We start from the raw sequence: 281415 nt of genomic DNA, 5'->3' as shown, positions 1-281415 counted from the left end.
CGCCGCTCCCCGCCCGCTCGGCGGTGCGGCCGAGGGAAGCTCGCCGTCGATCCGCCGGCAGTCCCCCGCGGCCCCTCGCTCCGCCGTCGCGGCCGCGCTGCGTGAGGCGAGGAGGGCCGGCGGTAAGGGGAACGCCTTGAGGCGCCCAAACGGCTTTCTCCGCCCGCCTGGCAGGCGGCGGCTGCTGCCCGGCTTTGCCTGGGGAGAGGCTCCGCGCCCTCCCGCTCCCCGCGGGGAGCGGCCGGCAGGGCCCCAGCTGGGCCTGTCCCTCGGGGCGGCGGCTCCCGCTGACACCGCGCCGGGCGCAGGCTGCTGCCCTCGGGGCCTCCGGCCGGGCCCAGGCCCCGCCGGTCCCGCCTCAGCACGGTTTGGGTTCGCTCGTAGTTAAAAAGCAGTGTTTCTTCATACCAACCTGCGGTTTTTTATGGTTTTGGTTTTTGTTTCGTTTTTCCCTTGTCTGATATTGCAGGATTCCCATCGTAATTCCCTGTTGAGACTGCGGGGTGAGGTGCTAGTTTTTTCCAGAGTTCAACCGTATGGAATGGATTGAGGGGGTAGGGACAAGTACACAAATGTATTCAGATGAGAGAAAATATGCAGTAACTTCTAGCAGAAAGTGTAGTCCTATTCATACACAGGGAAATCAAGCACAGTTCTCATTTGCTAATAGGGCTGAATTATACTTTACACTTCTATGTAGAGAAAAGTGCAAAATTCAAAATAGCCAAACTAACTTATGTTACTACTGTCTCACATTAACATTGAGGACATCAGTCACAGCTGTGCTCTGCCAGGTGGAATGTAAGAGTCTCTGCCTGCATTGAACTTGATGGAAACAAACATGTAAAGCAAGTGCTGTTTTCCTGCCATGTACCTCTGTTTTATTTATTTTAGAACTAGTAGTAATTTGAAAAGGAGATTAATTTTAGGAATACTTATAGTGCCTTCTTAAAACAGCATTTTGAAAGGATCTGGTAGGGAAAGTGGGATTGGTGTTTGCATAGGGCTTTTTTTTGCCCCTGATCCTAATTTTTGATTTAGTATGTAGGGTGAGATAGAGTGCTGGGTAATGTGAAATAAATTACCCAGAAACTATAGAGGTTAAGTGACCGGTATGAAAAAAGTGAGAGAGCACACAGCTTAAAGTTTGGGAGTTTTTGAGGTTGTAAGAAAGGGTGTGAATTAACCATTCTTGACATTAAACAGAAAAGGGGTGCCTTTCTTACAGCTGTCCTATGGAAATGGCAGACCAAGAATCAGTTTATATCTTTGTCATCTTTCACCATGACCTCTTGCCCTAGAGGAAAGTGCTTACTTGAGATTAAACACTGAAATTATCACTTAAACCATCAGAGCTGCCTAAAGCAGTCATATCACGATTTTTAAAATTTGCCCTGGATCATGCACTTGTGTATTTAAAACTAATAACAAAACCCCAACCTACTCTTTTTTTGCGTCTGTCTTTGCTTTTGAGGAATGATTTTTCACAGGCCTCTTTAAATTCCATCATGAGAGTGAACTGTCACTTGGAGGACAATAGTATGTCACTCCCTATTGTCCCTTCTCGTAACTCATTAGTAATTTTTGTCATTAGTGAATTTCACTGTGAATTACAAGAACACACAATTTAGTATTATCAGTAAGAAACTTACTGTCAGATCTGTTGGGCAAAATACTAGAGAAGGGACTGGTGTACCTGGGATAGTATTTTTTTCAGGACCTCTCAGCACTAGGAGGAGGGGAAGATAGAAAACCAGAAACCTTTAGCAGGGTCTGTGGCAAAGCACTGCTTTCACAGGTGGCTCGGTGAGTGAGTTTATTCTAATCTGTTACAAACAGATCTTTTCAAAGGGTTCAGGCTGCAAAACATCCACAGCATGGAAAGATGCATTTTTAAAGGTGTGATGTGATTACTGAAAAAATAGTAAGTCACTTAATTAGACTTTGTGTCACAGGTCAGTTGCCTTAGAAACATAAGACTGAGAAAGCAACTGCCAGAAAATGGTGAAGAGGAATGGTGAATAAAGCCATACAGTTTACAAACCTCCTTCACACTGAATGACATCCAAAGTAAGGGCTCAGATAGAAACCTTGCTTGATATATTAGAAGGGTATGCAAAGGTTTCATTTGCCTTATTTTATGGCACCCAAGATCTTTTCATCTAACCAAACTGACTATGATTCAATGCATAAAAGTCCATTTTTAAAGGAAAATGTTGAGATTAACGGTTAATCTTCTATGTGACATTTGAAGTTGAGCAGTCTCGCTCTGGAGCTTTTGTATGTTAGTATCATGGAAATGGTGGGGAGTCGATCAGGTGAACTCATACCTGCTTCCATAGTACTTGTTTTCACCCAGATCACAACACCCTCATTAACCCCCTCAGCACTTTCTCATTTCATCCTCCCTTCTCAGTGGATTTTCCCTTTCATTTAATGTTCTGCCTTGATAGTTTCATGGTATTCATTTCTTTGCACCTCTTCACACTCCCATCTTTGGTTCTCTATCACTCTTTGTACCTCTGAGCAGTCACAGATACTTTGCATTGCTTTCTGAGTGTTCCCACAACTAAATAGTGGGAGGTGACCTTCCACTGCCTCTGCTGTCTTCAGCTGAGAGAAGCAACAGGTCGGTGGGCTATCTCTACCATTCTGCATGCACAGAATAGTGGGAGTATTTTGGAGGGTAGAATCTCTCTTGTCAGCAGCAGTGCTCCTTTGCTTTCCTTTTCTCCTTCCAAGTCCTCTTCTAGCTCCTGTCTGTAGAGGAGGGGGAGGGAGATCCTTCATTCTCCCTATCAGAAGGAAAGGAATCCTTAAGATCTAATGTTTGCTGACTGCAGAACTGTGTGAAATGCAGTTCAAACAAAATTGCAGCACTGACATGTTAAAGGGCCGGCCTCCATGGTAGGAGGATACAGCCTTCAGCTATTAAATCAAGTTTAGTTTCCTGTTAACTCATCTGTGGGACAAACTGTGTTGAAGACAACATCCACACTGTGTTTATACAGATTTTTGCACAGTTCTTTTGCTATCATTAGAAATTCAGCTGTAGAAATCACCTCAGTGTAATTTCTGAACACTTGGATCTTCTTCCAAGTCATTATTCAGTTTGGTTCACATTTCCAATCCCTTCCCCTCCCCAGCCCCATGTTTACCTCTGAAGCATGCTGTGCATTATAATGACTCCTGCTCCTAGGTCTTTATGGTAATGGATGTTTACGGGGTCTGGATGGCTGCCTGAATGAAGAGTCGTCCTGCGTGCTGATCTTAGCAGGTGGTATTGTATGTTGGTCTGGAGACACATCAGAAGAGGAACAACGCTGTTACAAACCAGAGTTTAGCAGAACTGGGTAGGGCAGGGTGTATTGGCTGGCTGCTGCCTCTCTGGAATTGCTGTGTGAACCCATATGCTAGACTTTGGGGCACAGAATGGGTGAATGTCCCTACAGTAGTACTTTGTAGTGTCTATCTTTACGTGCTAGTGAGTGATCTTTGCAATCTGGGTCTATTGTACAAAAAGCTTTGGTGATACCCAGTAGAAACAAAAAATAGTTGTGTCCAATATTATGCTACTGGAAGCAATGGTAACTTTTTTAAAGCTCTGAGATTAAATATCAAAGATTACTTATGACAGCATTTCCTGGAGATTTCTGGCCACTTGCACACAGCCTCAGTGGTCACAAATTCCTCAGGAAATGTGTGTCCCCACAAGGTCATTGAAAACAGTTTGGTTTTTGCCTTTTATGAAAAACTTTTGTCTTCAGTAAGTAAAGAAGAAATAAAGGAAATACCTCAGCATAGCTTTTCCTGCACATGACATTCAAAACAACTAGTAACTGCTGCTAATATGCAAAACTTTTTATTGTTTTCACATTTTCTAGTTAATACTAGAATAACTTTTATTTAAAGCTGAATTTGCCACAGAGAAGTATTTGCAACATTTGTAGGCTAAAGTGCTCAAAATGTTGCTCTGAAAGTAGCTGTTGTTTTTTAATGTCACCTCTTACATTCTCGGTGAAATTGAGAGAAGAGCTTTCTATTCTAGTTGGTTTGGCTTGCCTTGACTGTGTGAAGAACTTTGTGTGCAAAAGACATCTGGTACTTTATTACAGAGACAGTCGGATATACTTTGAGCTAGGTCACTATTTCTCAGCAAAGTCAACAGCATTTCCTTAAAAATAACTCTCAAGAGTATGAGAAGCACAAGTGATAAACTGGTATGCTTTATTTGAGTGTTTAGATCTTGACAGAGAACATTTGACCTTGCCATGAGTGTAAGAGGAGTGATGCAGAGGCATTTTCATTGCTTAAGCCAGTGACAATATTTCCAACTTTCCACTCTTGCTTACAACCTTTCCTGACAAGCTCTCCTTAATCCTTGCCCTTGGGGTCTGTGATCCTTACAAGAATCACGGGAAAAAAGAAACTTTGGATACTAATATGTCTATATCATTATTGCCCTTCAACCAATTATTTGGAAGGGAGAGGGGTGGGTTAATAAAGCAGACCTGAGCTTCCAGTTCAGCAGGACACTAAAACATACGCCTAACTTTATCAGTAGCCTAAATCTCACAGGTCCTTGCTTGGGTGAGACTTCTCAAGGGAATAAACAGTGCGGGTTCAGCTGCTAAAAGAGATTGGACTGGAAGCCAACTGGCTTTAGGTTCAGACTCAGTCAGGGCCTATCTGGCTGCCGGCTGTAGCTGCAGGTTGGCAGAAGATTGGGCTGTGAATTCAAGCTCTGAATGTGTACCAGAAGTGGCTGAGAGATGCTCTGGTGAAGTGCTAACTGTTTTATAAATGCTGCTAATGAAAAATTGTGTTTGAAGTGCTGTTGGGAGGTCAGTGGAATTTCTCACCTCCTCTTCCACTTATATTTTAACTGTGTGTGTGCTAAACGAAAGATCTCTATCTAGAGAGGCAGATTGACTGCATTCACAGATACTAGCCTTTTCTTGAGACTATTTTCAGTAACAGCAGCTGTTTTAAAGCTTAACTTCCTTCATCCCAAAACTATGTGCAGATGAGCAGCATTAGTCAGACAGTGTTTATTTAGGCAGTAATAGCGACCAGACAACCAGATAAAATTTTTATACTTTCTTCCAGACTGACATGCTTCTGATTAGTTGTAGGTATTCCTCTCTCATGTTCAAAGGACTAGAAAGCCACAGAGTTCTCCACTGCCTATTGCCTAATTTTCTAGAACTCCTGATAGGAAAATCAAAATACTTAATAAAATAAAAAGTTCAAACTTAAAGTGAACTGCTTAATATCTACACAGAGATGCAGTGTGTATGTTGGCAGTTTTTCTCAGTGAGCATATACCTTTTCTTCTGACAAATTGTGCACACCTCTGTTGAAGATCTACAGTGAAAGCAGGGTTTCACGATTATGCAGTATCAAGGGATATGGCTTTGATGAGGTGGAAAAGGCCTTCCTCTTGGCCATGAATCTACTACAAAGAAAACTCCAGAAAGAGGCAATCCCAGATTGCCTGTTGTGGCATTTTGCTTGTATATAGTGGCTACCATTGTCACAGACAGGGTACCAGAAGAGACTGAGCGGTGCAGTAAAGTCATTCCTGACTTCATTCTTAAGTAAGAATTGAACTATTTTGTTGGTGCTCCATATCTGTAAGAAGAAAGAATAGAGTCTTTCTGATTGTTCAGAATCTGTGAGTTTCACAGTCTGTTGAGATGTTACAGCTAGCCAGACAGAAACAGGTGAATATAAGGATGGAAAATGCAAGAATACAGCAGAAAGCTGATGGTGATCCAGAAGATTAGCCTGAAAGCTAAATAATAGAAAATAATAAAAACCACCCTTGGTTTTTTTAGACTAACCAACTTGTACAAAAATTGGAAAAGTTGAGGAGAAAATGCAGTCAGTCAAGTCACAGCAGGGTTTCATATGTATCTGGATAATTTTTATCATGCAATATACTTTATTTATTGAGGGAAATGTTAACTTCTGATCCATCTTACTATGCTTCATTTGTAAACTAATTCTGTTAACATAAGAATGTTTAGTTATTTTCTTCTATTGGATAATACAGACCACATCAGAAAGAAGGAGCAGACGGAGCAGATGAGACCTATAATGAGGCATTTAAAAATCAGAGGTGAGAAGCGAGGGCAAGGAGAATGGAGCTTCCTTGCTCAATTCATAATTCTAATGTTAATATATTTAAAGCTTATTGAACTGGAGTCTGCTCTCAGTGTGATCATTCAGGGGACAATAAAGGAACTCTATGGAGTTTCAGTGTGTAAGCATCAGTGGGACACACATGAGTTTAAACACTCATAAGAATAATAGAGCTCGTTTACTGAGTTTATTTTCAATGCTGGCTATTTACAATCGTAGCATTTTATAATAGGATTTTGTTAGTTAGATGAGCTCATGTTCTGTGTTCACAGAAATGCATGTATAAAAACAACAGAGGCTGATGTTTTAAAGTAGTCTCACATTCCAGTTGTGTTTTTTCTTGCATACCTAACACAAAGCTAAAGCAAAACTAAAGATGTTTTATGAACATAAGCAAATACTGGACACAACCTGTCCGTGTGAAAGTTTCAGATTTACTCAAGCAGTTGAATAAAAAATGGGTAAAAAAATAGACTGTTCTATTTGGAGAGCACCACTTCAACACAATTGAATCATGACATCAGTAGTTTTTTAGAAGCTAAGTGTTTACCTTCAGAAACATAAATTTGTAACAAAAGCACATGAAATCATTGCTTTCCAAAAGGAAGAAGTAACTAACTATGGAGAACACAAGGGGCAAAAGTCTATTGCTATTCTTTGACTCTTCTTTAATCTTGTATAAAAAAACATATTATGAGGAATTTAGTTTTTCATACTTTTTTTTCAGAAAGATCTTACAGGTCTTTAAAACTGCTTTAAACACAGCCTGTGGCAGCAGTGATCTGTGCCATTAGCCTGGCAGAACACAACAGCTCTCTAGAAACCAGTATGACCACCCTACAGCTACTGAAGAAAGGAGCCTTATATGTTTGTAATGAGGAGGTGAATTTCTCCCAAATCTTAAATGTAATCCAGAACCCCAGTTCTCATACATAAGTTCCACGGGAAACATTCTCTAGGTGTAAAGTTCAGGATTTATTTGCCGCATCTTTCTTAAGATATAGAATTTCTAGCTAGTGCCTTTGATAATGGATCACTGGTTGTATGCCAGATACTAACCCACACAGAAAAAAAGCCATGCATTCAGTTACCTTCTCAAAGCAACCCAAACTGTCTTGCACGTATGGCTTTGCTCGTTTATTATCACGTCAACATTTTTTCCACCATAGTTGTTTCTATTACAACATATGTGGTGCTTTTAAACTGAAGTTGGGCCCGTTTCTCTCATTTCATTTTATAAATAGATGCTTTGTGGCATTGTGTCTCCTCATGCTTTAGAAAGCCGTGTCCATTAATTTTCAGATTTAGAAGGGGTTTCAAACCAAAAAGCAAGGGGCAGTGTAATAACACATTCACATAAAGGAAGGAGAACATACTAATTTATCTGGAAGACTGAGGGTTTGGGGGTTTTTAAACTGTTTTTTGCAAATTCTGAAAAATCTTGTAAAAATGGCATTGGGCAGTAAATCTCAGGTGTTTCTCTCCTTAGCAGCTTTATGACAAGATGACTTAGAATAGTTTGAAAAGACAGTGAATACGAGCTAGTTCAATCAGCATAGTTAATGGAGTTCCTCAGTATAACACCAGCCACGAACTGGAGACAGGTAAAGAAAAACTACAGCAGTAAAATGGAGCAAACTGGATAAGGAGTCAAGCTATTTCACAGCTCCATAATTTATGGTGAATGCAGAGTGAGTAACATGTTTTTCTTGAAAGGAAAGGAAGAGTAATGAACAAGGTGTTACCTCTGTCAGTACTGCTGTAAAGGGGTAGCAGAAATACCACAGAATGTGTGAATGAGGGTAACAGACCAGAAAGGAGAAGGACTGAGGAAATACCATGGTTTGAAGTTATTTGAACAACCGCTTTGGTATGCTACATTATTTATAATGCACCAATTAAATCCATGGACTATGTATCTACAATAAACATAGATAGGCGTTCATTCTGCTTGCTAGTCAGTATTTGTTTTTTGACAATTTGACTTGTTTATTTAGGTGTGCCATTCTGCTTCACTAAAACAGGATTTTGCATTGCTTTTAGAAAAAGAGTCACCTATATTTCTAACTTGTGCGGTGTTCACTATTAACATATAAACCACGATGGGAGTTTGAGGTTGAATAAGAATGATGCATTCCCACCCCAGGGTGCAGGTGGTTTAGATTTCACTGTGTCTGTAGCCATCATGCAATTCCTGCTAGCCCGGGGATTGGTCATGGCACACATAGCAAAATGATTAGTCTGTACAGGTGAGTAGGCTAGTCTAGGACTCACTGGCACTGCTGGTTGAAAGGTGCAGGAATTAGAATTAAATATGTTTGCAGCCTATTATTATTCTTTTTGCTCCAAGCTGGGGGGCGGGGCTTAAAAATTATCAGGGTGGAAGACAGATGAGAAACCATTTTTCCTTGTAGTCTGCACTCCGTTCCTAGAACGTTTTCTTGCTTTTGGTACCAGCCAAAAGTTACAGGTGCCCCAGTAGTACCAGTGACCTGGGCAGGCTGGTGTGTGTGGGAAGGGGTGAGCACAGAGCGTGAGCAATCTCAGCAGCTTGGTAAAGCAGGGGGGTGGGGTGGAAAGACTGCGCGCGGGGGTGGCTGGAAAAGCTCAGCAAAGCTGTGGATTTGGGGGGAAGCCAGCTCCCAGGGTGTGAGAATTCCAGTGCCATGTAAAACAAACTTTGGAGGGGGCAGGGGAGGCTGGAGTGTGACATCAATGTTCACGTCTTCCCCTCTGAGCCGCAAGCCAAAAGTAACAGCCCTACTTCTGTCAGGCATCCTTCACCACATGCAACCTCTGTTTGCTGCTGTTATCATTACCTCTACTTCATTTGCTTTTTGGATTGCTCTGCTGCCTGCCCTCATCACCAACTTTATTTTCCGTTCCTTACACTGCCATTACCTTTTCTCACCTTTGTCCCTACTCCTCCCTCCTCCCTGCTTTGTTCTCAGATGCTTTTTATCCAGCTGGTCCACTGAGGGTTAGTTTCTGTTAGTAGTGATCCTGATGCATAGAGGGAGTTACTGCTTGGTTACCCCTGCAATTGCTTCCCATGTCTATTAAAAAGGTGGGTGCAATGACAGCTTTCCTGATAACTACTTACAGAGTAGCTATCTTGAATAATATTCCCTGCATATTTTGGTAAGAGTTCAGCTGAATTCTCTCTACTCCTTCCAGAAATTTGAAATCGACTTTGTCTGGTCCTGGAAATTTATTGCAAACTACATGGAAGGGCCAGAACTGGTGCAGATCTTTTCCACATGGAAACACTGATGCACAGAGTTCATAGCATGCCTGAATAAAAGCAGAGATGCTCTTTGAGCTTAAAAATGCCTCTTAAAAGACAGAGTAACTAAAATCAGTTTAATCCTAGAAGCTGCCACTCAGAACACTGCCCTGATACAGGAACAGAAGTCCTAGATGGGCCAGGATACAACATATTGCAGAGAAACCAATATAAAGTGACTACTTCTAAGCAATCTGCTGCCCTACGAGACAGATCTATGCGTGTTGACTAGAGTTATTAGATTAATATATATATTTTTTTTTTATGATCATTGGCACTTGTACTGTTGCCAAGTGCTGGCTATTGAGTTTAACTTGGTGGTGGTTGGAGGCCCACAGGATAAGGTATCCTGGGGCAGATTTCTAGAGCTGTTTACTCACTGTGCCAGAAACCATCTACACTCACACCCCTCTCTGCCTTCAGGGCGATCAGATCTGGAGCACAGCCTCTTTGGCGAGGCACCAATATGCTTTGTAAGATCTTAGCTGGCTCCACACAGGGCCAGGGGAGGTTTCCTTGCATCCTGGGGTTGAGGGAGAAGCGGTTAATGATGGTGCATGTCTGTCTTCTCTTTCCCCATGCTGTCGAAGAGTTTAGCACCAGACCTGGGTGCCTCACATACGCCTGGAGCCAGCCAGGGTTCAGCAGTGGACTTGAGCTGGTGACTGCTCTCTGGCTCCCCAGCAGTGAGAACCACCCAGAGACCCCACAGAGCTCAGCAGTGCTCTCTGCACAAGCTCCCTTGCAACCACCCAATACGATGGTTACTTGTTGGTTGGGTTTGGTTTTTTTTTCCTCTGGGACACACAATGTTTTTCAGGAAGGGCTGTTTTATTTTACCATTCAAAAATGGCTTAAGGCCGCTAGTCATTTTTATTAGAAACTAACACTAGATAGTTTAGATATAAACCTAACAGCTCACTCAGAGAGGGGCTTTTCTGAACTCTTCTCTTGTTCTAGGAGCAGACCCCCCATCCCCTCTGAAACCACTGCAGTCCCTGCAAGTTGCCCCTTTCTTATGCTGATTTTACACCATATTCGAATAGATTCCCACTCCTGCAGCCAGCCTGGACACTTACTTTACAGTACAGCAGTCTTTGGACAGAAACCTCTTCTTACTGATTGCAAATTTGGAAGACTTTCATAAACATTTGCGTTATGGTTTTGTTTGTTTGGGTTTTTTTTGTTGTTGTTTCCTTTCTGACAAGCATTAAAACTGTTTATAAGCAGCAGCTAGATTTGCTCAAGTTCTTACCCCAGTAAAGTTTATCTATTGCCAAGTAAGCATAAACATGCTCATACTAGGGAAGAAGTGTTCTATACCTACCTCCTTCCCAAAGTTTTATCTTGGAAATAATAAAAAAAAAAAGGAAAAAATAAGTCCTTGCTGTAGGTTTGATAGGTGCAATTTGGAACCAGCCAGAAAATTGTCACTACTTAAGCAGGGAAGACAAATGAAGAGTTTCCTTACTTCTCGAGTTTCTTTGTGTGCATGAGTCCTGAACTGTGCGGTCCTTGTGAGTGCAGTCAGACAGGAACCTTCTGGGGCAGTGTCAAGCTCAGCAACTCCATCCTAACAGCAAGCAGGCTGTTTTATATTCTGCTACTATATTGCAACGGATGCTATGTTTAACTTTTAATTCCTCTTCCAGTTGTTGAGTTTAAAAAAAAAAATCTTTACTGAGCTTAAACATACTAGTCAATTAGTCAGGAACTAGTCAACAATTTTAAAACTGTCCTTCACCTCTATATGGCTCTCACTTTTGAGGCACCTTCCCCTTTGGCAATAGTTTAACTTGGCGAATCATTGTATTATTTGATGCACAAAACTTGACAAGCTCCTGTGTCCATCTTGAAAATAATTAAATTAAAAATAGTAACATAGATATAAATAGCTGAACATTGGATAAACAGTGGCCCTCTCATTTTGGGCTTCTGAAGGTCGGTGTTTCCAGCATGTCATTGGACATTATAGTGGCAGGGTTTGGTTTTTAAAAAAAAAAAAGAAGAAAAAGGGGATTATCATGTAAACATTTTAAGGGGCTCTAAGAAATGCCAGTAAATATTTCAGATTCCCAGTACAGTTGTGAGTGATGGTAGTACCATAAGAAGATGTGTTGTGGTTTGAGCCCAGAGGGCAATTGAGCACCAGGCAGCCATTCACTCACCCCTTTTCCTGACAGTGCTGAGAAGGAGAAAATGAAGCAAAAGGCTCAGGAATCCAGGTAAGGACAGGGAAGGGTGGCTCACCCGTTACGGTCACAGGCAAAAGACAGACTCCTTAGGGGAAGAAAAAAAAAAACCCACATCACTTTAATTCAAACGCTAACAAAAGCACCTAACAGACAAGGTGGGACAGTGAGAAGCATCACCACATCCACAGAAACCTCCCCCCCCCCCATTCCCTTCTTCCTGGGCTCAGCTCTGCTCTCAATCTCTCTACCTCCTCCCTTCCAGCAGCACAGGGGGCTGGTGCTGGGGGTTACAGTCAGTCCAGCTATTTCTTCCTTCTCGGGGTAGGGGGGCAACACTGCACATTCTTGCCCTGTTCCAGCATGCTTCCCCTCTCACGGGGCGGGGGGGGGGGGGGAGTCCTTCCCATGGGATGCAGCCATTCCTACGCTGCCCCCCCGTGGGTCGCACCCGCATGTTGCAGTCCTCCCAGTGCTGAACTGCAACAACCGGGGCTGCTTTTCCCCTCAGAGTCCCAGCTTAAGTGCAGCCACCTGCTTCAGTGGGCTCCTCCACAGGCTTCAGGTCGGCCTCTGCTCCACCATGGACCTCCACGGATGACGGGGGTGGCCCTGCTGTCTCACCCCGGGCTGCAGGGCAGTCTCTGCTCCAGCACACCTACCCCCTTCCTCCTCCTTTTTCCCAATGACCTTGGTGTTCACACAGAGATTCTCCTCATAACTCTTCCCCACCACTCCAACTCCTCCCAGGTTCCCCTTCTTAAATACATTATTGCAGAGGTGCAGCCACCATCGCTAATTGGCTCAGCCTTGGTGCAGAGGTGGGTCTGACTTGGAGCTGGGGCAGCTTCGAGAAGCTTCTCACAGGGGCCGCCCCGCCAGCCCCCTCCCCTGCTACCAAAACCCCCACCACTCACACAAACCCAGCACGGATGGCAGCCTAGCCAAGGTCCTCCAGACAGTCTTACAGAATGGCAAAAACATACTAGCAAGGACATCCTCCTGCCCTAACTGGAGACACGGGGTCTCAGAGATGCCAACAAAGCAAATGCAGTGCAATTTATGTTAGGAGCGTAACCCATTTTGATGGGTCCAGAAGGGTCTAGATGAGCAGGCAATGCACAAGGATCATATGGGAGCAGGGAGATATTCTTTGCTCAAAATGTAAAGCAGAGAAGTAAGCATAATGACGGGATGCATTTAATCTAAGAGATGAACTTCTATCTAGTTTTACAAATATTATAGTTTCTGGCATATTGATCTGTATTCAAAAGGGCAATGTTATTTGCTAATTATTTTAACATGATTGTTGTTCTAAGTAATTCATCGTACTAGAAACTGCTACCACTCCTGTATACCAAAGGCTTTAGAGTACAACAGCTAGTACCTTAACTAACCTGACTTAGTTCTCTTGATGTAATTACAGATCTGAAAGAAGCCTGATACTTAGCTTCTGCATTGAAAGTACCATTATATTTAGCATCCAGTTTCATCCACAGCTGTCACTTTTTTTTTTTTAAACAGATTTTCTTCAGATATTCTACTATAAACAGTCATAAATGAAAGCCTTGACTCTCAATTTATCAATGTCCTGTTTTCAGTCCCTTTGTCCTTTCCTTTGGTACTGAAAGGGTGAGAATGTGCCCTTCACAGTCCCCATTTTGTCAACTCCAGTCAGCTGTTCCACTATTTTTGAGTCTCCTGTGGGTGACCAAATTCATTAGTTCTTGAGGCATCATATAATTGCAGGTGGATGTGGTGGGTGCTATGACAAGCCATTTAATAGGCACTTCTTGCATGTACCAGAAACTTTACCACTGCAAACTGTGAGGAGCTCAGGAGTTAGGCATTGACTGCAGGGGCTGGTAGGGACATGGGGAGGCCCAAGGGAGAAGGAGGAAGTTGGGTAGTGGTTGGGGACTGCAGTTTTCAATTTAGGTGAATTTCAGCAACAAATTCCTTCCTCAGAATTATCAGCTGAGTTCCATTCTCAGCCCTCATACCTTCTTGGTGTGTAACAATTCATTTGTCCCTCAGTTTCCCTATCAGTGAAATACAGAGAAAATACTCACACATCCTGGTAGAGATGTTTGACAGCAAAAGGTAAAAATACTTGTCTGTCCGTCCATCCCCATACTGACATTTCCTGTGAGAAAGCCTATAGGAAAAATCACGCACATTCAGAGCAGGTTAATTTACTGAAACCAGTAACTGGAGAGCTCACCTGGTGCTTGCTTTCATATTGCTCTGGTCTTTCCTAGTTCAGGGCAGACATTGTTCATGGGCAGGAAGAAGTCTGAAGAAATGCAGTGAGACCCTGAATGATCAGGCAGCGGCCACGGCTCCCTTGGCTGCCAGACGCCCCCAGGCATCTGTGCTTCAGCTCCAGGGCACTTGACCTGCTTTGGTTTAGGTAACTGCAGTGCTCTTCCTCTCCTGAGCTCAGCAGCACGTTTGCAGACACAGCCTTTCTGTCAGTCACCCCTTCATGTAAATAGCACTGCACAGCCCACCGACTTCACAATACCAGCATCAGGACCAACCTTTCACGGATCCTAGTAGCTTAAGCTCATCCCTTCTAGGCAGTCAAACACGGAGGCTTTTCCCTGAGTCACGTTATGGTTGAAAGCACATAAGGGCTCCAAGTGTAGCTATTTCTGGCAGGGAACCAACAGCTAAACAAAGTTAACTTAACCACTGACCCTTCTCTCATTGCTTCTAACCTTTGGGCACATCTTTTCAGGAAGCCCTGAAAAGGAATTCAAAAATCTAAAGCAGACCTTTACCCCCTTTTTTTTTGTTTTGTTCTTATTTCCATTTCCACCCCCCCCGCCCCCTTTCTCTCCAGAGTCACATCACAGACTTTCTCTGCCTTTCCAAGCTTTTCAGGCAGTACTCTTCCACTGCCCCAGTCAAGCTTCTTCTAAGCTGGCTGATGACAAATAAATATTCTCTTCTGTTTTCCCTCGCTCATCCCTTCCCCTTTATCAATTCTGTTAGATGGCCAAAGAACCTGCCTGGTTACCAACCCACTTGACAAATTACTTTTCTCTGTTTGACACCTTTCTTCACAGCCTTGTCAGCCCACAGGGACTGGCTCAGCAATCTTAAGCAGCACAAACACCGCACGTTCCTATATGTGTGCATACACATATATCACACGTCCCCTATTCCTCGGTCTTGGCGAGTATCTCTGGGGACAGGCTAATAACTAAGGTCAAATAACTAACGTACAGTTCAGAAGAAACCAAACCACTTAATACTTCTTTTAAAAAAAAGTTTCCACAATCTTCCCCTATTTTCTGTTATTTTTACACACTTGCCACTTGTCATTATTCTGCTGATTTTAACAAACTTCTTGGAGACAGCAACTTAATTACATCTTTAAAATTCTACTCCATTACACATTTTTTTAGGAAAACTATCTCTCGGAATAACAGTTCATCAAATTACTTGTTTGGGGAATTACATTTCAGAAGATAAAAGATACCAGTGAAGAGTAACATTTTAGATTTGGATCTACTGAGGTTTAATTGCAACAGAAAGCAATGTGAATTAAAAGTGACCTTGAATTGATAAATGTGTGCTAAGACAAAATAAGTTTATTAGCAAATAATTTTTAAAAGTGAATAGTCTTTAAAGATGCTAGGTATAAGACGAAAACTAAGGGTAGCAAAAGTCTGCTGTTAACAGACAGTAGTATGATACGCCTTCTTGCTTCAGCCCTGACAGAAAAATACATGACTTAGAAAAATATATTTTAAAAGGAGAATAAGCCACAGGCCAGAATAAGGGAAGAACGATGTTTAGTAAACATGAGAAAGCTGGCTTCAGATTGACAGGACTGGTTCAAAGAAACCAATCAAATCTATCATGAAGCAACTAGTTGTTAACTCTGTAGATGACAAGAGCCTACAGTTCAGCAGGAAGGCAGTAGGCATACTAGCTGGAATCTGAAGGAGGGCAAAAAATAATAGTTTAAGAACACATAACCAATTAGGAAATATTAAAAGGCCTGGAAGAGTAAAAATAAGCATACACATTTTTTTACCTTTATAAAACAAGGAAATTCTGTCAGTTTAGATTCAGTATCCCAAAGACACTTCCTTGTGTCAGCAGATACTACAGAGATCTCGAAGTCACAGCTACGAGTGCACAGTGATGTGCAAAGAGCCATGGGGGGAAAAAAGAAAAAAAAAAAAAAGCAAACACTAGATAATCAAAGTTCATTGAGAAGAATCTGTGTAAATAATCTTCCTTTGACTGGAAAATTAAAAGCAGGGGATATAGAGGTGCAAACAGAAGGGTTTTAGAAATAATTTTGACAAATTTCTCACATTCAAATCTCAGAAGAAATTCAAGAGCATGTATTCTAAATATGGTGACAAGGTTGGCATACAATGAGTTGAAAACTTACACTAAAAGTCCGTTAAATAATTGGAATATAACGAGTTTATTAAAAGCAAAACCACCTGCATGACCCCAGCTAGGTCTGAGTTGCAAATACAGACAGAACTGATCATTATAAATGGAAAATGTGTTTGGGAATTACATGTAATTTGTGGTAAGACTCACAATGCTGTACCTATAGTATTTGACCACTGTATGGAAGTTGTGCAGCCAAGCAGCAACACGGCAGGGCAGCCTGGGCATCAGTGCCCTGAACTGCTGAGGTGGCAGTGACACTCTTGGAAGGGTGAGAAATACAATCCTCATTCTGGCATGTAGTAACAGGACTGGCATGAGGAAGAGAACAGATTACATTTATGCACCCAGGCAAGAAAGGGGATCACTTTAACATGAGGATGGACTTCTAGAATGTAAAAACTATTAGATATGTTGGTTAACTGCTCTAACAAACTCAAGCTTAGAGGTAGCATTTTATACACAGACAACTTACAAAAGTGATGATGTATGTAAGGAAAAGCTTTTTAAGCAATAACATGCTGATTTACTGGAAAGGGCTATGCTAGCATGTTGTAGAATATCAAAGATTCCAAGCAAATGTGATTCTGTGACTCAGATGTTTTTTGAAATAGTATGGGTATAACTGATACTGCTACACTTCAGGATGGGTGGATTGGTCTCCAGCCAGTCTGTATGTTTCTAATTCTATGGGGCTGTTTTTGTTAGAGATTCTTCACCAGAAGAAAGGGGTTCTTTTTCTGCCCCAGTGGTTACCTCTCCTGTTCCATACTTGTTTGTTATTTTATCAGTTAGTATGAATTTTATTGATAGAGTTATAGAAAATATGGAAAGTATGTGGAGTGGAAAAAAAAAAGATGATTGAAGACACTCCCCCCCCAACTCACCTTCCCCTGGTGCACGCTCACACGTCTCGGCGTGAAGCAGTGAGGCAGGAGCAGGAGGCCTGCCCAGCGAGTGCTTTGTTCGCTGCGGATGGCTGCAGGCCACGGGGCTGGGGAGTGCTTTCGGCCAATCCAGACTGGCAGCGTGTCTGGTGTCTATCAGACTAAACCACAGCACAAGAGATGCATCTCTTTCTTACAGGGCTGTTAGTCTGAATTGTTCTGCTGCACTAAACAAGACTAATTTTGGTAGCAGTAAAATTGATGTATCTTATTTACGTATATTAATCAGAATGTACAGAATACAGTGTATGTTATGGTAATACTTTCTCAACTGTTCTGTCATAGTAAACAGAAATTGCTCAGCAACATAAAAATTCCAGCACTCATGCAAATTTAGGCCTCATTATAGCATTAAAGAATACTAACTGCGCTAGACAGTACTCTTCCAAAAACATACCATACATTGCAACAACAAAATCTGCTGCTGCAGTCTAATTCCATGTGGGATTAACTGCAAACAGGAAATACAGGTAGCATTCCCCTTTGTATAGCTACATTTTTATTGTTACAAAATGAATTTAGTATTTTAGCAGTAATGGAATAAGCAATTAAAATATAAAGTTAAACCCAACAGCTAGAGCATTTGATGTCTTTTACAAAGTCACTGGGATAATGCCAGTGTTTGGCTCACCCTCGAAGAAAAGCATAAACCAGGAAACAGCATTAAGGCTTTTGGATGCTCCACAGATTAATTATTCAGCTATGACAAAAGAAATTCATGAGGGCACTGCTCAAGTCTTATTCTGACTTGTTATTCTTGTTTTATGGCTGTATCTTCAGTGTGAAGATTTTCTGTTGCTCCCAACTCACCATGCCACTATTCATGTGTAATTTAAAAACAATCCAGTTTCTATTCTGAGTCAACACCATGTTGACACAAAGCCAGAAATACACAGTAGCACTGTGCTCTACTACTTATTTGCAGTCAGGAGGGTTCCATCAACCACGAGCTGCACTGACCTGAATAAAGAAAGCTTACAACATATGCGTAGCCTTTCCTGCTTTGCAGTCACTAGCACTATTATACCATTCAGTTGTGATGCCTGCTTTATGGAAGACACATGGATGCTTCCTCACTCCTCAGCTGGCCAGTGTGTGGAAGCTGATGAAAAGCTATAAGGAAGATTTGCCTCATACTGCATCACCCTGTTAAAAAGCAATATGATGATTGTAAAGAAAAAAATAAAATAGTCTGGTGGATATACATAAATATTTATTATCAGTTTACCTTCATTTTACTAGAAGTCTTTGAACAGTTTTTCTTTTTTGCCAAAATGTTGCATCTCTGATACAGTTGCTACTGTCATAGCTTCCCTGCAGTGGGAAAGCACAGCATATACTTAGATTCCAAAATAATCTATTCAAGATAAAGAACCTTCAACTTTAGTGCATACAGAGCTATTCAAAGATTGGTAAAAAGACCCTCCCTTCCCCCTCCCAAATTAAGAGTCTGTTACAAAGATATTTCATTACCAAAAAGTGAATATAAAAATGCTGGCTTGAAAAAGTGATTTCAGAATTTACTGTACACATTGTAACAATTTATTATATAAGCTGCTTCTACATGCAAGCAGACCTTACATTTGGTGTAAAACATTTATACACATTCTTTACAATTTGTACATATTTAAATGGCTGTATCAAACAACACTGTGCTATGGAATTTCGGAAGCGAACAACTAAAATTGGGAGGAGAAAAAGACAAGGTTTATAAAACATGAACAAAACCTGTGACACTGAAAAGCATCTAGACTTAGGCTTAGTCTTGTTTGGTTTGGTTTCAGGTTATTCAGGCAGACCCGGATTTTCCTTCTAGCACACAAAATTAACACCAATGCAAAACAGAATAAGGCAACTATTCAACCAACCAGCAGACTGTACCCGTCACTTAGAATGGCTTAGTGGTAAAATGCATTTTAAAAGTTTTTTATTTTTTGCTAAAATGTTTATTTTCTAGGCACATTTTAGCAAAAACTGCGTTTTGGCTTTCCTGCTTGCATATGGCATGAAATTAATTACTGCAGTTGCTGCCCATTTTGAACAGGACTGACAGTGGCTTTTTTGTTTTGTAAAGCCCAGGCCTCAAATGATATTTCAGTAGTATGAAAGAGGACACTGGGCCACTTGGTAAGAGATGATGATCAAAGCACAGAGTTTGTGTGATAACTAATGATGTTATTCAGTATTTTTGTCACCTTTTAGTTTGCATTAGAAGGTAACGAGAAGTTAACCCAAGCCAAAAGCATACCATACTACTACACGAAGGCCTGAGCTTAGCTGGAATCTGGGGACTTGTACTAGTCTGGGTTAGATGTGTCAGTGTCCCCTCTGCTGAAACACTGCCAACTGAGGGGTGAAAGGGAAGCTGGCCCTGCATGGCACTGAGGAACACCAGTGCCTCATGGCATAACATCTGGGGGGTGTCAAAGTGCTGGTAGGGAAAACGGTTTTTCACACCTTCCTGAATGGCTCGTTCCTTGTTTGTACTTTGTCTTCTTACACAGTGCAGAGCGAGAAAGAAAGAGCCTGACATAAGCTCTGAGGTGTTGTGCCACAAGTACAAGATTTAGTTAGAAGGGAAAAAAGAGAGAAGAATGAATGGTATTTACCAGAAGTCATAATAGGAGCAGTATGCCATGGCTGCACAAGGGAAGCAAAACTTAGAACAAAGTGTTCCTTCAGGAGATTATCATGAACATTTACCAGAAACATACACCAATATAATTTCCTCCTGGCTACTGAATTGCTAGAGAGCTGAATTGAATATAATGAATATTAATGTAATTTTCTCAAGGTGGTCTGCTTTCCCACTAAAAAAAAAAAAAAAAAGATATAAGTTTGTAACTCTGATGTTGATTAAGAGTTTTTGGAAGACCATCTGATAGATGCAAGTCTGCATTAAGTCCATGGCAACATATCAGTTTGATAATTTAGATCCCTATAACTGACAGCATTATCTAACTGTTTTTATTTAAATAATGTTACAAATGGGAGAGCATTCAAGATGAGAGAACCTTATCTTATGATTTAAGCTGATAAAGTAAAATTTTAAATAATTACTTTTCTACAACTGATTTTTTTGTTGTTAGGGTCTTTTTGGTGGGTTTTTTTGGCTGGCAAAGGCTAATAAGTTTTTAATAGCATTGCCTCCAAATCAGAAAAGCACTTCGGAGTTGTTTTTGTTGACTACTCCTTATTCTCTACATCACAGGAAAGCGGCTGAGTGCCTGCCTCAGCTTCTGTGCAATCTGAAACAAAGAAACAGAACATATTAAATATGTAGTCACTTCACACTACACAAAAATAGGACTGCAGGCCTAATTAAGTTAATTGTTCCCTCATTTTCTGAAAAACTACAGATTTTACTGTAGATTTTGTGTATGTAGGACTCTCAAATCATTCCACTGTAAAGACTTTTCTTCTCATATATACACTTTCTGCCTTGTTCATTTTATGCTTTCACTGCTCAGGTTGTGTTGGAGAAGGTATTGTAGGCAGGGCTGTCATCCTACCTATTAGGTTATCTGGCACTGCACTATGCAGGAGGGCCACAGGAACAAAGCTAGATTTTTCATGAAATGCGTTTCCCTGGTGAAACAAGGCCGCACATCAGAACTGAGCTCCTGTGCTCTCCGCACAGCTCCCACGGTAGCCAGCATCCCACATGTGAACGTGGATCTGGTCCTGGTACTGGGGGAGAGAGGATTGGTACAAGGAGACTGGTGAGGCTGCAACCAGAACTGGGATAGACTGGACAAGAGACTGAAAGAAGGGAAGGGGAAACCTATGCCTGACCCCATCAGATGTGTCAGAGAAACTGAGCACAGTGACCTGATGGGGGACATGAAGTTCTCGTCCACTAAATACACCACTGTAGGCTCACCAGCACCTTTTACTGCTGTGAAGAGCAACCAGTTACTTGTATTACTCCTTTAAGTGATAGAAGCCAGGTTTCAGCCCGCTCAAACTCACGTTTTACCAGCATATCACATTAGAAAATTTGTTCTCAGTTTTCATTTAAAGAACCCACAAGGAATACATACATGAGAACAATGTTAAATGGAACTAAGGTTGTAGTTCAAGTGTTCAGAGTTAACATAGTTAATATGTCACCTAAACCACTCCAGCCCCTCCCACCTCCCACTTGTATACATCAGGCTTTAAATCACAGAAACGTCCCTTCGTCCTCCCATCCTATGGGAGGGATGTTTCATTCAGTTGTATTCAGTGCAGCAGGTCCTACTTACTGCATACCACAGAACTAAAATTCTTTGTAACCTTATAACTAGCACTGAAGGGGGGGGGATCAAGCTGTCAGCAATTATGTTTCTCAACACTGGTTTTTAAGTCTATCGTGTCTAATATTACAGTTGTGTACATAGGATAGTATCTATAGGAAAATATTATTTTAACTCATTCTTTGGTTTTTTTTTTAATTTGTTACATGTACAATTCTTCAAACATCTGCTCTCTGGGAGAGGCTCAGAGAAAAAGATGATTAAGTACTGCAAGTATTTCTTATAAAAGTAGCAGCACCATATGTGCCAGGAAAATGGCACTGAAATACTACACCTTACCGTTTCATAAAACTGTGCTTGCTGCTCCAGATACAGACGAATGACACTGTTGTAGTCATAAATCCGGTTACTGTGGAAGTGATTCATCTCAGCTGCAAGCAGACCCAGGAGGCAAATTATTTAAGAGAAGCATTTGTAATTAGGAACAGTTTCACTCAGTTCAGGTTAGTTACTGTGCAACAAGCTCAGTGTCCAGCCCTGCCAGCGTAGTTACTGTTCTCATGCTTTCACAACCTATTTTGCTTGCAGCACTCAAGTCATGATGGAGCTGTTTGTAAAACTGGTAGGGTATCACTTACTGCTAAAATACAGACACTTCCTAGATAAAGCCAAGTTCTTGTTACAGTGCTCAGGTGTACCAAGATTTGATAAAGAATACAAATAGCATTTTCTCCTACCAAGGTAATTGCTCTTTCCTGAAGTGTTTCCAACAGAATTTGGCTAGGACATTCAGATTTCCAAGGGTATAGATATCAAGTTGTAAGCCACGGCTGTAAATATCTAGCTCAAAAAAACCCAAGATACAGCCAATAGTGTTTGACCCATTTTTGACTGAGGCCATTTCAGTAGAAACCTGAGAAACAGCATCACTGAATCTATAACACCTTTCACTACTTTTTGCATCTCCTGTCAGATCACAGCTTATGGCTGAAGTAAAAAGTTAAATATATTTCAGATACCAATAGAGGGAGAAGAAATATTATAGATTGTAAAAGTCATCCTAGAGGGCTCTTTCATGATTACCACTTATACAGCTGTCTTCTTGCATCATTGTGACCAGGAAGGAGGGGGTAGGGAGTTTTCTTGTTTTTAAAATCATTTTTGTGTGCTGCTCTGACTTCCTCCTGTAAAATACTGAGTACTCGTGGCTTTAAGTCAGCAAAAAAAATGCAACCCCCTCAGCAATGAGTAGTCCCATGGAAGTGAGTAACAGGATGCACTTAAGGGCTTGACAATCCTGCAGGACTGAGCCCTGACTCCTCACTTCCCTGGTTTTTCAAGTGAGGTGTGCTACATCTTATGTTTACAACATCTCTGTCCTAGTCTCTCTGTCCTAAACAATGACAATCTCTAACCTGAAGAGGAAAAAGTTAATTCAAAGAGCATCCAGGAAGTGAAATTTTATCCACAAGAACACAAATCTAAACTGGATCACGTCTGACTAACCCGTGAGTCAGAAAAAACACTTCTGCACATGATGAACTTCTTCCTGCACTACGGGCCATGCTTTTTCTTTGAGACATTATCACTTCAAAATGAAAGAATCAGTCTGTGGTGGTTGCCTTTTTTTTTTTTTTTTTTTTGAAATTGCATTTCCAAAACATGTATCTTTTGCAACAGCAATACGAGATTTGAAGGAAAACAATGGGCAAAATAACTGCAATTTTAGGAAAATCTAAGCAGGTCACAAAAAAAAAAATCCAAAATCCCACATTTAGTTCTTATTATCATTCCTGGAGGAACAAAGATTCTCTTCCAAAGTTTGTAACTTAAGAGATGTCTTTCAGAGGTCTACAACGTTACTATTTAGCTCAAAATTTGGTTTACCTTGTAGTGCATAAGCCATGGTGCTCACACGTTTCACCATGTTCTGTTTGTCTTGTGGTGTTATTTTACTGGTTGCAACTAATTTATCACTTTCCTTCACTCTTTCTATTGCTCCCTGTAGAAACCAAATGCAGAAAGATTAAAAGAGTAGATTGAAAGAGTAGTCAACTTTTAGGTCTTTAATAGTCATCTAAAATGCCACTGGCCACATTTTGAGCCTGCACACTGTACACATATATATATAGATGCACAACAACGAATTCTGCCTCCCCACATTTTCACCCAAAGTTTGTTATTTCACTCTATTGCTTTCAAGAGTTCTAACAGCTTGCAAAAAGTGACTTCAAACACAGGCATGAACACAGTCACTAGGAAACTAAGTTTGCTGAAGACAGTAATGCACAAGGATATATACAGGAAGGACAAAAAGACCAAGTTTGAAAATACAGCTGACGAACACAACAGACATCCAAAAGCTCCAAACTATCAAATGCCTATAGAACCTTATTTGCGCATTATACAAGATGAGACAGCTGTTTTCCAAGAGGTACAACTCATTGCAATGTATAACTTCTGATTTAGGAAAATCCTCATGTCACATAAACAACAAGCATAAAAAGAAATGCCTCCCCCTTCACAATGTATTTGTGCCAAGCAGCATTCAAGGGAACCTCTTTACACATCTCTTGGCACTAGGCTTATGTTTTCAGTTTTAAAAACATTTCTTCTCCTTTTATGGTATTTTTCCCCAAGGATTCTGTGTAATGAGGGACCATAAGTGTCCTGAAGAAAGAATACACAATTCTGATATGCTTTTATCTTTGATACTCTCAAAAGTATGTTCTTGTTTCATACATTTAACACTTCAAGCGGTAAAAAAAAATAATTGGTGTTTAATACTTCAAAATTTTTAGTTTCCTAAAATACGTTTCAGCAGGCACATGAACACATGGAAAACTCTAGGACCCAAAAAGAGGAGAATATCCCAAACTAGGCACAATGGCTAAGTTTATTGTTGTATTATTTGATGGCTTTCATATTAAAAAGTGGTTATTTTTTTGTTGCTGGTGTTCTGGGTTTTTTTTTGTTCCCCATAAAAGTTAGGCCTATTTTCTATTTTTTAACGTTAAAGAAACTTCTAGGCAGTGCATGATTATTTATCACATATCATTAAGCGAGCCATGTAAGCGTACATGATTTTTCCTACAATACTGGTATGGTTCAGTATCAACTATCATGTAAGATTCAACTACTACAAATTCACACTACTGCTGTTGACCACATTGGGATATGAAGATAACCTTAAGAAAATCACGAAGCTTCTATTTCTCTACTGTAGCAGAAAGTCATGATATTTTCAAATCTTGAGACAAGTTCTAGCTTCTCTCCTCTCTAAGTATTTTTATTTTTAAAAAATCAACACACCAGTTTTGCAAAAACTTTCAGTGTCTCTAGAAGTAGGGGCCAGGCTGCTGCACAAATGCAGTGTACAATACCACCACTTTTGTTGCTGCAGATCTTCCTATTGCCCAACCCTTAAAAGGAAAGGCCACTCACATACCTTATGAGCTCCTATGATGTCAGGGAAGCAACCAAGAAATCCCTTATATTCATGATTTGTTTCCATCAAAAAGTGAAGATCTTTCTTTGGCTAATAAACAAAGTGTAAGCATTAGTAAAAAGTATCCATGGCATATTAACATCACAGAAAAGAAATTAAGATGCCAAAAAAGGGTGAGGGAAAAAAACAGAAGAATAGAAAAAACCCAAACCAAAGAGTCTTAATTGTTTGTTGCAAGTTTTTAATATTTCAAAAAGCCCTTATTAAAATATAAGCTCTTTAGAGTAAGGCACCAAGCACCAGTGAGCAGGTGCCTCTGTTCTTTGTTTTACTCAACACTAGTTTATGAAGTGAGGAGGTTTGCCTCAAATTTTCACTGAAGAGGAGTTATCAGTACAATCTCATTACAGATACAGATACGTACATGCACAGGTGCATCTCCTTAGTCACTGACTTGGAAAGCTGTTTTAAAAACAGACTCAACCTTGAGATCAAGAAGATCTGTGATTTAGAGACTTAAGCTTAATACACTAAACATCAATTTATGACTTGAATAGTGACACCAATCAGGATTTATTTAAGCTTGATTTTTACTGATTCAGGCAACTGCATGTCAAGACAATGAAATGCAGTAAGATCTGGATCCTGTAGACATCTGGGTAATGAAGGGGAAGGTAGAAACCTGATCCTTGATTAAATCTCATTCTTTTGTATGAGTAATGAAGACAGCTCGCTCACATCAGAAACCAAAACACATTTAAAGAGGAAGTAATAATTTTATTTTAGAAACCAGAATCTGAGCTTTCTGACCCAAAAGAAATACCTTCCTGTCACATCCCCCCCAAGTTGATACATAGTAGAAAAGATGATAGTGCATTTAAAAGTATTAATAGTAATTTCTTAATTGGTCTGGAGCACTAGCAGTTATGTTTTAAGAGAAGAAAAAAAAATAAGTCGGAGGTGATATGTTTGTACACATGATGCCAATGCATTCATAATATTCCTACCTGATCTGCTACGAGACTGGCGATTTCTTCATAAGTTTTTCCTGCTTCTGTTATTGCTCCATTGAGATCAGATTCTCCTAGAAGTAAACATCAGTGTTCTAATTACAGTAAGTCAAATACAGTAACAAACTTGCCTTGATTCAAAGCGAATCTCTACAATAGCTTATTTTACAACAATAAATGCCTAGTCATCATTTTATAGCCAGTAGTAATAAAGAAGTTAGAAAAACATTAGTAGTTTTTATAGCATTAAAGAAGGAAAACTCTGAAGATCTTGTAGAAAACGAATGCTAAAGGGACCACATAAACACTGATCTACTATAGTACTAGCACTATTCACTTCCATGATTCATAATTATACATAGTTTAAATACACAGGTATTCTTGCACATGGGGCAACAGGAAGCCTACCAGAACGGGAGGGAAGGGAGAATGAGGAGGGTGACACTAGAAGAGAGACTAACAAAGCTGAAGAGACACCTGCTGTTCTGATTCTTATACAAAGGATTTTCGTATCTGATAAGCAGTAAATTCTCCACAATGCCCTACTGAGCAGTGATGCCAGCCCTAAGCTCTCTAGCAGTTCTGCACTGTAATTGTTAGAAGGTCAGAGAAGCAGAAGGAGACACAACTAACTTTTTTTGTTACCAACAAGATTTCTGACCCTTTAGGGATCTCTTGGATAATATTTTCAGTATTTCTGTAAGAACTGCTGCTTTTGAAAGCAAGTTTCTAACTTTCATCATCATATGAAATAGATCAAAGGGACCCACAAACTACAATCAAAAATACAGACATCACCACAAATCCTAAACTAGGTAACACCACAAACACTCATAACACTATTACTAGCAGGACATGGCTACATGGGACAAAGATGGAAACAAGCCTTACATTCTTGTTTTTTTTCCATGCCACTTCACCTTTCCAAAGCACCACAGGTTTTTGTCATCCTTGTTAACTTGTCCAAAGCATGTAGTCAACAGTATGGAAAGCAAATTGAGGTAGAAAAAGGGGAAGGTATGATTTGCAGATATTGAATTTTAGTTTAAGAAAAAATTATTTTTCTCATCCTTTCAGACATACCTTGATATTAGGCAGCAGTCTTTTATTAACATTTTGGGTTTATTCTACAGATATTAATCAGTGATTTAATTTAAAATTAATAATTTAATTAATGATTAATTTGAACATTAAAATATCATCTTTTACTACAACATAAGGACCTATCTACGTTAGAGATTTATTAGATAGGATTCCTTCATTTTAACGTGTCTTAAAGAAAGCAAGGTAACAACTGAATGTTGCTTCAGTTCTATCAATCGATTCTTACTTTCCATTAGACTGGTTTCATAAAGCAGAATGCTTTGAGGGAAAGCTACTGATCCTAAGAACCAGTAAGCCCAGCAATACAAACACTGCTAAAGAAATATTTATTTTTCTCCTGTTTGAGCCTGTCTGGATAAAATAAAACTGACATGAAATCCCATTGTGAGATCTAAGAGGTACATAACTCAGAATGTATCTTCACATCATTGTAAAACAATAACAAAAAATTAAAGGAGATAAATTTCATTATTTCAGGTAGACTTAAATAATGTCATTATTTCAGAATTCCTCATGTCTGCTCAGAATTAACCCTAAGTAACCTTGATGTAATTGCTGCTTAGGCAACTGACTCCTAGATTTTGGGGCAAAACATGGTGTGGCTTTAATTAGAGTCAACAGCCAGGCTGGTCTAGATGTTGCTGTTCATAATGCTGTAAAAGATGATGACTTTCTATCTGAGCAAAAAGAAAGAGGAAGAGCATGTATATTTGAGTAGAAAGGGAAAACCCCTCCCTTCTCTGCAGAACTCAAAGGACCATCATAGATTGGATCTTCAAAGAACCTAGACAAACCCTCCCAAAGCCAATGCTCTTTCATTTGGGGGCAGCAGGGCACAAAGCCAGCTTGTAGAAGGTACAGGGTGCATTAAGAGTGTCTACTGCAAGCAGAGGCACTCCTTCAAAAGTAGGGCGCCCAAGTCATAGAAGGATATCTGCAGCTCCTCATGCTGCATCCTTTTCCTCTGCAATCTCTTTTTCAGGTAGTGCCAGGGCAGCCTTAAAGAGTCAGATTTCATCTCTCACCTGCCGCACCCTCCACACCAGGCCACCTTGTCAGAGACACTGCACACAACCCGCATGCTCACCCATCGGAGTAACCTGAATTCCATCAGCAGATTGCTCCTGATCACTGTTGTCAGCAGAGGTTTTGGTCAGTTTTGTTACCTGGACAAGGTCGAGTTTCTAGCATTCTCACCTTTTGAACCGATGGGAAACTGGGAATGGGCTTCTTAACTCAAGCTGTGAAAGCTGAGCTGGGTCTCAGTGCAAGGATATACCAGAGGCTCTTTAATCAATGAAAAAGCAGAAAGCCCCACATGCTGCTGACATTCACAAAATTAGAGCAGTGTGCATTACATATATCCCCACGAGAAACAGAGAGGGCTTAAAAGCATTGACTAAAGGTAGTTGTAAAAAGACCAGTTAAAATGTCCAGTAATATTCTACAGATATTTTAAGCCAACCACGAGGAGAAATTAATATTTTCATTGATTTACAGGCCTGAATGCTATCATAGGAAGATGAAGAAAATGTAAAACTACAAGGTGTCTTTTGGAGATGTTTAGCAGAGCATCTCTTAGCAGTTCAACTGCTTGGTAAATGCCAGTGATTATCACCTCTGAGGGAATACACCAGGTATATTGAGGGAACTAATACTCTGTGAGGCTTGACTGGGGCAGCAGAATTTTTTTTGGCAAGAAGTGTTTTTGTTTTCTTTTCTTTCAAAGCATGTTTTAACAGAATCCAGGAGTAAAAAGATCCATCCAGGAGTAAAAAGATCCAGTTTGATGTACAAGGGAACTACTTGTAGCAATATTTTTCTTGACAAGTACACCCCAGACTGACACCATTCAGCATGCAAGCAGCCTGTAAGACAAGATGTGCTTGTTGCTAGCTGGCAGGATAGTGAAACTTGCGTGCAACTGCCTAACAAAATTCCTGAGGGATGCTGTAGGATTAGGAGATCTTACTAGGGGTGAATGGCATACCACAGCCATTCGCATTTTCTTAATATAGCAGAAAGACTCACCCAGATTTGGTGCCGCAAAAGAGAAGCCATGATATTTAAGGCTGTGTTAACCTAAGACCATTGCATGATGCGATAAGATAGACAACATAGTGCCAGGCTGCAAGACACTTCTGGGCATATTCTGAAGCTGCCCAATATGCATTTTTGGACCAGGATCCAAATACCTTCAAAGCACCTGTTCTTAAAACTGATCAGACGGTACATAGGCCCATGGCCAAGTTAAAGGAGAACCTCTCAATGTGTCCTGAATAGTTTTAAAGGTAACCATTGCCTCTGCAAATACCTGGGACAGATTCCTGATATGCTCTGTGCCTGGCAAATAATTGATAAGGCTCAATCTGTAGCATAAGAAAACAAACTTGAGTGAGTCAGATTAATGAGTTCATCTTGCTTGGTGCAATCTTAAACATTTTAGGCTGGAAATTGGAAGCGAAGGCAGTAGACATTCACTGCACATACACCGCACATAAGGATTTTCAGTGCAAGCAGGCAGCACTGAAAGGGGTAAGGACAGTAGATACATCCCATCCTAACAGTGCAAATGAACCAGCTAACAGTGTATTCAGCATGTCAGAAGTCAGCTAACAATAGCTGGTAATGTTCGTGTCATCAAGTCAGTTGTTGCAATCTTCAGTGGCCTATATACTCAAACTTACAGAACTCAAGTATTTAAAAAAAAAAAAAAAAAAAAAAAAGAGGATGAAGCTATTCAGATCCCAACACAAACTGAACTCAGCACCTTTAAGTACAGCTGGAGTAGCCATTCCTCCTTACTGATAGTCCAGAAAAATCACACAGTCACACCCCATATTCAGTTTAGCTAGTACTTTTTCATTTAAAGGAATGTGCCTTCTATTAAATACTGAGATCAGGAAAGCCACATCCACATCCTATCAGTTTAAATCCAAGTGCTTATGTCTCTTGCATAGCGCCTGCTTAATCCACAGACCTGTACTCGAGGCAACCATCAAATGGAATTGTACACGAACAGCAGGCAGGACAGTGAGGGCAGCAGTGATGAAGACTTTTAAAGCAACACGTGCACTGCACTTATTCTCTCTTCCTGGGAACTCAAATTAAAAATCAAAGAATCCCATATATTATTATTTCTGAAAAAAATGCACTGGTATACCTGTTATTAAAAAGAGCAAAATACATGGAATGAGGACAAAGGCGTCAGTGGGAAGGGCATTTTCCTCAGCAAGATAATCGGGCGCAACTAAGTACAACTGTGCAAAGAGCGAAGAAACATCCTTGTCTTGTTCCCAAGCATCACGTGATCTATTTTTTCACACCATTTGAAGATGCTGGAAATCAAATTGAAGCTTTCCTTCATAAGGTTGTTCTGCAAGTTTGCATCCTAGCTTTAAGCCATATTGTTTTCCCTTTACCCTGGCAAAAGAATGTGTGTTATAGTTCAAGCAATTTTCAATCCTTTCTCAAGAACTCTTGCTACAGATTGTATCTGGCTAGGATTTACAAGTTTTCTAACCTATGCTAGGAGTACCTATCTACGCAAATACCCTACTTGATTCTCAAATCCAGAAGTAACATTTTAGGCAATATGCAGTGTTCCAATTCTAACTAAGCAGTCATCCTATTGAAGTACAGAACAAAGATGAGACCTACCTACAGGAACTATGCCTATTCCCAATGTTTCCAGCAGCAGAAAACCTGAGTTTCAGAAGTGTTTTCATTTTAATACATGGTTTATGGGGCAAAAGGCTTTAAGAGTACAAAGCAAGGGATAGATGAGTAGTCAGACTAAGTACTGGTCAACTAAAAGTCTTAAGACAGAAAGATTTCAGGAAGCCTCTATGCTATAACATGTAAGTAATTTTGCTATTAAGTCTGGAAAAAAGAAAGAAAAAACGAAAACAAAACCAAAAACCATTTGACAAGAGAATCTCAGAGAAAATAGACTCAATAAGCTCCTTCTGGAATAAGAGGAAATATTTTTCAGTTAACTGGAAAACATCAGCAGAACTTAACATATCAAAGCAGGATTTTTAAGTTCGACCTAAAGACTACATTTTAGGAGAACTTTGAGCCATTGAATGCCCTCCTTTTCCCTCCCACAACTTTCATACCTAACATTACAGGCTCTATTATAGGGTTCTTGAAGGAAAAGGAAAAGTAAAGGACCAGAAAAGGCTGCAGTAGCTATCCTCCAGCCCACAGAATGGTATACAAAAATCTTGTAGTAAGTTTTCCATCCTCATGTGCAGTTGTGGTTTCATGAAGTCACACAATAGTTCTGTGACAGGTATTTTCAAGGCAACATTTTCTCCCCTCTCCTTTGATATCACAAAAAATGCTACAGCACGTTTTGTCAATCAGGTCAGTAAGAAGGTTATATATTAATGAGATCAAGCTAAACTCCTCCACCACCACTAACCCACCACATGATTATACACTGAGAGAAAACAAGATTGCAGACTAGAATATAAAAACCCCATAATACACACAGGAAAACAAGTTTTTAGTATTTTTTTCCCAGAATCATGTTTGGCATCTAAAGATCAAAGAGGAAAGCATTAAGATCTTTAGCAAAAAATGTAGCATGATGTAATTAAAATATATTTTGTTAAGTAAAGTACAAATGAAGCTACACAAGTACCTTGGTATCCACTAGTGCTGAAGACCAGTGCCAGGCTCTGCAATGCTTTTCCTATCTTCTGGTATTCCTTGGGTAGTGCTGAAAGTGGGAAAAGGATGGGCAAAAAAAGGGAAACAGAAGGAAAAACCCGCAAGGGTAAGTGAGACTGAATCTGTGTATTTCCAAAACTTGATAGAAGCAGATGTCAAAACCAGCTAGGTTTTACATTTCTTCTAGTGAAGCATTTACTAGCACGTTCTTTCCCCCACCCCTGCTACAGATGTTCCAAAACTGGATAAAACAATTGCAATCTGAATTCCAGAAAGCCACAAACAGCTAGGGAAACAGTGTGTGACTGCTATTAAAAAAAAAAAAAAAAAAAAAAAAAAAAAAAAAATCTCACAGCACTCCTAAACTCAGTCCTCCTATGCGTACAGTGAGATGTTTTTCTCCCCCTCATGAGCAGACTTTACCCTTCTGGGCAGGGCAGTGGTGAGAAGTACTGCAGCGATATGGAGAATAGATCTGATTAATATTTTAAGAAATGAGATTATTATACAGACCTATAATACCTGAACTCTCCTCAAATCATGGATTTGACATTTAAAAGTACTAGAAACCAAGATTATCTAGGGATAAAAATTGATGCAATTATCTGAATAATAAACTGTTTTTTATAATTATTTATTGAAAATGTATGCATAAATTGCTTCCTCACGATGAAGTCGGTAAGTTGTGATTTATGAGTGCTTTCATTATTAACACTCTGAATACCACCACCCCAGATGCCTTAAAAGCAATCTGAAAAGCAAAAGCCATTTTTATAAGCTACCTATGCTAGTAGGTTAAAACCCAAGTAGATATGCTTCTTGTCATCAAATATTTGTATTCAGAGTGTGTGCTGTCCAGGTAAGTAGCAGGTCTTTAGCTGCTCTAGCATCCCACACAATCTGATTTCCACAGAAGAACCCCTTTGTGTGGTTAAAAAAACACCACAAAAACCAACCCTCCCTAAACTGCGTAATTTTATTGATAATCTCTGATCAAGTTCTTGCCCAGAAGTTAAATTTTTTTATAACTGGTATTTCTTATACAACATGTACCATTCAGAGTACTAGAGTTCTCTTATCAGCCATTAACTTGTTACTGAATCCCCAGCGGAAACTTCAGTGAAGAACATTTGGTTTCTTTTTACTTGCATTTAAGAAGTTTCCACTCAGTCATTTTAAATATCATAGAATGGAATGCACGTAACTATTGCTCAGGAAGTGCCAAAAATACTTTTGACTAGGAGTTGGGGCTAGAGCTGACAGAGAACTTAAAACCTAAGAGACTATTAAAGTTCTTCAGTTTTGCATGTGCTAATTTACCAGTCTCCTTTTTCTATTCAGTATGAATGCCTGGAACACTAAAAAGTTATAATTTTCAACACAATCACATCTGACTTACTGCCTTTATTCTAACTAATTAATAGCTGTAAGTATTAGAAGAGTCATTCCACACCTAAAGCACTTGTGTCATAAGCTTAGGCAGAATTTAGTAGCGAACAGAATACTAAATTTCTATTGTAAGCACAAGTCACAGCCAGCCCTTAACGATGGTGGTTTTGGTCACTGCTTCCATAACTGCACAGCAACGCTATTTTTCTAGTCTCAGAGGGACCTTTTTCCTTCCCCTGCTCTCTGGTTCTCCCCTTGGTATCGTCATTTCCTCGTGAAGCAAGATCTACACAATGTTAGAGCTGTGTCCTGTGTTACAACTATCTTTGACCAGCAGGAGGGTCAGTGATGTGCTGAAGGAAACCCTGATATTCAAAGTGGGGAAATGTAAATAATTTAAAGTTCACATCCTACAGATACTAAGGTATAATGTAATCACTACCAGAAGAGACTGGGCTTCTATACTTCCCATTCCCTCCAGTCAGGCCCAGATACTCAACTGTAGTGTTAGATTAGAAATAAAGAGATAACTCAGGAGATGTATGTACTCCCAAGGCTGGGGACAATGTTTTCTTGTGGGAGTTAGAGAGGAGAAAAAAAAAAAGAGGAAGGGAGGGGAAAAAAAAAAAAAAAAAAAAAAAAAGGAGGAGATTTATGTGATAGGTCTTTGGTCACCAGACACTACAGCCTGCTCTGAAGTGTTTATTAGGATCCTCAGCTGTAGTACCTGCTTCCTTTCAATAGCTGCCTTGTGGTGGCCACAAACACTGAACACTGCTGTGGACTAGGAAATTAGAGCCCAGGCAGAGTCATAGGGACTTGGTGTGAAGTTCTGCAACCCTAAATATCTGTGGGAAGGAAGAGACAAGATAGGAGAAAAAGAATTGGGCTAAAGATTAAGTTAGAATCAAGTTGTTTTTTTCTTTTCTTTTTCTTTTTTTAATCTCATTTAATCTTTAAATCATTCTTCCTGGCATGCAAGAATCCTAAATAAGGGGTTAATAAAATGCAACCATTTATAATTTCATCAGACAGGTCTACTGAGCTCTTGTCACTTAAATGTAGATAAATGACAAATATATGAGAACAGGTCCAACGAGGGCTTTAGTTGGATTACTAGAATTATTTAACTTAATGTTTTTAAACCTATGGGCAGGGACCAGATATTTCTGTTATGAGAGAAAGAAAACAAACAGACAGAAACACAAACAGAAAACTTGCACAAGTTATATTCTCAGACACTCAAAGCAGCCAGAATGCCATACAGTTCTCATGATAATTCACAATTTCCTTTAGTTTTAAAATGTGCCTTGAGTTATAAACAACAAAAACAGTGACAAAAAAAAAAAAAAACAACAAAAAAAACACAGAGAAAAGTAACACAGAAATGACTGCTGAGTTCAGAAGGGACACTTACGCCCTGTACACCTCTTCCAGTGCTCTTGTCCGACTGTCAGCAGCTCTTTAACTCCATCATCCATTGCTTTGGTGAACCTACCCACTGCATCACATTTCTGTTCTCTGTGGCGGTTGGAAAAAGCAAAAACAAAAAGCACTTTAACAGATGCATTACACTAACTTTAAATGCAATATTGAAATGTTTAGTAGTGCCAACTAGGTCTTAAGAAAATTAATCAAAGAAATAAATTAATTCCTTGAAATCCCCACTGGTTTACTGAGGTCAGAATTTCCCTCTTTAGATACAGCCATTTTTAATTCTATATTTCCCCTCTCTGTTAAACATGTGGTACTGCATTATCATTCTTATTAGTTACCTTAACAAAAAAAAAAAAGCTGCTAGCTAAATATCCTCAAATAACGGGACAGCAAAATCTGATCTGAGGAAAATGCATCCCTTGAGCACTTAACACAAATAGAAGCACCTCACATTGACAGGAAATTACATGTTAGAGTAACAGAAGTAGAAAAATTCATACAACAATGAACAAATATGAAGAAAATAATTGTTCTAGATATTTTAATAAAAGACTAAAATGGGTAATAAAAATTAAATAAAAATTAATATAGCAGTTCTTCTAGGGAAATATATTTCTAGGAAAATATATCTGTGTAACTTTATATTGACAATAACTTTGTGTTCAGTTGTACTCTAGAGAGGAAACAAACAAAAAAAAAATCACTGATGGTCAAAAGAGAATTCTGAATTAGTATGCGCCTTTTTACCCCTCTTAAAGCAAGTTTGCATGCAGCTATCAAAACTTTCCTTTAACATTAGCACTGCATACACAGAGATGCTATGTGAACTCTACAAAAGAAAACTAGACATATATTTTATAATTTTCAATCAGAATTATTCAAACTGCATCAGATTTTACAAATGCACTCCGCCAAAGCCTCTATGAGACAGCTCTCACAGCAAGGCAACCCCAAGCGACTCCCCAGAGCCAGGCCCAACCACCTAGAGGCTCCCACCTCCTTCCTCAGCTGAAAGCCCTACCCAAGGAGTTACTTGCACAGAAAAAGAACATGGGCTTTCCAAGACGCCCTTGTTTTACTACCCTTTTCCCAGTAGCAAATCATCCTTTAATTTTTTGTACTTTACGGTATCATGATCAAAGAAAAAGTTCATGAACCAGTACAGGGTTACCATCCTTTGAGCAAAATCAGGATGACACAAGACTGCCAAAGTACTAGCAAAATTGTTTCAGTAAAGAATGGCTTTTTACTGAAGAACCTACAAATGACTGAACAAGCTGGTTTGTCCACTTACAGGAGCAATGGCTTTCAAGACTGTGTTCACACACACTTTTAACAGCACCCTGAGACATTCCCAGGAGCATCTGGAACATGGTGTGGATGTCTGGGGGTTACAACCACCCCTGCAATGTGTGGAGATAGGTCCTCAGAACCACCCCGGGCTGCCAGCCCCAATCCCAGCAGCCAGTATCCCCACAGGCTCCTTGCCTGCCCTTACCCTGTTTCGGGACAAACTGCTAGCAGACCACATGCTGGTTGTTCCCTGCCAAGATTCTGCATATAATATAATCGTTCTCTCCTGCACCCTATGTACAAAATCCTCCCTCTGGTTCACCCGTTCAGCTTTTATACCACTGGGATATATATAAAGTACATCACAAAGTAGCCAAATTTGAAATCCTCATGTTCACAGTGGCAGTGACCTAAAAACGTCCATCTTTTTTACTAGTACAGAACTGCTACCACACAGCTATTATATACACCCTAAAATGCACTGCATCACTTGGATGAAGCCGATGCCAGGATATTTCCAGGTATAGATACACTACTGCTTTGCTACTATAAACACTTCTGTCTAGTTTATCCACAGATTCAGACACAAAACACTATCCAAGTTTCTGTGTTCTGCAACAGCAAGCAAAGCATGTCATGCATACTACAAATCTTAGAAGAAAAATGATTAAGCTTAAAGGAGCGTAATCAAAGGCTTCAGAGTAAATTCAGTCTTTCACTCTATAATACCTAGAGGTCTACCACCAAGAGAACTACACGTAAAAATTTATGTGTGTATATATGTAAACACATACATATATAAAAGAAATACACCTATTTGCACTTCCTGAAGGTTACACCAAAAATGTAGTAATCCGTTTAAAATGAAATTTGATAATTAAAGTCACTTTTCACTTTTAATAGCTCCCTGTGGATTCCAGACATTAGAATCATACTGTATGCATTATATACAAGTATTTTACATAAACGTTCTTTTCCTTGATGGTCCACCTACAGTTATCCTAAACTACGTGGTAAATCTAGCACACTTTGAAACTGTTTACAATCAAAGGATTAAAGATCAAAATATACTTCCATAGCAATATAAAACGTAACTCCATAGCATCTGCCAGTACTTTAGGATCAGTATTCAGCTACTGAAGTCAAAGAGACATCTCATGGAGTTCCACTAAGTTTTGGAGGGGTTGATATGAAAATTTCATCAAACAATTTTTCAGCTCTGCCTTGATGAATACCTCTTCAAATCCATGAATATATCTGCATGATTACTATTCTAATTTTATATGAGCTCAGTATCTGTTACCTATCCAGACACAGAATGTCCACGCAAAAAGAAATCACCTTACATTTCTACCATGTCCAAGTCAGGAGCTTCTGGTTCCATTGTAGAAAAGATCAGGACTCCTACAGTTTCATCTTTTTCTGCCTTCCGCTTTCCAGTTTTCCACTCCTTGGGAAGACAAAAAAAAAAAAAAAAAAAGACAAAGAAAAGCAAAGTTTCACTACCACTGTTCATGGGCATGCACTTAAGCAGTGAATGAAATGTTTAAGGGAACAGTTAACCAATAGACCACCCATAAATTAAAACCTTTTAAATGAAAGTTTCAGTGGGGCTATGGTTTCTGTTCCCCCTGCCCTACCTGTGTACTTTGTTTTCTAGATTCTGGGGTCAAAAGACCCTTCTTGTATATTACTGAAATTCAATGTAGGAGCAATTATATTCAGCTGTCTCTGCACATGTGATAGTGCTGATATCAGAAGCTACTCAAGAAGATCATGAGGCTATTATGCAATTGCCATACTAAGTTCTTAGCAGGAACAGATAAAATGGTTAAAAATTCCACATGTATTGCAACATCTGTTCTGTTTATATCAGTGCATAAGTTAGATACTAAGAACTGCTGACTAGCTACCACAATTATACAACTCTCCACTGGCTCTCCAAATACCACTTCACTAGGACTGCTACTTACTATGTTATTAAGACTCTACTTACAGGATCACAGTTTCAGTTGGAAGTGACCTCAGGAGGTTTGTAGTCCAACCTCCTACTCAAAAATGGTCAGCCATGACCTCAGTTAGTCAGGTCTTTATCCAGTCTGGTCTTAAAAACTCCAAGGATCATTTACTTTTTAAGCAAAATCTGCATGTATTTAGAATTATGACTATTTTGAGGAGAAAGCAGCAGTTTTATTGTTTATTTTTTCATACTTAGATACCCAAATCAGTAACAGAGCTGGAGCTCAGTGATGAAGAAGCCATTATTTACTGAAAGTGAAGATATTAAAGCCTCTTTAAAAAGCATAAGAAAACATGGGGGGTAGGGCATGGCAATAAAAACAGGCTGGCTATATCAGGTAAGACTGCAGCACAATGCTGTTACAACCCATTCCAGGGAAAATTGTGTTTTTGAGGGAGGGGAGTTTGTTTTTAAATATAATACAGGATCAGATACATCCAACATCTGCTACAAAGTAGCTTCTGTTAGCAAAGCAGTACCAATCAGAGGACTCCAGTGATTAGTCAGTCTAACAGAGACAGAGCAGGGCAACAGGCAAAGGAGTTGTTTTGCTATGTTCCTAGTCTGCTGGAGAACACAAACTGTCCTTAGAAAGAGACTGGCAAAGCTACTTTAAAGAGCACACCTCTGTTGGAACGGCATACTGCACTTCACACAAGCAAGTTTATGCTTCCTTTTGATGAACTGGCTAAGCTGGTTAGTAAACACAGCAGTTTTCAGCCCGTTGCTGCTGCCCACATCAGGGCAAAGGAGAAGGCTACGAAGCCGAACGCGTAGTTTGAAGGGCAGTGGTGGGGGGAGCAATTCCTCAGTCTCAGTCTGTGTGTGAACTCCATTTCATACCTTCTCATCTCGGAAATTGAGAAATTGCTGGAACACTTCACTTTCTGAGACAACAGGATGGCGACACATCCTTGTCATCCAAGCTTGCAATCTCTCCATACGCATTTTGATAAATTCTTCTTCAAAGCGCCCTGTTACACATTGAACAGTAATTGTTACATTTCTACTCTAGCACCCCCGTTTTTTGGTGTTTTTTTTTTTTTGTTTGTTTGATTTTTATTTTTATTTTTTAATTAAAACAGAATCTGTAACTCATCTGGTGAGTTATTAACCATTTAATGACTCAACTTACAAGAAGACAACATTATGCTGACAAATCTGAAGAACCTTAAATTACAGCATATTGTTACTGACCAAGAGTACTCTTCCTTTTAAAGACAGTCAGGAAATAAAAAACCATAATACCCACCCACAACTCAAATTTGGGGGGGGTAGAAACGACATGGGGATGGAACCCCAAAACCAAAAAAAAAACTTTTGGATGGAAAAAATTAGGTATTCAGATGACCCAAGAGAGAAGCTAGGCACAGGCTCTGAATGCAGATATTTTTCTGATACAGTCTAGTACATCCTTGGTCTGTAAGGCTCAAAAACATTGGAGAAAAAGGAACTACTTATTTTCCAAGTCGTCATGTCCTAGCTAACAAAGCATTTCAAATTGGACTGCTCAGATACAAATAGAATATTTAAAAACGCAGTACCTCCCATAAGCATATTTCTATACAGGTAAATGAATGTGTTAGGGAAAAACCTCAGAAAAAATCTGAATAACTCATATGTATAAACTGGTTAGAATACATACATGTAAGACTAACTGATTTTTTGGGTAGTTAAGATATTTTAACACAGTCTATTTAGATAAGTGACCAATTTATTGATTTTTTTTTAAAAAAACAGTAGTGCATCATCACTACATCAGTAGTGCACAATCACTATTTACAAGATATTTTTAGGTTTAGCACAAACTGTGTCTTTCTGAGAGAATCTTTTCCAATTAAAAAAAAAAAATGCATGACATCAGAATTCTAAAGCATACATTGAATACGATGTATTTGAAAGGAATGACAAATTCCTCCAGCACACAACTCTTTCAATTTCCATAGCAGCACAAATCACAAGCCTTGAATGCATGTACTCTTTCAACATAATTCTACTGTATAGTTACTATGGCAGCAGCTCTGCAAGGCTGAGGTTTTGGGGCTTCTTTTTTTTTTTTTTTTTTTTAAATTGGAAATATGGATACCAGCAAGACTAGCAGCTAAAGAACACAACTAGTGAAAAATGAAGTTTGGGTATGGGTACATTTCTTGCAAATTAGCGAGGGGAAAAAATAATAATTAAAAAAAAAATCAATTACTATGGAACAGACATTATATAACCTGCAGTAATACCTTATTCCACCCCTAATCTATACTGAAATCTCCGCAGCATTCCTTCCAGCATAAGGAATGCAAGGCAACAGGGAGAGTAGCATCTGGCAGTTGTGTGCTGGTTATTAGGCATATCATCACCAGCAAATCATGATCCTGAGCAAAGTCAGTCTGTTTGTAAAGAGTCTTGCTTTGCCAACACTAATGGACAGGAATACTTTTCTAGACAGTCTTCAGAAAGAAGCCTGCTAAACACAGGCCAATAATAAGCACTATTTTTTCAGAGTTCCTCATAATGTTTCAAAAAATACAGAAAAGGAGGCATGCTTTTTTTTTTTTTCTTCTTTGCATGAATCAAGTTATCCTCTCCCACAGACTCCAGAAGACTGAAATCCACATGCAAGGTTTAACTGTGATGCCAAACTCTTCAGTCTTTTAAAATACAGTTACAACAAAATCTAGAGATCCCATCAAGTCTTTTGGTTTCTTTTTAGTCTGCATGCACATGTTCAAGCAAAAATACTGGTGAATTCTAAACATGAAACTATGCGGAGGGGAGGAAGTCACTTCCTCACTTCTCAGTTTCCTTGGCTTTTATCCCAGCATCTGCATCAATGCTTAGCTTTCTTCAAACACAGCAGAGATGCTGCATTTTTCAGTGATGCCCACAGCCACACGGCTGGCAACATGCCAGCTTTTGTATGTTTGTTTTTTGGCTGGTCGTCTTAAAGACTGTTTAAAAATCTTACCAGAAAACACACAAGTAAAAATAGGCAAAAGTGATGCATTTTCCTCCTATACAGGTGTCCAATTCTTTTCTTCACATGCACTCTAGCACACCCTTGTAGGAAGGAAGCCAGAGACTACTGAAAACACACAGGCATTGCCACATTCAATTGCAATGACTGAACTCATGAGCATTTAAGGGGTCCAATCCCACTTCTCTTGAAGTCAGAACAAAAAGACTTCCTTAAACTTCAGAGAATTTGGTCAAGCTGAACTGACATCAAACTAGAGCAGAATGTTATACAAATGAAAGATGCTTTCTAAATCAAGTGTGAAATTGAGCAACAGGAGAAACAGCTCCAACATTTTACTTGTGAGCAAAAAACCCCAGTTTGTCAGGGGATGCGCTCCCTTTCCTCTGGGAGCTTTGCTTCAAAGATCCTACAACATAACATATTTACAATCAAATGCAGAAGAAAAAACAAACATCATCCCCTCGTCCCACTCCCAGAACCTCAAAAACCATTTCTCCAGACAACCAGCAAATATGGAACATAAGTAGTTACCTCTTCTCTCTAATAATAAATATTCTCTCCTGTAGTAACTAGGGGGGCTTTTTTTTTTTTGTTTGTTTGTTTGTTTTAAATCACTGGACTAGAGAAGTAAACCTGAGTTCTAAAATGATGCTCTTAGTGATGACACTATTATCAGTAGGCCATCACAACTCATCATAAATTTAAATTTTGAATGGTAAAAGGTTTGGGGCTTCTTGAGAGCTTCTTTAAAAATAGTGGGAAAAAAAAAAAAAAACAAAAAAAAAACAAAACAGTAAGAAATAACTGAACTTTGTAAAAAAGTATTCTTCTTTTCCATCCCATGAATTCACAACTTAGAATAATTACCTGTTACTTGCTTGTCTGGAAGAGATGGGATTGGAATGGCTAATCCAAATTTAACCAGGAGACGCTCATACAACCAGTCAAAGTGCTTGTATCTGTGGTTGACAGACCTGTTAGTGTTCTGTAAGAGAAATACAACTCAATTTTGACAGATATCTACAGATAGTGACATGAAACAAGTGCGACCAGAATAGTAAATACATGGCATGTATATAAAATTTCTGATTTAGAGCCTTGAATATGTAATTACAGGAGAACCTGAAATGCTAGAACAAATTAACTCTTTAGGGAAAAAAGTGTGACAACTACCACTTACTCTTACAACCCTGTTACCAAGTCACACAAACTGTTATTTATATGTACAAATGACCCATATTTGTGAGAGAGAAGAGCCCATTTCAGATACACTTACAGTGCAGGTCAGCTGATATTCAATGTAGCTCTTGAGGCCATACATTTTAGAACCTTTTTTGGGATCTGCCACCACACAGTCAAATGTAGAGGTAGGATAAACCCACATTGGGCCATAATCACCAATCTGTAAGAAATTGCAAACATTATGTTGTACCAACTGCATTAAATACATTATGTTGTACCAACTGCAAACAAAGAGACAAATACTTTCTTTCTCCAGTTCAAAGTTTCCACTGATTTCAGCAAAAGCTTGATAGTCAGAAAATAGAGGGGTTTCTCGCAACCAGAGATGACTGACCACAGTTATGTTAATCCTGTTAGGTATTTTACAATTCTTTCCAAGTAGGAATGTGATGAATTCTAGAGATTGCTAGTTCAACCACATTTCACTAAAACAGCATACAACTAGAAGAGTTTGGGTTTTAGATCAGAAGATGGCCTGACCATCATGACTGAATACTGCAAACCTTTATGAATGTAGCTCCTATGAATTAAATATCTATCTATATAATTAATTAATAGACAGTGTAATGCATTTGCTTTGCCTCCCAATCCCCCCAAAAAGCTTATTTTCATGATCACAAGTAATGATCACATGCAGATCCAGCATGAGGGAAAAAAGTACTGAAGAAAAAAAAAAAAATCAATACACTTAGAAGAAAATAATTAAGACTTTATCCTGAAAAATCCCTCAAATTATATATGACTGAGATGTAGTCTACCACAACTTTAAAATACTGAAACGGAATACAGTTTTATTATGACAGTTCTATTTCTAATTTTATGTTCAGTATCAGTTTCTTCTGACCCAAATACATACAGCAACCCCGAGGCTAAAGGTTAAATTGGGGAAAAAAGGAAGAGTGGGGAAGGTTAAAAAGAAAAACAAAAAACAAACCCAAACCAAAACACCAAAAACCAACCCCAAAACAAACCATACCACCCACACACAAAAACTACACACACATCTTCAACTTACAATTATGGGAATTTTCTCTTTGGGTTTTGCTAGCTGCTTTGCCAACAGATACTGTTCCATCCCAGGTTTTGCAAATCCAGGAAATCTAACAGAAAATCCAAAGTTATAAGTTTATTCCATATTTTTCTTCCTTTGACATATGCAGAATTACCTGGCAGTATGGGAAAAAACTCTTAGTATTTCTCAAGTATAGAAAAGAATTGATGTGGATTACTTAACCAACCAACAATTGGCCCTTCAAAAAGCAGAAAAGTTTGAGCTCCCAACCTCCAGCTTTTATTTGTGTAATACAGGCCCCTTCTTCCAAGGCAAAGTAGCTATTTGTGCTCTGCAGCCCATCAGAGCAAGCATTACTGGAGAACACAAAGCGACATCTGCCACTCCACTGCAGTCCACCCTCTCTGGAAATGCACACACACACCCCCCCCCCCCCCCCTTGTCCTGCCGTGTCAGATTATGAGACTTCAATCATCTGAAAGAACAATGAACTGCAGATTTATCAAGTGCTTCTAAACATGAGTTATGTTAAATAATTCATCCACCAATTAGAAAGAAAACTACACACACACCAAAAATCACTTAATGTCCTTAAAGTCTGCATAAAAAGTCTCATATAAAGCAAATAGTGGTCCTCTTTCTAATCAGGAATATACTTGGCCTTTGAAGTACTGTCTGCTTGCAGAAACAAGAGGACTAAAGTAGGTCTTCACAGACAAAGAACACTCTTAAATAAGGTATGTTTATGCTGGTTATACTAAATGGGTTTGCAAGAAGTAGATGCCATAACGATGCAGAGGTACTGTCGCAGAACTGGACAAAACCTCTACCGATGAACAAAATTAACTAGTCATGCAGAGACAGATGATTTTAGTTACATTCCTGAGACCATTATTCTACAATCTTTTTCCACTCTGCTTTCATCCACTTAAAGATTACCACACAGTAGCTTCTCAGAGCAACAGTAGTTTTAGAATAAACAAACATTACATTGTAACATGAAATAATGCCACTATAACCCTGATAAAGCTTCATGCTGCTGTAAGATCTTTATCTAAAAAAAGTCAAGCTTTCTATTGCTCAAGAATCAACCTGGATGATGCACAAACATAGGAGACTAGAACTTTTCCCCACTCCTAGCAACTCAAATTGCTCACAAACTCTGTGGGACCATCTCTGACCAGTCTCGCTGTATGGACAAGCCATACATCACCTTTAATTTTCACTAAGCACACATGGTGTGAAAGACACTGTATTTTTGAAGACTGGTAGGTCCAGAAGTTCAAGAGTATCATTTGTCTGTATAACATTTCAAAAAAATATACAGCTTTGTCATGTACCTTCAGGCTTTCATGGATCTGTGTTCTCTGATCACATAGGAAGAAAACTGAACTATACATCCATCTCCACTTCTACCCCAAAACTGTAACATTTACACTGCATTATTTCAAGAAGGTTGAATGGACACACTTTTGCACAGCATGACAAATTCCAATTCTCTTCAATATATACACATTTGCCCTGCATTTTCCATTACTTGTTAAGTGGTAACTTCATAGCAGCTGCACGAGAATTTCCACGCTGGACCCCCCCAGTCTCTGATGCCTCAGTCTCCTTGTAACCAAGATAAGACGGTGAAGTTGATTTTGGGTCATCCCAGTCATCATCCCAATCATCTTCATCAGCAGCTGCTGAAGTACAGGAGGGGGGAGGAGGGTAGGGAAAAGAGAAAGTTAAGTATTTTCTCTTTAAAAGCAGAAGGAGCTACCTCAGCACTCATACACAAATAATTAAGATCTAGGTTCAGCCTTCTATTTTGTGATTGCTCCTCAATTATCACCATCCCTACCAAATACAACCTGTAAAACACTACACTAGAAATCCATTAAGGGAGAGGGAGAAAAAAAAGAAGAAGAAAGAAAAGAGATGCTAGTGTGTTAAAATGAATTCAATAGTGTTCCATATTCATAGACTCCAGGTTAGCATTACCCAGTTATGAGTTCTCCTCTTAATTCAGGCTTCTACTACAAAAAGATAGGGAAGCCTTCTGAAAGACTAGCCATTTCCTAAAATGAAGGATTTAAGAGACTACTGCTTCGCAGGCCTGAGGGCATAAATTCACAGGTGTTTAAAAGTTCCAGTTATGCAAGCTGAACAACATGCCTGAGAATAGATCATGTATGCACAAGACTTCCATACAAGTTTGAGGTGTTTGTTACTGTGGATCTGTTTTTATTTTATTTTATTTTATTTAAAGAAAGTATCATTTTAGTGTCCAGTTTACCCACATGGCAATGTGCTACCAGGAAACTGGTTTTGTTTTTTAAAATAGACTGTGTTCTATAGTTATGAAAGACGAAGCAATTCTTACCCCTACTGTGCACCTACTCTAATTTATTCAAAAATAAGAGAACTGTTAGCACACCTGGTCCTTGATACGCCTGTGGATGACCAAACGTTGTTGCTGCTGCCTCCCAGTTATTTGAAGCACTGTTTCTCTGGCCAGCTGCACTTTCAGGTTTCGTTGCCCAGCTGTCAACAGCGTTTCCATTATCCCAGTTCCCAGACCTCCCAATGTTCCAGCTGGACCAAGGATCACTGGCATTGTTTGCCTACATTGTATAAAGGCAAAAAATAAAGAAGAAATAGCTGAAGAAATGAGCAACAACAGTGTACTTTCTTCTTTAAGTCTTTGATCTGCTGATAGGCTATGTGCTTGCATTCAGCACTTGTTCAATTTAGGAGCAGATGCCAAATCTTTTGTTCCCAGCTACACAACTCAAATGCAGTAGGCACCTGGAAGAACTAATCAGCTTTCCAGCTATGTGACACCAATACATATTAATAAGAGTGTTACATCTCTTCAGGGAAATTAAACTATTTGTTCAAAGAGTGGTAGGAAGCACTCTTACCCATGGAAACTATTTTATACCAACACTGTAAGTATGGTGCATGTGAACTACTAATTAAAGCCATGGACTATTTACCACATTTAAAACACAAACTCAAAAGTCAAGGATTATGTTTTTCAAATGGTTATTTTATCAAACTCAGATTAGTGGCTTTACTAAAAGCAAACCATAAATTGCCCACCCACACCATCACTACTGGTGTGACAGGGAGTTAGGGCCACCAACCTGCTCAGCCTCCCTATTAGAGCTTAACTCATTCACAGTGAAGACAAGGGAAGGAAACAAACATCTGCCAGGGAACAATCTGGCATCTCCCAGCAGAGAGATAGTACACCTACGCTCTCAGCATAAGCTTCTGGTGAAGGTAAGCACGTATACCCTTCTGCTGATGCTGTTGTGGAGGTGGAAATCTTGGTGAAAGAGTGTAGAGCAGACATGTCTCTTAACTACTGCATCAATTTGTCAAGTTCATCTGTCAATAAACTGGATTAATAGCTTAGCATCTTCCTCAGCTCCTTGATTTTAACATTACAGTTTGAAAAAGCATTGACTAGTTAAGTGCAGTCAACTCCAGACACTTAGTGCAGAAACTAGGTGGCAGAAAGAAAAAAAACGCACACAAATCAAAACCCACACACCCAAAGTGTAGGAAGAAGGACAAGAAGGAGAAGGAAAGCAAACAAAGCCTACAAAGCACATCTTATTCATCAGAGGGAGAAACTGAGTTTTGTAAAAGGAAGTCTCAAAACCTACAGAATCCAGTACATTACTTTTATCATTAAGCATACCAAAGACGGGATGCCTAATATAAATTAATTGCTATTAGACTGCAACATCTTCATGTATAGAAAAATAAAACTCCCACTAAAAGCCAAATTATTCTCTGCAGAAACATTGAATAAGTTTGTTTCTTACACAAAATAAAGTACAATCCACATTCTGTTTTTCTCCACTAAAAATTTTCTCCTCTCATTTCGTCTCTGAGGTACTACTTAGGAGTAACAGCTCTTCCTTTAGTTTTTTGGTATTTTTTTTGTTGTTGTTTTTTGTTTGTTTGTTTGGTTGTTTTGTTTTGTTTTTGTTTTTTTGTTTTGTTTTGTTTTTTTATTTTTAAAAAAAGAAGTAATCTGACAGATTTCACAGACACTATCAAACCTTTAAGACTTTAAAATGCTGCTCATGTCACATAACACCTGTTCTTTAGGTACAGAACCCCCAGGATCTGGAAATTAAGACCAAGATCCCAAGCTGGGGGAAATCACTATTCAAAAGATTCATGAGAGTCAGTGGGTCTTTAGGAATTGATGGAATGACAGAGACTATATGGACAGCTTCTATATTGATAGTTTGGGGGGATTTTTTCTTTTTTTGAGGTTGAAACTGATGCAAGAACATGACTCCCTAAGGGAGCAGCACCACTGGGGTCTACCTAATTCCTGGATAGCTGATACACAGTGCTACTCTCAGCAATTACAAAATTGCTGGTAGCTTATACCAGCCTGCTCTTCCTATGATGTTCACCTGATAAGAGTTTATGTAAAGAGAAATAACCATACATGCCACCAGTCAGCATTTATTATCTTTGCTAAATGAAAACACGTACACTGGGGCCCAACCACACGGAAAAGCGTGCCTGCTCCTAACATAAAACTTTGAGCACCCAGAAAAGAACAGTTTGCATAATATTCATTTGCCTATACTTCTGCAATGCATGTTGTGCTGATCACTGGCAAATGAAAGCCCAGAAGTGGGATGATTGCCAAAAGGCTGAGTAAAGTTTTCCTCTTCTCTTTAGTTCATATGAAATCTGGTACACGAGTAGGTGGCAAAGAAACCTTAAAATGTGCTGCAAAACAAGGGGGAGGCAGTAATATTAACACTGGGTACCCTACCAAAGAATGACTGTCAAGAGCAATCACCCCCAAACATGAAGACAGTTACTGATATACACTAAATGCTGTACAGCATGGGGAAACGGATTACTTAAATTGTCCTCTCAGATGTCTTATCTCTTTATACCGATATGGAAACACTATTCAAATCAGAAAATTCTACTTCTGAGGTGTTCAAGAAAGCTCTGGGGTAAGGTCTTGCCCCTATATGTATCACCCACAGGCTATAAAAGGGGTAGGATATACTATCCCCAGTCAGTTCCTTTCAGCCAAAGGATCCACATTTTTTTCTGAGTCACTGGGGAAGAGGGGAAGAGGTGGGTTAGGAATCTATACACAGACAACACCTCTGAGAGCATTTACAGGTCTCGTTTCATCTTTCTTCAAAAGTTTGCCTACATGCATACACTGGACACTTCTAAGTGGTAGCCAAACATCAGTAAATGTGAAGAAGGGTTCAGGAATCAGGCCTGTCATCGAAGTCCCGTAGCACCATGGAGGACCAAGTAAAGACAAAGCATTTATTAAAGGGGTAATCTCAGCCCCAGTCAGCAGTTCTGTGGATCTCAGCAGCTGACAAACTTCATACAAGAAGCTATTCCTGTGGCGTAGCTCTGGTTGAATAAACCCTAATTAAGGCAGCGAGTATTTTGTGAGTGATCAAATTACATGTTCTCACACCTTTAGTTTTCCGTAACTGCAATTCATAATCATCTGATCTCTCTTTAAGCAGTGTAAAAAAAAGATGAAGAGTCCATGCAAGAAGATATTTAGTCAATATAACTTGATACAGCGCACATAATATCCAAGTATGCAAGCAATCTCAAATGCAAATGCACAGAAATAAATGTCACATTGCACAATTAAGAAACTAAGCAACCTTCAAATGAAACATTGCATCTCTTTGCTCCTCAAGGCAACATCAAACAAGTACACTGAGATTAAATTCAAGGATAAACTCCTTAAAGGCAGTTGATTTTCCCTTTTGTAGACTGTTATGGATTTGCTCATTCCTACAGTTCTAGGAAAAAAAAAAACATAGGCTATTTGGGGAAGAGACAACAGAGGGAACATGTTACTGAGTATTTTAAGACTCTTCAATTAAGGGCAGATTCAAACTCACTGTAGAAACAGATCATTACTGATGGGGTACTGGGGAGGGGAGGAGAAGTCTAATATGTTTTTTAAAGATCTAATAATAGTCAAATGAGAAAAAAATTCCACCACAACAGGAAAATTCTCAGCATGGCAGTGGAATGTCAGTATCTTTACCAAATGAATCACGAAATAAATAGGAAGAAGTGATATCATTGCTGTTTTCTAGGTAATTCAAAGTTACAGACACTAAAGCTAAGGTAAGCCACTGACGCATCTCTCTGCCCTGGCTAAAAAACGTTTTTTTGACCTCTTGGCCAACTGAGTTGTTCTTGGCAGACTCCTTCCTCATATTAATGGATGCTCCTGCTGGACTAATAGATCCATTTATTCCTGAGGGACAAAAGCCAAAACAAACATGATATTCAGATGATAAAACTAAGTTGAGTACCTAAAAAGATCTAGGTATCTGTGCCATCAAAAATTACAACCTCCACCTGTAAGAAACGCATGTTGAAATCTACTCTGAGGCACAAAAGCCACACTAAAGCAGTGAGTAGAGAAAGACAGTCTAATGAGATCAAGGGACGTACAGAACAGCCAAAGCTGCAATAAATGTTACGCTCTTGAAGAGGGGTTGAGGAGAGACAGACAGCACAGAGGAATGGCAGAAAATACAAGAAAAGTCATGGTGGCTCAGCTGAATAGCTCACAGGAATGAACATACCTCTCCAGTTTTATAGCTGCCTTAGTTGCCTGCATGAAGACAAAGCCTCAGGCATACTTACACATTACACTAAACTCAAGAGCTTTGGATAACAGCCTCTGAATAGATACATAAAAAAAAAAGTAAGTGAATATAAACAGTCACCCTAAAAAATCAAGCCTCTTTTCCTCCAGGAAGCAATGTGAAGGGCTAAAAGCCTACTCTGCAGCAATCACAGAAGTGCTTCCACTGTGCTGCATTTACCAGAGCAAGTGTACACACTAACAGATACTGAAGTGGCTGAAGTATCCCATGATATTTTATGCCAAAGCTTTCTTCCTGGTAAATCACTACCTTAGCACTGTGGTTCCTGAGCACTTCTTCCACTTCTGAAGGAAGGCCTTTTTTTCTGTTGTACAATTGAAATATGTTTTCTCCTTAAAGAAATCGTCTAGGAAAAGCAAAAGTGGACATGGGCTAGACTTTAAGGGATAACCAGCCTTACGGACTCACATACTACAATGTTCCTGTGGATAAAAATATGAAAGCAACAGCAGAGAGGACCTCAAGAAGTAGCTGTCAAGGAGGCAGTAGCAATGCTGCCCAAGGAAACCATTTGTTCCTCAGCTGCTCCTGTCATCTCACTTCCTTTCAGAGGAAACCATCACCCAGCACCTCCACTCCCAGCCTCACTGCCCCCTTCATAAAGCAGTCCCTGCAAACGAGCTGGACTTTGCCTGCTCACAAACCACACAAAGCCAAGGCACATCCACTGGATGCTCCTTGCTTTCAGCAGGATAAAAAAAACTAAACCACCAGTGGAAGAACCAAGTTACTACCATGAAGAGCAAAGCAGTCATTTTTTTGTTCTTTTCCCACTTGCAATCCCATTTCCTCACCTGTGAGGTTATTCACTGCCAAAGTGGACTAGAGGCTGCATTGCTTCTGCACAGTGCAGGCATAGCATTTCCATCTATTAACTCCTGATTCAGCTCAAAAAAAACAATCCATGTTTGAAGTACAGAATGTTTTTTTAGAAAGATACGTAGTTAAGACTTGAGCAAAAAATACTCAGTGATGGGAGGAGGGGAGGGAAAAAATACATCACCCTCACTGCTTAAAGGAATTTTTTTTTTTTTTTTCAAATTAAAGTTTGCTTAGTTTCAACTTTTAGCTACTAAAAATCCTGTATGCATTTCCTCAATGGAGCACTCTCAGGTTTTGGTCTTTGTTACTCACACCTGCATGCGTAAATGGCAATCAAGTCACTTCTTTATATCCCTGTCTTCTCTTGAGCTGATTTCAATCCCTAACGGCTTCTTCTTGAAACACAGATGAGAAATTTCAGACAGTTTTCCAAGTAGCAGTCACAGCAATGCCAGAAACAGAAGAAAGACTCCCTGTTCCTCTGTTCTCTAGACATCCCAGGATCAGGCTGCATAGATTAAACAAGGATTTATCCGTCCTTTTTGGGAAAAGTACTCTCTATTTTTGTTTGGGAACAGGAGAGTGGTTTCCCTTGTTTTTTTGGAGGAACAGTTGAAGAGTGCTACTCACTAAGGCTTTTCAGCTTAACCACTTTCAATTACAAATGCCCATGATTCCACCTTAAAGCAAGCATGCAGTGAACAATTAACAACAACAACAAAAATAAAATCAGGAAGGAAATTATATACTGCAGCAAGCCCCCTGCTGTGGTGAAGGGGATCATGCAACACATGCATGTCACATGCCACAAGTATGTAAGAAAGTAGAAACACTCAGAGGAGGGCCGACAATATTGTCACCATTATCAAGTTAAAATAGTTCTTATATAGTCAGTGCCAAACTACTAAACCACAAGGCTACCTCATGAAATAAGTCAAATTAAAACAAAGCTACAAGAAAGAGAGCATACAAATACTGTAAATTGTGGAAAAATTTCTATTTCAGTAGTCAGATTTTGCCTGAGGCTATGGGTGCAGACAAGGGTGAGGAGTGATCACAGCTCTACAGTTTAACAACTTGCTGCCCCAGCCTTTGCGTTGGACTGGGACACCCACAAAAAAACCCCAACTTAAGCCAACTCCATAATGGGAATTGGTACAATCACTGTCATATGTTGGACAGTTAATAGATGAATGAGATTCATTTCAAAGCAAGCAAGACACTGTTTCCAGTACTGTATGGAAGTCACTGCCTGGTACTTTGGTTAAACAAAAATTGGTAACAAATTCCTGTTACTGGTCTGCATACAATATTGCCATTTAAGAGGGGGCTGGAGGAGGAAAAGGTTGCTTTCAAATTACATGTAGCAATGGAGGATGTTATAGTGTCATCTGTAACAGGAACTAGAAGTTACTAATCATGAAAGCCAAACTAGCATAACAAACAACCCAAACTTTTAATTTTATTTTTTCTACTTCTGAACAGTTCTAACCCACCATTCTTTCTTGTACTTCTTTTTAGGTATCTTTTGCACTATCCCCTTCCAGACATGACTTATGTGCACACAGAAGCAACTTTACACTTAATCTTAGAAACATACACATTTATGCAGAGTTCAGGTTTACTGGTCAAGGAAGCAATAATTTCCAAAATCCTTGAACAATTGTAATTATAACTTCCATGGTGAACCTACCTGCATATTTTATAAGCTGATTTAGCATACTGGTTTAACAAGACAAACTGGACTTAACCAAACGTGAGTCACATTTCCTGTGTCAATACTTCTACATTACTGCATACACAGCAGCATCAGAGAACGAAAACGCTCTTACAGGAATGCAATAACATGCATGTCAAAATTTGCATGTAAGTAGAATACTGTGCTCTTAAGAGCACTGTATTTATTTTATTCAATCTTCACATTTATTGCTGCTTATAGAGGGGGGGAGTTATGGTATGCAAATTTAACAATGAATCAGTGATTTGCCTTTCCAGCACTAAGTTGCAAGGAGTGGGAAAGATATGAAGTAAAGCTCTGGGAGTAGTTTTAGTGTTCTCCTTATTCAACAACTTATGTCTACACAGCAGGTAACTAAAAATTGCCTCTGCTCATAGACACCAAACTACGTATTTTCACTGCTATCTATTCATTCTGCCTATACAGAAGTCCCACAGCTTCCTGAAGGGAAAGGCTTTTCTACACATAAAACAGCCCATCTACTTTCATATCCTTCAACAACTGTGTAGCAGCTTATCTTCCTTCTACGGAGGGAGAAGCTATCCTGAGTGATTTCACACTTGCCGCTGGATAAAACAATGCAAACATGAGAGGTTTCTGTTAGTTGCTTCTTGTACATACTCGCAGGGCCTTGCTGCTCTGCCCACAATGTAACTGAAGACAAAACATGTGAATACACTAAGGTCACACTTGAATTAACTGACAAATTTGCAATTCACAAAAATACAAGCTCTTAGGATACTTATTTTATCGAGAACTAAAAGGAGCTGTAGTCATCTTCATACAGAAGTAGACTTGGCAGCGATTACAGAATCAACGTCAAGAAAAACGAACAAACTCCTTTACAAATGTAATTTATAGTTAGCTACAAGAACTATTTTTGTGTCTTAAATACTGTCAAGCCACATCTACAGCTGTTACATCAACATAGCTGGTGATCCACTTCCACCCTAAAACAGACAGGCAGTACTCCACTTGAATTTTTTTTACACATTTTTTAATACTAGTTTTCCATTGGGGGTGGGGGGGGCCTGGGAGGGAAGGGAAGGCTAGACTTTAAGCTCTAGAGGGAAAGTAGGAGAAACTATACAGACTAAAATATATAGTATACTGAAATTTACAGCATTTCTATCCTATGTTCAAACATGCATGTTACACAGGCTGTAAATAGCTGGACTACATTATGGCTAATTGTACATACAGTTTGTTTACAGACCACTAATGAGACTACTGTACAGATTTAAAAGTTTTAGATTCTTAATAAGGAGAACTAGTTTAAGGCCAACACAGTTGTAATTTAGACTTAATTTAGATGAAATCTTAATAACTCAGATAAACACTATTGTTAAAGTGGAAAGCTGATATTTGTTCACAACTTTTCAAATGTTTCAAAACATTTTAAGTTGGATAAATGAAAAACCACCACAAGTTGTGGTTTAGAATGGAAAAAGATCATCGCTGTTAAAACAGCAGTTTCTGAACCTGAAACGTGCAAAATAAATGCAAGTACATCTGTAACTTGAGAAGCACTAGTCTTGATCACAAAAAAAAAACCTAGAACAGTTGGAGGATACTACTCAGAATGAATTTTACATTAATGTTTGTATTTCCATACATACTTTATGAAGGCCCCAAAAGCCACCAAGCTAACAACATCTTGGTCAACTGCAATGAGAAACACTATTTAAAAGTGTGAAACATGATATCCACTGTTGCTACAGTTCCTGCAAACAACTCAGCACCAAAGAAATACTACAAGAGAAAAGATACCACTCATTTTTCATCAGAAATGAAAAATTTTTTTCAGTGTATTTCAAGATGCTTATTTGGCATAACCTGCCATAATGAGTATTAATTTCAGTGCCATTACTGTCAGTGTTATTCTAATACCGGAAGAGTTTACAGGTAACTTTAATATACATACAATTCTAACAAATAGAAAAAACATAAGCTTTGATATACTTACTCACTGATTGTTCCAAATGAGTCTAAAATTAGCACCCTGCATTGCTGCTCAGAGGAACAGTGGGTTGACAGAGAAGAAAGATTTCTCATTCCCTTTGCTTCCTCTGTTCAAGGGCTACAAGGTCAAAACAGCACAAGATCCATACAAAAGCTATGCAACAACCTCCATCTTCAGCAACTAAGGGTTACTCATTGTATTTTGTTGAAAATTTTTTTAAAGGCTTTTCAGATAATAAACCATAAGTGTTATGGGCAGATAGAACATTAAATTCTCCTATCTGCTTTTCCTCTGAACATAAAAATAGCCACCTTGTGTCAATTTTTCCCTTGCTTGTGTACAATTAGCTTCGCTGCCTCCTCTGATTGCTTTCATCTCCCCAGTATCTTCTGCAGGTAGCTCTTTAGAAGAGCAGCTGCATTTACCAAGGCAGCCGTTGCTGGGACACTACTGATGCAAGGAATGCGATGGGGAAGAGTAAAATGCCAAGGGTCATGTGGAATTCTTCTCTTCTTAGGAAGTACCTCCGTGCCTCTTTTCATCTGTGGCAAACCCAGGTAAGGTACAACACCAATATGTTGCTGTGGTCATTGTATCTTTCTCAGTGAAGAAAAAGGAAGTAAAAGCAGCTGCTTATAATTATTGCTTATTAATTAATTTTCAGGAGATTATTTACAGAACAACAAATAACCTTCTTAGAAAAGGAGAGACAGGTATTAGGGCAGTGTTTGAGCTTATGATGTTTTCTTAACACCAAAAAGTTGTGGATTCCAGAGTAGAAAACCAAAAGCCTCTTGTATGCCTGGAAAGCAAAGAGGGATGGGTGCAGACAGAGGGAGAGAGCAGATTTTATTTTGAGAGCGCGATGCATGCCTAGAAACTTACCTGGGAAAGCTGTAATTATTTAGAGTTCTGTATTACATGCAGCATTGCTACTTAAGAAAATCAGTCATCCCAAGCAAAATATAACATATAAAGCTAAAAATAAATGTGCTGGAATTTTTTAAAGCCCTGACAGAAGCACATTGCTATTTGAGATATATTTCTATACTGCTAGGCTAACCAGTTCAGAACTTTAAAAATAAAACTAAGACAGCAGAAAAAAAAAAAGTTACAAATTTTATGTTCAAATATATCTGCTTTTAGCAGTTTTGGCTGGGATAGAGTTAATTTTCTTCAAAGTAGCTGGTGTGGGGCTATGTTTTGGATTTTCGACCAAAACAGTGTGGGTAACACAGGGATGTTTTAGTTATTGCTGAACAGTGCTTGCACAGTGTCAAGGCCTTCTCCGTTTCTCAATTTGCCCTATCTGTGAGTGGGCTGGAGGTGCACAAGAAGCTGGGAGGGGACACAGCCAGGATAGATGACCCCAACTGACCACAGGGATATCCCATACCATATGACATCATGCTCAGTATATAAAGCTGGGGGAAGAGGACAGAAAAGGGGGGATGTTTGGAGCAATGGTGTTTGTCTTCCCAAGTCACCATTATGCACAATGGAGCCCGGCTGTCCTGGGGATGGCTGAGCACCCGCCTGCCCACGCGGAGTGGTGAATGAATTCCCAGTTTTGCTTTGCTTGCATGCACAGCTTTTGCTTTACCTGTTAAACTGCCTTTATCCCAACACCCAAGTTTCCACACTTTTTCCCTTCTGATTCTTTCCCCCACGCCACTGGGAGGGGAGTGAGTGAGCTGCTGGGTGGGGCTGAGCTGCTTACCAGGGTTAAACCATAACACTGTGGTTTAACTGGTCTCTTAAAAGAAGCCAAAACAACCCCGCTCACACATTTAAACTCAGCCAGATCTATTATTTTTAATAAGGCTTAGTACTGAAAGACTATGCAATAATCTGTTTGGTGGTGGTTTTGGGTTTTTTTTGTTCTTTTTTGTTTTTTTTTTTTTTCCTGTTAGAAGAATTGAATAAATTATAAGAATTAAAACATCTTTTGACTTACTGAAATTGGGGAGTGTGGGTGTTGTATAATTACATGTATGTTGAAGTGACTTAATGTTTACAGAAAGTAATTTCTTCAATACAGTAGTAGTAAGAAAAATTCAAAAAACCTCTTGTTTTTTTGAGAAATGCTTTTATAAAGTCTTCTCGTAATAAACTTGTACCTCCCTATGTTACTGTAAAACATAACAGCATAAAATGTCAGCATTTACGAGTGCTGCTATTTCTTTTTCAGTCCATTGGACTGCATCTATGAACATTTTAGTTCCCACAACTGTGCCACCTCCAGTATCGATTTTCTTTACATTGGTATGTAAATGATCATTTTTCTATGCTCTCCCTAGCCTGAACACACAAATTGCATTTAAGATGAAGTGCTTTGTATGTTGACCTAGTCACTCATTAAAGCACTCATGAAGAGAGTAAGTTAACTGCTTGCAACTGTGCATGTGAACACAGATCAAACCAAAGTGCCTGACTGAACTCATGTTAAACAATGTAAATGTTATAACCAAATCCAGAGTAATACATCTAGGAAGAAGAGTCATATCCACAAAGTAGAAGATTGTATCCTTATAAGCCGTGGCTCTAGAAGAATAGCCAATATGCAGGGGATGAGCAACTTGGTATAACCTCCTGATGCAATACTGCAAGAATCGATGCAGTTGTTCACTGTATCAGGCTTTTCTACAACCAAACAGCAACACCAAACCTGTCTGTCATCATGCAAGGTACACAGGAATAATGCACACATTTCATAGACAAGTCACAAGATCAGAGACTGCAGGAGAAAGCTTTTTTTGAAAGCTTTTTCTTCCTTTTGACAGCAGGAAAAGCGTCTTATACCAGACAGGTAAAACAGAGAGATTTTCTTAATCAAGAGGAAAATTAACCATAGAATTTTTGGAAGGCGAAAATACCATGCACTACAGAGCTCTCCAATCTGGGTGAAAGGCCTAACAGCCAAAAGTGGAAGCCAGACTGCTTGATATAGAAATTAAATTCCTATTAGCAATAAGCCACTGGGTAAAAACTACCAGATATAAATCAGAAGCTGAATAAATCAGTCTTCAAATTAAGATCTGTTGCTTTTCTAGAAAATATATAAAACCAAACAGCCATTACTGAGCTCAAAGAAAAAAAAGAAACAAACTTGAGAAAATGGAAATAACTTATGACATAAAATCCTGACCATGCAACAGGATGGTTCCTGCTATGAAAAAACAGGAAAACAAAAGACCCAAACGCACTAGCCTGAGGAAATTTGCTTCCTCTGCATCTTGTGTAGCCTTGGCTGTATCCAGGTGCACACTCTCCTCTCTCTCCTATTAGTGTTAGTAGTATAGCTCTACTATAACACACTGGTACACTGGTTCTCCCAACTGTCTCACACAGCATTTGAAGGATAATGGAGAGGAATAGGACACTTGTAAGAGGAAGACACTGACGCCGATGAGGAAAATTCTTTGCCTGAAGTTACTCTTTTCCAAAACCTGTTATGAAGAAACTGCAATTTGTATTACAGGGCCAGTATACTGCTGATCCTGTGTAAACTGTATTGTAGTGAACACGTTTTCAAGCTTTTCCCTCCTATAGAAGTGCAACTTCCAAAACTAGATTGCAATAGTAATTATTTATAATACAATAGATACCTTTATTTTAACCTTTCTGCCTATATAGGTAAGGGCTTTTTTCTTCCCTTCTTCAGGCACAAGTACCTTGTGTTAAAGCTTGATCTGTACTTGATAGATACCTCTACCACCATTCAAAATATTCTTTATTACCTTAGTAATTCTTCCTAGATCAAATTAAGTTATATATTTGGATTTGACAGAAGTAGCTGCTGCAAGTATTTCAAGCTTCCCCAAAAGTAAAGTTTGGCTAGAAACTCTATAGGAGGAAAAACTGGCACAATGGTAACCAACAGAGCAGAAGAAATGAGGTTCCCACCCTACCTTCAAATTACTGAAAACTTTACTGAGGGAAACCAGGCCTATAATCAATGCTTTCAACTCACTCTGAGAAATTCGTGAGGCATTTCAAGAGTTCTGTGGTTAGCCTAAATATTAACTAGGAATCAATAAAAAAAAAAAAATTATAAATATTGAGATAATTACAGTGAGGTCTGGAGTTCTCATTATATACATGATCACAGAATTACAGTTCTGGCATTGTCCAGCTGAATATAAGGAAGCGCAAATCAAACAGTACAGTCAATGAACCGTTACATTCACTGTCATACAAAAATGCCCCATGCACAGTTTTAAAGAGATCTCACTTCATGTCAAAGTCCTGTGGTGAAAGTTACAATTACAAAAACTAATCACTGATATTTAACTGACCCACAAACCAGGTGTGTGTCTCCAGCTGCTACAATAAGTAAATGCTTTACTTTTCAACACAATGCTGCTATTGGAAAAAGCAGATTTTGTACTTCTGTTGACCTGTGGACTTCAAAATGTTTAACTGTTTGTACATGTGGGACATGCAGCAGTCTGTAGACTATAATAAACAGCTTGTATTTAAGATAATGTATGTCCTCAGATATCTAATCTGAAACTAAATACTTGCTGCTTAATGAACTGACACACCAGGCAAAAAGCTATGAATACAGGGAGGGAAAAAAAAAATTCTTCCAGCAAAACCAAACTCAGCCTCTTCTGACTAGAGCCTCTCAACTGATGAGGGACAATGCATGAACTTGCTTCATCTTTTTTAATCACAGAAACAACTCTTACTCAAATTCTGAAAAAGATATATCCATTAACTCTGGCTGATGACGCATAGACCACCTAGTTGCAGTAGACATTAAAAAAAAAAAAAAAAAAAAACAACCAAACAAAAAACCCCAAACAAAACAGAAGAAAGCTTTGGTTCCTTAAACAGGTTAGCATACAAACACAAGTAACTTGAAAATAGAGTAAATTTGCTAAGAGTGCACTTACACAGAAAGGAGGTACAGAGATTGAGGTAGTCACAGATTTATGATTACAGACTGTAAAGAAAAAAAATGCTCTACTTTCTGAAAGTGTTAGAATACTAAATTTTCCAACAGTGACAGTATCTGAAGAGTCACCCATATCGTTAATATTCAGCAAAAGTGGTCCCTAATGAAAACACAGTTACTTTAATTAATACTTTCATGAGGGTTCATAAATGCAATACAGCACAACTGAGGAGTACAAGCAGTTACATCAACAAAATTTGCCATGCCCACTGTGCCTGAAAAAATGCAAGACATACCTGATTACTGCTTTTTGCAGCAGAGTTGGTCTGAGCTGTATTTGAAGAAAGGGAATCAAAAAAGGCTTGGTCAGCTAATGAGTTACCGCAGCTAATTCCATCTTTTGCTCCTTCAGTTATAATCTGAAATGGAAAAAAGTTGCAAAAGATTTTTCATGCTTCCATTAATCATATTATGCTGTTTATTATAGATCATCATCATAACATTCACATCACTAGACTTTAATATGGCTGCATATACCCTTTTTGAATTCAAATTCAATAGAACCTTTTACAGGGAACTGAAGTGATGATCTGGAAGACTTAACTTCCACAACATACGGAATTGGTTTGCATTATAACAGTTTAACACGTAAGACTGTTGTAGCAGTGGACACCCATCTATAAATTCATTCAGGATTAACAAGGTTAACTTTACTGCTTGGAGACTGGGAACTCAGTACTCAGAGGATCAGCTTGGGACAGCAAGTTTGGAAAGCCAAAAGCTACCAGACCGCAAGCTAGCCAACTGAAGACAAAAAGCAAGGTTGTGTAAACCAGCATTGTCCTCCCCCACCTCTTTTTTTTTTTTTTTTTTTTTTTAAATAAACACAGCACTGGTGAAGGACGGGAGGCTCATGCCTGAAGAGAAGGCAGCAGGAATTACAGTCAGAGTCTCTACCTAACTCGCAACCTGCAGACATACAGACACTGGGCCCTCCAAGAGTGAGCTGGATTCCAGTCTCTGCATCGAGACCTTCATACCACCAGTCTTTAAACACAGAGAAGATCAACACACACTGAAGAGACAGCAAAGACCCTCAGGAAGATGATGAGAAGTCCCTGAATTTGGGATCCCATATCCTGAGCCCCAGAAATGGGGTTCTACTTCAGAGATTTATAAGCATGTGGCAAATCAGCCACAGCAACACCAGTGTAAACTTGCATTACTCATTTCACTTCCATATCTGTATCTTCAGACAGGAAAACAAAACACTTATTGGATCATGAAACACACTCCCCAAACCAGAACCAAACTCAAAATAGCTCATTCTGCAGATCACCAGTATTTACTATAGACAACCTCCTGTTGCATTTCTTGGGAAACCTATAAAAAGCACAGTAGCTTTGGATGGCATGTTTGAGCTAGTCTCCAAAGCCAGTTGCAGTTGCTACAATAAATTTATATATTCAAAGCTTTAACATTAGAAGTTTTATGTTTGAGCATTACAGTATGATCAAGCCAGAGGATGGCCTCTTCAGAAGTTCTGTTTTCTTAGTGCAGAGCAGTATAGTCACTTACCTCAACATAATCTGTTGGAACAAGTCCTCTCTCGCCTTGGCTGTTTTTTCCTTCTAACCAGCCTCCACCGACATCCTAAAATAAGTAATAATATAGAAATAGTTTTGCTAGATGGATCTCACATCATGCTTGAAACAGCTCAGGAGGAAGCACTGTTTTGCTGTCAAATGAAGTGTTCGAAAGACAGTTATGACTGTATGACTGTGAACAAACTCACTTCAATCTGCTGAAGCAGCAGATACTCATTTAAACAGAACACAGACCGTGCTCTTGTTTCACACAGCTCTTGCGAGCTTCAGATTCAACAAGCACAAGGGGAAAAAAAAAAAAGTGTTGATTTACAGCATTTTTGATAATTTATAAAACCAGTCAACTGTCTGGACACGGACTAAATCAAAATACAGATATTAGTACACCAATTCCAAAGCACTAACTTTAATCAACAGTTTATAAAGAACCAAGACTCAATGAATTAAGCTATTGGTAATAGCTATAAAATTTCTGCTTCACTTGTTGAAGGTGCAGAGGTGTGTGATGAGTGGGAGCTATAACCCACAAAAATATTAAGGATAATCTAAAGATTAAGAGAGGCACATGACATGCAAGATCTGGAGACACACTTTCTAGTGTAGATTTAATTCCAGAGGCATGTCTCATGCTATTACTTTGGGTAGAATTAACACAGTTCAGCTCTGTTCTCAGTGGGGTGTCCTGTTACTGTTTGCTTTTTTAAAATACAAATTCTGTATACACTAAGAAACCTTTGAAGACCTTGCAGTTAAGCAAAGTCAGTCCCAGGACAACATTATCTGGAATAAGCCAGTTCTGTTTTAAATCAAGCTGTTCCTTGAACACAGGAGTTGCATGTCAAGCTAACTCACAGCTGAAAATTGGAACCTCATACGTTAAACAGCAATTGCTGAATTTCAGGTTTTCTTAACTTGCTTTTTAATGGCTATATTTGCTTATTCACAATTTTGTTCTTTCACTTGGAAATTTTACGTGATCCTGCACATAGTAAGAAGTCTGCTTATGTATTCAAGATTTTAGACAGTAAAAGTCAATCAGTTATTGAAATAACAATCCTTAATTTGCTTTTTATTATCTACCTAAAATCTTACACTCAAGAACACAGAAACAACTAGACATCTCAGATTATAAATTCAATTAGCTTGGTTAAACTGCAGGAGCAATGACATCTTGAGCCAGAAATCACATCTGTACCACTGCACTCATCAATGGACTTTCATGACTTATACTATCGCTGTCTAAACCTCTCATACCAAAAACGATCAAGAGCCTTTGTGGTAATCTATCCCACAACTTAATAATGGACAACAAAATAAAGTTTTACTTTGTTTTAAGTATAGTCTGGTTCAGCATGAACTAGCTTAAAAGTGGTAAACTATTTATTTAGTCCTACTTTTGTGAAACAGCATTAAACTCCTGAAATAATTTAAAATGTCAGCTCTGCCACTGCATAGCATACTATCCAAGAGCATGCTGGTTCTATTAAATATCTGTTTCAAATATTTAAGCTCAGTGGAACTAAAAATTAGTGTTATACATGACTAGGCTCTTTAAAGAATTAGCTTGTTCTGCAGAACCCATGTTTACAATACAACATAAATAAATAAAAGCTGGCATCAAGATCAGGTGGGTTTTGTTTGTATATGTTTTAAAAGGGAAGTCTATTCACTGAGCCATGTCATCATCAAATATCAAAAGGAGAATCAACTAACACCTACCTTGCTATCCAGAGTAAGAATTATACAGGACAATAAAAGCACACTCAAATTCAAGTTGTACGTGCGAATCAAATGTCAGTTCTCAAAAACACTATGAAGTTAAGAACTCCCTGATAGTATCACCATAGTATTTTCACCACTCCTTCCCTGTACCTTGTCCATACTACTTTAATAATGGAAGGACACACAAGTTTAGTAACAAATTTTGTCACAAGTTCTTTGAACAAACTTGGAGGAATGCTGAAGTCACTAAAACTCAAAACTGAGAAGGGAGCTGACATGTCAAATTTAAATGCAAGTGGCAAGCGCCTGAAAGATTACAAGCACACAAAACGTGGAACATTAATCACACAAAAAAAGACAACACATTCAGATATAAAAGGTATCACCATCATTAGCTCCTTCCTCTGTCTCGGCATTCATCTCTGTTTAGAGGTGACCAAAGCTGAGCAAATTCCTGAGGGCATGGGCACTCCTGAGTGTATGGGCACCATCTGAGAGGTCCCATTCTCCAAAACTGCTTATTGCAATTGTTTCCACAAACTACTAGAAAATTCTTCCTATTTAGTTTATTCGCCAATTCTTTCGCATGGGGGGGCAGTTGGAGTGGAAGCGGTGGTAGCCAGGGCTTTCAACATGTCACCTAGCATCTGTTTTCTTCCACCTGCTAGGAGTAGGTCAGGAAAGTGCACTGAAGCCTTGATTCCATCTCGGTTTTCTTACCAGGTTGGTAATTACGATGATCTCCCCTTCACTGACTGTCAGCTCGTTGTTTCCAGGCTCAGCAGCAAAATCATACATAACACGAGCCTGCATGTGAAAAAGAATGTAGCAGTGAGCCTTCCAGCTTATTTAGATTTCATGACGGAAGCATCAGCACAACTTAAGTAGCAGAAATAGTAATAAGGTAAGGCTGGATGCACAAAGAGCAAAACAGCATGTAGGAAGCTAACATTTCCTAAATTTGAACTCCAAACTCTAACACAAACTTTACAAGATGAAAATCTCCTGTGGAGCTTGTTGGAGGTGATCATTATTTTCCAGGAGGATTCACAGTTTAAGACTGGCTGTTCTGTGCCATGTACAGAAGTATTTGCAGGGGAAGAAGGAAAGACTTCTAAATTTAGCAACAATCCAAATTTATTTTTTTTTTCATAGAGCAGACAATTCAGTAAAAGGAAAACAAGTAATTGCAGATGTAAGTAACCACTGCTGCGCATAAAAAGTAACATGTAAAATTATGTTTTGAGATTCTTTGTATATAGGAGGAAATACACAAATGCACAGTGCGGGTAGGCCTGTTACATATTGGTGTGAGGGGGGAAGGAAAAACAAAACCAACCTAATTTTTAAGTGTTCAGACACACAAAGGCTTTGCTGGGTACTCTACTGCTGCACTACATAAAGAAATATTATGTTTGAAACACTGACAAAGTTGTCTAAATTTTTAAAGAACAGTTCTGCTTCTTTATACAAAGAATTGTGAGATGGCCTGAGATTATATTCCCAAATATTTTTTAATTGTCTTCTATTAAATTCCTTTCCCACCTAAAAGTAGATAAAGCTCTCAGGAATTACAAAGGTACTATATTTATTTTCTCACAAACTGTTGAATAGGATGCAGAGAGAAACCATATATATTTTCCCCTTGACTTTTAAAGGAAGATCTAGAATCAAAGTTTTAGCTTTTCATTTAAACTGGCATATTAAACTTTAAACCTGACCACAATAAACCCTTTATCTAAGTTTCTCTTCTCCTGAAAACTCATCACACAAGTACAACTTATAAAGGATAAAAGCCTTATTATTTACACCACAAGTCTTCATGGCTAGCCAGGTGCCCCAGAAGTAATTAATAGATTATTTTAACAGATTGATGCCAATGCTGAAGTATCAAAAAGCAGCAAAAGGGAAAGCTAGACTACAGGTCAGGAAAGGCAAGCAGAAAAAGTACAGATTTTAACAGACAGTACTGGCAGTTATAACAAAAGTATCAATACTCAATATAGGCTACATCACAGCACTTATTTCTTCAGCTCATACAGGATTAAGAACAGCAGAACATTTACTTCAGGAAACCTGCCAATTTCTCTAGCGCATCTTGAAAGAGGCAAGGCTTATGGTCTCATCTTCACCAGCAAGACATATGCTTTAGTTACCTCATACAGAAGTGGGCTTTGTTCCTGCAGATTAAAAAACTAAACCCAAGAAAAACAACTTTATATTGGTGTCACTAATAATGTCAGACACTGTAAACAGCATTGAGGTCCTTCTTGTATTTTGAGGTCAGGGGGAAGAAAAAAACCAAAACACCCCAACAACCAAAAACTAACTGTTTCTGCCATAAAGATGACAATAAAATCACAACATCTGTTGAAAGTTATGTGGTAGGAAAAGAAAAATACAAGAAGACAGACATTCACCATCAAGCCTTGCCTGTCTCAAAATTGCTGTTTTGTTATGAGCTCCACCTAGACATGCCTTCTTCTGACATAAAACCAGAAAAAAACACAACTTCCCACCCCCACATTTTAATTTCATGAGTATCATGTGGAAATATTTCTGGCTGCTCAAGAGATACTTTACTTCAGTGTAAATAAAAACAGCGCCAAGGAAAAATGCATATGTTGTAGTTCAGCTGACAAAGCAAGCCTGAATCATGTGCACAACAAATTAAACACTTGGTCTTGTCCACTAGAGAAAAACAGTATTGCAGAATATCATGTGTCCCAAGGACTCTGAATGCTTCCTTGCATGAAAGCTTTCCCTTAGAACTGAGGCTTTCAGCCCTTTCAGATTATGCCGTGCAAAACCAAGATGAAGAGAAGAAAACTGATTTCAGTAATAACACTGACTGCTTTCCTTCCAGCAGAAAATCAGGCCTCCATGCAAATATAAGCTGCCTTGCTTTCCTTAGAAAGTAAACTGATGAGAAGCAGCATACCTTCTGAAATACAAGAACATTTTAAGTAGGTGTGTAAAAAGCACCACCTTCCAGGCCTCTCCCCGCAGCAGCAGTAGATGAAAGTGTTAAACATGTTCTTTTTACAGCAGGTGACTGATATATATCCAGTTCCTGCAAGTCAATTTAACAACACTCAGATGCTAGGCATCTAACCACAGGGAAAGCAGCTTTCTTAACCAAGCAGCCTTCTTAGCCTTCCAGTAGTACACCATAGTATTACGTTCTTACTTTTATTCACAGGAATTCTGAGAACTCACCAGGACAAGGGCAGACTTTACCAGCCTTCATAATGACCAGACTGGAAAGGTAAGATGTATTAGTGTCTGTCTAATAAGAGAACAGATGCAAGCACTAGGTTTTCCAGATGTGGCAGGGAAATAAAGTTACTCAGAAAAATCTGGAAGTATTCAGCTTGTAGGGAAGGAAAAACCAAGAAAGATACAGAGAATTTAATAAAGTCATTGTGCCAAAGCCTACCTGTTTACCTGCTCCAGAGGCCCGTTTCAAAAATTGTTTAAAAAAAAAAAAAAATAGATGGGGAAAAAAATTACAAACAAGCAAAAAAATTTTTTGCCTTACGGTAGTTTAAGAAATGGAAAATAAAAGAACAGTCGCAATACTACAGAAATGGATTATTACAGAGCATTAAGCATTTGAGGTACATCTGTAACCTGATCCATATATTGACGTCTCAAATACATTCTCCAGATTTTTTTGTTAGTACTCTGTTTTGCTTGCATTTCTGGGCTCATTTGCCTAGTTTGGGAATTAAGTCCCTAAGAACTCCTGGCAAGTAAGCTTTAATGCTACCCTCCCGCTGTTGAGGTTTAATGGGAAGACTAGTACAAACTCAACCAATTCTGAAGTAAGTGAAACTAAGTGACTAAAAGTTTTCCCTCAATAAGTGTACTGTTAATAATGGAAAACCCTCTAGCCTTCCTTTAGGCAGAGGCATCAGTCCCAAATCTATTTATATTTTTGACAATCAAGTTCCAAAATACTATAAAAAGGAAAAAGGTTTGGTTTTGCAATAAACTTTTTCCTATTTACTGGCCACAAATATTACATCCAAGTAGCAGTCATGGCTTACAGTTAGATCATTGCCACTTATGTAAAATAGCATATGGGCATGGAGAGCAGAAAGCATTTGATAAGAGAAAGATTTTAGTTCCTGGGCACTGCAATACAAGATTAGACTAAATATTCCATGCATATGGACATTTAGAATATTTATAACATATGAACCCCTGATAAATTACGAAGATCACAGAATGAACACCACAAAGGCAACTTCTTCAAAACACAGGTTTAAAAAAAAAACAAAACAAAACAAAACAAAAAAGACAACACTTGTTACAATAACTAACCCTAGTTATTATTTACTTCTGATCATCTGTAAAAGGATCAAACAATCCAAGAACTACAGGAACTTCAGAGATTCAAACATTTTGTAAGGAATGAAGGCCACTGCTTCATTTACAAAATACTGCAAATATGCAAAACAAGTAAGAATTGTTAATCAATCTATTACCCATAAGAAAAGTACTTTCTTTTACTGGTTGAATGTATTTCTCCCCTCTTTCCCCCCCTCAAGATACAACTGGTTCTGGATTCTGAAGCTGTTTTGTCAGATCGTTTGAGAAAAAGGACTGCTAACCCAAAAAGTTTAAACAGATTTCACTGACCAGAAAGCAGACCTGGTCATTGTACTGTACACCTACTGCCTCCCTTTGCTCAGGTGGTAGCAGAGCTTCCCACGCCTCCACTGAGAGTTTGCAACACATCCTGACATTCGTCTTGTGCTCCCTTGCACAAGAAAAGGCTGGCACGGATTAAGCAGAACCCCAGCGCAGCACATGCCAAGGAGGAAAGCGCTCTCTGAACCTCAACATCTCTGCAGCTCTGGCATATACTGCAGTTTCTCTGGTACGAGAGGGAGCTGGCAGTTTTCTCTACAAGTTGAGGACTGGGAAACCAGTAAGAAATCCTCCTTATTAAAGGAAAATGAGCTTTTCCGGAGCATGGGTATAGACATTTAGATTGTAATGAGGAGAAGAAAATAGAAAGGAAAGCGGTAAGTCTCAGTGTTACATCAGCATTCTTTGGAACTACCTGCTGTAGTTACACATCTGGACTGTGTTTTCCCAATTTACAGATTTACTGACTCTCTAGAACTTCTAGAAGTTCTAAGCATTGCAATCAATCGCTATTTCTATCTTTTTAGAATGATAACAGCAATCATGCCTAAGCGTATTAAAACACAAAAGTTTCTTCATATTGAAAAGCTACCTATACTAGCTAAAATTCCTCTCCAGGCCTGGAACAGACTTAGCTTTTCTCCATTACTTACTTTTGAGTTGAGTACTTCCCTGCTATCCCAAAATATTAAACAAGAGGAAAGGAAAAAAAACAAAACCAAGAGCATTTGCCAATTTATTTCTACAAGCAGACATGACTATGCAGCTATACCTGTCAGTGTATCAAGACTCTTAACATAAATTAAGTGGGAAGTTGGCTAGCAAAAGCAATTAAAATAAAATTCCAATGAAGGATTACATTATCAGCCCACCAAGGTACATAAGAGTATCCAAGATCTCTGCTGACATCCTGATGGACTGGCTTTTCTGTATCTCCCCCAGAATTTTGTAAAAGGTAATTATGCAACAGAAGCACTTATTTCTCATAAGAAGAATCTTTCTGCCTTTTCTAAGATGTTTCACTCAAGAGATGCTAGCTAGGCTCAGATGGAAAAACGATTTATCCCCAAGTCTGACAGCCTTGATGTGCACAGGCACACACCTGCCTACATTTCAGTTCACCTGCAGCAGGCTAGCTCTTTCATGAAGTAGGACAACAAAAAACACTCTGCATTCCTTGCTAGCCATGAGCATACAGACCAACAGCTAATGCACATCAGTTGTACTCACAGCAACTTTTATAACAGCTTCCCTGCCTAACCCTCTGTTGATAAGAATTATTAATGACCCACAGAGAGTGATTACTGGGTTTTGTTTAAGTTCACACTTCTGAAGCAAATGTTTTTGTAACACTGGATTTCCTGATGCAGAACTGCTGCATTACAATGAAAGTATGCTTTGTAGCACTAAAATTGGAGAAGCCACTCAAAAATTGGACACACCTTTGAAAACACTTTCCCTATGGGCAGGACTTCATTGTATTAGAAAGAGCTGTGTTATGCCATACTCATCTGTTTCGGCCATGTGTTAAAGTTTAGGAAACTTGTACCACAACTGCTCCTCTTGGACAGCTGGCAGCGGCAGATAGTATGAAGGAAATATCCATAAAAGGTTCATAGCTTGAAATTCCCATAATAAATGTCCATCTTCCTTTTAGTAGTTAGTGCTTCAGCCATGCAGCAGGACTCTTTTCAAGGGACAGGGATTCACAGGTTTAATCTTGGCACCACTGTCTCAGAAAGACAACTGCTGTATCATAGCAGCAAGGATAGCAACACCTTTCAGTTTCATGCTTTGCCTTCAGTTTCCTGTCCCACTGTTGGTAGCAGCAGCTCCCAGATTCACAGAAATAGGATCAAATTACGTATTTCTGTTTTGGAAAGTGAATGGGGCAGATAAATATTTTCAAAGAAACCTGTGTCTCACCAGAGAAGCAGAAACCAAAATTTGGGAAGCCTGGTAAAATGCCTGGGTTTTTTTCTGAAAAGTTAATCCTTAGCATCAGCTGCTGACTTTTTTTTTTTGTTTGTTTTGGGCTAGGACTCTTCTTCACAAGAGAAGTCCTTAAGTTTTAAATAGCCTTGACAAGTAAGCAGTCTTCAACTTTTCTTCCAGAACAGCAGCTTAAACTTTTAGCTGGAATGAACAACAAAGAGCTTTTGGTCACCTCAAATAACTCCAGTAACACTTCTGTTATGAATAAACTTCACAAATGTTTTCTACAAAAACTGCACTAGTTAGTACAAATATTCTTCAGTACGTCTAGCAAGCAAGAATTTGAAACCAGCTGCTTGTGAAACATTGTGTGAGAAATGCTCAATTGAACGATCAGCGGCTCAGACAGGATACGTTGTGCAGCACTTTTTATCACTTTCTTGCAAGACCGGGCGCCGCACTGGGTGGCCGCGCCGGGCAGCCACCCTGCCATGGCATACCTACAGATCCCTGCCTCCCGGCCACAAGTTCCCTCCCCTGATTCCTCACTGGGGGTACAGACTTCCCGAGCCGCCTACCGACACGCCTCTTCATGTATGTGTTCATACATCGCATGGTCATGGAAATGAACCTTGGCTCTCTCCAGGGTGGAGAAGGTAATCTGCATGAGCTCATCACGCAAGCGTACCAAGATGAAAAGTTCAGGTTCCCCAAGCCTTTTGGTACCTCCATCCACCTAAAACTAGTTCGAAGTACTGGGTTATCACAGTTAACAAAAGGACCGCTTCTGGCCACAGGCTAGGTGTGAATCGCTCCTCCTTATCAGGCTCGTTCTGCGAAAACAACGCTCTTTCTTTCCCTTACAACTGATAGGCAGTATGTTGATCACACCTGGAAGCACAGAACAGTAAAATGCATTTCTGTCTTCCCAGACTTTGTTTTATTCACTCTCTACAAAAAAACGAAACCCACATCCAGAGAACTTGGGGTTTTTTTTTGTGTTTTTTTTTTGTTTGTTTGTTTGTTTGGGTTTTTTTTTTGTTTGGTTGGTTACATTTTTGGGGGAGGTTTTTCGGTTGGGCTGTTTTGGTTTGCTTTTTTTTGTTTTTTTTTTTTTTTGTTTGTTTGTTTGGTTTGGTTTGGTTTTGTTTTTGTTTTTTAATTGCTTTTCCTACGAATATTGGTTTTAGAAATAAGATATTAATTCTAAAGGGCAGTTCTAATAGAACCAAAAATAGCATAGCTGGTATACAGGCTGGGATCCCAGGATTAGAGAAATTGAGGAAGCAGGAAGAAGAGAATAAAAACAAAAACCTAGCTGCAAATAAATAAGTTCAGAAATTGGCAGTATCTTTTGATTGAATCCAAATAACAGTTCAAAATGAAGCATTTGATTTTAAAAGTGGCAATACTCTGTAAAAAGACAATTAACTTGAGATGATTTTCACATCTTCTGTTCTGTACTGTTTGATCTTTCACAGCAATCTGCCGTGAGTACTCTCTAATAGTGGTTTTGAGGTAGTTTACCGCTTTAGAACAGCAAGATATCTGACTTGTTATCAGCTGAAGAGTCAGCATTAAACCCCTAGCTGTCTTCGTTATGTTAGTAAAGCTACAGAAATTACATAGGGTAGGCAAGACTAAGTAACAGTTTACCCATTGTTCCATTTCACCACTCAGACTACTTAAATCACCATGTTTTAATCAATGCATCTTTGAAAAAGCTCCCAGCAAGACAAAACACAAACTAAGTCTCACTGTGCATATTACTAAGGGTACTGCAAGAAGTTTAAAACAACTGGTGTCCAAAGAGCTCAGAAAAACAAACAAACAAAAAAACCCCAATAAGAAATGTGCTTCAGAAACAGGCAGGAGCCCCCCACCTCAGAGCACTGAAGACAGTACCTCCCTTCCAACAGTGGCTATCATTTACACAGATTTTCCTCACCCTTTATCCTGAAACCCAAGCTCATCCAAAAGCCAGGAAGTACTCCAAGACTGAAGAGATTTTCACTGTAGCAGCTGCAACAACTAGGGGTATGCCCCTTCATTTTAGTCCCTCTATTACAACTGCATCAGACTGCCAGGCAAAGTGTACACCTGGATAGTCTATGCAGAAATATCAAATGGCTCTTTGAGTGCCTATGCCTCCCAGCCTGGAAAGGCACCTTCTGTCCTGCCTACAGTAAAGAACTCTCCTCTCACAGGCATTCCTAAGAGACAAGGAGCAAACAAAAAAAACGAAGATGGAAGCATAAGAGGACACTAGAGACAATGTCTTCTCAGACTCCTACAGAAGCCTTACCTTCAGAATTCAAGAGATTATACATTACTCTAGAAACTGACAGTTAAAGATTTATTACAAAGAAAAAAAGACCCCAATGCTTATCTTTTTAACTAATACAAAGCAAATGGAGAAAATGTATATAGCTTGTGTAGTGCTAGGCATCACTGTTCTTGTGTATGTGCTCAACAACATCTACCAGGAAAAAAAACTACTAGCCTGAAGAAACTGAACTATCCCTTCAAATTGGTTTCATACTATGATTTTATTAAATGATACAAAATTCACTTATTTCATAAAAACCTTTCTTTAGTATTACATTTCTTTTGTAACACAATTGGTTTTTTGCTTTTAGCAACATCAGAATTAAAACAAATTCATCCAAAAAAATGAAATTAAATTCAGTCAAGAACTCCACTTCTGCACTAAGAGAGGTCACAATATTCAGCATTACTCCAGGTTTCCTCACCAGCTCTAACTTCTGGATCCTCACATTATTCTACAAATTCACATTAAAAACGTGTCTCCTGACCTGCTGGCTCACTTTCTTCTGAGCAATTTTTCAGCTCTAAAATACATTCAAGAGCCTGCAGCTAGTCATTTGAAGTTAACACCACTGACTATAAGCACATTAGAAACCAATTAAATACAGATAAAAAGCTAAGAAACAAGGACTTGCATCATTTTGTCCTGCTAGTAAACATGCTTGCAGACAAGGAGATGTAGAACAGGGAGCTCCTCTTTAGCCTCAGAAGCTGCATATGCTTACAACACTTCAGACAGGTATTTAACTAAGTATTCACACTGGATTAAAATGCCTACATCATATTGCAAGAAAATGGCTAACGGAGCAGGAAGAGTTTCCAACTAGCACAAACCACAAAATTTGAAGCGTTTACAGGCTAAGGGTTTCATACAGTAATGAAATACTCTATTCTCACCAACATGTATGTTGCTTAAACCACTGACACTTCTAGAATTGGAATAAAGGTGTAATAAAGCTTGCCTTGAAACCATTTCTGTATGATTTTGTGTAAGAAAGAATTGACTAGGCAAGTTTTCAAGTGTTAGATACTTGGAAATGTTTTCTCTAGTAATAAAGACTTACTAGCCTCTTCAGCAATTTAGGCCTTCCTCACTTTAAGACAGATTATCTCTTCAGAAATTAGAAACTTGTTAGCTCTTCCGATCTACCACACAGGCCTTCACTGTCTTGCTGAAAATAATTTTTTGGTCTGGGAAGACAACCTGAACTCTGTCCAGGCTAGTCCAACTCATTTTTAGTTAAATATCTTACTTTTCACTTACAGAACATGAGCTTCTTTACAGCTGTCTACCTGTAGGCAACCATGAGCACACCCCAAAACCCACTGAAACGCACTCCAGGCCAGCATCACAAACAGCATGCATGCTTAGAACTTGCATTCAAGTGAATTCCTACACATTGGGAGGCCCCTTGTTCAGCTCAAGCATCTAGGACTAAAAGTTACCGATGCAGTATGAGGACTAAAATGGTTATAAGACTAAGATCTCTTCAAAGTGTTGGAATGTAACAGATCTTAAAATCTTTGGGTATTAAAACAAATGATAGCTTTTTTTCTATGCAGTTACAAATCAGGTGGTTAGATAACCACTGCCAGAGCATGGAAAAAAAGCAAAGAGAAACTGCAGTATTTTCCAGGTTTACAACAGTGTTCAAGAATTTTAAAGTCTGTGGATTAGTTGTAAGCAGCTCAGTAGTTTTAAAAAGCAGCATTCAAATTCTGATACTTTCAAAAGGAACATCAAGCACTATTAGAAGACATGCTTGGTTACCTTTTGTGGTGTTCAGACTTATTTATGGGACACTTAACAGAATCCCCATGCACCCCAGCAACACAGAACCAAGGGGAATTCAGTTGCAGAAACACATGCACAACACCCATGTGATTTAGAGATGTTTCCAAATACTGACTCAAATACTCCTGTGAATGACGTCTGAGCTTTCAGTAGGGTTAAGTACCTGATTTTTTTTCCTGTTTAAAACATCACTTATAAACCAATTATCAGTTATTAACAATGTACTGCAAAACTGTTAACTGTGAGAGAGGATCTCCAATGATATCAGAAGACCTTTTTCATAATCAATTTACTGCACTGCTCCAAGTGCCCAGAGTTCCCCTTACTTTGCTTTCTGAATAGCAACCTATTCCAGGTCCCCAAATAGACTGGGGACTAAACAATTTCAAGCTTGAGAAGAATAATTCCAGCTGCAGCAGGACATAAAACTGCAGCTAGTACAGCATGGGTTTGTATTTATGGATGTTAGGCAGGATGCATTTATCTCAAGTGTGATTAAAATCTCTGCCTACATTAATCATTACTGAGTCTCTGAAATCAAACTGAAACACTTGCAACTGTTTGCTGAACCAATATTTAACTAGGTGTTTCAGAAGTCTGCCATGCCGAGTCCCCTGATGTTTGCCTGAAACTTCAGGGCAATCAGTACTGTACCCTTGCAGTCCTGTCCCCAGAGAACAAAGGCAGTAAGAGGTGGAGGTTTCAGAAAAAGCCCACAGCTTTCACCAGAAAAACTGCTACATTGTGACCTACTCATTAAGACAGTTTGTAGTCACACAATAGTGCTGCCTCTGAGATTGGAGATTAGAAAAAACCCCAGTAATTATCCCAATAATTAGAGAGGCACAAAGTTTGGCTAACGTTATCTAATGAACTTCAAGCCTTTCCAGACGCACCACACTACTACAGGTTGTGCATTTCAACATACCAGCTGCAGAGGCCAGCCTAGGAGCAAATGAAGAACTAGCAAAGCAAACTACCTGCATGTTAGAATGATGCTACTTCAAATAAAACTTGACCTGTAAAATACAGAATGGAAGAGTTGTACTACCTTCAAGTCCCAAACACTGGTAATATTAATAAGAAAACAAGTGCTCAATAGCATGAAGATAGCTGGGGAGGAATCTAAAATGCAGCAGAACAGATCCTCAGTGTGGAATTCTGCTAAATTCTCTGCTACTTGAGTAACCAACATTAATCAATATACTCATGTTTTGGGATCTTTTAGTCCTTTTTAGAAACACTGCTTTATGAAAGCCCAATAACTGAACCATTTCTATGTTTACTTTATGAAGACAAGCGAGGAAACTATTAAACAACTATTATGTTATATAAATGCATGACCATTTTATCATATGAAGCATCTTTACTCTAGAAATGGACAAAGTTCAGATTTTATGGGTTCTAATGTACTCAAGCCTACAGCTAATATTTTAGGCTTTTCTGTTGACGGTATAGAAAAGTATGAGACCCTGTAAAAATACAAACTGGGCACACTGAATGGCAGCTCAAATAAGCAAAGCTCAGTCATTAGACCTGGCCAGAGAGAACACCCAGCACTTGAACTGGAAATTAGTCACCTGTAATTTAATGCAGTGTGCACACTAGCAGTATTGCCGTATCCCACTTTGTCAGAAAAAAAAAAAAGAAAAAAGAAAAAAAAAAGAGAAACGACAAAACAGTATTAAGTGATGCATTATTTAAAGCTTCTCATTTAAAATCTCCACCTTCCATTATCTAGGAATTGGTTTCAATTGGACACCATACAAACTTTTCTTGTACCAGCAACCTTTACAATGACAGAAAACATCAAAGTCAGAAAAGAAAGTTTTAACTTCTGCTTCCTTACAAATCACTAGAAAAATAACTGGCAGCTTGACAAAATGCAACAGAGCTGTTGATAGAAAATTACAATTCAGCAACCATATACAAACTTCCAAGAATATGATCTAGCTATTTGCAGCAAGGAAGATGCTGTATTTTGTATTCCATAAGGAACCATTTTCAGAGGACAAATACTGGGCTATTAAGGGAGGAAATTACAGTACTGCTGAAAGAACTGTGCTGTAACTAGGTAAGCACTAATTACATTTTATTATCATATGTTATTACAATATTCAATTATTGAATTAAATCTTAATCCCCCCCCAAAGAATTAATGCAGTGAAGGAAACAAAACATTTACGCTTAATTCTTAAATCTGATGAAGTTGTAGGACAAAATGAAGCCCCTCAGTCATGGCCCTGCTGATGCAGAAAGATGAATTGTATAGGCTCTCCAATGAATCCCAAGACTTAAATTGGAACTATCAGGAATAATAAATGTAATAGCCTTATATCAATCGTCTTGCTTTTGGAAACTGCCTATATAATATGACAAAGAAAAAAAAATCCTCATACAGAAGAGAACTAGTTTAAAGCTACCCTAAGAGAATTTTTATAGTTGTTCTTGAAAATTAGCCATTTTGTTGTATCAGTCAGAAAAACAAACACTTCGCTTGAATTCAACTAGAACCAAGAGGACAATTTATTTTTGCTCTGAGAACTGTAGTCTCAGAAGGCTGGGAAAAGCAAAGCAAGTCCAAAACCTACTGTGTATAAAGAGATACCATATGAATACACAAAATAAAGGCACAACAGCTCCCTTGCCAAGGAAGAGCAGATGGCAACTCAGAGCAGAAGTCAGTAACACAACCATAAGCCATAAGAAAACGCCCATCAACCAGTTGTACATCAGTCCCACTTTTTACAAGAGTGGGACCAAATGATTTCACCTGGGCAAGTCCCGCTTGCAGAAACCCCAGGTCAGGCACCACTGCCCATCCCCAGAAGCAGCTGTTTTGCTTGGACTCCCAAGGGACCTCCTTCAAGCTGCACTGCCCACCTTCCTACCACCTCCTCCTCCTTCCAGCCACCTATTTTGCACATTGGAAACCCCTCTTGTACAGTGGTTTCCTTTAAGGGGCAGGGCCCAGGGGAAGAGCTGCTCTAATATACAGGAGGAAGTTAGAGTTCTTACAGAAGGAAAAAAAAAAAAAAAAAAAAAATAGAAATTGTTCACATGCACAGAGTCACCGGTTTGACTCTACCCAGCACGCTTTCTATGCATGGGCCCCCTCCCATGAGATGTGCCCAGGATGGCTCAAGTGCCCCTCATACCACACCACGTCCCCCAGTGTCCCCTTGTAACTACACAGCAGCTGGATCAGCCTGTGCAAAGGCAGATCCCTACAAGAAGTTGGGCCTCATGCCCTTCTCTTAGTGTGGGTCTCACAGACGACCATCTGTCAAAGTTAAGTGATTCTGGTCTGAATTGCCTTCTCTCTTCATGGAGGTTTCTTGCCCATACAAAGCTCAAAGAGAAGGACTGCTTTGGACAAAAATGACAAGGCTCAGAGCTTAAATTAAATTTTCCAGTAAACAGCATGCATATATTTTTTTCTCTTCAGTAGCACTTAAATTTTGCTTATTGGACTATTAAAAGACTGCTTTGTCTTTTGAACTTTGTGTTACTTGGGAAGCTCTTTTCCAATCATAAATTGCTGAGAAAGCAGGAATACAACTAAAGAAAGTAAAGGCACAAGCTCTGATTTTTGCCCCCTCAGAGAAGTTTGAAGTGAATTTGAATGACCTTGTTAATTGTGAAACATGCATGAAAACAGAAGAGGTTTAGGTTTAAATGCTGAACACTACTATAGTTATTTACTTTAAATAATTCCAGATATCTAAATGTTGATCTGTCCTACTGCAGAGCTGGTTAAAACAAATCACTACCACTATTTTACATTATCTATTATCTGCTTTTGTAATGTTTTGCAAGACGGCTTCCAACACCATTAATGTTGCAATTACTTGTAAATTTAATGCAGGAGGGAACCCGTATATTTAAAATGGCAAAGTTCTTATATCACTTCCAATTTGCAATCTCTGTAAAGTCTGAAATTTTCCAGATGTCCGAATCAACTAAGGAGGTTTTTATAACCAGAAGAATGTGTGAATATTCAATATTTCAGGAGCTTTTTCAAGACCTGAAGATGAGAGGTTCTAAAAGAGGAAGACAATTCACAGAGGAAAACCTTGACAGAACAGAGTAAAATAAACTTTTTTACAAAGCTATAGTTACCTGTAAAGACTTCTTGCTGAAATACTGATACATGGAGAAATTCTACCAGAGTGAAAATCGGAATTGCTGAATCTATAAACCAGATAAAGCTTATGACATCTGATACCAGACTTCCTTCTCTTTAGCTACTGTAATCATGTTTTTAAATGATGACCTCTGGTAATGTCTCTGATGACTCAATGCCTAGGTGCTTAAAATAACTTTGAAAAACTGAGTCAGAGGAATCATTACCCAAGCATAGCATCACATAGATCTCACCAGCTCTCCAGCTTCCCAGCACAGAAATGAAAAGCCTTGCACTACTAATTGCTACAATGCAACACAACCCACTTATCACTGAACTTTCAAAAAGGTAAGGTGAGACAGGAAGACAAACAGAAACCCTGTATCTTAAAAAAGTAAGACTGCATCAGTTCTTGTGCTCATCCTAACCTCTCCATCAAAAGGTCAAGAATCTGCGGTAGATTTGCATTACCAAACATTTTTACCTTCTCTAGTCATCTTGTTGCCCCTTGAAAAAAAACAAACCATCAAACCAAAATAATCCAGAAAAGTCTCATGAAATATTTTCACATCTACTTAATTATAGCTTAAAAAAACCAAAAACTTTTCATACGATTAAGACCATAAAATCAAAATTATTCCTTCACCTAAGTAGTTTTGTTCCATCACATCCTACATATATAAATCAACCATGAACTCATTCTTTGTATTACCTCTTGCTTTGCTGAATTTAATAGTGGAACATGCTGAATGGATTATTAAGCGATCTGCATAGTAGAAGTTCATCCCAACTCACAGATGTATTAAGATTTACTAACTGAATATTCTCTTAAGATGCAACTCCTATGAAAGTTTACTTTCAAAGTCATGACAATACATAATGCAGTCTTGTAAAACACAAAGTTTGGTTATTTCAGAGGGTTTAGCATAGAGGGATGCTTCACTTCCCAGCTGCAAATCAGAACAAAGAATTGTTTCTGCCTGATTCATAATGCAAACATACAAACATCTTCGTGATGGTATGAAGGAAAATGTGAGCCTTCTCTGAGAGTGCCTTACCACTAGTAAGAGCAATACAGAATAAAAAAGAAGGATAAAAGGAAAAATACACACTTAAAAAAACCAATCTTTATTTCAAATTTAATGTGTTGTTATTTTTTCATACCTGAAGTTTTCATATATAAATCATGATCTCCCCTCACCACAACTACAAGAATCATGCTAAATTCAACTATACCTTGTTAGTGACATTCACAAAGGAATCCAACATGATTAGATGGACAAAAAAGCCTTCAACAACATTTCTGTGTTTTAGAAGTATTGCTAAGCTATACCTTCTTTTAAGAACAGAACATTCAGTCTAGTTTTTCATGTCAAGGAACTTCTCGCCGTAAAAAAGGGCCCAGTCCCACAAACAGAACCAGATAAATGAGTTCTTAAAGTAGACAAACAAATGAACAATCAAGAACGAAATGGTGGAGTACAGGTGCCCCTAAAGTTAAAGAAAACTCTGTTTCTATTGACACTAAGAGGGGCCTAATGTCTTGCAGCTTATCAGTACCTGCCTTGTGAAATATCTAGCTTGTGAAAGTAATGTCACCAACTTTAACAGTGTTACTCCTATAAATCAGAGTTTATCAGCTTATATTTCCAACTTTAACTTTCCAATTAAAACCCTCACCACACATTAGCAGCATTGGTTTCAGAAGAACTGTCTTGTCCATCAACATGCACGTAACCTATCAACTTAATATCATCACCTCCTCCAGAAATTTGGACTTCACAAAAGGTAAAACATCAGCCTTTCCAAGAACACAACTTGTCTACATTTTAAAATAATAAATAACTCTAAAAATAGGCTGATGTAGGGAGTGTGTTATTTAAAAGCCAGCATATCACTTCCTGACACTTCTAGCTCTCTCTGTTCAATGGAACTCAAAAACAAAAGAAAGGGCATGAGTAAAGCTGGGACTTGGCAAAATCCAGTGGGGAAAGAAGAGGAAAGACCAAAGTAGTCAAGAAGGAGCAAACAAAAGAATGAGAATTTAATCTGTGGGTTTTGAAAGCAACTATCACAGAAACACATTTACAGTACTGCACTTACTCTGTGATTGAGTTTTGAAAAAATTTTAAGCTTTATTCTCTTAGGCTCAGGCACTTTCTGCTTTCTTTTGTAATGTAGAGTTAAAAGCAAGGAATTAGTAAGCTCAACACTGTTTCTGAAGAAGCATCCAAAATATTTAGGCTTAATGTGTCGCTTCTTAAACGTGGATATGGAATTGCCTACCTCTGAAGTCAGGTTCAGTTAAATTACTGTAAAACTTTGGAAGTTAGCATCTTCTAAACAATTTTTTTTGTTTTGATTTGTTTTTTTCACTTGCTTCAGTTTTTAGAGCATGTGACCTCGAGCAAGCCTTTAGGGAATCACAAAATCCACTGCCAAGTTACAGTAAGGATCTAGCCAACCAAAGAACAGACACCAGAAGTCTCAGATCCTCCATTTCCCATTTATATATCCACCCTTCACCATGCAAATTTGCTCCTCCCTGCTTTGCCCCCCCAGCCAACCTTTTGTATCAGCTCTGAGCAAACTTTCAGCTACTGTACCTCCCTAGAACTAGAGAAAATGGCTCCACTGTTTCAGTTAATATTTTGCTATTTCAGCAACCTAAAGTAGCTCAAGGACAGGCCTGACAACCACTGGAGTCAACTCCTGGGACATACAGACAGCACAGGATGAGGAGCAAGGAAGGAGAAGAAGCAATGGTGACTGCTAGCTCAGCTCCCAGCATCAGACGCAGCCTCCGCAGCCTTCGGAGTGTGTGGGGCCTACAGCCATCCCTGGCCCACTTCAACAAAAGACTCCCTTCCAAGTTGCCAGTTAACAAATATGGTAGGAAAGCATCGGTAAAAACCTTTTTGCATGAAAACAGTAGTCCTTTCCCCTAAAAGCTTTTATTTCAGTATGAAGGCCAGTGAGTTTGAATGGTACAGGGAAGACCCAGCAAATTACACAACTGTAAACCATATTTTCACACTGGAAAACTCTATGAACTTAATCGCTGTGGTTTAACAAAGTCAGAGGCAAGAAAACTGGCCAGGGTTTACAAGCTAGCTGTGGAAGAAATCCCTATTTTCTCCCCACCCCCCAAGAAACCTAACATTTTGATATGAACATTTGTAAATCTTATAGACAAAAAGATAAAACTGGCAACAGAAGCTGGGCAAATTTAGATTCAAAGCAGAGAAGCATCACAGCAAGAGAGTTGATTGTTTTTAAAAAAAGACAGACAGATTGGATTTTCCATCACTGAAAGCATTCAAATCAAGACTGAATTTTCCCCCAGCCCTCCTTGGAAAGTAGTTTAAACAGGAATTAATTCAGGAAGCGCGAATAGCCCATGCAGCGCAGGCCAGGCCTGACTGTCAGTCGCCCCTACCCGCTATATAGGATCTGACACCATCACAGTCCAGATGACTGATGACAGTCTAGTTTTGTTAAAGTTTTCATGTACAATATAAATACATTTGGCATATTTCTTCAAAAAATAGGCTATTTTGGAAGGAGTGCAAACAGAAGGTGAGAAGTTTGTTTACAATTTAAAAAACAAAATTTACTTTCCAGGTGAAATGTAAACTAGTTAGTTGGCCAAACTCCTAAAAGCTGTTCCTTGAGACAGTTACTCCCTTACACACTTAAAAAAAAAAAAAAAAAAAAAAACAACCTATCCTTTACTATAGCTGACATTTGCACGAGTTTAACAAATCAAATTCCAAAACAGGACAATTTGCAGAGAGGGACCCACCTCCTGGGTGAAGCTCACAGAAAATCAAGTAAGCTTCTCTTCAGTACTGCTCTCAGTTAATAGCAGATCTAAGTAATAACAATAAAATATCAAGCCTTTGCTATCACTTCCCAATTTTAACCTTCAAGTTAATTACCGTAACTTGCAATGTGTAGAATAAAAAAACCTGCACCACCTGATATCAAGCCAGTCCTGGTTAGGAAGTTAGAAATTATACACCCTTCAGTCTGAGCCCATAATGGCTCAAAAAAAATATTTCAAGTGAAAGTTTCCAAACGTATGAATAAAATGACTTCATGTGTTCAGCACAGAATGCAGGATCCCATGAGGATACTGCACCTCAAAGTGAGAAGAGAAACAGTAAACTGTTTGAGTACAGTATTTGCTTAACATACTGCGTATTATGTAGTATATGCATACACAGAAGTAATTTTCTTTTTCTTGCTACCTACAATAGTTAGGTTGATTTCATATTATTCATAAACACGTACCACCAATATTAAAAGTGATTTCATCAACAAGATTCTAAAACCTCAACAGAACATAAATTTCACTATATTAATACTTCTTAAAGTATGTGATTTTGAAGCCTAAACCCAACTTCTCTGTGCTTCTAAAAAAGTTTACTAAAACATGAGTAACCATCAACTTACATGGTTACAGAGACAGCTACTTATATGTAAAATCTGACACGTTTAAGACGCAGAATTTCTCCAGTAGTGAGAAGCACAACACAGACAGCATACTGTATGAGAACTGCCTCAGTAAAAGGAAGTTTTCAAACGACTGGCCAAGTTCATGGAATCAGATGACTCAAAGTATTACTTCAAATACCAAAAAAGCCTTCTGAGATACTTAGCCAAGTTACAGATGACATTTACTGGTGGAGATGAACTCACACCTACACCAGCAGAGATGCTTCCGTCAACCAATATAGTAAATAAATATTGTTAATTTAGAAAGAGGCCAGTTTCAGATAGGATGGGCTAGTTTTGACTGTTGCATTAATAGCAGATACTGTTGAAGAACTGAACAAAATAATTTCACTTCCTACTTAATTTTTTTCTTTTTTTGGTACAATCAGACCCTACTATTAGGCGGTCGCGCACCAGCGGCCTCTGGGCTGCCAGCAGAGAGGCAGCACACCCCCACCCCCCGGATGCCACCCGGGGGTCCGCACCAGCCGCCCAGCCGCGGGGGGGGTGGGGGGGGAATGCTGAGGCAGCCGGGACGCCCCGTCCCGTCCCGGGGCTTGGCGAGGCGGCGGGGCCCGCCGGCGGCCCAGGCCTCTGCCCGCCACCGCCGCGGGCCGCCGGCCAGCGCCGCTCCGCAGGGCACGGTGGAAGCGGGGCACGGGCGCCCGGGCTGCAGGAGCAGCAGCTTTACAGGACGAGCCGGGGGGCGGCGGGGCGAGGAAAGGAGACGGCGGGGCAGACGTGAAGCAGAAATAGAACTTTCTCCTGCTCCGGAGTTGGCGCTGCCCCGCCGAGCCCCTCCGCGCCGATCGCTGGGGCCGGGCTGCGGCGGCGAGGCCCGAGCACGGCGCGGCGGGAGCGGGCGGCGGCCCCCTCCTCCTCCTCCTCCCCTCCCTCCCGCGGCCGGCGCCGGGGAGAGGACTGGCTCCCCCCGACCCCCGAAACGCAGCTCGTCCCCCTCGGGGCCCCCCTCCCTCCCGCCCGCTGAGAGGGGCTGCTGCCCGCCCAGCCCCTCCGCGGGGCCTGCTCGGCGCCCGGACACTCGGCGCAGGGGGCGCCCCGGAGCCGCCTCACGACCCCCCCCGGGCCGCCCCGGGGGGGCTGCTCACCTTGGTGGCCATGGCGCTGCCGGTGCGGGCTGGGCTGCCGCTCTCCCCTCCACCGCCGCGGCTGCTCGGTCGGTGTGTCCGGCCCGCCCGCCGCCGCCGCTGGGCCGCGCAGGCGGCTCCTCCTCAGCGTCCCCCAGCCGCTGCCGCCGCCGCCGCCGCCTGGGGGCCGTTGGGCGGCTCAGCACCGAGCCCCAGCGCTGGGCAGGCGGGGGCTGATGTAGCCGCCCGGCGGTGCCCCCCCCTCCCCACACCCCCCTCACGCCCCCGCCACGGCCGCCCCTTCCCCCGGCAGCCGGGGGCGGTCCGGGGGGGCTGCTTGTCCCCAGCCTCTCCGTCAGAGCCGGAGGGAGGGACCCGCGGCGCGGCGGGGAGTCCCGGGAGAGCCGCCCCGGCTGGTCCCCGGGGTGCGGCCGCCGCTCTGTAGTCGGCGGTGGCCCTCAAATTCCCGCCCGCGTGCGGGAGAGGGCCCGCAGAAAGACGTTATCTGCGCCTCGGCTGCCTTTGAACAGAAATTTCGAAGCAACTGTACAGGAAGGGAAGCACTTTTTCCTCCGCCAGGCTTCATCCGCAGCTGCTAGCGGGATACGCGCCATCCCTGACCTCCTCTTTCAGCCAGGCCTCAGTGTAGCAGAAAATAACATCACGGAGCTGGTCAGGGCCGGCGGCGTCCCTGCCAGACCATCTACCACCGACCGTCTCATCAAACTAACTGTGACCCCAGGGGATTTCCAACTTGCAGGAGAGACGTGATGGGAGGCTAAAGCAGAGGATGGGAAAATCCTGTGACATTGGTCATGCAAGGTACTGCACCATGCAAAAAGTGCAGCTTCACATCTCTCTCTCTATATATATAGGTAGGCCTGGAATCGAGACATACTGCCTTTCTTCAGAAGGAAACACATGGTGTAGTTGTCAGGACTACCAAGAGAAAAATATGTTCACAGCTGTTTTAAGTTGGAAAAAAATTTCCAAGTAGGACCAGTGAAATAGTTTCTGTGGAGAGACGAATGAGGAATTATGAGGAAGCTGGCTGTTCAGTCACCGTCACTTTTCAAGTGCATGAATTGATTGACTTGAGAAGTTTTCAAACTCTTTTACTTCAGTTTTTCACTTTTTCAGAATTCAATTAAATACAACTATTCCAACTCTGTAGTCTTTATAACAGCAGTATGTGAAGTTAAACCGTTGTGGCCCACTAATGACCCGTTGTGATACCACTTCTAAGTTGAGGTATTAAGGGTCAGTTTGGCCACGTGGTCCCTCCCAGACTGGTATTTCACCCACTGTAGTAGCAAAACTCTGAAGCTGGCTCCATCTCTATACTAGGAGACCCTGTTCTTCCACCGTTTGGCTAACAATCTTTGTAGTGTTGTATGTTTTGATCTGGTCACCTAGTGAGTGCCTTCTAAAAAGGATAGAGGTGCAGAATCAAGAGACCCAGCATTGTCTTGCTTGGGGATCCCCAACTGATAGGTATGTGAAGCACCCTCTATCCCTCCACCAGATGCTATGGTTTGCTATGTGATTTATAATAAGCTCGTGGCTTTTGCATAAGCTCTAGTCTGTGTCATTCTCTACCTGTGGTCAAAACAACTGCCAGAAAAGCTTAGTCTACAGCTGGTATCTAGTATGCTTTAACAGAACACTGCTTGCCATCTGGGGAACGAAGAACAAAGTCTTGATTTATTCAGCCTCTCCGTATGCTTAAAATCTCCAGTTTACAGTTTTTCACTGTGAGGTACTCCTAAAAATATGTCTTGCTTGACCAGTTTGAGGGATGAAGGAAACATTTCCTTCAGGGTGAGAGAAAGTTCTGGGAAAATTGTTTTTGACGGGATCTTTCCAATACTATTTGCAATTAATTGCCGTTAATTTTTGTGTTAACAAAAACATTCTTAGGAATCACTTTGTATTGCAAATAAATATACCTCTTCTTAGCTGCAAGCTTTATTATTGCTTAACACAAAGGGACAAATACCAACAAATTGCTAATGAAATCACCCCAAATTTCCAAAACTTTCTAAATTAGTTAATTTTCTGTTACCAAGCTGAGCCCTAGTTAATTAAGACTAGATGTTTGCTTATCACTAGACATACAAATCTTCAGCAGCTTCAGCGGGGTTGTTTACATACTTAAGCGTTTGGTAGGTTGGAAGTCCAGTGCTCTGCATAGAGCTTATCAGCTTTCAAACACAGTTGGCTCATTATTCACTTTGTACCAAAGCCCCAGTGTATGCTACAATAGTTAAATATCTCCACCTGAGGAAAAAACAGTCAATAACAGAAGAAAATTCCTTACCCAGCACAGAAGTGACTTTGTTTTTAATGTTCTCTCTGCCGAGTTCTACCAAGTATGTATTTTTGCAGTTAACTTGTCCGTAGTAGTTCCCAGGAACAACTGCTGCAGCAGAGTTCAACAAGAAGTGATCTGTTGCAAAGCCTCATCAAAAGCTCCTGCCAACAGTGCTGTGCAAATTTTTTACTTAAAGATCGACTCTTAGAAAGGATATGGAGAACATTTGCCAAATAGTATTCTCTGCTGGGCAAGGTCTGCCTGTAGCTTCAAGGTCACAGAAAGTCAGTGACCTTGTATGTTCCGACTTATGCAAGGTTGGTAGGGTATGATAAAAAAAAAAATAAGGTTATTCAGATAACCTTCAAGCTGAAAACCATCTGGAGAAAGAACTATGGTGTGTTTCTAAGTGACTGTCCTCAGGAGCTCCTTGAGGTGGTGCATCTTGGATTTCTCCCTGCTAGCAGGCAGTGCCCTTAGCATTACCTAGGTGATTCCCGGGGGGGGACTCAGGTGGGCCTGAGGCATTTACCACAGCTGTGGAGGAATTGTGAGGAACAGTTATTATCTTCAGTGGCAACAACTTTACAAATACATGTGTTTCCAAAGCCTTTGCAGGAGGCATACTGAGACTATATTGTTGTACATCTTTATTTTCAAAGGTGTTTTAAAAAAGTTAAATGTTCTTTTATTTTTTTTTCTTGGCTGAGAGGATATTGATGCGGTATGTACAGTAACATTAGTTCCGCACTGTGTGCTTTTAACTCAAAATTTCTAACTACATTAGTTAGGAAAACATAACAATGACTAAAAAGTAATTACAAAAACATTTCAAACTTTTCTTACTCCTTTTAATTATCATGTTTACCTTAATCACCTGATACACTTCTTGTTTTAAGAAGGGGTAGATATTTCACGTTTCCAAAGCCTTAAAATGAACTGTTTAAGCAATAACTTAGTTTACTAATCAAAAATAGTACTAGTGTATTCTTCATCTTAAGAAGTCACACCCACACAGCTTCACCTACCTCTCCCCAAGAGGTTTCCTCTCAGCTGACCAGCGTTTCTGTTTCAGAGTTGGGTTAACACCATTTCTTTTGTGTTTCTGAGAAGTTTGCCAGAGTGCGATATAGACAAAATATTGCTTCCTTCTCTCTTCTCCCCTCCTCCAAAATTGGACAAAAAACAATAGGAGCTGCCCCATACATAAACCCCAATGTTATCTGCACACAGCAACAGGGGAGCAGCTGCTGAATCCTGTTTGTGCATCACTCTGTACAGTGTGGCATCAGTTGCAAATTCTATCTGAAAAACACATTTAGTGAAATGTTATGAGGAAAAAATACAATTATTTTCCTTTATTGTATGTTGGGAGTCTTTGGCTGGAAAGGCCATGAACTCTTGAATCATATGGTATTTGCACCAAAGTACTATAGCCTCTCCTTTACCCAGAGCTTTACATGGCAGTTTAAAATGGTGCTCAGGAGATCACAGACACACTTTTCAATCTTATTCTGCACCTGGTGCTGAAAGATCACTATCAAACCAGTAAGGCAGGCAATCCTGAAATAGTGTAGGATGTTATGTTAAGACTTCCCTAATTCATAAAATCTGCTTCAGAAAAATACACTCAAAATTGCATCCAAACTCCTCTGAGTTTTTCAGTCTCAGAATTTGTCTTTGAATAAGCAGTTCCAAGAAAAACTGTGCTTCATGCATTTGCTTTCGACTTAAGGGGTTTGTCTCCTTAGTGCCAATAATCAAATACCATTATTATCTGAACTGTGGCATTCTATGTGGGCCTTTTTCAAGGTAAGTTCTGACTTGACATAATTACATTTTTTAATAAACACACAGCTAAGACTGATTTTGTGTTGTATATGGATACGCTGTTTTCTTTACACTGGGGGAAAAGTGCAGTGCTATACCATGCTAAATTCTGCACTCCTCAGGTGCTGGAGGGTTTTTTTTTAACACATCTTTGTGAAGCCAACCATTTTAAGTTATGGTGGACTCAATTTTCTCTTTAAAAATCCATTAAAACAGCTGCTAACCATAGAAGATGTGAAAAAGCTACACTGAAAAAATAGTGTGGGTGTTCCAGAGACAAAATGTTGTTGCAATATGCTTTTGGACACTGTTAATTTTTTGAGAGCACTTTTTTTCTTTTTTTGTGAAGCTGATTGCAGAGGTCATGTTTTGGTACAAATTTGATAACACTCAAGGGAGAGAGTTTTACTACATTTGACATATAATATTTACATATAATAATATTCACATATAATTATTTGTAAATATAAGTATTTACATATAATAATATTTACATATAATTTACATTATATTATAACTAGGTATAGTCCTTTTATATATTTTTTTCCTGTCTTGATGAAGGAGCTTGGAATCTTGAGGTCCCTTTTTATCCTACTTTCTGTGATTTGTTTTTGCACATTGTGGCCAGTAAAGACCAAAGACCATGCTATCCTAGTAGAGAGATAATAACATACAACAGAAGAAAAAGCAAAGCCTGTGGATAGATGATGGGCTACAAAAGAGGCTTTGTGGGCTGCATACCTTGCATTGCTGCTGAGGAAATTATGCAACTGTGGGCAGGTCAGAAAATTTCAAGTATCTGAATTTTTTCACGTCAGATTAGGTTTTGCAAAAAAGTATTTTTCTTTGGTTGCAGGGCACAGGACCATTCATGCGTAGGAGTATTAAATAGCTGGCAGTTCCAAGATACCTTATAGGAGTAGGTATTCAAATCTTTTTGAAAAATCCACTATTACTAGCAATACCAATAAGTCTAATCAAGCATTCAATTTATTAGTAGTGCTAAAATAAAAATGATACTTCAGGGATTTAACCACTTCATATCTTTCTGCATGTAAGCATTAAGATGTTCAAACTAGCTGACACTTCTTTTCTTCAAATTACCAGAAACAGCCCTAAAGGTTGCTCTAGCTACCCTGGAAACGCAGATGTCCAAAAATCTACAAATATTTCCTGGAAATCTGACCCTTAGACTGAGGTTAAAGAGAAGAGACAGAGGGGAGTAAATTCTGCAGCTCCCTTTTCCAGAGTACAGACTTTCTTAATTTTTGGTAGAGGGTAAAATTTGAAGCTTGCTTTGCTGAGGAGCTCTAAATGCATTCTGTAAATTGAGAGTTTCCCTTTAAGTTGACAGAATATTCTTGTCCAAACTCTTTGAACTGGAAGGGGACATAGCAGATGCAGTACTCAGTCATGTGCCCTGATTGTGGTTAGCCGCACAAAGCCAAATTTTTCAGATGCTAAGCTCTACTTCTTTTTTCTTTTTTTTTTTTTTAAGAAAAAAAGCTGAACACAGCTGCTTTTGACATCAACAACAGTCACTGAAGAAATAAAAAAGCACTATGCTATCCAACTAACAGCTGACATTTAGAGTTCATTGCAGTGAATTTATCTAAGAAATGGTGAGGATGAAAAAAGGACCCGCTGTACTACAAAGTAACTTTTCTTATTTTCTTGAAACCCACCTGTGCATTTTTTCAGCATATCACATCATTCAGTTTGTCTTTGGCAATGTGTTTACTCAAAAGGTGTTCTTTATCAGAAGGTTGCTGGCCTGTCATTGCTACATCAGTCCAAGGATTTGACAAGAATAAAATACTGCTGCTACAAAAAATGTTGTTGAAGAAGAATTAAATAGAAAGGATGCCCCTTTAAAGTTATGATAACAAAATGAAAAGGAAATGTGAATTTAATATGACACTAAAAAAAAAAAAAACCCACACCACAAAACCCCTTAAGCACTGCAATAACCCACAAATCCTACTAATATTTCTAATTTTGTTTTGTGAATCTTCTGTTTCCAAGCTTTGTTTTCTACCATGAGCATGCAGCATCCACCTTTTTTTTTTTTTTTCCCCCATGGCTCAAACAGATGTTTTGGAGCACTATGACTGCAAGACATCTACCTGCCTGCTCTCCTTTCAATTCTCAATTTATTACTTCACTACATTTCTTTGTCTGTTTGTATCAAGACATTTGGGGGGCTTCAGGCTGAAGGAATTTATTTGGTAATTTAATTTCCAGGTAGTATGAGAAGTTTTCCCCATAATATAACTTCAGTAATTGTGCAGGTTGCAAACGTGATTGTTACTGCCCATGATTTTTCTCCCTGTAAGCATCCTGATTGATTTTTCCAGAATGTGAATTTAGTTCTGGATATCCTACCAGAAATATTTCTAAGTTCCCTGAACGTCTGCACTGGAAGCTGCCATGACATTCTTCATGGGTGAGGCTCTCCCAGCCATCCCGACCGCCCTGCAGTGCCCTGCTGCTGCTGCTGCTGCTGCTGTGGAAGAGGAGGAGGATGCTAGGCTGCAAGGTGGGGCTGTACTAAACCTTCATAGCTTGACCATGGTACGGTGGCAGTCCCTGGCCATCCCAATTACAATCCTGGCCCTCTGTGTGCAGCACTACCCACACTGAGCATTTTGCCTGCCTTTCCAATAGCCGGCTCCTCTGTTGTGCTTCCTAACCGGCTCACTCTCTGGCTCACAGGGCAAGTTCTAAGCTTTAATTCCACATCAGACCCAGAGGTTTCTTTTCCCTTGAGTGCTTAATGACAGTCAAATTGAAGAGTTTCCTAGCACTTTTTCAGGCCTGCAGAGAGGCAAGCTCTTGGCACCACAGACCACCCTGAGTGAGCCAGTTGCAACAGAGATAAAAATCAGGACCTTCTTTCACCCTAGTCCCTACAGTGGGTTTCTAGCCTGCCAAGCTGTTTTCCGCAATGCACAGGAACCCACCTTTGATCACACCCTCCAGGCCACTTCTACCACTGCTAACCTCTTCACCGCTCCCCAGCAGTCCCCAACCAAACCCTGCTGAGCTTCAGCTTTGACCCCAGCTGGCAACAAACATTTGTTTCTTTTTTAGCCAGGCTACAGCTGCTCAGAAGCTTCCTCGCACAAAAGCAGTTATAATTGCAGACTCCTCCTCAAGGACAGATGATTTATAGACTTAAACTCTCCAGCTTCTCAGTCGCGTGATCTGAGAAAGGAAGGAGAACAGGCAGAGAGGAACTTCTGCAAAAAAGTTGTTCACCTGAAGCTAAGAGATGTTCCCTGACCCGGACAAATCTATTCATGTGTATCTTATGCCCAACACAATAAACAGATGTGTTTCATTTAAACAAAGAGGACTGCTCCTTTAACTCAGCCATCAGAATACCCTGATCTGATCCAGCAGGGATGACTCCTGTCCGTGTAGATGCCTATTCTCTTCACACCAGCTGACTGCCTAGAAATATCTCCATGGCCAAATCTGCAGCAGTTTCCTCTGCAGCAATTCCCGCTGGCTCGCCATCCTTGGTCAAATGCCTATGGATGTGTAACAGCCTTGGGTTTTGTATCCTGGAATAATTTTCTCTCATTTAATTTTCTGTAAGATGTAAAGTCCTCCTTATGAGTGTTTTGTCTGAAGAGAAATCTTGACTTCTATTATAATTAATTACAGGGGATGTGAGAAGGGGACACTTCAGGTTGTTTTCAACTGCATTCCTCTGACACCATGCCTCCTTCAGGTATCCCCATTATCCAGCAGCTTTTGCTTCAAATGTCTTTCCAAAATAACTGACCCTGATAGCTGTTATTCCTATCAGTTGCCTTCTGGGACACGAATGCCAACAGACAGTTTGGAGTAACTTAATAGAATTTATTATTTTTCCTACCTGCTTAGCAGAACCCAGGTTTCACAATGTCAAAATAATTTGAATTCCACTGTCCTGTGGAAAAGTTAAACCAGTAGATTCTCCTGTGGGCTTTCAGTAAGCCAGTCAAGCAAGGAGAGGGAGTGCAATCTCATTTTATAGCACTGGCAGATTAATTGCTGTGCAATGAAGGTCTCTGTTGGCTCGGTGACAACCTGAATCAGCAGAGGGCTGGGGCCTGGCAGGGATGCTGCTGCTGCTGCTGCTGCTGCACTTTGCTCTTAAGGCTTATTCTCTGCTGCCAGAAGCACACAGGGAAGTGCCCTGGGTGTATTAGGCACTTTTAAAAATATAAGTAATTTTAAAATATAAGTTGAAAGTGTTACATCTTTTCTGTATGTTGATGTCAGCTTTGCATTCTTGTATCACTGTTTGGCCATTCTTTCTCTTAAGTAGAAAGTTGTCTCCACTGATAAAGGATGCCACAGTGTAAGTGTATTCCTGTTTAATTCAAATCAGTGTCTTATTGGTCAAACAAGAAGAGAACCATTTATTTTACTGTGCAGTCCTTATGGCAGAACAGCTCATGGTGTTCTCCATAACATCAGCATAAGTGCTCCCAGAGAGATTTACTAATTCTCCTTTCAGAGATCACATTGTCACAAAATCTGTGGAACCAGCACACTGCTGTTGCTCTGAACATCAATCCATGCAGAATATACCTGTGCTAATATCATCAAAGCAGAACCAAGCCTCCACAGTACTCCTTTTTATCACCAGAAACCCCAGAGGTTTGCCAGTCTTCTGTGACTGTCTAAACTGGTAGGTTAAATGCAGTCATTTATGCAGATAAACCATCAGATTGTTCCCTGGCTCCATTTTGGCCCATGCTTCAAATTAGTGCCCTCCTAAACTACTCATGGGGATAGTTTGAGAATGATAATATTGCTGAGGCGGTTCCCAGTGGGCAGTTTCAGGCAGCCACGCTGTTGTGGAAGGAGTTTACCAGCACAGATGTGAGCTGTGCCATGCCAATTGGCCTGGGTATCCGGAAACATTCCCACACACACTTGACTTACTAGGGTATGCACTTAGTTTACTCGTGTATACTAGTGCACACAGCCTATAATACCAGAGATCCTGACTGTGAAAACCCAGCGATAAGCTTGGGTTTAGACAAGGTGTAGAATAAAGGTTACGAATAGTCTCCATGTTTTGCAAAGTAGAAGAGAAACCGCTCACATCTTAGTTGTTTTCCTGTTCAACCAACTGCCTCTTGACCACCAGAAATTCCTCCAGATAACGCTAATTAATAAACATTTGCTCCTTATCTTCCTTCATGATTATTTTTATTTGGGAAGCCTTATTGCTTATTCTGCAACACCTGCTTTCTTTCACCAGAAAGTGGGCTGTTCTTTATTGCTGGGCAAAACTAACTCTCCTCACAGGTGAATTGTCTCAAAATCCTTTGAAAATAGAATTTCAGAATAAATTTTACTTCATAATTTTTGATTTACTGACTCTGAATTCCATCAGATACCCATTTTGGTTCTGGGATTATGGTTGTGGGAGCTTCTATTTTGCCATATACATTCTATGATGGCTATCCTCCCATCAGCTCCCCATTCACCCACCACCTCATTTTCTCAGGAAGACATCCCTAGCCATTTCACTCTTTTCATATGGCAGTTTGTCCCCAAGTCCTCAATTGTTTTACTGCCCTCCTCTGTACTCCTCCCGGCTTTATAGCCTGCTGCCTAGAACACTGTGAATGCAGCCAACAGACAGATAAAGCCTTCCCTGAGTTATCTAAGGTTGTAATAGTCATGGATTATTCACCACTGTATTCCTTGTGCATCTCAATACCTTGTAAGTGCCTTTAATTCAGCTTCTGTATCTATAGCTATTTGGGCCAGTCCTTGCTTGGCTGAGGACCGTGTCAGGGCAAAAACCTTAGCAGAAGAGCTGGAATCAGGTTTTATGTCAGACAATAGAGAGGGAGTAAGTGAAATTTGTAGATTTGTCTAGCATGTAATCTGTGTAGTTTGAAAAACAAAACTTAAAAGGGTGCTTATTCTATGGGTCCGATAGGGTAATCAATGTGGAAATTAGTGTGCATAAACATACAGAATCCTTTTGGACTGGGTGGAGATGCTTGATTTAGCAAATGAAAGACTTTAGATTTATGAACTGATGAATATAACCAACAGGAACAAAGTGTGGAAAGAAACATCATGATTTAGGGTTTCTCAAGACCAAGACTGACACAGAACTTTAATTGGCAAAGTGAACGCGTGTCCTACAAAATGTCCTAGGCTAGAAAGATAAAAAGAAATACAGACTAGCAGCTCTGCTTCCATAATAATTCTGAATTACTGTTTGAACTGCTGTGTATTTATTTTTGAACACATATAGTTCAGTAGATAAGTGTACTTGCCAAAGCCTATGCAAAAAACTAGGAAATTATTTTGTAAAGATAGCCTCCTTTGTAATTTATTACAAAGGAATAAATTTGTATTAATTTAAAAAGGAATAAATTTGTATTAAATTACAAAGGAATGCTAATTGTCACATTTTGATTACAAAGCTTGATTTGGATAAACTAACACATTGAATAACTTAAAATAGCTTTTCAGTAATTTCTTTGGTGAACTAGCTTTGACAACTGCATAATTGAGTAGGAAACATCCAAAAAGCTGATGCATAATTTGTTTTAACCAAGATGAGTTTCATAAATTTGCAGAGCCATTTTTTAGAAGATGCTGTTTTGTTTTGTTTTTTTTTTTTTTTTGGAGAAGCTTAAAAATACTGACACTAAATTCTGCTAAACAATGATATCTGCCATTGACATGATATTTTTGTAAGAAAATATCTCTGCTTATAAGGTTTTAGAGACTTCTCAGCCTCAGATCCCTTATAAGCCCAAAAATGATCCCAAAAATGATCACTCTTTCAAAACACATTCTTAGCTGAAATCTTTGAATCTGTGAGTACTGTTGCTGGATTTACATTTTCAAAAGTTATTTCACTGACAGAAATGGACAGAAAAACTTAATATGCAATTACTTAGATACAGGGGAGAATAATAAACTAGAACAATAAAGGAAATCTTAATATTCAGGTTATCAAAATAAACAGGGTAATAATAATGTTTAGTAAAATGGGGAGGAAGTCATAGTTCAGAATCAAGCAGGTAATATGTATTTTGGGTAACAGAAGAATAAGTCACAGCCTAATGGGAAAGGAAGAAAATGTTGATTCTTTACTATAAAACTTGGCATTTTGTCTTTGTTAAACAATGTGCTTATAGTTCCATAGCATAGCATTTCCTTTTACATATGTTTGAAAGCAGGACAGGATGGGGGATGAAGTTTCAGAAAATAGGCTGTGTAGTGCCAATTTTAAACAGAGGAAAAGGGGGGAAGCAGCTAATTATAATCTTTTCAGTAGAAGGAAACCACTTGGAAGAGTCTTGGCCCTTTGGGAGAGACTGGGAAGCGAAGTAGCTGTCAGGATGGCTTTACAGCCCAGTGGTCCCAGCAGACAAAGAGGATCTATCCAAGCAAGGAAAGGAGGTCACAGTTAAAGGCAAGTTAGCTAGGGTAGAGACACAGACTGATCCTAATCTCTTAGATATGTTAAACCTGTTTTAAGTAGCATTTACTATTGGTTTGTTTGGGGCTGGGAGTATTAAGAACATGTTTAGCCCACATCTTTTTAAACATGACCCGTTTTCCTCATCTGGGCAAAGTCACAATGGATATGTTTTTTTCTTTCAAAGGGAAACAAATGAACAAACAAACCCCTATGAGGCAAACTAGTAATTTATGTGGGAAACAGGTATGTTCTGACTGGATTTCAGTCAAGCTTGTTGGTAACGTATTTCAAAGATTAAATCTTTAAAAACATGGTCACAATGCTTGATCTGAGGGAGAAGTTCTGCTGGAGGCCAGGTGGGAGCACAGCTCAGAGACAGGAATTGGGCCTTGCCCCGGAATAGTTCGCACCTGGGAGGAAGTCTCCTGTTTGGGGCTTTGGAGAGAGCTTTATAGTGGCTACTGAACACCGCAACATAGGATGGTGAGCCTAATAACTTCATACTGGCAATCCACTACCCTTCTGCAGTGTCTTTCTTCTCAAGCTGCTAAGGTATTTTAGCTTACAACACTCAGCAAGGAAATTAATTAATTCATTCATTGTTTCCTACTAGTTAGCCCAGGTGCAGAGAAGCCACGCACAAGATTTTGTAACCTTTGCTCAGGTTGGTGATTGCTCACTCATGTGTCTTACCCATAGCAGTCACTGTGACTGCTCATGTGTTTTAAATGCTCATCAACATGAGTAAGGATGATACTACCCAGCCCAAATGCATGGTACACAAGGCTGTATGGGAAGTATGTGGAAGAGCTGGCAGTGGTTTCCTGATTTCAGCACGTCTGCTGATCAAATAGGCAAAAATTCAACAATATTAAAATATCAAGTCATCCACTGCAATAAAATCAAATTGCAAGAGGTAACACATGAATAAAAGAGCAGAAGAAAAGGACCCATGGACAAACATCTCCCAAAATTGTAGACTCTGTGTAGGGAATCAAAATTCAGTCTGCCAAGTCTTCTCTGTGACATTAATGGTTTTACTGGGTGGAGGAGCCGGTCCCACAAACCGTTCTGTGCTATCCAACAGCCAGTGCAAGGCTTTTGGGTGCGGCTATCAATGGATTGGAGGAAGAAAAGCCAGATGTCTGCTTGGATATAATGAGTTAAAATGTAGGTAGATAAAGTCTACCTCTGAACAAAAGTCCTTGGTTCTGACTTACGAAGGATCACTAACCGGGTCTATGAAGTAAATACAGCCTAATGCACAGTATGAATCATATAATATTTTATGATAATACTAGATTGATAGATTTCCCAAACAAAAAGTTTTTATACGACTTCATATTCCCAAGGACTGCAGAACTTTCAAGTGGGCAAAATATATTATAAAAATGACAGTATTTAAATTTGAAGTGCTAACAGATTGGGAGTGGTTTAGCCAAGGAGTTGTAGCTACTTCACAAAGTGCCCTGTATCAACTCCACCCTTCCAGCCATTTCTTTTGACTTGTGGCAGATAACTTGTCCCCACAAAAGATGATGCTTCTGGACTGGATCTGCTCCTCTCTTGCCACTGAAAATGCTAGAGCAGGTACCTGTGTGGGAGGCAGCAGCTTTTTATCCAGGGTCATCTCCGAGAGCAAGAATTACAGGAGGGCACAGTGAGCACAGCATGCGAGTTCCCATTTTCCCTGTTCTCAAGGGCAGAGGGTATTTCCAAGTTTATGGTAATGATTTCTTGAGGAGACTCTTAAAATTCAGATGCAGTTTTGTCCTATACGAGACTGAAACAAGGCAATATTATTTGTGAGATAAATGTTAATTGTTCATTAGAAAAACTTCCTGCCAAGTTCCAAACCCTTTTGGCTTTCCCTAAGCTGATGGAACTTGCACATTTAGATTTATAAAAGCAAACTTTTTGACTACAGGAAATTTTTGGTTTTGCACTTAAATAGGAGTTAAAGGCAAAATAAAACTTCTTACTTTTTCTCAGACTTCAGGAAACTGTAAACTGCTTTTTTTTTCCTTTTTCCTTGTCTCATTTTTCAGGTTTTTATAACAGTGTAAGTAGAGCTGAAATATTAACATTTTATTTATGTAGACTTTAGAGCCTGGTGAGCAAAGGAGTTCTTGAATTAACTCCATTCAGCAGTCCGCTGGCACTGACACTGCTCAAATACTCCTAAACCAAGCTCTGCTCAGGTTTATGCTCTTCACGTTGATTCCTGAAACTAGACATTATGTGGTTCCTTCTGTAGCCAGAGAGACATTGCACAGATTTATCTCGACACTGGGAACCCTCACATAGTTTTTGTCTCAACAAAGCTCAATTCACATAGAGAGGCGACACTGCACTGTGCAATTTTACAAACAGAAACAGGCTAATACATGTAAATGGTACATTTTCTTGGGCACAAGAACAGGATTTTAGAAGGACTGCACAAGGTCAAGGATAATGTACTACCTAATTCTAATATTTAATTATTAAAAATAATTACCATGTTCCTGACACACACCCCTTTACTGACCGCAGACAAGCTTTGGATCAGGCCTTACGTGAGCCACAAGTCAGAACTGTTGTTGGGCAGACAGATTAACCCCTTTTCGTTGATGGGAACACGGCTCAGTACAATGAGCAGGCAGTCGTTGCCTGCCAGCTGGCAGAGCTGCCTTTTTATTAAATTTAAATTGATTGCCCTTGAAAACCACCAGTTTTGCAGAAGGCTGCAGATTTAGGTTGTTTCTGTCCATGGACTCTTACATGGCAGTCTGGGAGGTATAGAGGGAAAAGTCCTGTATTTTCTGACTTCTTACAGTTCCTATAACAGCAAGTGGGAGCAGTGATCTCTTAAGTTCTAACATAGTTTCCCCTCATTGCTCTCCCAGTCAGCCCTCTCTGGGGGGAGAGCTGGCATGCCACAGCAACAGCAGTTCTGCCCAGACAACAGAAACTTCTGTGAGCAACAAGGTCATGGAAACTCGTAAGATCCAAACCCTTATTTACAGCACTGAAGCGTACAAGGTGCTGGCCACCACTACAATTACAGTGGTGTCTGTATGTCTGTCTTCCTGGAGCACAGGAGTACTGTTTACGGAGGGACAGCTAGTTGTTGCTTGCTCTATGCTGGGCTGTCTCTATTTCTTTGTTTTTTTCAATAGCTTATTTTTGAAAGTACAGTATTGCAAAATAATCTATTTTACAGAATGTCATGGAGAGCTATTGTATAAGTATACACAGCTACCCATACTTACTCTGGTCAAAAGTTCATATGCACTTTCAAAACTCTGTAGCATGTTAATGTTTCTTACACGTTTTGTTCAAATAATTTAGTTTTAAGAGGGATGCACCATTCTGTGATCGCAGAAAGATTACTGAATCAATCCTTAATGTAACTGCATTGATTTTGATGGTGTTACAACAAAGTTATATTTGATTTCAAGTCTTCAAAACCAAAAACTGAATGTCTCCCCATCAGGGCTTTAGAATGGCAAAGAAGGGAAAAAATCCTCATGATTTTTGTCCAGTCACTGCTGCCTTTACAACTTTGTTTCACTGCAGTTTGAATTACCTTTCTATTGAAGGTAGCATACATAATTATCATTTGTTGAGCTAGATGCTAACAGCACCTATCTGGTCTCACACATATAACAGAGCTGTGCTTTTAAGTCTTAACAAATCGTTATTTAATCCCAACCTTACAATTAAACCCAAGCTGTGTGCTCTGTGTTGCTGACCCCACTGACTTCCTGCTTTAGAAAGGTCCCTGATCTGTGCCAGCAAGCTTGTTGTCAAGGCCACTTCCACTCCAGCCAATATCATCCCTGTCACCTGAAGGCTCAAACCCAGAAAATACTCAGTGATTCATCACTGCAGCCTGTAGAGGCTGAATTACCCACTCAGGGATTCCTAAGTCATGAGTTTGTTGCCATTTCATCACATGCTTTGCTCTGGATAGTAGGCAACTTCCTTCTCTCAGCTCTTTAATTCTGATGGGCCAGCAGGCATTTAATTGACTCTCTGCTACTCATTATTTACATATCCTCCCCAGATATGGGTGCATCATATGCATGTGTGTGCACGCACGTGTGTGTTTTAGTGACTTGCTGGCCAAATTTCTTCATGGAGTGAATCACACTCTTCTGCCAAATCACTCCTCCACCACTGTCAGCCAACAGAGCCTACTCGCACTGTTCAGACACAACAGCCACAAATAAGGACAGTGTGATAAGAAAGTCGGGAGGAGCTTGAAAAACATAGTGACTGGAATGTGTTTCTGAGAGGCAATCTATACTGGAGCGATGCAAATGTGCAGGTCTGGTGTCCCTGTGGTTTCTAGTGCTGATCTTCATCTGCAAAACAGTGTCAGCTGTCCCTTATTTTTTATCTAAGATCCTTGTACTCTCATCCCTACAGAGAGAACTGCTGAAGAAAATGACCCAGTAAACATGAGTAAACTCAGAATGACTCCACATAAATGGCCTATGTGGAATATCCGACTACTTTTTCCAACATAATATAAACTCTCCAAATACACCCAAAGTTACATTTTCAAATAAGATCAGCTTATATGGAGGCATTAAATTAAACAGTTTTCAGAAGAATTTTGCACTCAGCACATAGAAATCTTAGAAAAGCCAGCTCTTGATAGCTGCTATGGTGCTTGGCACAAATACTTTGGAGGAAGCGGCAATCATTATACACAATAGGAATTTATATACTTTAGATTATAATTAGATTTACATCAGGAGGAATAGATTTAACACAGCTTCTTGAGCAAGTGTCAACATCTTTTTTTCCCTAAAGCATACAGCAACTATCAAGGTTGCATCCAGCAGAGGCAGTGAGAACATAAACCAACACAGCCAAATCTTGAATTTTACCCTAATGACCTACACGCCTTTAACCAGCCTTCACCACTGTATCTCTATGCATCTGTTTCAGATTGGTTTTATGCATAATTACCAACTAATTTTCAAAAAGACATTTAAAGAGCTTCACAATTACGTTTGCATACTTAAGTATCTCAGAATCACCCTGACTAGCAAATTACATAATTAGATCCAGACAGGGGTAAAAATCAGGATGTTTGATAAAATATTTCTTTTTCACAAGCCAGTGAAGGAAATCCAGTGTCAGACACATCCTGAGAAGATGGATGGTATCCTGCAATTAAAGGGCCTCTATTCTACAAAAAAGGCATTTCCCTTTCCTACCTTTCTCACTCATCAGAACTGTATTGCTTACTTGGGGAAAAGAATTGAGAGATGGGGTTATTGTTTGAACAATATCATGCTAAATTTAGATTAATCTTCTTGTCTGCCTGAGGGTGATATGCCAGAGGGGTCAGGAACTGTTATCACCACATCGTTACACAGATGGCTTCAGTCTGAGGCAACTTTTATTTTGCCATCCTCTGGAACAGCGGAGGACATTCCCTTGCACTGTGTGTACTGGACCAGCTCACTCTTTCCCCAAACCAAATCAGGCAGAAGTAAGGGCTGCTGCTCTGAAATAGCTCCTTTTGTTTCTTTACGAAAGTTGTGAAACCACATCATGCTAGATTCAAGAGCAATCCTCTTTGCTGTCCCCCTAATGCTTCTAACACAAATTATTAAAAAACACACACATGAACATTAACATGCATCATCTCATACAGCTTTGATTTGCTGTACTCTTCTGCTCTGTATCCCAAGCTGCTCACTGGATATTGAATTCCCCGAAAACTAGTTCCTAAATCCAAATTTTTATCTTGCCGCAATGCATCATAACTAGGAGTATCAGCCTCTTGCATGCTACACAGAATACCGTCAGGCCACATGAGCAAATATCAGCAGATCAGTGTATTTTAAGCAGACCAGCATCCTAAAAATGTGTTATTAATATTATATTTTGTGTTATTTGTGAAAGAAGTGCCATATCTTTTCTGAAATAATCCTTGTCACAACTGTCATTGCGCACTATATCTGCTAGAGTTTGCCTGTAATTACTAAATTCACTTTTAGAAGCAGATGATTATGATTATTGATATATTAAGCAATTGAAACACAGACCTTAAGAATCAGATTTCCTTTTCAGCAGAAGAACTCAGCATGTTTTTTGTTTGAAAGAAGGCACAGAAGTACTCAAGATACCAGAATAATGGTATCCTAAGTCCTAAGAAGAATAGTACCCTATATAATAGGAGGCATTTTCAGTTCTTTTCAAAATTGTAAGCCTATGCTGCTGCTGGCGTGAATTTCTTTGAATTAATGTATACTGGTTATCACATTTTGTGTTTGAAACAACATAATTTTCCTCAATTTGACTTTGTATCTTCTAGCTGCATTCTCAGGTTTCCTCAGATTTTATACTCTGTTATGCACTTAAAAAGTTTTGGAGAGCCATTGTCCTGTCATTATGTAGAGTGCAGATTATAGTGAAAACACTACAGATAGACCTATACAAGGTCTGAAAAAAATCAGTTGCACAGAGGGCCAGCTGGAAAGAAGCAGCTGAGTTATGGGAAAACCAGATGTATTTGATCTTGAAATGGATGGTCAAGGGAGACAGGAATTTTCATCTTGGATGCAAGGAAACAAAAGTAATTTTGGATAGCAGCATATATTGTCTGAACACTGGAGTTCCTTTAAATAGATACTGAAAGTATCAGTATATCAGGTAATAGATATTGACACATTTAAACACATCCTAAGAATGGTAACAGTTCCCTGGTTTTACTTAATCAATATGTTTCATATTTTATTTGATTTAGATGTCCAGCAATTAATGTTTTAAATCAGACGCACACATCTGGATCTGACTAGTTTCAGACGAACATTTTCCATTTTCATCACATTTGTCACTTTTGGGAAAGATCAGCTTTCTGGGACTTCAGACCATTTGTTCCAGGGTCATCTTTTACTGACATTTGGTCTATTTAGACAGAGGCTTGGCACAAATATTGCAAAAGGCATAAATATAGCATGACACCCTCCATGACTGTCAGTACAGTGACAGAACTGGACGCTTCTGCTAAACAAAGACAGGAAACAGTCCAAAGTATCTTGGAAGAAAAAGGCAGGAGGACAAAGAAGTAACCTTTTAGTCACCTCATACCGTCAGAGCCAAGAATACTAGCAAACTAGCTTTATTTAATTCAAGCATCATACTATTCTCAGACAAGTTCACTAGATTTAAGTAAGTCACACGTTAAAAATACAAAGCCATTAAGTTTTAAAATTTTATCTGCACATCAAATGACACTGTGAGAAAATTATTTCCAGTATTGCCATCCACCACATTTTAAGGTCTGTTGCTCTTTCCATGAGCAACTCCCTCAGTGAGATGATGGATTTCAGTTGTACGAGCTCCAATCTGGACTGAAATCTGGCATCAAACCATCTGGACTCATAACATTAATAATACTGATCAAAAGCATGCAATGCTTTCAGAAGATCTATTTTCATCTATTGAGTTATCACTGTAAGACATGTTCCTCTCCCTGTCCTGTTATAAGGAGTGGCCAAGAAGAGCGCCCAGAACTTGGAAGCAAAGTGGATCTTGGTGGCTTGTGAGTTCCCCTGCCCTCAGACCTCTCCAGACGATGGAAGTTGGAGGAGGGCCGCAGCGTGCTCCCCCACCAGCACACAAATCCTCTCTCTCCCTCCCCCTGCTCCAGATACGAGCACCTCAGGCAGCCCCGGGGAGGGCTGTCACGGCACAGCCCGGCACGCCCGCGGTTGTCCTCTCCTGACCAGCCATGCCAGCCTTGGGGCCACGCTCCTCCGTGCAGCACAAAGCAGCTGCAGTGCAGGAGAGGATCTGGCTCTGCAATTAATGGCAGGAGCACACACTGAACTCCTTCTCAGAGCACCAGGCACAGACAGACGAGGTTGTGTTCACTCGCACACAAGCGAGTATTTATTTGGTCCTCTGCAGACCGTCTCTCTCGCAGGCGCCCGCCTCTCAGCTTCCCGTCTGCTCAAGCAGGAGAGAAAACACAGGAGCAGAAGCCAAGGGCTCCTGAGTTTCAGTTCGACTGCTGGGATTGACTCATTGTTTGGCCTTGCTAATCATTTAACCTCTCTGCCTTTAGTTCCCTCACTGAAAAAGGACAAAGAAGCTGGATTTGACTGGGCAAGACAGCTCTCCCCAGAAAACAAACAGGGGGGCTGTTTTGGAGAGCAGAATCAGCTCTCTCCCCAGGGCAGCTGGGCCTCGACAGAGACAGAGCAAAGTGCAAGGGGAGAGCCAGACTGTGACCTATAGTATATCACTACTAATCTTTAACCTCTGAAAATTATTTTCCTGACCTCCAGTAGCTCAGCTCCCTGTAGCTGGTATAATGCAGACACAGCGCTATTCTCTCTCTCCCCGCTGTAACAAAGGAAATCACGGCTTACCTTACACCAACAGTGTGATCCCCCAAGTTTGGAGGGGGTGGATGGTTGCCATGTGTCCCCTGGAGAAAGGTCACAGAAAAGGCTGCAGGTAGGACCAACAGGCTAAACTTTGTACACTGAGAAGTGTGTGGAGGAAGGGAACTGCTCTGCCTCAGAAAATACCCAAATGACCTTGCAGACACCCACCAACAAAACTACAGTATGAGAGTGCTGCCCAAATGGCCAAACCAATATAGAATGAAGATTTGGGTCAGCGTGTTGTAGCCTGGAGTATTTCCTCCCAGCAAAATTTCATGGAAAAATTTATATTCTGTGACCTTTGGTAAGGGTTCTTCTCTGCCATGTGTCCCACACATAATACAACTAGCAGTATAACATCATGGTTTTATTATTATTAACAACAGTGAAGATTCAGGTTTGCTTTTTTTGTTTGTTTGTTTAGGGTTTTTGTTTTGGTTTTTTTTCTAGTTTCTAGATTTTAAAATTCTGGTATTGTGGCATTTCTTCCTCAGCCATAAAAAAACAAGGCTGGAGGTTGTCATTTATCATTTGGCTGCAGAACCTGAAGCTTAGCAGAGAAACCCAATGGCTTTTGACAAAAGCATAAAAGCTGGCAACACAAGAACGTGCCAACACAAGCACTTGCCAATATTAACAGATAGAAGAAATGGGAAAATATTTCAAAGCACCAGTAAAGAAGCTGAAATGCTCTTTAACTGAGGGGCGTCCTTCTACATCAGTTCAGCGGGGATGAAGGTAGAAGAGGGAGCTATGCAGCTCTGGCCAACACAGCTACACTAAGCAGAGCTTGAATATCTGCCAGGGCACTGGCTGATTTGTAATTCCTATTGCTCTTGCAGGTACGCAGCAATGAAGCACCCAGTAAGGGTGGAAATCAGAACTTGGGCATGTGTGTGCCCCACACATCCCACCCTCACAGGGCACCGTCACTAGGCAGGTGCCATGACAGGCTCTCATCCACAGGGCAAGGGGCTGCACTGGGGGCTGTTCTGTGGAGGAACTGCAGTCGGGGTGGGCCAGGAACAGAAAACTTGACTTCTTTTTTTATCCCCAAAAGAAGTCAAGCAGAGGTCAGAAGAAACTCAATCCAGAAAACCAGGCAACCCAGCTGGCCTCAGAAAGCATACTTCAACTCCCTGCTCCAACATGGCCTTAATTAGATGCTTCCACAGAAGTCCGAAAGGAATTTAGGCACCAGCCACCTACTTACGTGCCTGCACTCTTACCAAAATTGCCAAAGCAGGTAGAAGGTGCCTACCATCTTTGCAGAGCTGGTTTTTACTACCTGGGTGTGACTGTGCTGTCAGAGGAGCAAAGGCACAAGCAGTCCATCTTCAAGACTTGAAGGGAGATGATGGAAGAGCCCAACCATACTCAGGACAGGGCCACAGGCAGGCTGAGCCCGGGTAAGGTGAAGCATGCTAACAACCACTCTGCCAGCACATATCCGGGGTGGTTGCGAGGATGAACGCAACCTGTTTGGACGTGACAGTGACAGGTAGTGTACCAGCACCTCAGACAAAAGTAACATCCCCACCCTGACAGCTAAATATCCCAAGGCAGCTGCAACCCAGAGTGCTGAAATGGGGGAAAGCTCCTACACAGAAGCAGAGAGTCCTCTTCTAGGTCTTGAGAAGTCCTGGGTTTTGCCACCCCTCAGGGAGGTTACTCTGGTACATCAGTTCCTGCCCCAGTGGGAGCCTGTGGTACAGTCTGCTGGCTGAGATTTCATCCCTCAAGTCCCCCAGGGCTCTTTTTATAGAAGGAGTGATCTTGTCTTAAGTAACATTTCAGATCTCACCTTTTAGAGAATAAAAGCCAAAGCATGCTGATTAAAAACCTGATTAAAAGATATTTCAATGACTAATACGTCACACAGAGAGAAAACTCACTGTCTATTTCAGAAGTAGGGTTTGGGCAATCTGTTCTTCCCAGAGGCTATACTGAACCAAAGAGATTTAATTAATCCCGTGTCTGAAGCAATGGGTTGTGTGCATTAAATCCCATGGATTTTACATGACAAATCATACTATATACTACCCCATAAATTCATATACTCATATCAAATACATGGATAATTATGTGAAAAAACCTGCAATCTGGAATATGAATGTTGTCCAGCCTCATGCGGAAGGACATTCTGCTTCACAGTGGGTTTGCAATCTGTCAGGACTCAGGTTGGCTCTGAAGCAGTAGTTACTTAATAGAGTTTAACATTTGGGAAGGCAGTAATTGCACATGGTCAGGCTGAAGCAGGAGAGGACTGTAAAAAGTTTGGCAGGAAGAAAACTGAACCTCCAGGCTCAAAGGTAAAGTAAAAATGAGATATACTAATGATCCTACCTTGTTAATCTAAGGTTCTCTGTTGCAAAATCACCCTGAAGAGAGGAGACATAACATACACCAATTGTGTTTTGAAAAGACAGAATATAGAGCATGATCAAACCCCTTCTAGTATCTACAGCCTGTCACCTAGGTAAGGTGAAATCCGAAAGACTTTCACCACTAGATAAGCAAGCACGGCTTTCTATACTGTCTTTTAAAGAACCTAGTGCCAGTCTGGGACAATTACTAAAAGACAAATGACACCTCAGGCACACCTCACTGAGCATGGCAGAATGATAAGGAAAAGGTCTCCGGTTGGTCTCAGTAAAAGTAAAGCTATTTCAGAGCACAGGGCTTTTTGGGTGCTTTGCTCAGGGAACACCACCTTCTTCCCAGACATTTGATTGAGCCTCAAATTACCTAACTTAGGCAAAAAGTGTCGTACAGCACCATTAGTGCAGTACACAAACTAAACCAACAACTTCTGCTGAGAATATATTACATTGGGAGCACTCATTTCTGCTTTTATTCACCAAGAAAATTACTTGTTCAGACAAAACTATCTGGTTCACTATACTAGTGATGGAGTTACTCCAGCTGGGTATTTGTGCAGCAGGCAGCAAGAATGCACTCCTCTTTTTAAAAAAATGCTATACAAGAAAGCTGACAAGCATCATGCACAAAAGCTATGAACATGCTGACATTCAGGCAACCTATCTTTGCTTTCTCAGAACTGCTTTGAGAGATCAGCCCCACAAGCAACCGCAAGGCAGCCAAACCCTTCTTGTCACAGTGTCTCGCTGCCCTGGGAGGAAAGGCTGAGCATTTCTCCCCGAGCCTGCTGTGATCAGCCTTGGCTGCCAGCCATCCCTGCCCTTCTGATCAGGCAGGCTTACTTCACTGAAAGAAGGCACAAGGGGAGAGGAAATGAAAAGCATGGGTGTAATTAAAGCTTTCTGGAATACAACTGCATCAGCTGGAACCCCTGGGGGTTTACAGAAGTGTATCCTAAGAACAAATAACACATCAGAGGCTGAGCCTGGGTGACAGATACTGGCTTCTGCCACCACTGCACAAATATCAGGGGGCCAGAAGTCAAAATGACACGTGCAGCATTTGTAGGTCCCAATTAACAGTGCAGCTTCCCATGCAGGCACTGTGAAAGTGTCATGTAAGAAGTCATCTGTTCATGTTACGGTGCAAGATGCCCTATGGAGAGCTTAATGGATGTTCTCTCAGCCTCTGCTAAAGAAGGTGGGGTACATTTAAATGGACACATTTCCAGTCAAAGCTCCACGGTTACTTGCACTGCCAGGCAGCTGCACAAAAGGAGGTTTCATACCCTGGTTCACCTCTGAAGCCCAGGTAGCCTAAAACGAATTTTGATGGGGTTTGCCTGAGGGCAAATCTCAAGAAAGGAGATCAATGCTGAACACTTGTTTTTCTTAAGTGACTTAACTGGATGCAATTCCTGGAGAAAACTGGTTCTGGAGACAGCCCAGGGGGTCCTGAGCTTCTAAAGGGGGAGAGCTGAGGAACCTGTATAGGACCTGCAAAGACCACTGCTCTCAAGAACTGGCCCTGCATGTGTCTCTATGTGTAAGCAAATTATTGTAAGCCTAACTTCAGTGATGAACTAGTGCCATAAACAAACCTTGGAAAAACAATGCATCTATTTGCTTTGCCTCAGAAGACAACTGGAAAAAAGAACACAAAAAAGCAAGCAAGCAACCAAAGAGATTTAATGTAGAGATCAAAAGTGAGGGAACTAAAAAAGTTTAAAAAATATTATTTTGGGGGAGGCAACATGTATTCAATAATTAGAGAAACCCACTGTCACATGTATCACAAATGCCAAGATCTTAGAAATCAAAAGCACTCGAAATGCCTAGAGAAACACAAAAACACCTTTTTTTTTTTTTAAAAAAAAACAACCAACCAACCAAAAAACAAAACAAAACCGAACACCATCATCCTTTATGTTGTGAAGTGGCTAAAAATCATCAGGATTCATATATTGGGCCTGAACCTCCTGGGAGAGATTATTTCCTCACTGCTCACGGTGAGATATTGTGCATCTTCCATCTAGCCATTGCAAACAAATGTGAGTGGTCTAAAGAGATCAATGACCTGATAATTGCTCTAGTTATATGTTGTATTTGTAATTGAGCCTGAAGAAGAGGCAAAGTTTAAACTTGTAACTTACAGTAACATGTAGTTCTACTTCTGAAACTTGCTCTGACTCCCTATTGTATTACTTGTACAGCGACATCTCAAGCTGATTAAAAGTATCCTGATTAATAAGAAAATAAAGAAATTAACCAGTTCCAGGAACCTTTTCATGTGAAACTAGCCCTGATTGAATTAGTCGAAATTATTTATTTGGACACTAGAGATGCCACCCCTCCTGCTCTCAGGGAAATAAATCAAAAGAAATAAATATTTAAATTCAGTTTCTTCTGAACAGATTTGATCTACTCGTTGATTTTTAGGGAAGAAAACTATACTATTCATCAAAAGTTTTCTACATAACAGCTTTATACTTTTACACTAGTGCTAGTGAAAGAAAGAGATAAAAACTAATTTTTCCTGAAGTTTGCCAAGATAAACTTTATTTAGACAAGTTCTTTGCTGTTTTCTGGTCCTTTCAGTAGGAAATAAGTTATTAATATTTATTTTAGTAAGCTAATTTGCATAGAGCAAATGCTTCAGAATGAAATAAAATTCACTGAGCTGTTGGCATCTTTTCTGGTTTGTTTGGGCATTGGGAGAGTGGTTGCAAGCCAAGCAGATACAGCTGGTCCTCATTCCCCTGTGTCGATCGTAGGCACACATCATTGCCATCGGCTGACTGAAGTCACAACCCCTCCTCTCTTTGTCATCTATTTTCTACCCAAACAATTTTTAAAAAGTTACAACCTGGAAAACTGTCATTCAAATTTCAATGTGATTTAACGATGGATTGAAAATAACATAGATCTTCCCTTCAAAGGTGTAGTCATTTTAGCCAACATGAAGATATATGAATCATCTTGAAATGTGGGTTGAAAAGACAAAAGATGATGTGCAGAAATAAGAGACTGTTAAGGATATAGACCTATGCACTATGCAGAAATGCAGATTGCAGAAAATACTGGTTTGCACACTCTTAGGAGGTAGTAACATGGATCTAGAAGGTTAGTAATAAGGACAGCTACAGCACAGGCACACGCTTAGCTCTGGATAACCATGAAGTTGTGGGAGGAGTCATAGTTATTGGCATACTTGGCATATCCTTAGCATACACAGAAACTTGCTCTCCGCATTGGGGGATGGTTAGATCTAGACTGCCAGGGAAGGAAGTTGGAAGGACATTTGTCTTCCCTTTCCTCTTTTGCATCTGCTAAAGGCAGTCCTAGCATTAGGACAATACCATTTTATCACTGCTTCTCAACCCTCTCGGCACACAAGTCTGCTAGATATTAGTGGATATAGTTGATCTATGCCAACAGTGAGATATACCCATTCAGGCCACAGCCCAAATATGGTAAGTCAGAATATTTCCTCATCTCTTCCAACCCTATGTGTTTCAAAACAGACTGGCCTGGATTCTAGTTTGCACAGTCACTGTTTTGAACTACCCTTGCAGCACTAAAAGGTTCTGAGGCTAATGTCATTGAAAGGTCTCCACACTGGAGAGGAAATCTCCAGTGGCACTACGTGTAGCATCTTCACTGTGTTCCTCTTGGATGAGGAAGCCTGGATGGATCCTTGCACTCTGCCAGCTCTTTTCAGCTGCACTGGATTCCTGAAGATATTATCAGGTAGGCCTGGGCTGCAGCAATTTATAGGGCACCAACTTGCTACTCAGAGAGCAGCAGAGCTTGAAGCTAACACTGGTTGGGGCAGCACGGAGTTTGAAGTCACTTTTGTACAATCTCTCCCCAGAGCTGTACCATCATCTAGCCCATGATCATCGTGTAGGATCCATCTCTTTTGCACTGTGGTATAAGCAATAAGGACTCTATAAAAACTGTTTCAAGATCTGGAAGGTGGCAGCAATATGCCTCAGAAAAGTACTTCCTTGGTGCCTTGGAAAGGCAGCTGGGGGAGAAGAAACATGATTTAGCATTTCAGCATCTTGGCATGTTTGAACCCATGTGCAACTCTCAGCAGCCTGAAGGACAGATTTATAATGAAGCCAATAGAGCTGCACTGAGATCTTCCAAACACGGACTGCAATCTGTCCCCACAGATTCTGGAAGAGCAGGAATAGGTTTCAGTTCAGTGTAAAATCATGTGGCTTGGCAGCTGCCTACACCAAAGATGCTGGAAAAACATTGCCTGGGAAAGTCTGGCAGAGCCAGAGGTTCTCAGTTCTGTTCCTAGACCATGAAAATGACTGCTCTCCCTTCTGCTAGTGACTGATCTCATCTTTGTGACAATGACAGCCATTTGTTTCTTACCAAGATAATAGATTTAAAAAAAAACCAAACCAAAACAAAACATTTGGGGGGGGGGGGCTTCTTTTAAGTCCAGTGAAGCAGCAACAATAGCAGCAAACAAGAACAGCTCATTTTTTTGTATGTATTACTAATATGAAGTTCAAAAATTGCAGATAGTCTGAGAAATAGAATTTGGAAACCATTATTCTCTTGATATTTTAGCTATCATCAGATCCCTGTATAGCATCTAACATATGGCCCAAGTTACCACAGACTTACTTTCAGCAGTGAACCATAGGAAACACGCTCCACTTAAGAAATATAATGCTGCTTTGCATTAATAAAGTAAATACCATTTTAAGTGCAACATTGTCACATTTTCTCTCCTTATGGGATAGCACAAGAGTAAAGCATCTCCGAATGGAGGCAGTTTAATGCCTGACAAAAATTCAGACAGTCAGGGGAGCAATCTTCCTCTCTTTGTTGCCTGTAACCTGCCATGACTATTAATGTCAGAACACATGTTTATCTACACACAAATATAGTTACTGCAATGTCTAGAGGTGTAGGTACGTGTGTACATATGCACATACTAAATACATATGGTAAATATCTGCATGGAAAATAATTGATCCATGGCAATTCTATAATGCAGTGTATACTTAAACCATATCACAGTACAGTGCTGCTCTATCAACCTGGAGCACCTGGGGACTGCAGAGCATGATAAACCTGAACCCCAGAATTCTCAAATTCAAAATCACTGGTATGTGTTTTCATTGTAGTAAGTAAATATAACTAAACACAACTCTCCTCTGAGGGGGAAAGGAGGGAGCAAGAAACCACATTTTACGTATGAGGAAACAGAAGATTAATTGAAATTGCTTCTCTGCCTGGGAACTGCAGCTTTGTATTGTAACACAACATTAGTTCCCAAAATGAACTTAACCAGTTTGTATAACATTTGGTACAGTAAACACAATGACAATAAACAACTTGCTTGAGATCACACAGCGAGTCAGTGATCCAGCTGCCTGACCGAGTCCTACGCCTGAGTCACCACGGTCTGCACCGCACACTTACTCCAGATGACTGGCTCTCCTGACTGAACGTGATTAGCCCATGATTACTGTGCAGATGCACCTTAAATGGTTCTCAATCTTAGAAAAACCCCATAGTACTACTGTCTTGTATTCAAAACAGGGCTTTCACCTTGTTCTAATCACAAGAAGAAACACAACCTGAAAGATCACAAGGTTTGAATGTTTGTGAAGTGTCAAATTTCCATAGCAATGGCTATGATAATATTTCTTTTGTGGCTCCTACCTTGTTTGTTTGTTTGTTTGGTTGTTTTTTTTTGTTTTTTTTTCCTGATTCCCTGTGTAACTTACAGCTTCAGCCAAGTGGCCAGTTCAGAGGTCTGTTCTTTCTGGGTCAATGACATTTTTACAGAATTTCTGAGGACTTTTAACTTTCACCTCTGCTGGCTGAGATGCCAGTCTTTTCAGAAGCACTTTTCTGCAGAGTGCTGAGCTGAACCAGAGCTTGACTTGTAACTCTAAGCTCTACTTGCCTTTCACACTTCTCTCCTCCTCTGCAAGTATCTGTCCTTGCCTCATCAAGCCATTTGTAAATAAGAACTGCAATCAGTTTGGAAAAGACTGAACTGTTGAAAATGCAACTGGAGGTACATGTACCTGAAGTTTCTTGCCTACACACCTTTCACTCACTCCTTAGAGCTCCCTTTCAAATTCTTTCAACACCCTTACAGCACTGTATGAACCACAGTACAAGGCACATGCTACCTGCCAGCGACTAGTAGCACCCTTCTGGCCTGATACAGCCTCTCATCATAGAACATGAGTAACACTGCTTAATTCAAGTGCTCTGTTAAATAAGTAAATGCAGCAATAAATCTCTCTCATAGAAACGGGCTGCATTTCCAGTATGGGAAGGGAGGGAGCTAAGGAGCCCTGACCTGGCCGATTTTTTTGCATGCACAGAGGAAGAATGACTGCTGCTCAGCCAGCTGAGCCCCAGGATATTGCACACCAGAACAAGCAGACTCAGCACTTACTGGAGCATTACTGGGGAGCACTAGTGTTCGCCATGACTGAGAAGGAAGCCTGAGGGATTAACTAAACATTATAAATCCACAAATGCTTTGTAACTGGTAGGTGGCTTGAAATTTCATATTAGATCGCATTTGGTTAGGTATTTGCTATTGTTACAGTTTTATCTGAGGTGAAAGCATGGGGAGTGCTGCTTTTAAGGTCATTTTCCCAGAGCTATCAGGAGGCAGCTCCTGGAGGGTAAACTGTTTACTGTGTGTGAGCAAGCAGAACTCACATGTAAAAGTGAAGCAGACTCTGTATATCCAAATGATTTCAGCACAACAGAAGGAGAAAATAAAGCAAAAGGCTTGGGGATTTGAGCTGAGAGGGCAACTGAGCACCATGCAGCTGCTAACTGCCCCCTTGCCCCCAATGCTGGAAAGGATAAAATAAAGCAGAAGGCTTGGGATTTGAGATAGGACAGGGAGGGATGACTCACCCATTACAGTCACGGGCAAAAGATGGATTCATTAGGGAAAGGAAAAAAGAACATGAATTTATTACAGACACTAATAACACCACCACTTAACAGACAAGGTAGGACAGTGAGAAGCATTACCACATCTTAAAAACACCTCCAGCCACCCCTCCCTTCTTCCTGGGCTCAGCTTTGCTCCCAATATCTCTACCTTCTCCCCCCAGCAGAGCAGGGGGCAGGGAGCAGGGGGTGCAGTCAGTGCTGCCACTTCTTTCCCCTTTGGTGAGGGCAGAACTCCTTGCATTCTTCCTCCGTTCCAGCATGGCTCCCCTCTCATGGCAGACAGTCCTCTATAAACTTTCTCCAGCATGAGTCCCTCCCATGGGATGCAGCCATTCCTGAACTGCCCTGGCTTGGGTCACCCCTGCCTGTTGCAGTCCTCTGAGTGCTGAACTACAACAGCGGGGGCCGCTTCTCCCCTCAGAGTCCTGGCCACCTTTGAGTGCGGACGCCTGTCCTGGTGTGGGCTCCTCTACAGGCTTCAGGTCGACCTCTGCTCCACTGTGGGCCTCCATGGCTGGGGGGAGAGGGGAGGGGGCCGGGGGTGGCCCTGCCGTCTCACCACAGGATACAGGGGGGTCTGTGCTCCAGCACACCTCCCCCCCGCTTCCTCCTCCTTCCTTCCAGTGACCTCGGTGTTCACACAGATGTTCTCCTTGCAACTGCTCCTCACAACTCCAAATCCTCCTCCCAAGTCCCCCTTCTCAAATACGTTATTGCAGAGGCACAGCCACCATTGCTAACTGGCTTGGCCTTGGTGCAGAGGTGGGTCCCACTTGGAGCCAGGGGAGCTTCAAAAAGCTTCTCACTGGGGCCACTGCTGTAGTCCCCTCCCCTGCTACCAAAATTCCCACCACTCACACAAACCCAGCACAACCACATACACAACCCATCCAGCTTTGCAACCTTTCTCAGAGCACTTTAGCTGAGAGCAGTATCCAACAGAGATGTACCAATGTAATGCCTCTTCTATCACCGTGCAGTGTTGCCCAATGTAAGACCTACATGATCATCACCAACAGACTCTCATGAGTGTCTGAAAAACAAAGTCCTCCACACTAGCTGTCTTTTCACAGAAAGGAACAGGGATCTGTGTTGTACTGAAACTTTATCACAACTGCATGATGATGATGATATTCCTTTCCAAAGAATCATGTCAGTTGTCTTATGAATTTTGGACGAGCTAGAGTAAATAGACTGTCACAATGCATCAACTAAAACCAAGTTATTTAAAATTTCCATCATCTTCCCTATGCTTTCAGGCAAGACAGTAGGATCTAAGTACTTGTTCATCTTTTTTTCACTTATACTGCAGCTTAGAAAAAAAAAAATTCAAAATCAAATCAAATTCATTAAGATATTCTGAATCTTTGTAAGATGTTCCATTAAAGACCTTTCCAGGCAGAATTAATCAAGCCTCACAAGTCTTCCTAAACAAGTTACTCCTTTTTTACAGAACAGTCCAAAGTGTCTCATGGAAACAACAAAGAACATGGCTCAAGCAAGTATCGCTGGCTGGGTAGCAGCTGTTCAGTAAAGGATTTAGGGCTTAGCTAGAGTCTCAGGTTTGGCTTTCCACAGGCTTCACACCTTATGGGGTGCTGTTGGCCTGGGAAGAGCTGGGAGAAGGGCAATGAGCACGATCAGAGAGCTGGAGTCCCACCAGAGCGAACCAGCAGTGTGTTAGCCCAAGGAGAATACAGCTGCCAGTGCTGAGAAAAGCGCTGTCTGCCCAACGTGCCCCAAACGGCCACGACATGGGGTAATGGGAGCGAGTTACCTGGCAGGAGATTTAATTTAGACACGAAGAAAATTGGTCTAATGGTGAGGCTACTGAAGCAACAGAAGGTGCAAGCCTGGAGAGGTCACGAAGTCTCCCTCATTACACACAGTATAAACAAAATTGTTCAGGTGTTACAGAGACAGGTATCGTATGTGTTGGGACCCAAGGGTGGGTTAGATGCTGTCAGGGTTCCTTCCAGCAATACTTCTCAGTGACTGTTTCCTGAATTTAAACTGGGGGTTTAACACTTTCAACCCATGTCTTTTGCTTTCTGTGAAGTATAATCTACTGCAGTACTAACACCAGTTTAATGACTTTACTGGGCCACATACCTCTAATTTAGTTTCCTCACAGCAAAAATGGAGGTGGGGAACAAAACCACACCTTTACAAAACACATTTCCCTTCCTTGCAGAACTAAACTTTCTGTTCCTAGAGCCTAGAACATGGGTTAAATTAGAACAAATTACCCCAATTTTGAGACTGGGAGGCTTCAAGCACAAAAAATCCCCAGCTAATTTCCTGAAAGACACAAAAGCTTCTCACTTTCTTGGAAATTATAGAAGACAAATAAAAACTCCACATCCCAGAATTTACTGAGGACAACATTAAAACAGCAAACAAGAGAGAACAGCAAAACATAACCTGTTTACTAGCTTACCCACTCATCTAACTCTTGTCACCACAGAGCAGATTCTACACTTCAAGAATTGAATTTGGCATTGATGTAAACCTATTTACTTAATTGTTCTTGTAAAAGATTAACCTGAGGCAACAGTGATTCAAAGCTTGGCAGATACAGCAATAGAGAGGTCATATGAAAAGGGATATTTTTTCTAACTGTTATTCTTATCTAAATCTTAGTTGATCAAACCACTGGATGACAAGATTTTATATAACACCACGTGTGCTACAATACCTGTTACATACAACTAGTAAAACTATCAATTGCTTAGCCAATTTTGCAGTGTTACAGGTGGGCAGGAAAAGAATTTCAGAAGACCTTGACTGCAGACACTCTTGGAAAGTGGGGTCCTTTTTTTTCCTCCCAGGAATGATTACAAATCTCTTTTCTGTTCACTAAAGAGCTGACATATAATAACAATGCCAGAATCATTTAGCTAATTGTGTGGATTTTTTTCATGGTGGGTTTTCCACCCCCCCCTCCAAAACATGAATTCTTCAGTTATTGAAATTTAGCCAGAACACGTTTATAGATTAAATGCTTGCCAATATAAGACACAGTATTTTCTGAAAGAAAAGAATGCTGCTCTAGGAGGGACTATAGTCCTTTTGCAAGGTTGTACTGTTGTAAAAATGATTCTGAGTGGTGGAGGTGAGTTTTCCGCAGTCTCTTAACTCTTCATTATGTAGAAGTAACTTCTACATAACTGTCTATATTAGATCCTGAAAAAAAGCAATTATTTTTCTTTGATAAATATATTAATTCCCAGTGAAACTCACATTTCAAGAACAAGGTCTTCACAACATAAAGACATAGAGACTACAGTTATGCACAAGTGTCATGTGGGTCCACTTCACAGAAGGCTTTTTCATCAGTTTAACTAAAGACTGCAGTAGGGTCTTCCCATACTGTTGCAAGTGGGCATAATTATTGCCTGGAAACTTCCCTTTTTAAGCAGATAGTGGCTATGAATTATACTTCAGTAAATAAACATGTACTTAAACAAATGGAAAAGCATGCATCTTAAGATCATCTGATAAACAATACATTTGCCTACAGCACAGATATCTGCTGCAGATACTTATTTTCACAGGGAAAGAACCATTAAATTTTCTGTACAACTGAACCAGCACATAATTGAACCCAACTGCACTGAAATAAGCAATTATTCTGAAAGAAAAAACAACAAAACCCACTTGTTTCTATAATCCAGTAAGTTTTAAATGCTCCAGTGTAACAGTACAATTAAACAGGGTTGTTACTGTTCCCGCTGCCTTCTAGACCTGGGTTCATAATCCTGCATCCCTGATATTACTGAACACAGAATGGTAAACATTGAACAATGATTAAAGAAAAAAAAGTTACAAGCAAAAGATTTGCTCTAGTACGGGGTGAATCATGGTTCTTTTTGTATATGCCTGTTCACTTATGTGTTAAGTGTTTTCTGAATTACAGAACACATAACCTAGCTTCGTCCCTTCTGGAAAGATGGGTACTAAATCATTTATAGGTTGAGTCGTCCACCAAGCCACTTATACAAAGTAATCTGCTATCTTGAAGCTTTCAGCAGACTGTCAAATGAGCTCAAGGAATTACTTTAAATAAAACTCAGAAACACTACGGAGCTGCAGAAGTATTCTGAAATAAGCTCTATTCTAAGGCATACTTTCTTTAAACAGGGAAATAAAGTCAGATACTAGTAAGCATTAGATGTATGTGGCTGAAAGGTCATGCTACAGTGGACTTGCATGTCAAGAAAATCAAAGCATAAAGCAAAATTGTATGGATTGTTTAGAATGGTTTTCTAAGGAAAAATAGACCCTGAGTTTGTGGATGTGCATCCTCCTGATCACGCTGAAGGTACCAGAGGATGATGACAACAGACTTTTGCATGATGGGTTGGAGCTGGGGGTTCAGTCAAGGGGCCGAGGGCAGGGCTGCCATTCAGGGACCCCGCGGCCGGTGGGAGGGCCGGCAGGTCCCTGGGAAGTTCAGCGAGGACCAAAGCAGAACCCGGCAGCCAGACCAGCTGTAGCACACCAACCCCCTGCAGCGATACAGGGAGCAGCATCGCAGGGCTGTGGGAGACGGCCATGCTGCTGTGGCAAGAGAATCACAGAAAATACGTCTTAGGCAGGAAATCGACAGCCCAAGGCCTTCCAGTGAAAAGGCGGCAGCAATATGTTCTTCCATCACCTTGCTCAGACTCAAAATTGGTATTTCCAATTCAGGAAGCAATTACAAACCCGGATGAGAGTAGTGGCAACAAGTGACATTTAAGTGCTAGTAACAAAGGTGAGTTGGCCAGAAAAAAGGACTAATTAAAAAGGCCAGAAATATAGAGCCGCTCTTTTCCCATGTGAACTGTATATGGCTTTTTGTTTGTTTTGGAAGCACAATTAATTGACAAACCCAACATGATCTTGTTATTCCCCTATTCTCTGAAACCTATGGAACTGTGGGGAAAACTTTTTTCAGTTCATGCATCACCAGAAAAAGTCAAAATGTATCTGTTCGTTTGATCATAAATATAACTGCATGTTTGTTATACCTGTAAATTCTCATGTTCACTAAGGAAACTAAGACCTACACAAGCAGGGGTTAAAAAAAGGCATATAAAGCACTGTCTCAAACAGAAGACCTGACATTTGAGACCCAATGTAAGGCTACAGACCTAACCATCTGCTGACTTAAGAACCGAACATCCGAAACTCTGTTTATACTGAAACTGTTTACAGTTGATCCCCTCTCCAGAGAGGTGCAACTGGAAATCAAAAGAGAAACACTGCTAAATGCTCCTTTAGAAAAAACTTCCTAGTAGAACATCCTCCTCACAACAAAATCAGAAAAACAAATCAGGACAGATCAACATCCAGAATCAGTCATTGCTACCTAGAAGAAGAAACTGCAGGAGAAATTCTAAAAGTAAGTATTTACGCAACTCAAGTGACAGAAAAGAAGCCTGAAAACTTTTCCTGCTCCTTTTTTGGGGCAGAACTGTGACTGATGACACTGTTCATTAGAAACAGGTTTAACATTGAACTTAATGAAGCAAAACACTGTCTAAATCTGTGAGAACAGACATAAAAAACACCTCTGATCTACACCATGATATTGTCTTGTGACACCACCTGGCTCTGTGAAGTCAGCATAGCACCTCAGTGAGACATCAAACCCGGATATTTGTTTTATTGTTGATTTGGGTTATACATTATTTGATATAATAGACGCAGAGTGTTGAAAAACTGTGTTTAAAAAAAAATAAAGCCAAACAAACTCTCTACACTCAATAATTATACCGTGTTCTTTTAATCTCTTGCCTTATTCAGAAAATATGTCTATAAAATATGTCAGAAAATTTATGTACCCCTGAAAAGGTAAAACCAAAATACATACAAATCCTCTAATTAAGTAGGGCTGCCTGCACTGGGTCAGCGATTTTGTCCTCTGAGCTGTATTCTTCTGTTGGAAATTCCATGTCTTAACTAATCTTACCATCAGTCAAAAGACAAATATCCAAAATTCTGGTTTCAGACACAGACACACATATGGCTGTATTTCTAAATCAATTGCAAATTGTAAAATTAATCTTAATAACTAACCATTTTACACTGCATGTTCTTTATTCCATGTTAGCACTCAAACATTTCAATTATATAAAAACTGCCTAATTATAACCCTGGAGAATTATTTGAAAGGCTATTTCTATTTTTTTTTTTGAGTGCTACTATCCTTTAAACCATATGAATTCTGTAGGAGGAAACAGGTCAGACAGCAAGAACCAATATCTGGCTCATACTTACCAGTCCACGTGAGGGCAACGCTCAGAGCCAGTTCCCAGTCAGCATGACCCATGCGGATGAGCAGCATGCAGGACTGCAGCTGGGAACAGATAACCTGCTGGTTACTGCGGGAGCAGCCTCACGAGTCCTGCGGGCTACCAAACCACAGAGCAGGAAAACAAGACTCATTCGTATCAGGTATGGTTGGGTCTCTGGGTGGGGAAAAGGAGAAAATAGCTTTTGGTATCAAAGATAAGCCCTCTTTTTTTTTTTTTTTTCTTCCCTTTTCTATGTTAAATAAGCAAAAGCCAGCTTCAGAAAAAGCAAGAGAGAAATTTCTGTGTGTTTTGAGACTGATTACTTATAGTGTGTTTTAGTACAGAATTATCAGTGTGAACAAATTTTTATAATGCAGATGTTCAAGCACTGATAATAGCATGGTGGGCCAACAGCTAATATTTAGAGTAAGGTAAAGTACTAGCAAGTTGTCATTTCAGGCCTGCAAATGTGCTTAGTTTATACACAGTCATCGTGAATTGTAGAACAGGCTCCATGCATCAACCCCACTCTTATTTTCCTCATAATGTATATGCAATGCATCTGTCACTGTACTGGTGCTAGTAACAACTTGTTGCTGCATATCTCAGTGGAAAACCACAAAATTAAAGACTTTAAGGCTACCTCTTTAAAATTCTGTTGCTTTACATTCCCATTAACTCTAGTGATGACGGACAAGTATCAGTTTGTATGAATGTGACACTGCTCATGAGACTAGTTAAAATTCAACACACTACACCACGTTTCTGTTTTCTCTAACGTAATCTGATGTTCTTTCCTTACAGTCAGTGAGAGAAATGCATATCTTTAAGACATTTTATGTATGTATTCTAATCAGCTCTGTGCTCCTTAATTATCCTTGAGGTAAGTGTTAGTAAAATTCTGTAGGATGCTACTGTCATTACAGCCAGGGGAAATATGTAGGGAGAAGAAATGCAACCATCAGTCTCAAAACATGAATTCATTCCTCAGGCATCAGGATCATTAATTATTATGTCACGAATGTAAGATCAGAGCAACTGACTCGCCACAACTCATAAATAATATAAATAACATAACATAAATAGTTAAATAACATAACATAAATAGTTAAAATAATACATACTTTATTCTCTTTATATAGATTTGAATAAAATAAAAAAAAGCCTTACCAGCAGAAACCATTTCATTATAACAATTCATATTAAGGCTCATGAACTAATGAAACTGATATGGACGAGAAATTGGGCCCTAAGGTTTCTAGATAACAAGTTGTTAGAGGGGGTGGGTAGCTTGTGGAGGTATGTGATGCTACTGAAAATGCATCCCTGAATTGCATGCGTTAGTCTTGCATTTGACAAAATTCCAGAAGCATTTTCTGAGCATATTGTTAATGACTTCCTTGTTTAAAATAGTTTTTTATATTTTAAAGAAACGTGCTATAAATTCACAAAAGCTAATTTTGATAGATTACTAGGTATATTGATACTTTAAAAAAAACCCCAAAACACAATAACAACAAAAAAAAAAAAACCAACAAACAAAAACCAAAACACCCAGAGGAACAATACAAGTTTGTTGGGAAATCTATCCATGATTATATCTAGTTGCACAAGTAGTGAGCTTAATATGCATAGATTTCCATAGCAAGACGTTTGGTGCTGATGACCTGAATTCCACACTGTATGTGTTTTAAGGATAAAAACTCTGGATGAGCTTCAGTCTAGTCCCGTCAGCATTTGGACTGCATTAGGTATGCCACTGGAACCTATCTTGTGGTTTAGTTTTTATTTAAAAGAAATCTAGTTCGTATTACAAGACTGCCCCATAACATGAGCCAAAGCGCTAAGTAGAGATAACAGGAAACTTAATTTCAAAAGTGCATTAAAATACTAATGTGGATACATACAGAACCAAAGGGCAGAAGAAATTCAGTCCCAGGCATTTAGTCAAAAAGTTTTGATTATAAGCTTTCTCACTCCCTTCTCACCCATATACACCTTTCCCATAACATATTCTAGCTTGTCAACCCAAGTTTTTAAAAATTTTTTGGGCCTGGTTTCCTATGCAAGTGTATGGCCAGTGTCTCCCTCATCTCCATGTCCCTCAATAAGAATGTATTTCAATCAAATGATATAAAAGGGTAGGGGTCTTGAAAATACAAAATTTTGTGCTTTTAATGGAAACAAGCCACTGAGAAACTCCTCCTGTGCCTGCCTGCCTCCCACAGCCTCCACAAACACTCCGTGGTGAGCTCAGTGATGGTTTCAAGAGCATCCCCACGTGAAAGGGCAGTAGGAGGCTGCGCGGGCTCTGTTCCAGCTGAGGGTTTCTGAGGGGCCCCAGAAGGGCGGGCAGCTGCGTACTGGGCGGCTGGGTAAGCACACAGAGGGCTGGCGTGACTAAGGGGGTGAGGGCTGAGTCAGATGCATCTGTCTGACAGACTGGAAGATCCTGAGCTCATCTGCCTCAGGATTTTCTAAGGAGGCAGGGAAACAGGAGGATGGAAGGGAAAAGATACCGTAAAATGGAAAATATGAATTTTCTCTGCCCCTCTCTGATATCGGAATGTAGAGCAAATCATATCTACTGCACTAATTCTATTACTATTGTGCAGCAAAGTCTTGTTACGCAAGTACTAAAAAACAGTGTGGGTTGGTTTGTTGTTTTTTTTTTTTTGTTTGTTTGTTTGTTTTTTTCTGATTTGTGTAAACTGTTTTTAGTATTCCTGACTAATCTCATCAGAAGTTTGATTATTAAATAATTAAAAAAATAAGGTATCATGTGTTACAGAACACTGATTTAGGGATGGAAGAGGAGTTTAATCTTTGATATGAGAGAAAAAATATTCAAGAGTAAGACTAGAATATTATAAACGGCTGCTACTCATGTAATTATGAAATAAAGCATTTAACCTTGTTTTTTTCTTCAAATGTAACTCTAATAAAAGATAGACATTGTGAATATGAAAACAGTAGGACTTTGAGATGTTCTTCAATACTTCAATAGAGATGAAAAGTCATATAGGTAATAAATACTAAATTCATAATCCTATGATTTACTTACAGATTAAACACCGTTTGTGTTCAATCTAGAAATAAAACCAAGTACACAAAAATATTAGGTATTTTCTTCATGCTAGAAACCTGTTAGTCAGCACTGCTGAGCATGCTTTTCATTTTCTGTGACCTACCTAGAAGGAAACTTAACACTTTGCTAAAAAAATGAAAAGAAAGCTCGTCTGGCTTGGTTTCTGCCAGGAACTCTGCCCTTCCTATCCCGGCCAGTAACCACAATCAACTGCTGCACTATGGCAAGGCACGTATCAGGGCAGACAAATTAGAATCCCATAACCAATTTCCTATTTATTGCTACAAAGTTGTGGTTCACCTGCAAAACCATGCAATAACTACACATCCTTACACTGAATTAATATTCTCACCTGTAAGTAGCTTTTTTTTTTTTTTTTTAAACAGAGAAATGAACTTTCCTGGTCACAAACTGTGAACCCACTGTGCCTTAGTGCTCCCTCTCCTGACAGTGCAGGATATGGAGGAAACAGATCACAGGGCTTCAACACCTTTGCTACCAAAACCCTCATGGCTCACCAAACACATAAGCAACAGGGATCACTTACCCATACCCTTCGCACGTACATGGCTGTAACTACAGTGCCATCACCTTGACTAAACTCTCCACCAGTCTTGGAAGCTTATTTCGTAACAAGTCCGACACCTAAATAACCTACCTCAACTTCCACCTCACAACCGGTCATCCCCAGCGCAGTCAGGTCCCTGCAGATGGTTATGGACACAGAGCGTTAATACCAAAGTGAGATACTTCTGAGCCTGCTAAATTCATGTCCTTTTCTCAATTGTATATGGTGCTTTCAAGAGGAGCTCAAGAAAGGCTCTAAGAGTTCTCCTCACATCACAGATCACTCAGCCAAGTTGCTTTAAGGTTGCCCCTTTGTGTTCTTCCTGTAACTACACCTAAATGCACACAGGTAAGTCCTGGCAGCTGTTACCAGCTTCGGGCTTGAGGAGATTTAAATTATTGTGGGGTTAAACTTAGTTTTGTTTTTCCAATTTTTCAGAAGAGGCAACATAGCTAAGTTGGGAAAGGCCCATCAAGGTAACACTGACATTAAACGCTTTGTTGCCTGCCAGTGGAACTGACTTCAGTATACACTGCACAGTAAATGTATGTCTGTGGGACAGATCTGTTTGGTTTGTAAACCACAAACTTTATCTAGCCTGTAGTCTTAACTCTTATTTGCACACTAGTCACAGAAACTCTGACTGAATTCCAGGCTTCATGTCCAATTGGCAAGGCTGTTACTCAGGAAAACATTTTTACTTAAAGGTGAGCAAATTTAATGAAGGTATCACCAAGAAACACAGAACTATGCTACACCATTTATTTTCCCATTGTAATGGCACTTCTTGTATGGAAATATAGAATGCTAAAACAGTTATCAGTGTGGAAACGCAAAATGCTAAAGCAATTGCCATTTTCAACATGGTCAATGCCTTAAGCTTCCCATTAACTTCAAATGGACCAAGATTTTAACTGTTTTTATATTTACAGATATATTTTCACAACAGAAGTAGGAAAATATATTAAGGGAAAGGAGCTTGAGGGCAGATCAACTCCTTGCATTCTTCTTATCATCTTCCTACAGTTGCTTTCTTTCAGAAGTCTGACCTTACTTCTTTTTTTTTCCAGAATGATTTTTAAGAAATTTCTCACAAAAATATTTGAACACCAGCAACCAATTTTTTTTTTCTAACTTTTGTTTCATTAATATCGACAGCTGTCCTCTTTTTTTTTTCCCCATGTGGCATTTTTGTTTATACCCCCCTCCCTCCCCTTCCACAGCTTACTGGTATTTCCTCTTTTCTTCCATGTCACCTGCTAATCTCTGTTCTGCTTTCACTCAGTCTTCTTCATCTTCTTATTCACATCCTCTCTTACTTACCTTAGAAACAAACCCCTATTTTATCTCTTCCTAACATCCAAAAGCTGTTCCCTTTCCCACCCTGCACTGTTTGTGGTGAACTTTCAAATTCTATAGTTGAATGTTAACAGATAGCTGCCTTCTGGTGATGGAACTGAATTGCTGCATCAACTCAGAATTAATATAGATTTGCACATGTTTAAGTAGCTCACTTAATCCCAAGAGTCTTTTGGAAGTCCAGGCAGTGCACTCAGCCAGATGTCAGATTGCAATGTCTTTGCAGGCAGAAAGTCAAAACCAGGAAGCCCTGACCCAGATGGATCCTGAAAACTAGGAAAGTCCTATCTTAAATGAACTAAATCTATATGTAACTGTTTAAAACACATCCCATTTATATTTTGGGCCTAAGGATATTTGAAAGTGTGTTGAAATACACCACCTCGTTTCACTTCATCCCTTAAAACAAAATCAGGCAGCAACTGATTTTTAAAAACAAAGAGGCGGGCTGGCCCAGGGCCTAACACAACATGTTCATCTTCAATGTACCACTGCTGGGAAAGAAGAGGGGGAAAAAAATTTAAAAAAATCAACAAATAGATGATGACAGTTCTGACATATAATTTAAACCAGAAGAGAACTAAATAAGGATTGGATGGATCCCTCTGTAACATTGCCAAGTTGTTCTTCAAGCTGTATTGAATTTAGGAACTAAAAGACAAACAGAAGCACAATTTTGTTAGTTCTGCAGAGATGCTCCTTCGTTTAGATTTGTCAACATTAGGCAATAATTTACTTACCATGAATATTATACTTACTGTATATATTTAAACTAATGCAAAATCTGCAATATCACAAATTGGTCATTGCCCTTTCAGCACATGCTGTTAACCCGTAGGTCTTTTGGTTTATAAGATCAGTTTGCTGCTTCTAGGATCATTCACTAGGATCCACTGCAAAACAGCTAATCTTCCATCTGTAAGATTATTTTTAATGAATGCATTAACCACTTTATGCAGAAATACATCTACCTGTATCATCAGTTAACATGAACAGATGAAAAGCTGATAAAGAATGCAGTATAATACAAAAATATAGTAGTATTTTGACATTTATTACATTACTGCTTAACTGATATGAATATAAAACTCCCTTTTAAAACAGAAATGTCTTTGAGAAACCACAAGAATATAGAGCCTTTAAAAACATTTTATGAAGCGCTATATTCTACATAGAATACTATATAGACAAGTAGAAGGGAAAATGTTATTAAAAAAAAACAACAAAGCAGAATAAATATCAGATAAGCTAACTAGTTTATATACATAGAAAGATTTTAGATTTTTAAGAAAAAAAAATATTTACTTTTCTGAAAATATCAACTTTCCCTTCAATTCTACATTTATAAATCAGACGAACATGGAAAGAGCCATTTAATATTATTATACTAGGAGTCAAAATAAAAAAACATAGAAAAAACCCTGTGCACCATTCACTAGGAATATCATTTTGGATCCCTAACGTGCACGCTCTGTAATCATAGTTCAAAATAAAATTAAAAAAAAAAAAAAATCAAATCTGCAGAGTAGGTGATGTGTAGTTACTTTGCTGACTCATTCCAGATGTATATACAAGTTCCAGTGAAGGGAGCGCCCATGGTTGAAGACAGCTGTGGTGGAGGTGAGGGGAACAGACCAAAAACTCTTGTTAGAGGCACCTCTTCAACCAACCTGCTGCTAAATCACTGCCTGCTGTCAATCAAAGACTGCAATTACCACACCATATGGGTTAAATAGGCTTAGTTCTGAAATCTTCCAGCAGATGTCCTCACAAGGCAGTCATGTCAGAGGTTAGAGATGTCACCATTTAAAAAAGACTGAGATGGGAAGGAAAAACAGGCTTAAAATAAGGGTAATATAAATATATAAACACACAAATTCAAAGTATTTAATTTATTCTCAAATGCGAAACATAAAAACCTAGGCAGTGCGTTAAAAAAATAAGGCTGTCATCTTAATAACTAAAAGAAAAAAAAGTCCCCTAAATAAGTACATCCATATGAAGTACCACATCTATTTCCAATTTGTTATGTAATTTCTACGTCTCACTTATGAAAAATACAGAAAGTTCAAAAAATGATGGTGAAAAGCATGAGCACAAGGAACAGCATAGACTCTAAGCCTGTCCTTCTCCCTTCCGTTTCATGTTAAAACTGACACTAAGTTTATTGTGTGCACAGAGCTGTCTAGCAGTAGTAGCTTTCTGCACTACTCCCTAGAGGCAGTGACACACCAATGTTGTGGGGAAGTTGGTGCTCTTGGAAGCATAAAATCCCTCAGGCATTTCAGGAAGACTTAAAAAGAACAATTTCCTTAAAACAGTGATCCTCATCATTACTGCTGTAAGTGGAAAGTTTTGGCACCACATTAAAAGTATTTGACTTGTCCTTCTGTGGAAAGTCTGTGAGTAATTAACTGTGTAATGCATTCACAGTTAATTACTCACAGACACCTATGAGATAACGATTCAGTCAAGTACTGGTCTATAAAGTTAAAGCTTGGATTCTTTACCCAGGCCTATGAGACCAGTACATCCAGCCCTCAATCCATTACCTGCTTTAATGCAAGTGTTCACAGCTTCACACATGAGAAGCTACATCAGGGAAAGATGAAATCAAGAAGATGAGCATCACTGACTCTCCTTCAAGAGCAGACACAGAAGTAAGTGCATATACTTGGGGCTTACTGGGAGACCAGCCAACTGGGACATGTCTGTCAGTACAGTTGGCCTGATGGAAAGAACTCAAGACTGTCCCAGCTTCAGGAAAATGCTGGGAGGGTGGCTCTGATAGCTGGGACAGACTTGACTGCCAGAGGTTCTTTGGTGGACCCGTTACGGCAGTTATAGACTGAAAGTGTTGCTATGTCCTACATGCTGAATCAGGTCAAAGCTAGCATCATCAATTATAGAAACAGATTGCTTATGAAATCTTAGAGGAGTAGGGTTTTTGTCAGTATCTTGTCTGATGCTTCAATAGCATGGGTGACTGATTTTCTGCAGGCTGGTTGTCCTCAATTTCAACAATGGAAGTAAAACCAAAGATTTTTAGCTTGGTGCCAGTGAATGACCATGGTGAACAATACAGAACTGTCACATTTTCTAACTGGTGAACACTTTCATGCTACTGGAGAATCAGATAAAGCACATTCAGCACTTAGTTTGTCCTGAGAAAATAGGTATCTAGCTTCCACATCCTGAAAAGCATGGTAAATACAGTATTAAAGATATTAAACTTTCTCAGCTTAAACTACAGTTCTCTTCAGCTGTCATGAAAAATAATTATAAAAATCTCTTTAGTATTTTCATTGTGCTTTACTTAAACAAAAAAGAAAAGCACAGAAGAATTTCTATGAAATCAAGATTTCCATTTAAAATATTAAAGAACAAATACAAATGAAAGATGATGGTTGGGGGCAGCTACAGTCTATTGCTGACCATGTAAGATTACTTCACTAAGCTGTCTGTCCTTGTCTTGAATCTTAAGCCCCTCTCCCTTTAGCCATATGATAAGGAACACAGAATTACAGTCCAAGCAGAGACTAACTCTACTGTTTCCAAATAAAGACTTCTTATGGGAACAAATACACATCTCAAACAAACCCACAAAAGATGATGAAGCAAACTTAATTATAACAAGCTTTTCCTCCATAGTTCTGGTTTCATTATGTAAACATATTCCAGTCAAATCTTTACAAACCGTATCAACAAGTCATGATTTCCCCCTCCTTCCCCAGGAAAACTGTGCAAGGATAACTGTACACATGTCCATGAAGTAGAGGATGTAATTTTATTGGAGGTCCACAGGTAACTGTATCACATTAGGGAGTGGAAGAATCTCATGGTATGGCACAACACAATATCTCACTCTAAACACTTAAACAGAAGGTTAAATGATATGCAGTGTGATCAAATCAGTAATTCTCCATCTTCTAGGCACCACTGATTAATTTAAAATAAATTTTAATAAATTGAAAAAATAATATAGTCCATTAATTTGTTTGTTGCACTGTCTTTAAATGAAACAGCACTTTGAAAGTCACAAATAAAAAAGCAGCACTCTCTCTTAATACCAACACCACTGTAACACATACTGTAGCGTGGCATGCAAATCCATATCTGCAGTCTTTTTTTTTTTTTTTTTTGTATTAACAAATGGAATGGTAATTTTCTATCTCAAATATTAGTAGCATAACATGTAAGTGCAGATCATTCTGGCCACAAGTGTGGTAAGCCTTAACAAGTGTGTATTACAAGAGCATAGAACACAGAGCATGACACTTACATCCAAGAATCTCTCTCTTTTGTACTGTACATGGTGTTTGTTACAGGTTGACTTCCAACTTGCTGTACCCAAGCTTCAGGAAACAAGATTAATGACCATTTCTGGTTTTGTTTAAAAATAAAATGCAGTCAACATCAAAGCACAACCATTAACAACCTGGTCAAAAAAATGCCATAGCTCCATTGAAAAAATAACTTGTCTTTTTAGTAGACTCCATTACACAATAAAGTTTCCATTATAGGCATGTTATGAAGTCTTACAGTGGTACTGCAGTGCCATTCCTGTTACGTAGAGATTTGTATAGGCACCAAGAAACGGTGCAGTGTTCAAAAAAGCTGTTCAAACTGAGCTAAGCTTCACGAGACCACGTACTGAGTCTTCATGCAATGAATCCTGGCTGGCTAGACTCAGGACGTGCATTGTATGGCTGTGTGTAATAGGACTTCCACTTGGCAGCATCCCAGGGGGTGACGGAGCTTCTTCAGGAGTGAGAAACTGATGACCTTCGTGTTCTTCTTTTAATGGTATCATGTCTGTCAAACCTGTATCTGATGTGAGATTTGGCATAGAAGATGGTGGTGTTGGTTGCCCTAGAGTTAGAGTTGCACAAGGCCCACTGATAGTAGTCTTTCCTGGTAAAGGTAGCTCTTCGCTAGTTATGCTTGGCTCACTCTGTAGTAGGGGGGTGGCAGCAGCCTGCAAAACGAATTTAGTGCTCTGAATGCACTGATCTTGGTCACACTGTAGAATGGAAGGGTGTCAAAATCATATAAGGCAAACAAAACAGAAAAAAGGGAGAATATGGACAAAAAGGTATGGAAAAGAATGGGGTGTGAAGAGAAAAAAAGAAAGCCATTAGTATCATTCAGTGGTTAGCCACCCAAAAATCCCATTGCATGCTGCCCAGGGATGAAAAAAAAAAAAAAAAAAAATCATGCATAACTGAGCCAGTGCTTTGTATTACTATCAAAGTAAATTATGATAAACATTTACAGTGTTCACTTCAGGATTTTGGTAACCTTTAAAATAGTATTTTGTGAGTACTTCAATTCAAATGGTTTGCATATTCTTGTTCAAAGCCATTTGGAAAGCCCAGCTGCACAGTCCGTGTGTAACTAACTGCATCGGACACCTCAAAACCTCCCCGATCCCAGGTGAGGTGAATCACTTCCACACTAGCTGCTTTAACCTAGAGTAGCTAGCAGTTCAGAGAGAGGCCCAAAGGCATAATCCAAGCATCTTTCCAAGTTCAAAAACACTAGGCATGTGTTTCTTTTTTAATTGGTCTTCACATGTAGGAATTAAGGTGCTATGGAAGCTTTCCAGAGCAAGAATTCCTTTGATGCAGGTGGTTTTATAAAACTATAGCTGGCAATACAGCCTCTATGAGCAAAAATTTCCCTCCTTTCCCAATTTAATACATTATATATACACCTTAGAGAATATACTACACTATACTCAATACTCTAGAGGAAGTGTAGAAATTAGGCAGCACTGCAGATGCAATAATTTGAGATGAACTGTCATGATTTTTAGGCTTTTTCTTGATTAATTTAATCTTGACAATGTGAAGAATCAAGGTACAAACCACAAGTTTTCTGGCAAGCACTTTCACAATAACAAGACAAATTCAGCATTATATAAATCTAATTAAGCTCAATGGAACCAGAAACACTTTTGGCTCTACATAATTACTAAGAACTGTTTATATAAAAGTATCATTCATTCCTTGAGATGACAAGACAGGTAGATGTTTCAATAATGCCCAGCTAGCTAAACTGGTAATACACCTACACTGCCAAATTAAGTTTCTTTAACACAAACTGGCATGATTTTTGAGAGCTTCCAAGGACAACACATATTTAATTCATAGCCTGATCAGTTATAACATCTGCAGATTTTCAAAATCCTGTTAATTTGCCATACTACTGTTCCATTGTGCAAAAGAAACACTACAGTCAATGAATACAACTATAAATCCAATGCAGCAAAGAAAATTTGGAAGCAAGCAAGCAGAATAAAAAAAGCATATCCAAAGGTAAGATATGCCTATTCACTATCATTTCAAGGATTCTGTTAAACCAATGTGTTCTGCTTTATGACTGACTTCTTCAATCTACATCAAATTACTGAAAGACATTACAAATGTAACATCTGTTCAAGATACTCCCAATCATAGCCATTGCTACTAACATTAAGAGTAATTCCCTAAAATACTCATTCAAGTTTAATAAGACACTGTGACGCACTCTATGCAAACTTATGGAAAGACTTTTGCTTCCTTTACTGTATGATGAAAACCATCACTGTGAATGCTTCCTCTGATTTTTCAAGTCCTCCAGTTGCATCACTGAATAGCTTAATGATGGATACACACATATTACATTCAGAAAGTGTGCAAGCAGACTAGTTGGTCACAGTAGACAGGCAGTACTTTAAATGTGTCTAAGTGATTTAGGACTCCCAGACCAACTACTTTTTGATAGGCAGATCCTTACTCAGCTACTTATTTTCTAACACTAAGGCTTTCAGAAAGATAAATGCGCTGACTTCCTGTTACATAAAATGAGTTCACATATGCTGCAAGCAATTTTTTTCCCTCACAAAATGATGAATAGCCCCAGCCAAACAATTGACGTGGTCCCATATCACTTCAGAGGGATTACCCACAGGCTTAAAGCCAAAACCTTGCATAAGTACCTTACTAAGAAGAAAACTGTCAGCATCTTTTAAATTCAAGCTTTCAATTAGTAATTCAGTGTGAATAACTCATTCTTGATTAACATACTGTTATTCACACTTGCTTATTTCAATTAAACTATAGCCTTTTAACCAACCTTACTCTGCAGACCTTAAAAATCTGTTAACTGAATTTTCAAACTTCAAAAAGACCAACAAAATCCATCTTATCTGAAAAGCAGTAGCCAAAGAGCATGTTAAATAACAAAGGAATGACTATAACCACTGGGGTACATCGAAAACAAATAATGTTAGCAGCTGACTTACTGCTTTAGCTAAACTTCAGCACTGATCTTCAAAAGGAAATCATTAATGTATTCCAGGCAACACAAGTACACAGTTTTAAATTAGCTGAAGGTGATTTACTTGAACTCATTGTATCATCTGAATTAATTTTCTTCTTATCCAACTCTAGTGCATTTCAACTGAATCAGTATCAAAAAGATAAAGTAGCCTCATAAAGCTCCATTAAACAGTTATAAAACTTTTTCAGGTGCTGTATATCTCTTCATTTTCTATGCACCTGTCACCTCCCTAAAGCCTCTCCTCTTATTCATATACATTTCAGGCTTTCTTTTTTTTTTTTTTCTATTTAACAGTGATCAACATGAAATATCTTAGGAAAATACAGGCTGCAAACAGCTTTCAAAAGTGAACCAGAGTGGGATTTATACTGGAAAAGGTAGATGTGTTCAATGAAGTTCTCAAAAACATTTGATAAGACCACCACATATTATAAAGAAAGATGATTCTTGAGTCTAAATAGCTAACACAAACTAAATAAGTAAATCTGATTCGTTTACAGGGCTGGCATGGTGGTTTTTCCTTGATTCCATATTTCACTCTTAATTAAATATAGGGCCAAAACTCTTAACAACTGTTAATCACATGAATTACTCAATGCCAGTATTTCAAATTAAATAAAAAAGCCTATGATTGTATCAAAATGGAAGCCAAGCACTAAAATCTAAATATCTAAAAATCTACTCTAGAAATTATTCCACCAATACCTTCTTACTTCAGATCTACTGATTTTATTTTCCACTTACAACTTCCACTTTTTCAGAGGAACAGCAGATTCTGAAGGTAAGACAAGTTTAGTAAGTTCTACAAGTATGGAAGTTCAATTATATATGTGCACAGAAATTTTTAGCCATCTCCGTATTTATTTTCAAATCAAAAGGCACAAATTAAAGCAAACTAGACAAAACCTACAATTCTGTGTTTATTTCACCAATAATAAATACAAACAACTAAGGAAGAAATATTTTTCATTTTTTTTTCCTGAAGAAAATATATTTTTTCTAAGCTACACAAAACATACATGGCAACATAGTTGTTGTACATGGCAATATATTTTTCACATTTCTAATGCCAAAGCCAGACATTATTTACTTTGAATTTTAAATTAACTTTGTTAAAAATTTTCTAAACACTAGCAACATTAAAAAATTGTTACAATTCTCATAAGATGGAGAAAAGCAGGCTGAATTATCTCAGCATCTCTGAATAAAGTAGCAACAACAAAAAGTTCGAAGGAGACTGACAGCACTGAATGACAGTGCTGTGAAGTCACAGAAAGGATGCTGAAATACCATACTAGATAGATACAATAAACAGGTAAAGACTGGAGGGATGGAGCTGCATAACTGTTCCCAACAGCTGTAGGATTTTACACTCAGAATCGTGGTATTGCAGATACTGTGCAAAAACTGAGCCACAAACCCCAGCAAGTCAATGTCTCCATTAGCAAGCAGTACAGTGCACCAGGAGTAGATCTACGAAGAGAAATGCCTCTGAAGCCAACAGGGAAACTGAACCTGTTCCAGCGATTTTACTTCAGACTAGCTACTGTTTGTTCTTATGGGCTGAATGTCCACGAATGGTTAGAGCATTCTGGGAGGACATCTTCTGAAAGAAATCTAGTTTGTGTGCTCTGATACTGCTCTCTGATGTGAACAAAAATGCAGTAAATACGCACAATCAAACAAATTGCTTCTAAAACATACCTCAACCCAAAGCAAAATGCTGAAGCTGACTTATTGCATGTGCCCTTAATCCATTTTAACTGTGAAGTAAAATGCTTTAATGAAAAACCTGTATCAACCTTGACTGTAGTAATGTTGACTTAAGAGCCCTAAGTTCCACTTTGGGCAATGATAAATTGTATTTGTGAAGTATGACAGATAACATACAAAGAAACACACTCATAAGCCTCCCAGCAATGTGGGACTCTTATCCTTGCTGATCCTTTTACTGTCATGATAGAAATGCTTACTCCTAATAATGAGAATATGGAAAGCAAATGAAAAAGTACACTAGTATGGTCAGAGTTAATGTTCCCTGGATCAGCTGGATTCCTGTTTCCAGATCAGTGCTAGCAATGCTGATGTGAACATCTGGGAGAGGACTTCCCTTCATGTCTCACTGGTAACGAATGATGCGCATGCACTATTATGGTTCCTACAATTTTCAGTGGTACACACAAATAAGAAAACAAACATTCTGACTAAACAATTTTAATCCAGGAAAGGAAAGAAGAACTGGAAATAGAGGAATTTGGCACACAAGGAACTACCTAAGCACTGAAGAAGAGATGCCTAGGAATGCAGCAGTACAAGCAAATTTCTTAAAGAAATAAACCTGTCCTGACACAGAGGAAGACAGAAGTAAAATCTATCACTTTGAAAGGCATTAGAGAATTCCTGGACACATCATAGTAAAAATAAACCAAACTAATTCCTCTATAAAAAGTGCATGGAGTGAGATATATTCTGTGTTTCTTCATAATGGATTGCTAAAAATAAAATAGCCTGTGTAACAAAACCCAAGAAACAACTCAGGCTTTTAAGAGAAAGCTAAGTACTGCAGAAGTACAGATCCAGGTAATGGTAGCTGATGGGTTCATGGTAAAATATTAACTTTTTTTCAGAATACAAAAAAAATTAAACCTTAAAATGAAAGAGAAAGAACAAAATACAGAGAAAACTATGACTTCATAATGGATGAGATACTGTGTTTCATGCGAAAAAAATTTCTTAAGAATGAGAAGAGAGATACTTGAGCAATAAAACTAATGAAGAGCTTGTAAAAATAATCAGCAATAAAATACAACAGGGAAATACTTTGGAAATATCAGATCTACAGATCATGAGCTCCAAGTGACCATGCTCATCATGTAGATAAAGATATTAAGAAGCTGTCTAATTAATGGAGCAGATGAATTTCAAATTACGTTGGAAGAGAGATTAAAAACACTGGGAATCTGCCAGGAAAAAAAAAATTATATGAGCTTCCAAAAAGCCTTCAAAAAAGTAAATACAACTTCAGCTCTTTGTAAATCAATGATACTAAGGAGAGAACAAGAAAAAAACCTCTTTTATAAAGATATAGAAAAAAACCAATCATAGTATGGGTCTGTGAAGCACTGCTGATAGCAACAACCCTGACTTTTTGAGACTGTGACAGACTTAGTCACTAGCACAAGTAGGGTAGCTTCTATATGAAATATTCAAACTCTCAAAGGCAAAATTACCACAAAAGCTGTTTAATACAAAAACGGTGCCCCACAAGTGGTATCCTGAATAAGAGATAATGTATTGCACTGAAAATAAGTTTCTGGCAAGTTTAAACTTAGCCAGATATTATTTTGAGCTTAAATGCAAAAATGATATGCTAAAATATGTATTAAAATAAAGGAAAGCAGAATACTAAGCAACCCAGAGAGATCTAAAGAATGATGAGAGGCTAGTTGGGTGAGGCACAGGAATTCTATCTAGAAAGACACAAGTCATTGAATAAAAGAGGGAAGGGGAAGGGAAGGGTAGGGGAAGGGTAGGGGAAGGGAAGGGGAAGGGAAGGGGAAGGGAAGGGGAAGGGAAGGGGAAGGGAAGGGGAAGGGAAAGGGAAGGGAAAGGGAAGGGGAAGGGAAGGGGAAGGGAAGGGGAAGGGAAGGGAAGGGAAGGGAAGGGAAGGGGAAGGATAAAAGCCGATGAGTGTGAGAGAAGATGCTCATTAAAATCTTCCTTTAATATCAATGGGCAGGAGAGACATTTTAGCACGCTATATGGATTAAGTAGTAATTAACAGCTAGACATTAAGATTCAATATATAAATAAGATGATGTAATGCACTGTGGAATAAAGTCCAAGGGGACACACCATAAAGGTGTATTGGAACACTTCAGATTTCTAATCAGTTATTTCCTGTACTCGAAAGTGTTAAACTTGCGAAAAAAGTGTCATTATCTGTGATGATGTATAAATGGCTAAATCTCTGACATTTAAAAAGTATTTATGAAATAAGACTATGATCTACATGTGCTCTTAATTCAAGGAATTTCACTTTGCCTGTCCTTATCTGAAACTGTAATAATACAAGCTGCAGTACCAGATACATCCCCTTCAAAGCTGTCAGTTCTTTGTGGTCCACTGGCATCAGCTCCAAGAAAGCATTTTTCATTTTATGACTCTGCCTTCTTCCCAAGAGTATGCAACCTTCCAGAAGGGAAGAGCAAATCATATTCCAACTTTTGCCTAACCTTTGTCAGTGATGACACAAGGTAAAAAGGAAACCTTGTCTTCCACAAAGTCTTTCCCTCTATTGTTTTGCTTCCACTAGAGTCTTGGGCTTGAGCTAGTCTATTATTTAAATCATCAGTCACCAAAGGAAATATTGCTGTTTGCATCTGAACTTCTAGCAAGAGGGACTCTAGAGAATCTTGCAGAGGTTCCTCCTCAAACAAAAAAACCCCAACCCAACCAAACAAAAAACCAACCAACTAACAAAAAAAACCCCACAACCAAAAATCAAACAACAGGATGCTGCATGCCTTGTTTTACTTCTGCCATAAAGTGTACTCCACTGCCTTTCACTCAAGAACCTTCTGTGGTCCTTTCCAGGGGAGAACGAGTGAATGGCTGGTGTTCCCAGCGCTCCTGTTCCCAAACGTCTTCAGAAGAATCTAAGACTGTGTACTGGGAAGAAAGTTCAGACAAACAAATACTGTAAAGCCTGGAAAAAGTACTAGGGGTCACTTCATGGGACAAAGGTTTAAATAGAATAATGACGTTTTACTTGATTATTTTTGTCTAAATTTAAATTGGAACAGAAAAATTGGTAACTGAACAGAATGGCTCAAAACAACTCAGCTAGCAGTAAGGTGTATTCATTTTGTTAGAAAAGAAGAAAGTGTTTATGTGGATGAGACTGAGATCTTAACTGTGAAATCAGTTTTGTTGTTTGCTGCTTTATGAGATAAGGAGAGATGGGAACCTGAAAGTAGGCACAGACTCTACTGAGAAGAGCAAAAACATTGACCTCAGAACACAGAAAAAGGGAACTATGAAACAAGAACAAATCAGGGGTAAAGTTATGTCCCACTGCATTGCTGCCAGCAGGAAATGAATTTATAACTTCTTATGCTTCAAACAACTCAGGAAAGAATGGAAGATTTTAAATAGGGAAGAGAAAATAGTGCTAGAGAGACTGGGAAACTAAGCAGGTCTTTAACATTTTGCAACAAAATTCAGGGCAGAAATTTTTATGCTGGTATCCAGCTGCCGCTAGAAGCCAAATGGTCTTGTATATAGACCAGGAATAATACACCCTGAGAAAAATGGCATCACAGTCTTAAAGACATTCCTCCATACCAAACAGGACATATTAGATTTTTCAACCTTTTTGCGAGAGAGTGTTTTCAGGAATGAAAGCTGTACATTTCCAAGTGACTCTGATAACTGTTAAAGAACCCAAGCCTTTCCCAACTCAAGTAGTATGATGTTCTAGGATATAAGACATTAAAATCCTTGAAGAATTTGTGTAATTACAGGTATTGCACTCTAAAATCATAACAGGTACCTGTTTGACTTAAAGTAACACCACAACAGATTTCTCCATTTCTAGAGACAAATTTAGTAAATTTTCTATCAAACTGGCACAAGATTTTCTCATTAATATCCAGTAATAATGATAGTGTCTTCTTTCAATGCAAGTATAATTCTTATTATGTTAAGATAATCAATTCCAGGGACTTACTGTGGGTTAGTTATCCTCAAAAATAAGAAGCCTTGACAGATTCAGAAGTCTGGGTAATCCCTGAAAGACCTCAGGCTATTTCTAAGGTTTGCTTTATCTTTCTTTACTTTTTTTTTTTTTTTTAACCCCCTTTTCTCTTTTTCAGGGGTACATTTTTTTTGAGTAAAATTTGCATGGAGCATTGCCTTGTTCTGCATAACTGCACCTCACAGAACACTGAGTTAATACTGTGTCTCTAATACATTTTCCCATTAAGTAGACTAAGAAATCTGCTACTTAATCCTCAAAATAATAAGTAAAAACAACTTAGGAACTATAATGAAATTTTTATACCACTTTATCAGTGACACTAAAACTATTCTGTCTGGGAAGCGTGAGTCTTTTCTTCTTTTGTTCAAAAGAAAGGCTGAATTATACCAGAAGGCCTTGTGGCCACCTCTTTTTTGGCACAGGGAGGGTGTCCATACCTCATGGCTTCTTTGACAAAGTCTTAGAACCCATATGGTATGAAGATATGTGGATAACAATTCAGAAATAGGCACATATTTAAGATGCTTGCCTTTCAACAAAGATATCTTTCCAGTTATTCTCCTCTTCTTGGCACTGAAAATCCTATCTTCCATTATGATAGTCAATGCTATTAGCAAAAACCAAAGTAAAAACTATTGGCACAGTTTCAAAGATGTTTAAAAGCTTTTGTTTTAACAATCCAGTTGCCATTATTTGTTCATTGGAAGTTCAGTGTCCTCCTGCTCTTTCTTCAACATACTTCTCCCCTAGAAACTCCTCTTTGTTCCCCTTTGCTTTTTAAAACACATTAGTCTATGTAAAACCACACTGTACAAGCAAAGAAGGAAACAAGTATGAAGAAAGTGCCATACAAAGTAACAATTATCTGGAAAATGATGAACCAGAGCAAGTCCATGATACTTGAATATTCCAGTTCAAAACACTTCAGGTGTCAACAGTACAAGTCAAAATGCCAGTATATTCAATAAGTCAACAGTGTAGAAAAGCCTCTCTTTTTTTTTTTTAGAATCCATGAGCAATAACTATGACACTGTGTGAAACATACATTAAAAAGAGCCTTGTTTTTTTTTCTTTCCTGTTAATAAACAAGTCATTCCACCCAGAGCGCCAGCTGTATCCAGTTAGTTATTACTTGATTAGTTCACATGAAAGTGGAGAAGAAAAACATTCACAGGAATCTTGATGAACAACACTATGGGATGATTCCTACCATGTTGCTCTGAGATTGTGTGGCCCCGTACATAGTAATGCCATTTGATGGTCCTGCTAATTGCGGTGTATCTGGTTGTACAAAGCCTCTTCTGTCAATTAAGCTATGGAATAATCAAAATAAAGAAAAAGTGTTAGAGATATTTCTGATCAGTATATACCTCCTCTTGATAAAAAGAAAGTGAAAAATTTTCTATCATATAAGTGACCTTAATACCTTGCCCATATCTTCAACTGTCCGCTTTTATTCAACTGAAGTACAAGACTTCATTTCTACTCATCACCAAGATAACAGTTTCCTTGTATTACTATCTGCCATATAGTCATACGTACTGCTACTTTTCTGGATTTTTATCATGGACAAAAGATTTTGAAGCTTATCAGGAGATACCATAGAACCGAAGAATTTCAAGCCACAGGTGTGAAAACAAGTTACAAAACTCACTAATGCACTTTGAATCAGTATCTATTTTGAAGGTACTTTTGATATCACTTTCCACACCTTTAAATAAAAGCTACTTAATCACAAAATTTAGAAAGGAGGAAGAATTTTTGTTGAGACAACTCACTTGCCAAGTGCTTCATGTCAGCTGCTTTATAGCTAAACACTGTTTATAGTGCTCCACTATTCTTACCAGTGATGCACTCATAAAATTTCTTATTTCCATCTATGAAAATGTTTTGTGGAGAAATTAATAAAAATAGGTAAAAATCTACATAGCATTAAAAAAAAAAAACCCCAAACCTAGAATAATCTGACCTAACTGAAGATTTTTCTAAAATTCCACATAAAATTTTATTCTCAAATTGAGAACTATAAACCTCACGCAGGTTCTGCTAGCTAATACTCATAAAAATCTGAATGTACAGACCGAATTCATGTATTCTACAGATCTATTAGCTCATGTGACTTCCATACAAAAACCCCAAAATCTTTCCAACTGTTTATGCTTCAGTCAATTCAAAGTTGGTTTTGGTTTGTTTGTTTGTTTGTTTTAATTATATGTAGCTTTCAATTATAATTCCATATATTTTTAATCATAGGCCAAAACATGGTGGGGTTTTTTTTGTTTGTTTTGTTTTGTTTTGTTTTCTTTTGCTGTGACCTGAACAATGTTACTTCCCATCTGGAAAACTACAAATTTTACCACATGATATCAAATTTTAACCGGAGGTTTTACAGTTCCAGTTACTAAGGCACAATGACAGGAATGCCTTAAAACAGCTAAGAGCTTAAGTCAGCATAGAACTGGTTTTATTTGCTGAATTATGGGACCTCTAAATTCACTAAGGGTCAAGATGGCTTAAATTTTAAAAGATAAGAACAGGGTGCATAGAAAAATCTAAGGTGTTTATCCTGTCAAAAGCCAATGAGGTTTCTACCACTTGGAGACCAGTTTAAGCTTTCCTTATGAAGGTCTGCAGAACAGGTTTTTATGTACATTCAAAACACTTAGAAATCTACCTGAGGTTACAATCTGCCATGTGGAAAGCACTCCTACAAATACCAGATGCTTTAAAAAGTTATATAATTTATTTTATCAGAACACTAGTTAAATCTATGCCAACAGCTATGGATCAACTGAAGATTTGAAAATTACTGCTGAGGACATGTATAATGCATTCTGAATTTGCTAGTATAGGTTTAAAAATGAGAAACATGATCTTTAACAGAAGTGAGAAACGTTTCAATTACTTACAGATACTCTCTTAATCTACATTCCATTCTCAAAGACATTTGAACATTTTGAATTTTAAACTGTAATTGCTGCTAAGTCACTTTACCAGAATTTAAGGAAAATAAATAATATTTAGTAATTTGGGACACAGCTGAGATTAAAAGTCAAAAAACCCAAGGTTATAATTTACATTTCACAGTCAGCAAATTTTTACTGTTGGTCACAAAATATCTCCCTGCAGAAACTCTACATATACTTCAGCATCTAAATAAGTTATGTTACTACATGGAATTTAGGAAAAAAATGTAGAAATTCTGTTAAAACACAGGAGCCAATGCCAGTCCAGTTTAATTGTGTGCTGTTACTTGTATCAGCCCAAGATACTATTTCAAATACAGAGAAACATATAGTTTTAATAAAGACTTCCATTGGGATTAAAACAAAAGAATCTGAAGCATGGCATTGAGTTTTTATGTCACATACTTTTATGAAAAGCAAAATGGCAGAATTGGAGAGTGTGACTCATGTCACAGTTGTTAGATATGTAAGAGTTCAATAAACTTTTAAATTGCCCATCATGCAACAGCTAACTACTAGAAGTCTCTTACTGCTAGAAGTTACTAACTACAGTGGGAAAAATTCAAACAACAGATAAACAAGTTTATTCTCAGATCAGATGTCAACCTCAAATACATTTTACAGGATCTGATCACTAACTTAGTTTAACCATAATTTACCAATTTACCTCTTTACTACTGAACAAAAACTTAATTAACACTTCTAATGGTCAGTAAAACAAAACATTACTTTTGTTGAGTAAACTCAAGCAATCAGAAAGAATTTTTTCGTCAACAATTATGTGGCTTCATTTATACTAACAATACCTTTGATACTCTTACCTTGGAGAGAGGGGTCCACAGAGTGCAGCACAGCAATTAGTAAAGATGTTGCCATAACTGTATGGATTATAGTTTTCTTTACCTCTTTTATTTGACCACGATCCTTTAATCTGAAGAGATATGAACAAGATGCATCACATATAATACAATACAGAAAATGGCTGAGACAAATTAAGAGTTACCAAAGCAGCAACATGGTACTTATATCAGAGGAAGACCAAAAAAACCCCACGATCTCCACTTTCCAAACGGCTTAGAGCTCTGGGCTGGACCCTAAAATCGTACAAGCAAGCACATGCTTTATCTCCATAGATTTAGACAACCTAAAATCTCAAAGGATCAGTATACTCACAGTAGGAATTTCAGCATCTAAACATAACGGTCTAAGCTTAATCTTACAAATGTTATGGTATGTTCCACAGAAGAGGTTCAATTGCAACATACCATTAAAGCCAGCAATAGAGCACTTCTCTTCCATACACTTGGGTAAGTTCTCAAGCTGTGCAATGACACACGACATCTTCCCTAAAGTTCACAAATGGCTCTAAAATATTATGAAGCAACTACAATCTAGTGCATATTATATTTTCTTTTAGCTAGCCTTGCTTTTCTGTTTGTGAGACACTTGAAAGACTGAGTAAAATGTCTTACTGTATTTAACTGAAAGCATATGCTTTAAATGAAATTACTGAACAATTACTTGAAATTCAGACATGTTACACTGCTGCAGTTCCTTGCTATCTGACTTTCAACAATCCGAGAGACATTTATTTGAGGGAAAGGAGGATAGTGGAAGCACTCTAGGTCTGTCTAGAGAAACAGTGTTGGCCTAAACCTAGTAACTGAGGAGTACCAGAGTATCTCATCTGTCCTACTAATGAGATAGGTTTCTTCAGTCAGGCTACTTGCTCAGATGCTGAGACACAATTCATTCTGAGCCTACTTGATAAGTTTCTTCTGGTTGATTGGTATTTATTGTAAAATTTGTAACTTTAACTGGGACCTTAAACAATAGCAAAACATGTGTTTGACAGTCCCAAAGATGCTACTTTTATATTTTCTAGATACCTATGAAAAAAGGTACAACAAAAAATTACAAAATAATTTTAAGCTTGCAGTAATTAGTTAGATTACTAGTTAATTTTCAACAAGTTTTCTATACCATTAGCTACCTAGCTATTTTTATCTCCTCCTTTCATTCATTCTATATTTCTCATTTTAGTTAGGGGAGGATACATGAAGCCTCCACACACAGTTAAACATAATTTCACCCTAAAACAATGGAAACTTATGTGCAAAATAGGACAACTATAGAAATGAGAAAGTTGACCTTTAAATTAATGATATACACCTTGCTAGAGGTTTTAGACCTCAATGTGGCAAATAAATTTCAAAGGAAAAATAAAATAAAGGATGAAATTTTTGTTCTCAGAATTCAATGTATTTTGTAAATTTTACAGTAAGCAATTTTTGAGTCAAATAATATTTAGGACTGCTAGTGAAAAAGAGATATTTGAAATTATTTAGTGGTTTCCTGCTGTATAAAATATACTTGTTTCTTTGTCTCCTCTCTCCTGTATTTTCCTACTTCAAGATATGGGTCCTGTGGGTATATATCATAATGGACACACTATGTAACCAGCACATCTTCAAGCCACAGTAAATACAGTCCAGAAGATTTCTTCTGCTATTTTGAACCAAGCATGACCAGGTTACTTCCTTCTTTCCTACAGAGGCATTCACAAAATTATGCAGGCAGGTGTGACGTCTCTAAGAATAACAGAAAAAACCCTTCTCATTGCTATTTAGAAACACATATGTAGAAATATACTATGAACTTACATCTTCATTTGTTGTTTGATTGGAGCTGATCAAATATGTATGAAAACCTGAGAGGCCAACAATGGACCATACTGAGAAAAAACACACCACAGCCTCCAGCACAGTAATTGAAAGTTAAGGAAATATATGCAAATGGCAAAAAAAAAAAAAAAGAAACCACACCAAAAAAAAAGTAATAGTTTAACAAGTAACAAGTAGTTACAATCACAAAATTCAGGGTAGGCAACTTACAGTCCACAAGTGTCTTGAAATCTTTGGGGTACTTCAAAGGGGTCAGCAAAAATTAAACCCAGAAAACCAAGGCTATTGTCAGTAGACTTTAGTGTACAGGCTACTGAATAGCATCTACACCAGCAAATGTTTAAGGGTCTGCAGACTGAAAAAGGCTAGAGACTACTGATGAGTGGTTCTGATCTGAATTGCTGAAATTCAGATTTTCATGTTCACCCTGTAAAAATCACTACACTTGTATTAAGAAGGTAAATTAATAAGTAACACTAAGTAACAGTTCTGATGTGGTGAGGGGAACACAAGAAAAGTAACCCAAGGCTAGCCAAATAGCAAAGACCGAACAGATACGTTTGTACAAACATTTAGTGCACAGTGGGAGTCTTGAGCCATGACTAAGGGTTCTAGATCTGTGTTCATATGTATAGCAACAACAATTAAGTAAACTGCATTTCAGTTGTATCTTCTAACTACTGGACTCGCCTGCCTTTCTTCTGTTACTGAAGTTAAGGTGCTGATAGGGATCCTAACACTAGCATCAAAATCCACTTCTCTCTCAAGTCCCTCTAACAACCAGGTATATTCTACATTACAACTGTGGGGGTGCCTGAATAGCCCACCCTTGGCAAATGGCCTGGAAAACAACTCCTGTTAAGCCTGCGAGTGTAAATAGTTGAGCTGGGGTTCAGTACTCAAAACTCTGCAGCATTTGCCCAAAACTTACCATGCCAAGGGGAAGACTATCAACTCCCAACTCACTGTGCTGCTATTAAGCAGTAGCTGAGGAATTACAAGAAGTCTTTTTGAAGGAGGCATCAGCCTGAACTGTAAGAAAATCACAAAAAACGGCAAAAGAGGACTTGAAGTGGGAACAGCAGCAGTCAAAACTTGGTTTGGGACAGCCACAAGTCACTCTGCTGGCATCTGCCTAGCTCAGACAGAGCACCCTCCCAGCCAAACGGTGTCAGCAGTCTGCATCCAGGCAGCAGACTGCTAGTATGGGGTGCCAGATATATGGATTTGCACCTGAGGTACATGTAGGTGAGCTCGTGGGGCGCTTTCTCACCTGCCTGTTGTAGGGAGCAGCAGAGGCACACATACAGCAAGAGCACCCACACCTCCAGGAGGGTAGCAAAGATGTGCACACATGCATGTGTGTACCTACCACTAGAACTTTTCAAACTATCCGTGTTTCCAATGCTTATAAACTGTATAACTCAAATGCCATAAAGAATTAACTAGGCTTTAAAAGCGAGATTGGTATCCTAGTAAAGTCAGTCAGCACTCAGTGTTGCATACTTACTACAGTTTGTATCATTCCTTTAACTCTAAACAAGTCATCATCTCATCAATAAGACAATAAAGTTGCTTCTAAACTTTGTATCACCAAGCACAAAGAACAATTTCTATAGAAGGCTTCCTGCTGTAGTTTTTTTATTTATACATATTTCTATTTACACACAATAGCTATGAACTCAAAATACATCTGCTTCAGGAATAGTATTTTCTACACTTCAATAGTAAATTGTTTTTAGGGAACATGAATCAACAGCAGAAAAGGCTCTGGCTCCTAGAAAAATAGATATAATACAACAGTAGGAACAAGACAATGGGAAAAGTATACAATAAAAATAATTTGTATAATAGTCATATGTCAACCTTCAGTGAAGTCAGTTTCCAAGACAACATCAACTCAAAATATTCCAGAGCAAGGACACAGCCTTAAAACATACAAAAACATCCTTATCACTGAACCTACCGCTAGAAGAGAAATATGACAGCTCCTCATCATTATATAGAGACACAGACTGGAAAATGCACGGACAGACATAAGTACTTGTGATAAATAATCCTAATAGTAGTTAACAGTGAAGAGTTTTGTATCGCAAGTCTGCTCTCACCTAATGAATTGGGAAATACCTAAACCGTCTGTATAACTTCCCCTGGAACCTACTTCACTCAAAGTGGTTTAAAAGCCAGAAAAAAAGCCATTTGTATTATGAGCAAATTTGCTCCAAAAGCAACAGGATGACCAAAGTGCATTGCTGAGCAGCATGTCCACTACTCTCTCCCTCTCATCTCCTCCTCAAACTATGTGGAGTCAAACCAAGACAAGGCAGGAACTCTGTCTCAGTTGACTGTGCAATGGCCACAGCTAAAAGCAAGGAGAATGAGGGAGAACGGGTGAGAAGTAGACTGCTGTTAGCAGAGGATTCAGAAAGGTGTAAAAGAAGGAAACAACCCAAAAACATTACGCACAAGACAAACTGGGCTTTGAGAGGGTAGAAATCATAAGGAAGGCTGTAGATGAGCACTGTTGGGTAGAATCTACACACCAAGCCTAAGAGGAAGAATCACCAGGTCAGAAAAAGGGGAATCTTAGAGGGAGAAGGGCTTTCTGCAACCTCATCAGATGACTGAGCACACCACTAACAGGATGTTCCTCACCATGATTACACTCAAGAAGGTCCTGAAAAGTGAGTTGCTCCCCCTCCCCTGGTAATTCCTACTGACAAAAAAGGGAATTCCTTTGAGTTCAAGGCCTCTTTCAGTTACCCGCTGAAAGGACCTTCTTTCCCCAAGGAAGAGACTTCTTTCTGTTCCCCATACCAAGATCTAAAACGATCTCTAGAACAGCAGGGATGGTTTACATTAGATTAACATGACACCATTAATTAAACACAAGTCCACTAATTAAAATCCAAACACAGAAAAGCAATATGTTCTCAACAAAGTAGAACTTAGTAGCATCATATGGCACAACACTCCCTTGGTATCTCACAGAGTGTTCTCTGTGCCTGAATTGACTGGCTTGCTCAAAAGCAGTATTCCCAATACTATTTGGACAATTTAATTTTTTACTGTTAGGAATTGTGTCCAAGCTATTAAATTGTCCAACATTTCACTATAAAACCATGCCATTTCTGCACGATGCACTACTAAGCCTTTCCAAGCAGCACATATCTGAATACAAATTATGAATAAGCAGCCCACTGTTCCTGTACAAAGACCCTCAAATGCATAATCAATTACCTTTTGATTTAAGGACAGTTGAAAGCTATTCTCAGTTTGAAAACAGTTTGAAAGAATCATCTTTTGTAAGAAGTGACTGTAATTGTTTTAATTGGAAGCTATTGTTGTCCCATTTAGGACAGTTTGTTTGTGCTTTGTAAAATTTGTACCAAAAAAAATATGAATGGTGGCTTTGTTTAAAAAGAGAGTTTACAGCTCAGTGACTCAACACACACACACACACACACACACACACACACACACACACAATGCTATCTGTAGAATTTGGAGAATTTGACACCTGGAAAGAGAGGTCTTTCTTTATGCACAACTATGAATGACAGACGAAGAGGTTTTTCTTCGTACTCTTCTGTGGCAAAGAGCAGTGAGGCATATTAGACAAACAACTTCCTCAGCACAAGTATGTGAAATAATTATTTTTATATTATCTTTTTGAGAGGTGCAAACTGTTTATTCAGACAAACCATTCAAAACATATACATAAGGAATGGGAAGCTTACAGTCTGTACAGAAATGTAAGGAAGACCCTCAACAGTAGCTGTGTTAGCTTCCCATTTTTCCATTATGTTAGTGGATTTCAGACAGGAGTCTTTTCCATTCTCATTGAGTACAAAATATACAGAAAGCTCCTATGAAGTGATAAAAAGAACGCTGAGCATTTTAGAACCACAGAACGGTTTGGGTTGGAAGGGACCTTAAAGATCATCTAGTCCAACTCTCCTGCCATGGGCAGGGACACCTTCCACCAGCCCAGGTTGCTCCCAGCCCCGTCCAGCCTGGCCTTGAGCCCTTCCAGGGAGGGGGAAGCCACAGCTTCTCTGGGCAACCTCTTCTAGTATCTCATCACCCTCACTGTAAAAGCTTTCTCTGTTATAGCCAACATAAACTTATCCTCTTTCAGTTTAAAACCGTTGTCCCTTGTCCTGTCACTACAGGCCCTGGTAAAAAGTCTATGTCCTTCTTATGAGCCTCCTTTATACATTGAAAGATCACAATGAGATCGCCTCAGAGTCTTCTCTTCTCCAAGATGAACGACAACAGTAGTCCTTGTATATGCATGTGCATACTTCTATGTAACTTAACAGAAGATGATACTTGAAAATTACAGCTCTAAAACCAGTAAATCAACATAAGAACACTTTCAGGAACTCAACTCTTCAGCAACAGGTTATGGTGTTATTTGTTCCACAATCTACTTTTTCTAACCTGACAAGAATCAGCTGTTTTGGATACTTTCTGTTGTAAAAACAGAATAATTTTTTAGTATTTTTAAATAAAACCACAGCATGGTTATAGTGTAAGATTTATTTATGAATTCCATCACAAATCTATGGAGCATATTTCCATCACACATGGAAACTTCAGACCTTTGTCAAGAGTACTACTCTGCAAAAGATGAAGAAAAACAGCCCAGGCTATAGTCTCTTTCCTACCTCCAACATGTGGTGAGAAATCCTATTGTGCAGGAAGTGATGAAATCATTAACTGAAAAAGTCCCAAATGCACATATCCAACAACAGCAAGAAAACAAGCAAAACTACCACACCTCAGACATTATTTTGCAAAAAGATCTACAATTCATTTCAGTGAAAGGATATCTTGCAGGACTGTCCTTCAGGGCATTGAGAAACCCTGTTTGTTGAGAACCTGTAGAAATAGAACCCAAAATTACCAGCTGAGTATGAAATTGGACTACAGGCTGTTTTCACCATAGTTAACACAATTATGATCAACTGAATAATCACAGAATAGATTTACTAATATGAATCTGCGAATATATTGCTCAGCAGCAACAACATCAGAAAAAACCCTTGGGTAAGTTATCAGGTTTAACATCTACAGGGTATTTTCTCAGTCATACCAAACTGATGCAAGCATACTCTCCCATGAACACAATTCCTGATTATCCCTGTTCTTGTCAGGCCTAATATGGAAACAAAAAATTATAAACTACTTTTTTATTTTGAAAGTAACTTTTTGACTTGGAAAATTTATTCCATAAACCCAGATTCTCAACTCTCCCTCCTCTGTTCTGGAAGTAGCCAGAGTTCTCTAGACTCTAATCTTGCTCCTACTGCACCTGCACAGAAGGTTTTTCTAATAGGTGCTTGTTGCCTCTGGGCAAATGAGAGTATCTACTAGCTGAAAAGAGCTCAAGAGCAGCATAATCCAATGAACTAGGGATGCTGAAGCATCCACGTGGGTTCTACAACCATGAGATATTAATCGAAAAGGGTAATTTGACAATTTATTGATTGCAGAAAGTGAATTAGTTTGTAAAAACTGACTCAATGTTACTTAGTAGGCACGTAGTTTGCATTTTACTGTATAACTCATATGATTTAAATGCATCAGGCTGAAAGTCTTTCCCACAGCAAAAATCTTCCTCTCAGCTAAATTAATCTGAAGATTTGTATGAAAACAGAAGAATCTTGTCTTTAAAATGAGTAAGAAAAATAGATATGTGTGTGTGTATATGTATATATATTTTTTAGACCTGCCTGATCAGTTTTACTGCTTGCCATTGGAAAGGGAAAGTTACTTACCTTCTATTTCTGAGCCTTTTCAGACTCTCATAACTGGTTCTTAGCCTCAAGGCACAAGACTAACGGAACTTCCCCTACCTTCTTACTATTTTTAGGATCCTTAATGACAATGGCAGCAGGTAGGTGTGATCTCTATTCCCTACTGCTGGTCACACTCCTCCAAACAGTTCCCAATACATCAGAAGAGGAAGGTTCCTCACTGCAATAAACAGTTTGAAATACTAATGCCTCAAACAGAGCTGAGTAACTGTGAAGACAGACACTACTACTGAAAATGTGTTGAACTTGGGGAGATGGAAGAAAATCTTGCAAGACAATATCTTTAAAGTATCTTATTTATAAATTAATTTTATTATCTCCAGTAGCATTATGTGCACATATTCTTAGTCCTGGGAAGAGCCAATAAATGTCTCAGAAGGTCACAGAAGACAAAAAGTTAAGTTGTATTTCATATCTTGTCACCACTTAGGCCCACCAAAAAAAAAAAAAAAAAAAAAAAAAAATCACAAAAAATGCCAGCTTGCAAGATGTGTTAAAAAATTATACAAATTTTAAAAATTTGTCTAAAGCAAGAGACATTTTAAAAATCCAAACCAAAATAGGTTTCCTATGTAATCAGCAAGGGCAGAGTCAGAGAAGGAACTTCCCTATTAAGATGAACCAAAAAGGATTTTTTTTTTTAAATATCAATGACTACAAGTTGATATAAACATCCCTCTGTCCGTTCCTAAAAGAGTATCATCAGAAGGCATTTAGTCTAACACAGGATATCTAGCATAAAGTGTTGCTGAAGGTAATCCTGCTAGGATTGTCTTCAGAAAAGATAAGAACAGGATTTGACTAAGTTACCAGGACTTCCTCTAGAACCAATAATTTTGCCAGGACTTGTGGAAATACATATGGATGACTTTGAAACACTGCAGGAAGATCATAGTGCCAGGCCTGAAAACTGGGACTTTATTCAGACACACTAACACAAAGCAGTCTATGCCAAGTGAAAAGGTGCAGATTAAGTAACTGAGAATCCTGCTTACTGGTTAGCATCAGCTGAAGAACTGCAGGGCTGCAAAACAGAACAAAAATGGTTGAGTGGTAACTCTTAGAAAGGTAGATATGAGGACTTCCAGATGCGTGGTAGACACAAAGAAAGTGGAGTGACTGATATGATTAGAAAACCTTATTCGTAAAGAACTCTTTTTTTGGACACAGTCAAGATTATAGTAAATAAATTTTAAAGCTGGGCTTGAAGCTCAAATGTAGAAAATAAACATCGAGAAAATAAAAATCACAGTTCATACCTGCTACCATTGCCTTTGAGGACCAACCAATCCTTAGAAATAAGGTTTTTCCTATCTCATCCAAGGTAGATAAACCTCCATAGCAAGAATATTTTACAGCTGACAGACAATTCGGCATGTAGCATTTACTATACGTTATCTTTAACACCTACACAATGCTGAAGTGCCTCTCAACCACACAGGCACAATTAATTTCTCTGCTCTTTGTCTAATATATACTTAGAGTTAGGTATGGACACCGTAAAGTTAAAATCCACTGGACAAATCTACCTGACATAAAGAACATGAAATTTTGGCATAATATTGGTAATTCATATGCTGAAAATTAAAGAAAAAAAAGCAATGAAGTCTGTGAAATTGAGGTAGGCTATCTTCAAAGGTAGCTTACGTTGTCAGACTGGTGATGTTTTCAACTACTGAAATCTAGTAAAGAAAGACAACAGAAAAACCCATGCTTTCTTCTTCTTAAATGTAAAAGGTGTGTATCTATATACTCATGTATGCCCAAATAAATGTTAAGTATTTAAGTATTAATGGGAAGTGTTCTCTTTCCAATAATTACTTTTCAAACAACATGTACATCTTATCTCCGTTCTTTCAACTGGTCTTAGAAATGCTGTATCTGGTAGTGAGAACAACTTGTTGCTCCAGACTCCCTCAAAATTAGGTGCCCCTAGTTCGAGCCTATATGCTATTACTGAGCTATAGAAGATTTGCTCAGTGCTTGTATCCTTTTGTGAAGCACAAATAAGAGTAGGAGTTCTTCTTTTTAAAATACAAATTTTCCCTGCACAGTGTCAGCAATTTAGGAAATTGAGCACAATCTGGCATATTTTTCAGTAAAACATCCTCTAAATATTGCCATTATCAAGCTAGCTTTATAAATGTCTTATAAACTGAAATTATTACTTCTATCGGGTTTCCACTGTAATACAGAATACAAAGGAATAAAAAGATCACATTTCCAAAATGATTAAAGAAATACTCTTCAAAGCAGTATCATATATAATTTATGAAAAGCCAGAATACTCTTAAGCTTCCTAGTGATAGTGGGTTAAAACACCCCCTCAACATACAAAAGGCCTTTAAAGACAAGTCATATAACCTATCACCATAAATCAGAACATCATTGTCATATAGGAGGTAACAAAATTTCTTAGGTGTGTGGAGAAAAATTCAGTACGCAAAAGAGTCTTGACCTCAAACCCAATCTAGAATACAAATAAAAATCAATGTTGAACTCATGAATATTCCTCTTCCTAGAGCTTATCTGATTCACTCCATTATGAATAGGTTATCCTCAAAATGTCTATGCAAATGAAAGTAACTTGGGTTAAAAATAGGGTAGAGAAAGATGTGAAACTAAACAGCAAACAACAGAAAGTGTAAAACAGCTCCAATCTATTTCCTAGTAATTTACCTGTTTGTCTGGATGACAAGTGACCCATGCTTAGAGTTTAAAAAGCACACAAAAGTTCTTCAAGAAAATGATACTATCTGTATACTTAGACATACAGTATGTGAGCTGCTTTGCCAATAAATCATCAATAAAAGGACAAAAAAATTAAGAAAATTAACACTGTATTAAGATAAAGCCAGCACTAGATCAATGACTACCATGACCAGGATCTACTATAGACCAGAATGGGACTCACTGGGGATTGTGAAGCTTCAGAGAAAAGGCAAATAAATAAATAAATAAATAAACCCTGAATGATCAAAAGATTAACTTAAAAATAAAAAACTCAAGCAAATGGCTACATACGTAATCTGATTTCACCAGCATACTTACGAAGGATGACGTGGGTGATAACGAATGCAAATATAAAGACTGTCAGAAAGGACAGAGATAAAATAAACATATAAAAAAATCTGTAGTTTCTTTTCCCCACACAGTTGCCTACCCAGGGACAGTGGTGATCAAACCGTTCTGAAATGAGAGGCAGAAGAAAAAAAAATGGAAAACAATTAATAAAATGCTGTTTATTTGAAAAAAGCTCTCTGAATACTATATTAAAACTCATGATTTAACCGGCATTTGCAAATTAGCCACAGAGAAATTCTTATTTAGAAAGGAAAAAATAGAAAAGAAAATAAAGGAGTATTTTAATGAAACCTTACAGCTTTTAAATAAATCAAAGCATGGCTGAGGTGAGTTCCTGTTAAACTAACAGCATTATTGTGATAAATTGTGCAGTCAGACCAATAAGCATGTACTTATCCACTGTCACATGGAGCGGTACCAACTCAATTGTATTTTATTTTTTCAAAATAAGGGTTTTTTTCCTTCCAGTGACTATTCTACTCAAGACTGGAGTTTTTGATGTTGTTTTATTTATATCTGTCATGATCACACCTCTACTTATGTCTACTATCATCTCATCCATCCATTATGGTATATGAAATATTTATACCCTCCGACTTCCTTTTATTGCTTCACTCAAAATACTCTCCATTCCAGACCACCTGTTTTTCCACTTAGAGTTGGCACTGCCATACAAAACCATTAAAAATAGCAAAATCATTCACATAAACCATTTTTCAAATGTTAAAATCCAGACAGTCTTGTAAAATTTGCTTATGATCCTTTTGGTTTTGGGATTGGTTGGCTCTTTTCATATTCTATTCAACCCTGCAGGAATTTTCTGGAAACCACACGGTATAAAAACCTGTAGATTGCATCTGAATGCTTTGTTACTCTTTGCGCTATAGGCTCCCTCATCTTTTTACTAAACCAAGCCCTTTCCCTTTATTTTCCTGAGAGATTAACTCATTCATGAGGCAGGAAAAAGCCAAGGCGGGTCAGAAATGAGTGTTTCCAACACTGGGGAAATGCCCCAGTGCTGGAAAGCTTCAAAAGGAACAGTTCACTCTGCTGGTCCCCAGGCAGCCCGGACCCCGCCTTCCCATCCCAGTACACCAGATAACGGAAACAGAGTGACTGTCAGGAAACAAACTGGCATTTCTTATCTTTGCCTTGGAGAGACTACACTGACAGAATTTTAAATTTTTTAATCAAATCCAAGATCGTAACATAAGGCAGATGCTCTCATGCTGACTCTCTCACTCTCTGATCCTTGTCCAAATCCTGTTTTGTTTTCTGTGACTTTTATGCCTCCATTGACGTACAATATCAAACTATTTGTAATTCCACAGGAAAGGCAAGCTATAAATTTGAAGTCCTTAAGTCTCATGTTAAAAAGGCACATCTTTTCCAAGCACATCAGTTTATGCTAGCTATGGCTTTATGTTAAAGACCTACATCAGAGGTTTTCCTTGAAGGATGTATTTAGTATTATCTTAATTAAAAATATTTAAGTCAAAACAACATGCAGATCAGATTTCGGAGTTCACCAGACTTTCAGGGTTTTTTTTAAATGGTTTTGCGTGACAGCTGTTTGGACTGCATATTTCTGCCATAAGTCTGTTTCAAATTTCAATGGGGCTATTCAAGGTGAAGTTACTGAACTTTCTTAGGATAAGGCTTCAGAAATACTTTGACTTAAGTACTGCTAAGAATTCCAAGAACTAACCACTCCAGTACCTAACAGGGTAGGTGATACTACCTTTATTCAGTGCAGTACAGTTGTATTCCTAAAATAAGTTGACACTACATTTGAACAGTGCTTATTTTTACATTTGTGCTTCTGAATGAGTCCTTATGTTCTGATAAACACTTTACTTCGTTTAATGGGTACCTAATACAACACATGAGCAAATAATAACACAAAGGAAAACACAGTTACAGAGCCTTTTGAAGAACATAATCCTAGGGTACTTTTGTACCCTACTGCTTCAGAAAAAAACCCAAACTCATGTCTTTGGAAGATGAATTCCATATATATACATTACTTCTCCTCTATGCTGCCACAGTAGGAATCAAAAAATTATGTTGACAAAGCTCGGTTTCTAGCCTTGAAACAGTATTTAGATATAAGTAGACATCTATTGGAGAGATTCAGATAAATGCACACAAACATAAAAACACACACACACACACACATCCCTATCTATAAACACACATACATAGATATATACACACATATACATTCCTTAATAAAGACTGATTCGGTATTTCCAACGTACTTGTCACTCCTCTCCAATTTCTGTCTTCAAACCTTCTTGGTAAACTGAAAGACACTGCTTGCTCAAAAAATACCTTACCAATCACCATAAAGCTAAGTAACTACTTAAGGAATTTATAAAGCAGAAATGGACAGAAAAGGCTAGTTGGTTATGAGAAACACTGCTACACTGTTAAATCTAAATCAATACTCATGAAAAAGAAGTATTAAAGGATTTATGTGAGTGCTATGAATGAATAAACTGGGCCTCATTTTTCTCAGTCATAAAATATAAAGGGATGTGACATTTATGCTGTATGCCACAAAACAGTATATTAAAAAGCAAGGGATTATTCTACTCAGCAGAGCACAAATATGTAAATCCAAGTTAAAGATAATAGCCTTACAGCTTGTGAGCTGCTCTGCTTAGTTGTTAGTGCAAGAGGAAACAGCCAGCCCCGGCAAAATGAAGACACATACTAAGCAGGAATTTCTAATGCTGTTAAGAAACATAAACTCTTGAAACTAAAACTGTTTCTTCCTCTTTACAAAAAGACCTGGCTTAATAAGTATTAATGAAGAAATAACACAATAACTTAAAGTTCACCTCTGGCATTCCAGATGCCTGCAAACCAAACAACCAGTGATTTGGAAAAGGAAGCTGTGCCTGACATCTTTACTTGGCTTGGACAATGTTGGCAGCAAAATTCAGATTTACCTTAACTTAGGTATTAAAAACTACTGATGATGAGAAAACCTGGGAATTCCAGCCCTCATAAACTTAAAATGCAGACCAAATATAAATGCAATTGATTGTTAAGAAGAATAACAGACTGTTTAGAGGCAATGACTGCAGCTCTGGTTTAAATTTAAAGGGTACAGTTAACATGCTGCTATTTGATCGTATACTTGTGACAAGGTTTATGTTAAAATATTTGAGGTAAATGAAGAGAATCAAAACACTGGTAATACAAACTCATGTTAATAAAAAGCATATTAGAACTCATAATGAGGGAGAAAGCAAGCTGCAATGGCTGTAAAGTTTGTCTATGGAAATATCCCGTGGACAGAAAAGTTGGGATAGATCCTCTTCCTGCATTAAATGTTAATCAAAAGCAGCAAGGTATTTGCTTTCAGTATGTGGTACGATGTTAGTGTCATAATACTGCTAAAACAAATGGTCCAGCGTCTCCCCTTTTAGCAGTCCTGTGAACAACCTCTTGCCGGTATGTTTACAGCTCTGTATCCTTAGGCCAAGCCTGGTGTTCATTTTACCCTGTGGAGAACTCATTCACAGAGCCAGGTGAACTTAAAACTATGATTAATTTTCTGTTGCCTAGCTCCCCAGACCCGTTTATCACAGTATCAAACAAACACCAAAGCTGGTCCAAGTGAAGCAGTGAGAACACACTGTCAGAGAAGGGATGAAATGACCCTTTCAGAAGCAGCTGTGACACCAACCTTACTACAGGTTAACACTTATCAGGACTGCAGGAGAAATACAGTTTTGATTAATTTTTCAGGGTCTGAGCAGAGTTGAAGCAAACAAAAAAGACTGAGAAAACATGTGAACAGTTTATAAGGTGAAGTATCAACAAAAAGAGGAGATGTGTAAAAGGAGACTAAAAATGCTGTTGTAAAGACCACGACCACAGACAACCAAAGAAGTAAGAAACCTCAAGAGCTGTCAGTAAACCTGTAACAGTGACTATTTCAATAGTCTTTTCCAGCTGATCAGCAATTTTGAGTTTGGATAATAACTTCTGAGGACATCCAGCACCCTCATAACCAAATCCTAAGGGTGAGGCTTCACAAGATAACCCAGACAATCTACAAGCTCAGTAGCAGTGAAAGAGATGGCCACATGCTGCCTTTCCTGCCACTTCATCCCGTTTCTTCGTTGTCTAAGCTGCTGATGATTCAGGTCAGTTCCCTGAACTTGACAGAAGGAAAAAACGTGTATAAGGGCATATGAACAGGGACAAAGGAGAGAATCACACAAGTCGGGGGAAAAAAAAAAAAAAGAGCATGAAGTTCAGGCACTGTCTCTTTGGAAGCAGCAAGCTGTCAGCATGACTAAGTGGTCTCCTTAACACTCATCTAATGATATATGCTAACTGGACAACAGAAGAACATACAAGTTACATCATACTTTATACATTTCTCTCAGTTTTTACCTTCTCTGAAACATTTACATTTGAAAACTTGCTTGAGAAACATTAATTGCTGGATACCTCAGATAAAAAGAAAAACCAAGAACATTTCCCATTTTAGTAAGCAGTGGTTTTATAGATGGAGAGTGTTTTCTTCAGAAGCCAGATCGAAGCATGTTCCTTGCTGCCCAGAAACAGAGACAAATCTCTACCTTTCCACTGCACAGCATGTAGTCTTTAAATCCTTAAATGTTCAGCTTCCATTTTTCAATGACTACACACCAGGAAACCACATACAAAATGACCCCAGTGCTTTCCTTCCTCTTTCAAAATGCTTATTAAAAGGTTTTTAATTTACAAGGAATAAAAAAGCATTTTTACATGGAATGTTTGTAGGCCAGCTTGGCCCTTCAGTTTGCAGCTTTTCTCATCTATTCGCAACGTGATCTCAGAAACATTTATTATTTATGAACTGCTTCCTTTTGCTTTTGCTCGACTGGATCACTGCATGCCAACATACATTTTCTAAAGCTTAATGTGAAGGCAGGTATCAAAGACAAAAAGTCTACAGGTGCAAAAATATCTAGGTCCCATTACTAGGAGATTCCAATGAGCACAAATTAGAATTCACTTGCTAATTCCTCCATCCCATTCAAGGAAAGTGTGGTAGGGAAAAGACACAAACCTAAGGCATTCACCTAGTGTTACCATCTTTATTTAACACATGCAAACATGCATCCCAGGACTGGGAAGAGTCAACAGACTGCTACTCAAATCTTGCATCAGTGAAAAAAATCACATTACAACTCAACCAACTGGGCTAGCATTACACAAAATCACTTTTGATAGTAGCACTACAACATAGGACTACAAAGTCCATTGTCATGGATGCACACTGAGCAATTATGTAGAGATACGGACACATCTGCACATATTTATAATGATGACAATTACAGCTTTTTGTAGGGCTATGATCTCATGATATGACAACATCTATGCAGGCTTCTTGACTTGATATTTTGTATGACAAATGATACTTTCAGAATTTGATTGCTCTTGAAATGTTTAGGAAAACAAAGGAGGTCTTTAAAAATCCATATAAGGAATACTTTATCACAAAAAATAGTTATTTTCCTCTAAAATGAAGCAGACCAATCCCAACAGCCTGCTGAGAGTCATGTATGCATGCACAAAAGCAAATATAATGGTGGCATTAAATCCTTTACAGTCAGTTCAGAATGTCTGATAATTTAACATAATTAATAAAAAAATCTTGTATCCACTAGTCATAGCATATTCATAAAAACTATCCTTAGGTCTGATGTTCAGTTCCACTAACTGAAGTCATCACTCCTAAGAAAATTGTTTATTTAATCATATTTTAAAAAGCCACTGACAGGACTTGCCATCAATTGGCAACAATCAAATAATGGATCAGTTTAACTTACGCAACATTCACCTGTGTGACAGCCATACTCCTGACAATGCCTTTGCTGTTACTTTTGTGGAATGAAATCAGAGTAGGAATTTGTATGAAAAAAAAGATGAACAACAAAAGACTGATTGTAAGTTACATTTATATGCATGCTGATGTTATTTTAGAACATCTGTTATGGACAATGCACAACTGATCCTTTAAATCACCAAACTTCAGCACTTTTGTACTCTGGTCCCTATTCAAAACACACCAAGAAAACCAAATGGAACAGAAAAAGTCTTCTAGCCTCAAGTTTACATTTGGGAAATACCCACCAAAGGTTTACCCTAAATTACATTCTGGACAGTAGACTAACCTCTACAAGGTGATACAAACTGAAACAGCAATGTAACACTGGGAAAAGTGGGCTTTTATTAATGAAATGAATTAGTACTATGCATGAATATCTACAAGAAAAAGTCAAACACACACAAACACAAGGGCTACTCAATAAGTATTTCTCTCACGATCATTTAAGTACCGTCCCAGACAGCTCAGCTATTTTGGTAGAGTTTTTTATGAAAATCAGTTGCAATGCCAACTTTTTCCATGCTAATCAACTTCAGTAGTGGCTGACTAATGTTACTCACAAGAAGAAAATAAACATGCTTAAGTTTTTGAATAAAAATAGTAATTGATTTGTTTGGAAAACACCCTGCCATTGCCCTAGGATAGCTCATAGTAATGAAACTATACTGTCACATAGCTCACTTCACTGCTACCTCTAATAATAAAGTTGAATAATTAACTACAAACCCCTCTGCATGCACATTAATGGTGAAATTTTCAAAGGCAGCAGCAGCAGATTAGAATGACTGTTCTTTAACAGGTACGAAGTGTGCACAGCAAAGGACCTCACTGCTTAACAATCTCTCCTTACATACCTGTTCTTGTCAATATACCTTCACACATTGGGAATCAAGTAAGTGCCAGAAACACACCCAACTGTGGAGGATGAGAGTTAAAAACCCCAACTTGTCCCTCGGGGTAGCATAGTACCCTTTCCAGGTATCAGCATCCACGAAGTTCATGGATTTGTTCCTCTCTTCCACATGAAAGCACATTTTTTACATACTTCTGTTGCTGCCCTGTATCTGCCTTTGAACTTCTTAACCATCTTTCAAATTGTTATTGCACTTCTTAGTTTGCTAGTATTTTCTTTTTCCCACCTGGTAATTTCTCTCTTTCATTCTGACATCTGAGACTTACAACATCATTTACACAGTTGGGTAGTATGATCATCTCTGCTTTTTTTATATGCAGACCAACACAAGCTACAACCTCTCTCTGACGAAATCTATAACACTACTATCTTTTTTTAAAGAGACTTTCTGACATATTTTCCAGTGTTTTGGCTTAGACTTAAAACCTGTTTGACACTCATGCCATGCTCCCTGAGTTTCTAAAGTACTTCTAGTATTATAGATGGCACAATCATAAACAAATAATATATCACTTCTGTAAGTGCTGGTGTGTACTCTGTTTGGCAGCTTCCTGGGTGCCTGAAAAAGGTAGCACAAACAAAAGAAGCTAAAGTAATTTCTCACATGTAAAATCTGAGAAAACTGTACAGGAAAAGGGAAAGGGAAAAGAAAAAAAAAAAGGACATAGACAACTTTGTAGTTTTAACTGTTCAGCTGAAGAGTCACTTCAAGAGACACAGGGTTAAAGTTTAGCAGGTTCAAAAATCAGGTATCAAAATGAAGTGAAAATTGTACTCTCTTCATTGCATGAAATAGGGAAAGGTCACAAAAAGGAACTGAAAGCATGAAGGGAGATAATAAAGTAATGAAGGAAGAGTGCTACAGAACAGAGTTAAACCCAAGCAAAACAAAGTTCTGACAAATAAATACACACTGATTATAAAGGACCATGAAGTCCTGGGAAAATTACTCTCAGACACAATGTCAGTATAATAAAACCCAAACTACTACAATGCCACCTCTCAGCCTGTTGAAGTAATTTGTGTTCTCCAGGATGGAAGACAGTGGTATCTGGCGAGACTACAGAGAAAAGATTCTCCCAGAACACACTGGTAATTCTCACTCTTTGTCTTACATTGTGTGTGTTATGTGTTACATGCATTTTAATAATTAATTCTCCATTTTAAGAAAATAGATTTACAACTCTGGTGCCTAATCTGAGAAACTACTTCTAAAAACAATTATTTTATCCAAATTCTGTTCCTTGGCATACTGCTGGGTACATAAACCGCTGTATTTTCAAAACAATAAATTAATGTAGTCCAGTCAAGACCAAAAGACAATGCCTGCAATTGCCTGACTGAAGTGCTTTACAGAAGCAATGATTTAAGCAGAAAGTGGGTGTCTATTTGTTTCTCATATAGCATATTTTCTGTCAAAATTTTGACACTTGGCCTCATATTTAGAACCAATAGCAAAAGCAATCAGACTTACAAGTGAAAGGAATCTTACCTCCTACAGAAAACAGAAACATTGATAGAAAATGCCAGTATGGTATGTGTGCCTTCAGCACTACAGGCATCCTGGTTTCCCATCTCAAAAAGTTTATATTACATACAAAGAAGGCCAACTAAGATCCATCAAGAGCTATTGGGAAAAAAAGAAAAAAAAAAAAAAAAAAAAAAAAAGGGATAACCCCCAGAGTTCAAGAAGGCCTATACTGAAAATTTCTGAGCATGAGAACATTCAGCAGGAAGTATCCCTGCATGCTTGCCCTTTTCTCCTGTTCTTCCCCAGGGATCCACTCTGGCCATGGTGGGAAATGGGCTACTGCACGAACCAAAACTCTGGTACAACTTAGTATGTCATCCTCATGTACATCAGTGAGCTCTGAAAAATCAAACTAAGTGTTTCAAAGCTCAGTAGTGACATACAATTTCAAAAATTTGAGCTCTGAATCCTCTGTGGAAAAAAAAAAATCGTGTACTCTCATCGGTACTATATTTAAATAAATTGTTTAGAAATAGTCAGCTGCTTTTTGTTCAGCTTTTATTACAGAAATCAAACTAAACAAGACAAAAATTATTTATTAAAACCAAACAAAAAAAGAAAATTACACAGTTGATGTTTAAATGACCAAAAACACATTTACAAAATCTCATTTGGTCATTTCAGAAGCAAGCCCAACTGCTTACTAGCATCACACAGTGCAGTCAAAACCTCTTGTTAAAACCCAGCAATTATAGAATGGTTATGGTGGAAGAGACCTTAAAGATCATCTAGTTCCAAGCCCCCTGCCATGACCAGGTTGCTCAGAGCCCCGTCCAACCTGGCCTTGAGCCCTTCCAGGGAGGGGGCAGCCACAGCTGCTCTGGGCCACCTGTGCCAGTGCCTCACCACCCTCACAGTGAAGAACTTCTTCCTTACATCTAATCTAAATCTGCCCTCTTTCACTTTAAAACCATTACCCCTCACCTTGTCACTACACTCCCAGATAAAGAGTCCCTCCCCACCTTTCCTGTACGCCCCTTTTAAGTACTATGAGGCTGCTAGGTCTCCTGAGAGCCTTCTCTTCCCGAGACGGAACACCCCCAACTCTCTCAGCCTGCCCTCATAAGTGAGGTGCTCCAGCCCCTGTCCTGATCATCTTCGTGGCCTCCTCCGGACCCACTCAAGCAGGTCCATGTCCTTGTACTGGGGACCCCAGAGCTGGATACAGCAAAGCAGTTGGGGTCTCAGGAATAGAATGGGGAGGTGATTCTCCCCCTGTTGACCTGCTGGTCACGCTTCTCTTGATGCAGCCCAGTACATGGTTGGCTTTCTGGGCTGTGAATGTACACTGCTGGCTCATAGTTTTCCACCTACTACTAATCCCAAGTCCTTCTCCGCAGGGCTACTCTCAATCTACTCTTCTCCATGCCTGTATTTTTGCACGGGATTGCCCCAACCCATGTGCAGGACCTTGCAGTTGGCCTTATTGAATTTTATGAGGTTTGCACGGGCCCACCTCTCAAGCCTGTCAAGGTCCCTCTGTATGGTATTCCTTCCCTCTGGGGTGTCTATCACACCGCACAGCTTGGTGTCATTGGCAAACTTGCTGAGGGTGCACTCAATCCTACTGTCCACATCGCCAACAAAGATGTTAAACAGTGCCGGTCCCAACACTGACAACCCCTGAGGAATGTCACTCGTCACCAGTCTCCACTTGGACATCGAGCCATTGACCGCAATTCTCTGAGTGTGACCATCCAACCGATTCCTTATCCACCCAGTGGTCCATCTGCCAAATCCATGCCTCTCCAATGTAGAGACAAGGACGTCATGCAGGACAGTGTCAAAAGCTTTTCACAACTCCTGGTAGATGACATCAGTTGCTCTTCCCTTATCCACCAATGCTGTAACCCTGTCTTAGAAGGCCACCGATTTTGTCAGGCATGATTTGCCCTTAGTGAAGCCATGCTGGCTGTCACCAATCACCTCCTTATTTTCCATGTGCCCTAGCATAGTTTCCAGGAGGATCTGCTCCATGATCTTGCGGGCACAGAGGTGAGACTGACTGGCCTGTAGTTCCCTGGGTCCTCTTTCCCTTTTTAAAAATGGGCATTACGTTACCCCTTTTCCAGTCAGCAAGAACTTCACCGGACTGCCACAACTTCTCAAATATGATGGATAGTGGTTTAGCCACTTCATCTGCCAGCTCCCTCAGGACCTGTGGATGCATCTCATCAGGTCCCATAGACTTATGCACCCTTCAGGTTCCTTAGATGGTCTCGAACCTGATCTTCTCCTTCAGTGGATGGTTCTTCCTTCACCCAGTCCCTGCCTTTGCCTTCTGCATCTTGGGCAGTGTGGCTGGAGCCTTTGCCAGTGAAGACTGAGGCAAAAAAGCTGCTGAGTATCTCAGCCTTCTCCATATCCCAGGTGACCAAGTCTCCTTTTCCCTTCCAGAGAGGGCCCACATTTTCCTTAGTCTTCCTTTTATCACCAACATACCTGTAAAACCTTTTTCTGTTGCCCTTGATGTCCTTGGCCAGATTTAATTCTATCAGGGATTTGTCCTTCCTAATCCGATCCCTGGCTATTCAGACAGTTTCGTTGTATTTCCGTCCAAGTGGTCTGTCTGTGCTTCCACCCTCTGTAGGCTTCCTTTTTATGTTTGAGCTTGTCCAGAAGACCCTTGTTCATCCATGCAGGGCTCCTGCTGGGCTTACCTGAGCTTAGGCTCAGAATTTATGTCTGCTGTTGTTATTCTAAGTGTTCTCTTGTGTTTATGTGTACATTATTTTAAATTCATTTATGACCTTTAAGCAACATAATGGTACACAGAAAACCCTTGAGGGGCTAGCTTCCAACTGCCATTCACAAAGGCAGTTAAAGAAAACAGGTCAAAAATACACCCAAGATATTTGGTTTCAGAGAGTACTTACTCAATCAAATTTCTGAAGGTATTACATAAAAGCAATGAACTACATTTGTATGAAAATCCAGATTTTTCTGGATACTACTACGAAAATATTGTAAAGCTAAAGGAGTTTGAAATATTCCTATGGGTAGAACTCAAATTAGTTTGGTGCATTTTTTTTTTTTACAGCTATTTCTTAATATTTTTATCAAAATATATGATATGTAGCCATTTATAAAAACATTAGTGATGAAAGGAAGATTAGAAACAAGATCAAGTAACAGATATGTTTACTGGACAACTAGAATGTTAAGATTAACTCAAAAGAGAGAAAAAAACAATTAATAAACTTTTGTATGTACTTACATATTTAAAATGCTGCTAAAGATCCCTTACAGAATGAAAAGTATCAATAGAAAATACAAAACGAAAGAACCTCTCTTTCACACTGCATTTATTTGTCTAGTATTGTAAAACACCCTTAGGTATAAGTAGCATACTGTTTTTTCTGAGCACTGACTGCTGGCTTGAAGAAAAACTCTGTTCCTGTATGACAGTCTCTGTAGTTACTTTACAACTATGCAAGAAAAGCTTCAGGAACTATGTGATAAGAGAAGAATACACAGCCATATTGGTAGTGAGTTGTAACCGTAAGTTATTTAAATATCCATAAGCATGTGAAGTAGGAATATTTTTGCATTGGTTTATTTATATCAGTAAGGAACCAGCAAATGAGAGTGACACAAGAACACTCACTGATATGGTAAGATTTATTCATGAACTAAAATGAAATAAAAGCATCATCATATAGGCAATCCTAGCATAAGAGTGGTGGTAAAATGCATAACACATTTTGATTAAGGGTATGCTCTTAGTTTTCCACAGGTACATGAGTAATCGGATTTTCCTGACACTTATTTTTCACACTAAATTAGTTGCAGGTACTTGTAGATTTCACCTTTTGCATTCAATACACCTGAATATTTATATGACAAATACCTGTACCTAATCAGGAAACAAAAGCACTATGCAATGTACCCTGAAAAAGTCATAGTTTATTGTAATTCCCATCATAACTACTGAGGAGAAAAAACACAACAAATTCATTCTAATAAATGGATGGAATTATTTTAACACAGGCAACTAGAAATTAAAAAAATGTCTAAGAGGAAATTACAATGACCATACCTATTTTACAGCAGAAAAGACTAACCTTCTTGAATACAATTATTACTTATATGAGTCATTTGCTCAGACTCTTTTCTGATATACATTCATAATAATTCACATCTGTTGCTTTATCACAGACATAATCAGAAGACAAACATAGTTTAAGTTGCTTCCCTGCTATCAATAATTGTATGTTTCACAGCATAGGTTTTCCAAATTTAGTATGAAAAGGACACAATCAGATTACAGAATAGCTTGTAGAAAAATCCTTCATACCAGTTAATTGAAAAACCTGAAACTTTATTTTAAAATAAGCTTCAGGATGTGTGTGTAGGAGTTGCTCTTATTTATGAACTCTGGGTAAAGACAACAGCCTTTAACTTTCATTTACTGCACTGGTCAACAACTGCATTTTCATATTTTCAGGTTTGCTTAGCAATGCCACAATACTGTAATATCGAGGGTATACACCTGATAAAATATTTTTCTGAAAATGTGTTAACTGCAATTCATAAACATCCCTACTTGCCAAGCTCAATAGCTTTTACAACATTTACATAATTCTAACCTATCAGAAAAACTTATTTACTGAAGGAACCATCTACAGATACCAATCCATTGTATAGGGCCAAAAGGCTAAACTTTTCACTCTGGTGTTAAGTGTACTCCCTAAAAAAATATCATCTAAACATGAAACTGTAATTCTTCAAATGACTGCTTTATATCTAAAAATATCACTGCTGAATGCTGCAATTACATTTCTCAGCTGGAGATATCTTTCTACATTATTTTCTTGAATGCATAAGATCCAGGCTCAACAGTGTGCTAATCAGCTGCACTGAACTCTAAATGTGATCTAATTAACTAGAAACTACTCAGATTTTATTGGTGGGTTTTTTCGGTTTGCTTTTAAATCCAAGTATATCTTAATCACCTTGTCTGCCCTCCAAATAAAACAGTCATGAAAAAAGATGAGATGTTCAGAGAAAAAACCACACTTATCATTGCAAAATATCCTTAAATTCTCACAACACCTACTTATTCTCAAAACAGCATGCTTGCCCAGTAATTTTATTATGGATTCTGACTTTAAAATTTCTAGTCTTCAAATTGTTCAAAGGTAAGAATAACCTACAGTGTGTACTCCGTTCACATTGCAAGCCCTAACCATTTGAACAGTGCCTTACAGTTAGTCTGTAATGAAGTGGAGAAGCAGCTCCTTGCCCTCAATTTAGTTTGGTGAAGGAAACAATTCTGAGACTCCCGTAAAGCTTGGTTCTCTGCACTGGAAAGTTCATCACACATACTATGCGGCCTATTCAAATTAGGGGTGTTCTTTCTTTTGCAAAGCAAGTTAGGAAAGATGTGTGCATCAGAAGATACTTTTCCTTCTTAGATTAGCAATGACTACGTTAGGCCAAAACTCCTCTTCTGTCTCCTCTAAAATTCTTAACATTTAGCGAAGCTTGTAGAAAAGAAGGATGAACAGAGCAAGTGACCTCATGAGTAATTCTGTCACTAGCTCCGCTGCTTTTCTCTTTCATACCAAAACTATTCATAACAATATATAAGCTACTAAATTGAACATATGCCGTATCTTTTTTACTCACCTACGCAGTTATCACAAAGGCTGCAATGTGAGGCACGAGGTGGGCGGAAAATCTTGCAAGTAAAACAGTATTTTAATTTCACTGTCTGTCCATTGATGATCACTTCTTTTGTTCTGGGAGGGGGGCGGTATCCTCCTGAACTGGAGCCATTTGCAATATCTAAACACAGAAATACAACACATTAAATTTTTCACATGAGCTACGGTGTATGCACAGAACTGTCCTTGATGGCATTCTATAGCAAGTTTCAAATTTATATTAATACACTTAAAATAAACAGCCTTTTGCCCTTACCATTCTCTTAACATGTAGCAAAAAGATAGTTAATTACAAATAGCATCCATAGCAAATCAATTTGAACTAAAGAAACCACCCAAACCCAATTCTCAAATGCTGACAGCTACCTGGGATCCCAAAACTTGTACACTCTCATACCCTCTAATAGTTCATAGAGACTACATTAAATACAACTATGACTACAGGTACAGGATAGTAAAACTCGGATGAGTTATCATTATGATTTTCCTGAATTTTTTAGAATTCCTATAGTAACCAGAGATCTCTCTACAAGTGCTACAGAAATTCTACAACCTGCTACAGAATCTGCAGATTTACTTAAGCGACAGCAGCTCTGTCATTAGAGCTTGGCACATGGGAGAAGTAAGATCAATCATCACTCTGTGATCTCTTAAATGCTGTGATACAATTGAGCACATTCAGAATAGTATTTCACGGCTCCTGCTGTTTCAAATTTTGGAAATCTAACTCCCAGTGTTACTTCTACACATCTTGAGGTTTGTTGCATAAAAAGTTTCCAACTACCTCAGTCGGTACAAGTCGTGGGGTTTTGGGGTTTGTTTGTTTGCTTTTGTTTTATTTTAGGACATCAGCATTATTTTTTCCAGCAACTAAAGGACTGATTAGACTAAATCATTAAAGTTCTATTTTGTCCTTTAAATGCACCCAAGCTGAGCTATAGTCTGAAAGGTGAACATGTAAATGTGGTGCCTCTTTCTCGGTTTATCTGTTCTTGTGTAATTACACAGAATTTTTAACAGAAGCAATAAAACCCATAAATTTTTACTTCCGGAAGGGCAGAACAGAAAGATCAATAGGAAAGTAAAATACATTATTTTCCAATATATGAATGAAACTGCATTTCAAAGTCATGGTCACCTGCACACTGTGTTTTAAAATGTTTCCCTCACTTTCATGTTGGACTAATGTGGGGCTGAATGTCAGGTTACTAAAAGATCCATGACTTCTATTTGAACTCAAATTGTTAGTAATTACAAATTCTCACAATTACAAATCCTGCCAGGTCTGCAGACATACTTACACAACCTATGAACTACACATTTTCAAAGGGGGGCAACTAGAAAGCCTCCTACCTAGGCAAGGTATTCAAATTAGTGATAGCATAACTGTGCTAGCAAAGGTGTAATTATACAACATGCTAGATTTGGCAGCAAATCAAGCTTAAGAAGTTCCCATCTGCAATGTGCTCCCCCACTTCATAAATATGCATCAATAACGCTATTTTTGGGACACCACTGTAAACGTGACCACAAACAACTGGACTTCAGAAAAGTCTCTGGGAGGAGAGGGTAGAAGAAGGGGACTGATAGCTGAGAATGACAGAATCAGCGTGTGAAGCTCCTAAGCACTCATTATGAGAACGAAGTGGTGAATACTGAAGAAACAGCAGCTCAGAAGCAGCCTGCTAGACCCTGATGAGGTATAGACATTTGTTTGTGTTGGATCTAAACCAACCCCGCAATGTTCCTGCAGTGCTGGGCCAGGTCCCGTGATCTGCACATGGAAGTGCAGATTACTCTGTGGCACCCATAACAATCAATAATACTAATTTTGACCTTGAGACCAATACTACATAACATTACCTAACAGTATTTTTGATTAAATTAAGTATTGCATTACAAGCTACTAGTGTATTTACATGCTGAAGCATAGCTAGACGATAAAAGTTGTTTAGTGTGCAGTATGGACATTATATTAAATTTCCTTTTTTTGTTGTTTTTTACAGTCATGTTGTTTAAAAGAAACTAATTAATTAAATGATTGTGATTTTAAAGCACTCTAGCAGATACAAGAATTTGATGAGGTCAACAGAAATAATTTAATTTCTTCAGGTTATAGTAAAAGACTTTTTTATTTGTTTGCATAACAGTTTATTTGTCCTCATGACATGTCAGTTTAAGTTAAGTAATTTTTGATTTTTGCGTCCTAATTCAGAACTAAGCTGAAAAGATGCTCTTTTTGACGGCATAGCACAACTGTTTATACTATTTAAAGCTTTACAGAGGCATAGGTGATTTCTAAATCCAGAAAACAGGGAAGAAAATGTTATTATTCAGAGATTACATTAAAAAAAACTTTCATATTTATGGTGAAAACTTTTGTAGAACAAGTTATCATAGGCTGCATGAAATACTGAAATAAAAAACTTGTGGCACTAGTATAGATCTACACAAGCAAATAATTTCTAGGGGAAAAAAACACTATAGTAAGTTTTTGATATTAAAAATCCCGTATAGTTGATTTTAGTTACTACTACTGAAAAAGATATTTATCTTTTAATACACTGTACTTTCAGTGGCATCAGCACCAGAAGACATATAATATTCTTCGTTCTTCTATAAATTCATAGGCCTTAAAAAACACAGCGTAACGTTCATTTCTGACCATAGTCTCGTCATGACAGACTTAAACTGTGAACAAAAATGTAGGTCATTAGCCCTAATTAACTTTTTATCTAATAAAGCATTTAACATGTGAATTAATAAAGCATTTAACATGTGAATTAATAAACTAGTGATTTCCATTTGATTCTCATACTTAATTTAGGCACTTAACTGTCAAAAATACTAATGAAGCCTGAATTTTATACAGGTGTAGCTTTTTATACTGCTAGAAACATTGATGCACTGAATTTCCTAAAATAGCACTAATACCTTAAGAGTTTCTTCTTTTACAAAATCTTATTATTCCTGAATAGGTACTTAATGATTGAAAGAAAATGACTTAAACTAGCCAAGGTGAATTGTTTAGAATAAAACCGCTCTTTTTTATAATGAAACATTTATGCATTAAATTTGCATACTGACTAAAATCAGTATTTCTCCACCTTTCAAGAAGTTAAAAAAATGCACTGTCTTTATTTTATTTTAAAATGGGCTCTGGCAGAATCTCAAAGACAACTTCCCTCTTCTGTGGTAGAGAAGAGAGACTACTGGCCAGCCCATTATACTTAAAATTCTGGTTTTCTAACAGGATTTCCTTCCAAACCTTTACAGGGAAGTTCAAGTTCACAGGGACAGCAAATCCTAGCTCTCTGAGGAAAATTAATCTCAAAATCCAAGGGTGAAACCTGATGCAAATGAAATTAATGAAAACAGTCTTGCTGACTTTTCATGGAGTCTGGATTTTACCCACAATCCTAAATTGTATAATCAAACCTGAAAGTCCTAGTCTTTTTGTTTATTAACTTTTTTTTTAATGGGAACAAGCAACAGGGCAAGGTCAAATGATGTGCTTGGATTTAATCAAATTTATCTAATCTAAATGTGCTAAACATGTCCTGCTCTCACAGTGATTTTTCAGACTGTAATTAGCCTTCAGTTGGACTGTTCATACTTGGGTTTTAACAGAGTTAAATCTTCTAATATATGCGGTCCTTTTAAGGCACAATAAAAATAACCTTTAGGGAATCACCTTCCCTAAATAAACTCATGTTTGACTACTACTTTTTACACTTTTCTCTTCCAACCCGTTACTGACGCAGTAATCCAAGTTACATCACAAAAAGGGTAACATTTTCCCACTAATGGGATTGACTTCCATCCTCTCTGCTTTGACACATTTTATAACTTTTCTAGCAGTGTTAAATGTTCATGCACTAGATGGGGCTCCAGCATTTTTATTACCCCAAACATACAATCCATATCTTTGCAGGACCAAGGTACCTGAACTGTTGTTAAGAAAGTCACCCCAAGTATTTAGTGGAGATACAGCACAGTCTAGCAACTTTGTACTGTGACAACAAACTCCATTTAGATCTCTCAAATTATTACACTGAAAACAAATGGGAGGTGCTGTTTAGATGAGACAAAGGCTCAGATTTTGTATAAAAATCACCAGGATTCTCCCACTCAATCAAGCATTTGCTTCTTTGGTCAATTTTCCTAAGATCCTAGGACAAGCAGCCTCTAGAAGGTCTCTCCACAAATTTAACAATCATATCATTTCAAGTTTGCAATCAACTTTAAAAGGACACAATTTAAATCTTCAAACTGTATCATTAGATAAGTTAGTAACTTGAAGTAGTTGTAATGTTTCCTGCCAAGAAAACCAGATAATGCAATGAAAAAATCTTCATGTATGACCTATAACATCTAAAGACCAACAAAAAAAAAGCCCTGCAAAAATGCAAAGCCCTAAGAAATGTCTTTCTCTGTTTAATCACTTAAATCTAAGCTACATGCTTAACAACAGTGGGCTACGAGAGTAATTTTTTTTTTTTTAAGAGAAAAAAAAGCTTACTTAAATAAAGTTTTCTTGTTTCCAGACAGTAATCTCGGGGACAAACAATACTGGGAACCTGGCTTAGACTGAAACCAGCAGCTGCTAACTGCATTCTTCACATAATTCTTCATTTGATAGCCAACAAGAGGTACCAACCAAATATTGCTCCTGATTTGAGATGAGACTAACTGCCTTGATTTCAGAAAAACCTATGTATTATCTTCTTAAGAGGAAAATTGCATCATCATCCTGAAGTCTAAAACTTTATGCAAAAAGTATTCTTGCTCTCAGAAGAAAAAGTAATCTTTAGTGACTTGCTGAGGGAAAGAAGCATAGAGAGCAGTAGCTTTCTGAAAGACTTACTGGTGCACAAAGTAACTTCACTACATTTGTTTTAGGAATGTTGTTTAAAAAATGCAGCATCAGGTATGACTATAAGCCTATCAAGCTGGTATCCCACCTTTGGAGAGAAAACAAAACATACCCATATTATACTTACAAGCAGTATGGACTTGCTCAGGCTATTGTCAATTCTATGAAATTCATATGCTGTGGCACAGATTTAATTTTATGAGGCTCTAAGGAAGTCAAATTGTACATTTCAAAACAAATGAAAGACAGGCAAGGAATTGTGGAGAAGTCTCAAATGTAGTCTCGAGCGTCAATGAAAACTAGAGACCCAAGACAAAAACAACCTCCAGAGATGGCGCGCTCATATAGCTAATATACTGAGTTCAGGGCTTTTGAAAAGGCAAAAGAAAGCAAGCAGAATCTGTGAACTGGCCTAAGTTGATTGTACAGAATAAATTAGGAAGATATACATAAGTTAAGACTTATGTATATCAGTGAAGATATACATATATGACAGTGAAGAAAAAGCCAAAGCCTTTCCTTGTTATGGATGGGCCTTTTCAATGCTGGAAGGATAAATTACCATTATCATACTTTTATTTATCTGCATCACCTATCCAATGCAAAAAAGATCAATATTGTGGAAGATTGTTAATCTTGTATACATAAAATGGACCAACGTTTTCCTATCTGTGAAACCCTCTCCTGGGCTTGGTTATCCTGTTAAGCCTTCATATTTAGAAGCTTTTTAACCTAGAAACATTTTTCCACTTGAGGTGACTTTACACTAAACTAACTACATGAGACATATCATAACTGCAAAGAGGTTACAAAAAAGGCTGCTCCTAGTTTTCACATTCCCTCAGAAACAACAGACCCTCTCAATATAGTATTTTGTGTGATTGCAGAACCTACGTTTATATGCACTGTGGAAAGGATGCAAGTATCATTGGGGTTGCCCTGGAAAAAAATGACTTTCAATTTTCATGGAAGTTATAACCCAAGTAAAAATACTACATCAACAAGTTTAATTTCCCCTTTAGGAGGAAAAAAAAAAAAAAAAAAAAAGTCCTGATGCATTTAACTGAGATTACAGCACTTTTACAACAAGTAACGCTACATTATCTTCAGTGATTTTGCATTATACAAGCCTCATGCATCTAGTTGCTTTTGTTCTATTATATGAAAAATCAGTATTTTAAGATTTATGCTCCTCCCCTCTCTTAAACCAAATACATACATTTCTTAAATATTTTCTTACAGATCACGTTTCCTAGATGTCCCTGTTTTGCTGCCTTCCTCTTGAGTTTCCACACATGCTGTCAAAAATTAGACAGTGTTCTGAGCCCTCATCATCACTAGGTATCGCAGAACTTCACTTTTCCTGGTTCATGTAACGACTCTTCTTCTAATGCATCCCCAAAAGAATTTCCCCTTTTTGTCATGATATCACAATGCTGACTCAATCTGTGGATAATACTCAAGTCCCCTTTTACTGTACCATTCACTACTTAGTCCCCTTTTTGTTAGTATTTGGTTTCCATTTTTAATCATGCATTTTTATACGTTCTCTAAATTTGCTAAGACCATTTAGAGTATATTTAAAACAAAATAATAACAAAGAATCCAACCAAGTGCTTGCAAATTCCCTCAACTCAGCTTCAAATTCAGAGTTAAACATACTCCCTTTTTCTTGAGACCACAGTCTCTGTAAAATCCTACTCCATCATGTACTGTTTGCCACTAGAGGGTCTTTCCATAAAGTTGCTCATTGACTTTGTGGTGGTTTCATCTAGACCTTATTTCCAAAATTTATATAGAAAGAATACTATGCAGAACAGTATCAGGAGCCCTATTACAGTCAAAATTCAGCACAACTGCTTCTTTTCCACCAAGACAACTACTCTTTAAATGAAGGACATCGGTTTGGTTACACTTGCTTCGCTCTTGAAATATTTTGAGTCTTAAATGAACATAAACCCTACCCCCTGCCAGCCCCAATTCTTACAATTTGACCATTTAGCAGTTTGTTATCTTTCCAGAAAGACAATAGTTTCCAGAGATAGAATAGACAGATATAGACACAGTATAATAGACTGACAGATTTTTTTCCCTCTTCTGACCCGCACTTCTTATCAGCTGGCAAGAAGTGTGCAAGTTCTCTTCTGAGATCAAAGCAAAGTGTTAAATCCTTCAAATTGCCCTGTTATTTCTCCTTTCCCAATTACAGAGCGTGCCTTCAGCTTCTCTTTCGTCCTCTGACTCCTAGCTGAATCTGTCCTGTTGTCTTCTACTGTTCCTTGCTGGCTGTAACCAACTTTATTTCCCTTTTGCCTTTCCCAGTTTCCCAATATGCTTGTGCCACCTCTTTATACTCACCTTCCGAAACTGTCTCCACTTCTGATATCTTTTTGACTGCAATCTTCATAAAACTACAGACAAAATGGCAGCTTACTACACTTCCCAACTTTCCTCTGTATCAGGATAGCTTGATGATGTGCATTTAATATATTTTTCAATAACAGAGGTGCCTTTTGCTTTGTGGACATCCTTATTTTTTCTGCAACTCCTTTCACCTTCTGTTTTGCTATGAACACAGGTGGTGGCTGGACTACTACCACCTCACCAAATCCTCAAGGAATAATTGCTTCCCATTCCTGTACCCTGGTGGTGGAAACAGCAGCATCACAGCTCTGTTAGTCCTCCATCTTCACCTGGAAAAAGGTGATAGCCTAGGTGGAAACATTTCACGCTGTCAGCATAAACATCCTGTTTCCAAAATGTCACTTGAATGGAGTACCAGCAGTTTCTTTAGACAGTCTTATTCTGAGAACTGTTCTACTTAATCAGCTTGCCGCATTCTATATTTTCTGACAAAGATAAAGGTTAATAAGCTTTAAAAGAATTTCAAAATAGCATTCTTAAATCAGAATCCCTCCTCTGGGGACGTAACAATTTGTCACTGTGTTAATTTCTGTGAACCTGTGATGCAAGTCTTGTGCTACCATTTTCAAAAAAAGTTGTAAACACCAGTTCTGAAACAGTCACACATGGAAACATTTTGACTCTCCTAATCAACTTTTTAATACAATCTTTGTCTTTTTTTCAGTATCCAATTTATATTTTTCATTTTGTATTTAGCCAAAACTCTGTATCTGACAGACTCACTCTTTAAGGAAAAAATATTATTGTCACCTGCTTATTTGAAGTTATTTATTTCCTGACTTAGATCAATGTTACTTTGAACACAGGGTAAATAAGCAATTCCTTGAACAGGAATCTGTGCCTGTATTTTGGACTAAAGCTGGTACATTATTCTAGGTAAAGGATTCCTTGAAAGAGATCAATGAAACTAGACCATAACACTGATTAGGAAAAGGTGCTAAATGAATGTTTCATTATATTTTTCCATATTTTTATGCTTTAAAAAAAATCCCAAAGACTTGGTGAGTTTTTGTAGCCTAAGCTATGTACCTTATTTCTGAGGCTTTCAGATGCTTAAGTGAGATGATTCAACCACTTCTGAAACTTGGATGAATAGCAAACATTTTAATACCTCTATCATATTTGAGAATTTTAAGAAAGGAGCTGAAACCTAGCACACACTGTAGCCTTTGAGCTTAGCATGCAAGTTTTTCTGCACAAATTTTGGCAGATGATGGGCAGAGTGGGGGAGGGGTACGTCACAGTTCAGATATCAACAGCAGCTTGTTAAGAGCCATAGAGTTAAACTTCCTGATTTCTTTACTTCAGAGCAAAGGTTAACTCTGTTTATGAACAGATTATGAACACTTCATCACTGCAGAGAAACTAAGGATATCATGTTCCAGCAGAACTAGGTTTATTAGAGACTGCTGCAGTCAAGCACTTTGAGTAAGGAACCTGGCCCTCCCTCCTACCACCTCCACAAGAAAGGGGAGGTACTGGCCCAGCCCAGAGGAAGGAAAAGCTCTGAGGAAATCCCATCGCAGAAACACAAGGTGAGTAAAAATCAGAGTGGAAGAAAGGATCAGAAAAAGAGGAAGGACTGACAGACAACAAAAGATGCAACCAAGTAGGATCCAGATAAGGGCCATGGAATCCGGGCTGAACAGAAATACAGGAAAGACAGGGCAGAACTCAAGGTGTATGTACCTTACAGATGCAATGCAAATACAGTCAGGAAAGAGCCCCAGAGCAGACTCTAAACACCAGAAAGCACAGGATTCTCCAGGAACAGGAACCAAAACAGAAAGAACTTTTTGGAACACGCTGCGGTAACTTCTTTTTGTGTCAAGGCCCTAATAAGAAGCAGCACATTGTTATAGTGCTGCCTTCTGCCTTACCTGTCTAGGTTTTCATCACTCAAAGAACAACTTCCTGATCCTTTTGATTTTTTTGGGTGTGCGTTTATAACCACTGGATTATGAAAATAATGTATCTAAGACATTTTCCATGTCAATTAGCGAGCATTCAAAATACCTTAACATTCAAATGGAGTCAAGAATGGAGTTAATATTTATAGCCTGTTTATACCTCTGCCATTCTATAAGAATAGAAAATTAAACTGCATGTGATAAAAACTCTAAAGTGACATTACACCACGTCCATTTCAAAATCATAGATACAATTAAATATTACATAAGTAGGATTTAAAGACCGAGGAATTCATTGCTGTGGTTAAATTGGGGAAAATCCTTTAATAAAAGCATATTTAAAATATGATTTACAGAACACTCAAGATTTCACCAGTAGCTGAATATAGTGGTGAAAAATATCTGTCATAGCAAGATAACTATATCCTAATATCTACTCTTCAGCAACTCACTTGGAATCTCATTTAGCAGACCATCATAATTATCATCTTTATACGTAATTACTGAAAAGGTAAATTTCCATTAGAAAGCCCATCAGGTTTACATAAGAAGTATAGGTTATACAAGTTTTTTTTCTGAAAATTTTTTTCCCCAACAGCACTGTCATTATTAATGGTAGAGAATCAGCAAGTAAATTTCAATAGCAGCTTCATTAATGGATTTTAATTTAATTTTCCGCCTAAGGGTCTCAAGAAATTCAAAGAAACAGACACAGAAATGGAAAAGTACCTATAGAGATGATAGGGAGCATAGCATAGTACCTAGATGAATACTACTGTGCTTTTCAGCATCTTACCCTCTTCCTCTCTGTTCCTGTCTCAAATGCAGGTGCGAAAGCCTCCCACTGTGCCCCAGTGGTACAATTCAAATACCATACCTGTCTTCTAAACTGACAACCATTTGTTTTCACTCAGCAAACTGTTCTCAGGAAGGGAAGCAACAAGTATATCCTTACTTTAACTAGAGTTAATATAATTTCCCTCAAATATATTTTTCTTCATATACAGTTATGCTCCAGCTTTTCCTTACAATGATCTCACATTACAACAGGAATTAATTACTGTCTCAATCATCAATACTTGTCTCATTACAGAGAAAAAGAAACAAAACAGAACATCAGCAGTAAGAAGCCCAACAATTTGTCTGCAAATCTTGCTTCCAACCAACTCTGAAATCTTTAGCCAAAAATGGGTTTAAAGAAATTGGTCAATATAATAAGTGAAAGAAAGATGGTTGGTCAACAGGCTTGGACACAAATGTCTCCCCTTCTCCTAGTTCTGGCTTAAATATGCTTCATGAGTGCAGACTTCTATACCGTGTCCTCCTATGGTGGTCCAGCCTTTTCCTAATGAGAACCTCCTCTGATTAGGTACTGCAGCATCCCACACAATGCTGCTTTTCTGTGATGGTACTTTAAAACAAGCTTGGTATTCATCTAACAATTGTTATGCTTTCATTTTTAAACTACCTTTAAATGTCAAATTTGATAAAGGTGAAATTTAACTAAAACATACTTTTTTTTCTTAAACTTCAAAAAGTATAATGTTTTATTTTATTTAGAAATCAACACTGCTTCATTTATTAAATGTCTTAAGTAATTCATATCAGATATGATAAACATCTACTTTTATTCTTTGGAAACAGCTTAGATTCTGTTACTTATTATTAGGACAGCAGAGACCAGGATGATGACTGGCAAATTAAGACTACTTGTGCTTTACCACAAGAGGAGGGGAAAAAAACACAAAAAAACAAACAACCCCCCCCCCAAAAAAACCCAGAGTGCTGGGATTGCTGCAGTAAAACAGCTAAGAGAGGTCATGGTGGCAGACTTATGAAGTGTAATGGTTTAACAGAAATCTAAGTTCTTCAAGTCAGTCTTAAGGAAGGTTATTCAATTAGAAAGATATTCTTATGATTTCAAATATCCAATAAATATATTTACCTTCCAATCATAAGACATTTTATTGGGAACTCCAGTACTGAAACAGGCAAAGAATGTCTGCTGCTCCTCAAGTACTGCATTAACAACCCTGAATAAAAACTCCATTTAAAAAAATCACAGAATACTCGTAAACTGTCACAGTAATTATAGCAGTAATAAAACAGTTACATGGGAAGCTTATTTCAAAATAGTTCCTTCTGGAAAACTCTACATTTTAAACAATTGTTTATCTACAAATTAGAACACAATTTTATTTTATGTATAGGGACATTCCTTTTTGGCAACACTAAGGAATATACCTACCTGAATTTCATCCTCCTCCCACATGTTATTCCTACAGAGAGAATAACTTTTTTTGAGAAGACATGTGGGCAAAAGAGAGAAAGGAGGGGGAAATGATAACTTTTTCCACAATTCCCCAAGTAGTTCTGAGATGACTTTTTTCTCTGTTCTCCATCCTTTCTTTCCCAACTATAAGAATAATCTCATTACCCATTATAGCAACTTACACACTTCTGTGCAGCACATTGCATACCCAGTATTTGATTCTGAAAAATGTTTGCAGTGACAGCAATGGCAAAAGCTAAAAAAATAAGCTCTAAAATCAGTCTTCCTAAGAAATCTGTTAGTCTTCCCAACAACACAAATTTGAACTTTGGCATCTGTATTCCACATATCTGGATTCTGTGAATATTAGGAATTCTATTACACATGCAAAGACTGAAATTATTGTGCTTGAAGAATATTCCAGTTTCCCAGTATAAATGTATTCCATACCTATTTTTAATTTTTTGTTTGGTTTTTGAGTATAGTGCAAATACAACTTTACAATATCCCTCCATTTCTGATTTAATTTCTTTATGGAGTGTAAGAACAAGTTGAGTGAAGATTTTCTTTTTAAATAATCGCAAATACCATCGTAAGCAAACAGAATAAATTTATATAAATTTAAATTCATCCATCTGGGATGGAGTTATCGGGGTCATGTAGGATCTAACAGTTTTCTTCCCTGTATACTATGTACAGTATGGTTATTGCCCAAAGCTAAGTTCTGACTGGCTAAATGTAACCTTCTTCCTGTCATGGCAGCGACAGCTGGCTCCTGGCTCTGCACAATTAGTCCAAACAATGTATAAAAGCAATGTAAGTTTTCTTCCTGAAGTGCAAATGCCAGCAGAATACACTGTTTTTGGAAAGTTATACCAGGTCTATAAAATTTGGTGAACTACGTATCTTAGACTTCATATATCAATGAGAAAAGACTGCGTTCCCACAAAGTTCATTGACTGTGTTACATGATCATACGGTTCCAAAAGCCTCAAAACTACAGAAAGAGCATACAGTGTAAGTACAATTAACTGCTGCTCATAGCATGCTGCAAATGTGTTGATTCCATTTCAGAACTCGGATCCAAACACTCTGAAATACGCAAAATGCTGCTAATTATACAGACACCTTTTTATCTTAACACATAGCATAACAGCTGTGGTCAGGACCTTCCAAATTTGATGAAAGAAACTGATCTCACTGTAGTAGCAATCAATGAACTCATCCCTATATTGTGAAATTCTGTTTCTTAAAATAATCCATACCAAAGATAACGTACATGTTTCCAGAAAGTAAAACCATTCTTCCTTCTCTGAGAGCAGTTTTGTGAAACAGCCATTTGGATAAGATTTTTTAATCACAATGAAAGCATTAGACTCAAACAACCACTAACGTACATGTGTGTTTAAAACAAACTTGTTACCTTTCCTCAGCTAAAGGCTCATAAAGGCCTAAAATAGTGAATACAAATTGTTCCCTTTTTGTTTTACCTTAACAGTATTTCTTTGTCCAACAGATCTCTTAAGCAGCTAGAGCTGCATGATGTGTCACTGTCTCTTAACAGCTAAGTAGTAAGAGGCAACTAATGCCACAGTGTTGTTAACATTTTGCTATTTTGACATGAATTCTCCTATCATTCCCACTTACATGGGCATGGTTCACAGTGTGATTTTGGTGCATACCAACTACATTTGCTTTCCAAGGAAACTAAACCGGAACTTCAGCTCCAGATAATACACCAAATGAACTCCATGCCATAGTATGGCATTAGAGTCTAAACCAATGACTTTGCCCCTCAGACATTTTCACCAGTGTTTTGTGGAGGACATAGTCTAAAGAACGAGACAAAACCTGGTCTGAACTAAACCCCTCAAATTCACATTCTGTAGATGCAGAAGGATCTACAATAACAGCTTTAACGCAGTAGAAGCAAGTGAGTGCACTAAATTATTTGTCACAGTAAACAAAGCCTAAGACTGTACTATAGTATCAGACATCAAGGACACCATACATATTTCTCCTGTGCTTGCATAAACCTGCTAATTGAAAAGACAGATATATGAGTGAGTGATCCTCTGAAATTGCTTCAGAAAACGGGATTTCCACGGACTCATATGAAAGCAGATATAGTAGCCCTTAGTAAGCTTTAGTAGCTTGCTTTAAGGTAAGCAAACAAAACCACTATTTATGTGGCAGCTCTGCAAACTCATCCTGTGTTTTCTTATCCAGGTAGCACATTTTAGCTACTCAGCATATTTGTAGCTGTAGAAATTCTACAATTAGAATCCAGTTGACAATCCTCTCGTTAAATGAGGCTGATTAAAATCCAGTTCATTCTCCTTTAATTGTGTTGGCTTTACACTGATAAAAAAAAAGTAACAATTTGTTACTGTTACTGAAGAAAAACCTTTCCAAGACTGCATCAACTTACAAGACAGTATGTTAACACAGAGACTTACCTGACTCTTTCACAATATAAATAACAATATAATTAAATTCAGTTAAACTCTGAGGGTACATTACTTTAAAAGATACACAACTGCAGAATCTTTGCAATGTCAGCTTTCTTGCCAAAAAAACTTTGGAAAGTATTCTCTTGTGTACCACAAAGAGACTTCTACCAGACTTTCTGAAAAGTATTTATAGTAATAACTATCACTCTCCAAGGCCAGGACTTTGTTTACTATCTTTCTTGGTGAAGAACTGATAAACCATCTTTCTACAGGAATCACTGCAATGTCATCTGAACAATTACTGTGGCGAGACAGGAGTAACTCCTCCCATGAGCAGTGCAGCACACTGCCTTCACACAGTACATGCACCCTCGGGAGGAAAGCAAAGAGACAACAGACCTTCAGTGTTACCTATTTGTCTCTCTAGATCTGCTGCTTCATCTGGTGTTGCACGTGGGAGGACACCAGGATCACTGAAACTAGTACGCAGCAGGGTCCCCATCACGAAAAAGAAAAGAAGCCCACCAATTGCAGGTATAGCTGGTGTAATCTTCTCTGACAAATATGGACAACTGGAAAAAAAAAAAAAAGATTAAACATAATCAATAACACATAGTGCAACTTGCTCTCAAAAACTGTTTACCATTATAAATGCATATGAAGAATTCACTTTCCCCTAGTGATACATTACTTGTCTTGCAATGTTTACTGACCCTGAAATTTCCGTTTATGTATTCATGACACTGCTGAAATTTCTCATAATCTGTCCAATACAATAAAGGCCCAAATAGCATAATAATGACCTCACTAATATCCAATACTCATTTACATATGAAAATATTTTTATTACAGGATATTATAAAGCTCATATATTTGTTCATCTACTGCCCAACTGCATAAAGTAAATTGGGAGGGGGGGAGGAGAAAGGGAACTAGAAAAGCACATAATATGATGAAATAAGCCACACTGAAAGAATGTAGTCAAGTCTGTAAAATTAACTTATCATCCATCACAAAGACAGTTCTCAAGAACTTACACCTGTGACACATTCCTTTAACAGCCTTGGTATATATCAGTATTATAACAGCACTACTGATTTTCTTTCTTAATCCATTTCTTGTAACTTAGTAAGCTTGTTTACTCATTTACAAACTAAGAAGAGTGCAAATGACAGTGCAACACACCTGGAAACAAATAATCCAGGGGGGTCTAAGGCAGCATCAACAGCTCTTTACCAGCACAAAAAAAGATTCTATGGTTACCAGATTTACAATATACATGCAGGGCTTAAGACTGGATCACAGTTTTAGCAAGTTTTCCTCTATGCTTCACATGTAATAAAATCAAAAGGTACAGAAGCATTGGAATCTAAACAACACAAATATGAACACTTAGATATTACAAAGTATACCACTCCCATCAATCTGAGTCGCATAATAAGCACTGAAGGATCATCTTAGAAAACACACAGGCTGCAGACTCTCTTCATAGCTCTTCCTTTAACTAGAGGTGAGCAAAACACAGAGGTGGCTTCATGAATTTCTGATATCTGTGTGCAGAGTCATAAAACAAACCTAAAATGAACATAAACCAACAAGCTCCAGGCCTGAGGGCTTCATCTAAAACTTCCAGGTATCAGTAAAATTTAATTAACATCATCTTCCCTGTTTCTGCTGACTGCTTTAAATGATGATTCAGACAAGTGAACTTTTGCACTGGAACATTAACTCTGAGCAAGTGATGACAATGTCAGCTTCCTGTCCATCACTTATGTCAACAGGATGGGGACAGAATGGAAACACTTTTCATACCAGGTACCATGTACCAAGCGTGTATCTCCCTTCATTATCCTGTTAAATGTACTTGGATGTTTCATCGAACGCTGTAGGTTTCACGGATGCAGTGAGTCCAAACACATTACATAGCACATCATATCATCACTATGAGTGGAATTCATCTTTTGCCCTACATGAATGTAATATTACAGGAGTAACAAGTTACAGAAGATTAAAAAGACAACTGGGTATAAAAAAAAAAGGCAAAGGGCAAGAGATACTGTAGTTTCTTATAATGAATAGGCTGTTTAAATACTAGGAAAATGTACTTCAAATGCATGCTTCTAGAAAATCTGTTTCAAAGACCCAGATTTTGTGAAATCAGTGCTAACTAAAGGAAACAGCAGCAAGACAGCTGGTAGATATAAGCCTTTCTCCCTTCATGTCAGAGAAGTCAGTCAGGACGAACAACCAAAGAGAAGCTTTCATACCACATAAATGTCCTACTGTTCAATTTATTTCTTGCCACAAAGGATTACTGAAATCAAAAATACTGTAATATGCTCAGACGAGAGTACAAATAGGCTGCAAGAACTTATTTTTAAAAAGGATTAGAGGGAACATGTGCATTAATGAACACTAAATATAGCACAGTGCTATTATTCTTCTATTGCATTATTCATTACACATACCAAAGAAACTGCAATTGTGATGAAGCCTGTTGACCAAATAAGAGCTGTGCGTGTGCGAAAGGTACCATGAGATAATCTCAGGGCAGCACAGTTGGCGCAATACAATTTAGACAGGTGCTCGTGCAAAACCAGCAATGGCATCTGCCTACACAACTTCCCAGTAATACTCAGAGAATGGAAACTGAAGGGCCATCATGACAGTGACATGTTTTGTTTTAACAATAATTTCATCGGGAATTGGTAGAAAAAACAAATCCCTGTGCTGAAGTACTGAGAAAGCCTTGCATTGGTGAAAAGTGATGACTTCATTGTAGTAAAATAAAAAAAAGGCATGAAAATCTCTATCTCTGCCTTGTTGAACCAAGTCCACCTGCAGTGAAAAACACCAACGCTCTCAAAGCCCTGCACACTCTTCACCATAGGCAAGTGTAAAGTAATCTGCTTCGCTTGAGGTGTTTTCAGGGTTTAACACCGTGTATTTTATCAACTTTGACTTGTAATTACTACAGCAATAATGTAGGCAAGATCAAAGGTGTCATCTTTGGCAATAATAACCAAATAACACTCCACCAATTCAGAAATTATTTCAAGTCGAGAAACCAGTCCTTACAAAGATTCAGATTGTAAACATGGGCAGAACCATTCAATCTAGTCTGATTTATGTACCAACAGATCGTATATTACATGGACCTGCAGAGAGCTCAGTATTATCTGTCCTCTAGAAAGGCCCAATTACTTTTTCAAATTCCTGTCAATTAAATTTAAAAAACCCCAGATACTGTATAGACCTTTCTTTTTTTTTTCCCCCATGTCTGTATAAAAAAAATAGGGGAAAAAAGATCTTAATATTTTCTCAGTCATTAAAAAAATCCGCTAAAAGTGTCTTCAAATTCAAAATGTGGAATTTAGCTCAAAATTGTCAATACATCTGTAGAAACACACCTGCACATTTATGTAATTTATATTTCCATGTTTATATAACAAATGCATTTGTACTGCTCCATTAAGTCGATATTATTTTAAACAGTTTGTTTTAGTGTTACTACTTTTAAAATTGTCAAATATTGCACACAGAAAAAGATTATTCCTAATGTTTGCTCAAAATTCTTAATTAACTTGCTTCAATATTATAAGAAATATTTTTTCTGAATGGCATTTTCACTGAGGTTTTGAAGTAAATATTAGCAGGTATTTCCTAACAGCAAATTTCAGAACTTTCATGCAGAGGCCTGCTTGTCTGCAGCACCACTTATGATAAAGGAGCACAGACCTCCAGAACAAATCTCTGTCCTACTGCAGAGCAAGTAATGACAAACCTTCTAAAATCAACATGATCTGAGGAAACACTAACCTGATAGCCCCCCTCTTCTTGGGATGCTCACCAGATGGCCTCCATCAAAGGATGGTAACTCCTTTGCAATGGAATAAGAACAAGATTGGCCATTGATGGGCCATATCAAAGGACCTTAACTCCCTTATGATTGCATGGAAGGAAGATAGGATGGGCCATCTCTGGTATCTCTTGACCTTGAGATAAGAGAGGAACTAAACCCACTGAGCCATAAAGACAAAGGAGCTGCAAATTAGCCCAGACTTGAAGGACAAGATGTACGTGACTACAGGACTGAGTTTGCTCAGAAGTAAGGGTCAACTAGCGAACACAGTGAAGAAGACTCCGAGCCTTCATCTGCAGACCCCTGCCCACGACCACCAGGAAGCACTGAGCAAGCATGACGGGAGGAATTTGGGGTGGGGGAATATGTTAATGATTTCTCAGAACTAATTGCAATATTCCTCCCTATCCTCAGAGTAGTGATGCATATGTACTAGGATTAGTGAATATGTAACGTTTTTAAGCAATAAAAAGGGGCTGTTTTCTCCTCCAAGTTGCACACGTGTGCCCAGCGCTGAATAAACATACCTACTTTATAACCTTACTGGTTGTAAAGTCGTGATTCCACGCCTCAGACACTTGGTAACTACTAGACATGAGCTGACATCCTCAGTTTACATCTTAGACACAGTAAAACAATTGCTCTTAAATCAGTATCTGTAATGATAGCAAGTACTGACTAGGTTCATCCCAGAAAATACATTTTTAGGAAGTATTACTTGACGATAGATCCCACTAGAAATTGTTACTGTGGAAATAGCTTCTTCAGAGAACAATGTTTGGATCTGCACATACCACCCAGTAACACAACCTGAAGTTTTGAATTACTAGAGGGGCTTTATACAAATGATCCTTGCTTCTTGATTGGCTTCTCAGCTGCTATTTTGAAGCATTATGTGAAAGTTTGCATGAGTGTAGGAGGGAAATAAAATCAGCTGGAAGACTAGTCTGTCACAGCTACATAAAAATAAAAACACACTCGCGTTTAAGAGATAATTATCAAGTATAATTTCCATGAAGGAAGGATGCAGAACAACAGAAGTAATTCTTACCACCCAGCAACCCTCTTAACTGTGTAACCATGTTCCCCGTGGCTAACGAGACAGCAGAAAAATACACACAGTAACCGTACTGAAAAGCACACACAGTGAGAGTCCTACAACTTTCAAGCTCTTTCATTAGAAAAAGGGAAGAAAGAGAAGAAGCATCCTTAAGGCCTTTCCTGAAAAGATCAAGGCTTTCCTGAACAGTTTACTGACAGTTGTTGTTATTCACTCATGGAAAAATACAGTAAACGACAAATCTATCCAGTAGGAATAATGGTGATTTGGAGAGAGGCTAACCCTGTAGTACAAAAAAAACATTAGTAATAAATACAACCACTTACTAAAGAGCACAAAAAAGACAGGGTTTATACCTGTGAGAAATGGGAGATCTTGCTTAATGTTTGCTAAGCTGGCAGGCAGAAAACAACAGAAGTACAGATAATAGGATACTGTATCTTAAGCTTTTCATCAACATAAAACTATTTGCAGCACATTCAAAAAAATGTACTTGAGAAAAAGCATAATAAGAATAGTTGAACCAATTAACATAAAGAAAAAAATTCCTGTTCATTTTCCTTTATTATAAATTTAATTTATGTTTCTGCAGGTATTACCAGTTTAATACACCAGTAGCTCCTGGTGTGCAGCTGGTGTCCAATACTAAGAGGGAAGGCTTGCACTGCAAACCCAGGGTTTGGTTCCCATGAACGAGACTGTGCTACTTTCTTTAAACTAACCCAAAAGGTTTGTTGCTTGTCCTTCCACTCTTATTTATAGCTCCTCTCAGCTTCCCCTTCCTTTCAACTCCACTGCATCATTGCTCCAAGGCACTTGGTCCCAAAATTCTGCTCTTATGCCAACACAAATCTTTGTCAGGTTCTTCTGGGAGCCAAGTTAGTTTACTAAAACGTATGAAAACGAGACTATTTTGTTGACTTCTCTTTCTCCCTCTTTAACAAATCAAATATGTACTTTGAAAGGAGCATTGGTATTAGCACAAAGCAAGAGAGGCAGAAGCACACACAAAAACTAGAGGGAGAGGGAACCTGGGACAGAGGGAGGAGACCTCCATTTCAGCAGCTGTCAGTAATATTTTCAGACTACTGCCTCTTGTGAAACCACATTCTAACCTTGACTTCTTTCAATTTTGAGACAGCAACAGAATACCCATATAGATAGATTAAAGGCAAATCAAGACTCTAGGCTAGAAGAACAAAAATGGCTTATAATTTACTCTTCTAATGACAAGTTACCAGTTCAAAGAAAGCAGCCAAAGATGTGCATGTAGACCACAACACAAACAGTGGAAGATGCAGGGATGGGCAAAATATGAGGGCAGAGCAAGAACCTTGGAGGCTGATGCCTCACAAAGACTGCAGGAAGATAAATGGGACAAAGAGAATAATCAGAATTAAATAACTTCACTCTTGTAGGGTTTGGAGGGTTGCCTCTTTTTACTTGTTTTCCAGCAGAATCTCAGCTAGAGAACACTACATTCCATATTGCTATTAGGAAAAGTGTTGGCCAAGTATAAGGAGGTATAAAAAGAATCACAGAAGCACTTTTAGAGACTGCACTGTGGATTCTCACACATGTAGCAAGCTTCGACCTGCTATCAGTGACTTCAAAGGTACTGCACCTATGATATTAAAACATAGTTTTAATACACTCAGACTTGTAAGAAGAATGGTATAATTTTTCCCATTGTATATCAATCACTACAGCAGAAAACAATGCCACAGAAAATAACACATACCTATTTTAAAGACTAGAAGAAAAACAAGATCAAAGAATGTTTGAATGTATCAGTTCTTCAGTATTTTCCACCTCCACTCCCACCCTCACATCCCAGCATCCTATGACTACCTCTTTCAGAGGACTCTAAAATAAAGTTAATGGTAAGAAACTCTTAAAGGTCTGACACAAGAAAAAAGTATCATCAGGAAAAAACTTGCAGTGCATCAACCAGTTAATGGTTAATTCTTCACAAGCATGCTGTTGACACACAAAAAATGTGTAATTTGAGTATAGCTTAGTCCAAGTAATGTTACATGAAATGCCTAACAAGATTAGCTAGGGAAGTTCTGAATTAGTTTCCTACATCTGCTCGATTCTTTTGCATAGCCTTTAAAATTCCTATTAACATTTTCAAGACATATTAAGGAAACCACAGACTAATTTCAATGGGATCTGCAATTTGCTTCCAAAAAAACTGATTTATTTCATTATTCTTTTTTGTGTATTAAACTATCTTTTAAAATCATATAGTCTCTCATTTCAGAATGGTCAATCAGTTTCAAAAACCTATTTGATAAAATACAAGACGACAGTCACTCTCTTCTAATACTGGCTTCATTTCAAATCCAGGAAATCTGGAATGCTGCAAAGATGTGAAAAGTATGGGAAACAACAGCTAACAAAAGGCAGAATGACAGCAGGAAGGGAAGAAAATAGGGGGAATATTACTGCCTCCTTGGTGTAATAATCTAAAATATTATACCCTAATCATAAATGTAGATTTATTGAATGGTTTCAGACAAGAAGCGTTTAACCTTGCTTGAATGCCTTACTAGTTTATTCTGTATTTTATGGTACTGGATACATCTTACTTTTTGTCTCTTTTTGCTATATTGCTTGGGGGGTAACTCTACTTAAGGTTAATTCTAATTAAAAATAATTTTTAAGTGGGAATACATACAGAATAATAGTAATTATATTGCGTACATATATCCCAGCCTCTACCAGCACTTAGAAATTATTACTTAAAACAAAGATGATTAATATGATGAAATCACACAGATTACAGAACAGCATGATCCTCAAATCTAATAAATTAAGTACTTTAGAAGTTCTCTCAAACCTACTACAAAATGAAATTAGCTTAATGCTACGCTGAACAGAAAAAGCTCAACAACTGGTCTTCAAAGCTTCATGTGAAAACCCAACACAGTTTGGTTGTTAAAGTCAATGTCAAAACACATGAGCAATTACCAAGAATGAAAGACTGCTGGGACCTCTTTCTCCCCTGCTCAAATGAGCAAGTGTTCAATGGAACTCCTTGCAGCACTGACTCCATTAAATTGTAGTGAAATCACCGAAATCAGATTTACTCTGGCTGGACTTGGACGTAGGAGTTTAGGTGAAGCTAAGCAAGCAGTGTCAATTATGAAATTGTATAAGATAACCACAAACTCCCTTCTACAAGTAAAGATCTTAAGGGTTTAATGCAGCAGATATGCAACAATCAAAGTAACAGACTTGTATGACCTCCCAATTTTTATTGCTACATGAATTAACTCTAATGATCCACTGTCAAACTTCAAAGCTGGGATAGATAAAATGCATAATGCAAAAAAAACTTGTCTGCAAAAGAAACGTGGTTACTGAAGCTCCTACAAGGGCAACTAAATTTTGATTTGTTATACAGAGAAGGAACTTTTATTTTACAAAACACAATTCCTAAAATTTGATTGCATCAACTGTTGGTCAGAAACTTCCAAGGAAGGTAATAAGAAAATGGGGAATATTTAATGAACTATGCGTCAAGAGCCTAATTCTTACCAAATAATCAGTTTCTTTATGAAAGGGCAATGCAAGTATGACATATCCTCAAAATACAAGCTCAGAAAAAGCATGGCTTCCAACCCTGCAGCAAATCAAAGGATTGGTTTGTTTCAACTTCTGTTCAATAATTACTTACCTGAAAAGCTAAAAATACATTTGTATTTTAAATCTCTGGTTTTGCACATTGTGCAAGGTCTGGTTTCCACAGTAAAAGACTACTAATTAATGAGTTCCACTAAATGTACAAACTCACAATTTCTTTTAAACAGCTCACATAGAACACTATTTCCTGTTAGGTTTCATATTACTTCCTTATTATTTCTTATTATTTCCTGTTATGTGATTTTATAATTAAACCATCAGGTTAATCCCAAGTACTTATGAACAGAAATGAAAACTGGGACAAAACAAGCGGAAATGCCTTATGCCATAAACAAGTCCCTGCAGGAGTAGGAGCTTCTAGGTGATTTTCCACAGGATTCTCTGGAAATTGAAACATACACAAGTAAGCTGCTGCCAGACAGTCGACTCCAAGCTTTCAATAAGCAGTATTTCATGTTCGTTCTGTGCAACTTATAAGGTGTAAAGGCTATATATATATATAAAGCCTAGCTCTTGCTAAAGGGAAACGGCCTGTTGCTGCAATCCCTACCCATGGCCACACTCTACTGTCACTTCCCTTGTATAAGCATGAGTGAGCTGGCTAACACTGAGCTAAAACAGGAATTGCTCTCAACCCGTTCCCTTTTGTGAAAAAAACATTCATTTTCTGTTTGATCAGTTTCCTGAACAACTTCACTCACTGTATGATGTAATGAGTGTCAGTGAACAGATAGGAATACATAGAGGACAGGATGAAGTTCAACTATCATTTCCAGAGGCATTCAACTGCTATGTGGACTTAGCCATAAAATGAAATCCCACCCATAGTCATAAGAGCTTAGGAATAGTAGACCCAGTGTCTTATATGGAGATATATATATATATTTTTTTTTTTTTTACTGTGTCTTTTTCCCTTTGCAATTCTCTATATTGCAAGTCTTTTGCATAAAACACACAAATGCACTTTAATCTAAAATACAGGGGAAAAAAAATGAAACTTTAACTTCCCAGTGGAACCCACTACAGTACAAGCCTTTGCTCTTTGATTGAAAAACAGAGCTCAGCTTCACTGATATAGCACTTCCTGGGGCATCTTTACTTATAAAAGAAGTGAAGAACTGATGATCCTGCCCACACTACATATCAAAAGTGTATATCACATCATTATAAATAAAGCAACTGGGAACCATAAAGGAAGAAGCATAAAACCAAGAGTTTAACCTCCTCTTCCCCAAAAGAAGCAGAGCTGAGCAGTAGCAATTCAGCGACTTGATCATCCTTCTCAAAGAGCTGAAAGGCCTGTTTGTAGTAACTTCACAGGCGTGGGTCTCCACAAGCATTGGGGGAGTTTTACTAGAAATGGCATCCTTTGTTTTTTCTTACTGCTTCCTCACAGTATCACAGGAATTCTCTTATCCCAGACTAAGAATTCACTGGACAAACAGACTGGCATACTACAGGCTACTTCAGATTAAAAAAACCCCAACAACTAATTGGCATACACCATATCAAAGCAGTGCCAGCTCTCTGTATTGAAAACTGAGTTAGTTCAAATAAAAACAAACTGCAAGAGCAGCCTAAGGCAAATCTTTTATTTCATGGAATAAAATGAAGCACACAGTTCTTCATCAACACAGAAAGCATTACCACTACAAATATTTTCGTTAGCAATGTAATTTAAACAACTAGGAATAGCCTTCTACTGTTCTGTAGTAGAACTGAGACTTGGGTGCAAGTCAGGGGTGTTCAGGCATTGAAAGTTTAACAAACACCCTACACTGAGAGATTGCTTTTGAATCACCAAAGTTAGCAATGTCAAGGATGTGTGCAGAAAAGATTGTGTTGTTTGAATACTGAAATACTTGTCCAAATGTCTCCTTTTTTTTTTTTTTTTATTTTTTCTTCTCAGGAAGACATCTAAAATGCTTTGTATACACTTTTATGTTAAATACTTACCAAACCTATATAAGCATGTTCAAAGCAAAAATCAGTGGCTTTACTGTGTTATACTTTTCTTTATAGTTCCACAAATACATCATGCACAGTCACCTTCCTCTTGAGAAAGGCCTCTAACTGAAATTACCCATTCCATAATTCCCTTCCTGGACACTTGTATAATTCACCAGAAGTTATTTCTACCATACATCAATTCTAATCACGTGTTTAAATAAGGGAAACATATTCCAGCATATTTTCTCTTAAGCCAATTTCATTAAGAACCATATATTACAGAAAAATACACTTAAAGGAAGTTATAACAGGAATGTTATTTTGAAAATTAAAAACTGAGGATGAAAATCATCCATATTAGTTGTTAGAAGTTGGGAGTATCACAGAAGGCTCTATAGCTATCTCAACAGTAAAAAAAAAAAAAATCCCACTTGAGAATTACATTCTTCAAACAAATGCCAGTCATTTAAGAACCACAGTTACTTTACAGTTAGCTGCTGTACAGTAACTAAATATTTTGACTGCTAATGCATAAACAAAACCTGAATAGATGAACAAAGAAATGTCCAGCTTTTACACTGTTTCTTTAAAATATTTTGATTAAAATTCCCACTCAGTTTTAATTTTTTTCATATGCAAATTTTGCTTTCTTTGATTTCAGTACATTTTCAAATCTCTTCCCAATTGAGCTGTTACTGCAATTTTGCTCAGTAATTACCACAAACCCCCAATTTTAATGTAAATTGAACCAGGATTTCAGGTAGGGGAGAATAATGAACACAGGGTATTACTGCTGCCCTTCTTCAAAAGTGTAATTTACATCTCCAATTTAACATTTGTCTATTTTTGTCAGACTACCAAAACTTTTTAAAAAAGTGTTACTACAAGGTGAAGCAAAGCAAGGAAGTTCTTTATTATTACATGCATTGCAAGTGTCACTTTCAAACCTCCTCCTAACTTTTTAATTATGCAACCTGTTATCACCTATATGATACGATCCCAATCCCTGCCGAAAGAGCATTTCTTTTGCCACTATTTATACTGACATCTAGTAGATGATATTGCAAGTGGAGTAACACGATCTCTCTCCCAAAGGCAAGCCAGCCTTCAAAATCAGAGCAAAGCTCTGTTACTTCATTGTTCCCAGAATATACTCTAAGGAATTGCAACACAAGATTTGTTCTCCCTCTTTCCATTGTTAAATATGTTCTGCTGTTCTCCTCCCAGTTTCAGATGCTGTTATGTAAACAATTCTCCCAGACACACTCAGTCATGCAAGTATCACTCCAACTGTTGGTCTGCGCTTTGGCACTTTTGCGCAAAGAGGAAACCAGAAAGGCATGAAGTTAAATAGAAATGGAAATTTATTGAATACATGAGACAATTGCACAGAAGCTAAAATAAAACCAGGACTGAAGCAACAAACCAGACACTGCTGTAAGACCATTACCCTACAAAAAAAGCAAATGGTTGCATGAAACAGCATAAGATGCTACATCCTCTATCTCTGTAGTGCACCATCTATAAATGTAAATTGGTGAAGTGTAGCCTATTTCATTGAGTCCTTCAAGCAATGATATCACGAGCCCCACCTTTTGCCCTAGTGTTTCGTCCTTAACCAGGTTTGCTGCTGCCTTTGGCCAGCTCTCTGCCATGTTCCTTGGGCTCTCTCCTGACCCAACTGTGATCACCAGGGAACAGAGGCTGCCCAGGCCCTTCTTCTGCCAGATCCAAACACACACACTCCTTGTGCTACAGTCTTTACAACATCCCACCAGCGTCCCAATTTATCTAAGGATATTGGCAACTAAACTTGAAGAGAAGCTGCTACCCTGAATTAATCAGCGGCTTCACCCATGGCAACAGGATCAGACCCTAACCAGAAGGAAAATCCAGAGTTTGGTAATTTTCTGCAGTCTTTACTCTTTTCTGCTAGCCTGTTCTCTGATTAAGTTAATTCTTCATGGAAAAGCTTGCCTTTTGGGTTTGAAGAGTATACTCCATTCAGAGAGATGAGCTACATGTAACTATCTGAAGTAATGTAACCACCACACTTCTAATAGTTGCACTAAACAAAAGGATAAATGCCTGATGTGTTCCTCCTCCTTCCTTTCTGTGCCCTAGCAAACATGACAATGAAGTTCAGGTGTCAAGTATGTCCTTCACTTTTCAAGAGCTTTCCTATGTAAAGGTGCAATATAATGGGGATTTATATAATTTTCTGTCTACATGTGTTCAGAAAGGAGAAAACTTGGTGCATCTTGTTCCTAGTTGCCTACAGTGAATAAAGCAAAGTGTATGACAGACACATGCAACACTGCAGCAGAATAAATAATTTCTATTTACAAATAAAAGACAAACCAGGAGCACAAGATTCTGTTTATTCACAGGTATAGAAAAACCCTTTTCCTCTTAAAGCATAAAACCTACTTTGCTTTACAACTGAAGTATAGAATTCTTTATTCCAATATTCCACTTTGCCTAAAGAAAGAAAAAAAATAAGTAAAGAAAAATAGACAGCCATGCAAGCAATCTTAAATCAAAAACAGAGCTGTAAATCTAGTTTCAGGTCCATTGAACTTTACATTACAAGCTTAAATAACATTATGTACACTTATTCCTCCCAGAGCAATTATTTTGCCCTTTACGCTCCAAAACAAAACTTCATTTTTCACATCCATTAGACAATAACATATTACCTAGTGTTTCATTAGTCTGAAGATCAAACCCCCAAAGGTTCACTGGTATGAAGAACACACCAAATAATTCATCATGTGGCTGTGAATAAGTTCACAAATTGAAATCCAGAAGCACTGCCAGGCAATTAAACTTCTTGATGAACTGAGTACTCAACTCATGCTTGTTTTTTTTTTTTTATAGTCCTTCTTAAAGTAATAAAACAAATTCTTTTCCCTACTTGACTATTTCCATTCCTTTCTCATATCTGACACTTTGTCAGATACATTTCCAATCTGTCCATAAAGTCAAAGCTTCTTGCCAGCAGACAGAAGATTCTAATAAGATTTTGCTGAAAGGATGAAAAAGGAAACGAAGACTACACAGTTTATAAATAACAGACGTGATCCTAACCCACACTCTGTAACACAGAAAGAAACTCACATTTCAAATGTATGTTAATTGAAATTCTAAACATTGCATTTTGGCGTGGATTGCAAAACAGCATTAATATCCTCTACGTCCCAAATGCATACTAACCACCTATTAAGTTGTTTAAAACGTGCAAAAAATACTGGGGCTGTAGGGGAATAGAAGTAAATATGCAAGAGCAAGGAGTGCAGTTTTTCTACTCAGAAAAGCTACAAACCTCAAAATAGTAAGCAGCATGGCAAATGCCAAGTATAACCGCATCCATTCCCCCCCAAACTTTTAATGCAACTATCTTTGAATTAAAATTCATAGCCATGAATGCACATGAGCCCTGTTACCGGTGTCCAACTCCTCACAGATACTGAGAAATGCTAAGATATGAGCCCTCTGCAATTTTTCAGTCTGTTTGTTAGACCAGTGAACAGCCATCAAAATGTAATAGCCTACATCTGCCAAACACAAGTTCCATGCTTGTGTTTTGGGCTCATGCACTGCATAGAGGGTACGATCAACTCACTGTGAACATCCTCAGGACAGCACAAATCTCCCTCTTTGAATGTGAACACCCTCTGCTGTTTCTCAACAGCAGTGATAATTATTCATAGCACCCTATGCTGCATTTTGATCTGTAACCTAAAAAAGTGTAAATTCTTGTTCTGCAAGCCTGTCCTATGCTAGGATAAGGTCCCCCCAAAAAACAGCATTTAGGAACACGATTAGCATTGATTGTAACAGGACCTAGGTGCCAATATAAATCTAATATTTGAAAGAGTTTTATTAATTCATCTTCTGTTAAACCCTTCTCTCCCTTTTCCAGAAACCTACATACGTAAGCATGACAAGAATAATTAAAACATCCATAGGAATGAGTCCACAATTTGGTGTTCCAAAACTTGTAATATCTAGCTAGACATTAAGATAAACAAAAGGGAACACCTTGTACAATAGGGGTCTATAAACTTAATGATCTGTGTTTTTACTGTCAGCTCCTAAGCAGGAGTTTCCTTGAAGCTCAGTCCCCAGTATCACAGTCAAGAATATTAATGCATAAAGAATAATATTCACAGAAAAGCATGTTAATGACAGCTGTATTAAAATCCACAATAGCAGTAAATTAAACAATTTTAAAATAGAAGAGTTAAAAGTGACCAAAAAAAGCATTGATGTTTTTAAGAAAAAAAGTTGAACAGCAGCAAATACATTATTACTTTATTTTTACTCTTTCTTCACTGACTACTTGATGTTCAAAGCAAGGGACTTAAGTCCTCTCCTTTGTTTTTCCTTAGTGTTCTTGAAAAGCTGGCACACTACTCTTGTCACAACCTCTCAAGGTGCTTCCCGTATGGTATAGAAGAGTTAAATTAAACCTTAAATCTATAAACACAACTTAAAGATTCATAATTTGAAGGAGTATATCTACTTCACTAAAAACTAAAGAGAAAAAAAAAAAAAGCTCCATGTTATAGAAGTCAACAAGTGAAGTGTAAAGGCCCTGGCAGCATTATAGGCCAGAGGTAGCCTATTACAGTTAAATTGGTATAATAATGCGTCTAGATTACAAAAAAAATATTGAAAATATTTTGAAAATTCATGGCTTAAACCCCCCAGTTGTTAATGTGCTACTTTGCAATCGTCTCTATCTTGTATATGACATTATACTACTCATGCTAAAATTAGCTAAAGCTATATATTCTCTCAAAACAACAAAGCAACATTCCTTATTTTTGACCTACTCTGCACTCAGATGCTTGTAGCTTAGCCAACCCTCTGCAGCTGCTTCGACACTATGCCAATACCTCCACTTCCTCAGCCCTTCTACACTTAAGAAAGAATCTCTGGAGACCTAGGGAGTATTACACAAACAATACCATGTCCTCCAACTGTTGCTAAATACAATATCCATCTTTGCTTCTTTTGTCTCTCTTGAAGGACAGTGAATGTGTGCTTTCGACTTCATTTTTGGTTGATGAAATCATATTTTATTTTCTATTGAAAAGGGGATGGACTAACCTAAGAGAAGCCCGTTACAACTGAGGTCAGTAACAGTTCAGTGGATTGGACAGGAGAGCAGGAATTGGTAAAGTTGTCTTCCTGGATCTGCCAGGAATCTGTTATGTGACCTGGAGCAAATGCAATTCACCTTTCTATTATCTCTCTGCTTTTTTGAAACATACACCTATCCAGGACACAAGCATGACAAAACAATTATGTGCCAAACTCTGTAAAACTATAAAAATCCCCCCCAGTTATTTTTTTTTTTTTTTTCTGCCAGTGAACACTTATGATGGTGTTGGACTCCGCTGTACAAAAACAATGTCTAAGCAGCAAGCAAATCAGCTGGAATCTCTAGGCAATACTGGAATACAAATAATTACTAACAGGATACTCAGTTTGGCTTAGACAATACAATAAGAAAAAAAAATAAAACAGAGGAGGACTTAAAATAGTAACTCCATATGTTACTATGTTGATTATTAGTTGTCTCATCAAAGAAATACAGCAGTTACACAAAATTAAGAAAATATATGGAACCAGAAATGTTTCAGCCTCTCCTAAAAAGAGAGGGTGTTTGTCCTTTATAAATTTAAATCTCATTTTATAAAAAGATACCATTCATGTTTAGACAAGGACTTAACTGGTTTTCAAAAATGCTTAATAAGAACCTGATGTTGACAGATATGTTAGCAATAGTTTCTTTCCAAATATAGCCAGCACATGTCTCTCCAACTTTTTAGAGAATATCTCCAAGGAAACTACTTCAAAGTTCAGGGGGGGAAAAGTTTGAGATTACAGAAAAAAGAATTCAGGTAAGCGAATGATATTGAGAAACATGCACGTTCCAAGAAAGTATCTTAATTTTCAAAAAGCCCTAGGCTTTCTGAATTACAATATCTGAGCCCTGAAGCAATCAGATATTAGCTATTTGCCACTGTGAAGAGTAACAGTAGTCCGTACAGACCAAAGCGATTTCCTCCTTTTGTTGATGGTGCCAACTGAAGCTCCTCTTCCTCTCAGTCCATCCAGTCCCTTCCCCCCTGCCTTGTGCTGACACAAATGTTCCAGGGAATGAGGAAGCAGATCAGACTGACGCCCTCCCCAGGAAAAAATGAAGCGCACAGAACGTGCTAGCGTGAGAAGTGACATGATTGTTTGGTTGTTTTTCAAATTATTGCTTTTTATTGTTTAGATTTGTCCGTCTCTTATTTTAGACTTAATAGTCGATCACCAGCCTTCAAATATCTGGAATCATCTTCAGTTAAACTGTAAATACAGCTACAGCAGAGGAAAACATTGAAATATTTTTAGGGAAAAATCAGACACCTCCATTTAATTTGAGGCACACCACAGGACTGACTCCAGCCTGACAACATAATAAGTGAACTACATTATAAATTACATCTCTGGAGTATTCTACATAAACACTGAACCTGTAAAAAAAAAATCTAATGACAAACTTTAAATGAAAGCAGCAGACATTTCTAAACAATATGAATAGGCATTATTGACACTTGCTGCACATTATAACCAAGATGACTGATTAAGGAAACTATCCAAAGCACCTAAAAACACCTAGCCTTTTGAATGTTTTACTCTTGAACTCCACAGAATTTTACAGACAAAACTTTTTCAAACAAAAATTGCAATTCCACTCAGTCTCTTCAAAACATAATTATTTAAGTTAAAATAGGTCAGGTCATCTGCAGAGATGTGAACTATATTTACAAAGCAAATTTTACCATTACCATCATAACAATGACAAGGGAAGTCTCACTTTGCTCCTTACTTTCTTTTGTTGTTTATTTTGTTATATAGCAGTCCTCTGACTCCTAGATAACAAAAAAAAAAAAAAACCTTGGTCTTACATAGAAGTTGTTGCTACTTAATAAATATAAAACTTGTTTACTCTGCAATTTTCTCCTGTGTCAAGCAAAAATATTTACTGCAAGATGAGTTTACTTGGTAGAACTGAAATCTTTTGGGGATAGAATGACAATTAAATTGTTGAACTAATGCATATTCTCCATATTACAGTATATTATTATCGCTAATACTTCAATAACTAGACAATTTGTAGGCCTAAGTAAATTATAAAATAATCCTATGATTCCATGGGTAAAAAATTCCAAACTTTATTTTTTGCTTTCTTTCTTTAAATCTTGAATACAGACATCAGACATTTTACACCTTCTATTTTCAAGAAAAGCACATCTCCAAGTCAGTCTCTCTGGCATTTACTATAAGAAATCTTCCCTTAAACTGGAGAAATCGCTATTTGTTTCCAGTGCCTCTATCAGTTGACTAAATCAACTCCAGCAAACACAAAATGCATCACATGATCCTAATCTGAAAGCTGAATGCTCAGTGTCATCTTTAAAATGACACAAACACCTCTGAATTGGAAAAGAATTAACACTGCCGGACTGGAAGGGGACTACAAATGCAGTAAGTAGTGAAGCTGTCTGACCATCTGAGCTGGAAAGCACCAAAATGCCTTCCCCCAAAACTAAGTGTGGGATGATAGCCTTCATTATTTCACAGCCCTTTCCTGTGAACAGATCAATCCCCATTGCCCCTGTTCAAGAGCCCTGAGCCTTGCCCTTCTGCCTCCCATGCACATCAGCCATGAGCCATGGACACCAGCCGTAACAACAGTGCCTGCCTCGTGTTCATGGTGAAATGAAGCTTTTAGAAGACAGCAACAATACAGCTGTCCAGGGAAGCATCCTGATCATCAATCCTTACAAATAAAAATGTAACCTTTTTTTCTTCCTAGTCAGGCAACAAGCCCATCTCAGCACTTGAGAAATACTTCAGTGCTCCAACGCTGCGGAGTCCAGCCAGGGGACCATTCCCTCTGCTCAACGGAGAAACAACAATGGAAAGTACTACACCTGAGAGGCCCTTTATACAGGAGGATGCTGTAACTCAGCAGTTTTAATGATCTCAATCTGGTAGGAAAAAACTATATCCCACAGTGTTATAACCCTATAATGAAGAGAGAAAAACCTTTTTTGGGGGGGAAGGCATTTTCAATGCAGCAATGAATGCTTCATTTTTGTTCCTTTCAGCACTGCTGCTTTCTCCAACAAAAGCAAATTCTGAGCGACAGAAAAGTACATTTCTCTTTCTGCCCTGCAGCTCACTCTGTGACTGCAATCAATGGCAAAGTCTGAAATGGGGTGGGGGAGGAGGGTGTTGGAGACAGGGGAAAGCAGAAAAGACACCGCAGTGAATGATGAATGCCATACAAAAAATGTATGTCCTTGTATGGCCTCAAGCTTCAAAACAAGGAAAGGAAGATCCCTGAAGAAATGCAAACATTCAAGAGAGAGACAATCCTTTTTTACCAAGATTCTTTTTTTTAAGTATCCCTGGCAACTATATGCACACCACCACTACTGTTATTAAGTGACATGATACTGAGTTAAGTGGGTCAACACAATGAAAATGACCAGCAAGTGCAGCCATCTTGATTAAGTGTATAAAAATATGCCTCACAAAAAAAGTATATTCAGATTATGACTTTTTTATGTTATACAGGTGACACTCGGACTAGCTTTGTAAATTATTTCAACTTTAGTAACAATTCTGGCACTCATTTTTTTGCTTGGTCTAACAACACAAAATGGAAAGACACTGTCAACTGCACTTTGGATTTTAATAAGGTCTCATCTGCCCTCAGAGTTGCATCATCTTAATTAAAGGCAGGATTTTAAGCAAGTTGAAGCGGCTTTATACCCTATAGGTAAATCATCCAATCCACTTTAGGCTAATTTATGTGTAATTCTGCAGACCAAAGCAAAAATGTCTGAGAGTGCCATTAGGTAGACAATATGGAAACTCCCTATGTGTACAAGCTTAAACTTAAACCTGGTTTTGCATTAAATCAGTAACTTAGAAGACTCTGGGTGCTTGGACTCCAAGAGAGTCATAGTGGAGAGTTTGTTTCTGCACTCAGGTGAAGCTGGGGATACACAGACACAGCAGAGAATTAAAGAATTCTCCAGCTACAGGAACAGCAGAGAAGAGTGTCTGATATGGACAGGATCTGTAGACACCGCAGTAGTTCATGAAAGAACTGAACCTGAACTGGTTCTTTCAGGGGAGGTTAGAGAGCAGCAACAGACATTTGCACTTGAATATATGAAGCCTGGAACACACAGGGTGAAAAATTAGAAATACTGGTTCAGGACATTAAATTCAGCACGTTAGACTACAGAAAAAGACAGTGGAATATCCATGTCAAAGCTGAAGGGCAGATGGCATTCAAGAAAGTAAAACAAAAGTAAAGCCAGTTAGATGCTGAAGTGCATTGGTAACGTCTTGCCAATTAAAAATACAGATTCCCTGGATAAAGGAGAATTAGCTTTGGTCGAAGTTATTTAGGGAAATGATAGTTTAAAATGGTTCTATTTACAGTACTAAGTGTTTGCAATAATTAGGCTGGGAGATGAACAGAGGTTCACAGAACAAAGATTTCATCATCTTGGAAAGACTATCTTCACAAATGCACCAAGAAAATCCAACAGTAGCATTTCTGATAGACAAAGATGACTTCTATCAAAAAGCATTGCTCTAAGAAGAAAGCAATGCTAATTAAAATCTGGGTTTGCATAGTTGGAAGGACTTTACAGAGGAACAGGTCATAGAAAATAAACTGGTATTAAGTATTTAAAAAGCTGTTTCACTTTAAGTTAGATGAAAGGATAAAACAGTCAGTAAACGGGTATTTCCCCGCCTCCTCCCCTCCAACTCAGAAGGACATCAACAGTAGAACTAGAGAACACAAGAACCTGCACCTGAAGGAGGCTTTGTCATTTCTTAAGTCAAAAAGCCCCAAAATTATCCAGCTGGGGGTGAGGGCACAGGGAGAAACAGGTGCCCAAAACTAACTGTACAAACAAACATCCCAAGAAAGTTACCAGGACTGAACAGAAGGTCAACAGAAATGCTGAGGGAAGGCATACTGGTATAAGACATTGACATCCCGAAAGTCAAGAATTGTTTGCTTAAAAAGAGAACTGCTCAAATAAACATCTCAATTAGGAAATTGGAACAAAAGGTACAATTTTATCTCTGTTTTTTAAAGGGGGGATGGGGGGGAACAAACAGGAAAAAAAGTGTGCATTTATGCCATATAGAGATCAAAGATAACGTTAGCATCCAAACAGACATTTTGCCTCTGTTTCCAAGAAACAACAGATCCGCAAAAATAGAGGCATTTAAAAAAAGCTAACGCGACTGAGTGAAGAACATGGAAGTGCCCACATCTTATGTGACAGACCCAGAGAGTATGTCATGCTCCACTGTGGGGATTATAATCCAGAAAAATGAAACAAGCAGCATATTAAAGTAGAAATTAAGTAGGAATTAGTTTTAAATAAAACTATGAAATTAGCTATATGTTACCATATGACTAGCAGGCAGCAAACAACTGCATTTGTGAAATCAATTCAAACAAATACAAGACTCAATTTGCCTTAAGTACCATAGAAAAAGCTTTAGAATTCATTTTGAAATAAAGAATTGAAGAAATAAAAATTAAGCAAAGACAGACTAGAAAGTTTTACTCTACATCTACATTTGATGAACTGAAATGCAATCCACCTAACCTATCTTGATTTCAGAAAAAAATTCTGAATGTGGGACTTCAGCTTATCTGAATCTTTTACTTTTAATATTAAATGTTTCCTTTAATACAATTTTATAATAAAGATTCCACATAGTTGGAAGGTATTTGCACTAGACAGTGTCTGAGTATTAATTAAACCTCAGAATGGTATTTGCATGACTGAAACCAGAAAAAGAAAGCTAACTTGATAATTTTATCTATCTGATTGATAAATCCCATCATATTATTTCAGACATGGGCTCATTACATTTTAATACCTGGAATGTCTAATATGTAGCTTCTAAAAAAGTTAGTCCTTTGCCCTAGAAAACATGCAATATCTTTTCAAAAATACAGCACATTTCTCAAAATCTGAAGAAAGAAGATTCTGAAGCCATAACTCAGGTTATGACAAACATTGATTGTAACAGAACCAGAACTAAAAAGTAGATATAAACTTACAAAAGCATCTGCTTCAGTTACGTTTGGTATATTTCAGTGTCTTGCATCTGTGTTTGTTTTCAGGTGTGTGAGTTTGCCAGTGTGTGTAAGTGTTCACATCTTTGAGCAAGCATAATACCATGGTCATATGCTACTCTGGAAAGAATGGTGTTATTATCATTCTTCGCTCTACAGAAAAGTGCTATTCACATTTTTTAAATTGCTGAGAGTCCGTGAAGTTCAGCTACAGCGATATCAAAATGCAAATGATGTATTTGAGGAAGTAGGAACACATCCCTCATTTCAAGTACCCAATCAGTAAAAACAGTGTTTTCCTTCCTTTTTTGCTGAGAGACAGTCAGACCATTCAGCTGACACCTAACAAAAAGACAAGCTACTCATCTTTGAAAGAACCTTTCAGTTAAGAACTTAATAAACACTGCAGATAAACAGACATGAACAATACCATTAAAATAACACTTGCTTTTAATATTATTTCATGGAATACAAAGACAGGCCTATAAACTGCAGAAATTCAAACTGCAAGGCTACAAGCACAGAGGCTCTTGTTTTTATTTCTATCCACAAGATTTTAAATATTCAGATGCTCAGTAACACAGTGGTAGATACGGAACAAAGACTTCAAGCTGGAACAAGGACTGCCAAGTACTCAAAACGACACTAGCTAGTTTGTAACGCACCCACAAGAGCAATGGGACAATGGAAGTCTCATCTCCCACCATTTCTTCTTTCCACATTTACTCATCAACTGAAGTGAAATAATGATAATTAAGTAAATGTGTAAAATCACCTACACTGAAGAGACACACATAATAACTTGGATTCCTTCACCATAAAAACTACCGAAGTAATTCTTGTTCCTTGTCCTATCCAGATTTAAATTTCCCATTTTCTAGTTCGAGATCCTACACCCTTTATAAAGACCTGTACAGTATCCCGAAGTCTTATTCTGGTCAGGCTTGCCAAAAGTCTCTCCCTCACTTAAACTATAACAGAAGTTCATAATAGCAGAACGATCCACTAAAATTAAAAGCCAAAGTTTACCTGTTAGAGGAGAACAAAACAAGAGTAAGATATTTCTGAGGAGCATAACCCATTACTTTTGACAACACAATCACATTTTGACCATAGTTGCTTTTGCAATTTCAATTTTCCATGCGTAAGTCAGAAAGCCAACGTGAAGTGCTGACCCTTTATTTGACAGTCTGCTTTGATGATTTCATCTCAAATTAGTACAATTTTTAAAAGCAGATTACTGATCCTAGATTACTGCTACACAAAAGAACCCTAATTTATTGAAAGGACTGTTATGAAGCAAAGTTGATTTTAACAAACATATAAATTAGCATTAGTGGAAACAGCTGTTTAAATCCAATTTTATGTAGAAGAAAAAAATAGAAAGATAGAAATATTTTCTCAGATTACTAAGTGATTCATAATATACATGAACAATGTAAGACAGGTCATACACAATATAAACCAAGACGCATACAATAATAAAACAAGCTATAGACCACAGGAAGTCATGGATCCTGTAAATTACCCCCAAACCAACAATTATAAAAGTCAGCGTCTTGGACAGAGTAAATGAAGTGGGGTAGGAAAAGTGTAGACTTGATTACAGTTATTTAGATTTACACTTTTTTTGCTGAGAGATAAAAATACATTCCTGATGAACTCCTGAAAACCTAGAAAAACCCCACTTAAATGAAATAGTAATCTTCTTAATAATAACTTGTATAAAAATAAAAGAATTTTATCTGTAAGAAACATTCTGTGATAATGTTAAAGCTTCACGTTTACATACTTGTAGCCAAAAGAACTATCATCTAAATTGTTTAATTTATAGGAAACCAATATTAATCCCTAGATTAAGAGGCACATGATTTAAAAAAAAAAAAAAAAAAAAAAACAAACAACCAGAAACTGAGGCAGAAAATTATGATAACATTTTGTACTGAAAGCTTTGCAAGAATGGATTTCTGAAGCTTGTAAGAAACTCATTCAGAGGATTTAGAAGTTACAATAAGCATATTGATAAAGTATTATGCAAAATATGAAGGCTAAGAAGTCCAACTCCAGTAAAAAGAATTTTAAGTCTCTGAAACGTGCAGGTGGGAAGATGTATGTTTAAAAGGTGAGGTCTAAAATCTGTAAATCCTAAAAATAGAAAGGAAGCAAGCCCATAGGGCCAGGGGTCAAGGAGAAACACATCTGATCTCTTCTCTTGCAAAGCAGCTTTGGAAGGAGAGCCTAGCAATATGGTTTTAAAATGGGCAAAATTAGAACTTGAATGTAGGATGTATTTGGAAAATGAACTGCTCTGTAGTATGAAAAAGTACAGAGATGTCCGCAAGTCTGTTACAGACAAAGGTAGGATCCATGTGATGGAAGAAGCCCATCAGTCCTGCTCTGCCCACACACCCTGCAGCAGTACGGGGCCACCGCTCACCCTGCGCCCCTGCAGCTCCCTCACCCCGCAGGGGCTGGGGAAGGGCCCTTCCTGCTGCCTCAGGGACGAGTCCACAAAGCATCAGAACAGGAGCACAAGAGAGAAAAGTACCCTATCCACAGCTGCAGGAGTGGATTAGAGAGATTTCTCTCTTCTGGTAACAGTAGACTAATATCGGACTGCCTCAGCTACTGAAGAAGCTGCTGCCCTACTCTTTTCAAACCAAGATATCTCCCTCAGACCTAGCTGGTTTACTGTTCTTTTGACAGCTATTTTCCTTATCTTTGCCAAGGCTTTGCAAGGGGTTTTACAGCCACTCATTTTGATATTCTCTCACTGAGCATGAAATTAATCCTCAGTAGACAGCCAATACAAAACACAAACAACATGAAATTTTTTTTTTCCTGATACTGCATTTGCTTGATGCTATCTCACTCCTATTTGTAGAAATCTAGCTATAATAGCAGCCACTATATTAGAGCAGTAAGCCATTAAGTAATCATTTCTCTTCAATATTTCATTTTGCTTCCTCAAAACCACTTCAAAATGTTATTTTTACTCATGGTATTGCTAGATACAACTACTAAGAGCCTAGAAAAAATGTTAATTATAAACAACACTAATTTCACTCTCAACACTACATCATGCTGCAGTTAAAACAATCAGAAAAGCTGGGAATCACATACCGGATACAGTAAGTATTCACAAATACAGCACCATACAGTATGTAACACAAATATCGCCCAACCATGAGGAACTTTTTAGCTACAGAAGTGTTAAACTGGTCTTCTATTAAAGCTTCCAAAAGGTGATGGCCAAGATTACAGGATTTCCAACTGTGATTGTATACCTGAATTGAGCATAAGAAATTATAAGCATCTTGATTGCTCTCCATAATAGGCCAGCTGCCTTGGCAAAATAGGGAATGGAAACAGATGTTTTGCACTAAAACCCATCCCCTTATGCAAAACGTGAATTAAACCCATCTCTAAATTCATCTAAAATAGTTGCATGTGCAAATTTCACAAGCTCCATGGAGTTTAATAGATTTCTTCATGCCTTCTGTCTCGTACAAAATTCATATTTTTTCAGAATCAAACATCATACACACATAGGTATATATGTTCATGTATACATGTATTGAGAGCAGCCCTGCTGAGAAGGACTTGGGAGTAATAGTGGATGAAAAACTGACTATGAGCCAACAATGTGCTCTTGAAGCCCAGAAAGCCAACCATGTCCTGGGCTGCATCAAGAGAAGTGTGGCCAGCAGGTCAAGGGAGATGATTCTCCCCCTCTCCTCTGCTCTCCTGAGACCCCACCTGCAATCCTGTGTCCAGCTCTGGGGCCCCCAATATAAGGAGGACGCAGACCTGCTCAAAAGGGTCTGGAGGAGAGCAACAAAGATGCTCAGGGGGCTGGAGCACCTCCCCTACGAGGACAGGCTGAGAGAGTTGGGGCTGTTCAACCTGGAGAAGAGAAGGCTCTGGAGACCTTATAGCGGCCTTCCAGTACCTAAAGGGGGCCTAAAGGAAAGATGGGGAGGGACTCTGTCAGGAAGTGTAGTGATAGGGTGAGGGGTAATGGTTTTAAACTGAAAGAAGGTAGATTTAGATTAGCTGTAAGGAAGATATTATTTACTGAGAGGGTGTTGAGACACTGGGACATGGTTGTCCAGAGAGGTTGTGGCTGCCCCCTCCCTGGAAGCGTTCAAGTGTTCAAGGCCAGGTTGGACGGGGCTCTGAGCACCCTGGTCTAGTGGAAGGTGTCCCTGCCCATGGCAGGGGGGTTGGACTAGATGATCTTTAAGGTCCCTTCCAACACAAACCATTCTATGATTCTATACATGCACAATTACTCACATGCATGCATGTTTATATACACATGACTATTATACACACGTGCACAGATACACAGGTGTATTCTGACCCTCATGGTCTCAAGAAACTTTAAAGCGTTTCCAAGATAACTGTATCTATGATGGGTTGACACTGGCTGAATGAGCGGGTCCCACCAGAGCATCTCTATCACTCCCCTCCTCAGCTGGACAGGGAAGAGAAAATAAAACAAAAGGCTTGTGGGTCAAGGTAAGGACAGAGAGAGATCACTCACCCATTACTGTCATGGGGAAAACAGACTTGCTTTGGGGAAACTAGTTTAACTTATTACCAATTAAATCACAAATGGAAATAAGAAAATAAAAGCAAATCTTAAAAACACCTTCCCCCCACCCGTCCATTCTTCCTGGGCTTTACTCCCAATTTCTCTACCTCCTCCCCGTGGCGGTGTAGGGAATGGTTCATCACATGTTGTCTCTGCTGCTCCTTCCTCCTCGGGGGGAGGACTCCTCACACTCTTCCCCTGCTCCAGAGTGGGGTCCCTCCCACAATAGACAGTCCTCCACGAACTTCTCCCACGTGAGTCCTACCCACAGGGCTGCAGTTCTTCATGAACTGCTCCAGCATGGATCCCTTCCATGGGGGGACAGTCCTTCAGGAGCAGACTGCTCCAGTGTGGGTCCCACATGGGGTCACAAGTCCTGCCAGCAAACCTGCTCCAGCATGGGCTCCTCTCTCCACGGGTCCAGCCAGGAGCCTGCTCCAGCACAGGCTCTCCACAGGGACGCAGCCTACTTCGGGCATCCACCTGCTCCAGTGTGAGGTCCTCCACAGGCTGCAGGTGAATATCTGCTCCACTATGGACCTCCGTGGGCTGCAGAGTGACAGCCTGCCTCACCGTGGTCTTCACCACAGGCTGCAGGGGGATCTCTGCTCCGGCGCCTGGAGCACCTCACTTCCTCCCCCTTGTTCTTCACTGGCTTTGGTGCCTACAGTTTTCACTCACATTCTCATTTCTCTCTTCTGCTGCAGTTGCTGTTGCGCAGTAACATTTTTCCCCTTCTTAACTACGTTACCCCAGAGGTGCTACCACTGCTGCTGATGGGCTCGGCCTTGGCCCGCGGTGGCTCTGTCGGAAATGCGGGAAGCTTCTATCAGCCTCTAACAGAAGCCACTCCCGTAGTCCCTCCACTACCAAAACCTTGCCACGCAAACCCAGTACAGTATCTAACTATGGAGCAAACCAAAAGCTAGCTCATAATTTTATCTCTGAGGAACAAAGACAGATGATATGGACATTAGCTACTGCAGGAGAATTTGAGAAGTCTGAGGAAGAAAAAAAAAAAAAGGATCAAAGCAAAGATTTGGTGCTAGTAGTGCCACAGTCAAGCATTTCTATTTTTTTAAAACCAGCTACATAAAGCTGATCTAACCCTCTACAAGAGGGAATCTGACAAAAATGCACTAAACATGATAATAAATGAAGAGTCAATATAAAAAAACCTTGCAACTTCTGACATTTGTTAGCTATAAGTCTGAACATTAGTGGGAGTCCTTTCTGACACAGGGTTGTACAGTCCTAAACTCATACTGTGGTCCTACTAATCATAATCCAAATGGGGATTCTGAGGAATAAAACAATATATTTGGCCTGAGCGTAGCAAAGATGGAATTCTTTTCTCTCCCAGGACATATGATAAAGAAAGCTCTTTAGAAACATTTCTGAAATTGTTTTCTTTCACCAGAAATAACTATTCCAAATCTGCAGTTGGTTTAAAACCACCAAGTTTGTTGCATAGTGGCATTGATGCAAGTAAGAGGAAGTAAAACTGGCTACGCAACTCCACAACTCATAGAAGTCATATCATTATTTGGCCTGAAAGAATCAATTAAAAATAAAATGTTCAATCACAATATAAAGTAAGCCCATCTTCAAAAAAGAGTAAAATGAAATTTAGAACTGAATTATTAAAAAGACCAACTGTATAAAAATAAATTCCCATGAGTGAATTTAAACACTTTCTTTTTTTTTTTAAATAGGAGTGATGCATTCCAGAATAAACCTTTTGATTTCTTTCATTTTTTCAGAACACCACCAGGTTGTGAAGTCTTTCTTTTTTTTTTTCTTGGCTAAAAATAAATGTGCTGTGAATCATCAAGAAAACCATTACACAGCACTTCCTGGGATCTGCTAATTCCTTTCAGCCACAGAACTGCAGTTTTCGTCCTTTCTGAAGCCACTTTCAGTAGAGTCAAGGCACTTCGATATATCATTACAATTAAAGCAGCCCTCTCTGTACCTTTACACAGCATTAACATATGACTGTAGATTCACAACTCCTCTATAAAGTAATTCTCCAGATAAAGCTTGGCTAAATGTGTGCCAGACTTTTACTACAAAGTATCAGATACCAGAAAAAACACTACACAGGAAGAACAAAATTGCCAGGCTGCACTCTAGATTATGAAAATAGAAAGGGAGAAATGGCAGAGCATCACATAGAAGATGAAACTGGATGCACACGGATGAAATGGTTCCCAAAACAGGCATAATTTAAAACATTAATGCAATAGTAGGTATCATCAAAAGAAGACAAACAAAATCCACATTTTAGCCCCTACAGAAAAAGAAAATAATTCTTCATTGTGATCGTTATCTTCAAAATGCTTGAAATTAAAATTTCAACTCTTAAATCCATTGTCTTTTCTGAAAGCTTCATATTTTTGCATTAACTATATTAACAGCCTCCAATGATGGATGAGAAAATATTTTAAAAACCCTGTTACAGGCTGGGTTTTTTCCAACAATGAAAACAGTAAGGAAAGACCCTAAGATGTTCCCGAATTGCCTCTGCGCTCTGCCTACATTGTTACATCAGCTGTCAACAAGGTCTTATCCAAAAAGCTAATTAAAAAAACTGGCAGGAAGAGACCTACACAGTGCTGATCAGGAATTTGTTAAGGGGATGTATTTAAGGCAGTGTTGCCTACTGCAATCAAATACTTCCCTAAAAGATTTATATTGGCCTACCAATGATGTAGCAAGTTTTCCTTTATCTGACACTGCACACATACTACTCTATAGACCTGTATACAACACACGCATTCAAAAAAGGGGGGAAAATACAGGGAACTTTCGCAAGCGTCTTTTCTATAATCTTGTCCACAAACCAACTTGAAATCAGTTTGCTGCAATTATGCCAGATCTTTTTCTATATGAAAGTGTCATACTTTGCTTTTAAAGAAAAGAAACTGAAGTTATTCCTGTTACTATTCTTTTAGAAAGAACATTTATATTCTTTGCTATTATCTGCACTAATACTGATCACAGAGATTAGTTAAGCTCTTGGGGGAGAGGAGAAAAGACTGAGCAAAAAGGGAATAATATTGATTCCTCATCCTGGTCTCTTTGAAAGTAGAATTTTCCAAGAGTAGTTCACAGATGTCTACAGTGAGCAACTGAATATTTTGCATCTTCACATACTTATTCCAGGAAAAAAAGACAAAATCTCTGAAATCTACTTCATTTTCTTACCTGCAATCATAGGATGTTAATGGTTTAAGAGTCAGAACTTGACAAAAGATACTAGGAAATCCATTTTGACATAGAACGTGTGTATAGAAATAAGGACAATTAGGGGCCATGAGAAAAACTGAACAGAGGTAGAAAACATTTGGAGCAACAAAAGGGAATTATTTTATGATGATATCACTGCCTACTGAATGGGAAAAATATTAACAAACAGGCTGATGAATACTTTGCTTTTCTGACATTTTAGATATGTAGAACCTTCACAGACAGCACAGCATGTTACAGCAGGAGCATCTGTATGAGAGCTCCATTTTAAATCTTCCCAGCACAAAAATCTGCTGGGAAAAATTTATCTGAAGAACTTAATTAACAGCAAGTTTAATATAGGGTCTCCAAAGTATACTGTCATTTTCCATACAGAGTAGCAAAATCAAAATAAGACAGACATAAGCAGCAAAGGGAATGAACTCTGCTTGTCACACACAAAAATATATGCTTCTTACCTCCCCTCCTTTCTTCCCACAGGGTGGAAGGGTGAGGTATGTGAAAACATACAGCTCTGCTGAACAGAACACCCATCACACAGAGCTGACCCACCCCGCTGCAGGATGGTATCAGATACACCACGGGTTCTTTCCTAAACACTCAAGTTTCTTTTTGGATGCTGAAGGGGTTATTTCTAGAATTACGAAAATTTTACAAATCTCTTCCCATGACCTTTCTGACATTCAAACTTTGATGAATAGCTCCCACACTAGACTGCTCATTCTGAGAAGGAAATTTCGTGTTCCCTTTCCTTAGTGGCAGATAAATTATGGATTGCCCACAGCAACAAACAGAGTTTACAAATACACTGGCGTATCAGCCATTTGTTCTTAATTCAAAAACACCTGACCTCTTTTCTGGCGGGAGCCTTTCCTTCACAATCCATCAATGAACCTTGTGAAAAGAAACTTTTAAAAGCTATTCTGTACCGTATCTAGCTCATGTCATCGGTTCTGCAAGCCATTCCTAGAGTTATACAGTTATGAACAGAAACTAGGCCCAGAGAGAAATAAAGCTACAAAATCAAGCACTCCAAAGCCAGCAGATGTCAAAGACATTGCCAGAAACAAGGGGCAAGATGCCTGGGAGCCTTGATTTGCACTTGCCCTGTGCGTATGCATTATGGTCAAGTTTTTAGTTATAAGATCACATCCTACCTGCCCTGACAAGGCTGCTCCCTGATTCAGTTAAAAAGAAGAATCAGTACACATTTACTGAGCAACTACTCAATATTTTATTTTATTCTCAGCATTTAAAATATAGCTTGAGGCCTTCTATACTGAGCACTACTCAGTAGAATTTTCTACAGGAATACTACTCAGAAATAATTTTCTATAAAGGTGGCCTCCTCAGTTTCCTGGTGTGGTATTCCATAAGGGTCATTACTGTATCAACTGTCTTACAAAACACTGTCCTCAAAATACATCCCTAAAACTGATAAAGCATTACCCCAATATTTGAGATGGAAGAATTCAGGCAATGAAAGGCAAAAACGTTCAAGATTTGTAGATGCCAAACTGAAACTTGTAGCAGCATATTTTCCAGACTAGATAGCCTCGCACAGTATTTTGATTATATATCAAAGTAGTATTTTGTATTTTCTTAACACAAAATTACCATTAATTCTATTGCATCTGAGAGCTCGTAGCAGTTTTCTAAGTAAAATTCCAGGTTCTTAAGTTGAACCAAAAGAAAAATACAACTAGTGAATACCTATGGAAATTCTGATTTTAAGTGAATCACCATAAGAAATTTGGGATAGTTAGGAATACAAGTTCAGCTCTCAACACAACACTGAGCCGTACTCTATAATTATATTCTAAAATAAAGTCAGTGATATGGCTGGTAGTCCCAAGTTTCTCAAATACATACTTGGATGAAAAATGTAGGTCACTGTACTAAAAATAAGAGGATTATATATGAAGGGCTGAAATTTTGTTACAGGGGGTGGAAGGGACACACACAACACGGCCAAAACCAAACCATACAAGACAGAAGACTGGAGTCATGTATATCTGAGCACACATCCTGAAGGCAATTTTGCATCTCAATGCAACAGCATGCCAAACAACAACTTAATGAAGAAGAATGGAAAATAATGCAATATTTGAAAGTCTATTAATACTGTGTGAGGCAGATTCCAATAACGCAAAATCTAACAGAAAAGAACACTTTTGTAAGTGCAAAGCAATTAGAGATTTTGGCTAGCGCAGTGCTTTTTCACTACACATACAGTGTGGGAAATGATGAGTACTATGGACACATATACAAGACAAAAACTTAGCACATACGAAAATACCACTTTTGTAGAATGTTGTGAGAAACTTCAACTAGAAGAGTTTTAGCATGTGCTAGTTACGTCTAGAAGAGGAATACCAGTCAAAAATCTAATGGCAGACGTTTGTGCAATCCAGTTCTGATACTGTTTATTGGAAGCTCTGTGCTACAAATGGTTTCAGAGGCAAAGGTAATTAATAAAAAGCTGAAAGATTTATGTTGTCATTATTAAATCAATTAATTTACAGAATTTTATAAAGTGTTTATACTAGATAAAACTACAATAAAAACTTTTATGTTAATTTCAATGTTTTTGTGATTTTTGTACCATATCCATGCATCATATGCAAATACCAAAGTGCATAGCAGAAGTCCCCAAAACTAAAAATATATTAAATGGAATTAAGACTGAGAGTATGCACATACCATGTGTGTATACAAATTTTTATTATACAGATAAAACTGTAAAACATGGTATCAACCTGGGAAGTCAGGATCAGTTTTAAAACAATGTCATAATGCAGAAATACTTTCTTTTTTCCTTCAAACAAGGAAGTAAGTAATCATCAGAACATAACTAGCACAAAAAGTAACATCCTTTCTATCCCTTGATGTCTTTAAATGAAGGATGGATATCCTTCTGGCAAATACACTTTATCTAAGCACAAATTGCATTTTGGTCACGTCAGTCAAAGTTCATTATCAGGAGATCTGGATGAAATATAAAGACCTATAGTACATAAAGAATGGCAGACTAGATGTTTTAATGGTCCCTTCTAGCCACAAACACTATTGAGAACTGTCCCAAAGGAAACCATACAACAAACGCATCATTATAATCAATTAAACCATGCTCATACCTACTAACCTAGAAGTCCCTCACTATCCTCTTTGCCAGAGCTAAAGGCCACCTTTGGATGTGTTATCCACAAGGTAGAATAACAAAACAAATCTCCTACACATCCTCCTACCTTATTCCTTATATTCAAATGCAATTTGCTATGTACGTGAATGTATTTATTCCTTCATCTTAGCCTCCCTCACACACACTGCTTGTCTTTTAAAAAGTTAAATAAATTAAGGATGAGCAGGATTGGGGGGGTGTGTTAATTACTTTCTCAATTAGAATATTTTCTGTCAGCAGGCAGCTTAATCTAATATGTAAACCATGGATATTTACCAAAACAGTAACTGTCTCTCACAGCTCCTCAAGCAAAGTCAAGTTACCCTTAAAGAACAGAAAACACCTTTGCAGCAAGCAAAGAAAACAGAATTCAAAGCTATATAATAATTTTGAAATGCCTTTATTCTCGATGGTATTCTCTGTGATACAGAGTATTATATCAATATCTCTTGTGAAAGGAATTTACACTTCTAAAGAATAAAGTAATTACTATATAGTGATCACTTTAAAGAAAAGCTATCATTAGGCCTAAAAAGCATGTGAAGTAATGTATTTAAGGTGTGTCTCTGAAATTCTGATTACAGCAGGAAGCTAGGTATCTAAATATCTCTGTAGACCAGAGTCTGCTTGTACACTAATCCCATATAAATCAATTTTATTATGAGAAAGTTGTAGCAGTTTATTTTGGTTGCTATATAAAAGCAAAGTAAATAACAGTAGTATGATTTAAGAGATTACTTCTTTCAAATAAAAATCTTATTACTACATCAGAACTAGGAGTTTACATATCCGAAGCTACCAGAAGGATAGTAGATTACACTAAAAATATGTACAAGCATCCTGTTTAGGCCAAGTGGATGACATATTTGCTGAAAACAAACTCACCAATTCTTCTGTCCTCTACACAATTCAATACCATTAAATCCAAGCAGTGGAAAAAAACAACAACAAAAATTTATATGATACTACTTAGTTACCATTTAAATAAAATTGTAACTACACGTTATGCATACAAACTCAGAGAGCTCTTGCTGTCCCCTCAAACCAAAAATGTGGCAGTTGAGAGGCACATGTCTCAGTCAAACACACACAAAAGCATACACTACAGACAAAGCACTGCATGTCTCTGCAAAACTCCTGTACAAGGAAAAGGAAAGAAAAAACAGGTAACAATATAAATGCAAAAAACCACTCTGCCAGACAGCTGCAATAGATACTGTCTCTGGTCTCAGATCCAGTCTTTGCAACTGCCACGGAACTCATTGACCAAGTAGGGTAGGCAGTTGCAGAGTTCTTTCGCACATTTTCTAACAATTTAGAGTACATACAAAGCAACATCCAAAAGCATACATAGATCTTTTTAAGAAAGAGGCAGATACTAACTGTTATATATGGCCCTCTGCTGAGATTTTAACCAGCTGCCTCAAAGTATCTCAGTAATTATTTTGCTAGTCAAAAAAAAGAAAAAAAAAAAAAAAAGACATGATTTGGGGAACAAAGACATGATGAAAGACACTGCATCTTGCATATCATTTCCATAAGGGGAAAAAAAATGTCTATTCAAGACTGTATCACTCTTTCATTTGGATTACATTTCTTTGTTTGTGGTCTGCACTTCTAAGATTTTATGCACATTTTCTTTCCACTCAGGCTGGAACAACAGGCCTAAATACAGGGAGCATGGTATTTGGGCTCTCAGTTTTCAAAAATTCTTTTTAAAGTTTCAACTCATTATCTGCCTCCACGTAAAACAATTAAAAGAGAAAACTTTAGGAAAACATCTAAAAGCTTATTAGTTACATTTTACAGTAATTACTACTTCTATATTTTCACCTCACTTGGAAACATCTGGTACAGTATGCACATCTATACAAACATCACTCAAAATCCTCTGGTGGCCATTCTACCACACAAGAAAGGTAAAGAAGAACCGAAACAAAGTTCAACCATTTTATTTTCATCTTGGACATTCTAAGGACCAGAGCTGCACACGGTCATGCCGCCCACCTATTCTTTCTTTCCAGCTTCTTTCCACACCTTTCACAAGACCAAGACAAACCTTCCACCTGATTTTGACAAAGTATAAAGGAAAAGGATATCTAAGAGCTTCTTTGTTTTAATTGAAGTAAAAAGTAGAAGTGACAAAGAAATTGGTACTCCACTAAAGCAGCAGCTGTTGTCAATAGTTATCTTTGTACTGGAGATACTGTGGGAATGAGGGTAAGAGGGTGTTTGGGGCAGGTATTATATCTGAAGGTTCTCCAAAGAACTCAAGGTATGGCATTTTCATAGAGGAGATGCAATTATTTTAAAAGGGCTTTACAGATGGTGCAGAAAAAAAAAGTTTCACTGCTTCCCCCTTATAAAGAGCTACTTGTTAAACAAAAATGCCTGAAAATACTTGGGTTCTAAACCCAAGAGCAAAATGTACCTTTGTACATTTGTAGCAAAATTAAGACTAGTTTATCCACTGCCTTCTTGACAGCGTAACTGTTTCTCATATGCAAACTCCAGACTTTCAAAGTTTGTTTCCCTTACAGCAAAAGAGCATCAAAAGGTTACAAACTTAACGTCTTTAAACACTTGTTTGTATCTTCAGCAGTCGCTACATATTTTACAATGCTATGTCTTCTGTAAGCAATGAAGAAACTGGAACCAAAGTCAAAATTATTGTACAAATTAAAACACATTATGACTGTTGAGAGTTAGATTTTAACACTAAAAAGCAGAAAGATCTTTAAAAGCTACCTTGAGAATTATTCAATTCTGGTATCTATGTTCATTCTTTAGTCAGCAAAGGAATCATGTGCCTGGTTAAGGCACTAGCATCATGTTGAAAAGCAGCAAAGATTGTTTCCACACTTAAGCTTGAAGTCACAAGTACTGTTTACAAAAACACATTAGCGTTTTTGTTCATTTAGTTCAACAGTCAGTCAAAGGGTACAGTTTATGAAGGAGAGGAAAAAATAGATCCTAATTTATCTAGATGATTTATTTTAATCTCAGAAGGGAAAAACATAATAGGAAATGCTGTCAATTCCTATAAGGAAGCCTTCAATTTTTAAGTCACTAAGCAACATAACCACAACTGCATTTTTCTTCTGGCTACTGCAAATCTTTCAAACATTGTGTTTGTTATATCCTGCAACTGGTCTTTCTAATCAACAGAACTGAAAGAATACGTGTAACTTAAAAAAACAGCTTACTATCTGATCAACATAGAGTTTAACTTAATTTTTTAAAGCTATCTCCAGGCAGCTGTCAATAAAGAAGGCAGGGCACATAATCCTATCTCAAAACAGTATGAATATTTAAGTCTGAGTTTAAAACACAAAATACATCATACTTCCTATTTAAATTACCTACTTACAAATCATGAGAAGGGTGTCACTGCATTTGTTTGGATTTTACCATTCTCAGACAGGATCTTAATGAAAGTAAACTGTTTCACATAGGCAAACATCTGCTTATACAGAAAGATACATTTCCAGTATTTGTATTAAATGAACACTGAAAATTACCATAATCCATGTAAACCATCCCTTAGTTAATAAAACTGTCTAATCTGTTCTACAAATAATTCCATCAAAAACATACAGTAATTGACATTACTCCTTTCAATAGGCCAAAACCAAAAGTTATCATCGTTGCTTAAAAGAAACCCAAACCCAACATACAACCCCCAAAAATCCCCAACAAAACAAAACCAAAAAAACACCAAAAGAAAACACCTTTTGGAAGAAATGTTTCTTCAGAGTATATGTGTCATGAGCAATGAAAAAGCGTACTGCCAAGTAAAAAAAGAGTTGATTTATATATATATAAAGGTAAAATAATTTTGTTTATTGTGAAATTTAGGAAATAAGATTATATTTTCTGCTGCATTTGTGTTAAGTCTGATTTTACATAATTCCTTGCACTGCAAGGAGGGAGGAAATCGATTTTGATAACAAGGCTAAATTCATGAAATAAAAAACTGTGCTAAAACAGGCCATTTCACTTACTCTATAGAAATGACTGACACACCCCAAAAAATAATTTGGAATAATTCTTACTCTGACAGGAGCTGTTCACATCTCTGCTGACTGTAACAAAGAAAAACGTTTGTTTTTCCATGTAAGGAACTATCCAGGAGCAGAATTTAATAATTATAGTATTCAGAAGAACCCCTCTCAATTTAACAACCTAACTTACCTATCATTAGGAAAGCAACACCCATGGGGAGACAGCATCTTTCATTACATTGCCCTTACATGTCACCCCAAGCACAATCAGGTCTTTAAGAAAGGAGACTAAGTTCTCCAGTAAAAGCAACAGAAAAAACACACCTTTAAGTATTTAAACACATGCCAATTCTGATCTACAGTAATAGTTTACACTGACACTAACAGCATTTAACAATCTCTTTTGTACACGTCATAAGCATTGCCTGTGATCTCTTCCAAACATGTTAAGATTTCACTTCATAGAAATTGTCATTCAAGTCTGAAAAGAATAATCTGATCTGATCTGGTCTCTGCATGGATTCTTAATGCAATATTTGTCTTCTTTCAGTGGCACTGAACTATAAGAACAGACTTCTCTTTACAGAATTTTTTAATTGTTGTTTTGTACAACACAGAGCACATGTAATTTGTTGAATTGATATCCTGCATCTAACCAAGCAATGCTGCAAGAAGAAATGTACTATTTTGGGGAATTTCATTTGACTAGGTTAGTCTTAGTAGTGGAGTAGAAATTGAAAGCAGAGTTTCTGGAGAAAAAGTTAAAGCATAAGTGTGTGGGAAAAAAAAAAAAAAGAAAAAAAGTCTGAAGAAAAAAATTGGGAAGATACCATCTTGAAATATGGTGCATTCCCAAAGATACTTTTCGTTGTAATAAACAAGACCTTACAGTTGGCCTTCAATTTGTAGCATGAATTGTGCTACAAACCACATCTCTAGAACACAACTACATTTCATATACTTCCTTGGAAAGGACTTAGTAAGCTTGCCCCCAGACAGAAGGAAGAAAAAATTAAAATAAAAATAAAATATATTACCAGGGCTGCATCTGTCAGTGGCCATTTTCTCCTTTGGAAAGATTCCACCAAACTCCACTCTACAGGTGTACCTTTATTAAACTGGTGACATAGTTGTGTTCACAAACATAACACGAGATCAAAAGAAACAGATGTGAATGACCAGATTCAGGCTCCCCCAGAAGCCAGCCTCCCATCTCAAAGTAAATCACAAATAGTACTAAAATGTAATTGATGTCTTACCATAAGAATAAGACAGTCCCTTCAAAACTCTGTTTTCATCAAATAAAGGAAAAGATTTGTTTGCAGATGATTTTTTACTTACAGAAAATTCCAGTGGAACCTGCCATTACAAGAGTAGATGGCATTCAGCTACCTTAAGGGAACATCCTCATCATTCATTCCCACAATGGCTGAAATCCCCTTAGTGTCCTGAGGGTCCTTGCTTTAAATGACAGCAGCCCGTGGCACAATATTATATATGAAGGGTCAGTAATTTTGAAATGCATTCACTCCCATTGCTCAGAAAGATGGCTGAACATAGTGACCTTCAGGACAAGGTTCATCTTTTTTCCCAGGCTTTGTGCAAGAAAAATAAACTTGAGATGGCAGGGAGCCTTGATAACTAGCTGAGAAAGCAGCCAGTGCCAATCTAACTGCAAAAAAAACACCCCAAGCCACAGTGTAATAATGTAATAAAAAATAATAACAAACAGCAAAGCTGTTTGCAAAGCTGTAGCTTTGCTTCTCCATCCCGCCAGCTATTTAGTATTAACTAGTTTTCATGTCTGCTGATCAGCACAGCTGAGGAAATCTGTACTGAAGCAAAACTTATCACCCAGCATGTCTGTCATATATTCATGGACATCCAAGTTCCCTGTAGTCTGATCAATACCTGGCCCTTTTATAACATACCATTCTAACACATACAGCTAAACACTACTTTTGAGTTATTCATACTTTTTTCATGCATACTAGACCAATGCTGTCACTAGAGAGCCAAGCTGATCTCCTCAGTTTCCCCTACCAGCAAATGAACTTTAGTCCACTTCAGTCAACACAGATATCAGAAGGTAGGGTCATCTTACAAACTGAAAATAAATTTAGAACTATAATGTAATCTCAAAGCTGAAGCAGCAGTAAGTTTCCTGCACCTTCAAAGCAAAAAATATTTCATATTTAATGCTAACATATACAAAGCAAAAATGAAAGCTAATTGTCAAAATTAGAATGCAAAAATTAAATTGGAAGTAACTACAAAAAAATATAAAAGTAAAAAGAGTAGGTTTTGAAGCACTACAATGCAAAAATCAAGAACAGTCAATGTAGGACTGGTATGTCTAATTACCAAACTATCTTCAGTACATTACCTTGTAAAGAGTAGTGCCTTAAGCATTAAAAGATAATTATTTTCCAAAATTAAAGAAAGTCCATGTATAAAATGGTCACAAAATGAAAACTGTCTGCATTAAATACTGTCACACCATGGACTCTGCCAACTTAAATTTGCTATGAATTTCCATTTCACCAAGACCCAGGCAGTTTCACTGGTCGCTTTGCTATTCCACAGGTTTGACTATTAACATGTACTTAAATCAAATAGCTCCCCTTGTGCAACTTGCTTAGAAATTTAACTGAAAAGGAAAATGAGTATTTAGGGTTATAAAGTGTTTTTTTCATATAGCAATTCCTATACAAACAACATTTAGACCCATTTAATCAAGTATTTTGCACAACGTATTACGTACCATTTTAAAGACAGACTATGTATCAAGCCATCTTGTTTTATATAACAGAGCCATAGCCCCTCTGTGCAGAAATAGTTCCATCATGGCCTGGGATGTCCAATTCTACTCATTCCCAGTTGTACTTCGTTGCCTGCAAAGAGCATTGCTGAAACCTCCCCAGTTTCTTCCTGTCACCCAGTCCACCAGAACTGTAAAAGTAACAGTGGCAAACAAGTGCCACCTGAACAGCCAAACGCCTCCTGTGAAAATGCACAGCACAGCACCTCTTCCTTCCTAGTACTTTTGCTACCTACAGCACTTCCCTCCTCAATTAGAGGAGCATAGAAAAACAAAAGCAACATTAAGAGACTTAGCTGCAAGATTTGCAGAAATTAGAAGAAAACAGGGCAAGACTACAATACCACTACAGAACGAAGGCCCTTGCCTTCACCTCTCACATCCCTACAACAAGTTCAAAAGCTGTCTTGGGCAGAAGAAAGAGGCAGTGTTGCCTCTTATGGCTCTCTGAAAAGTGCTGGAGGAAGAAGTGTCAGCCCACAGAACACAATGGTAAAGAGCAAGCACATACAAAGTATTTAGAAAGAGAAGAGAAAGAAACACATTGATCTGGGAGGAAGGATGTGGAAAAGAACATAACCAGTGCCTGGATAGAAACTTATTGGTCTAATAATTACACACAGAAAAACTACACTAAAACAAACTGCAAGATTGCTACATTTGGGACTGCCAAAATGAAATAAAATGCCAGCATGCCTGTAGAAGTTAAATTTGACACCCTTCTGCCAGGCTCTCCTTGCCCTGTCACATGCCTTATAACAGAGCTTTTGATTGCAAGACCCCCAGCCCCCTGAGGAGCCCTGCTTCACTGAAAGCTGTGGGTGGAACTCTTCTGGAGATGAACTGCGGTTTAAATGAAGATGACTTTTGTGTAATAATAATAATACACAGAACTGGAGATTGGAGAAACAAGTGAATGAAGCAGTTTCACTGTTTCTTCATTTATGCTGCCTGTAGCCACAGGTGAAAGCAGCCCCACAGAGCAGAGCTTAACTCCCCAAAACAGTTGTGCTACCAAACTCATGAGTAGGTTGGCATTGCTCAGAACTGTAATTTCAGTGAAGGAGTTCTGCCATGCCGTGACAGAGGCATGCACAGCATGAGCACAAGTTTCAGAGATTTCACTTGCTAAAAATCAAGTTCTTAGCACACACAAAAAGACTCAGGCTTGGGCAGATGATAAAACTATTATGAAGACAACACAATATACATACATCTTTGAGAGACTGTCAGACTTGCAGACTCTTGCCTATGTATTAACAAAGATTCAGAATACTCCACTGTCTCTTCTGTGTAACCTGCAAGCCTGTCTTCTAGGTCCTTCCCTCACCATCACGGCACTAGAAGTAAAAAAAGAACAACTTTGGCCAGAGCCACAGAACTTCCCTGTCATGAAAGTTAGCACAAGAGAAATCAGGAACAGTAAGAAAAGGGAAACATATTTCTGGACTGAAAAAAACACAAAAAGATTTTGAATCTTAAAGCACTGTTGGTATTACTATCCTTAACAGCACACTCTTCTGACTTGCTCTTAAAAGAAACATATAAATAACCAAACTCCAAAAGAAGTCAACTAGCGAGATCTATGCACCATGCTGTCATTCCCAGAGTTCCTAATTCTGCACTGATAAACTAGGACTACCTGTCTAGCTCTGTGAGCCCCTTCAACATCTCCTATCTATCCACAACTACTTTTCATATGTTTATTTTTCACTTTCATCCACTGAGGTGAGAGAGATGTTGGTAGGACACAACATGCATAAGCAACTTTAGAGTGCAGTCCAACTCTATCTACAGTACTGGATACAATAATAACTGAAAAATCCAGCATGTATATCAACAGTTATTACTAGTTTACCTACAGGTACGAACTAAATATGGAAACAAAACAACTGTCCCTTGAGTAACTAAAATTCATTTCCAGAAGCAAGTACTAGAGCAAATACTTCAGTTCCTCCCCACCCCTTATTCCACCCTCCTCAACTCTCCTGCACGCATTGCGTAATCTTCTGAAATTCTCAGTCTTTTCATCATTCAGAATCTGAATGCAAGCATAGCTGGCCTAGGAATGAATAACATAACTATGCAACTCTGTAAGGATCAACTTCAGTGACAAGTTTTATGCTCCCTAAATCTTTGACCTTTATTTTGCAGTCAGAAAGAATACCTGTAATAAAGCTCAAATTAAAAGCTTATTACAGTGATAGTGTTATTTCAATAATAATGAATTGCCTTTGCAACAAATGTCGTTTCTTTTGTATTGAACTAAGAAGGAACAAACCTATGTTCTCCTTTCACAAGTGCCATTTCTTTGTTGCAACAGAAAGGGCTAGTGCCAACCAGAAAAAGTTTCAGAACAGAAAATAAACTTACTTTTGCCAAGAACACTCAACCATTGTGTAATACTGCACCTCCAGACTATCATTTAGCAACTTTAACGGTTGGTTAAAGTTTCTTGGATGCAATAATAGAGAGGTATGTGCATTGGGAAGGGCATGTTTACCTTTCAATCGAGCTGGACATCAGCCCACAAGTTTCACTTACTGAGATATGTCAGTTGTTTTTCTCATATCATACTGTTTTGATATTCACATTCATAGACAATTGCCTGTTTCCCAAACTCCTCTTGAGTATGAGCCAAGCAAAAATGCAAAATTATTGTATCCCACCCAATCTTTATACACTTTCTTCTGAAATGTCCTTCGGCTCCCAGCACACTTTTTTTGATATACTCAAGTACTGGAAATGAGATTCCAGCTTCCAGGGACTAGCATTAAACAACAATGCACGGTGCAGCCTGATTCTAAAAGGGTCTGAGGTTCAGTGCATTAGAGGAAAAGAATAATATATTTTACTCTGACGATGAACACTCACATCAGTGATGAGAAGTCTCAGAACCTCCACAGCTCAAAGTACAGAGAAGAGAGCCTTCTGAGCTTAGTGTCTTGTAGAAGAAGAATGATTATCCTTTCAAGGTCTTATATTGAATTAGATTCATCTCTGTCAGACTTCAGTCCACAACTTCTTCCCCATCTTCTGCTCTATAGGCAATTCCTTCTGTTCTGATTAGCTTTCGGTGTCCTATTTAACAAAAACATTTTACAGGCCAATTCTTTTATCACACCGCGAACAAAGACATTCACTCCAACTGCCTCTTGCACGCAGGCTGTTCAGTTTTCCATTAACTGCTTTATGATTCTTCCTTTATCCTCCTCAGCTGAAAAGTTCAACATTTACAATATCAAACCAACTAACAAAACAAAAGAACACCCAAGTAGGCCACTAAATGGGAATGTGAAGAAACAACCATTTCCCTGGGTTATTTGCTATCTCAGGTGAAGCATGGGAGAAATTAACAGAATTGAGAATACTCCTTTCCTGGTTCAGTTTAGCATACTTTGAGCTAACTTAGATGTTTTTATACAAACTAAGGTGAAGAAGCATTCATGCGGCTTTTCCATAGGCTCTGCTATTGGATGCAATGCAATACATTGGCTCTGCAGTTTGGATACGGGGAACACAGACAACGCAGGCGAGGATGCGGGAAGAATTGCTTCAGTTACTGCCCATGTTGTGTTACAGAATTGGGTATTGCATCTTTTAAAAAAAATTACAGAAAAACCATAAGACATGAACAACTAAGAAGCACTTATGTGTTATTTAAAAGATGCTGCAGTTCAAATTCTATAAACTACAAATCAGTTACTTCAGAAATAAAATATGGTTAAGAAGTCAGAACTCTGTAGATTCTCCTTAAGCAACTAAATAGTAACTCCAGTAAGCTTAAAGATGTTCTGTTTGCACCCTCAGAGATGCAAACTGAACCAAGACTACGTAACAAGTTTCCTCAAGTTGGAATACAATTTCAAATCACAGCAAAGGATGATCTGACAGTCTCCTCCCTCTCACTTCCTCCCTTTCACTAGTAATAACATTTTCCTGAGTTTTCAGGGATTCATCTCAGAGATCTAAAGCAGCAGAAAGTTTTTCTTTGTGTGGGCAGTAGGGAAGAACAAGCTTTCTGCAGGAAGGGAACTCCCTGAAGTGGTTCACCACTGGCTGGGGAAAACAGCAGAGCCAGACAAAAGAAGAAACAATCTGATGTAACATCTCTAGGAGAAGAGAAGACGTGCATCCATCTTTTCCTGCAACCTATGACCATCAGATGAATTTCACTGCAACTGAGCCTACTGAACAGAAAGGAGACTGGGATGCTCCTATGAAATACTCTAAAGCTTTTGTTTGAATTCATAAGCAGTAAAAATCCAACCCCCATCCCCTCAGAAAAAGCAGGCAGGTCTACAGGCATGAAGTTCATTCTGAAAAACAGTGCTCTGCATATGTGGTATGGGGAAATACCTCTTTCTCTTCCAGTAGCCTCAGAGAAATCTAGCCGTAATAGCAACTATAGCACACAGATTCATATATACTTAGCTCAAATAAAATACACTGTTTCATTTAAGCTTTCTCCTCTTAGAATTTTATTTCCAATGTGTAATCCAGAACTGGACACCTGTCTTACTGGAATTATTTACAGTTTTAGGTGTTGGGTTTTTTATTTTATTAAGCAAATCAATGTTCAAAGGGAGTTTGGATTAATCTGGCATAATCTAGGGTGTTTTCCTTTCCCCAAAGATAACAAACTCAGCTTTAGTAGCTTTTCAGACAAACCATTTAATCCTTTATATCTAGGAGTCCAGAAGCTGGAATGAGCTACCAATTAAATCACAAGAGTTGGTCTGAAGTTAGTATTGTCAAGAGGCAGGCTCAAGGAAGAAACTGAACCTACATAATCAGAACACCTTTTTCACCTGGCTCAAGCACTGGGAGGCAGACCCCATGATATTATTAATCTGCACAATGATACTGGCAAACACAATGCAGATCATGGGAACTAAATTGTACTCTCATCTCTCATGACTACAGAAAGGGGAAAACTAAGTTTTTCAACCTCACCTTTACTGCTTCCCCATCCCTTCTACAGCAATGGCACTCTTAGTTGATTAAAAGTGAGAAAGTGGCTAGGAAGATTAGCTAGAAGGAAAGAAAAGTTCACAGAATTTAAGTGAGACATGGACAAACTGATAAACAAATCACACTGCTGGAACAACTGTATACAGAGACATTCTTCTGGATTAAACTGATTTTATTTAAACTTAACGCTGTTGTTTACATGGTAAGAAAATGCTAACTACAATTCAGCAAAAGGCAGATGGATAGTAGAGAGCAAAGCTTGGTGAAAGAAGTGATAAGTGAAAGAACACAGGAAAAGAACCTCCAGTAAGATCTGGAAAATGCACTTCAAACTGAGAAAGCCATATTCAAAGGTGAGAAAAGAGCAGAGGAGGCAAAGAACAGCTGTGGCTATTTCACTTGCAAATTTTTAAGTTTTGTTGGACTGAGACTTTAGGTACAGATCCTAAGACTAGATAAAATTGAAGTTCTCGTGAAATATGCATGTAATAAATGGGTCATTAAAAAAAGATTGAAATTATCTCACTAGATATACCTTTTGATGTCTTATGGGAAGAAGTTCTCAGACTTTCACAGATAATACAGAATGGCTGAGGTGAGATGAGACCTCCGGAGATGGGAGTTCAACACCCCAGCTCAAAGCAGGATCAGCTACAGAAGAATGCCCAGGTCTACACCTGGTTGGCTGTCAGTATGTCCATTGCCTCTCTGGGCAACCTATGCTACTGTCTGGCCATCCTCACAGAAAAAAAAAAAAAAACAAAAAACCAAACAGGAAAAAACAAAACAAAACAAAACAAAACACAACCCAAAAAAACTTTTTTCTTCCGTTTAAATGGTATTTTGTGTCCATTGCATCTTGTCCTGCCACTGGCCACCACTGAGAAGAGTCCAGCACTCTTTCTTTTTGTTTACTTCCTCTCCCCAGTCAGATACTTCAGTAAGACTCCCCCTGAGCCTTCTCTTCTCCAGGCTAATTCACTGAGGCAAATAAGAAGTGACTATACTCTTTACACAGTGCACTCCAATCTTTCACTTCGCACCATGCAGTACATTTCATGTACCAGTCTGCTCAGACTAATGACAGTTTACTCGGCTGTTTCCACACCTGATGCCCGTTCAGTCCTGGAAAGAATTCAAATCATGTTGAACAATGAAAGCATCTTAAAAGTTGTAATTTTTCACTGTACAGAAGCACTATGAGCTTCAGCTCTAAAGAAACCATATTCACAAGGAGCAAGTTTATTACAGAGTTGAAATACTGATGAGAGAGAAGTCACTGCTATCCTAGCTTTTACTCTTTTTAACTTTTAAACGCTTTACATAGTTCCAAATTAGGAAAAATAACAACTCTTCCACATTCTAATTCAACACTTAAAAAGCCCCTTTTGCCAATAAAACAGTATTTACTAAGGAACATGCATAGATAGTTGTGCCATGAAAACCCATACCATGAGCAAACAAGCAGGCCAGCAAAATTTAAGTATAGGCTGGTTTGACACTTGCTTCTCTAGCCTGAAACATGGCATTCATAACCAGTGGGATATCTAACAAGGGTACTGAACACACGAGACCATGATTGCAATTTCCTGATATCCAGACAGCTCAACAAAGAAGGTACACAAAATTTATCACTATCAGAAACAGCAGTTTTGTGTTACTACTCCTTTTCCTGGGAAGGGAGGGAAGCTTCCGATGCGTGCCAATGTTGTTTAATCCACATTCATATACTGAGTGTTTATGATAAAATAGCAAAAAATTCTAGTGTATCTGTTCCTTGCTGTGAAGAACTAGTATTTGTTGCTCATATGTAACATATACTAAAACCCACAGATTTATGTCATAGATTTGTTCAACGCAGACAATGTAACAGTGTTATCCTGCATTTAAACTGTAACATGAAATTCAGAAACTGCAGATTTTATGTATACCTTAACCTCTGAGTTCAGGCTCCCAGTTTTCAATTTAGTTCTCAGTAATCTATTTAATCTCTGTTTTATAAAATATTTTTTTAAAAAAGTAAATGTTAAAGAAGCTGAACTGACTATATATTCACCACAATAAATGCACACTGCCAGTATTTAATGCAGTAAGCAACTTAAGGGGACAACAGGAGTGGAAAAACGTAAAACAAAACCAGCTGTGATCTCATTAGCCAAGCTCATTATGTAAGACCTCATTAGCCACCATCCCACAATGATGTGAATAAACCCTACAGACACTGATGAAAAGGAAATGATCGGGGATACAGAAGCTGAATAATCATAGAGTACTACAGCACACTGTCAGCTTAGCAGTTAAAGTTCTGGAATGCAATTGGGAAAGATCTCCGCTAACGCACGCTGCAGAAAGCCCGCTGTTGGGCTTCACAAATACAAAGCCCCCTTCCCCTCGTAACAGCAGTATGGACAGGAGTTCAGATACGAACCCTACAACAGGGTAAGGGACAGGCTGTGTGTTACACAAAACCTCCAAAATGCTTCAGCCTCCTTCCTTAGGTATGTTTTATGTTAGTAACATTTAATACTTCTCCAATGTGAGAAATATGAACAGAATTTTATTTTTGGCTATTACACATAGGCTTCATCTTTATTTCTTGATTTTAGTTTGTTTCTTTAGTTTGTAAAAATTTTAACCACCTCACAGTTTTCATATTAAGTTCAGAAAAAAATGGGCTGTAACTATACGAAGTTTAATAAATTCTGGTAGTCCCAGCTGACTTTGAGGAATTTTTTCCCTTTTCCATCAGCTTTGTGAAATAAAAGAAGAGTGGCATTGACATGTACAAATCTTTACTGGCAGCCTGGAACTTAAGTGATCATCAGCTACTACAGCCTCACTTAAAAGGCCCATCAATCAGGATAACAAAAATTTCCTAGATAAAGTTGTTATTACATTTTAAGCAATTTTTCAAAAAGTTCCAGTATTTTAAGCCAGTGGGTTTTTTTGACTGGGCTATTTTGAAAAATCACGCAACTTAAAATTAAAAATATTCTCAGCTTTCTCCTCTTCTACAGTCATTTTCACTTTCTCATTAATTAGTTCATGCTTGAATGTTACAACTAACAGTTTAATGGTACACTAGAATGGAGAGGCCATTTCCATTAAAAAATTTGTTTTGTAGTTAACTACTTAAAAGATATAACTTATTTGTTGAAAGAGTATTTATATTTACTGTCTAGTTCAAATTTCAACATTTCAGTATCTACTGAATCTACACATAAGCCCAGATATTTTTAATAAAATATTTTTTCCCAGAAAAAAAAGGAAGAAAATGAACACAACAGTTTGGTTCAAGTTCTGCACAGACTAGTATGTTCTCTTTTCATTCAAAAGAAAGATAATTTCTGAGTCATCCAGATCTACTGACATACTTTGTTTTGTATGAAATGCCATTTACAAAATAATAGTGCAACACAGCTATGACAGAAAATAAATCATGTAGCAACAAAGATATTTTTTGCATCATTAGTCCAAATTTAAACATGAGTAAAAAGAATGCCTTACATTAACCTAAATATGCAACATGATTCCTTAGAAACTGACCTGAGAAAACACCTGAATTAAAAAAAAATATATAAATAAATATATATATATATCTATATATATCTTTCCTTCAAGCAAGGTATGAAAATTTCTGCTTGATGTGAGAGAAATCCCAGAGATGGTCACATAACATAAGATAACATAAGATTCCAGTCTTCCAAGAAGAACTAATGGAAATTAGTTTTTCAGTAGTGTAAATCTATTTAACATGACTGTCCCCACACTAGTCTCCAGAAGATCCATTTTATAGCTTTGGCACACGTCCATTCAGATAAAGGGGCAAGCGTACCTACTCAGGGAAAAGCAAAACAAAACAGGACACTATTATATAAACAATAGAAACTTTTGAGTGATAAATTAAGATACATTTTATCAAACATCTGTCACAGAATTACAAGTCTAACCTCATACTCTGGAGGCTGAAGATGTACAGAAATATTATCCATCAGCACTTGTAAATATTTGAAGACATTTATGTAAGTAAGAATAACCAAACTATTGAAATTACCTTTTTTCATGCACTCTAGAAGGGATATCAAATATCCCAGGTGAGAACTTACACTTATCTACAACTATCGTACTGAGCTATGATGAGTGCAGAAAACCACCCCCCCAGCAGGTTGTGATGGAATTTCCCCTCTTTCTCCAAGGGGTCGGGGTCACATCATGCGAAGACCACCACAAACATCCACATTTCACTGTGAAGATGTACGAGTATCAATGGCCCAAAGCTACACAATGATTTCCTCAAGGTCCTGAAAGGACATGGTATCTGAGAAACCAACATCACTTCTTACATTGTTATACTCTCTATTTTCATTGCCCTCCAACTCCAAAAAGTAAAGGTGGAAATATAAGTAGAACTATAGGCAAGAACAGAGTAAATTAAAAGACCAAAAATTACGTTCAAAACTTGTATTCTCCGTGAAACAGTAGATAAAGGCCATCAACTAAGCCAAATACAAAAAAACCCAACAACAACAACATAGAAAAAATCCAACACCAAAACCCCCATCCTTGGGGTGGAGTTGGGGGGAGAAGCTGTTTAACAATTCTTTTGGAAAAGGAGTTAGTGTTACAAAACCATAAAAAGTGTCTGCAGTTTCAGGAGAACTAAAAAAGGTACAACTTCCAAAAACAACAGAGGTTATCCTCACAGAAATTTATTCTGAAAAATTAAGTATTTAATCATTATTCATTTCCACATAAATAGACCTAGCCTTGAAAAGTAGAGGTGCACGACCTGATATCAAATGCTATTATTACATTTCTGGGTAAAAGGATTTCAATTTATATCATATAAATCATACAATTCAGGTTTAAAGGCTTAAACGGATGTACCTGCTCAGTGAAGTGCTACTTTAAGATAGAGTAGTACCAAACTATTCCCCTTTTTGGGCAGGGAGAAACTTCAGCAGACATACTTGCACAGATCAGTGGGAAATTTAGAAGAGATAAATTAAGTAAACTTTGTGACCAAAGAAACGAAAGTCCCTTGTCAAGGAAAAAAAGTATTAGATATGATTTATATCTGAAATATATTTGATTCTGGCAGTTAACGTTTTCAGGGTAATTTAAATGCAAAGAATAAACATCTGGTTGGAATGCACACTATCCCTTCGGAATTTGCTATATCATGTGATATATATATATATAAACTCAATACAAAAAGTAAACCCTAAAGATTAGACTTACTGTATTCCATGTCTTTTTCACTAAATTATCAGAGATGCATAACATGGCAAAATGAGAAAGAGAAATTTGGTTTAATTTTAATGACAGATTTTCTTTAAACAAAGAAAACTGGGGGGGGGGGGGGGGGGGAACCTACTCATCACTGCATATGCCTACACCACTGTGCACCAACAGGCAGCTACTGCCTTCAACATAGAAAACGATGCAGTTCTCTAATGAACAATCATTTCAGGTGATATGCCATGATTTTTGCTTTAAAATCCATTCTGAGATCTTCACAGCAGGAAATGCCCTATAAGTTTATAGCAGTCTTTAACAGCTGAAGTCAGATTGGTAGCAATTCTTTCTAAGGAACTTGTAGCTTAAGGACATGGTCATCAAAAGATGGGAGTAACCTACTCATTTGAAGAGCAGAGGAAGAAAGATAAAGGAGGTTATTAAACGAAGAACATTCCACCTACTTGGAATATAACCTCACACTAAGAATCTATCTCTTGCAAGAGCAGAAAACATTTCCCATAGTATGAAGATGATTGTTGACACCACAGTGAAAATTCTCAGCTTATTGACATCAGTGTTTACACACTGAGGTTTGTCAGAGTGAGCAGCAAGTTACACCACTTTGCCATAGCATGCGCGCTATAGGAGTTCAATATTGAACAATCCACACCTCATCAGAAAGCGTGACTCATGAATGTCCTCCAGTCACACTGGTTTTCAAAGTGGGAGGCAGAGAGCAGGTTGCCAGCAACGGCAAGAGCAGATAGAAAGCAATGATTTGTACACACATATGCACGTAAACAGTCTCAGTTTAAATAATCTTCCAGCATCCATCTTCTGAAAGACAGTGCAATTGTACAAATGCTCACAAAAATCAAGTATGAACTAGCTCAAAAAAAAAAACAAAACAAAACAAAATAAACAAAACCCCCTCCAGTTTGTTGAATCAGTGCAAGTGTCAAACGGTATCAGAAGTGATAGGGCTCTGACTCACGTTTACAGAGAAAAAAGCTGCACTGCTTCAGCCCTTCCGGCATCCTACCATCTGCTCCAACCTTCTTCCAGAGCCACTCACCCTGCAACTGATTTGACAGAAGAAAACATGAATCGTGCCTGAGTCAATTCAGTTCAGTCGGCATCTTCACTTAAACCCACCTTTTAGGGGAAGTTTAATTTGCTTGCCTGAACCAGAGCAGCTCAGGTGCAGACATGTTCCCTCCTGCTACCTGTGTAGTGGGGGGCTGGCACACAGGGGCCGTGTTAACGCACAGCAGCACAGCAGCCGAGCTCATCTACCATCACCCTGGAACTCATGGAACTTGTACACCCATACAAGACCTGCCATTCAACAACAAGATGTTCCTTTTACATATCCTACTGTTTTAAATATGTCCGTCTCCATTTTGCTTTCCTGTAACCTCCAAAAACAGTACCCCCAAACGACCATAGACATAATGGGGTCTTTTCTCTTTTGAGTATGTTTACCTAGATGAATAAAAGCAGTAGGTATGAAGTGCCTTAGTTTTGCCTCTATTGCACCAGTAAAGGACTTCACATATATGTAAATACAGTGGTTGAACTGGCTAAGTACAGTAGTGAGATCTGCCCTTCAGTTATGGATGCTATCTTTGCTCTAGGGAAAGGAATTTGTTTACCAAGCTTTTCATGCAGCTACTTTTACATGAGCAATGAACAGTTTTTAAAAATACATATGTCTGTGTAATGGGGCAGGCAAAGGAAAAAAAAAAGGAAGTGCAACACAAAGCCAAATTTGCAAGAAAAAAGAAAAACTGCTAAATATCATGCAGTTAGAGTCAGAAAATATATTTCCAAGATAAAATAACATACTCAAACTTTAAACACAAATTAAATAATTTGTGGTGTCTTATCTTGAGTGTTTGAAAACAGTCATAATTTCTAAGATTACCTCAAGCACTGCATCACTCTTGGGACCCAAAAGTGCTCACAATAATTCATGCGACATTTAATAGACAAGTTACAGAAATAAAATTGCTTGTTATTTCCATTCTCTTTCTTTGGAAGGGGAAGGAGACAGGAATTATAAATATTTCACCTGCTTGAAAGCTCATGGTTTGTTGTTTTTCTTTTAAGCAAATTCTTGCTTCTTTGAAAACGGGAAAAAACAGTGAAATGATAAAAGGAAGAAGTGGTGATGTACTTGGAGTATATGAGAGATGAAAATCAACAGAGAGAAACGAATAAAACCAGCCAAAAGTAGGAGGGGTAAAACATAGGCAGGAAAAAGCACAGAAGCATAAATATGAAGAAACAAAGATTACAAAGGCATGGTTCAGTGGCAAAAGCTATACAGGTCAAGATGTATGACATATGTTTGCGTTTGGAGAGCTAGGATTTGTTGATTCAGAGAAACGTATTTCTCCCTTGGAGAAGATTCCAAAGCATGTGAGATACAGTTCTGGGTGAATGGGCATCAAGAGCAAAATAAAAGGAAGGGGGGGAAATCATGTTGGAGGAACAAAGACAAAAGGATAAAGGACAAGTGTTCATGTTGGAATGATGCTTTCCTGGTCATCTCTTTCCTAATCCCCCTCTTCACTGCCTGCAACTGCGGAATGACATGGGACATGAGTTTTCCAGTTTCCAAAACCAAAGGGAACAAAATCATTTATTTCAATTGTAGCAAAAAGACCAAACAATTCCAAGAACATACAAGGTATGTTCCTCTTCAATGACAGTTTGACTTTACAGTCTGGACACACAAAGCACATGCCCATTTTAAAATCACTTTGCCCCATGTGTACACAAAGGACCGAAACACATTTCTGTCTTATTCTGTAAACAGCTGGTTAATGCAAAGCGTCAGACAGATAATGGAAGTGACACTCTCGACAACTTAAGATGTTATCAACTGATCAATAAATAGTAACTTGAGACTACTATGAAGAGGCGCAATTAGAAACTGCTGCAAAGTAATGTTTTTTAATCAGACTCCCCTCTTTTTTTTGTAAGATTAAAAACCTACTGCAGTCCAAACATCACAAACATGCTGAACACCATTCTCATACCCTTAAGGTTTGTTTTTTAATTAGCCTTCAGAGGATGAGTAATAATTTTCCAGTGTAAGTGCTTTTTAAAGACCAAAATCTACCTTATTATTATCAAAATGAAATATCATTGCCACCCTCTATTTTGACTTTCCTTAAAAGGAGAGTGCAAGTGATACAAGAATGACTCAAGACCAATACACACACACAGAGCTAATATAGTTATATAAAACCTGAGATTTTTCCCTGCTTCAAGACTGCCAGTTAGAATGAGCACCGATCATATATCAAAATGCTGTAGCTTGACTAAAAACGTTGTACATGGCATACAGTTATACTGCACATAAGCTCAAAGACACGACAGAAGCTGTGGTGTTCGACTCTGGTACAGCACATAACTCACAGCAGTAATGAAATCAGAAGGTGATGAACAGCTATCAGCTCATCCTGCCCTAGCAGATCTGAATCATGCAGCTGCAAAGAATATTCCTCTCTGAAGGATCGAAGTGTTAAAACGTGTAAGTAAACTGTAAATGGTGGCTTAATAAGTAAGTTTTATAATCATGGTTATAAAATATTATAGTTTTGATCCTACATTTACATTCTGATATTTGCAGGAAGCCCAGCGCTTGCCTTCAGAGGCTCTGCTGAAGGCGATGAGACCGCACACAGATGCAAGTGTCAGCCCACACAGAAAAGCTTTCCACAACTAGGCCTAATCATGGCAAACAGAATAGAGTAGCACCCAGTCCTGATGCAATACGATCAGGTTACACCTTTAATACCTCTTTAAAACCAGGAAAGTTAACACACTTGCAGTACATGGATACCACCGACTGTATTATTTCAAAGAATATTCAAGTAGCTTCATGGTATCTGCGGAAGATTTACAATTAATAAATCCCTCTAAAGTAATCTGGAGCCCACTAAGGACAATTCATCTGCTGAGCTCACGTGTATGTTTAGCCACTGGTTATCTGCTGAACATTTTTACCTTCTTTACTACTACCGGTATGTCAAGATGATCTACATTTCACTGGTACAATTTAGGATTTGTTAACGTCACTATCTTCTTGAAGATGCCAAGTAACGAATGACCTTTGATATTCAACTGCATCACTTAGCAAAGCGTACAGAATTTCTGGAGGCAGCACTAATATTTATAAGCTTACTTATAAATATTAGTTCCTATTAATGAAAATATTAAAAGCTGCATATGTAATTTGAAAAATTTTTTTCTGCCACAAGCTACAAAACAAGCTACGATAGTTAAAAACAGGTAAAACAGTATTAACTGTTTAAAAAGAACTCAAACATTACTATAGCAAGTGCTTTAGCAGTGTGAGAAACTTTGTACTAGGTGCTTTAAAAAAAATAATAGAAGTCAAACTGTACTGTTCGTATCAAGTGCCTAATTCTTTGTCATGCATAGTTAATATAACCACTCCAGCGTAAGTGCAAAAATCAGTATATTTGATTTAATGTTACTGTGTGTTCACTTTATATAGATAAAAAGACTCCTGAAGATTCTGAGCAAGAGAGAAAAAAGCCCTAGGAGGACACAAGAAGCCTGCTTAAAAAAAAAAAATCCAAACCTCCAAACCAAACATGGCTTAAATGAAGACCAAACTCACATACAAGTAATCATCACAAACAGAAAGTAATGCTGTTACCTAGTGGTGGAAAGCTAGGTACATGCAACATGGTACAGATGGGTTTTGGTTTGGTTTTTTTTTTTTTTTACTAACTTGGAATTCTCATCAACAAGCTACTGAACAACTTCAAGAGAAAAAAACAGGCCTAATTCATAAACTAATGAAAGATACTGCTTTTCTTGCATGCAGTTCTGCGACAAAGGATCAGTATTTTCGCACCTGCCAGCTTTGATTCTCAGCAGAGTAACTGACAAACAAGAAGCTACATCATTTCCTGACCATCCCAAACCTGCTGTTTTACACTCATCTTGCACCAGCACCAAGAGCTGGAAACGGGTGATATAAAAGCACTACAACCTTAATCCTCAAGCATTAGTCTTTCACGGAGCACGATAACCAAAACAGGATCATGCGTCCCTCAGCATCTTTCAATCTTTCAGCGTATTTTCAATCATAGAAAGCAACATTAGCTGAATTCAGCCAGGATTCTCTATGACATCTGGATAAACATGTTTCTTTATTTTCAGTCAGAAAATAAATAACTAGAGGAAGAGAAGGAATATTATGAACACTTTAATGTCACTTACTCAAATGCAAAGAAGAGTCCACTGGTGACCAAGATGAGAACAAGAGTCAGGTAGAAGACTCCAGTCTGTCGAGCCATCATGATCCTCCCATTGCAGAAGAATTTGTTTCTTCCAGGAAAAACCTCCCATTTTCTCTTGGGAGCTGATTTCTTTTTCTTATGGGGAGACTCCATGGGAGACGAAGAGCTGTGTGTGCTGATCTGACTGTATTCACAGTCTTTCATGGGCCCACTACCACCTCCAGGAGTCATCAAGAGAGAGTAAATGTGGGGAGAACCCCACCAAAAATATATACAATATATATATGTGCAAATATCCTTCTGACTGAGATAACCCTCTCCACCAGCCCCAGTTAATAAAAAATAAAGATGAAAAGTCTGCTACCAGACTAGCAATAGGTGTATCATGCAAGCGCCAGTTAACTCTTCAAAAACCAAAGCTGTCATATCAGAAATGCTTGAGATGGATCCTTCCTTCCTTCCTCCACCAGTTACAAAACCACCATGTAGGATAATCCTGTTTAAAACAACTTATCACAAAACAAGATTTAAAAAAAAAAAAAAAAAAAAAATAATTATAAAGCAGTTAGACTGTCCAAAAAAAAAAAATTAGTCTTTTTTTCAAGTTTATTTTCAAATGGGAGGGTTTTGTTTTGTTTTTTTTTTTTTTTCCTTCCCACGCACACCCTGAGAGATCTCTCCGAGGGTCAGATGGTTGGTCAAGGAAAGGTTTAGCAATCGAGTCTATCATTCATAGAGATTTGTTATAATCCTCCTTTGCGCAGCAGATTTCACTGCTAAAAATGACCATTCCTAAAACGTTCCCTCGAGAGACATGCGTATCAACTCATTTAAAAAAAAAAAAAAAAAAGCAATAAAAGAAACCAGGCTGCAACTCCAGCTTCCGAGAAACACTTCAAGCTCTCTTCTTTCTGACGCCGCCGTTCAGCGGGAAGCGGCCGCCGCTCCGCGCAGACCCGGGGGCTCCCCGCGGGCCCCTCTCACGACCCCACGGACGGGGATTCTCCCGAGCCCGCGGCAGCCCGGGGCAGGGCCGGTCCCCGACAGACACCACAGGAGCAGGTCCTCCTCATCCTCCCTCCCTCGCCTCACGCCCCGCGCCCCGGGCGGCGCCGCCGCCGCGCTTAACCCCCGCCTCCCCCTACACAACAGGTTCCCGCCGCCGCCTCATGCTCCCCAGCGCCCCAGCCCCGCGGGGCGGGCGGCCGTGCGGAAGGGAGGTCGAGGAGGGAGAAGAGAGGGAGGCTCCGCCGCCGGTGGGAGATCTCTGCCGGGACTTCTCCCTCCTTCCCTCCACCATCCTCGCCGCCCGACTCAGGGCCGCCGCGGGCGGTCGCACGCCGCTCCCGCCGCTCAGGCTCTCGCCCACGGCCCGCGGCGGTGCCGGCCCCCCCCCCGCATCCTGCCCCCTCCCCTCGGCGCAGAGGAGCTGCTGCCCGCCCGCCTGCCTCGCTTCGCCGCGCTTTCGCCCGGAGCAAGGTGAGAAGAACGCCCAGCTCCCCCCCCTCCGCCAGCCGGAGAGCGGCGACTTTCCTCTCCCCCCCCCTTTTTTTTTTTTTTTTTTTTTTCCCCCGAGCCTCTATCCCGGTTTCTCCCCGGCAGCCAGACCCTGAAGCAGCAGCTGCCGCCTCTTCATCTTCAGGGGGAGGCGGTAACCACCGCAGCGGCGGCCGCCCGCGGGAGGAGCCGGGGGGAGGCGGCGAGGGACGGGACCACACGGGCGCGCACCCCCTGCCGCGGCCAGTCAGTCGCTCCGCGGCGACAGGCCAGGCGGGTCCCCCGCACCGCACCGCACCGGCCCCTCTCTCTCCGGCCGCTGGAGCGCGAAGACCGCACTAACGCCGGGCGGGCCAGAAGCGCCGGGGAGCCGCGCTGGAGCCCCGCTCCCGCCGCCTCCCCGCCCGCCCAACCTTCGCCTCCCCCGGCCCACGCAGCCGGCCGCGCGCCGCCGCCCACGGCACGCGCGCGCAGGAAGGCATGCAGGAGCCGCGAGCGCCGTCCGCCCTCAGCCCCAGGCGGCGGCGGCCCCGTCCCTCCCCCGCTGCAGCTGCCGGGCCGCGGGCGGGCGGTGCGGCTGAGCGACGGGAAAAGAAGAGCCCCGCCCCCGCGGCCCGACCCAGCGGCACCGGCCGCCCGCCCCGGGCGGGCTCAAACACGGGCAGTCCGGAGTCACGCCCCGGCTTCCCGCTGGGAGTTGTAGTTTCGACCCCCGCCTCCCTCCCCGCCTTTCGGCGAAGCGGGGGCGGGAGGGCGGACTACAAGTCCCAGCATGCCTTGCGAGCCGTCCCGGCGGGAGGGGGGCGGGGCTGCCGGGCAGAGCGGGAGCGGCGGCGGGGCCGGGCGCGGAGTGAGGTGTGCTTTAGTCAGGCCCGAGGGCCGGGACTGCCCCCCTCTTCGCGGCACCCTTGTCACCACCGAATACCCAGAGGTTGTTCCTCTCACAGCTACACAAAGTCCTCGACTGCACCAGTGAGTTGGGCCGACAGGCAGCTGTCCCTACTTCTGTCCACACGTGCAAGCGTTTCACTGCTTTAGCAAAGGAATCCGCCATTATGTTGATGGGAGAAACGAGCTCGTTCACCACCACCAATGTGTTCGTACAGACCCTTAGTCCGTCCTGACTTCATGAGGCCCATCCCAGAAGGGTATGAGCCGTGAAAGAAAAGCTCTTCCAGCAGCGCAGTCCTGGACCAAGCCCTTCTGGGGCAGTACCGCCCTGGTGCGAAATGGTGCTGGTGGCAGGGTCGCCTGCAGAAAGCCCAGGGAGGCAGGGTTCCCACAGCTAAGGCAGAACCACTCTCAAAGCTGCTTCATGTTTCTGCCAAGTATGTTCTCCATGCACGGCCAAAGAAAAGCAACAAAGCTGGTGAAGAGTTTGGAGAACGAGTCTTATGGGGAGGGGTTGAGGGAACAGGGGTTGTTTAGCCTGGAGAAAAGGAGACGGGAGACCCTACAGCTACCTGAAAGGAGGTTGTGTCAAGGTGGGTGTCGGTCTCTTCTCCCAAGCTGCAAGTGATAGGACAAGAGGAAGCGGCCTCAAGTTGCACCAGGGGAGGTTTAGATTGGGAATTAGGAAAAATTTCTTCACCAAAAGGGTTGTCAAGCATTGGAACAGGATGCCCAGGAAAATGGTTGGGTCACCATCCCTGGAGGTATTTAAAAGATGTTTAGACGTGGTGCTTAGGGACATGGTTTAGTGGTGGACTTGGTAGTGTTAGGTTAGCGGTTGGACTTGATGATCTTGTAGGTGTCCTCCAACCTAAATGATCCTGTAGTTCTATCATTCTATGAACTGCTAGAGATAAGCGGACATGCACAGTGCTAACTAAAGGGTTTTACTTTGACATGCCTTTTACAAAGGTTTCCAACTTACTAGAGGAGCTGGTATAACCTACAGAGAATGGACTAGTTTGGGACATGCAGGAGGAATCAACCCTGAGTTCAAAAAACCTGAAGGCATACTGAACAAATTTCTGGAAAAAGTTAAGACCTATTACATTCAGCCCACATCTCTTATGGTTGAACGTTGTCCTAGGAGACACCAAAAACACAGCATGAGGATGCAGCTGAGATCTTGCACATAGGCAATGTGTTTTCTGTTTTCATAATTCCATTTCTAATTTTGGAATGGAATATTTATCCCTCTAATATACTAAGCTAATTCTTTACCCATAAACAGTGCCTAATAACAAAGGAAACATGGAACAGTGTGACCGGCACTGGATACTCCTCCTTCCTTGGAGGAAGTTAATTACTTTGCTAACCAAATTACACAGAGTAGCCTGGTACACACTGTGGAGGGGTGTCTCCCTTTGCAAGGTGTAGAGGACTAGTCCTTTGCCAAGTGGGCAGGAGGATGTAAAACCAGTTTCTGGTATCATCTCTCATGCAAATGCATCTGATTTCCCCACATGTAATAGATGCTGCTGCATTATTCCTTCCATCTCCTCCTCCTTCTGTAGTGCCTGTTGTCAACAGTTTGCCTGCTATCTCATAACTTAGATATCACTGCATTTTTTATACTTTGAGGTGTTTTTTATAAACAGCTAATAACTTTTCTTTCTATCTTCCCGAATGCAGTGTCAATATATGCCAGCAGAAGGCTGCTGACAGAAATTTTGTGGTTCACTGACAAGCATTTTTCATCTTCATGAGGTTTTGATTAGCATATTGCTGGAGATCTGTCTTCAGTGCTTTGACAATATTAATAACTGTATGATGTCAAATGGCACTGTTCTCTCCTGATATTATGAAATATTTTAGACATTTGCAAACAGAGCAAACAGTTCATGCAAAAATGTCATTGTTGTCTTATCTTCACAGGTAGCACTCAGGCTAATTTCAGAAACACTCTTCAGAAGCAAAACATTTGTAAACAATACCAGCACCTCGTTCAAGCTGCTGTCTCACTCCACAGTCTTTCCCTTGGGTTTTTAAGACGTTGTGGTTGGGAAGTGAACTTCAGCCATATTAACTGAGAGAAATACATAAAAGAATTTGAGGAGTGCCTGGAAAAATAATTCTAGAAATTAAACTCAGAGAAAAAACCCACACTTTTACTTTCAGTAGTGAACCTACTTTGATTCTAACAGGATCACCCAGTGCCATGCATTTTACTTTCCACGTGATAGCCTGTTCTAGTCCCTAATCAGTACCAGTATTGCATTGCGATTTGGAGTCTTATTCATGTCCTTTTGCAAACATTATGAACATGCTATCAACACCTCTTTGAAGTTGTTTTTAAAACAATTTGAAAACTCCCGTACAAAGAATATTTTATACAGCTAACACTTCACACAATTCAACATTATTCTTGAAATCATTTGTTATCATTTATTTACAACATCACTGAAAATTGGTTTGAGGCACTGTATAGGTTAAATCTTAAACACAGTAGGTAGGACAAATACTCTCTCTTCATAAAACTTTGTAGGATCATGTGTTACGGTATGAACTCTTCTGATGTCTTGTTTGTGACTCACGTTGATCTCGTGCAATAGATGAATATGTGGCAGCAACATCACTTAGTTTAAAAAGAAAAAAGAATGTCTTTTTGTTCGGAAATGCTAATGAAAGAGCTATCGCCACTGAAAGCTGTTATCTCTTACCCTGTCTGCAGTGTGGAGGTGTCATAAGGGCAAGTCTTAAAACAACAGGGCAGCTAATTTGCTGAGATGACACGTCACCTTACATATATAGAACATCTGTTACCATGCTTCGTGGCGGAATCTGCTTGACTATGCTGGAAGCATTATCAGACAAAGTATTTAAGTGATTAAATAAACACGAACTAGAAAACTATCATTGTGGACATAAGATACATGTACTCTACACATCCTGCACTGCCAAGTCAATTGCTTGTTACTTCCAAACAAAACAGGGGAGGAAATGACAGGTATCATACTGAAAGATCTTCTGATATTCTTACAGGTGGAAAGCAAGCTCGGCACTGTCATGGACACACTTTCTAGGCAAATTTTCCACAATTAATTTTGAAGAAATTTTTTAAAATTCAAACAGAGTTGTGATACCATAGTCATGTGAGACACTGAAAGTAGCCTTGCAAGTCCAGACTTGCCAAATACTTCAGTACATCATACACATCAGTTTACAATGTCAAGAGCAGGTAGTGCTGAGGTTTGTATAATATACTTGTTTTCCAGACCAAATATTTTTCTCCCTTTTCTCTGCTGTTTTTCCGAAGTTACTTCTCCCTGGACCATTGCTTGGACAGTGAGCCATCATTTTAGAGTCTTACCAACTATTCATTTTGTGAAAGTACTTCATTTCCTTGAAAAAGACTTTGGGTAAACTAGCAATACTGCATTTCATAAAAGTTGGCAGGAAGAGCGAGTGAGAATGTGCATCCGAATCTCTCTCTAAGGAATCAAAAAAAAGATAGAGGTTATCATTACAATGCAATCAACTTAAGCAGGTCCAAAAAGCTTTTAAGTGTCTCTTAAGTCTTGCTTTTGAAAGACTGAGATGACTAGCCATTTGTTGTACAGCCTTCCAACAAAGTGTAGCATATACTACTCCTCTGCAGTAGATGAGTTAAGCAGGCAAGAGGAGGTAAGAGAACTTTTTCATGGCAAGCTCTGGAGACCAGAATCAATTTTGTATTTACATTTACCCACTGCATGTTAAAACCATATCTCTTGATCAGGGTGGCTTTTTTCTGCTTTGAAGCATTCGAAACACAGTTGTTTAGAATTTAAAAATCTGTAATGGCTTAATCATATAGAGTCTGGAATATTTTTATAGTTTTTCAACTTCTAACTTTGGCTTCTTACCATATAGCTTCATTGCTTTGGATAAAAGTCAGGATTTATGGAAATTTTCATTCATTCCAGCCAAATAAAACAAAAATTCTCCTTAAAAATGCAATCAAAATCCAGAAGTTTTCAGAATCAGGCATGCTTCCCTGATCAATGACTGCTTCCATAGCTGAAGGGAAACTGCCTCAAAATCTTACAGTTTAAACTGAAAAAATAAACACAAACATTGTGCGAGGTCATAAGTGTGGTATTTTAACCCTATATATTTATGCTTGCTCTAATTTGAGAGAAGGAAAGAAAAAAGTCAGTCATTCTGGGAAGCAGACACAGAACACGAGCCAACCAAAAGAAAGGGCCAGTAAAGTACAGTTACATGAGGAAAAAGCCCCAAATTTTCCAGTGTTATCAGTCATGGAGCACAACAAAAGTTCCCTCACTGGAGCCAGGAAATAATTTTCCTCGGTCTTACGTCATTTATTAGTAGAGTACACTGTTCAAACAGTGGAGTGAATTACAGTTTGTTTGATGTTTTGCTTCCCTGTGAAGATCTTTGTAGTCATCATTGCATGATGCAGAACAGCATCATTTAATCAGTCAGTACTATACAGAAATTTCTGTATACTTCAGTGAAGTCAGGCATCCACATTACTGATTCTTAATTAACACGGTTCATACATCTTTGTCCTAATCCTAGTTTACCAAACCAGTACTTTTCCTTCATTAAACTTCCTCTTTAAAACATTTTTTTGTTTTGTTTTTTGTTTCCCACAATACAGACAGGAAGTGAATTTGGCTATTCAGAGAAATGAACATATGATCATGGGTCATACCCCTCTGTACCCTTCACTGCACATCTGCTTTCCAATTTCTAGGCATCGCCGTTGCTAAACTCCTTGCTATTGAGCCAGGCCTCATTATTTTTGTGTTCAGCACAATTAATATTAACACAAGTGTCAGCGGTGGCTGAAAGGGCTCTGGATTTCCTTTCCCCATCACAACCACCTCACTCTCACCCAGGGCCCGCAGGACACTCCCCACGGGCCAAGAGAAGTGCATGCTGTAGCTAACTGGGAGCTGCACACACGCTGACTGGGGCCAGCCGGCTGCCACCAAATAACCAAAAATGAAGCAACTCGCTAGCGCCAAGGGAGGAAGCCCTCCCTCTCTCACCCTTTTCCTGCTCCTAAAGTTAGCAGTGAAGGGTGGCAGCTGTCCTGTCCTCTCCACGAGTCAGACCCTTCCACCCTCACCCTTGCACTCTCTCCACTGCTCATCAGATGTTTTGCTAAGCTGTCTTGGTACAAAAGTATCAGCAGAAATAGAAAACTATTCACTTTTTTTTTTTTCCCACTGAGTTAACTTTCTGCCACTGAAAGAAGCTGAAATGACTCATCAAAGGACATGACAAAGCATCCAGGACTTGTACAAGGGAGGGGTAGGAACACATGGCCCAGGGAAAGGACACCAGTGAAAGAGGAAAGAGTTTTCCTCTTTATAAATATATATAATATAAATTCAAATAGATATAAAATAAAGGGGTAGAGAGTAGGACTGTAGGCAGCACTTCGATAGGTCTAGGCTGCCACTGAACTCCAGGCTCAACCAGATGTGCTTGCAGAGGCATCCCATGGGTGTAAGAGCCGGCAAAAAGTGTGAGGAGACAACACACAGCTTAAAGACAGAAAAGGAAGGGAGAGTAGGACCTTCACCTCTGGTAGTGGTGGACTCATAGATAAACACAAGCCACCTCATTCTGACTTGCTCAGGATGGCAGCACATAATGACCAAGTCCTTTCCACAGCACTGGCATTATCTTCCATTGACTTTTACGAAACTTTCAAAAATTTAATTATACTTGAAACTTCTCTTTCTTTCCTATTCAGCTGAGCAAGTTCCAGAGTCGTCCTCTGGGGAGAGAAGGAAAGTCTGACTGACACTTTAAACAATCGTGTAAGTCTGTTCCCATAGGAGACAAACCAAAAAATAATAAAATACATACCTATAAATGGCCATGTAGTTAAAGGGATGCTGTTAACAGCAATTATTTTAATTAACCAATTAAAATATAAATGTTTCGAGAGAGTTATTTAACTAATATCTCCTGTGTAAAATAATATCCCTTTTACAGATGTTTATTTTTTTCCTTCTGTGCCCTACTTGGGGCTATAGAAATAGAAGGGACTGGACTCCCAGTTGACAAAAGAATAACCACAGATATGCTCCAGTTACCTCATATACAACCATTTTTGCTCCCCCTCTGCGTATGTTTCCTGGCTGCCTCGCTTTTCCACCGCCTCAGCAAGCAGCCACTTACAGTACTGTGGGAAGGTAGGAACTTGTGCTCTGCAGTGGAGCACAAGAAGGTGATTCCATACAGCTCATGAAGGAGCATGACACTCATTTTGAGAAAAGCCTTCTTCATAATTATAGTCGTGGGCTGTTTCACTGTTTTGGACTACACACTTGGAGCATTTACAGCAGAACCATCCATTGCTGTCAGTGGAACACATCCATAACGTCTGTTTATATGGGTTAACACAAAATACATAATAGTTTACCCAGAGGAATTAGGCAATTAGGGACTTCTGTAAATCCCAGAGGGGGGGCTACCTGCATCATTAAACACTTAACTAGGCCGTTTCAAAATGGAGCTAATTGCTTTTGAAAATCTCTTTAATGCTTCACTGTCACCATTCAGCATCATTAACGGGGAAGATTTAGCATAGTGTCATTGTTTTTCTCTTGTTCCTTTCTTTTCGTTCCCATTCTCCTTTCCCTGCCTTCAACTTGTTTTTGTGTCTCTTCTAGACCTGCTCTCCCCACTGCGCATACCTTCTTTCATACCCACCCCTCTTTCCCACTGTCCTGCCATAAAACAATCAGCAAAAAGAATATGGGAGAACAGGTCATTTTATACCTCTCAGAGCTATTGTTTTCAGGACAGTAAGCCATGATAGACTCAGGGGTGCAGCACTGCAAGGACTGAATTAATTTCAAATTTGGAAAGCCTGGGTTCCTTCCCTCTCTCCCCAGCAAACAGGCTAAAAAAATTATTTCGTTTACTTGATAATTTATATTCTGTAGAATCTGAATATTCAGTGAGCTCTGTATACAAAGGACTAGATATGACTCATGAATCATATGGCTGACAACACTGCAGTAAAGAAAGGAAGTCTGACAATCAACAGAAATGTAATACTGATCATACACAAGTGTGGTCAGAAGCATAAAACAAAAACATTTTTCCACTATTTTTGTTTATTTATTTACTATAGTTATCATTCCCATATTTCTGTGAACACTTAAATGGATAGGCTTTGTTCTGCTCAGAAGCTTGTGCCTGACTAGATATGTGTTTATGGCACCAGAGTTTTAGCAATTCTACTACTAGTTGATGCAACATCTTCCAATGGAAATGTGGTTCTCACTTAATAAATGCAAATTTCATATTGAAATCAATGTAATGGCTCACTTTTAAGCATCCTCCTAAGTTTGTCTTCTTCACATGTGCCCAAATGGACCTTGTAAGACATATTTCTATTTTTTCATGTAAGATTATTAGCCATTAATTATGTTAACTAATTATTCTTCAAAAAACCCAGTAACTTCTTATAAGAAATGGTACGAGATTATTTGTATGGATAAGAGAATGTTTTGGCCAAGATTCTGAGAGTAACTTGTAAAGGCTTTAGAACACATGCTTTTTACACCAAAATAGGAGAATGAGTTTATAAATCTTAATTTTTGTAGAATTAGTTTATACTAATCTACTAGCATTCATATAAATGAATTCTGATGAGCAAATGGTAGTCTGCAGTACAATCACATCTTAAACCAATAAAACTGTAACCAGCAAATCCAGGAAAACCATTCAGAATTCTAAAGAAAATTATTCATGCAATAAATAATAAGCAAAGATTAGTCTTGGAGGCAGTATGAATTGGTATGTTTTATTTGATTAAAAGGAGTGTAGGTACAGAACACTATCAGGAAAAAAATCTTAACTTTGGAAAGAAATAAGGTTGGGAGAACAATTTAAACTCAGACTCGATATAAAGGTAACAGAAGTGTTTACCAGTAAGCAGAGTTCCCAGTGTGACATCCATGTATTCATTTGTACCACAGGTATGTGTAAGCAGATATTGGAGAAATCTTTTCACTTTGCCTACAGCGGGGTGCACTCAGCCTGCCTTCCCTCCAGCTCATGAAGTAGACCATCCTAATTCAGTTGCCTCTCAGCTTCAGAGCCCCAAGTGACCAGTAGCAGCGTCAGAAGGAAGGAGGGTGAGGAGAGATGCTTGTGTGAATATCTGAGCTTGAAGAGCTTCAGTTACTAGTAAGGAGGCTCCCCTTTTAACTTTGAGATACGAACATATATATTTCCATGTGGAAATTTAAAGTGGGGTTAAATGGAGAAGAACGAAATCTCCAAATACCTGTAGTGAGGAGTCTGAGTCCTTCATGCAGATGGCATCTGCCCTGGATGCCTCAGAGATGGTGAATACTTGGTAAAGTTGATGGCTGAAGCTTCAGGTGGCTGTTCAGAGCTGAGGAGTAGGGGCAGAGGAAATCATGAGGGGAAAAGTCTGGCACTCACTGCCCTTGGGGGAAGCTGCAGGTGGATTTTTAGGGACGGCTTTACTCAGAAGGAACATCTTGAAAGGGAAAATTGTGTAAAAACTTGCATTTTTCCACTTCTGAAGATAACTGCAACTAGGAAGGATTCCTCCACAGAGAAAGGCTAACGAAAAGCCAATTACTGGTGACGTGAGCTCATGGGGATTTATAAGAACCCAATTTTACTTCCATTTTTTGTGATTCTCATCCAGGCCAACTGGCGCAGATGAGCTTTTGGCATGCAGGTGAGAGCTAGTGCTTTCCTAACCATCTAACTTCATCCTTTCTTCACACTCAGAGAAGCATATTTTAGTGAAAAATTCATCCCATGCTTTTTTTTTATCTGCATACCACAGCCATGTCTGTTATGCATTACGCACAACACTCAGCAATTGTCTGTTCTAACCACAATACCTAACCACAACATGTTGCTCAGAATAAGCCTAGCATACATCAGTAACCTCTGCATAGCCTGCACTGCAAGCACACCCCACCTGCTGTTATTTTGCTTGCTGCAGCTGCCACCATACCTGCTCCTTGTGCAACAGCTCAAGAAATCATGACAGTGTCTCAGGCCTCTCCTGAGCCTGCCTGGGCCAGGTAAGCCATCTCTAGATGTCACATCTCAATGCTTTGCAGAAACTTCTAGACTTACAGAAAATAGATTTTTTTTGCTTTTTTTCCAAGGATCTTTTTTTTTTTTTTTTTTTTTTTCCAATAACCAATACTTCATAACTTACGAGGTTTTTCATCTTGGAGACTAACATTCCCTGTGGCACCATGTTATGGCCTGTATTTGGGACAAGCCGTAGATCATCAAGCATTCTTGGCCACAGGTGCGAGGTGCCTGTCTCAGAGTGAGCACCTGCCATTCAGCACTAACTAGCATTCTGGGCACACAGGCATATTCAGGAGGCATCTAGTGCAGATTAGCTTCAGCAAATCCAAGGTGGGTCTGTTTACAGTCAAGATCTTCAAAGCCACTCTCCACAGCCTGTATCCCCACATAATCTTCTTCAGCAACACTTGAAAATATTGTCAGCTCTTTACCCCCTGTGGACTCCCCCGTTGCAGGGAACAAAAGACAGGATAAAAAATTCCCACGGGCTGTGTCTACACAATTCTTATAACCACACTAAGAAAAATATCAGCCATTGACAACTCTCCACCCTTTCAGAGTGGGTAGCTGGCACTGTCTCCCCCTCTGCAGAACCTTGGCTTCTGCAAAGATGGACAACCTGTGTTTATTTCAGGCATTGCAGCTTTTTAATCTTGAATGAAGTGCCCCCATCCAGCCAAGCTGCACACATGCAGTGCTGGGAGGGACTGTGCAGTCTGCTTGCTGACCACCTGGACTTCCAGGATACAGTGGATGCCAGTTTCCCATGTTCTGTGAGAAGCCCTGTGACGGGATGCATCTCTCACCATCTCTGTATGAGGGGTTTGCTGAACCCTTCAATGTGGATTAGCCCCATAAGATTATGTCTTTCAGTCTGTCTGTATCCATCTCAGCATTGCTGCTGCCTCCAAGCAATCCTGAGCCCTGGAAGTGTAGGCAAATGTGTACAGCAACAGCACAGCCTCACAAGCACCACCTGGGTCTGCAGGCACTGCTTCAGTGAATGTTCATTCCAACCAGTGCTCACAGGGCAGAATTTTTCTCATCATACGTGACCAAAAAACCCCCACTCCTTTCCTTCCTTCCTCTGCACCTCCTCAAGAAGACAAAAGCGAGAGTTTCCTCTTTATACAAAAAGCCCAAAAAACCCCAAACCTCCCACTTCCTTCCAACGTCATGAAAAGCACCAGTTTATCACTCCTTTCCACCAACTTACCCAAAGCATACAACTCTCCAGCTTTTCAACACCTCATAAGTTTCGCTCCTCCCCAGCCTCTGAGAAGTCGGCAGGCTGAGGAATACTCCTTGCAAAGGTCAGTGATCAAGCCTGTGCCATGAAAGGCCCACACAAGAACAAAACCCAAGCCCTCTCAGGCAGATTGACAGTATCTCACTGCTTTGCTGCCTGCCCCATATCCCTGCCCAACAGAGGCAGCCCACATTCCCTGCCATCCCTCTCTAGGAGGCCAGCTGTGGAGCTGAGGTGAGGGAAGGAAATACTTGCCCTCAAAGCCCTTACTCAAAATAGATGGCAAGCAGAAAACGTTAAATAAAAACATGTTGTAAAATACATGTAGATCTGTATGTAAAAAGATTTCTTGTAAGTAGAAGAGTTTGCCCCTCAAATTAAATAAACCCAAGTGCTTACGTGTTAAGGCTTCATCTAGTGTTGCTATGCAAACCACTTCAGTGGAGAAGCACTGGATTCAGTCACCATGAATTAGGGATGCTCAGGCTGGAAGTTGCTTGGGCCGGTTCTGTTGCTTGAAGGGTTGAGAGGGTCTGTGACATGTCCTTGGATGAGGTTTTAACAGGGGTGAAAGTCAGAAAGCGCCTGAACAGCTTTCGAAGAAGCTGACATTCCAGCAATGAAGCACTCTGACCCTGCGAGTGGGTGAGATGCTGGTGCATCTCCCATCTCCATCAAGACTCACCACCTCCTTAATACTGCTTGTCTGTCACAGCTTGGCAGCCTGCTCTGGGCAGCAAGCAGATCAAGAACTTCGTACTGCTGCATGCAGGCACCTTGCCCGCATCTTCCTCAGCTTCAGCAGAGAAAGTGAAAGAGAACGAAGCGATTCAGGGATTACAGGAAACAGGGTTTTGCAGCGATGCCAGGGTGCGATAACCAGTGGCCTTTTGAATCCTCGGTGTGGCTCAGAGCTTTTCATATCACAGCATGGTCAGGGAGGAGAGAAGGGAGATCTTCAGTTCTAGATTTTGTTTGACAAATGACACCTGCCTGGAACATGTTGTTTGCAGTACTGAGAGATACTGTGAAAGCAGAGGCTTCTCTTCCAGGTGGGAACAGACCACATAGATCCTGGAGTCCAGCAAGTGCCTGACAGATATCCTCAGCAGCTGCTGGGCTGAACATTTATCTGAAATGCACCTAAGATGCTTCCATGTGCGTGTGGAGTACAATTCACACAGCACATGGATGAAATTAAACTTTGGGAGAGGACATCAACACGAGACAGCTGGAAGCATAGCAGTGCTGTAGCAAGAATCCTAGCTGGCCCAAAACTCTGTTGTTTGAATGAAGTTTTTGATCAGGAAATGCTCTGTCTCTGTTGAGTGGCTGAGAACTGAAACAGAGTTAAACATGCTCCATCATATATAAATAGCAGCCAAACTTGTGGGCAGTGCAGAAGCATGCCCTCTATAGATAGTCAAATTTCTCCTGTCTGGAGTGAGAGGACATAGGTACTACATAGCCTGAAGACAGAAATACAGCTGGCAAGGAAGTAACTCTTGTGCTAGGTGAGGATTTGAACCAAGTTTTATTACAACAGCATGTTTTGAGGAAAAGGAAATTTTCAGAAGACTGAGTTCTCAAGAGAGAAAGGAATTCACTGGAGTGACACAGGATGTTGTCCAGATCTTGCAAAATTCAATTTAAAAAAAAGCAAAATTTTATGATTTCTAAAAATCATGAAAATAAGAATACTTTTTTTGAAAATACTCTCTCTGAAAAGAGAGAATACTGTCTTTTCAATGTTGAATTAGAATGGGAATAATAATTTTTAATGCGTACGGCTTTAAAATTTTGCACATTAACACAACCTTTTGCAATTAAAAAGTTACTACAATGTATAATTTTGTAAGTAAAAAGCAAAGTTCCCCCCATCCTTAGGAATGCAATTTGATTGCACTATAGGATTCTTTATATAATAAACTACCTGAAATTCATTGTATCAGGGGAACACACTACTCTGTTGTCTTAACATTTGGAAAAGCAGAATGAGTTGTATTGACCAATAAAGATCTCCTTAAAATCTTAGAAAGCTTAGCTCACTAGAGGAACACAGAGAAATTGTGCTTGTGGCTGCCACTGTCTTGGAAGGCCTGCTGGATCCAGTGGAGGTGGTGACATACCGCTTGGAACAAAGACAAATTAGAGCACAACATACATCACAGGTGGCCATCATCTGCATGGCCATGGGCCACTTTTATACCCCCAAAAGCATTCGTGTTCGGAATGCGTTGTCATGTCTCTGTCCACCCAGGGCAATACATGCTATAACCCTGGCATTTCTGAAGTTCAGAATTCATCTTCTATTTTCTGTCAAAGACCAAACTAGGAAGACTCTCTTCAGTTATTACTTCTTTCTTGCCCCTCTGCTTCATATCAGACAGGAATGCAATTTTCTATTAGTTCAAGGGATCATCTTTCTTCACCTGAAGAACGAGGGAGGAAGGGAAATTGGTAGGTTCGTTGCTTGCTTGTTTGCTTGCTTTCCTCCACACCTGCAAGCTCCTCTAGCCTCCTGCTCAGCTGAAAGCATTTTAAATGTCAGCCCCATATCAGAAACCCCAGGCTGGACCTCCTTGTTCTACCAGGTAGGCTCAGCTGACATTCCAGGTCCTCGAGGGGTTCATACACACTGTAACAGGGCAAACCACCCCCGTTTGCTCACTAGGATGTCAGATTTACTAAAATCTGCCTGATACACCTACATCCAACACGTGCATGTGTACCAGCTCCACTCCACTATGCACAGACAGACAGAGCGATGCCCCCGTCTGACCTTCCAACCAGCCAGCCTTCCATGGGGCTGATAAAACGCCCTTCTGAACAACCTCCTGACCCAAGGGCTTATTATAAGCTCAGGGCCATAGTTTAAAACACATACCAGAGCGCTGTAAATCTTGGCATAAAGAAGAATAATCATACTTTCAGCTCAGTGAATGTGGCAAAGCATTCTGAAACACAGTATTCCCGTTTCTTTCTCTGGTCTCTCATTTTATCCACTTTGTAGCTGTTATTAGAGTTAACCTTGTGAGTAGACCAAAGAGACTTGGAAAAGAAACTCTGCAAAGGGTCAAGAAAATACACAGCGTTTTTCCAGAGAACAAAAAGCACCGTCCGTCCAGTGCACACAGAAAGAGATGAGATGTCAGTGGTTAGTTTTAAGCTGTATTTCTACTCCAAAACCAAAGGCCTCTTTATAGCCTAATAGAATTATAGATTCAAGTCTACCATTAATAGCATGCGTGGCGCCAGTGTAATAAAAAATGGAAATTCATTGTCCAAGAATGATTTATGAAGTTCAGTAATTCATGTCGGAGTTTCCACAACATTCTGCTTCTCAAAAAATCTCAGGTCCAACTAACAGCGCTCAGTTAGACAATGATGCTTTAATAAATGTGTGCACTTTACTGATTTTATTTTGGCAATGTTACAAGCATGGAAGAAAGAGAAAGAGAGAGAACATGTGCAGTAAAATATTCAGCAACATTTCTAATCTGCTTTGTACTTGGTATCTTTAAGATATTAATCTCATCTTTACACTCTCTGGGACAAATATATACCATAGAACATGTAAACTTCTGAAACAATGCACATTTTTTGAGTTCAGTAGAATACGTAATAAATAGATGTGGAAAAGCAAAGGTGAGATTTAAAGATCATTTTAGCAATAGGCTTTATTTCAGATCTATAACTGTGAATAAAAATAATGCATAGAAAATATTAATTAGCCCATTTTCAACCATTTGTGTCTCTGTAGTGCTACGCCAAGTGAGCTTATTCACTTTTTTTTTTTAACCGTGTACATTTAGTTTTAATGGTTCAGCTCTTCTTCAGTCATCAATAGGGAGCCTTGTTACCATGGTGACAGACAGATGGATTAATGTTTAGAGAGATACAGTAGTGCCAAATTTTGGTATCTACAGTAAGCACTAATGTACAGCATACACAAGAGGGCATGCATGCAGAAAATCTCAGGGACAGTCTTCCATAAGCACAGAGAGTGCCTTGACACAAAATTCCCATTATCTTCTGACAGAAAGTGGCCATCTCTCTCCCACTTTACGCCCTTCAAAAATACCCTGTCAGAGTCATGGACAGTCGCTCTAGAAACTTAAAACGAATGTCTAATAGGGCCTGTTGGAAAGGGCTGCTGTCAACACCTAACGTGTCAGCTACATGTATAAGGCCAGAAAGCTACCGGTCATCTTAGAACAATTATCTATAATCCTCTTTTTGAAATGCAGTCCGACACCTTCAGCTGCGACCTTTACATTTGCCTGTTTACTTTCGGCACTGTAGGTCTCACTGATGAGAAAGAAATGCGAGGTATACAAAAATAATTAGATTTTTACAGAGCACAGACAGATTTCATGTCAAGTAATTCTTCTTAAAACTTTCACGCTTCCTTCTCTTTCCAACCTTAATGACCTGCACCTTCCTTGCCCATCTCACTCCCTTCCCTAGAGCTGCTAATGAGCTTTCCTGTTTTCAGAGTATTAGCTTAATGGTTTACGTCTTGCAAAAATCCTCAGATGGAGATAAAATTAATACAGGAAGAAAACGTGTGACAGTTATGCTACGAATCCCTGTCATTTAGACTGTGAATCTCCCGTGCTTGTAGAACTAAGAGATTATGCTCATTGCATAGCTTTATTTTATTTTATTCTCTGTGCAATGTTTGAATCATTCTATCATTGCTGAATATCTTCACTGCAGAAACCTATGATAAACTGACTGAAAAGTCTGGTATTTTTAAAAGACAATTTGACCTGACGACTGGAATCCTGGCACAAACTTGGTACTCTTAGAAATATTCTAGATGTGACATCAGAAGTGCTGTATCCAGATCACACTATTAATTTATGTTACAAGAATAATTTAATTAGAAATGTTTTCCATCCGCATCCATCTACACAAAGTGATAATTATCATTCATCAGGAGCCTAATATTTATCTCTCCTTCCAGGCCTTTTTTAATTGTAATATTAAACTATGGCAATTAAGCTCCATGAATGACCACAAAAAGGGCCTTTGGATATAATTGCACTGAAGTCGATTAGGAAAAGTATACATCTTGTATTCATGCCAATTAACTTTACAGTTGGATTGCTCAGCAGGTGATGTACACGAGTCAAGTTTATACAGGCCACCTTCCCACAGTAAGTGAAATGCAAGTCCAATTCCTTCCCTCTGCCGGGTGCTCTGCAGCACACGCCACCGCCGCGGGCCCCCGGCCCCGTGTCGGTGGCCACGCGAGGACAGCCCGTGGCCGTGGGGCAGGCCAGCAGCCCTCCCCGCAGGCCCACGCACCGCAGCAGCCACCGAAGACGGCATCTGAGGGGCTTCTGCTGCCCAGTGGTGGCCCAGGCCAGCAGCACGTCCCTCCCGCCCCGCAGCCACCGTGGCGTGGGGCGTTCTGTCAGAGCCAGGTGCAAGTGAGCCAAGCTTTGAAGTCACCCTTGCCCACGAACTAATTCGTGAGGGGAATCTGCCCGGGCGTCCAGGCCTCGGTCCAACCTCCTCCCCAAAGCCGGCTCAGCTGTGAGCTCAGAGCACCTCAAGCAGGGCTTTTTCCTCACAAAATCTTCCGCGAAGGAAGCTGCACGGCCTCTCCAGGCAGTCTGAGCGGAGTCTCACTGGGACCCCTCTGAGCTACCAACAAAGTCACCACCCGGAGCCCACAGCAGGCAATACACAGGGTGGGCAACCCTACGTACTGGACTGTCACCAAGAGGCCTCCTCTGTCCTGCCAACCATAATTTTGGAAGTTTCCAGTTCTGGCTGCGTGGGCCAGGAGCAGATTTTCTCTGCGGAAAATCCTGCTTCCAGGCTGTCACCAGGCAGAGCTGGACAGCTGGTCGATCTAAATGGTGGTGCAGGACCACCACTGCTACCTCAGGTTGTAGCAGCCAGGCAGAGTGGCTGAGCTTCAAGCAGGCCATGCTCTAATGACACCATATAAATAATAAATAATTTTTGCTCTTTCTTTTTTGATTTTAGTCAGAAATACATTTTTTCCTGGACCACGTTAAAGGTTTTTCTAATGTGGTACAGCAAAGTAACTATTAAAAGTTGGCAGAGTACTATTCTACAGTGAAATACATACTGAGACCATTAAAGACACGGTAGCCAGTAAAATTTAAAAAGAGCTCCTGAAAGTATTTGCCAGGTCTCTAAAGACAGTGGCAATATCACAGGAATTGGGAAGGGATCTATGATTTGCCCCTGGAGTTAATGTGGGCAGAGCCAACGAGATACAGGCATAATTTACTTGACAAGAGAGAATATTGTAAACACTGAGCAGGTAATAAAACATATAATTTAGTAAAGGATAAGAGTAGGAAACAAGCAGATACACGCATATGCAAGAAGACCCACCTTAAGTGTTCTCATTTCTGCAGTCCCACGTAAATGCCATCCAACGCATATGACAGCCTTGGTGTGTGTTATCAACAGCTCTGAAATTTGTAGTGTGCCTCTGACCAGCCATAATGTCATCATCCATGAGTGCTAATTTGGGATTTATAACTGAAACTCTGGCCATACTGCCAATGGGACTTCTGCCATTTACTGAAACGTGGCCAGGCTCTGGCCATAAAAAGCAAAGCCGCTGTGGTGTCAGTGCAGCATGCTGGCACGCTCAGTCTTGTCCGAAGTTACGCCTGACATGCCCTGCTGAATAACCAAATGTAAAAGTGAAATTAAAAAAGAAGCATTTCATATTCTGCAGAAGTAAGCTGTAGCTTAGAAAGGCAGCTCTGGGGCTGCGGGAAGTCATTGGGAATCTGAAGATCCTGCCTCTCAGCTCCCACCTTTGCTGGAGAACTACAGCAGAACTTTGTGTAAACAGATCAATTTCCTCCTCTTCTCCAAATGGAAAAGTACACCTCCCATAAATGTGTGCAGCTAGCTCAACCAGTATTTTTAAAGTGTCTTTTGATTCTTTGATGCAAGGCTCTTGTAATTGTTCTTACATTTGAGGAGTACCGACTTTGTCGGTATTTCTGAGATTAAAGTCTATAAATCATTATTCAGTGACCAGATTTTTGCTGCAGTATGAGACAAGAGACCCGAGGACTTACCCTCCACATGGAAATTTCAGCCACCACATTTTTAAGAGATGCACAACAGTGACCACCTCACTGTAAAACCAGGTTTCTGCAGAGACCCAATCATAGCTGCAGAACACTTTAATTTCTTACAGAAAATTGTTCGGAAGTACGTAACCAGTTTCTTCATGCCCCTGCCCGTGCACAGCGCTGAGGCTGCTCAGTGCTTTCAGGAATATTAAAGCTCCCATAAATTCCGGAAATGACCCCAGTGAGTCAGGCGGAGAGCAAAGCTCAGCTCTCCTGAGAGCCAGAGAATAGCTCAACTGCTGCATTTTCTCTTTCCAAAACCAGTGTTTGGCTCTTTCTCACATTCTTTTACATAATCCAGTTCTGTTACCGAACATGCCAGTTTAACCAGTATTCAAATCCATGTCCTCTACGTTTTGAATTGGATTTTCAAACCCCAAGCAAGATTCCATGCCGCAGGTGCCGACTTTTTTTGCAGTGGCACTCAAGACTGTTTTGGGTATATAAAGCCAGTCAGTTAGACCATTTAGTGAATGTATCAAATTACTGCATTTATTATGTCCCAGCCAACTTATAAAGTAGCTTTTTCTCCTCTAAAGACCTAGATTTCAAGCTTGGTCCTCAAGTGAAACTCTGGAGATGTACAGGTATCACTGTGCAGTCCTGCACAGAAGAGGAAGAGAAGCAGGAGAAACACAGGCCAAGACCGAAATATTTTGCAGCATTATGTTAAGAAGTTTGCACACCATGCTGTTATTTCTTGATAGAGTTGTTCATTGGCAGAAATACCACGTGCTTGCAAAGATTATAAAGAACTTGTAGGGAATATATTTATGCAAACCCATTTCTTTTTTATTTTTCTTAAATTTCTTTTCTTCCTTGTGCTTTTCCTTATTGTGTTTTCACACCTCACCCTCACCAATACTGTACATTTTTTAGGAACTTTCATGAGAGGCACTGTTACCAATTTTTCACAAAAACCCAGGGGGCAATGTAGAAATCCTAACCATGACTTCAGAATCAGAGGTGGAGATTTATACATACTTTGAAGGTGAAACCTTTGGTTGCCTCTCACCGTCTGCTTTTGGTTCACCAAATTTTTCATAAAAAACCAGGAAGACCAGAGAAGGAAGCCCACAATCCATAAACTCAGGGCATCCTCACCATTTGCAAACCTTGACAGAAAGTAAACACATACACAGTGCTTGAACCTAGCCATGCAATTACTGTTACTTTGTCCAAATTCAAAGCCACAAGAGCTCAGACCTGTGGTCAAAGTAAATAAATAAAAGTAATGTATTTTTCCACTCCGCTATCACCTATATAACCTACTTATTTGCATATACATTTTCATACCCTCATTTTATGAAGATTTGGATATTTGATCCTAGAACAGTTACAATCTGTCTTTCAAACACAAATGTGTCCACTTTTAGAAAAAACAACTGAATTTCAGAAAAAGACAACTGGTTAATCCTGAGTAGCCACATGTAGGTGAGTACACTTGCATGTGTATCATAACAGTGACAGAGGAGGAATAATGACAGAAAATGCAAGGTTCCTGGGTTAGGTACATATAAAAGTAGTGAGAGCTTTATATTATATTCAATTACATAACAAGAAGAGATTAATATTGTAACCTAAATGGACGCAATTCTGCCAAATTGGGACAACTTACTCTACAACACCAAGAATTTTAAGTTATCCAGTAAGACAGAGTAGTTTTCATGGGTTTTATGCCCTACTTTAAGTCTCTCCGAATGATTAATAGAGACAGAACTTACCTAACTCTTAGATTCTTGGCATTCTTCAAACCAGGATTAAATAACATCATTATACCTCTTCTCTTCTCTTCTCTTTCTTCCTAGTTCTGGAGAAGATTTGAAAGAAAGTGATGTCTTGATTGATGTGAACTCAAAAAACTATCCTGAGAAGAAAATCTAGGATTTTATCATCAAAGACACAAAAAATAGGTTATTATCTCTCACAGTTCAAGGATTCTTCTAGCAGATGCAATAGTGATCCTGACACAATTTACAATCACAATGACATGCATGCTGCTGTTTTATACATACTAATAACATTTAAATACTCTATATAAACATATACACGTCAATATGAAGATAAAATACAAAGTAATTTCCTCTTTTAATATTGTCACTGTGCAGTTTTTCTAAGACCACCTTTTCTAAGCTTTTCCAGGTTTTATTATTATTGTGGCAGTCTAATGCTATTCCAAAACAAACACAGGATTTTGGGGTGCTTTTTCCAAAGGAGGGAAGACTAGAAGTCATTTAGGTGCTGTCCAGATTAAAAGACTGGCTAGTGATGCCGGGTCAGCTGTACAGCAGAAATAATGCCTACTTCTTTTACAGTAATTGCTTCTTAACTGTGTAAAATTTTCTTTAACTGACACAGTACATGGACTATTAGGAAACAGCTTTGGATTGGTTTTCAGAAGTACCATGAACAGGAAGTTTCCCAAAATACTAAATTTTTGCCTAGCAACCCATGTCCCTATAATTAGACACTTAGATACAGACTATAAGTGGTGATGAAAAGATACAAAGAAGGAAGCTGGGGAGGAAACATTTGTTTTGGATTTATTTACATTGTTTGCTGTTAAAAGTACTGACTGTTATAAATAAAAATATACTTTACCTGCCCGTACTGTATCCTGAGAAGTTAGTACACTGTTCGATAAAGGAACATATTGAATAGAGCGATAGGTAACTGTACAGCAATTTATATCCATCAGCAACAGCAACCGAGAATTACTGTGGTATAGACGTGAAAGAAAACAGAAATATCTGGTTCTTGTAGCGTTACTTTATGTTTCCATTCAGACAGAATTTAGATGTGTATGAAGAACTATTTACACTACTCGGGAGAATGAGAATTTTGAACAAAAAGCTATACTTTAGAGCGACGCCATTCATGAAGATATAGCTTAGTAAAACTCATGGGAAGTAAGAATTTCTCCCAGTTTCATCCAGAGAAGTCCACGACGTTACCTGTCCCACAGACTTAAACAACAAAAAACCACTTATAATCCTGCTACAAAAGACTTGCTTTAGGAGGCTCTGACAACTTTTGCCCATTTTCCCTCTGCGCGATTCGGGCTCCCGGGGCGCCTGGGCTCCCGCCGCCGCCCGCTCGAATCGCCGCCCGGGCTCCCGGGCGGGAGGAGGAGGAGGAGGAGGAGGAGGAGGAGGAGGAGGAGGAAGGGCGGCTGCGTGTCCCGGCCCAGCGCCGTTTCCTTCCGGGTTGCGGCCCGCAGCCGCCGCGTGCCCCTCCCGCGCCCTGGGCCATGGGGGCGGCTGCCGGCGGAGACGCCCGGGAGGGGGCGGCGGCGGCTCCGCTGGACCCCGGGCGCGGGCCGCCCCCGTCCCGGGGTGGCGGGGGCCCTGCGGCGTCCCAGGACAAGCTCTTCTTAATCAAAGGTGCAGCAAGCCCGCCTCTGCTCCCCGCCTTCGCCTGCGCACGTCGGGGGCGAGCAGCCCGGCGCCCGGGAGGAAGGCGTTTCCGTGCCCAGGGGTACCCCCCGTAGCCTGAGGTCTCGCCCCGCTTTCCCGACCCCGGGAGGGAGCCGAGGCGCCTGGGGATGGCCTCAGCTTTTGGGTGCAGCGAGGAAGCCCCTATAACGCCGCCCGCCTATCCCCGTTTCCCCCGCCGCCCCTCGGGCGCATCACTCCGCGGCGCGGGCGGAACCGCGGGGCACGGCACGGCGCTGCTGCTGGGCGGGATGCGGGCGGGCTCGCTCCGGAGCGGGGGCGGCAGCCTCCAAGGGCTGCGGGCGGGGGTCCGCGGCCAGCCCTGCCGGGGCGCCTCCGCGGCGGAGCAAGTGGGGCCCCGGCGCGGGGGCCCGGCCGCCCCTGAGGGCGCCGCACGCCTCCCCCTGCGCCGGCGCGCTCGGCGCGCCCCCTGGCGGAGCGGAGGCCGGCCCGCCTCCCGCCCCGGCTGCCCCCTCGGGTTAATTCGAGACCCATTAACGGGAATTTAAGACCAATTAGTATTTCTGAAATCGGGGGAATGTTGGTTAGTAGGTCCTGAAATGTAAAAATGCAGCGGGCATGCAAAGTTCGGGCAGTGTGTGAGGACTTTCTGCTCCCAGGCAGAAGGGGTGCTTCGTGGGTGTCGCTGACACGAGCACAGCAAACTTCTCCATCGCAGTAATAGAATAATTAATTTCTAAAAAGTGAGACCTAATATAAACATGTTTTGCGTCTTAATTCATATTCAGGCCAGTTTTTTTAACCCCCTAGCTGGTATTAGGAAAGGGAAAACAGGCTGGTTAGCAATAGTTGCAAAGGAAGAACTTGTAACCCCCTGAACTTCTACGATTTTAATACGAATCGGGTTGTTTTGCATAGTGCACTCAGTCTTTGTAACAAGCCTGTTTCTTAAAAGTGGGTAGGTATGGCTACACGTGCCTTTGAAGCAAGAATTAGAAGGGATCAAGGGACCCGAAGTGACTTTGGAAACACTGACAACTGAGAAGTGAGGAATGCTTTCTATCTTGGAAAGCTTCCTGCTAGTGTCATTTTCTTTTTTAAAATAAAGCATTAGGACCTCAAATGAAGAAAGTTGAGGAACAACTGTTGCTTATGGAATGGTCTTCAGAGGTACTGGTGGATTTTCAGGTGGCCATTCAAAATAACAAGTGATGCAACAAAAATAATTGCATCTTCGTTTTGGGGAAGGGCGAGGTGTAGCCATAGAACAAGATGATTTTAGCAGCCTGGCTCTGGAGTGGGAGAGAAATTTCAAAGTGCTGCAAAAAGGCATTGTGGGCTTTGAATGATTTTTGTGTGTGGCTTGAAAATATGTATACTTGCCATTAATTTTTAAAATGCTCTATTTCAAACTATGCTTCCTTACTGTGTTAATGTAAATACTGCAGACCACTGTGCCTTTCCCTTCAGCATCTGCTGACAGATCTTGTCAGGTTTTATTTTCAAAACAGGTTTGTTTTTGTGCTGTGGTTTGTTGTGTTGTTTTGTTTTTTTTTTCTCAAGAAACAAAATCTTAATTTTTATTTTTTAAACTTTTCTTCACAGGTGGAATTTTTCTAGGTACTGTTGCTACAGCAGGAATGATAGCGGGTTTTGGCACTACACTTGCCATGACAAAAAAGAAGAACCCAGACTGGTTTAGTAAGGTTTGTTCCTTTTGAACTATTTTCCAATTGTGATACACAGGAAATAAGAATGCATCAGATGCTTTATAGAAATGTTGATGTACGTGGAGTTTGGTTGTACAGAGTTGATGGTAAGAGCACTAGACTTAGTTGAAGTCAGGAGGGGTAGGATTAGTTCAAAAACTGCTAAATACCTTAGTACTTGAGATCAGTTGAAATACACAAAGCTTACACTGTTTGCTGGAATCATACTACTGCTATATAAAGGAATATAATCGATGGTCTGTTTTGATTCTGTGACGTGAACACACTTCAGTCCCGAGCCTGTATTGCCTCCGTGATCCAGTTCACTGTGCAGTCCCACGGCGCTACAGTGAGGCGGGAAGGGATGTAACTGCAGTAAGGGAGGGAATGAGGAGGCAGAAAGCCTGTAAGCTGTGGAATACGCAAGTGGAATCGTTTAGTCAAAATTTAAGCTCTGTACTCCCTTCCCGCTGTGTAAGGGGACTGAAGACATGTGATGGCCAAAAATAATCTGATCTCATACAATTATTAACAGGATCCACGTGAGCATTCTGAAGAAAAAAAACTGCAAAGCTAGCAATTATACCATGTTGGTGTATTAATCTGAAATACAGCATATTTAATTGAGGAACGCTTTTTTCCCTGCCAATGCTTTGTTACTGCCAAAAATAGGCCCTTAAAATTGATCAGCCTTGTCTCCACTGAGCCCTTAAGATACAACTTGTATTGTAGATGTTTTTAGGGAGCTGAGAACTGATCAGTTGTGTTTATTTTTAAAATGTTAATTCAGTAACAATGCATATCAAGAGAAAAAAATTCTTCCATTGCATGTTCTATGAGAGCCTTTGTATCTGATCACTTAAATCTCCTTTTGTAGTCAAGGAGCACGAGATCCTTCCTTTGCCATCCCATTTTCTTCTGTAGGCTGCTGTGGCATAACTCATCCATTGCCTTTTCAGCAACAATAAACACAGGTTTCTTTTTTGGAATAGACAAAATAGAAAACTCCATGAGAAATTATTTCACAAGGTATAGAAATATATTACAATAAGGAAGTTTTTGCTCTTTTTTTAACTTCCTTTTTTTTTTTTAAATTTCCTTTTTCCTGAGCATTGCATTTTTTCCAGCTCACGCATACTCTTGGCTGTCTGAGCTGTCCTATTATCAGTGTGAAATTTATCAAAAGTGACATTACATTGACATCCAAGAATATATATGCTGGAAATGTCACAGAGCGATACACACCATTTCGATTTTTGCTGAAAACCTGTATCTGCTACTATCTGTGCAAATGAATTACAACAGTTTGCTAGCAAAAATCTGTGATTACTGGGCCCCTCAACTTAAATACTGAAAAGTATAGAAAGATGCTTTTTTTGTCAAAGTACTTGTAGGTGAGTAATTTCAAAAGGCAAAGCTAGACTTTGAGAATGACTTAACTACCTGTCCAGGCTCTCTGAGGTACCAAAAAGGTAAACAGTTTTGCAGTAGCATTTTTACTTACATTTAGTTATTTACTGCAAGTCATTTTTAATAACACATAAGGTATAATAACAAAAGTGCAACTATGAATAACTACAGATGATTGCATCCCTCTTAGATGTTCACTGCCTAAATACTGTTTTTATCCATGTTAAGGCGAGGCCATAGTTTGGCAGGTACTTTTAAGCACACATCAGCCAGAATTGCTGTTGAAAGAAGTAATCATACCAGCCCTTTGTTTCTGGCAATTCATTCCTGCCCCTGTAAAGGCACCAACACCTGTCCTACTGGGTTCGTGAGATGATACTGGTTAATTCTGTTTGGGTTTTTTTCCTACATTAGTTTTAGTCCAAATCAGTCTTTTGAACCCCTTCACTGCATGACTGCAGTGACTGTGCTGGCACAAGCTTGAGGGAAGTTCCGAAGGAATGAGAATTGATGCTCAATGTTGGGAAGAAATGCAAGACCTATTCTTTCAGCATCTTTGCTGGCTTGTGCCACTACTTGTGTCAGTGAAATGGCAGCATGCAAGTCAGGTAGAAACAGGAAGCAAACATAATGCAGGCCGGAACAGATTTAAATAGTTTTATAGGAATAAAAAATAGCAATTTAGAGGGGAAGCTGTAGCATCACAGCATCATGGCTTCATGACTGCATTCAGACTTCCAGGAAGCAACAGTATGAGACGCTACTCTTGTAGAGTAGCGTCAGTGTTACGGGCAATAGATAAAGCTGAAATTGCACCTACTGTACGTCCTCCATGGTAGTGAAGTAAATGTAAGCATTTGTAGGACTGGCACCCAAACTCACTCCAAACTGAGATTGCATAATCCTTGTTAGTGATGAACCACTGCAGATTCCTTCGGTTAAGAAATGATTGAGGGGGGTGGGGAGTTTAAAATTAAATGCTCAGATGCAGCAGCCTCCTTGTGATAAGTGTCCATTTTTACCAGCATTTATCCAGGTGTTTACTTTTACAAAGGGTTAGGTCATGCAAAACAGTGAACATGCTGAATACAATCAACCAAAACAGTTGAACACACCATTTATTTTAGGCACTGCTTCCTTTCAGACACACTGCTATCCACAAGGGGATAGTTACAGGATTGAGGCCTATGCCTGACAAAAAACAATGTCATTTCTTCTTCTCCCACTTCCTGCTTATATCCTCTAGGAATAAAAAAAAAAAAAAAAAAAAAAAAAAAAAAAGCAAGCATATAGTTTGGCAATCAAATCAGCTAATTCTGCTGTGTATGTTCCTGACCTGGTTTTTAGAAAGACTCAAGTATTATTTAAAGGCTTATTTTTTAAATTAAAAAGTTACTTTTTTTAAAAAAAATACAGGATCACTAATGAGGAGAAAACAATCTGTGCATAAAATAACAGGCTTGTGAATAAAACTCCATTCTCTTAAAAATGTTCTTTTGCTGGGGACATCTTTTTCTCCCATGCTACTGTTGTCTTTTTAAAATTTGTAGCATTTCATTGATCAGCTTTCTTGATGCTCTGAACAGCGTATCTGATAATCATATAACAAATGGTGGTGTTTACAGAAATCCTCATCTGTGTACTTAATACGCTGAGGAATCAGCCTGTGACTGAAAGTTGTTTGGCTGCTGTCAGTAAAACCAGATCAATTGTCTCAATTTACCACTTTTTTTTCTGGGGCAATCAAGCATTTAAATAGCATTTGTGTGGGATTTTTTTGCCGGCAAAATTCACAGGTAATGACTCCTATTTAAAGACTCTGTGTAGAGGATATTTTTGTCCATTTATTTCCCATCTTTCAAATGGGATAATTTTTTCTGCATGTAGTTGCATACGGTTAGCCTATGGAAGCAGAAAAATGTCAGAAATAATCATCAGCGTTTAAAGTCTACACAAAGCAGTCTCTGCTGAAAGAGTTAGGAAAGTTCTTTAGCTGTTGTAAGGACATAATAGGACCTGGTATGAGAGTGTGACTAGAGATCTCTGTTGTTTGTGCCTGTGTGCATGTATGTGTATGCTTATAGAACACTGCTTTGTTAACGGCTTCCAATTTGGGATGTCCAAATCAGAATAAATAAGGATCAAGGTAAATTTTGCTTTTGCCCATTTTAAGTGTGTATTTGTCCTTGGGTAACTGTGCCTACAGCTGAATCCTAAGGGAAAGAGTTAATACTGAGAACTGTCTGAGGATCATTTTAACATTTCAATAAATACAAAGCCAGGAGTTAAAAAAATACTGGTGCTATTTCACTGACCAAATACCATAGTAATACACACTACATATGCTTAATTATATTAAAGAAGAAAGAGAGCCATTTAAAAAATTGCAAAGAATGTAAATTCTTTTAAAGGAAGAATAGAAAATATTTTTTTCTCACTTTATGTTGAATAGAAAAGTGCAGCTCTGGCAAGTTTTGGAGGAAAATATTTTGGATCCTTCTGGAAGTTGATTTCACTTTTCAGTATTTTAGACTGTAAATTAAATAATTCATTACTGAATACATTTGTACACTTGCACTCTCATTTATGCTTACCTCTGAGCAATAACTGTTTTTTTTCCCCTGAGATATACAGTAAGTCAGTAGGACTGTTCAGTTTTGTAAGGACTGCAGATGCCAGTCTTTCAGTTACCATCTCGAATCTGTTTCCATGTGAAGAATTGAACAGTGATCCTTTGGGAGAAAAAACCAAACCCTCTTGCTGACATTTACCACTATGAGCAGGAGGATTACGTCTGCCCTACCGCTGTTGCTGGCTGCAGAACAGCAAGCTGGGTGTTGGGAGATGAGAACGGCTGGCTAATGGTGACCGTGCGGCGAGAAGGGATTGATGTGAGCCAGCGTGTGGCCCTTGGTAGCTGCAGTGTGCATTCGTGTGCTGCGACTGAGAAGGTTTCATCACGCTTGGGACCTCATCATGGCTGAGGCTCCATTCTTCTTAGCCTGAGGTGGCTTTTTCAAGTGACAGTGTTTGTGCTTTCAGGGCACATCCCATGTCAGACTCTTAGGCAGCACTATCTTAACAAGTGGTGAAAAGTGCCCACTCTTGTTTCTGACAAAAACGAGAAGTATGAAGACTGCACGGCATTTTATGTGTTGCCACATGGTGAACTCTGCAGCAGGCTGAGTTCAGCATTATTGTTTGCTTTTTACAGAATTTTCCTAAACAGTTTCCAGAGCTCCTTTAGAGTTGCAGCCCCTTGAAATTAGTCTCTGTTACACCCTCTCTGTGTCAAGCTGAAAGCTACTCTGGTTCCTCCCATTTCCTCATCTGCTGTTTCAGGAGTGCAGATAAAGACCTGTAAACCAACAGTTGCCACCCACCCACACCTGCCAAGAAAAAGTACCAAAATCAGTGTTGTACAATCCTGATGTTCCCATGTCACTGGCATAAGGGCTTGTGACTGGTTTTGATTCAGTTTTGTATTTTGACTGGTGGGATAGGCAAGTATCAGGTTCTCATGCCCACAAAACAGTTGTCTTCAGCATTTCTGGGTAATAAAAATCATCACCAGGTGGTACTGGCCACCGCAAAAGCAGCTCCTGGTGGGAAAGCAACTCATCCACCTCCTTGCTTGGCTCCTTGGGCCTGCTGGCAGCAGTAACAGTTCCTGTGGCCACACTAGTACACCTGGCAAGTCAAGAAAAATTCTAGATCAGGAAGTTAATTTTTTTAGTTCATGTTTTTTTCCTATTATTGTTCACTTTGTCTTGATTGCTTTATATTTGGTTTTAGGGGATTACTGCCACAGCTGCATTACCAGAGAGTGGTTCCTCACTGGCCTTACGAGCCCTAGGATGGGGCTCCCTCTACGCGTGGTGTGGAGTTGGACTGCTCAGTTTTGCTATCTGGAAGGCTCTGGGTGTGCACAGTGTGAGTACCAAGTATGATCCCCTCAAATACTACATTCACCACATGTAGAGTGACTAACCAGAGTGTGTGCACACATGGAAGGCATTTTTACATGTGCAAAGAAAAGGGATGTTGTGGGAGGAGACAATTTAGGGGGGAGGGACACTTGTCCTGATTATGTTTATTTGTACAGATGTCTCAGATTCTTCACAAAAGAGCCAGTGTTCTAATTTAGAGACTAAAATAGTAGCTGCAAACTTTCTATATCCTTTGCTTACTGAATTGAAGGCTACCCCCTGAATCCTATCTTTAGAGCAGTCTGTTTATTTGTCCAAGTTCCATTTTTTACATCAGGACACAGGGGACATAAGAAAAACTGAGAGGAAACTGTCTTGCTTTCTAGTATGTTTCTGGAAGGGGCAAGGGGGCAGAAGATTGAGTTTCATGTGCAACAGAATGGTGGTCCATGACATGCCACGTCAAGGCAAAGAAGCTTGGGAAGCTTCTGTACATCCCAAGAGGCTAAGGCTATCTTTAGTAAATTGCTTATGTTCCAGTGTTTCACAGTGTTGAGCGTGAACACTAAAGTTCTTGTAAAGCATTCTTGTTTGCCTCTAGTAATGAACCATGACTTAAGAGTCCCCTGCAGCTGTAAGTTTGGCTGAACTGTCTGCATCCTCTTCAGGACTAGGAATGAATAGACTTCCTCTACTTTCCATGGCAAATTATTTATATATTCAGCAAAGTGTCTCTCAAACCTAAAAGGAAGATACTACTTCATCCCAGTACTGTTCTCATTAATATCTTTATTCAAGTCCTCACTTCTTGTCTACTCTGCTGATGTATCCCGTAAGGCGTGATTTATGTCCCAACATACAGCACTACACAATCTCTTATTCCTTAGTTTCCAATGATGATTCTCAATAGGAGCCAGTAAAGGAAGGCAGAACACGAAAAAAAGCATAGCAGGACACAGGAGGCAGCTACAACACATTTTGTTTAAACTCAAGTCTTCCTTGTGAAGCTGTAGTGGGATGGCAGAGTAGGGGAAGGAGGAGTGGGAGTACCAATTTATACTCTCTGCATGCTGAGCTGCAACAGTCCACTCGGTTTACTGTCAGTTATATCATCAGCCAAAAGGACTCATTTCACACTGTGCTGCTAATTCTTATTTTCATTCCATCAGAGTACTTCTGGTCCTGCTGAAGGACAGCAGGATCTGACCCTGGTCTGCAATTTAGGCTAACTGTTTCTCAGTAAGCTTAATTTTTACTTCCTTGAGAAGTACTGTCTTAGACCCACACTTGCCTGCTTTCCCTGTGAGGCCGATTTCCTTGAGATGGCCTGACAGGGAACATCTACATAAGCCTGAGATGGCCAAGCCCCAGGACATGCCAGAATCCAATGGCTACCTGACAGCAGGGGCTCTTGTGTCAGAAGCACACAGCACACTGCAGGGCATTTTAGAGACTCATTGAACATTCCTAGTCAGAAAGCTGCACCTTATTATATTCTGTGTTGTGCTGGTGTTGAAAGGAGGTGGGGGAAGCTGTATTTTAAGAGTCTCTTGCAAATGCCTGTTGGTATTGGTTTCTGTTGTGGAGTGCTTATGTTTCACCATAGTGCACAGTGAGAACTGCAAGCACTGAGGAAAGCAGGTTTCTGTTGAGAGTCTGACTATGTCTGCACGTGATTTTGAACAGCTTGCTCTCTCTGCTCTCCACTGACATTTATTGCTTTCACTATAGACTTTTAAATTCCCACTGCAGAAAGAAAACACGTACAATAGTGCTACTCATTATTGCAGAATCAAAAGTTCACAATTTGTCCATTTCCTGTCACACCTTTCTTTTTCCTGTTTTACTATAGATCTGTTAAAACCAAATATATATTAGTTTAAAACTGCTGGACGTATGAAAGCAGAAGTATGTTAGAAATGAAATATTTGGACTAAATAGGTTCATTAGCATTAAAAATGTATTTCTAGAATAAGTAGTCTTTGATTTTTGAGTGTTGTTGACACTTTTTTGCATACTGCTTTAACATAACAGGACCAAACACTGACTGTTGAAAGACAGTATTTTGAGGCTTACATATCATCTTACTGAACAGCTGAGATTAAATAAGGGTTATAAGCTGACTGGTACATTATTAGCTCTGGACTCTTAAACATATGCTCATTTTAAGAAAGGCCTGTTTATTTTATTTATTTTCCTATTTCAGGGGAGCATTGTGGTCCTTCTGAAAATTCTCAGTTGCTATCATATAAGCAGAGATAACAGATTAACAGTCAGTTAGAACACCGATTTTTAAGAACACGTATTAGATGCATATGTTGTGTCTAAAAATTATTAAATAACCACAAAAATAAATACAAGTTTTATTTATGGGAAACTGTTTACTGGAGTTCTAACTGAGTGAAATAAAGCTTCTTTCCACCTAAACTGTTCAGATCACAGAAGACATTGTAGATTTTACACTGAGCTCAATACTTTCAAAAGAATATTTTAATTTCAGTTAAACATTTTAAAAAGAGGCTCTTACAGATTTACCTGAGGAAAAATGTCTGGAGTATTCAATGTGGTGGAGTTCCATGAATCCATCTGGTCTGTAGTACACGCAGTTTCCAAATACCTGTAGAAGTTCAATTTACAATTTCACACCTGGTATCAAGATTTGGAAACTATGAACTTAAGGCAAACTTCAGCCTCTGAAAGTGCTGTATTATATATGACTTGAGGGGAGACTTGACTCATTTTGATGCCAGGAATCTTTGTGAACTTAATAACTAAAGCTTTGGCAGCTGGACAAAGAGAAGAGGTTCTGCCCAGCCTCTTCACCTTACTGCCTTTAACAGTCACCAGCTGCCTTTGGGACCTGCTAATTAATGATCTGGCCCTGCTGGGCAGCAGCTTAATTTGTTTAAGAGCTCCTGGTAATATTGATAACATTACTGACAGCTAATACAGTCTCTCAATATTAAATTGTTTCTCTCAATATTAAATTGTTAAGGATAATAAAATTCTGATTGTAAGCCCTGCAGATATTTCATTTAACAAACAAGAACGCTGCTTCTGTCACATGCAGGAGTACCCTAATGCCAGTGCTTTCTCAAATCCATTGCCAGCTCTGTCCCTGTGACTATCTTGGTGGGATCTTAGTGAATAAAGGACTGACCTTTATTTGCACAGTTTGGAGAGGGGTTCCCAGTCAAGTAAGACTAAGTTGCTCCGTGTTGTTCAATGGTTCATGTCATCTCCAAGAGTAAAATATGAGAAGCCACAGTGGAAAATCAGATGTGATGGGTTGGCAGGAATCACAGCAAAAGGAGAGCTCAGAGATACTGAAGCACAGCAGGTTTGGTCAGGAAAGCTGCTGAGCAGTTCCACTCCTGATGGGCCAGCCTGTGGAGACGGCTCAAGTCAGTGCACGCCACCGCTTGGGCTGGCTTTACAGGAGGAGGAGAGCAAAGCTCATCAGTGAATTTGGAGAGGTGCAGTGAAAGACATGCCCAGTGCTCTTTGTGCTCTGAACCCTGCTCATGTCATTAGCAACGCACTGGTTTGAAACGATGGACTATTCAGTTGGCATGACGGAATTGTCCCGACCCTTAGGTCAGCACACCTGCCATAAACCCATTGTAGCCCTAACTGCATCTGCAGGAAGAGGTGGAGTGCATCTCCCGCACACCTGAAAGGGTGGCACTAAAGCAGCGAGGTGCCGCTGCGACTCCCGTTTTTTTTAGTGGTGGTGGTGAGGGAAGTCCGTGTTATTTGTACTCTTGCCCTCCGCTGCCCAGCGCCGACCGGTTGCGTCCCCCGGGGCAAAGCGGGAGGGGGCGGGGCCGGGGCCGGGGCGGGGCCGCCCCTGCTGCACCGCAGCGACACCTGGCGGCGGCGGCGGGAAAAGCCCGGTTTACGTCCCGCACTGACGGAGTGAGCGGTTTTAATCGTTTTAGAACGACCCGGGTTTTTAAACAGGCAGAGAGCAGCAGCGGCAAGTGGTGTTGCCGTTCGTTAAAGCCCCGAAGAGTGGTTTCACTTGGTATCGCTGCCAAAATGCTGGGTTTGCTCTTCGGGGATGTGTTTCCTATGAGCACAAATTATCGACGGGACAGTGAATGATTGATAAAAATATGTATTACTCTAAGCTTTGTGACTGTTTAAATTATCTAGTCATCACTTACAAAGTGAGAGATGAAACGACAAGAGCAAACCGGAACGATATTTCCTTGATGAGTTATAATTGCTGTAATTAATCTGGGTCCGTCATTCTGAAGCAGCGTTGCAGTCGCTCAGCAGTCTGTGTCATGGCAGGGAACTGAAGCCAAAGTTCACGATGCCATGTCCTTACCCCTTCTGAGACAGCCTGTGTTTGCTATCGAAGCAAGTCATTGCTAAGATCAGTTTCAGACACTGAGGTGATGCACCAGTTTTGATGATTCTATTTATTTAATCTCTGTGGTTTATTGGTTCTTAAAACAGTGCTGTGACAAGGCCTACTTCCAGCTCTCAGATGGCTTTATTGTTAGAGGTGGTTCTCTGTAGCTTTACAGTCTGCTGCTTTTTATGCCAGCGTGAAAACCCAGGGGTGATAGTAACTGATCTTTATATCTTCATAAGAGATATAAAAGATCTTATGCTGTCTCAGGTTGGGTTGTTAATATCCCCTGACTGCAGTTACCACTGTTGTAATCTGAGGACAGGCTGGTAAGTAATAAACCCTATTAAATTCCAGCCAACTCTTATTCCTAAACGGAAAAGTGATGGACCAGTGAGGACTTGGTTTGATAATGGTTTAAGTTCTATTTTTCTATAATGTAAAAGACAAGTCTTCATTTTCAGAACCTAGGAGATGGTGGTTATCTAGTTTTATACTGTACCTCTTGAAGAAAATAACCAGCTGTCAGTAATAGTCAGACTTTTAGAACTTGCTTTGTGCAATCTCTCAGGACAATATTTAAAGTCAGTCCACCTTTGATTATCTCCAGGTGTAGAAGCTCTGTCTATATTAGCAAAGTATCATTGACCAGCAGCACCGGGGCAGTGAAGCAGCCTAGGGGCTGAGGACCTGACAGCTGCAACCATTCCAGGGGATTTTTAAAATTGGACTGACTCTGGCCTTGCCCCATGGCTTGAATGCCTGTTTGCAGTTGGAGTATGTTATGTGCGCTCCGAGAATGCTGCTTCAGTTTGTGTCACCCTGAAGAAACCCAGTTTGTGCATTTTGAGACTGTTCAGAAGTACACAAACTCATGCCCAGTAAGCATGGGCAACTGGGAGATTTGCTTCCAAAGAGCACTCCAGACCTGAACCCAGGGCTCATCCAGACACACCGACAGCCTTCCTCTCTGAGGTGCTTTACAAAATGGAAGGACATGTGCAGTGTTAAACACAAGCTTAATAACTGACATCTGGCTTGAAACAAAATGGCACCACATTTTTTAACATGTATATTTGCTATTTAACAACTTCCACATCATGGCATTACCTTCCATGGCATTATCTTACAGGGTTTTGAGCTTGCAACCTCAGAACCCTGTAGCTGCCCACTCCTGATGCAGAGGGCTGACTGTTTTCCAATGCAAAACACATAGGTATTGAAATAAATTTTGTAGAAAATAATGAGTTTGGCCAATTTATGTTTAAATTTTTTAAAAGTTGAACGGTAGTTGAAACATCTTATTTCAACATTCTCCATATGAAATGCTTAATGAAGTTTTAAATTTTCAATTGAAGAATAAGTGGTGTTTCACTCAGTAAAAATTTTTAGAAGTAAAAAATTCAAAATTATCTTAAAACCATTGCTGTTATAGTTGACCTAAGCAAGTATTTTCATGGAAGCTTCAAAAAATAAAATCCTTTTTATTTTATTTACCTATTCTACAGGTGTTATGATTCACCACACCTTTTTGTTGCTTCGAAAAATATTAGTTTCACAATTTTCTAGAAGTTACAGTTGAGTTGTAAACCCTTGTTTTAAATAAGCAGGTTTTTGTTTTTAATTTAACTTGCAGCTATAGAATACTTGACAGGTATTATAACATACATATGAATGCCTGATACTTGTTGTGTTTTTTTTTTTTTTTTTTAAATTATCTGTGATTATGAGCCTGCTTTTAAAAGCAGAACAATACCCTCAGCCCTTGTAGACTGAAGCATGCAACAATTAACAAACAAGATAAATTATGCTTTAAAAGCCCTTTTGCTCTTTATGCCCTCAATAAATTAGGTTTTATTTCCTCAGAAATAAAAGCATTCTTTCTCCCTTAGGAAAAAGGCCAGCATGATTCATACGTAGTTTTGTGAGATTTTGATTGCTGCTTCCACATCTGTTCCATAGAAAGCTGGAAAAAATAGAAAGAAGAATCGCCTAGCAATTTGTGACTAATATAGTTACAAAATATTAGTTTATCATTTTTATGGTGGCTCCTAATGAAATATCCTGGTTTTCATTGATCTTATCCTTTAAAATATAAACAGTCTAAAACAATTGCACAGCTGTGAAGAGACATCTAAAACAATTAAAAGCAATACAGAGAATATATGCTTGCCATGGTTTTGTTGGTAAGGACATTTCCTAGTCAGGCTGCTTTTCTCTAGAGAAAATCTAATCTCTAAATCATCATTTTAAGCATAAGAATTGTAGCATCACCCCATTTATTTTGAGAGGTATTTGATATAATTTTGTGAGATGATAGTCATAGGTACAGTATAAACACAAAGGGGTATTGGCTTTAAGGATGGATTAGTTTTAAAAATAAGAAAAGAGCATGGAGACATAGTCTTAAAAAATTAATGGTTTTGGCATCTGTAAATAGTTCTAAGATCTATAGATCTTAACCAAGTATAGGCATATTGCAGTGGCTGGAATTTTAATGCTATTTCATAAATGAACAAATGTTGCTATAAAAGCAGTAGATCTCCTAGAATAATTATAGAGTCATTCCTAGATTTTGTTTTTTTAGTTTTTCATTACAGTTTTATTTAATCCTCACCTAAGTGTTATTCATGAAGTTTCTATTCTTTATCACGCTTATGTTTGCACAATACAATTTTTCCTTGCTATTTCATGATCATACATTTCAATTGAAATCAAATCTGCCCAGTTTTTTAAATGTTTTTTTATTTCCTCAATAGTTATTTAAATTCAAGCACTTAGAAAGAAGACGGAGTCCCAGTACAAGTTAGTACTTCCTCCTCTGGTTTATACAGGGTTTTTCTATACTGCTTATAGTGCCTAATTAGTTTGGTGTGGAGAAGACTTGCCTCCACGCATATGTACTGCTAGTATTTTATCCAAGAAGAAAAAGAAAAGTAACCTATGAACTTCACTGTAAACTTGATAAGGCAGAATGCTTACTCAAGGAATAAGATTGTAATTTTCATAGTGGAAAGCTGCTACATCTGCTTTATGAATAGGAACAGCTGTAAGTATTTAAAAAATACGGGAAGACTATATAGCTGTCTGGAGGAATTACTCTGCTGTGCCTTGGAAGAGACTCATAGCTGTCGGCTGCCGCCAACCTGTTAAGAAGCTAGAAAGAATAAAACAACGTTCAGCCTTTGGTCTGAAATTGCCTCTGCGGAGCCATTCCACACCGCCGTAAGTGGACGAGTGGATTGATCCGCTTCTCAGCTGCACAGAACTGTGAACTCTGTGTGTACAACTCAAGTCTGAATAAAAGCTTATCTGATAGGTGCGAATTATTCATCCTACATTTTGGTCCCATGGGATCTTCCCACGTTTCGTTAAGTGCGGTGGTATGGCCATGCTTCTCTTACCCTCCTGTGCTCTGAGCCCCCAGCTGCTCTGCTTGCCCGGAGGCGCCCAGCCGCCCCTGCCCGGCTCGGCGTGTCACACTGGCTCTGACAGGTTTCCTGCGTGGAATTCAGCGCCGGTCGTGGCGTCGAGGCTTATGCATCGCTGAAGAGTTTTGGTTTTGTGCTGGCTCTTTTCCCAGCCATAAATCTCACCTGGGGATGATACAAATCATGAATTCCTGGACATACAGAGGAAAAAAATTACTCAGTTTGCCCTTTTACGGAGCTGCCTGCTTGCAGACAATTAATGTTTTTCCTTTAATTCAGAAATTCAAATTACAGTATAGAAGAGCTTATAGAGTTGGGATACTCATCCTGAGATTTTGGGTCCATTAACCAACTTGCTTTATACATTTAGATATTTAACTATTTAAAATTAATATTAATTTTTCAAATTGCCTAGGGTGACTAAGGAGCAATGACTAATACACCGTAACAGACTAATCATGTGGATGTCCTTTCCAGGCACCCAGATTTGAAAGTAAGATTCTGCAGAAATAAATGGCGTGTTCCTCAGTGATTTCAAAAGTATTTCACTCAGTTTTTCTGCATGGCATGAAAGCCTTTTGCAACAAAATGGTATAATACAAATTTTGCAACAAAATGGTATAATACAAATTTTGTACCTATGCTTTTATTTTGAAGCCTGATGCAGAATCCCTGAAATCAATGAGAATAGGCTTGAGAATGAGACACCGACTTAATCTGCTTTGAGATACACACTATAAAAACCTAAGTCCTTGGTATTTTATTTGAGAAAAATCAACACAGAAATGTATAAAATTTTAAAGGATACACCTGTATCTCTGAACCTAAGGAGGTTAGTTGTGTTTTTTTCCTCAGATTGTGGTTTACAGAATTACTGTCTTGGTGTATATACATTAATAGCTGTCTTTCTCATTCATCATAATTAGCTAACTATTTCCCTTTTTTTTTGTATTCAAAATAATCTAGCCTTAAACCAGAACAGTTTTGTTTTCTTTAGGCTTTTCTACTGGAATGGCACCTTCTTCCTTTTATGACAGATGTATAGAAAGATACTTTCAGGCTACCAGTTAACAGTCTCACTTATGGGAGCCAAGTGACATTTGCATGGAAATTAAATGAGAAAAAGTGGGGCTAGTAAAGCACATTTGTGATGTAGACCAGCTATATTCCCATTTGTGAAATGCATTCATTTATGAATGAGTAACATGGCTGCTGCACACTTGGAAAAGTAACACAAGGAAAGTATTTCATGTGTTTCATCTCTTCATGTGACCCAATCATTGGAAAAGAGACAGCCTGACCCTTGTGACTTGACAGCTCTCAGCAGTTCACCAGTAATTTGAGACAGAATATGTATCAGCTGTGGGAGGCTACTACATATGTACAATGGTTTGGGAACTGTGATAGCTTCATTCTTAACAGTGAGATCCTCTCCCTGTAAAGTTCACTTAGGTTATTTTCCTCTTCTTTTTCTTTTAAAAAGCACCACACGTTTTACCCATTTACACAGAATTTATAGGGATAGGTTTCTGGAAAAACATGGCTACGTGTTTGTTTAATTTTAGGTATTGTAAATGGTCCTCTACTTTCAAAGAGAGTATTTAATACTGTGTAAGGTTAAGCATGTGTGTAAATCTCCATGGGATAGGGGGTTAATATGAGCTCTTGACTTCTCTAGGTGGGTTAACAAAATTCTGTGGCTGCTTTTCTCTATGCAGGCCTGAAACACTGGAATCAGCAAACAGGTTGTGAACAGTGCACTACAGTACAGTGTAAGATAGTTAAATATTAGCATGTATACTGCCAGGATTGACCCTCTGAGGGCCATTTTCATAGGTTTGTAGTTCTGAATAATCTGAATAATGCCTTTGCCAGCGAAGTATAAGATCTAAGAATATGAACCAGGGCTGTATTTTCCATGCTTATTTCAGAGGTCAGTGTGGAAACCGGCACAGGGTGACCTGCAGTGAGTGCCCCATTTTACACAGAGAATCGGAGAATCACCTTCAGCCAGCAGGGTGTCTGCTCTCCTCTCTGAGTACTGTAAGGGCTCAGCTCTTGCCATTTTCTTCAAATAGCTTGCTATTTCTGTGTGCAGACCTTGGTAATCGTTTGCTAACAAGGGCGACAGCAATCATTGTAAGATTTGGGAAAAGGTGGCAAGAACAATCCTCTCTGATGCCCTTAAATCCAGGGCAGCCCGTCTCATCTTCATGCCTTGTGAAATTTAAGGTGGCTGAGGAGAACAGAGGGCATGTATGTACTGTATTCTGCTGCCAGTCGATATTCCAGTTCAGGGCATCTAACCTCATTTCACTTGGAAGCTAATGTAAGCAGTTCTTACCAGTATGAGCACTAAAATAGGAAACTAATAATTCCTGGAATCTGGGTTGGCCCATTATGAATGTCAGACGTTAAAGAGAATATTTCTTTGTAAAACTTTCATTCTAGGATTCAAATAGACTCTTTTAGCCCCTCTTCCATTCATTTTAATATGAACGGCCACGTAAGTGCTCTCAGTAATAGTGCTATCCCAATTTTTGTGTGACATTCTGTCAACGATGTACATTAAAAAGAGATTATTAAATGGAAGATGCTTTTAGGTCCCCATATTTTTGCCACCTGAGGCAGGATCATTAGGTTAAGATAAAATAACAGTGATCTGTAGCTATTACAGATTCTTTAATGCAGTAAGGTAGATGATACCCTTTTACAAAGAAGCCTGACAGTCAGAGGTGGAACAGTTACTGTAATTTATTTGGCAGGAAAAAACAGCGTCAAGCTTTGCAATATCTGTGATAAAAAAAATAAAATTCACTTGAGTGAAATTCACTTCAGAGAGTTGCCTCCAGGAACGGAGCAATGTTAAATCAAGAAATGTGTTACAAATCGTTCATGTACCGCTAGGTTCAGAAGCAGCAGCTGAGAGAGAAGCTCGTGATACTGAAAGAGGTAGAATATGTCCAGCAGAAAGAGGTAGATTATGTCCAGCTTTTAATGCTCCATTTACTGCACTATTAATTGAAGACATTATCACAGTTGAACTGAGTACCCCAGTGTCAGTGTGGCTGACAATAATAAAGAGGCAGCCATTTCAGTGAATTATTTCAAAACATTCCAATACTTAGTACATAGCACATTAGCTTTCATAATTAAATTAATGCCTTTTGATTTGAGACCACTGTCACGTGTATTGTGGAATCTGGGGGAAATACAGGAGAAGATTTCCAGGGAGGGAAAGGGGAGAAGAGACCTCCCGAGTGGCATGTCTACTAAAATGAAAAGGCAAGACACACATTCCTAATTGCAGCATTTCCCTCATCAAGAAATGCGCTTGTCCCCTGAGCAGTAGAGGAGGTAAAGACAAGTTCTCAATTCTTGCACCTCAAGCATGCAGTGTTAATAAAACATAAAGCTAGATTCATCATCTTCACAAGAAGCTCACCACACTGCAGGAGGTGACAGGACACTGGTAAGTCGAATGCACTGAAGGACAGCTAATTTACATGAACAAATTTTACCTTCACTACAATGATCCTCTGAAGTTGCAATGGACCTGGTATGATAATGTCAACTAAATGCAAGCAAGAACAACCCTGCGTATAGTGTGAGTTACTTTGGAGGCCAGTGTAGTCCTAAATATATATTAAACAGAGTTTGGCCAAAGCCCAGGATATTAGGCTGATAGTCTCTCACTGAAAGGAGTCACAGCCTAAAGTCTGGTACTAGAACGGTTCATCAGCAGGCAGACATTGTCACTGGGAGAGAAGGGATAGGAACTTTGGGATGTGGTTTCCATGGTTATTTATGTGTGTATACACTGGTTCCATTACATCAGAGAATAGTTATTTTTCAAAGTCTTCTCCACGCTTTTTAGGCAGTGTGGCAAGTGAGTTTTAGTGGAGCTCTGAGTGCAGGGAAGACAGTGGCTAGGATTTGAAAGTACATTCAGGATAGCAACAAGCACAAATGTGGAAATGGAGGTAGAAACTCAAAGCTGATGTTATTAGTGGAACAGAGGAGAAAAAAAAAAAATCTGGACTTGAAAGTCCAGATCAAAGCCCTAATGAAATACTGTACTGTGCTTTCTTACTGGGAGGAGAGGAAGATGGGGAAAATAGAAGTCTGTGACTAGTACTAATTATGTTGCTTAGCGTATTCTTAGCGAGAACTCAAAAACTATTGTAGAGAGAAATAATTGGGTGTAGTATCTTTTAAGTTGTATAGACATTTAAACTTCTAGTAAAAGTTAGCAGTGACATTTGTATCATGAAGAAACTGGCCCTGTTTAGACATACGGTAAAGACATGTATTAGTGAGGCCCATGCCAGTCACTAGATAACGTCCTTCTTAAACAGCTGACAAACTAAAGCATGACATTGAGAAGACAATGCACAGTGGTGATTGGCTTGGCATTATGATTTATTAAAACAGATCACTGTCCAGGAATCACTAAGGAAAGAAGTTTGTGAGAAAATACAAAACATGGTCAAAGTTGTGAATTGCAATGAAAAAACTATTTTTGTGCAGAGGCGGCTTGTGGAAAAGGTCATAGATGCTGGCAAGAGAGGAAGTGGTAAATAAGACACTGTGTCTGGCATCACTTGCAAACTGTTTTTACGAATAAGCATCAAAATGTGAAAAGACAAGGCTGAGGAAATTTCTCAGGGAGTCTTAAAAGCAAAAGACAGATGTTGAATATTTCAGATTTGGTCCATGTGTTAAGGAAAAATTGCTTTTCCAGGAAATTAGTTGATTTTACCTGAAGAACATAAATCAGTGTTCTGACGGGAGAAAAATCTGAATATTCTTAAATCTGAAGCTGCTAGCAGTGTTTTAGTGCTTTCTAAATAAATACCTTTTTTATTTCAGAACAGAGCTGTAGTGTTTTATTTCGCAGACAAGATTCCTTTTTGCATTTGAGGGTTAAGAGTCGGCATGTTAGTAATTATAAGGTAGCTGTTAGATTGAGGAAGCACTGTAGTTTTCTGAATAGCTCCCCCAGACACCATCCTCTTTTTGGAGGCTTTATGTAATTGCTTTCAGTTTTCCTTTGGTTTTGTGTGTCTTCAGTGGAGTAACAGAAGTGTCTTGTAGGGCTTACGAGTGCATCATTTAAATCTGACACTGAGAGAAATTTAGAAGTCTGAGTTTAGAAACAGCCAAAAAGTCCACATTGCACCAGACCATTAGCTGGTACAAAATGTTTTATTTCCAATGATACCTGCTGAGCTACAGCAGTTTACATCCGGTTAGGATCTGACCATTCCTGTGTTACCAAACACCCAGATAATATTTAGAGATGAAAGAGGAGAAGGGTTGGTTCACTCTTTAGGAAGTAAAAAATGTTAAGTAAATTGAATGCTTTCTGCTCATCAGAGAACTGGGGTAACTTAATTACAGATGACTGGAAAAAACAGTGAGGCCAAAGCTCCTAAAGCATCTCCTACTGTAAATACTTGTATTTAATTGTCAGAAATTGTTTAATGTGATTTGGGCTGTTCCCCTACGTCAGGTCTGATACTGGTGTTTATTATTCTTGGAAATATTAGCTGTCAATGAGAGCTCTTTAAATAAGAAGCAAAAATATTAGTTTAGGAACAATTGTGGGTGATTGCCAAGATTTTTAAAAACCAAGAATGCATAATTAATCAAAACAACTATCTGATCAGAATAAAATATAAGCAGACAGTGAATTAGCTTTACATATGAACACAATCAGTATAAAACAAAAAGGATAATTTGGCTCTGAATTTTCCTCCTACTTTATATAACATGTATTTTTATTTGATTAGCAGTACCCAGGCATTTTTACATAAAAACCTGAGTTCTAAATGCTTTCATTCATCATAGTTATTGTCTTAGTAAAAGACTGGTAATTTCTTTGTAAATTGTTTCATTCTTTGTATCAGCTGTAACTTGAATAATTGCATTCCAGCAACATTTCTCTAAAGAAGTACCAGTTCATTGTCAGAATTATTAACAGGCAGGAGGACTGGAACAGAAAATGGCCCGAAGGTATTTGTAAAAAAATTGATGACCCATAGCACACAAAATGTAGGCGTATTAGAGAAGATGCCTGTGTGGCTGTTTAGAATATCTAGATTTCCTGGAACCTTTCTGTGGGACGTACTGCCCAAGACAGCATTTAGTCTTCAAGAGGTCATTGCATCTAGTGCTTGAATACCACATCCTGTCTTCTTTCTGTGAATGTCATAGATTCTGTACAGCTTCCTAAAAATAGCAGTCCAAAATTTCCCCTGTACATCCTGCTGTTTGTGTAACAGGATTTTCACTGATTTGATTTTTCCTTGCCTATCCTTTAAAAATATAGTAGATGTAAAAATATATGTAAAAATCTTAGAAGAAAGAAACCCGCTAAATCTAAATATTATCTTCAAGCAGAAGTGATTTTTAAAGAAATTAAATTTCACTTCTGGCCTGCCAGGACTACTGAATCAGATATTGGTGATAAAATGGGTATCATAAATACAGATTTGGCAGTTGGTACTAATGTATTGATATACAGAATACGAAACTAGCAAACCTCCTCTTCACAGCATTTTAATTTGACAACAGTAAAAGACAAGCTTGGTTCTATATCACGAATCTTGCTTTCCTTCCTACTAATGTATAAATGTGAATGAGATTTTGTCACCTGCATCCCACCTGTATGGTGGGATAAACCTAAATGGTCAGAGCTGACCAATATTTTTTCTTTAATCCTTGTTGAAAAATCCTTTAACAGACCTATTGGGCCTTTAACCCATTACAAGTGTAGAAAAATGCACTTCAGTCAAAGTATGGGCACATTCTAAGGAGGTCATTTTCCTCCAAACAAAAACATTTTAAATGTGCATGTTTACATATAGTTGTTCATATAACAATCATTCAGGCAAGTGGTCCAAATTAGGCACTCCAGTGTGGTGCTTTAAAAGGGGGGATTGTTGTGGGTCCCTTCATACTTTTTTTCACTTTGTTAATTGAACCAACATAAACAGAGGGAAAGTCTTAATTCTATGTTATTTTAAAAATCTTTTCACCTCTTCTTTACTTCACACAGCTTATTTTGTGGAATAAGCCCCGGGTTCATGGTGCTACTCTATCTGCTCCTTATTAACAGTTAACCAATTTTATTTTTTAATCTCTTTTATAGATGAAAGAATTCCAAACTAAAATGCAGACAGTGTTTCCAGCAATTCCTAAAAATAGTGAGTCCACTGTTGAATGGGAAGACTTACTTAGATCCAAGTGAAAGACTCACAGCCATTTGGACATTTCTCTTTCAGCAAGAACAGGAGCGGAAGTAGCAGAAGTGTCCCATCTGAAAAGCAAAGAAACTCAGACTGAGCAAGTTCCTCACAGTTCACTGAACCTGGGGATGCCAGTTAACATCTAGCAGCAAGAGAGTTAAAAACAAAACAAAGCAAAACAATTTATATTGTACATCTCAGCGTGTTTGGTGTAGTTGATTTGTGTGGAAATGAACCCTCCAAAGTAAGTTGGATCCAACTTGAAAAAAGACTCTTATGAAGACTTAAAGAAGAAACCGATCTTCAGTAGTAAATATAAGGACAAAACCCCAATAAACTCTTACCCCTTCCTACATCTGAAGAGGAATTTTAGGAAATTTCTCTATCAAACAAAGAACAGTACTTTCAGTGACACTTACATGTCCCATTAGGAATATAATCATCAAGTCAATTATAACAGATCTGTTACTGAGCCTGAAGGTAAAGCATACGGTGCACTCTGCTAAAAATAAAGGAGATACTTAAATTTGCAACAGAAAAAGTATCTAAACCAAACTATTTTTTTATGTCTGAAAGGAGTTTAAAACATCAAATATGCAAATAGTGACCTACTGAGCTCCTCTGTAGAGCATCAGAAGAGTTCTCTACAAAGTGCACTGTTTTGTCAGTATTAGCTTTTTTATTGGATCCCACAGTAGTGAAACTGATAGTTTGCATAGCAGTCTCCACTATATTTCTATAGTAATTTAAGTTGTAAGTGAAAAGATGTAATAGTGAGACACCCAGTCTGTCCTACACAAATATTTTCAGCTAAGAAAGTGTATGGGCAGGACTAGGTTTTTTGTGGTTCCTGTGGCTCTTCTACTAGGAGAAGCAATGTGACATTTTCCACACTGCAGTAATCTCATGAAGTGTGGGCGTAAACGAGGAAGAATAATGTCTTACTCAGACACTGTATTTGCAGAACTGCAGATCTCTAAAAATGCAGGATTAAAAAAAAAATGCTATCAGTGAACAATCCTTTGTTGAATTATCAAGTTTTTTTATTAATTGCACACAGTCCAATTAGTCAGTTGTCAGATTTAATAAAGTCCTCTTAAAACCTGTCTTTTGTGATTAAGTCTTTATATTCCTAGGAAAGAACATTAAAAAAGCTTTAAATGTCAGATGAATAATAGAGAAGTATGCTTTTCCTATGAAACATGACAGCACTAAAATAATATCTTTAAAGCAATTGAAGTGTAATAGTTGACATCTTTTCCATAGCTTGATGCTTGTAATCCAATATTAAATAAATTGTGGTGAATACTGCCATCATATGCACATTAAAAATGGTACTATTTTCATATTTCATGTGAGTTTGTGTGCATGGTGATACCTGTACTGCCTATACTTAGGCTCAGTTACCAAGTTTAACAAGTAGCCACGTCGTTAAAACTGGTCAAGTACTAAACTGAACTAAATAAATGCAAATCGCATGGTGTCCTTAAGGTTGCTTCCCTTTAGTTTCTAAGGTGGGATTCGGGTCATCTGTTTTCATCTGGGTTAAGTAAGTCACCTAAATCAGCCATCCAAAGTTCCCTGCACAGTCAATGGAGAAAGATAGGACTGGTCAGAGGGTGACTTGCACTGTACTAAAATGAATGGCTGCTCCTGGCTGTACAAAGCATCTGACCTGACCTATGTGCTGGCTGCGTCTGAAAAGAGCCGCTCTACCCTTGCTTACCTCCCATCAGCATGGTGACTGCATGAGAACACTGTTCAGGAGAAACCTGGAAGAAAAATGAGTGGTTTTCTAGGGCTTTAGAGCACTGAGGGTTAAACAAATGCTAGTCCCGGCACAAGAGAGCTGTCCTCTCTGGTCATGGCTAGCCATTGGATCATTTCTGTAAAAAAAATTCCCTTACAGTAGATAGGATGAATTAAATCTGGGGGTGCCTGGTTATATGGGC

The 281415-nt window shown here is 39.1% G+C and overlaps 3 protein-coding genes and 1 long non-coding RNA gene across 9 annotated transcripts; 2 read left to right on the top strand and 2 right to left on the bottom strand.

The window, feature by feature from the left end:
- Positions 1 to 18193: 18193 nt before the first annotated feature.
- On the bottom strand, positions 18194 to 85195 carry SNX9 (sorting nexin 9). Of its 3 annotated transcripts, none has more exons than XM_033011645.2 (18): positions 85061 to 85195; positions 63030 to 63116; positions 60559 to 60633; positions 59277 to 59399; positions 45270 to 45456; positions 44382 to 44535; positions 42848 to 42932; positions 41867 to 41992; positions 41458 to 41575; positions 38460 to 38590; positions 36943 to 37046; positions 34284 to 34387; positions 31449 to 31526; positions 25691 to 25767; positions 24684 to 24773; positions 23123 to 23237; positions 21575 to 21666; positions 18194 to 20245 (listed from the first exon to the last, which is right to left on the bottom strand). In XM_033011645.2, the coding sequence occupies exons 2-18, from the start codon at positions 63105 to 63107 to the stop codon at positions 20198 to 20200; spliced, it is 1785 nt and encodes a 594-aa protein (XP_032867536.1). In that variant the 5' UTR covers positions 63108 to 63116; positions 85061 to 85195; the 3' UTR covers positions 18194 to 20197. The 3 variants fall into 3 exon arrangements, with proteins under 3 accessions (XP_032867536.1, XP_032867534.1, XP_032867535.1); XM_033011643.2 differs by lacking the exon at positions 85061 to 85195 and adding an exon at positions 82762 to 83021; XM_033011644.2 differs by lacking the exon at positions 85061 to 85195 and adding an exon at positions 82762 to 83021 and having other exon boundaries at positions 44382 to 44532.
- Positions 85196 to 127159: 41964 nt separating this feature from the next.
- On the bottom strand, positions 127160 to 234632 carry ZDHHC14 (zinc finger DHHC-type palmitoyltransferase 14). Of its 4 annotated transcripts, none has more exons than XM_033011617.2 (9): positions 234046 to 234632; positions 179384 to 179556; positions 165012 to 165170; positions 151005 to 151142; positions 146967 to 147015; positions 142108 to 142210; positions 140266 to 140375; positions 137689 to 137791; positions 127160 to 128369 (listed from the first exon to the last, which is right to left on the bottom strand). In XM_033011617.2, the coding sequence occupies exons 1-9, from the start codon at positions 234294 to 234296 to the stop codon at positions 128013 to 128015; spliced, it is 1443 nt and encodes a 480-aa protein (XP_032867508.1). In that variant the 5' UTR covers positions 234297 to 234632; the 3' UTR covers positions 127160 to 128012. The 4 variants fall into 4 exon arrangements, with proteins under 4 accessions (XP_032867508.1, XP_032867506.1, XP_032867510.1 ...); XM_033011615.2 differs by having other exon boundaries at positions 127160 to 128414; positions 234046 to 234631; XM_033011619.2 differs by having other exon boundaries at positions 179396 to 179556; positions 234046 to 234630.
- An 837-nt stretch (positions 234633 to 235469) lies between these two features.
- LOC122153754 lies at positions 235470 to 247151 on the top strand. Its single transcript, XR_006165627.1, has 2 exons — positions 235470 to 235544; positions 244469 to 247151. It is a non-coding gene; the product is annotated as an uncharacterized LOC122153754 (long non-coding RNA).
- A 9817-nt stretch (positions 247152 to 256968) lies between these two features.
- On the top strand, positions 256969 to 280953 carry TMEM242 (transmembrane protein 242; the record flags this gene model as incomplete). Its single annotated transcript, XM_042796128.1, has 4 exons — positions 256969 to 257356; positions 258974 to 259074; positions 264283 to 264420; positions 279367 to 280953. Coding segments are annotated over 4 exons (726 nt in total), but the record flags the coding sequence as incomplete, so codon positions are not given.
- Positions 280954 to 281415: the final 462 nt, after the last annotated feature.

This window comes from Tyto alba, unplaced genomic scaffold, assembly GCF_018691265.1.
Source record: "Tyto alba isolate M040663 unplaced genomic scaffold, T.alba_DEE_v4.0 Super-Scaffold_22, whole genome shotgun sequence".
In the NCBI taxonomy this organism is placed as follows: Eukaryota; Metazoa; Chordata; class Aves; order Strigiformes; family Tytonidae; genus Tyto; species Tyto alba.
This window is presented reverse-complemented; position numbering and strand designations above follow the sequence as displayed.

Excerpts from the sequence above, each read along its gene's own strand:
- ZDHHC14 (XM_033011615.2), bottom strand. The coding sequence starts at position 234,296 with ATGACTCCTGGAGGTGGTAGTGGGCCCATGAAAGACTGTGAATACAGT. Across the intron at positions 151,143-165,011 it reads CCTTTGTGATAACTGCGTAG|AACGGTTTGATCACCACTGT; the intron begins GTGAGTAAAAAA and ends CTCTCATTTCAG. Across the intron at positions 142,211-146,966 it reads CTGAAGGACAGTCCTGCAAG|TGTGCTGGAGGCTGTGGTGT; the intron begins ATATCCTTTCAC and ends ACTTTCAATTAC.
- SNX9 (XM_033011643.2), bottom strand. Across the intron at positions 41,576-41,866 it reads AATATCAGCTGACCTGCACT|AACACTAACAGGTCTGTCAA; the intron begins GTAAGTGTATCT and ends TTTCTCTTACAG. Across the intron at positions 25,768-31,448 it reads CAGCACTAGTGGATACCAAG|GAGAATCTGATCTCAATGGA; the intron begins GTACTTGTGTAG and ends GTTTACTTCTAG.